The sequence below is a fragment of the Macrosteles quadrilineatus genome, unplaced genomic scaffold, assembly GCF_028750875.1.
Source record: "Macrosteles quadrilineatus isolate MER2022 unplaced genomic scaffold, UCM_ALF_1.0 Scaffold_7__1_contigs__length_78375512, whole genome shotgun sequence".
Lineage (NCBI taxonomy): Eukaryota > Metazoa > Arthropoda > Insecta > Hemiptera > Cicadellidae > Macrosteles > Macrosteles quadrilineatus.
This window is the reverse complement of record NW_026542600.1, coordinates 43,848,991-44,084,863: the sequence shown is the minus strand read 5'-3', so window position 1 is coordinate 44,084,863 and position 235,873 is coordinate 43,848,991. Positions and strand designations below refer to the sequence as shown.

At 34.8% G+C, this 235,873-nt stretch overlaps 4 protein-coding genes across 7 annotated transcripts; 2 read left to right on the top strand and 2 right to left on the bottom strand.

The window, feature by feature from the left end:
• Positions 1–2,837: 2,837 nt before the first annotated feature.
• Positions 2,838–104,915, bottom strand: LOC128998666 (uncharacterized). Of its 3 annotated transcripts, none has more exons than XM_054424892.1 (17): positions 104,742–104,915; positions 99,583–99,802; positions 78,727–79,040; positions 68,443–68,592; positions 66,724–66,985; positions 66,050–66,143; positions 64,750–64,961; positions 57,140–63,068; positions 50,621–50,767; positions 40,096–40,309; positions 30,380–30,468; positions 26,766–26,840; positions 20,078–20,187; positions 12,266–12,428; positions 5,022–5,175; positions 3,927–4,065; positions 2,838–3,441 (listed from the first exon to the last, which is right to left on the bottom strand). In XM_054424892.1, exons 2-16 carry the CDS (start codon positions 99,795–99,797, stop codon positions 3,938–3,940), a joined length of 8,256 nt encoding a protein of 2,751 aa, XP_054280867.1. In that variant the 5' UTR covers positions 99,798–99,802; positions 104,742–104,915; the 3' UTR covers positions 2,838–3,441; positions 3,927–3,937. The 3 variants fall into 3 exon arrangements, with proteins under 3 accessions (XP_054280867.1, XP_054280868.1, XP_054280869.1); XM_054424893.1 differs by having other exon boundaries at positions 66,724–66,982; XM_054424894.1 differs by lacking the exon at positions 26,766–26,840.
• Positions 104,916–108,541: 3,626 nt separating this feature from the next.
• On the top strand, positions 108,542–124,936 carry LOC128998220 (transmembrane and ubiquitin-like domain-containing protein 1). Its single transcript, XM_054424252.1, has 4 exons — positions 108,542–108,639; positions 113,796–114,432; positions 114,682–114,925; positions 120,717–124,936. The coding sequence occupies exons 2-4, from the start codon at positions 113,813–113,815 to the stop codon at positions 120,861–120,863; spliced, it is 1,011 nt and encodes a 336-aa protein (XP_054280227.1). The 5' UTR covers positions 108,542–108,639; positions 113,796–113,812; the 3' UTR covers positions 120,864–124,936.
• A 5,780-nt stretch (positions 124,937–130,716) lies between these two features.
• Positions 130,717–196,730, bottom strand: LOC128997935 (eukaryotic translation initiation factor 4B). Of its 2 annotated transcripts, none has more exons than XM_054423781.1 (12): positions 196,672–196,730; positions 180,221–180,337; positions 176,484–176,665; positions 176,128–176,244; positions 171,545–171,710; positions 167,125–167,532; positions 164,675–164,936; positions 163,264–163,417; positions 155,431–155,566; positions 154,132–154,243; positions 135,776–135,839; positions 130,717–132,617 (listed from the first exon to the last, which is right to left on the bottom strand). In XM_054423781.1, exons 1-12 carry the CDS (start codon positions 196,682–196,684, stop codon positions 132,558–132,560), a joined length of 1,791 nt encoding a protein of 596 aa, XP_054279756.1. In that variant the 5' UTR covers positions 196,685–196,730; the 3' UTR covers positions 130,717–132,557. The 2 variants fall into 2 exon arrangements, with proteins under 2 accessions (XP_054279756.1, XP_054279757.1); XM_054423782.1 differs by having other exon boundaries at positions 155,440–155,566.
• Positions 196,731–219,825: 23,095 nt separating this feature from the next.
• Positions 219,826–229,836, top strand: LOC128998766 (uncharacterized). Its single transcript, XM_054425111.1, has 3 exons — positions 219,826–220,664; positions 221,554–221,693; positions 229,448–229,836. The coding sequence occupies exons 1-3, from the start codon at positions 219,883–219,885 to the stop codon at positions 229,600–229,602; spliced, it is 1,077 nt and encodes a 358-aa protein (XP_054281086.1). The 5' UTR covers positions 219,826–219,882; the 3' UTR covers positions 229,603–229,836.
• The last annotated feature ends 6,037 nt before the right edge of the window (positions 229,837–235,873 follow it).

Genomic DNA, 235,873 nt, shown 5'->3' with positions numbered 1-235,873 from the left:
ATATTGAAGCATTGTTGTATGCCTAACGGTTACGGAAAAAATCCCAAAATAGTGTTAATTTAAAATTGCCATGTTATTCTTATGGAAAATACATACACTGTTGTAGCTTGCCCGTCTATAGACATATTTTAATTAAATTTTGTTTACGTTATACTAAGCTATCAATATTTCAATAAAAACCCCCTATTTTCTTCCCTGTGGCAGCAAACCTAAGTACTCAATTAAAATTAATGATATTTAAATAGGAAATAAATCTGCCAATATTAAAGAAATAATTCAGTGGAATTCCAGCCAGGTAGATGGAAATTCGCTTAGTCTGCAGGTTTGCTGCGGTGGGGGTATTCCCATTTTTGACCCTATAAACACAAAATTCCACAATTTCTTTTTAAACCATTTTGTAGAGCTTAAAAAACAAATAATTTAGTATATTGAAGCGTTATTATGCGCCTAATTGTTATGGAGAAAATTCAAAAAAATTGTAATTTTAAAATTCCCATGTTATTCTTATGGAGAATAAGTCAACTGTTGTAGTTAGCTTGTTTATGAACATATTTTAATCATATTTGGAAAATACATTAATTTCTTACTAAACCACAGTACCTTTTAACATTTTACATTAAAAAAACTTGTTTACCCTCCCTGATGCAGCAAACCTAAGTACTCATTAAAATAATTCTGTTTGAATAGGGAATAAATGTGATATTTTTAAGGGGACATTTTAGTTTAAATCCAATTAGGCAAATGGAAATTCGCTAAGTCTGCAGGTTTGCTGCGGCGGGGGTATTTTTAATTGAGAATACGTAAACTGATCTAATTTGTTTGTGGATACATTTTTATAAAATTTGGTTAATTTATTTATTTTATACCAAGCTTTCATCATTCCACTAAAACACACTCTTTATAATTAATGTTATTTAAAGAGGTATGTTTAAGTGACATGATTAACACGTTCAGTGCAGCAGGCATTCCAACAGGCGCTTGCCAATGGCGACGAGGCCCGGGCGCGGCACCGTAACAGCAAACGCAATTGGCATTCAAATATTTCAATCTGACGAATAACAAAAGAGCAGCGGTGATTGTACTACGTTACCCCGAGATTGGACGTTGTTCCCTAAAACACCCAAAGGTAGCAGCACTGACTTGAAGAGAGAAAATCCCCGAAACCGGGACAAAAGCAATGTCAGACGGGATTTTACGGGAAATTTTAGTACCAACCTATACCAAAATAAAGCTCACATTCTAAGCTACAGGCTAGCAAAGATTTTAACGTTCCCCGGCAATGGCTGAGCTCATACTGAACTAATGTATTGGGGGTTGCGCAACTACATTAATTGATGTAGGCCGATAGGAGCGCTCGTGGCGCGACGCTGATTGATGTAGTCAGCACTCAACGTGTTAAGGAAATATTTTAGTGAAACAAGGTTAATGGTAAGTTGCTTAATCTGCAGGTTTGCTGTGACGGGGGTATTTATGAATTGTTGTAATGCTGATCTCAGGAATTAAACCAGGAAGAGGAAACCCAAGTAAACTTTAAAACAGAGCATTCAGCTATGTTGAGAGAGCTGAGACAAGATTACAACAAAAGCCTACTTCAGAGGCATTTTAAGCCTTCACAATCCACGCCAAGATAATCTTTTTAACGACTGGATATTTTTGATTGGTTTGCATTTGGGGTTGGATATTATTGATTGTGTGGTAAATTGGTGTTACACCAACATTTATGTTAATGGAGTCCCACAGGAAAAGCCAGCTGTTATGTTGGCGACACAAAAAACTAGATCTTCTGGGAACAACCGATTTACAGACAAAACATAGTAACATGGTCATATCCAGTAGACCCAGTTTGCAATGGAAACCATGGAGTTACCATGGAAGCCTTACTTCCTATGATAATAAATGTACTTTGATACGAGTGACCAAACCTCACCTGGAATTTACATAGAAATTAGAAACCCAAATCACAGAAAACATACTACTATAACCCAGAATGCCAACCGCATGGTAAAAAGAGTTAAGCACTTTGAGAGAGCATTGCCTGTCAATTCGTAGGCAGCGCCACCAGCGTTGCCATGCACTCAGCATAAGCCTCGTTCACACAATGGGAGTTTACAAGCTACTTGCCAGCGTGTAAGAAGCCGGCGAGTTGGCGAGTGTGCTAGTATTCGTTCACACGGAGCTTGTCCATTCGCCAACTCGCAAACGTGTAGAAAGACGCCGACGAGTTGGCGAGTGTGCTAGTATTCGTTCACACGATGCTTTTTCCACTCGCTCAGTAGCTAGCTTGAACCAAATCCTCCAATATCTTTGAATAACAAGCGCACAAGCACAAGAAACTGTGTTCACACTGGTCTACTTTACACCTACTCGCTCGAAAGCTGGCGAGTTGGCATGTAAAGTAGCGGCAGCATCAACTTTTCCAAAGCTTTTTTACGAGCAGCTTTTGAGCGAGTACGTCGTTCACACTGAGCTATTTTATTAGCTGCGTGTAAAAAAGCCAGCGTGTAGCTTGTAAACTCGCCCCGTGTGAACGGGGCTATAGCAACGCTGGTGGCGCTGCCTATCAACAGGCAAAGCTCTCTCAAAGTACTTAACGCTTTTTACCATGCGGTTGGCATTCTGGGTTATAGTAGTATGTTTTCTGTGCCCAAATGGACTAACAATGACTTGATGTTTTAATAAAATAATCACATTTTTTGTGTTATTTTATTTCTTTTTGAAAACATAGTTAACATGTGGTTTAGAGCCTATATACAATGTTATTACAGGTTGATGAATCAAAGAGACCATCGTATAAAAAATCAAAAGTTACAGTACCATTCAATAACGACAAAATAAAATGAAAATACTAATTAATTTATTTAATCTCATAACACATTGCATGCTTATATACATTAATCCACAGTGATTGCAATGACCAGCGTACAAAACTTATAACTTACAAAACTAAGCACAATGAAGATACAATTTATGAATTTAATCTCATGTAGATGATATTACAGTTCCACTGTAAAAAACAAATAGGAAACTTGTTGGCTAAATATAATTGTTCATAAAAGAAATATGATTAGTTAATCACAGATTATTTCATTAATAAGTTCAAAACAGTCCTCAAGAACCTACATTCATGTGATCATAACATTAATAACAATAAGCAATAATGATTATACAAATTTAAAGCTTGAATGAAATCTAAACAGTGATAAGAACAGTTTTATCATAACATGTACATTTCGAGTGCAAATTGAAAGTTGACACAATTTTTGTTATGGTATACAATGTTATTTTATAAAACTTGATACTTTTAACTTTAAAAAAAAATTCTTAATGATGAAAAATTGTTCTTCATAACAATAAGTATATACTACAAAGTCTTCAATATGACATTTGCTAAATCTTAGTTAGGTAAATATCCAAGATGACAGTCAAGCACCCCACACAAATCTGAAACATTTATTAAACCATCATAAGAGCAGTAATATTAAAACTAAACAAAATAATAATTATATTACCAAAAATATTATAAAATCTCTGTCTTATTCAGGGTTTGAACTTAAACATGAAAATAAAATTCACCTTTGTTTTTACGTTCATATTTGGATGGATATTTGTCATGTTGATAAGCGTCAACATTCTGAGACGGAATGCAAGCATAGTCACGATCATCACGAGATCCCATAACGGAAATGAGGCAGTTAGGGGGTGCCACAGCGATTTTCCTGATGCTGCCACATGCAGTAGACAGACACCAGCCAGAGCAGATGTGATTTAGATTCCTGACTAAGTTAAAATACTATAGAGGTGTAAGCGTCTCAATGTTCAAGCCGAGCCGAACCAAAAAGCTTGAGTGATACAAAATATTTTTTAACAAGTGAGAAAATCTAGCTTTTGTCGGTAAGCATGACAAAGAACATTATTCATCGACCCACCTGGATTTCCTTTACTTAGTTTTGTGCAGAGGAGCTGAAGGTGGTGGAGGGTGGTGAGGAGCAAACTGCACAGTAGTTGTGTGGGTGGTTGTGGTGGTACTATGGTGTTGCTGATACAACGGTGTACTGCCTGGGAGGACTGAAATGAAATGAGTGTTTAGAATACTCACTATTTAACCAATGTACCAGTACTGCAGACAATTGCATGGCTACTCTTGAAAGAAACATTTTTACACAATTTTATTTTTATCTTTATCAAAGTTATAAAACATACCAAGTTAAACAGTCCTTGACATTTAGGCTTGTAGTAAACTTGGTAAAAATGTGTACAAAAAGTTATTTAAAATTCTGCAATTGTCGTGTTACAAAAATACTCCACCATGGTGATGATAATGCGTTTTTTAACATGTTTACTGCACATGACGAGTGATCTCGTCACCGATAGGGCTTTCCAGTGGCCAAGACAAGTATACTCGGCAAAGCGCCGTTTACAAACTATTGTTCCAGTGTGAGGTTAGCCACTGCCGTGAGACGTTGTTTCGCTTCCCGCTTATTGTGCCAGTGTTATACTTCATTCTGGTATAATTCGTTTTCAGATCCGACTATGTTATAGGTGGTAGGGATTGTTGCAAATTTATTGTGGTGTGGGGTTTAGGCTTGGATCTAATGACATGCAATAGAATAATGATAATGAATGTACCGTAGCATTGTGGAAGGAACCTAACCTCAAAATTGTGCTTGACCACTTTCTAGCGGTATTTTTCTATGGTGTATCCGGGTACCCCTGGTTTTTTTCATCCATTTGGCAATACTAAGGGCCGGCTAGCAGTATTGTTTAGTGCTACTATCAGCTTATTTCTTGTAAAACTACGCCCACAACGACTGGGACACAGTATATACCTCTCATTTGGAAGAAACTAAATTGAAACGTTTTCACGCACTCATCTACATTAGGTGTGTTAATAACTTTAGAAAAATATTTATAATAAGTTTACTGAAAGCTTACAAGTCAAGGATTTTTTGACAAGGAATATTTTGGCCATTGTTGTATCGCAACCCTGGGACTGTAAAAATAAATTATAATAAATATTTTACCTGTAAAAGATTGTGGAGGAACATACATAAACCCTGGAGGTGGCGGGGGGTAGTGGAACATTGGCGGGGGAGAGCCTGGAGGTGGTGGGGGAGGTGTACTGTCATCCTCCTCATCATCGTCTCCATCTTCAACCCTGATGATTCTCACCTTCACCTGAAAATCGTTATCGAATCAATCACAATAAAAAAATAATGACTGAATCGTCTTAAAAGCGTACATAATAATAATTATACTAGATAACTCACATTAAAATCATGATAACTTAAAGAAATATGACGACTAGTAACTCAAAACTACCAAGAAACAAAATTTCTAACCCCAGGGATATTTCTAGTAACAAGCAACGTAATGTTATAAATTTTGATGGTGAGGAGAGCCTGTTATGATTCAGTTCTAATACATATATTTGTAGAGATCAGGAACTACACAAAGAACCACTATTAGGCTTATCAGTGTTGAGTTCCTCATATTAATAGATGAGAAGTAAACTCAAATAACAAGTTTAACATAAAGTAATATTGAAGTTTAACTCTTTTTTGAAGAGAAACTAGTTCCAATTTTATGTTTTAGTGTTTGTCGTAGGATAAATATTGCTAGTAAGGTCAATGTAGGAGACTATTTCTTACACTTCAATAGAAACTTTTATGGTAAACCTAATAACAATGACATCATCATTTTGTAGTTTCATACAACTATTCATGCAAAAGAAAGCAAAGATTTAAAAAATATCTCTCAAATATGGAAGATCGACTTTTTCCCTAGACCTTAAAACATTGGTAAAATCGATAAGTACTTTACAGAATGGCATCAGGTAAAGTGCCATAGCTCGAAGAGGGTTAAAATAGATACTATTAAATAATTAACATCGTTCTAAGGTTTAAAACTGAGTTGATCAGATTCATGTTCTGTACCATCTCTTAACAGACCCTCACAGGAATGGGCCTAGGTTGGATAATATAACGTTTTTGTCAAATGGAACTATGCAAACGTATGTAAAAACTGTTGATATAAATATTTTATTGATATGATCAATGTGCCTAGTTGCATTGGAATTTTTTTTATAAATTATATTGTAACCAAGCAACAATAAAAGTATGGAAATTTATCAGGTACCAATTAAATATACTGTTGAAAGACAATCGGTCTCTTCTATACTAGACTAGGCCTACTGCTAATTTTACTCTTTAAAATAGTGTTTTGTTGGATAAAATACAAAGTTCAACTGCAAGCATTGAAAATATTGTATTGTGTATAAATAACACATACAGTGTTTTTTTCACGCAACCCAAATTAAAGTTCATAGGGGTCGAACACATTTTAATGACAAAACAAGCTGATATGCTGGTATCCCTGTTTTCTTGACTTCATTGCCGATCGACTCATATGCGTTATTACATAATATCTATGAGGTTTAGTGTAATTGAGAATTTATTGTAAATAAGACACAACATGGTGTTTCCCCAAGCTTGAAGAGATAAAAGAATACGCTAAAAAGTAAATTATAGGTTTTATGCCAAGAAAGGTTTGAAATAAAGTTTCCAGATGTGATTCCAGGTAATAAATTGACATGTACAAATTTAAGGATTTCTAGTAAACAAAAAATTCATACCTACATACAGTAGACTCCTTATCCGGACATCTCTTTAAAAGGACAATTTTTATCTGAACATCGGTTTAACCAGACTAGATCGGCAGGAAGTGAGCGGTATTGAAACGACTATTCTCGTGGCAAAGATTTGAGACCAGTGATCATGTGTCTAAATACAATGCTCTCCTAAATTTAAGTCAAATACTGTGTATTTGTATGCATTCATAGGGGTCGAACACATTTTAATGACAAAACAAGCTGATATGCTGGTATCCCTGTTTTCTTGACTTCATTGCCGATCGACTCATATGCGTTATTACATAATATCTATGAGGTTTAGTGTAGTTGGGAATTTATTGTAAATAAGACACAACATGGTGTTTCCCCATGCAGTATGCATTCAAACGGTCCGTTTTAACGACTTTTTGGGAGACGTCAGTTTAACCGGAAAAACCCCGAAGAGTCCAGATAAGAGAGAGTCTACCTACTGTACATACTTTATTTGAGCGTGTGAAAACACCCCGCTGAGTCTTATTTACAATAAATTCCTAATTACACTAAAAATCATAGATAACTACGCAGCAATGCATTTCAGCTGATCGGCAATGAGGTGAAGAAAAAAAATGATACCAACATATAAGTTTGTTTTGTCATTAAAATGTGTCTCACAATAATTTTAGTTTAGGTTGTGCTAAAAAAAAAACAGCTTGTACTGTAGGTTTAAGTTTTTTTGTTTTCTAGGAATACGGTTTCTTTAAATGTATACATGATAACAGGCTTACCTGAATGGGAAAGAGTCCAAACTGGCACACGAGAAACAAAACTTACACTATATACACAAAACATTAAAATCAAGGAAGAGAGAGTTTTCTTCAGGTCCAATATCAAACCATTTAAATGTACCATAATGTCATACCACATGGTATATTGGTATATACCTATACTAGGGATGGACGGGATTGAATTTTTAGTTCGGGACGGGACGGGACGGGATTTTTATTTCCTTCCCAATTTTCGGGACGGGACGGGACGGGATTTTTTTCTGTGCATAAAAAGAAAGTACTGTATTGCAGTTACCAAAAAAGACATACGAAATCAATTTTTACAATTTGTGGCACTGATCTATAAATACCCCCGCCGCAGCAATCCTGCCGACTAAGCGAATTTCGATTTGTCTGAATTGATTTTCAGTTAAATATATTTTAATAACATTATGTTTAACGAGTACCTAGGTTTGCTGCTACAAGGAAACTAATAAAGTGTGTTTTTGAGTAAAATATTGATAGCTTAGTACAAAAAAAAATTTGCCAAGTTTGATCAAAATATATCCATAAACAAGCAAACTACAACATTTGACAATATAGTGGAAGAATATTAGGAAAATCGACCTAACAAATTCGGACTAAGTGGAAACTTTGCACAGTTGTTTAATAAGCTTAAATAAATAAAATATCAAAAGTCCCCATAAATCCCAGCTGTGCTTCAGCCGCCATCTTGGAAAATGGCGGCCTTTTTTAACTTTTTTGACAATATTTCACAAACTATTGGTATTAGAGAATTTTTGTAAATACAAAAAGTTAAAGAACGTCTAAAAATACATATTTTTAATACTACAAGGTTTGCTCTATCTCTAACTGTTATTGAGATAAATAATAAAAATAGTATTAAATTTGAAATTCCCATGTTATTCTTATGGAGGAAAATAAAATTGTTGCAGTTTGCTTATTTATGGATATATTTGGATCAAACTTGGCAAATTTATTTGTTTTATACTAAGCTATTATATATTTAACATAAATACACACTTTAGTACCCTCCCTATAGCAGTAAACCTTAGTACTCGTTTAATTTAAAGTTATTTATATAGGGAACATATATTACATTTTTAGGATAAATTTTTTGTATAAATCCAGTCAGGTAAATGGATATTCATTTGTAAATCGTATTAACAATAATTTTTTCTTATTAGTATTATGATTTAAAGCTCACCAACTATCTTGTCACTACTATGTAACTACTCAAAACTTGCATGGTACGTTATTACTCCTGGTATAATTATTTTGTCGGTAAATATTAGTAAATGCAACCTTAAAATCCGGACTAAATTGAAATTTTGCACAGTTAAGCACAGTAAGCCTAGTTGATGAAAATGGCAAAAGTCCCCACAAATTCCGGCTGTGCTCATCCGCATTTAGTCCGGATTTTAAGGTTGAATTTCCTAATATTCACCGACAAAATAATTATACTGGGATTAATAAGTAGGCTTACCATGTAAGCAGTTACATAGTAGTGAAAAGATAGTAAGTGGACTTAAACTTTAATATTAAAAAGGGAAAACTATTGTTAATCTGTCAAAAAATAAATTTCCATTTGCCTGACTGGATCATTTCTAAAATACTTCCTAAAAATGTAAGAATATTCCCTATTTAAATACGATAACTTTAAATTTAACGAGTACTAGGTTTACTGCTATGGGGAGAGTAATAAAGTGTGTATTTATGTTAAATATTAATAGCTTAGTATAAAATAAATATATTTGCCAAGTTTGATCCAAATATATCCATAAATAAGCAAACTGCAACAATTTTATTTTCCTCCATAAGAATAACATGGGAATTTTAAATTTAATACTATTAGCGAATTTCCCTATAGGGAAGTAGCTATTACCGTAGGTCTCATGGTAAGACTTAGGCCCGGGACCGATTTACTTTTTCATTTTAATGTCCCCAGAGGCCAAAAACACCATTCGTTCAAATTTTTATATATGTATATATATATATAGATTTATATATATATATATATATGTGTCCGTGAACACGATAACTTGAGTAGTTTTTATCCGATTTTGATGAAATTTGGTTTGAAGGTGTAAGGCGGGATAAACTTGAATGAGTTCGCGATCCAGCATGATCGGACCATGGGAACAGGGTTTTATGGGGGGTTTTATGGGGTAAAAATTGTTTTTTCTCACTTCTTACCCTCAAAACACAAAATTTACCAATTTTTCTCTAAACCTTCTTAAAGAGCTTAAAAAAACAAACAATTCAGTATATCAAAGTGTTTTTGTACGGTTATTGGTTACGGAGAAAACTAAAAAAATGGTAAATTTAAAATTCCCATGTTATTCTTTCTTATGGAGAATATTGTAAAATGTTGTAGTTTGCTTGTTTATGGATATATTTTGATCAAACTTGGCAAATTGATTTATTTTATAGTAAGCTATCAATATTTTACTAAAAACACACTACTTTATTAGTTTCCTTGTGCCAGCAAACCTAGGTACTCGTTAAACCTAATGTTATTTAAATAGATCAATTGAAAATCAATTCGTCCAAATGGAAATTCGCTTAGACGGCAGGTTTGCTGCGGCAGGGGTATTTTTATTATTTATCCCAGTAACCGTTAGAGATAGAGCAAACCTTGTAGTATAAAAAATATGTATTTTTAGACGTTCTTTAACTTTTGTATTTACAAATATTCTCTAATACCAATAGTTTGTGAAATATTGTCAAAAAAGTTAAAATTGGCCGCCATTTTCCAAGATGGCGGCTGAAGCAAAGCCGGGATTTATGGGGACTTTTGATATTTTATTTATTTAGGCTTACTAAGGAACTCTGCAAAGTTTCCACTTAGTCCGAATTTGTTAGGTCGAATGGCAGTTGTATCCCTAAAATTCCTGGCCTAATATTCTCCATAAGAATAACATGGGAATTTTAAATTTACAATTTTTTTAATTTTCTCCGTTACTAACAATTGAATAAAAATACTTTTATATACTAAATTATTTGTTTTTTTAAGCTCTTTAAAAAGGTCTAAAGAGAAATTGGGAAATTTTGTGTTTTGAGGGTCAAAAGTGAGAAAAACCAATTTTTACCCCATAAAACCCCCCGTAAAGCCCCGTTCCCATGGTCCGATCGTGCTGGTTCGCGAACTCATTCAAGTTTATCCCGCTTTACACCTTTAAACCAAATTTCATCAAAATCAGACAAAAATTACTCAAGTTATCGCGTTCACGGACGTATATATATATAAGTCTATATATATATATATATATATATATATATTTACATATATAAAAATTTGAACGAATGGTGTTTTTGGCCTCTGGGGACATCAAAATGAAAAAGTAAATCGGTCCCGGGTCTAGGTCTTACTGTGCCACCTACGGTAATAGCTACTTCCCTATAGGAAAATTCGCTAAAACCAAAAAATGGGTAACAATTTACAGGTACCTATAGAAACTTGTGACTCGCGGTCACGGCGCGATCGTCGGTATGACTCCCCGGTCACGGGGTTATTGTCGGTATGACTCAACGGTCACGGCGCGATCGTCGTCATGACTCGCGGTCACGGCGCGATCGTCAGCATGACTCGCGGTCACGGCGCGATCGTCGTCATGACTCGCGGTCACGGGGTTATCGTCGTCATGACTCGCGGTCACGGCGCAATCGTCGGTATGACTCGCGGTCACGGCGCGATCGTCGGTATGACTCCGCGGTCACGGGGTTATCGTCGGTATGACTCGCGGTCACGGCATGATCGTCGGTATGACTCGTTCACGGCTCGATCGTCAGCATGACTCCACCATCACGGCATGATAGTCAGTATGACTCCGCGGTCACGGCGCGATCGTCGGTAGGACTCCGTGGTCATGGTGCGATCGTCGGTAGGACTCCGCGGTCACAGCGCGATCGTCGGTATGACTCGCGGTCACGGCGCGGTCGTCGGTAGGACTCCGCGGTCACGGCGTAATCGTCGAAATGACTTTCGTCTCCTGCGTTCGCGGACCTATCGCTCGCAATAACGGCGTTATCGGCACTCGCAAAGCGGAAAAATTGCCGACGATCGGACGAAATCCCGTCCCAAAAAATTCCCGAGTCAAATGTAATCCCGTCCCGATAATCGGGAATATTTTTTTCCCGAAAAATTCCCGAAATTTCGGGACCCGTCCATCCCTAACCTATACCAATTATCATACCTTTTATTGAAATTGCACCTGAAGAAAACTCTCTCTATCTTAGTTGAAGGTAAAATGTTCAGATTTTTTATGCATATAGTGTAAAGTGTTGTGTCTCTGGTGCCAGTTTGGACTTCTTCCCATTAAGGTAAGCCTGCCATCCTCACATAAATACTAAAAACCTATGTCATTGTGCTCTATGTTAAACCCTCAACAAGTTTAATAGTTTAAGGTGGATAAACTAAGGGTTATTTTTGCTTTAGCAGGACAATCCAAGCAATGGTTTATTCTTAAGCGTCGGTTAAGAGAGGGTGCGTCCCATCTTCACATCCTAGTAAGCTAGGTTCAAGCCTGGAACTGTTTTACACAGCACTTCAGGCTAGTCCTAGAGGGTCGTGGCATTATCACAAGGATAAAATTGAATGGCGATAAGCAGGATTTGAACCCAGAACTCTGGGTTCCGTAGCCCCGCGCTCTACCACAAGACCAGCTCGCTCCCCAAAGATATAGTCTACTGTATTACACCACTCAAATTTCAAGCCAAAGTAATCTACCACTTGAAATTTTAACTTTCTGACATTAATGCTGTCGTTTTACTTACTACAAGTTACTTGCATACAAACATTTTTGGACCAAGTGGTACAACAAATAGCTCATTTCTTACAGGAACAATAGTTAAAAAAAAAATGATTACTTACCTTGCGCTTCTTTTTACTTTTTTTGAAGCGTTTCTCCTTAGCCATTGGAGGTGGTGAGTGGGGGTGTTCCTCGGTCAATGGCGGGTCTTCTCCCTCTCCTGGCTGAACTCCATCGGCAAACGACACATTCTTCTTAATCTTCTCTTCTTTTAGGGGTCGTTCTCTGTAAATGAATTCTTAGTAATTAAAAGACAAGATGTAAACGTTATTTCAATAATTTAAACTCTTTGAAACGTATACTAATACTTTGGGCAACAATTTTGTTTATTGAGTTAAGTTTGTATCAACTTGCATTAAATATCTCTGTAAAATTCAGAAGAATTCAAACCTATACTTAAAATTAAAATAATATTGATTCTTAGTGTAGTGATAAGAATTAAATAGAAAACATACAAGAAACAATAAAAAAATAAGGTAGCGAAGTCCCCGATTAAAAATGTTTGAGAAAAAGCCAAAATGTATAGGATCTAAATTTTTGAACAAAATTTCTCCTATAATAGACACAAATCAAGTGTTTTCAAAATTTAAAAGAAAATTCAAAGAACACCTAGTTCAGTTGAGAGAGAATTTTACTCACTAGATGAGTTTTAAAATAACTAATGGTCTTAAATTGAACATTTGCCAACAGAAATGATGGGTTTTTTTAATTATTGTACTACTATTAACAGAAATTGTATTAGGTAGTTATAAGGATTAGTTTTAAGAAATGACGCATTTAATGAACTAACGCTATGTACAAACAATGAATAAAGAATGTTTTGACTTGGACTGTGGTCAGAGGGGTAAATAATGTGATGAATATAATATTAAAATGACTTCTTGGACCGAGTATACAATAAAATGCTTATTTCCTACAAAAGACGCTGTAAAATTACTAAAAGTAAAATGTCAAATTGAATACAGTAGACTCCCACTAGTTCGGCTTCAGTTGGATCGGCCGCCGGATGGTCCGGCCCAGTCTCAGGGGGGACAAGTAATATTGTCACGGGCGAATGACCTTCGACAGGATTTAACTTGAATGTTTAGTTTCCAGCCATAGAAGTAAACAATTCATGTCAGTTTAGTTGACGGGCGCTTCTATGGGTGAATTGTTGCATATTACCATTCCTATGTAAAACTATGTTACATAACCTCAAAAATACCAAGAAAATTTTATAAATAGTTTTTTTTCATTCTAATACGTTAAAATGCAGTGTATAATTAAATATTTTAGACTTTTTTTATGTGGTAGGTTCCCCCTTTATTGTTTTTGAAACACCACGGTTAATTTGACAAAAATAAATTGAACTAATAATGGTTAAAAACGTACCTTGTCAGACAATCCTTGACATGTTTTAAAGTGTCGAAAATAAACTTGCTACATGTTTCGGTGGTTATTAAATTCCACCATCGTCAGGCACACAAAAGGATCCACTTCTTGAGGTGTCGTCAGAGTTGTTACATACATTTAACACGAACACAAAACACGAAACGATTAAATAAACGGTATCAGATAGGCCTATCAACTTACGCACGTACATTGCCGCGGGCAGGACTGGAAGTAGACTGAACCAGGTTATGAAGGACTGACGTGGACTCTGAATTGTCGTCTGCATTATCAACAGCTGATATAGGACTATTGTAGTGACGGAGTAGAGTGTTGAAAATATAATGGGATTCATAATTGAGCTTTTCATTCAAAATTTGTGTGCTGTCCCTGGTTTTTAGGTCCTTATATATTTCAAACTCCTCCAAGGTATTTAATAAGTTTCCTTTCCCACAATAATGTAGAATGTCGAGACCGTCATATATATCCAGCATATCATGGTTATTGTCAATAATGTGCTGAGCGAATTTGGATTTCTGCAATTTAAGTGTAGGGGCTGGTCGATGCTCTTTGTATCTTATTTTGAAAGCTCTCTCACTTTGTCCTACATAAGTGCTCGGGCAATCAGCACATTTTATGCGGTATACACCTGTCTTTTCATATTTATCAACATGTGGGCGCTTGCCTTTAGATATGTTCTGCAGCCGATTTGTAGTTTTAAACGCTAGTTTAACACCATGTTTATTGAGATCTTTCTTCAAATAGTTGTTTATTTGGTGGTTGTATTCAACGCAGCAATACACTACTTTGTTATTATCATTATTTGCTGGCATGCGGCATGTATTTTCCTTATAAAAATGAATTATAATAAATTGAAGCAAAACAAAGAAATAGCCATCGTTAGCTTCAAGGTTAAGCTATCCGCTTGCACTGAAAATCATCTGCTCTTTACACAACTGTCTGCTGTCCGCTTGCAGTTTGTACGCGTCGGACATCATGTCGTCAGTTAAGCGTAAGTGCAAAACGTTGACACACGATGAAAAAAGAAGATCAAACTAGTATTTTCCCTTTAAATATTACTCACTACATACTTTTTGTATGTACAGTATTGTACCTCCCCCCCTACCTAGCCTATTCAGTATTTTTGTTGCTACAGTAGCTTGTTTTTACAGTACATATAAAGAGTTTGACTAACATTTGCTTTAAACAGACATTACACAGTAAATGTAGTTCCGTGTATGGATGATATATACTGTATTATTGTTTTCTATTTTGTACAGTATTTAAAACTAAATTTTTTTGTTATTTAACATGTTTTTTATGTACTTTATCAAACTTATTGCCAAATAATAAATACAGTGCTTTATGTGCATTAAAATTGTTTTATTTTGCTTCCAAAGTTACTCTTCAGTACTTATAAATACAGTTTGAGTTCGATTTATAAAGGTTTAACACGTAAAAGACGAGGTATAAAGGCCGTGACGTAACATCACTGTCAGACCCCAACACCTCGGTATCTCGATCTTTTTCATATAGAACCTTCATAACTCGAACCTCACTAACTTGAAAAACTTGATAACTCAAATTTGTATCATAACCCTTCCAGATTCGAGATATTGAGGTCCTACTGTAGTAGCCTATGCTGACTACGGTAGCAGTAGCTTGCAGTACTAGACTTTCTATTGTTCTGTTCTTTACGTGATTAATTGCTATACATACATTGTTGTGTAATCTTTGTTTTGCTGGAGTAAGATTTTAAACGTTACAGTTTTTTAGGGGTGGGCGAGTACTCGACCTTCGAGTAATTACTCGAGTTTTTTCAAATACTCGACCTCGAGTCGAGTAGTAATTACTACTCGAAAATTCGAGTCGAGTAGTGCCAATTCACGATTTTCTACACCCATATTTAATAAATTATATTTTGTTTTGTGTTGATGCCTTATTTAATCCCCATTCCTACAAAAAAACAACTATCTAACCTCATATAGGTTAGACCAGCGTAAACCAAATGTTCAACATACAACCATCGTCATTCGGCAGAGCTAGCAAGAGGACTACTAACAACAGATTTCACTTTCCTACAACAGTCAACCATACATCTCGATAACGAAACAGTAAGTTGAAATAAAGCATTGAATGAATCTATCGAATTGCAATAGTCGATAGTCAACAAGGGAGTCTCGTGACTAGTATAACAATGGCAGACGATTCTTGAAGATGTTATAAAGTACAGTATCATATTTAGTTTGAACTGCCATAAAAATATTTTATACCAAAATATAGAAATAACAAAATATTTTATACCAAAATATAGAAATAACAAAATATTTTATACCAAAATATAGAAATGCAACAAATAAAAATAAGCTATTGTAGCATAATATTTTTTCACATTAATCGGTATTGGTGTTTAGTTTTACAAACCGATAAGTTACTGCAAGGAACATCGATGCATCTGAATGACGCAATCTCATTGGGTCTTGGCAGAAAGAAAAGATCAGTTCCACTTTTAACTCAGTGTTGCCAGATGGACGATAATTTTTGTACTTTTACAACTGTGGTATTGGCGTAAACAAACTATAAGTATAATTTATTTTCTAATCAGTTTACATAAACATGATTAAAATTAGTCAAACTATTAATTTTTTTTTTAGAAATAAAAGCTATAGCAATTTTATGATAATATTACCGACATTCACCATAATGGTGTAATGATAAATATGGCAACGTCAGCCCTGCAAAACAGCTGTTTGATGGGAAAACAAAGCATAAGCAGAATGAGCAGACCAGCAGAATGCCAGCATACTGACTAGAGAGAGAGAGAGAGAGAGAGAGAGAGAGAGCAGATAGATATGGTGACAGCTGGTGTAACAACAAAACAATGGATTGGAGTGGTTGAAGTTTATGTCAATGTCAGTTTTGAATGTTTTTACTTTGAAGTGAATTTGTAACTTAAAATAAAATTGATTTTGTTAGTGGAAGTTTAATAGAAAGTAAAATAAACATTATTCTGTTTGTGATTTTGATTGTGCAATTTTCAATCTGGTGGCAGAAACATGACAACTACAGTTTTAATTAATTGTAACTTAACCTAGAATTTAGAAAATGTGAGTTTATAAAGAAAGGCCAAATAGGCTATACCGGGCTACAGTGAAATGTGTTTTAATTTTAAATTAAGTGTTTAATGTGAGATTTTATTTCGAGATAATAGGCCTACTATGTTTTTGTTTGATATTTTCAGTCTGTCAGAGACGAGTGACTTGTTCATTTTTATAAATGTACTGAGTGAAGAGGATAGCCCTAGTACCCATAACCTTCAAACTTCAGACAGATGAAGTGCTTATCCAAGTGATTACCTAATTGCATATTGATGTTTTTAACTTGTGATACAATAATGTAGTTTGATATAAGTTTTCTGTTGAATAAATAAACTTAATTTTTATAAATTCTGTTTCTTATTTGAATTGAAATTATTCTTAACCTTATTAAGTTAGTTAGTTAGGTTGATTATCATGTTAGTGAGGAGGAATTAAAGGCAAGAAAAAAATCAAACACACAATAACAAGTGATGTGTAGGCCTAAATAATTTAATGCTGCAGCCAACAAGTAGTCTAGGCCAAATTAATAATTTGGCAGGAGGTAGGCCTATTAATAATTAGTAACCATATAACTTAGAAAATTTGGTATAAGTACTTAAACTACCTATTTAGGCCCCGGCAGGGTTTATGCTAGGATGAAATTTGTTTCAGCAAAATGCTGCAAACTCTCTGAAAAGACAAAAACTGAGTTAGGCCTAACTGTAGAAAAAATATTATTCAATAACTTGTAAGCATTTAAAACAAAAAATTCCAGTAGGCTAATATTACATTTGTTTGAACATTACATCTTACAATTTTATTTGTAGAAAATTTGCCATAGGCCTAGCTTGCAAAACAATGTAAACTTAGCATTTTTAAGTTGTGAATAGCAAGATGCTAAAAATACCGCAGCATAAACCCTGGGCCTAGGCCTACTTAACGCGCAACTACTCGACTCGACTCGATACTCGAGTTTTTACTCAAATACTCGACTCGAATTGAAAAAACACTACTCGCCCACCCCTACAGTTTTTATTACTGAACCTAGGTTAATGACTTCACATATCATGATTGCGCAATACTATTATTTGTATTTTGATTATGTAAAATGCAAATGAATTATCAGTCGTTATCTAGCAGTCGATGAGGAAGGACCTTGTTATCAGATAACCCACTCGCTCGCCCGGTCCTGCGTGCCTAGCTACTAACCATTAGACATTTAGAACATTTGCAATTTATTTAACAAAACTTTATTTCGGACATGGCGGAAAAGTGTTATAAGTGCAACGTGGAGTGCGACAAGACTTCGTCCGACGTAATATCGTGCGTGGAGTGCAGTGACGTGTTGCACGTGCAGTGTGCGGGACTTGACCTGAAGAGGAAGACCCGTAATCGTCCGTTCAAGTGTGGCAAGTGTAATAAGGAGACAGCATCAATGTCAAGTGTAAGTGATACCGAAGAATCTACTGTTATTAAAGCAATTAACAGCCTACACACCAAATTTAGTGACACGCTTGATCAGAAACTTTTTGGTTTGGAAGGAAAAATTAATGACTCAATTAGTGGGAAACTTGACAAAATTAATGAACGTATAAATTCGTGGCAAGAAACAATTGCAGCATCGTTAGACGGCCTAAAATCAGAAAACGTCGTTCTGAAACAAGATTGTGATGTACTCAAAACACATTGCGACGACCTGTCTAAACAAGTAGACTCATTGACGGAGCAGCTACAAGACCTACAACAGTACAGCCGGATAGACAACCTGGAGATCGTCGGAGTGCCCTTGACCAAGAATGAAGATGTGTATTCCGTCCTAAAGGCAGTGGCTAACACCATTGGTACGCCCTGGAAGTATGAGGACATTTCAATAGCGCATCGGGTGCCTTCAAGTCGCCAGAGGCATCCTAACATTATTGTCAAATTTACCCGAAGAGTTTCCAAGACGACGTGGCTTCTTGCGGCTAAGGAAATTGACCTAACCGCCAAAATGTTGCATCAGAGCTTCCCCGACACACCAATATTTATCAACGAACATCTCACAGATGCCAAAGAAACTCTAAACTGCGCCAAAAAGCTTGTTAAGGAGAAGAAGCTAGCTTATGCATGGGTCAAAGAAGGCAAGATCTTGGTGAGGAAGACAGCGGATGGGAAACCAGCGCGTGCGAGGAGTCCGGAGGACGTCAAGGCGATAGCGGCTCAACCCACGGCTCAACCACAGCTCAGTCAACGGCTCAGCGAAGGTGGCAATCAGCGCGGCAACAACGGCTCCAACACCGACAAAGTTTCACCGTAAACACTACACAGTTATGTGTTAATTGTGCCCTCAACTAATAAGGTACACAGCTCAGTATTTTTATTTGTTTTTTACCATTTTATAATTTTGTTGTTTCACTGGTAGGTAAATTCTTTCAAATTAATTATATTCATTACTTCATGAGTTCATAAGTCACTTGAATGTAATTTATTTAATCAAGCTATAGATGCAAAACAATTTTTTGTCTGTAAATCGAATATTACGTTTTAAATTTCTAAATAAAAAAAAAAATTAGACCATAAACACTCTTTTTGATTAATGTTGTGCTTAATAACGTCCATTGAAAGAAAATGTTGATTTAGGTAACACAATTCAAGTGAAGATAAAATTACAAAACATTATACACAGTAAATTTGATATTAATGAACTCATATTTTTTCATAAAGTAAAACTCAATTTTTATCACCATAAACAAAATGTAATAATGACCACGACATTAATTATTATTATCATTATTATTTTTTTATTTTCTTTATTATCAGAATGTTGTAAGATTATAAGTTATTTTAATGTAGTAAAAGTATATAGGTCAAATGTCAACATCTCATTTTATATTATTAAAAAACCAAACAATATTGTTAACATTTTGTATGGAACTAACATGATGTAATTTGTAAATATTCTGGCGGAATAAATGCTATTTTGATTTTGATTATCACATCAACAACCATTTTATACAGTATTAGCATTAGGTGTTTTATGGGTATGTAATATGTTTATGCCATGTTGTATTAACCCTGGTTTTCATTTATCCCTGGTCTCCCCCTCCCCCATTACACTGGATAGTTGAGGTTCTACTACATCCGGTTAGTCCGGCCAGTGGTCCGGTCCCAAAGTGGCCGAATTAGAGGGAGTATACTGTAACTATAATGTGATGAAATTGCAAGTCATTTATGGTACATTCTAATACTTATAAATAATTCTCCTGCCGTTAAAACTACAACATTCCTGCAGTACTCAAAAATTTAACATAGCTACAATACATGTTCTGGGTGATGTACCCTGCATTGTTTCATGACTCCGTTAGCAATATTAAATCTGACAAGTGCCTAAGCAGTGGACAAGCTAAGAATTGCAAAAACCGTGATATTACAAAACAAGAATATATTTACCTGAACCCAGGAGATATCAGAATTCCTTTTTCTGGAGGTGGAGGTAGAGGATTTCTGGCTTTTGGAGTAACTACCACATGAGGTATTGAAGCCACTTCTTCGGCTGTATCCTTAAAAATAATTTATAGATGTTAACACATTAACCCCAGATACATGGAAAAAACTGAATAACCATATCATTATTTGTATCTTTGGAGTGATACCAATGCTAAAGTATTTCACAGGTAAGTCTCAATATAACAGACCTAAGGGAACAAGAATCAAAACAAACATTCATCCTATTAATATATGACGATAGCGGCCTATCCACAGCATTTGAGGACTACTAGCTTGGCTTGAATAACATAATCTTAATCTATTAAAAGTATTGAGAAAAACAAGGCAGCTGTATCCTGAATCAAGATGAAAGAATACAAAACATCTAGGAAGAACAGCCCAAATAAAGAAATATTAACACCCATACATAAATATTGGTTAGAAGGGTCAACTTAAATTGACTAGTAAGAATTTTTCATTGGGCTGCATCAATTTTTTATTTACTTGAATAACACTCCGTTACCTCAAAAATACTTTATGGAAGGACATAAAGACAGGGGTGTGTTTTATAACCAATCCATTCAGGAAATTTGGTAAAACTATAAAAATATGGTATCGGTATCGAGAATAATATTGTGTAGGTATCAGCATCGGAAATCGATAAATTCTAGTATCGGCACATCACTAATCAAAAGTATTACGTTCAAGGAACGTAATTTTAATTGTGTTGTGTTTTTTGACATGCTATTAAATAACTATTTAACACTAGATCTTTTGTTGTAAACTCTAGTAACACAGTTCTAATGAGTCTTGTAAATATGACAAATTTTAAATATATACAATTTCTATAAAGCAAAACTATCCATTGGCCTAAAGAATATTTGTTTAATGTTTAAACATCCACTATAGTCCTGGCCACCCTAACTTGAGGCAGCTCAAGGCTGCACGCCGTATATCTAGTGGGGCCTCGAGCTGTCTCAAGTTAGGCTGGCGAGGACTATAACCAAAAATACTAAACATGAATTACTTCAATACATCTGTCTTAAACTATCCCTTGTTAAGGTCGATTCACACATATTAGTCCAGTCACAGTTCCGTTACAGTCCAGTTACAGTTCAGTCTCAGTTGCATCAGCAATTTCTCAGTCGACTGTCCGTCATTTGGTTTCAGTCAGTCTTCCGTCTCTAATATTTACAGTAATTTACAGTCAAAAATTTTAAATTACAAACCTATATTCTATCAAATTATCATTGTCCATCTTGTTGATTGTTACAAACAGTACTCAAAATATAAACACAACCATTTAAATAACAATATCACTATTTTCTAACCTCAAACAGTTCCGTCAGTCGTCCGAACAATCCAAAAATATCGGTGAAAAGAAATCTGAAATTGACTGACGGACGCCTGCAGAGCTACTGACGGAACTGCATCGGGTGAGTGTAGATAGCGCTATATAAAATCCATTAAAGAATATTTTTGTTAACTGTGACGTGTCTGAAGTGACTGGACTGCAACGTGCCGTGACTGATGTGTGTGAATCGACCTTTAATCGGAAGAGGTTGGTTTATGACAGCAATACTTTCTATAGTAATTTACACATACAATTCAAGCCAATAAATTGCTGACGGAAATTTGGAGTTTATTTTGTAAGTTATTACCGGTACTCTGATTGATACCAATAAAAATTGTTAACATTATGTTTACATATTTTAAACATTCAATCAAAGGAATGTTAACACCATGACTACATAATTTTTTAAATCATTATATCATTTTAATAGGTTGCTAAACAAATACATATTCATTAATTTGTCATCCATACACAGAAACTAGTCCAAAAAATACTTTAAATGATATTGAAAAAATTCTTAATTCTAACAACTGTTTGCATATAGAATTTTATAGAAATTAAGAAACATTGCATGAAATTTCATTGCATCATGTGGACCATTAAGGCATTAAGTTACCCCCTTGGGCTAGCTATTTTCCCCCTTTACAAATATATCTGTGTACTAATTCTCTAAACCAAAACTTTGAACAATAATTTACAAAATATCACGAGTTTCATCTTAACAAAACACAAATTATTTTTGGTCTATAGCACAGCCACCTCTAATACAAGGCCGCGGCGAGTGAGAAGCGGCAACGTCGCATCGGTGTCTTGGCGTTCGGTCGTTTTACCATTATAGTGAATGGAGGAGTCGCGTACTCTACGTACATAATCGCGTTTCTACTACCTTTAATCATTAGTAATGACATTGAACTTCTTACTACTGCATGCCAGATAGATGTGATGTGCCTGGATGCAAGAATAATTACGATAGCTCAATTAAAAATGAATAATACATACAGTGTTCTAAGATTCTACTTGATCCGCCGCGTAAGCAACGATTGCTTTCTGCTATTCTTCGATCAAATTATACATTTTAAAAATATTCTCGTTTTTTTGTGAAACATTTTTCACGAATATGAGCTTAGATTAAATTTGTAAAAAAATTTAAGAATAAGACAATGATTCGTGTAAATATAGACGCGAGAAGCAAGTTTTAGGTAGTAATACCGTACTATTTCATTATTTATTTGTCTATCTTATTGATAAATGCTGTTGTTAAGTGATTAAAATAACTTAAATAAATACCACTTCAAAGAAATAAGCCGGTGTTTCTGTTAAGTAGGCCTAGTAAAAAAATATGCACTACACCATCTAACAATAAAAGCATCATAGTCTCCGAAACCAGTCTGAATGTTGATGTGAAAAAAAATTCTATTAATATTGTGGAAAGCCATATGGAGGCATAGCTTCTGAAATCGTTTACAAAATGGCAAACGTTTTTCTTAGTAATTATTCAAAGAAAATTATTTAGTCATTATGCCTTCAAAATGAAAACTTCAAATTTTGTTATCGCTAACTTATGATTTCCTCAGGTAGACTAAAACATAATATTCCTATTAAAAATTAATTTTATTTGAACAAATTGTTAGATGTTAGTCTCTACAAATCTCAAAGTCTCTACAAATATTGAAGTGGCAATAAGTTAGTCCGACTGTATAACCATTCTTGGTATAGCAGCTTTATTTTGTAAAATTTTAGCACAGTCTGTCTAGTAGTTTTTACTATGTTGAATAACACACATATATACAGACACCATGAGATTGTTATATAATAGTGTAGATTATCAAATTAACAAAGGAAATGTTTAAAGTCCATCTATTTCCATATTCATCGAACTTACAATACGATAAATGCAACCAAAAAAATTATTTTTTTTTATTTTTAGGTTTAGACATATTGTGGTATGTTGCAATTGTTCACTAAATAAACAACCTAGATTACAATTTTGTCTATTTTACCATACCTTAAAATCTACTAAAATATGTTATTACGTATTTAAATACTTTCATTCATTGATACAGAGCAGCAATACTCTCATTGATGTTCATAGCCTAGCGCGTGTGAAGACGGACGCAGAGGGGGTGTGATTGCGGCGTTGCCAGTTCGAACGTCGCGGCCTTGTATTAGAGGTGGCTGTGTCTATAGACATTTTGTCCCAAAACAACTGTTTATAAATAATATTCAATACAACTATCATGAACTAAATACGTTGTGTATACACAACTGAAAGAATGTTGATTATTATTGAAGTATACTACATTAAACAATGTTGTACAGGGTGTCTACCAGATATCTCAAATGGAATTCCCGACTTTTTCCCGACTTTTCATTACCATTTTTATATAAATCCCGACCAAACACTCGGTCCATTCTCCATGTTACTACACCTTTTTCCGTCTCGCGGTCACGGTACCTTCGTCAACATATGTTGTCACTTACGACCCAGCGAAATCACTGAAGATCGAAACGTATCACATGCCAAGAAAATCCCGTATTAAATGTAGGGGTGTGTGAAGCAGCAAAACATTTCAACTCAAAGCAACGATTCGATTTAAAAAAATGTTGATGTAACTCGGTTCGAAGCAACATGGATTTTTCTATTCATACTTCTCAGTGGAGTGAAATATCTGTTTTCAATCATACATTAGAAGAACCAGTATTTCTAGAAATATCAGTGAGCTTCTTGCCTATTTCATAATTTTTACTTGCAGCATCATGTTGTTAAGTATGTTACCTATTTTATTTTATTCATTTTATAAATAAAGATATGTTTGGGTGTAAACAAATAAAAACCTTTGTAAGATTTAAATACTGAATCTTTCAATTGGTTTACATTGATAAAATAAGAGGATAGAATCAGAACTACAAGGTATACATAACTTCTTGTATGGCGAAGCAATGTCTCAGTGTATGCCATGTACTTGGATGGCAATAACCTGTATGGCTAAGCAATGTCTCATTGTATGCCATGTACTTGGATGGCAATAACCTGTATGGTCAAGCAATGTCTCAGTGTATGCCATGTACTTGGATGGCAATAACCTGTATGGTCAAGCAATGTCTCAGTGTATGCCATGTACTTGGATGGCAATAACCTGTATGGCTAAGCAATGTCTCAGTGTATGCCATGTACTTGGATGGCAATAACCTGTATGGCTAAGCAATGTCTAAGTGTATATCATGTACTTGGATGGCAATAACCTGTATGGCTAAGCAATGTCTCAGTGTATGCCATGTACTTGGATGGCAATAACCTGTATGGCTAAGCAATGTCTCAGTACTCAGTGTATGCCATGTACTTGGATGGCAATAACCTGTATGGCTAAGCAATGTCTCAGTACTCAGTGTATGCCATGTACTTGGATGGCAATAACCTGTATGGCTAAGCAATGTATCAGTGTGTGCCATGTACTTGGATGGTAATAACTTGTATGGCTAAGCAATGTCTCATCTCAATGAATAGCTTATATAATTAATGTCAATCATTTGAATAATGTCAATAAGTTATATGGATACTGATAGTCAAAGTAACAGTATCAATGTAACAGTCAACTACGTATATGGATACTGATTCAATGACGTATAGACACTGATTCAAAAAGTTATTTGGATAATGATTCAATACCATATATAGATACTGATTCCATAACGTATGGATGCTGATTCAAAAACGTATATTATGGACCCTGAATGCCCATGATTCAAATCGTTATTTTGATCATCACTGAATCGAATTGGAATTCCGATGCATTTTCGTTTCATCCCCCACCCCTCAAATGTAATCCCGTCCCAATGATCAGAAATATAAGATCCAGAACATTTTTTTAAAGTTTTGGGACCCGTTCATCCCTAATTTTGAAAGGTTAGATTATTCCCGACTTTCGGCCGAAATTCATGACTTTTTCACGACTTTTCCCGACCTTTCAAAATCCCCGACTTTTTCCCGAATTTCCCGGAATTCCCGACTGGTAGACACCCTGTTGTAACAGCCAAATATCTAAAACGTAAGAAAGCTTAGAAAGCTGACTAGAGGAAAAGCTATAAAAAAGGTAAAGCTAGCTTACATTAAGAAATACAAAACTACAAAGAATCAAACTAGTCGAAGGTGAAAATTGGAAAAAGGAAAAGAATACTTTGGAAGGGACATTGGTTATTGATATTATTAAAGAACTGATTAAGTACAAAAATTAACTAAACAGGTCTTCCCCAGGAGTGTATCAGACAGTCAAGGTAGTATTAGTATTAAAACATAGTGATGTTACTTTTTAAAACAGGTATTGAGTAACATGGAAAATGAGAATTATTTTTGGCAGAAAATCGAGACAGTAACATAAAAACATTAAAAACAATAGTTGGGATAGACAAGACGGGATATTAAGTTTGTAATGGACTTTCATTTTCTCTCAAAATTTAGCAATGTTTTGACACATTTGGTTTTTATTTTTAATCTTGTGCAACATGATTCTAAAACGTTGTTAGTAAAGGAACTAAAATAAAAAAAATTATTTATAAAAAGACGATGGTTAAAAATACTAGAAAAATTACAAGAAAATCTAAATAAATTAGTTATATAACCATTTGATAGTAAGAAACAAAATAAGGATAAGCGATGGGTATATTTTAATTTAGAGAAAAGACAAAACTTGTATATCCTAACAGCTAACATATCTAACTGTAATCTGAGATGGCATCAATTTAGTGATGTACTGAGATCTTGAAATTGAGGCAATATCATAGTTTGGTTACTTAAGACAATCTTGGCAACACAACAATACACCCCGCGATCATGTTGATATAGCGGTTTAAATAGTTTTCCATGGCTGATGTAATATTCAGCCTATTTCCACAAGTTTGACAGTACTACTACCAAATCCTTCGCACATATAATTACTTGTCTGACTCTCCAGCACCTGACTCGATTATTTAGCAATCGTAAAAACAATTTCAGTCCCGATAATCCAGATATTGATGACATTTAATCCTGCAAGTACGTCAGGAATAAAGGTTTCCCGACAAATGACCCATATTGGTCTTGATAATACCAAAACGTAACCATTAACCCCTTCTGTTTTGGACTATGGCAAAAAAGAGCAAAACTTTCTCAATGCCACTAACGTCATAAAACCAAAGTGAAAACCTTTTAGTGCCACGAGAAAAACCCACAACGGCCAAATCAGTTCTTGATGAAACAAAAAATAAAGGACCTTGAGATGAAAAGGACATTAAAGGATTTGGATGTTAAAAGTCTACACATACCTCTGCTTCCAATTTGGCCTGTTGTGTCTCCAATTCAGATACTGTAGGATACGTATCCTTAAGCAAGAGAGCTTTCTAAAACCAAAATCATAGTTTACTTCACAGCCATTTTCTTGGGCTTTAGGATTAGAGGCTTCACTCTAAATCTTCACCTTTCACAATAAGTTTAGTTGGATTTAATTTACAAGGATATTAGTCAAGTATACAGTTTAAGGTGCCCTGCAGTGCAGGGTTTACCTCAAGGATCTATTTAAACTTACCATCAAACTAACAGATGAAATGAGATTATAGTATTAGTATCATAAATAAATAGGGGTCTGCGGTGCACCGAAAAAGTCGGTACGGTACGGTACAAGCTTAATTACCATCATCGGTTCGGTACAGCATTTTACACGGTACAAATTCGGTTCGGTACAGCCTATTATAATAATAAATTAAATTACTTTCAGTTACTATCGTAGTCAACGACAGCTGGTTCCGAGCACATAAAAGTCTTATCAGATGTATGTTTACGATCTTCATAATTTATTACTAGGGTGATGATGCAATAAAACCCCATTAGCAGTCCCAAGTCCATTAACATTTTATCACGACAATAATTGTTGTATTCAAGTACTTCCAAGAACTGTTGAGTTTTATCACTTTTATTTCTTTACGACTTCCCCCAATTCTATTTTATCATAAAAATAATAGTTTTATGATGACTGTTAAATGTTATCTCGAACTCAGTCAGTATTTTCGTGAATATTAAATTTGCCGCTGGCCATTGCCTACTGCCATAAAACTGTTTATGGCTACATATTAAACTTCTAATCTACAATCTTATTTTATAAGTTAAAATATTTGTTATAGATATTTTATCTTTCTATTGACGAAACCACAAGCATAGTTGTTGTTGTTGTTTGCATAATTTTTTTTCGTTATTCAAGCCTACGCCTACTGTCAGCCCAATGTCAAGTCACGCTTGTCAATGAATACACAAACTATATAGTTTGTGTATTCATTGCGCTTGTGCAATAGTTTGTTTACAAGCTTTCTCCAGACCACGGGGGAGGGGAGGCTCTGATAAGCCGTCTATTGTTCACCCCCAAGAAGGTCCGACCCTCATTAGTGCCGCTCGGCTGCACTCAGTGGGGAACCCAATACCACAAATCAATCTTTTAAATGAATACAAATATTTGGTAATAATTGTTTTATTAATATTCACCTTGAAATTTCAATAAATTTGGTGTAAAATTTGACAAAAATCGGCCATTTTGACCGATTATTAATACAGTACCAAATACCAATAAAGTAGTACATTCATTGTTAATTAAATAATAGGTAAAAATTAACCAATTTTCGTCAAGTTTTACCCCCCTGCTGTGCGCTATGTCACAAAAGCTGATAACGACATGGGTGATTAGTAACCATGGCAACTTGTTGAATGCGTATGAAGGGAAACCCAAGAAATAGAAGAACAAAGAGAAAGAATGACGTTGTTATCTTTATACCCTTTTTACAATTTCCGTTATTGTTATCTTTGTGTAAGATTTTATGATTTTGTTTTATAGGTTTATAAAATAATTCTTTTTAACCACGGGAATATCAATTTATAATTTATCAACGTGCTTCTCTTCTGAAACAGAAATACCGGATGCATAATAAAGGTCAATGACCTAAAATATCACGATTGTGCAATATTGTATTTTGATGTTGACAAAAGTTTGTATATATCCATGGTCCCTATAGTTTAAAGGCCTTTTCACACCGGCATACTGGACGTACTGTACGTTTGGTACGTTTTTTATTCAACAAATCGCTGCCCATGTTATCATATGAGCTCGTTCACACCGCACGTACAGAACGTACAGTACGTCCAGTACGTACGCGATGGTTTTGTGTGAATCGCTCAGAGAGCGATTTTTCTAAAACGTACGTGGCGTACATGGGCTCGCGCATGCGCAGTGAACACTTCAAAACCACGTGCTCAGCCAGTGTTACTTGTCTGACTGCAAACGAACAAGTGTACGTCTTGGAAGTTTCTGTGCGGTGTGAAAGGACCGCGTACAGTACGTCCAGTACGCCGGTGTGAAAAGGCCTTAATCATTTAATATGTACACAATCAATGCTAAATAATCGTGGTTAGTTCTAACTTTATCTTTCATTATTCAAAGTTTCTACACAGTAAGACAATCCAAAGTCAAACCGGGCAATGAATACCCAAAAAACAACTATCTTGTCCTGTGATTGCTGATTGGAATACCACTCGCCGGCCAGTCCTTTAGGTTTAGGGAAGTGGTGCAAGTCTATATATAGCTTCAAGGTCTTACCCACCCCTTCCCCCTCCGGTCCTACTTAACTCACTACCCGCGCTCCTTTCGAGGTCATTGCCCAACCCCTCCCACCCTTCTATTGTGTTGCCTCAGCTCCAAAACTAGTTATAAGCTTATAACTAGTTTTGGAGCTGATAAAAAAAAGATGCTCTTTGCCATTACTTCATCATATCCTCCAGTTGTTCATTGTTCTCTGCTGTGAACAGCTGGCAACTACACTGTCTTTGTACTGAATGCTTTTATATGTTTTAAAAATCTAAAAAACAGCTAGACATTGTGTTGGTTGGAAATAATTTACCAGTTGTGTGAAATTATCTTGCCAATAAATTTTCAAACATGTTTATTCCTAAAATCTATTACCCTATTTTTAAAACCACTTTTATCATGGCTATTCAAAGTATCTCAGAGTAAAATAGGTAAAGCCTTTATCTTAACTGTGATTTTTCTTGACACAATCCTCGTAGTAGTAAAAGGTTTTGTTTTAATAATGTGTGGTACAGTAATTGTTGTTAGAATACCAGGAAAGTAGGATACTATCAATTTTCATAGTAATGTCAATGTATTAAAGTTAAAAATAATGGTTTAAATACACTTCTGAGCAGAAAACCGCAAAAATACGGGTAGCCGCGTACCGTACCGATTTTGTACCGAGAACTGAGGTACAAAATATTGTACCGTACCGAACCGTACCGACCTTAAATTTTCTGTACCGCAGACCCCTATATTATAAATAAATACTAATCTAATATATAATATTCTGGTTCAATTTGGTTTGATTCACTGTCTATATCCAGCCTGTTTACTCATATTTTCAATTTGGTGGACAATTAAATATTTTTTGAGACTGCATATTCTGAGACTAGGACCTACAATCCATTTATATGTCTACATTAAACATCTCCAAGACAAATCGCTATCTTTTTCACCTAAGAGGTTAAAACTGTGAGGTAAAAATAGCAGTGATAGCAAAATAATGTTTAAGGAGATTGTTAGACGGTACTAGGATATTGTTAGTTGACACAGCATTGGATACGCTCACAACAAAAATTAAAAACTGACCACAAGTAAAGATTGAAGCACAGTTAAAACATTTGAATATAATGAAAGATCATATCATATAAAGCAACATTCAGTATTAGTCACAATCACATAGTTAGTTCTCAATATACATTTTGTATTTTGCACTTCACAATTCACATTCATTCAGATTCTATGACTAGCCAGACATTACCAATGTTTCTCAAGCTTAATTCTAATTGAATGTTGTTTACTGGCTATTCCACTGGTATAAGAACTTACCCTTAACATCTGTTTCTGTATTTTTTGTTGTCGCTTTAATTCCTTCTCCTTCTTTCTCTTTTCCTTTTCCATCCTCCTCAGTGCTGAATCTACAAAAAGCAAGTCTTATGAACAATATTCTAATAAAAGTACATTTTTTAAACATACTACAATGTCTGAGAACTGCTGCTGTGTAGTACAACATTTCAATGGCAATATAGTATACCAATATCTAATAGTCTTACAGAACAAAAACAAAAAAACAAAAAATTAAACAATTAAAGAAACGTGTCAATTTGTTATGCTCGTCACCTTTTGTTTCCCATTTCCCAAGATTTCATAAGCTTTAAGTGCATTTGCAGGATATCAATACTATGGACCTGGAAAAAAATTGAAAGAAACTGCTATATGCAGTACTGTATTTGTCACGGTTAACCTGGCGGTTCGGATAATCGGATTTTGGATAATCACATTTAGCGTCTTCAGGCGTTCTTTGCAAAATCTGTAGCAATAATCATACAGTACAGTAGCCGACTGTATTACGATGAGTTTTAACTTTTTTTAGACGCTCCCGTTGGTATTAGCATTGACTATTAGATAGGGGTGTGCGATGCAGCATATTTTTTTTCGATTTGATGCATCGATGCGATTCAAAGAGTTTCGATTCGAATCAATGCGATTTGATTCGATGCAGCACGGCATGATTTTCTTTATGACCTGTATTAAATAAAATAGAGTTTATTTTATGATGTAGTATTGTTACTTAATTTTCACATTTATATTTGTTGGCTTTCAATACTTCTGGTTCATTCTTAAATCAGCACGAACCAAAAAAGTTGATAATCAGTGTTTACTGTCTATTTGATACATTATTGCATGCTCAGGGTGTCTACCAGATTTCTCAAATGGAATTCCCGACTTTTTCCCGACTTTTCATTACCATTTTTATATAAATCCCGACCAAAAACTCGGTCCATTCTCCATGTTACTACACCTTTTTCCGTCTCGCGGTCACGGTACCTTCGTCAACATATGTTGTCACTTATGATCCAGCGAAATCACTAACGATCGAAACGTATCACATGCCAAGAAAATCCCGTATTAAATGTAGGGGTGTGTGAAGCAGCAAAACATTTCAACTCAAAGCAACGATTCGATTTAAAAAAATGTTGATGTAACTCGATTCGAAGCAACATGGAATTTTTCTATTCATACTTCTCAGTGGAGTGAAATATCTGTTTTCCATCATACATTGGAAGAACCAGTATTTCTGGAAATATCAGTGAGCTTCTTGCCTATTTCATAATTTTTACTTGCAGCATCATGTTGTTAAGTATGTTACCTATTTTATTTTATTCATTTTATAAATAAAGATATGTTTGGGTGTAAACAAATAAAAACCTTTGTAAGATTTAAATACTGAATCTTTCAATTGGTTTACATTGATAAAATAAGAGGATAGAATCAGAACTACAAGGTATACATAACTTCTTGTATGGCGAAGCAATGTCTCAGTGTATGCCATGTACTTGGATGGCAATAACCTGTATGGTCAAGCAATGTCTCAGTGTATGCCATGTACTTGGATGGCAATAACCTGTATGGTAAAGCAATGTCTCAGTGTATGCCATGTACTTGGATGGTAATAACTTGTATGGCTAAGCAATGTCTCAGTGTATGCCATGTACTTGGATGGTAATAACTTGTATGGCTAAGCAATGTCTCAGTGTATGCCATGTACTTGGATGGCAATAACCTGTATGGCTAAGCAATGTCTCAGTGTATTCCATGTACTTGGATGGTAATAACCTGTATGGCTAAGCAATGTCTCAGTGTATGCCATGTACTTGGATGGCAATAACCTGTATGGTCAAGCAATGTGTCAGTGTATGCCATGTACTTGGATGGCAATAACCTGTATGGTGAAGCAATGTCTCAGTGTATGCCATGTACTTGGATGGCAATAACCTGTATGGCTAAGCAATGTCTCGGTTTATGCCATGTACTTGGATGGCAATAACCTGTATGGCTAAGCAATGTCTCAGTGTATGCCATGTACTTGGATGGCAATAACCTGTATGGCTAAGCAATGTCTCAGTGTATGCCATGTACTTGGATGGCAATAACCTGTATGGTCAAGCAATGTCTCAGTGTATGCCATGTACTTGGATGGCAATAACCTGTATGGTGAAGCAATGTCTCAGTGTATGCCATGTACTTGGATGGCAATAACCTGTATGGCTAAGCAATGTCTCAGTGTATGCCATGTACTTGGATGGCAATAACCTGTATGGCTAAGCAATGTCTCAGTGTATGCCATGTACTTGGATGGCAATAACCTGTATGGCTAAGCAATGTCTCAGTGTATGCCATGTACTTGGATGGCAATAACCTGTATGGCTAAGCAATGTCTCAGTGTATGCCATGTACTTGGATGGCAATAACCTGTATGGCTAAGCAATGTCTCATCTCAATGAATAGCTTATATAATTAATGTCAATCATTTGAATAATGTCAATAAGTTATATGGATACTGATAGTCAAAGTAACAGTATCAATGTAACAGTCAACTACGTATATGGATACTGATTCAATGACATATAGACACTGATTCAAAAAGTTATTTGGATAATGATTCAATAACGTATATGGATACTGATTCAATACCGTATATAGATACTGATTCCATAAGGTATGGATGCTGATTCAAAAACGTAAATTATGGACACTGAATGCCCATGATTCAAATCGTTATTTTGATCATCACTGAATCGAATTGGAAATTCCATGCATTTTCGTTTCATCCCCCACCCCTCAAATGTAATCCCGTCCCAATGATCAGGAATATAAGATCCAGAACATTTTTTTAAAGTTTTGGGACCCGTTCATCCCTAATTTTGAAAGGTTAGATTATTCCCGACTTTCGGCCAAAATTCATGACTTTTTCACGACTTTTCCCGACCTTTCAAAATCCCCGACTTTTTCCCGAATTTCCCGGAATTCCCGACTGGTAGACACCCTGATGCTATGAATAAATAGATCTGAAATTAAAAATAAAGATTGAGATTAATAAAAGTGCGTGTAAACTAAAAAGTTCAAAGAGATCAGTGAGGCCTACCAAAAAGATAATAGTTATTAATTAGAACTTAAATAATATATAATGTCATTTTCTCACTATTTATATCTTCAACATTTGTTAAACTATGAAAATAAGTCACTAAGTCTAGCTGAAAACACATTAATAAATTACAATATCTTTTCAATACAGAATAATAAAACAAACCACATTTTACAAACATTTTATTTCTTAACTTTTTCCCTTGTACAGGGTGAGGAGGCCAACACTTTTTTAATGACTATCAACAAAAATGAGGTATCAATTATAATTTCACGTAAGCCGCTGATGAGTGAGCTGTGAAGAGCAGACGACAGAATTACGTCACTACAGCAACTCAACTCTACTGCGATTGCGAACTGCGGGTGTTTAGTGTGAAGTGAAGCACCCCCTCCCCTGTCTAACGGGACAAGGGGTATGAAAAGAGAAAGTTTGTCAGAATGGCAGACTTGCCCTTTGTAAAGTCTGGTTCACATGCCCTCCCTCACCCTCAGTCGCTTGCATAATTCTGCAGTGTTAATTTTCAAATGTTTGAATTCAATGACTAAAGCATAGATCTGATAAACTTTACTCTAATTTATAAATCGGCTTATCAGTATTTTATCAGCCATTTGTCAGTTTTTTTTTTCTTTACTTTTATATGTAAAGATATCTTTTAATTTAGCCTTCAAGAAAAGAAAGATTATGTTTTGTTTGGGACTTAAATCTCCTTGATAAAAGAGAAAAGACTGCACGTTTGATACAATTAATTTCAATAAGTTAATGTGCAACTATGCGACAATGTTTTCTAAAAAAAATAACAGCCTACAGTGTAAAAGAATCGTCTGCACTGTGCAGCAAAATATGTTTCTTCGGGTGCTTTTAACAAACATTCCATTGTTTTAATTAGTAACAAATGTGTTTATGTTTCTGATGATACCAAGAACAAGGCTGGGCAGAGTGGATTCACTGTGAACCAGCCGGGTACGACACGTAACTACAACCATAGATAAAACATAGCCTACTCCCTTGTGTTGGTTAGTCTATGCTACAACGATCGATTGGAACAATTGATGTTTTGAGCCAAAATATTCATATTGATATATAACCGGAAAAATTGATGTTTTATTAAAATATTATATAAAGCCATGTGTCAAGATTTAGTTAACTGACATGATTGAACGTCAAATCTAGGTCTTTGTAAGACAAGAGAAAATCACACCGTTTTAAACTTTAACCTAATTTTATACTCTTTGTCTTTATAAACAAACGCGCCCTACATAACGGTTCTTGATATTTATCAATGTATCTTACCTAAACCCTTCCCACAATAATAGACTCACACCCAAATAACGACATCAAAGCAATCGTCACTTGCTCCATTGAAACACGAACGTCAATTGGCTGACATGACAGTGCAGCGTGGCCTCTCGACCAATGAGAACTCTTGTTACACACTTTGATTTATCTTAGATAGTCAACATTTACCATTCATTATAATATTACAAAATCGACATGGACTATGCGTATGGTGTTTTTCAATCAATACTTATGTTATAGTAGCACTTAAAACTTCACTTAAACTTTTAAACTAGGTAGATAGTACAGATATAATATGGATCTACTTTTTGGTGCCATAGGCAAGTGCAAGCCTAACCCTCTGACTTTGAGGATGTTGTAATTGAATCGAATTTTTCTAATGATTCGTAATGCAGGGATGAAACTGAACATTTAGACAAGTTTAGGTTATTTATTTTGTTCTAAAAATAAAAATAATACATTTAAAGGTCTGACTTATTGATACAGACATTTTTACTATAATTTCGTGTTGGCAGGACACACACGCGCCGGTTGTCTGAGACTGAATTCTGACTGTCTGACATCTTGAAATGTAAATTGTATTTATTGTGTTGTGCAATATCATCTGCCTGAAGAGAGAACAGCTGAAGCTAAACTTTAGCTGTTTTGGTGTTTAGTGTTCTAAGTTGGTTACTAAAGTTGTTAGTGTGATTACAAAACTAATAGATATCAAATAAATAAATGTTAAAATAAAATATCTATCCATCCCTGTCGGGTGTCGGTATCGGCGGAATCGGGTGAAATCGACGTTTGGCAATCGATTCATGATACCGATATTCCTAGTATCGGCAATGTCCGAGTATCGGTGGTAGCGATAATTGACACTTCCCTATCTAAAACTCATTTTGGAGTCCTAAATTGGTTTTTAATATGCATCGGGACGTAATCGTTGCATCGGGACTTAATCGTTGCATCGGGACTTAACCGATGCATCGGTCTTTTTCGATGCATCAAGGCCAAATCGATGCATCGTGATTTCGATGCATGCTGAATCGAATCTCAATTCGATGCATGCTGAATCGAATCTCAATTCGATGCATCAAATCGAATTGAAATTTTGATGCATCGCACACACCTACTACTAGATACTGAAGTAGACATCCCATTTATATGAACCAGCTGTAGCCAATTAAAAAAAAGAACGTAGTTGTGTGAGCCAGTCACAGAATGCGCTAGTGATTAAAACTCTATTTTTGACCTTATTTTTTTATTGCTGGCCAAGTTGATGGGTCCTAATAGTTGCTATAGCTCAATAAGTCATTCCATTAGTTTGAATTGTTAAAAAATATTGTGTATTCGACAGAAATCAGTAATTTAGATCAGCACAATCTGTCGGTGGCTTACATCAACTACGATGATTTTGGTTTAAAAACTGGCTACACAAATTTAACCCATTCCCGCCTAAAGACGGGCGGCGCCCGTCCTAGCGCGCCAGGTTACGAAAGACTAAAGACGGGCAGCGCCCGTCCTCACGCATAATGCATTATTATATTTTGTTCTCATGATTAAAAACGATCAATAACCATCCACTATGTTTTATTCACTACTATACTTTGTTTTTATACTCTATGCGTTGTCTGCTGGTAGCCTGTAATGTTTTTTTTGTTGTATTATTGATTTGTTGTCATGACGTTGTATTCTAACCTTAGTTGTGCAACAGCGGTTCGTTTTGTTGTTGCTATGGCGTTTCGTCGCGATGATTTATTCTTACAAAGTGATCGTTTTGCTCAGTTTGTTGATGATATTTTAGCGGAAAGTGGTTGTGAAGTGAGTGGTGATGAAGAGGACGAACGAATTATCAGTGATGAAGACGTAAGTGTTCCAAGTGTGTCTAGTCTACCAAGTTGTAGTTCGGCTAACCTAGCAACCTTGAATCCTACTCTTGATGAATATGACGTTGATTTACCGAATGTTGAAGAAAGTGACAATGTAAATATTGAAAATAATGTAAATATTCCAAATAATGTAAATATTGAAAATCGAGCTCTGAATCCTGGTCGTAATAGGCGTAGACCTAGGCGTGAACCTATTCGCAGACGTAACCGTGTGAACCGTAATGAACCCGTTCGTAGGCCTAGGCCTCGAAAACGCATAACAAAACCAAAGCCCTGGGACTGGTTTGAGGGTGAAAATGAGGTAGAAAATATTCCTTTTACCGGGAAACACGGGATAAATCCTGTTATATCTAGACAACTGACAGACAAGAGCAATGAACTGGATGTGCTAGATCAGTTTTTGGGAAATAATTTTTGGGAACAGGTATGTGACGAAACAAACAGGAATGCTCACAAATACCTAGATGAGGGCATGCCTAATGTGAAATGGGTAGATTTGACCATTGATGAACTAAAAGCCTATTTTGCTTTAGTGGTACTCATGGCACAAAATGTGAAAGCTAATATCCATGACAACTGGTCGACGAGAAGGGTTTTGCATCAACCTATTTTTGGCGAAACGATGTCACGAGACCGATTCAAAACTATCTCTCGTTTTTTGCATTTCTCATCTTCTGTGGACCCTAATGACAAACTAAGAAAAATTAGGCCTATTATTGAGAAGTTGATTGCATCCTATAAGAAAGTATTTACTCCTCAGAAAGAAATTTGTGTTGATGAAAGCCTAATAAAATTTCGAGGCAGACTGAGCTATATACAGTTCAACCCATCAAAACGAGCCAGGTTTGGTATAAAGATATACAAGTTGAATGACTCTAAAACTGGCTATTGTTACGACTTCAAAATTTATACTGGCAAAGAGACAGATATACAGCCCCAAGAAGAAAATGAGGAGAATGTAGATGATCCTGAAAATGGAGAAAATCTTGAGGTTGGCGAAAATCTGACAGAAAATGCTGCAACCCCGGAGAAATCTTTTTTACTTAGTGAAAAAATTGTATTAGAAATTTGTACAGATCTGTTGGATGAAGGCCGGGTTTTATACTTAGACAACTGGTATAGTTCACCTAAACTCTTTTTAGAGCTTTTGAACAGGCATACGTACGCTGTAGGAGTTGTGAGGTCTGATAGAACAAACTTTCCAAAAGAAATAAAAAACAGACAGCTCCAATTAGGTGAACTTACCTTTTTGCACACTAAGAAAATCTTAGCCCTAAAGTGGAAGGACAGAAAGGATGTAGCCATGCTATCAACCATCCATACCCGACCGGAATATGAGGAAGTCATTCCACAACGAGAGAGAAGACGTCCAAATCCTCAACCACAACTCAAACCAAATGTTGTGATAAACTACAATAACAATATGAACGGTGTGGACAAACAAGACCAACGACTCTCATGCTTCCCGGTGATGCGCAAGTGCATGAAAGGGTACAAGAAATTGTTTTTTTATCTTTTCGATGTTACATTGAACAATGCCCGAGTGATTCATGAGATTGTAACAAAGAAAAAGTCTATGTCAAAATTTAGGATAAATTTGGCTGAACAGATTTTGGAAAGTGTCAATCTAACTAACAGACCAGTAGGAGGAAGGCCATTGGTTGCAGCTGAATCACCACTGCGGTTACAGGCCAGGCATTGGGGTCATTTTATAAGGAAGATTTTGCCCACTTCTAAGCAAAGGCCTTCAAGGAAGTGTAGAGTGTGTAGTGCTCAAGGCAGGAGAAGGGAAACCGTTTACGAGTGCAGGAAGTGCCTTGTGCCTCTGCACTTAGAAACATGTTTCGAGGTGTTTCACACCCAAACAAACTTTTGAAACCCAGAAAAAAGTTGTAAATAGAGTGTAAATAGTGTGTAAATAGTGTAAAACTGTATATAATATTGTGGCAGAGAGGTCTGGAGCTCACAAATAAGCAAAAAAAGTAAGTGATCAATCTTATATTTATTATATTAGGCTATAAGGTTTTCTTGAGTATTCGAGTATGAAATAAGACGAATCACGTTTTTGGTTATAATATGCTTGGTAATTGTCCGGTGGTAAGAATAATTATAATATAATCATATTGAGAATGAAAACCCCAACACTTTGAGTACCCACAAAGATATTTGGAACGAAACTTGTTTTCCTTGAAATTTCCTAAAATTTCCCTGAAATTCCGGGGAATTTCCCTAAAATTCCGGGAAATTTCCCTGAAATTCCCTAAAATTTCCCTGACAACTAATTTTACCCATTTTATAGTTAAAAATTAATATAATCATGCTAAGAATATAATTTACCATTTATTTCAATACTCACAACACCATAACTTAGTACACATGCAATTTTTGTGAAAAGCTTCTATTAGGCCTATTCAGGCCTATTTTGTTGTTTGCAGAGTTTTACAAAAATAGCTATAAAATGAAGGATTTTATATATAAACAAACCAAATAAAGTTTTTTATGTAAGGAATTGAATACTATTTATGAATTTGGCCAAGAAATTGATTGAAAAAAAAATTAAAAATACTTTTTTTAGGTATGCTTTCATAAAATATATTTTTTTATAAATATATATAAAATCCATATATATTTTTAAAATTGCGATAAAATTTTTTTGATTGGAAATTAGTGTCACATAAAAGGAAATTTTATGGAGATCAATTTAAACACAAGTGTTAGCCATTTATTTCATAAATTACAATTTTTATGGATTTTTTACTAAAACACTGCCCATTGGCCCATTTTAACTCAGTTCTAACTGCATGCTACTAGACAAATAACTCAGTCAGGAATGGGTTAACATGGGGGTGGAATGTCTAGTTGTATTAATAGTCAAAGGTATTAGCTAACGTGTGTTTTGACGAAACCGCTCGCAATAATGGCAAAATTTACGAATATTTGCTCGACTCTCGATAGTCCAGATTTTTCGTAATCCGGACATCCGCCACATTAGTCTGGATGAGCGAGAGTCTACTGTGTAAGTAAAAATGAAAAATACAAATAAGCTGATTAATGAACAAGTAAATTTCTACTCCAGTTTTACTTATAGAAATGTATTGGCCGGTAGCCAATAGGATATAAGTAGGGACACAATTCAAGATTCTTTTCATTTTGTTGCCTATTTGAAATTGATCACCGCTTACCATTTTTTATGTATATTTACCTTCCTGTGGGTAACAGTAAAAGCGTAAATTTAAGTTCTAAGTATTATTAGATGTATTTTACATTTACTTAAAATAAACAATAAACAAAATTTTAATAACTGATTGTTTAAATTTGTGAAATGATATTTTAAATTTCTGGGGTCTTAACACAAAAAGTACAGTGGTCCAGGACCCTAGGTTTTACCATGGATAATTGCTACTTCAACCACCAAGAAATTTGCTAAAGTGAATATTCTGTAAACTTACCATCCACTTTAATGTTCTTCTTCGCCACAGGAAGTGGTAGCAGAAGTGGGCTGGTTACTGGAGCTACAGCAGGGGCTGGTGGTGGTGGCGGAGAGGGGGATACAGGAGGAAGGGGCAGTGATAGGGGACCAACTGGTGTACTTGGGGTATTGGGAACCACCTGTAACACGTTGCCAACTTGTAGTACTGTAGGTTTGCTTGGACTTTGAGCAACCTAAAACAAAAGACACGTTTAGTACCGGCATTTATACTATTTAGAATTTAATCTAGTTCAAACTGAAAATAAAGGTTCAATGGTAAAATCTTAAGTTAGTGATGAAAGTTGTAGACGGCTCTTTTCAAGCATTGTAAAATACGCAAGCAAATACAGTACGTTGCTGGGTGTTATACCCTTCTAAATATGTCTTAAATCTATATTGAAACAAAATGGCACTTAAAATCAGGTTGTCTTAAAATCACACTTAATTTCCAGTTTTCCCAAAATTTCCTGTCTGTAAACCTTGCTTTATATTTTATAAAATGCTATATAACTAGTATTACATTTATTATGACAGTTTAAAATTATTTTACTTAATCTTCTCCACCCAACAACCTACATTGGGTGTACTTGTGTTAATGATAAAGATGTTCTGTTCAATCAAAATTGTGGCTTTTCCATTTTGAAGTGCTACATTTTTATATGATTCAAATTATTTGACAGTGTAAATTGTAAGCCTATTACATTATTGTTCACAGATAAAGGAACAATATTCAAATTTCTGCCACCTTTTACATTTTGAAATATCAACATTTATTAGCAATACTGAAATAATCTAAATGGAATAAAGAAGACAAAATACTACGATACCTTAGACTGTAGGACAGTTGGAAAGCCAGGAGGAGGATGGTGCAGAAGTAAAGATAGGAGTGGTGGTAGTGGAGAAGGAGGTGATAGGTTGCAATAGGGGCGAGAGACTTGGCTTTTGGACTTACGTTGAACCCCACTTTGAGGGGTTTTAAACTGAAACTTGTAAAGATAAATGTATTGTAATGAAATATGTAAAGATTCCCCATGTACATAGAATACAGAAGACCTTGCTTAAAGTATGAAGATTAGCAGCCAAAAATTTAACACCTATTATAAAAATAATAATTGTATATAACACGTTATGTAACTTTATTCGTCTTCAGTCATATAAACACTGTAGTAGGCTAGAGATTACTAGTTTCAAGTTATAAGACCCATCTTATTTCCAACATCAAATTAGTCCATGAAACTCGACAGTTGTCTTCATCAATAAATAAACGCAAGTCCACAAATAAAGTTTACCAAAAACGTTTTAATAAACAGTAGGCTGGCCACATTAAGTTACAAGATGTTGCAGGCTGCACGGCAGAACGCAGCCTGCGTCGGATTATCCCACGTGTGTTTACTTATTGATGAAGACTTAGGATTTAATGGACTAATTTGATGTTGAATTTGAGAATGGGTCTCATGACCTGAAAACTAGTGATCCCCAAACTACTACAGTATTTATAAGATTGAAGACGGACAAAGGTATGTAACCTAGTATAGGTATATTCTTACAATGAGACTTGGTGGCAAGAATGTTTAAACAATAATTAAACATGATAAACGGGATATGGAAGATAAAGGTGATACCTCAGAGTGTAGAAAAGCCAGAGGGCCAGGAGGAGGTTTAGAAACAAACTGGTTGCGATCGGAGCAGAGGACATGGCTTCTGGACTTGCGCAGTGTTAGTGGAGACAAAGGAGGAGGTGGAGGTAAAGGTGGTGGTATTGTTGGTGGAGGTAAAGGTGGTGGTATTGTTGGTGGAGGTAAAGGTGGTGGTGTTGTTGGTGGAGGTAAAGGTGGTGGTGTTGTTAGTGGAGAGAAAGGAGGAAGTGGTGGTGTTGTTAGTGGAGAGGATGGAGGAGGTAAAGGTGGTGGTGTTGTTAGTGGAGAGTAAGGAGGAGGAGGTGGTGGTGTTGTTAGTGGAAAGTAATGAGGAGGTAAAGGTGGTGGTGTTGTTAGTGGAGAGTAAGGAGGAGGAGGAGGGGAAGGTGGTGGTGTTGTTAGTTGAAAGTAAGGAGGAGGTGGTGGTGTTGTTAGTGGAGAGTAAGGAAGAGGTAAATGTGGTGGTTTTGTTAGTGGAGAGGAAGGAGGAGGTAATGGTAGGGTTGTTTGTGGAGAGAAAGGAGGTGGTGGTGGTGGTGTTGTTAGTAGAGAGTAAGGAGGAGGTAAAGGAGGTGGTGTTGATGGTGAGGAGGAAGAAGCTGGTAGATTGCAATTGGAGCGGGAAGAACAGCTTCTGGACGTAGGTCGAACAGGACAGTGAGGAATTTTAAACTAAAAATTGTAAAAAAACAAAATTACAAAAAAAAAACACATACCATATACAATGTTAAAAATATAGAAGTTTAAGCAGCAACAATCGCGTAAAGATAGTGTTAACGAGACGAGTAGAAAAGCTGAGTGCCTTAAAAACTTCTACGAGTGTCGTTAAGACTATTTAAACACGAATTGTGTCTCATTCAATTAGGACCAATAAGGACACTACTTTACCAACGACAGTTGTTTTATTACTAACAATCAATATTCATAACTAAGAGAGGTAATGTTTTAGTTTATAACCTCTCATGCATCTGACAGTGATGCAATGAATCATTGTACCAAACACTGATTGCACATATCATTAACAATTAAATTGTTCTCAACAGCTGATTAGTTGAAGTCCAAAGAATTACAATTTTACTTCTTTTCCCTAAATCCTAGAACCTCATTGGTCTGTTAACTCAAGTTGTTAAGTACTAACAATCCTGTTAAGTGAATATTTTCAATTCTAAGAACTGAACTGAAACGGCTAGTTAAAAAACGGACGTAGGTTAAAAATATAAAGATACATGTTTTAATCTTGCATTTTTATTGGCAGCATAATCTGGTTTTCCTGGTCATGGCTCTGGTCGCCAAGTTCACCTTTTTACCAGGGTTCTGCAGGATGGATCGTTACAACAGTTGGCCTGGGGGATCGATTGGTTCTGTCCAAAAAGATTATCAGGAAAAGCTCGGATGTAGTGGAGCCCAGCTGAGCGTATATTTCTGCGATTGCAGAAAATATTTGCAAAGATGTGTAATAGAAAATTAGCTATTTCATTGCGGCCACATTTGGTGTTCACTTTTTTCCCACAATCATGCAGTGGTGTAGCGACCGTGGAGCTCTGGGGGCGGCACTTATTGGAAAAATAAAACTTTTGTTGCTTATATATAATTACAGGTATATATAATTTAAAACTAATATTATAAATTATAATAAACTATACATTTCTGTCTTCAGTTGTAATTTGTATATTGTTTGTAATTCGTCAGCATCGCCCAGTCCACAGACATGGGCTGCATGTGCGTCAACTATAAATGTGGTGTATCGTCTGCTGGGGTTTCACTCGTCCTATGAGTCAGGCCCATTTTTGACCCGGTCAGCACCCTAGGCACAACTAATTAAATAGTAGCGCCCATTTGAAATAAATATAACAGGGTGTCCACCGACCGGGAAATCCGGAAATTATGTGCGAGTTTTTTTAAACCAGGAATTATGAGTGAATTTTGTGTTTCTACCTGGAATTTTCAATTTACCACGATCGCGCATGACAACAGTGATGTTTCTGTGACGGCGTGAGATGATAATATGTATACACATCAGAATTTTGACCCGATCATAGAAGACAATGATAATGTCCACACAACCATGGGAAACAGTCAGAATTTTGCCGCGATTGAGGACGACAATGATGATCTACACACGACTGAGAGATACGGTTAACATTTTTCCACAATCGCGGGAGAAGATTACTGTCTACAGGACCTTAGGAGACGATATAAAGATGTATTCACGGCCGAGAGGGATTATCAGAATTTTACAGCGATTGTGCAAGACAATGATAATTTCCACTTAAGGCTGCTGGAACGTCTGACATGCCGTGTGAAAAGATCAGAATTTTGCCTCACTCGCAGTAGAAGACGAAAATCTTCTCACAGCGTGGATTTTGTTCATATATTGCCGCGATCATGGAAGACGATGATTATGTCTACACAAGCGCAGGAAATAGTCAGAATTTTGCCACGATCATGGGAGATGATTACGATGTCTATACAGACACGGGAGATGATAATAATGTCTACATGGCCACCAGGGATTAACTAAAAACTGAAAGAGTGATGACTATAGGGATCATTGCAAAAATAATAATAGTACATAAATATTGCATGCATTAACAAAGCAAACAAAGATCAATAATGTAGCCTATATTGTGTTTTTAGTGCTTATCAACAAAATATCTGCTAAGACCATTAAGAGGGAGATAATTTACTATATTATGTGCATAGGGATATTTGATGTTTGGGACAGGGGGCGGTTTAGCAATTTCTGCTCCTAACCTGGCTACACCACTGGGATCGTGGGAGACCAAGATGTCGAAGAGAATACATATGAATTAATACATATAAAATTTCTTTCTTTCAGAATCAGAATACAGTCCAACCTCAGTATAACGAATCTGAAGGGACCGAACTGAATATTCGTTATATCAAGGATTTTGTTAAAACGAGGTTCTTTATATAGAGGTTAGGTTTGCAGGAATTTCGCTAAGTCGAGGTTCAGAACCAGCGTCGGTCAATATAGGTAGGGATTTGACCTCATTAAAATACAATTAAAGTAGCATAGGCTACGCTACAATACTTTACAGTACAGTGTTTACATTGTACAGTAGAACCTAAATTATCCGGAATAATAAAGGGGAGGGATCTTGAATATTGCGCAATCATGACAATGGCATTGACCTTGGTATAGGTTAAAAACTTGTAAGTTTAAAATCACAGCTTGTTCTAACCCTCCTAAAACCTAGCCAAACACTGTATTGCGTAGTCATAAACCATGTAACGAACAAAACAAAACAGTAGAAAGTTTTTTAAGCTACTCTTCGCGATAGGCCGGTAGGCTACTTACAGCACAGAACTGATTTATCACAACAGAGGAATGTCAATAATAATCATTAACTATAGCATTGGTGTTGCTAGTTGAAACAAATCGTATTGAAAACATTAAATTATTAGATAAGTCATTATAAAAGTGTATAATCATAGCCAACTTAAGGATAATAAAAACACTCGTAAAAGGAATGTTAAGATAACGATGTTGCCATTCTTTCTCTTTGGTTTTGTTTTTATATTCTTTCTTAGTTTTCTCTTTATCCAAAAATTGTAAAATTCACCATAGTTATCCCATATCGCCCAATCACAGCCTACTAAACATTACGTCGTCATCAGTCCTCAGTGAATGAAATCAGTTCTCGTTCTCAGTTGCAAAATAGCGCGCGCAGCGACAGCAGACAAAGATGTAAAACGGAGCAGACGAATGTTAGCGCAAGCGATGACGTGACCTTTCCATTTCATTTGATAAAGAAACAGATTTTCCCAAAACAATAATTGGGTGGGGGATTTGTTATATCGAGGGAAAGACGTAGACAATTCGTTATGCAGAGGTTAAATTCGCAATGTAGAGGTTCTGACAATGATAAATTCGTTATATTGAGGTGTCTTATTTTAGCCGAAATCACGAAAAATTCGTTAAATCAAGGTCGTTGTTATGGTTTGTTCGTTATGTAGAGGTAAAATATACATTGTGTCTTATGGAGAGTTGTAGGGGATTTAAAAAAATTCGTTATATCAAGGAATTCGTTATATCGAGGTTCGTTATATCAAGGTTAGACTGTACTTTATTCTTGAACATTAGAGCATTACAGAGATTTAAATATAAAACAGCATAAAGTTGTTGGACTTTGTTGCGCTGTCGGTAGTGATGGTTATTACTATGAGGGTTGTTTGGTCCTCACTGGAAAATCGGTGATGTTCTCCAGTTCATGAACTCCTCAACTATATAGAGAATGGTCTCTCCATAAGCCAACCTGATTAGCGTTGTCTGGTGCTGCTTATGCTGGGGCCTTTTATTGTCTCTGGTACCAGGTTCAGGAACTTCACTCCCATGTAGGAAGGCTTTTCTTCAAAAAGAGTTAGATGATGGACTGGAAGTGTGTAATTCATAGCCTGTCGGGTGTTATTGCTGTGTCTATGCATACCTTGTTGGAGCTGTAGCCTGCTTGCATAAGTAGCCATAGCTAGGACGTACAGGCTTGTAATCGTTAGGATTTTAGTTCACGGAATTTCGGTCTGTGACTTTCTCTCTTGTCAATGTCTGCTAATATTCTTAGTGCTTTTTTCTGGTGGATAAGCACACGTTGGAGGTTGGTTGCCGATGAGTTTCCCCATACTTCAAGGCCATATCAAAGATGTGATTCAAGCAGTGAGTGGTAGGCAATCTTGGCTATGTTGGTGTCACTTATGGTTTTTATCCTTCTTATTATGTAGACACTGCTACTCAGCTTACTACACAGGCTGTCAATATGGGGGTTCATGTCAGTTTCTGATCTATTATTAAACCTAAATACTTTGCTTCTTCTGGGCCTTCGATGTCTGGGATCCTGCCTACCCCACCATTTCTCACTTCTTTGCCTCACAAAGATCAGGACGCAGTTCTTTGACTAAAAACATCAATTACAGTAGCTTGCAACTGCATCCTCAAAAATTGGTTCTACGGACTGAGCGTTTTGATCCTTTATAAAAACTAAAGGACAGAGAACAGTCCATTGTTGGAGCAAACATAATTAGTGGCAGTACAGAGAATTGTGTCTTGATTTTGAATTACACAAGAAGGTCTATTATGAGAACATAATTGGTAGAGGTGTGCGGATAGTGAAATTTCATTTCGGATCGGATAGTTGAGGCTCGGTTCGGATCGGATCGGATATTGGGAGGTTCGGATTCGGATGTTTTCGGATTCGGATAGTTCGGCGCGGTTAATAATAAGCTGCATATATATTTTTAACCTATAAAACACTGTAAAGCTGTGTAAATAAACTTAGATGACGATTTTGAATTATAGAATTTTAAATTAGCCACGTCCACAGTTTTTTCTCTCTTGAAAATCACAATTCACAACATCTATTTTCAAAAGTTAGTGGCTTGAATTAAGTACACTAGCAGCCGAAATCTTCACACAACACCTTAGCTCAGCAGGACTGATGTCAAACGTTTCGGCTTGTTTACTGGAGGTTATGTTTTATGTTGTTTCCTGGTTCTCACAAGACAAGGAGTTCTATCTCAAGTTTATTTTCACATTGTATTTCCTTACGTTTTTGGAACGGGTTATTGGCCTTAAGTGGCATTCTGCGGGTTTGCCTAGTTTAGAAAACATCACTAATGCACTAAGCTGGGCTTTAGCTCACGATTTGATGTTGCAGCAAGTTAATTAGGGCAATTAGGCTTTATAACTCTGTAAAAGGTGTGTATCCCTGAATTTATAAATTTCATTCTACACTTATTCACTGCCAAACATAATTCAGTAGAACCTTGATGAACCGAGAATTACACTAGCCTACATAACTTTATTACCCCAAGTAAAATACCAAGATAATTTTTAAAATTGTATTTGAATAGTATAATCATAATCTTAGTTTGTTAAAAATGGATTGTATGTTCAACAATTGCAGTCCATTATTGTTATGCAGTATGGTCCCAAGTTATTGTTTTTGATTTTGATACATCACAGTTCATTTGACAAAATTAAAGTTGAAGCAGCCCAAGGTCAAGACACGCTTGTGCAATACAATAGTTTTTTACAAGCTTTCTCCAGACCACTGGGGAGGGTCGGGTCTGATAAGCCGTCTATTGTCCACCCCCAAGGCCGTTCAACCCTCATTAGTGCCGCTCGGCTGCACTCAGTGGGGAACCCAACACAACAAATCAATCTTTTAAATGAATAAAAATATTTGGTAATAATTGTTTTATTGATATTCACCTTGAAATTTCAATAAATTTGGTGTAAAATTTGACAAAAATTGGCCAATTTGACCGATTATTAATACAGTACCAATAAAGTACTTTGGTAATTAAATATTAGGTAAAAATTAACCGATTTTCGTCAAGTTTTACCCCCTGCTGTGCGCTATGTCACAAAAGCTGATTTAACGACATGGGTGATTAGTAACCATGGCAAATTGTTGAATGCGTGATGAAGGAAAACCCAAGAAATAGAAGAACAAAGAGAAAGAATAATGACGTTGTTATCTTTATACCCTTTTTACAATTGCTGTTATTGTTATTATGTTTATGTAAGATTTTATGATTTTGTTTTATAGGTTTATAAAATAATTCTTTTTAACTACGGAAATATCAATTTATCAACGTGCTTCTCATCTGAAACAGCAATACAGGATGCAAAATAAAGGTCAATGGCCTTAAATATGAATGTGCAATATTGTATTTTGATGTTGAAATTCAAATCATGACAAAAGTTTGTATATTTCTCCTGGTCCCTATCATTATTTAATAATTTAATATACACAATTAATGCTAAATAATCGTGGTTAGTTCTAAATTGATTTTTGATTATTAAAAGTTTCTACACAATAAGACAATCCAAAGTCAAACCGGGCAATGAATACCCGAAAAACAATTAACGTATCTTGTCATGTGATTGGAATACCACTCGCCAGTCCTTTAGGTTTAGGGAAGTAGTGTTAGTCTATATAGCTTCAAGGTCGTACCCACCCCTTCCCCTCTCCCGTCCTACTCAACTCACAGTTGCTACCCGAGCTCCTTTCGAGGTCATTGCCCAACCCCTCCCCCCTTCTATTGTGTTGCCTTTCTATTGTTTCTATTCAGACTTTTTTCGGGAAACATTAAATCTTTTGTTTACGTAACAGCTCAGAAGTAGGCTAGATGTTTCTACTTTAAAACAGTACTGTAAAAAAAACTATTACGCAGCACCCCTAGTATCAGGAGACAAGCACGAGTCGACTTTCATTTGACCATGGTAGTTTTTTTCTGCTTTATGTCTGTTCGTTCCAGATGAATCTAATCGTAAAGCAAAAGAGCCGATAACGACTAAACTAGATATCGGTATTGCATCATATGGCTTCTTTGTCGTTTGCTGTTACGTAGTTGGAAACGTATTGCTGTAATTTTTTTCCTGGGAAACTAATGATGGTTATGAAGATTTAGTTTTCTGTCTAAAACGTCAAAATATGTTGTCTATCCGAAAAAGTCGGATATATAATGGATAGTGTCGGATATCAAATTTGGGCTCGGTTCGGATCCGACCCTATTTTTCGGATATCCGCACACCTCTTAATAATTGGTTCACTACCTGTTGTTACAGATAGTTGGTGGAAATAAATAATGAAGAATTTAATTTGAGTATAATACAGATATGTCTAATAACTGATATTTGAATGTTTTTTTTCTAAATTTTGAATATGTTATTCTCTACATTTAAAATGGGAGACTTTAGTGGGAGTTTAATCGTATGCAACTTTTCCGGACTAACCTATGATTAAACAATTTGGTCTGTTGATCATAACAATGACTCCTCAAACCTTATGAAGAAACCGTGAATGAATTTGACAATTATGTGGTCACACAAGTCCTTTTTAACATTGTAAATCTAGTTTGTTATGTCAAAATATAAAAATGAAGGGTATCCATTTAGTTCAGTTCACTCCAAAGCATCAAAAAAGGCACAAGCGACTATTATAGTTAAACCTTTTGGGTGCCGTGGCATCTCGATCCAAGACGAGCGTCTCGTAACGAGACGTCTGTGGTTGCGCGAGAAATGCCAGCATCTCGGACAGAGACGATCAGAATATCATATTTTGACTGGTTATATTTTGTAGCCTACATGTTTGATTTTTAAAATAATTTTTTAAATTAATAAAATGGTAAGCTATAATTTTTCACTGTTAGTTGGTCAATAAAATTTATTAGTCATGAACGACAATGCCATTTGAAACTTGTTAGAGGACGAGACTCATTTGATGTGTCAGCTTAGTTTAGTCCGATATCCGGATCCGACCATCACTAGTTTAGACAGATTGGTTTGTAGCACAATACCTCTTTAAGGTTTAAAGTAGGCCTTGGAATTTCTCCTAATGCTAGCACTTCTTGAACTAACAAGGTCTACAAATGAAATTAGGCCTATTACAAAACAAATTACACATAGCACCAACCCAAGATGAGGAAATTTGTGCCTTACTATAAGATAGCCTTAGTGTTTAATGAACAAATATATATATATATATATATATATTTAATTTACCTTTTAACATATTGAAATTCACATTTTACTGTATTCACAAAAGATAATTATATAAAAAACAACAAATATTGGATAAAAACACTTAATTCATGTGGAGAAATGGCTGGCATTCCTAGCAGGTATACCACATGTACTGATGAAACCATTATTATGTGCGCGGCTCAGACACCCCTCCCCCCCTATTGGATATAACCAATAATATCCAGCCTCCCCTCTCCACCCGCGCATAGAGATTAATGGTTCCTACAGTATGTCTGGCACACCTCAAATAAAATTACCTTACCCTTCCACGGCACATAAAGGGATATATTACCAAAATAAGTAAAACTAAAAAATATTACCTGTGCAGTAACAGGAGTAACAGGAGGTTGGATGGGGGGTATCGGCACTGGAGCTGGGGGAGGTACAGGAGTAGACGCAACTGCAACTGGCACAGGCACTGGCACGGACAATGCTTCACTTGGCACAACCTGCAGTATGTTGCCAACCTGCAAACACACATCAATGATAATGTAACTACTATTGTATGTTACTGTAACTAGACATTGATATTTCAATCACCCATACTGATTAAAATTGAAAGTCTTACCTTTGTTAATAGCTAATGATGGTTTAAAAGAAGATATGAGCAGGGACACAATATGTTACCAAGTCGATAACAAGTTTTCTAGAATTGATTTAAGTAGAAGTACTTTTTTTCTGACAAGAGTTACTTCAACATTTTGTTCTGCTTTCGAAATATTGTGATGAATAACTTTAAAAATTTAGATGTTACACACAGCTGTTTAATACCTTCAACATTTGATTAAAGTTTGATTTGTATTATAGCTTATTGTATTGCTTTGCCAATTTTTGTTTTCGGTACTGCCTCAGTACGGTATGACAATAATTGTCAAGATGATTTGACACTGCTTTATTCCAATCTCTGAATATCCAGTGAATTGACAGCTACTCAAATTGTTTGGTGACTGCATTAGAGACAACCCAACCCGTACATTTTAATACTTTTAGGAAAAGTTAAAAATAGTATTCAAAAGGGAAATTACTCCATCTAAAGCTCCCGACTTGGATTTATACGAGTAATTAGGCATAAAATAGAACTGTTTAGGAACAGAAAAGTAATTTCTTTCAGTTGTTAAATGCAAATGAGTCATTTTAACCATCCAAAAATTGAGTTAATATCTAGTAGAAGCCCTCATATCCGACCTCAGCATAACCGACTCCTCGGGATATCCAAAACTAGTTAGTGACTGTATAATTGTTACCTGATAGGGGAGATATGCAATAGCACCTAGCGTGTTTGATTAAACGAAAGGATGATCACTGGTACTTCCGTTATCGTGGTAAACGAATACCGGTTTTACCGAGACTGGAAGACATCCATCACAGTTTTTGCTGTGATGTCAGGACACAATTACCGGTGTCGTCGATACCGCAAAATATGCTCACAGGTGTTGCCGTAATCACGGTAGACAAATACCGGTGTCACTGAGACTGGAAGACGATCTCACAGTTTTTGCCGTAATCGCAGGAGACGATCACTGGTGTCGCTGATACCTCAAGATATGCTGCTCCCGATATCTGACCTTTTGACCACGACCATGCCCCAGCCCCATTATGGTCGGATATGAGGAATTCTACTGTAATAATTTCACACCATTCAAAATTTACCGTGCTAAATATAACATCATTACATATTTTCAAGCCCATCGTCAGAAAAATTTATTTTTAAACATTCATATGACAAACAACTAATAAAGTATCTATTTTTAGGTGTACTGAACACAATAACATAAAACATTGACTTGTAAAACCAAAATATAGAAAATAAATCATTGAAGTTAAAAGTTACTGGAAACACATAAAATCCTGAATGCAATCAAAAGATAAGTTTCAAATGGATAAGCAGTAAAACAATAACTTTTCCCCTGGTAAGTAAGAAGACCATTTGAATATCTTTAAGATTGGGAACTTACAACAAATATTGCACAATCAATGGTTTGTATCTTAAACAATTATGTGCATTACCAGCAGAAGGAGTGTCTGCATTAGTAACAGCTACCACAGCCAGATTGGAACGAAGCAAGAATCTACCATCTTTATCATTTTTCCGTGATCGTTGACCATATCCTGTCATAAATCTGTCAAAACTCGCCAGTCATACAGCCATGTTCGCTCGATCATCGCATGGACTTACAACACAAGAACAAGTAAAACTAGTTGATTAATCTACAACAGTAGAAAACATGCAAAATGTGTAACGGACATTACATTTCTTATAATCTTTTCAAGTTCTTATTGTTTATTACAGATGAAAGTAAGTTTAGTTATCAACCCAAAAGAGTAACAACAAAAAAAGAAGGAATGTAATGTAAATGTTAGAGCAAATACAAAATGTGCTCCGAGATTAATTTGTACTTAACAGTCCACACGTGGAAGATGTCGTCAACCTGTCAAAAATTATTTTTTCAAGTAAAATGCAATTAAACCCATGCTGTTTTGATTTATGTCTGGTGGTATGGTTTATTAGGTTTAATTCATACAAAAAATAAAGATTTGGTTAGATGTTTCAAAGTGTCAACAGCAATTGTCAGAAAAGATTTGTATTCCCCAGACAAAAGACAGATTTTTTTACCACAATTCACCTGCTCACAAAGCCAGTTTTGGGCAAGTGTGTTGATTGTAATAGATGTAAAGGAGATGGTATATTTTTATAGTAATAAGTTATTTTATATATTTTTGAAACAACAGTTTTAAACCATAATTTCAATTTGATTGGGTACATAATGTCGTCGTAAAAAATACAAATATAACATTTTTACACGCACAAATACATTAAGTAACAGAAAGACGCCATAACACGCACAACAAACACGACTCAACTACCGACTGCCACTGGTCTGGCATACTTTGGCATTTCTTGGATATTGTAAACTTATATACACATGTTCCAATACATGAAACGTTAGAAATAACCAAAGAAAACCTGTTAGCAAACTCCCAACTTAGCACTAACACCATTAAGGAACTAATAAATCTACTCAAAACAACATTAGAACGAAATTACCTCAGTTTTAATGGAAAATATTATCTTCAAGAAGAGGGACTAGCTAAGGGGTCGCCTTTGTCCAGTGTGCTCTCCGAAATATACCTAAATCGTTTAGAAAATGAAAATATTCTCTCTGCCAACAACAAATTTTCCAAGAAAATCATATTTTACAAATGATATGTTGATGACACCCTTTTGCTTTTTAATGGAAACTCTAGACAGCTGCAACTTCTCAATAATCATTTGAACAGCATTTCACATAAAATAAAATTCACACTCGAAATCAAAAATATTAAATTTGATTAACTTTCTGGATCTAACTTTGACCAAAAATAACAATAGTATTGACTACAAAATCTATAGAAAGCCTACAACCACAGACCATACAATCCATGCAACCTTCACTCATCCACAATCACACAAGAAGGCCGCCTACAACAGCTTCGTTAATCGACTCCTAACAATACCCATGTCTCAAAGTAACTACAACAATGAATATGAAATATTAAAAATGTATAGCCGTCAATAATGAATACAATAGCAGTATTATCGACAATATTATATACAAACAAAAGAACAGAAAACCACTACAGAAAACTGATCAAAACTTTATTTCTATAGAATATGGCAACTGCTTACATTATACCTTAAAAAACGAACTTAAGAATCATAACATTACATTGGCCTACAAAACTTCAAATAAACTAGAAAGCTACCTAAATCCACATACAGTAGAACCTCTTTAATCCGAACTAATTGGGACCGGGGGTAGTTCGGACTATTGAATAGTTCGGATTACAGAACATATTGTTGTTTTTACATAACAATAGCTTGGGAAAAGTGAAAAATGCCTTATAAAGTCAAATACAGTGTTTATTAAATATAGTAGTGAACATAGGGAATAAACAGTACTGTACATTACAATTGAAATAATTATGGTGTGTATATCAATAAATACAGTATACAATAAAGAACTACTGTACTGTGTATAGAAGCAATGAGGCGTTCGGATTAGTGGACGTTTGGATTAGTGGACGTTCGGATTAAAGAGGTTCTACTGTACTTCAAAATCTACAGTTTCCAATAACCTAGAGAACACAGGAGTGTACAAATTACCCTACAGTGACTGTCCAATAACTTATATTGGACAAACAGGTTGTTCATTCAAGAAAAGGTTAATGAACATCTACTCAAGCCTAAACTGCGAACACAACATTCTAAGTTCGCTAAACACCTGATGAATGAAAACCACAACGCAAGCAGTTGTAGTGATAGCCTGGATATTTTACATAAATGCACCAAAGGCTCCTTAATGAATGTCCTTGAAAGCTATGAAATCTATAAAGCAACAAAAAGGTTACCCCACGACATCTTGAATGAAAAGCTAAATTTTGGTCGCAACATAATATTTGACAGGATCGAGGACATTGATAACAAAGGCGCTCTCAGCTGTCTTACCCCCTCCAAGGTCAACCATAATTTAATGTGCAATTTAGTCTGCAGTTTGGTTGGACTGTCACCAGACCAGTGGCAGTCGGTAATTGAGTCGTGTTCGTCATGCGTGTTATGGCCGGCCGCGCGTCTTTCTGTTACTTAATGTATTTGTGCGTGTTAAATGTTATATTTGTATTTTTTGACGACAACATTATGTTCAAATAATTTTATTTTAGACGACAAGGCTTGAAAATGAAACGTCAGTTTCAAAACCAGTCGCTTGAAAGACTATCCTAGGATTGAAGACATAAGGTACGTAAACCTATTTTATATTGAAATTAAAATCGTTTTGCTGAATTTTATATTGTCTTAAATCTATCCTGGCGGCAATGCTGAATAGATTTTTATTTATTGGGCAGTTGTTCATGTTGAGTTTTCTGTTCAACTTGCATTTTCTTTCTTTTGTTAAGCGTTGTGGTTGTATTTTGAGTTTATATGTTAAATAAAATGTTTTAAAAAGTTCTTTCTGGACAATTCTTTTCTAGTAAAATATTATTTAAAAAGAGTTTATTATACCTATTACAGTACACTACTACATTCAGTTTCAATTATGAGTATATTTTAGGGCTAAAATGAAATCTAAATCGCTGATGCCTTAAATAAATTAGTCCAGATAATCGACACTCTACTTCTGCTCAACATATTCACTTAGTCCTTAGGTAGTTTAAAATATAAACAAATGATTTAACTTCTAATGTATACTAATGTGAACCAGCGGACAAAATCAACACTTGAAAACTTGTTTTACTAATTGTGATGGGAAATTTCTGAAATATTCTCTTAAATAACAAAACCTTATGAATCCAAAATGTTTCAATAATGTCCCCTAGCTCACATTCAAATAACGTATCATTCCTTGGTACTTGAAATAGATCTCTAAAAGAATAACTGTGTGGATGTGTTAAACATGTTTATTAGTTAGTTTATAAAACTAATTAATTTTATTTATAAATGTGAATTCTGATTGTATTTAGTTTGCTGATGATACACTTTTAGTAAAGCCAAGGATAGGAATAATTTAATATAAAATTTTTCCTCCATCATAGAACATCTTTGTTTTATTCAGTACCATGTTTAAAATACAGGAACTTTTGCAATATCCAACCAGTCTAAAAACTTTAATTTTACTATTACCAGCACCAAAATGTAGGGTTCCTCTAGTGAATAAGTAAATTTTCTAGACCACACACTCTAAAAATAGAATATCTTAAATAGATTGTTTAAAATATAAGAACTAAACTAATCAGTTATTTAAAAACTAAATAAAGCTGCATCTTTATCTTTACAAAAAAAAAAAAAAAAAAAAACTGTACATATGACCACAACATATTCTCAGAGTAGGCCTATACCAATTCCTAGAAAATGCAATCTGTTAAACTTTTATGCAATATAGATTTAATAAAACTTGCTTATTTTTATCAAGAATTTATGTTACCTTCTTTTAAAAATTGTTTAAAATATTAATGAAGTTGAACCTTCTGTTTTCAATACATGCATTTACTGGGCTTAGATGGTTCTATTAATTCCCATATTAAAAAACAGTGTTCAGCTGGAATCGAAGACATCAACTGGACATTTTTCTAACTTGTGAATTTTAATTATAGGCCTAAATAGTTTAAACTCCACATGATCCACATGTTTTTATTTTAACAGTTTAATAGTTACAGTTAGTCTATTGGTCCCTAAGCCCTTCATAGACTAAGTTGAACACAAACCCAATAACTGTCCGTTCAAAATAAATAACCTCTTGATAAGCATCATACTATTGTTGGGTATACCTTGATTATGAAATATAAAACTTTATGAAACCAGACAGAAAGTCGAAAATCTAAGGCACCGCTTTTTTTACAGACAAAGCTTATTATTTGCTTTGTATCGTAAATGAGTACCAATATATACAAATCTATGACCAAAAACGTAAAATTTGACTATAAATATACTTAAGGGTAAGGTACTACAAACATGTTTCAGCTAATAATTTGGAAATCATTTATGTAACTTCTTGGTTTTTAAATAGACCGATCACATATGAATTGCTGTATCAAACCATAACACACATTTTTCCTTAATATTTCAAAAGGGAAGTACCGTACTCAACTTGAAATGGCACTTAAATCTTTTTAACTACAGAGGAAAACATGTTGAATTTTTTTAGGATGACTAAGCTTAAGAGCAAAAAATAAATTATTTGATCAGATCGTTCAGTTCAGGCTTAAAGCAATAACTTCCAATTTTAATGTTGAGTTTTGCTTGTTTTTAATGGCAGAAAAAATGAACTTTGTCACTAAACTAAGGCAAAAAATCAATGTGGTATTACCTGTAGAACTTTGCTAGATTTCCCCTGCTTCATGAGCTGTTGACTGGCATCCCAATCTAGTCTCGGTGGCTGGACTAAGTTGGGATTCCTATGCTGCTGAGAGGAAGGTTGTAGGTTTATGGAGCTTCCATCATGCACAGGAATCTGGTAGAAAGATTGGTACCCTGGATAATTCATGACTGTGGGTGGGGGTGGAGGAGGACTCTTTTTTACTCCCAACTCCAGTTCTATACGATCATCCAAAGGCAACCTCTTTGGTGATAGAACAGCATTTCTAGTGATTTTTTTGATTGGCGGTAGATCAGAATCACTAATTGTAGAATCTGCTAAACTACGTTTGAATCCGAGGGGTGACGGGTTTCTTCCAGAATACTCAACATTTTGTGCTCTTGCCTTCTTTTGATCTTGGTCATTAGAAGGAGGACTCGGAGGTCTCCAGGGACTAAGAGACTTTTTGGAAGAACTAGGTAGATTTTTCAGAGATAAGGGTGTTCGCTTCCCTGGACTAGGTGGGCGTAGATTTGGACTTGAGGGCCTTTTGGGAGGGCTTGGAGGGCGCCATGAACTTTGAGATCTTCTAGTTGGACTCAAATACCTTCTGGTTGGACTTGAAAGTTTCACAGGGCTATGTCCACCTTGGAGACTTGGAGATCTATAGGGACTATTGTAAGGGCTTTGTGGGCTTGGTGGTTTTCTCTGAAGATTATAAGCACTTTTCTGAGGACTGTCACTTTCTTTTATAGAGCTTGGGGGTTTATTTTGAGGGCTTATAGATCTCCTAGGGCTTGTAAATTTTCTTGGGCTTGGAGATCTGTTTCTCATTGAAGGGCTTGATCGATGTTGACTTGGTGAGTAGCGTGCCTGTGAGGAAGTTATCCGTTTTTGGTACAAAGGAGATTTTAAAAGAGGACTAGAAGAGTATTTGTGAGGACTAGGAGATCTTAGTGGGCTTGGTTTTCTTTTATGTGGGCTTGATGATTTTCTCATAGGGCTCTGCTTAGACATTTTTTCTTGCATATGAGTTTGGCTGGAATCTCGTTTTTCTGAAGAACGAACATCTATTGAACTATCTCTTCTCCTAGGACTTTGATCTCTAGATTGATCTTTTCTTCCCCGGGGGCTCCTTTCTCTACGTCTGTCCTTAGGTGAACTTCTACGGGTTCTTTCTCTAGATCTATCTCGCCTCCTACTTCTCTTATCTGGTGAATCACGACGATATCGATCCCTTCTCCTATCTCTTGATCTTGAACGAGATCTAACTTTTTTCCGGTCTCTTTCTCTAGACAAATCTCTTCTTGCTCTGTCACGTCTCTCCCGAGAAGATTCTCTTCGCCTTGATCCTCTATTATCTTCACGCTCCTTACGCCTCCTGTCCTCTTCTAATAACTGTATCTTATCTGCTTCATCAGTATCTTGACTTTCCTCTGGAATTTTATCTGATTGTACACCTTGAGATACATCACTCTCAGGTTCTTGCTTGATCAGAATATCAGGAACAAAATTAGAACTATCAATATTTTCATTATTAGCTTGGTCATCAGACACTATTTCTTCTTTAATAGGGATTTCTTTGGTTTGGTTTTCTGATTCTTGGTTTTCACTGCCACCACTTTCATCATTTACTACTTGAGTAGAACCAACCGAGCTTCTCTTTACGCCTTTAACACTGAAGGTCTCCTGATCTGTATTCAACACATTTGTAGCAGTTACCTCTAAATCTTTTTGTAAATTTTCTGTGTTATTGTTTTTTAAAGGGTTAATTGAAATGATGTTTTCCTTCTGTATTGTGCCTTTCATAACTTGTGCATCAATAAGTGTGGTGGGTATAATTTCATCTTTTCCTAATGAAGTTACAATGTTGCCTTTTGTTATGTCACAAACTTTATCCAAAGAGTCTTTTGAAACCTTCTCTGAAATGACAGAAGTTGTTTTGATCTTATCATCAACGTCAGAGTCATAAGGAAATTTTGGACGGCTATTATTTTGTTGACTACTTTCCCCCTCCTCATCATCATCATCATCATTCTCAAATATGTTTACTTGTTTCAACTGTGGTACAGGTTTCCCATAGTATAACTTTTTTGTAATAGGTATTTTCAAAGGATCAGTCAAAAATGTTTTGACTCCTGTGTTTTCAGATAATGCTGAAACAGTAGTTTTAAACTCAGTATTCTTAGAAATATTGCTGATAGAAGAACATGTGTTTGAGAACTGAGGCCTATCATTTAATATATTCTTAAATGAGGGCAGGGGTACTGGCATTACTGGTGGAGGTACTGGAGCTGGAACAGGTGATATTTGGGATTGCTGCAAGTCAAGTCCACTAGGAGGTAACGGAATGTCTAACATGCTGATACCAGAAATATTTTTGTTGGAATTTGAGTCTTCTGGTGCATTACTTTCCAATGACATGTCACTATTGACTTTTTCATTACTATTGGGAGATAAGGGATCCAAGTCCAATGTGGGGCTATATCTTTCTGAATCTATATTTTTTTCAGATGCATGTACCATTGATGGTATCATATTACTAGGTTCTTCAGTCAATTTATCAGATTTTAAACATTCTGGATACCTTTTTCCCTTGTTATCAATAAGTTCTTTTTGTAAAACACAAACATCTGAGAGTGGATTCAAATCACATTTAGTAACTGGGGTGGATGCCAAACTTTCCTTTACTTCAATTTTTTTTCCTGGACTTTTAATTTTTTCTTGAGAGGACGGTAAGCTTGTATCGAAAAGAGGAACTATTGGTGACATTAGTAATTCGGAATCATCACTTTTTTTTAACAAGTTTTCAAAAAAAGAATCCCTTTCTCTTTTTTCTTTAGAAATTCTGAAGTCTTCATCTAGTTGTTGCATTTTTGTTTCAAAATCACCCAGAGTATTGAATGTAATCTCTCTATACTCATCACCACTTTGAGAATCGAACCTAATTATAGGTATTTTATCAGGAATTTCAATTTTACGAATTTTCTCTTCTTCAATATCAGGCATTTCTTCACGTATTTTTATCTCATCGTTAAAATGTTTTAAAAAACAACCTCGTGTTTCACTATCATCACTCCAATTAGTCGCTTTTCTGGCCCTAGTAGGAGATATATTTATAGAATCGTTAACATTTGATTCTTGGCTACTTTCTCTAAAACATCTTTGTTCAGATACAGTGGGTTTTATTTCTAACAGACCTTTATTCAGAGTGGTTAAATATGTTTCAGTTCTTTGTAAATCAAATATATTTGCTTTTTCTGAGGCCTTAAACTTCTTATCTTTTTTCTTTTTCTTCTTTTTCTTGTCACTTTCACCTTCAATATCAACACTGTTTCTTAACTTTTCTCTTTGTTTCTTTTTTTTCTTGTCTTTTTTTTCTTTTTTAGACCTTTTCTTAGATTTACCATCAAGATCCTCAGCCGTACCCGATAATTTGACTTTATCATTAATTCTTATGACAGAAGTTTCTTCACAAATGCTACTGCCATGAATATTATTTCTATCCAATGCTTTTTCTTCAACGTCCTTTTCAAAATCCTCTTCAGTCAATCTTTTATTTCCTAAAAAAGGAACCTTGCTTTCAATGGACATTTTAGGCTGAAACAAATCATCTGTTTCAAGATAAAATTGCCTCTTATTTTCGACTTTGGGAATAGGAATATCAAAATCTTCCTCAGACATCTTAATTCCTGTTTTCGTGATACTTTGACGTTCATTTATTGTTTCCTCATCTTCAATTTGTTTAGAGGGTTTTGAGCTCTCTACAAAGTCTAAAAAAAGATCCTTTTCTTTCTTTTCCCCCTTCTTCAGCTTAGTTTTGCTTGACGATGTCTTTCTTTCAATGTGATCAACACCGGACTTAGGCTTTTCTTTTAAACTCTTCTTTTTCAATTTTTCCTTCTTTTTGGACGAGACATCTTTCTTTTTCTTCACTTTATTATTTTTTAATGTTTTTTTGGATTTATTTTTTTCTTTTTTCGGCAATTTTACAGCTTTTACCAACAAATCAACATCGATTTTGCTTTGCTTTTTTTTCGGGACTCCTTCAATCTCCTCCTCCTCATCAATAGGGAGTTTCCTTTTCTTTTTAACCTGTTTTTTCAACAATACCTGGCCTTCAGGTTCTCCCATTTTCTTTTTCCTTGCAACTTTATCTTTATTTTTCTTTTTCTTTTTTTTACTTTCTTTCACTTTTTTCTTGTTCTTCTTTTTCAAGCCTTCTTTTTCATCCTCACTAGATTCGGAAGACTCTGAACTAGAGTTGTATTTTGTTTTCTTTTTGCGCCTTAATTTAGCTTTCAACTTTTTAAGTTTGCGTTTTTTCAATTTTTTTAGGTCAATTGAACTATCTGAACTGGAACTGCTATAAGAACTAGAACTTGATGAGTCACTTGAAGAGTCATCGCTTGAACTAGAAGAGGACGACGAGGATGACGAGTCAGAGCTCGAACTTGAAGATGACGTTGATGAATCGCTACTGGTATGTTTCTTCTTCTTTTTCTTAGATTTTTTATGTTTGTCTTTAGATTTCTTTTTTATTTTGGATCCTAGGACTTTAGATTTCCTTTTCTTACCCAAAAGACTTTCATTGAAGAGCTTATGTTTTAAGATTACTTCCTTAATACTTTCCATTTCTACAGAGTGGGTTGGACTTGGAGACCTTGATCGATTTAAAAATATTTTCTTTTCTTCCCACTCTGGTTTAGGAACATTATCAGATGGCTCTTCGGACTGTTTATCATATACATTTATCTCACTTTGTACATGAGAACTATCATTTATTGATAATGAATCATTTTCAACATAGTTTTCTTTATCACTGATTTCATCTTCCCAGGTGTTATTTAAGTCTGTACTTTTATCAGGTTTTATTGAATTACTAGAAATTTCATCTCGTTCGTTTTCTGAACCTAACATTTTCATAAATTCTTCATATTCATAGGCTAATTTTTCTACTTTATCAGGAGGTTCTGAGTTATTTTTTTCATGTGAATCTAATTTTGCATTATTGATCAAGTCCTCACCTGCAGCACTTTTGAGACTTTCGTCTTCAACCCTGTCATCCTCCTCCACTTCCATTGGTACAACTCCCAAGTTGTCCTTATTAATATCTTGCACTTCTAAATCTAATTTTACATTTTCATCAGTTTTGTCTTTGGGTACATCTTTAGGTTTTTCATTTACTGATTCATTTTGAGCTTCATCAGATTTCTTATCCTCATCTGATTCTTCATAGTCACTATCCCATTTTGAACGGATGGCTGACTTGATAATAGGCTCTAGTTCTTCTGTTATAACATTTGAACTACTTTGACTGATATTTCGTGACCGAGGTTTGAAATTATCTTTTTTGCTGGATTTGGCTTCTGATGTAGGTTCTTCATTAACATCATCAAAATGTTCTGAATTGATGACAACATTAGGCACAACATCTAGTTCTTCCACTTCCACATCTTCTTCCTCGTTCAGTGGAACGTTAACCACCATCCATTCCTTATCAGTTTGATACCAAGATCGATGATTAAGATTACAACTCTCTTCATCTTTAATTTTAAGTTCTTCAGAGTCCTTTTGATTATTATCTTCATTTTTATTCTCGTCGTTGGGTGTTCTATCACAGCTATTATAAGTTTCAGGGTTAGTCTCGTCACTTTCTTTCTGCTTTTCTTCATTGAAGGCATTCAAACCATCATCATTTGTACTGATGGTAGCTCTTTCAACCTCTTGGGTTGTGTTCTTGACATCCTCTAAATCACTAGGGTCTTCATTACTTTCTATTCTAGTATCTCTTTGTATTTCACCTTCTAGACAACTTTTTACTCCTGTCTCTTGGTTATTGTCAACACAGATTTCACTCTCATTGTCTAGTTGATTGAAGGATTCCATTACATTTTTAACTCCTTCGCTTACCTCTGTGATGCTAGGTTTGGTTCGTAACCTGCAACATTTAAAGAAGTGGTAAACAACTTTTTTACTACTCAAATAACACTTTTAAAATACAGATATAAAAGTTTGTAGGTGGTATCAAAAATAACTTAAGCCATTTGAGAAAATAGTTTTTTTGATAATTTAATTTACTTTAAAATGTAAAAATCAAAACTACAGTCTAGCAAACTGGTCACCCAATAACCTGGCAGTCTGGGTTTTTCTGTGATAAAATTGTTAGCCCTTTCTTATAATAACCCGGCATTTTTCAAACTTCAATCCAGTCCACGTTTTGACAAATTTGTGTGGCCTGGACTGTTATGTTTTCTCTGTTGTATTTACAATCTAAGTAATAGGAATATTAATGACAATCTTTAATGAAAACTGCGATAAACAGCCATTTTTAATTAAATGGACAAGATGCTAGTAAAGTACACCGTCTCACGGTTCCTCACGGGGCCGGTAGAATAACATAAAATGGAGGTTAAAACGCGCAACTAGGTAAACATGTAAAATACTGTAGAAATAAATATTTGTATAGATTATATTAATGAAAAACTCAGTTTAATACCTATATAAATGCTTAGTTTTACAAAGTTTCCTTATAAAATACCTTATAGTAAGGTAAAAATGAAAGTACAGTAAAACTCTGATTAACCGAGGTTGTTGGGACGGAGACTACTTCGGTTATTGAGAGTCTAGGATAACACAGAGGTCGCATCGATTTTAAGGTTAGGAGTTACGGTACCACATTATGAAGTCATATACTTGTAAAATATATGTTTTAACAGTACATAGCAATTCAAATTAGCCTATAGAACAACATTTTCATGCCAGCTTTTTTTAACCCTTTCCACTCCAATTATGAGAGGCCTATTTTCTCACCAGCTCCATTTCATTTAAGCCAAATTTTCATATTTCATTTGTTTGCAAAAAAATAAATATCATCTTGATTTATAGAAGGCTGGTATTCTTTTTCTAAATACTTACACAAAATAAAAAAAATAAAAATAAAAAATCAAAATATAAGCATAATAGGCCATGACGAACGGCGGGGCTTCCCCGCCATTTGAGCGGAAAGGGTTAAATAAGATGGTGTTATTGAAAAAAAAATAACACAAACATGCTCAAACACTTCTTCAATCTTCTTGAAAACTTAAAAAAGGTATTATTAGAATTATGTTAAACCAATACACAGTATTTGAAACAACATAATTAGGTGGATCTTTATCTTTCTAGTTTAAAAAGCATAATTCTACATTTTGTTTGAGTTTGGCCTGAGCTACATTTGACACAATTATGTCTACATCAAAACATCATAAACAGTTTTTGTTTAATGACATTAAAACATACATGAGGCTGTTGTGTAATTTTGAAAATTATCGGTTAAGTCATATGAGTACATAGGTAAACTGAAAATTGAAATTTAAACTGTTTCCAAAAATTATACTCCAGTATGAAATGTTTCCTAATTGTTTTAAAAAAGTCTGCAAAAGATATCTAAAAAATGAGAAACATTTGAGAAACAGTCTGCAAACAATGTTTCTGGAAACAAATCTGCCGGCGAGGGCCAATGCTACACATACTCAACAACAGCAAACTGTATCACCTTACTACAGTAAAATGGTAAAACAAATGCAATATGAATAATTGTAAGTCAACTGCCATAAAGAGAGTGACAATTTAAAAAATACCTCTTTGATCTAATGCTGTTGAGGAAGTTTACTACAATTTCTTCAATATCTCGAGGAAGAGAAGACATCATAGTCTTACGATCACATAGATGGTAGGTTGCATGAGCTTGATTTTCACAGTAACTGATGGGTGGCCGAGTCTTGGTGTAGCGAACTAAGTATTCAGGAAAGTCAATATCCCCAGTTCCTCTTACATCTAATGCGACCAAGACCTAAAAAATCACATAAATTTGTGTCTTCAGCAGAATTTAATGCTTATGCTTAAGACATAATTGATACTACCTCAAGGTCCAACAACTTGCTAATATATGATAAGAAGAAAACTTGCCAACATGGATTTTAATCATCAGTACTTTTGGCCAAGTGAATTGTAGTTTTCACGTAAATGGTTACACGTTACTTTAGTGCTTTTCAAAATAAATGATGAAAAAACTCAGATAATGGCATACTTTGCATACGTGCACCTTAACATTGGCTATGATATTGAGTTCTGGGGAAATGTCACAGATAGTAAAATAATATTTAAAATACAAAAGAGAATTATAAGAGTTATCTCACAAGTTAGTCCAAGAACATTTTGTAGAAATTTGTTTAAAAGAATGGAGATTTTACCTTTGCCCTATTTGTATACATTCAACACTTTAATCTTTGTCAAAAAAACATTTTGCTATTATTGGAGAAAAAGGAACCAACTCCCAAATACAGCTTTAGGCCCATGAGCTTTGTGTTGCAATACCCCATACATAAATCTACTGCTTATGAAAATAGTACTTTTGATATGGGTCTCAAACTATATAATAAGCTTCCTTTATCACTGAAATCCTGACAATCATATCAGCAATCCCTTTCCAAAGCCAACAGGTGGTGGTTAGGCCCGAGATATTCAGTTTGTGGATTGTACAACTGTTGTTATTTTTTAAATGTCATACCAAAACTAAGGTACATAGTTTAAAATAAGTTTTTTTTTTACTTATGGAGTATATCCACTTGTCACTTATCTGTTGTGTTAAGTACACAGATTTACTTAGCTAACACTAATCATATGAGATAGTCTGCTAGCTTTATTATTATGACATTATTTACTGTTAATTAATTAGGGGTTTCTATACTCTAGACTTGCCTTTGCATTTGAATACATGCAACAGTTACACATTTTAGCATGGGTTATTTCATTAACAATTTCATTCACTGTTTTTTTCATCACTGAACAATTTCATTAAATTTCATTCACTGTTATTTCATTATTAATAGGGATGATTTATTTGAGTGAATAGACTTATTTTCAGCTAAATATACTTACTTTCTTGATAACCATTGGAGTCTCTAAAAGGTTTACACGACTTCCAGTTTTACTAGGGCTTTTCTCTCTCTTAGATTTTTCCTTTGACCTTGATCTGAAAAATGTAGTCACTATAATTCTATATATTAACTTTCTGGATTATTAACTCACATGGCTGATTTTAGAACAAGAATGGGTCAGGAATGGTATTGGAATAGTGGTAATTTTCCGATCGGTAAATGACCGAATCAGTGCCGGAATTGCCATGATTTTGAATTTGAAAGTCAAATCTCCAGTTCAAATATTTTTCAAAAATTCAGAGGATTCGAGATTTTACTTCAACCCTATCGACGTCAATAACGTATATTAGTCACTTAACGTATATGAATACAGACTCTTTTGTTTGTTGAAACCAAATCGGATCCATCAAAACAGAATCCAGCCCAAGATCCGAATTTTTGTGGATCCGATCTAGCGTCGGTTCTAGCTCAGATCCGATGGATCCGGTAGTACGTATCCGGATCCAACCATCACTAGTGAAATATATAGATATATAATTCATTCTATATAAAAAAAAGAATTTGAACTCAAATGTAGGTGTTGTGCATATATACTAATAAAATTGTTCATGTTTTCTATGAATTTTTTCTCTAAAGCTAATACAAATTGACAAAATTCTATACATCAATATTCACCTGCTATTTCTTCTGTGCCTTTTCTTATCTCTTAACTTCTCTTTTTCCACTTCATATTTAAACCTGCGGAAATGCCTAAGTTTATGGCCTTCTTTTTTGAATTCAATCCAACTGGATGGCAATATCTTTCTATTCTTGGATCGCTCTCTGTCTTTATCAGACTTTTTAGATTTACTTCTATGCCTCTCTTCACTCTGACTCCTACTTCTTCCTTTTCTTCTTTCTGCTTCCCTCTTGGATTTCTTTGCCAAAACTTCTCCTACTAAATAAGAAATATTAGTACTAGATAATTACACAACTTAACATACATTAGACTCCCTCTTATGCGGACACCTTTTAACCTGACATCGGTTTAACCGGACTACACTCGGCGGCAATGACATCTCTTTAATCGGATAATTTTTATCAGCGCATCGGTTTAACCGGACTATATCGGCAGGAAGTGGGCAGTACTGAAACGACTGTTCGCGTGGGAAAGTTTTGAGACCAGTGATCACGTGTCTAAATACAATGCTCTCCTAAATTTAAGTCAAATATGTATATAGTGTGCATTTAAACGGTCCGTTTTAACGAGTTTTTGGGGACGTTGGTTTAACGGGAAAACTGTTATCCGGACTGGACTCGGTCCCGAGGAGTCTACTATACTACCCGAGGAGTCCCGATTAGTATACATATTAGATTTATTTTTGATATAGAATCTTGGACTTATTATAAAATGGCAATCAAAACGTTGATTCCAATTTGTTGTTAACATCGTTTATCAATATGGGTTTTTTTCTGTAATCTTTGACTAAATAGAATGCTTCAAATGTCAAGAAATAACAATGCATACAACAATAATTACAATAATCCAGTGGCTCATAGAATAACATACTTAATAATTAATATAATAATAGCAATGGATCTTTTATGTGTCGTATGAATATACAGACATAGGCCTATCATTGATAATGTCCTAGGATGCAGGACAACTATCTGTAATACATGTCATTTATAAAATCTAGATTATAATAACATTTTAAAAATATATAGATGACAGGTTGGAAAATAATATAATCACAAAAATAAACTACAACTGCTAAAAATCAATATGTATGAGGCCTAAATCTGGATACTTTCACAATTGAAAAGCTGTTCAGTGTAAAAAAGGGTTGTCCTAATAACCAAGTAAAGATTGTTTTTGAAATCTTGTAATAGCCTGTTTGCAATAAGCTTTATAAAACATTGTTCACTTTTATGAGCAAGATGACTTTTATGAGTAAAATTCACAATTACAAATACAATACAAGATGTGAGCAAAATTTTGTGACTAATAGGCATAACAACGAAAAGCCTTCAATTTATCCATCAGAGTATAGATAATAAAAAAAAACCAAACATATTTATATTTTTAATTGCCTATATTTTTTATAGTCTTGGATGAATTGTTTTTTCTTTTAGTGTGGCGTATTTATTTTATCTACTAACTTCTTGTATGTATATTGAGATATAATGACACATTCATGTACAATTTTATGTACGTTTTGAATAAAGAATTAATTGTTATTAATGTGGGAGTTCCAGGATAGCAGATAAATAAATAAATGTCTATACCATACCAGAACATTTTGGTGAGTGAACATAGATTGTGTGTTAGTTTAAGTTATGTTTTTGTTTTGAGTCTCTCTTCATTTAGTAATAATCCATATGAATAGAGCTACCTTAATACAAATTACTGACCGACTAACTGTAGAGGTAATGCTGCTGCAAGAGCAAGGTTGTCTTTTACTCCATAATGTGGATGTTTCTGCATGTTTTCCAGCAACTGCATTTCTTTTCTTTTTAATTCTTCTATTTCACTGATAGTATCTCTAGCTTTATCTACTGATCCTACAAATAAAATATTAGAACATTAGAAACATCACATCGTACATTGTACGTTTCACTCCAAACTATGGATGCAAAGCTGCTCCTTCGACCATTGCGGAACAACCAAAATCCAAATATTGTTGCTCAGTTCAATAAACAAATATATAAGGAAGAAAATATAACATGGGATGAATCAGCTGCACATAGCAGCTGAATTTGTTAAAAGGAAAGCTCAGTGCTCTAAGGCTACGGCCACACGGGCGTTTTTTCACGCAAGAACGCAGTGTGAAAAAACGCGAGAAATATGGGCAGCATTAAATGTAACAGTGTGTTTTCACGCAGATTCGGTGCGTCTTCAAAATCGACCGCCGCGGGCCAGCAGAAGATAAACTGGGGTGCATTTTTGAAGCTTGTTTTCATACTCTGTCCCTGGCCACACGGGCGGGAGCAACACTCAGCTTTGATCAAATCGTCCTAGCAAGTTAAATTAAATATAAATGTATATAATTTTGTCCAGGATAGCATAAAATATTTTTGGGTCTAGCCAATTACACAGTAGACCTACACGTTTTATCTTAAACATAGGTCGACCTTACTGGACCACTTAATAATTTGTTACTAAAAGGAAAGGCATTTAGTTGGACTAAAAAATGTAAAGAGGCATTTATGTAGTAGAATATTCAAAGATCTGATGAGAATCTTGTCATAAAAATATTTATATTATATTTATTTTTTCATACTAAATGTTAAAATAAAATAATTTTAGTGTTGTTTTCAAATCGAAATTAATATATTATATTAATTTTTTTATACTAAATGTAAATAATTAAATGAAAGGTTAACAAAATAAAATAATTTTAGTATTGTTTTCGTATGGAAATCAAAATCCCATTCATATTTCTTGTTCACTAGTCAGAAACAAGGTTACTATTCCGGCCATGAGGAATATATATAACATAATTACGTGAATTTGTCAATCAACTGCGGGTTCCCACTGCATTTTGCCGCTCCTGGACTTCAACCGGCGTGAGAATAAGCTACATTTTACTGCGGAAAAAAACGCACGTGTGGCATACAACAGCGGGAAATCAAGCAGCGTGAAAATAAGCTACATTTTACCGCGTAAAAAAACGCCCGTGTGGCCGTAGCCTAAGACTCACACTTCATCCACAATTCAACAGCTGTAATCGGCAGTTATTATAGGCAGCTAGGAAAACCCACCTTAGGATACAAATTACAAAAAACATATGTCAGGTAGCAGCGTGTGAACGAAGCAGGCAGTTTGGGGCTATTGCGCAATAGTCTAGAATGAATTCCAGAAGTAGAATTATAAATAAAAACACCTTCGCTATGCAATTGATGCATTTAAAAACTGTTGTTATTAATAGCAAATTTCATTAAGGCTTACGGTATTATCAAGAAAATAATACTGATTGTCATGATATTTGCCATATTAAATGCCTTCTTCACGTTTCATGTAAAGTAAAACCCCTCAAGTTAACAAAAAATGTATACAAACAAAAGTTTTGTAATTTTGTAAATCCCAGAATTCAAAGCCGCCAATCCTGATAATACTAAGATAACAATTACTAGATGACAAGTATAATGTCTGGAGGAGTAGGCCTACACAGTACCGAGGATGTGAAAGTGCTGTGTTACTACTCTAACTTGCCATGATCCATACTGTTGTACAGTTACCAGTAGGCACTGCCAGATGTACCTGGTACAACAACTTTTGCAAGGCCTTCCTTTCTGTTAGGGATTTGTTAACTTATAAAACAACTTTGGGCAAATGGCCGGATGAAGAAGTTAAGATACAGAAATAATTTAAGTTCAGTACCTGAGTATTTTACTACCACAACAGATAAACATGTACGTCAAATCCCTTGCTACTTTGAATAGGCTCAGGCTATAATAACTGACACTCAAACAATATTAATTAATTATCTCTGAGTACAATTTAAGTCTGCTTAAGTTTTACTACAAAGTAGAAGTTGGCGTTAAAGAGACAGGTGATCGAACAACTATCAACGGAGAAGGTAGCGTCCGGGAAATAGGAGCTAGAAAGGCAAAGATGCTGATCTACTAACCCAAGAAGGTGTTGATGTCAGTGTTAAGAACCTTACAGGGTGTCCACAGAAATTTTGTCATTAATTTCCCTGACTTTACATGACCATTAACTATTGATTCCCATTACTCACGAACTTAACTCAAAAATTATAATATACCGTACACACACGGATAATACTGCCTAGACAAGTTATTTAACAGAAAATATTGAAATATGTATTAACGGATAACATTGGTGTACAATAGGTACAACAATGAACTAATACAAACTCAAAACCCATAAACTAAGGCAACTATAAATTGAAATTGTCATACATTTGTGAAAAATTCGGAAAAATGCTACAATAGTAGGGGTTACAGCCGACTTGAGCATTGAAAGGTCCCCTAATATCCATCCATCATTGGGGATTTCCATGGCTTTCCATGACTTTTTCCCAATTTCCATGACTTTCAATGACTAGAATTTTTTTCCATGACTTTCCATGACTATCCCTGACTTTCCAGAATGTGGACACCCTGGAGGTGGAAAATAGCAAAGTAGGCAAATATTAACCTAGAGCATAGGATAACTTGAAATAAAATATTTATCTCAGTACAAATTTGCTATCTACTTATTATTATTATTAGAGAGAGAAGAAATAATCTAGAGTTCACAGTCTAAGATTATTATATATTCTAAATAAGGATAATCTAAACTAATTAGTTTAAGATTGTTTATGGGTGTGCTCAAGTATAGATAATATGTTAGACAATAATACTCATGTCACAAGGCTGATCTTGCTAGTTAAAATATTTAAACTTTGAGTAGATTATAATTTAAGGCTTGTTGAATATCCAGTATAAAATATCAGTAAAAAAGAAGATAAATTTTCTTAATATTGATCTATTCAACTCAGAATCCAAATTTAACTACAGAGAATAATTAAGTCATATATTAGCCTTATCTTGCACTAGAGAAATAAAGTTGGATATTTAGTAGAGAACTGAGTTTGAGTTTAGATGATACCGTAGTTTCCTACCTCAGAGATGCACAATCGAAGCCACAAGATACTCCTGATTTTCACTATTAAGTCCGAATTGCCCTGTAGTAAGCCCAAGGTATGATTGCTAAAGAGTTTGAAACTCACACGTAGTTGTTGGGTCAGCAATAGGCTTCTGTGCATGACCGGTGGCGTACAGGATTTGACATGCCGGAGCGGCCAAATGGGGCTAAAGGTGCATGACAGCTGGCGGGCTTTGCAAATATGCTTACAACTGGCCGCTTGATTTAACGATAGGGTTTCAATTGATTTCAATTTTAAGAATCATAACTTGTAGTATGTTTAAAAACAATTATCCGTTTTAATATTAAGGTGGAATTAGTTAATTGTTTTGCTTGCAAATAAAAATACCCCCGTCGCAGCAAACCTGCATACTAAGCGAATTTCCATTTACCCGGCTTGATTTCTACTAAAATATTCCCTATAAATTTTCAGATTTATTTCCTATAACATTAATTTTAGTGAGTAGTTAGGTTTGCTGCTACGGGGAAGATGTTGAGGTGTGTTTTTTCAATTGAAATATTGATAGCTTAGTATGAAATAAACCAAATTGCCAAATTTGATTAAAATATATCCATAAACAAGCAAACTAGAACAGTTTATTTATTCTCCATAAGAATAACATGGGAATTTTAAATTTACAATTTTTTAATTTTCTCCGTAGTCAATGAACATTCAAAAACACTTCAATATACTAAATTATTTGTTTTTTTAAGCTCTTCAAAATGGTCTAGAGAGAAATTTAGAAATTTAAAGTTTTTAGGGTCAAAAATGAGAAAAATCCATTTTTACCCCATAAAACCCCCCATAAACCCCTGATCCCATGGTCCGATTATGCTGGTTCGCGAACTCGTTCGAATAAATGTAGGTTTACGTGTTTGTACCAAATTTTATCAAAATCGGATCAATTTTGCTCGAGTTATCGCGCTAACGGACACATATATAAATATATATATATGAATTTGAACGGATGGTGTTTTTGGCCTCTGGGGACCTCAAAACGAAAAAGTAAATCGGTCCCGGGTCTAGGTCTTACCATGAGACCTACGGTAATAGCTTATTCCCTATATAGGAAAATTCGCTAAAAATAGATTTTTTTTTAATCACTTTTGTAACATGTAAAAAAATTATGCCACAAAAGGCACTGTTATTAAGTTAATTAAAGTATCTTTTGTAACATGATTTTTTTTCAAAGTTCTATATAAGCTGTCAACGTCTGTTGGCTAAGTTTAGGTACCTAACTTAACCTGAAAATTGGGTAGTTTTTCATACCCAAATGGTAGAACTGGTAATAAAAAGCAGTAGGCCTATATTCGTACAATTTAACTATCATTAACATGATTTTCAGCTTATACTATACTAGGAATGACTAGAACCTGAATTATTTAGACATTTATTTCCGGTTTTTCAGCTGAGACTCAAAAGATTTAAAGATTTTTTTACAAATGGGAAATCTTGAGCTAACATCACAATCACATAGGAAATACTCTGTAAAGTTAAAGCTAACTAAAGTTAAAGCTAACTAAGTGTTGAGTTCACAACGAAACCAGGAACCGAGTTATCTCTCTTGTAATTTTAATGTCTTTTAGTCTGGCATTATTTAAGCAGAATTCATCAAAGGTAAAGAAAATATTTACATCAATAAACCTGGAAATAGGGTGGGATTGCAGAACTCACTTGTCTCTGAAAGGGATCTAGAAGGTTCATTAAAAGGAGAGCTGGACCTTAACACATCTAAGGTGGAAGGCAAATAAATTGGCTCGCTCACACAAGACCTTGCACTAGATTGGCAACTTTCATAACTTGAGCTGGTGATATCAGGAATGGAGAGGTATTCAGGAAGGATAAACTCAGGAGATTCTGGAACAAATTCTAAACACTTTAGTTTTATAGTACAATGTAAACCTTAATTTAATTGAGAGGTCTGTTGGAGTTCTGTTAACCGGAACAGTTATAGTCCAGGCAAAGAAGACAACGTAGCAGAAAAAATTCATGTATAACCCGAATTTGATACAGTTGTAGGGGAAGGGCTCTAAAACAACATACTAAAATTCCTGGCCAGTGGGGGTGGAGCTAAGGGGGGTAGAGGGACAACTAACTTTGGGGGGGGGGGGGAAATAACTCAAAAACTATGACCTCCAGCAAAAAGTTTGTCATATGTTTAAAAAATCTATGTAAAATTCCTAAAATTATGTACAAGAAAGGTCCTATGCACTTTTTTGCTAGGATTATCACTTTTAGAAATATAGAGGGGAGAAAATGGAAATAAGTATTTTAAATATATTTTTGTTACTAATAATGTAATGTAATCAAATGATTAAAAAACCATGATCGGTCCAAATATTATTTACAACAGCATGTCATTACTGTGCTGTGACAACAGGCGAGTGTGGAAAGTTTCTCGAGTGCAGCAAAGGCAATTTGCGATCGTGTTACATAAATTATAATTTTCCTACAGTTACTATAAAGCATAGAAACCTGGAAATAGGGTGGGATTGCAGAACTCACTTGTCTCTGAAAGTGATCTTGAAGGTTCATTAAAAAGAGTGCTGGACCTTAACACATCTAAGGTGGAAGGCAAATAAATTGGCTCGCTCACACAAGACCTTGCACTAGATTGGCAACTTTCATAACTTGAGCTGGTGATATCAGGAATGGAGAGGTATTCAGGAATGTCTTCAGGAAGGATAAACTCAGGAGATTCTGGAACAAATTCTAAACACTTTAGTTTTATAGTACAATGTTTAAACCTTAATTCAATTGAGAGGTCTGTTGGAGTTCTGTTAACCGGAACAGTTATAGTCCAGGCAAAGAAGACAATGTAGCGGAAAAAATTCATGTATAAGCCGAATTTGATACAGTTGTAGGGGAAGGGCTCTAAAACAACATACTAAAATTCCTGGCCAGTGGGGGTGGAGCTAAGGGGGGTAGAGGGACAACTAACTTTGGGGGGGGGGGAAATAACTCAAAAACTATGACCTCCAGCAAAAAGTTTGTCATATGTTTAAAAAATCTATGTAAAATTCCTAAAATTATGTACAAGAAAGGTCCTATGCACCTTTTTGCTAGGATTATCACTTTTAGAAATATAGAGGGGAGAAAATGGAAATCAGTATTTTAAATATATTTTTGTTACTAATAATGTGTTGTAATGAAATGGTTAAAAAACCATGATCGGTCCAAATATTAATGACAACAGCATGTCATTACTGTGCTGTGACAACAGGCGAGTGTGGAAAGCTTCTCGAGTGCAGCAAAGGCAATTTGCGATCGTGTTACATATATTATATTTTTCCTACAGTTACTATAAAACATAGATATCATACTTTTTTTAAGCATAGATAGTGGTCATACTTTGTCTTTCAAACACTATATAACACATTTTTAAGTTAGTTAAATCCAAGAGTTGAACGAAATGAGAAACACTCCACAGCTGATGGTGTAGTCGTAGTATTTTTAAGTGCTGCCAACTTATTTTCAAGAGTACACGTATTATGTGTCTAGTAAAAGTAGGGATGGTCAAGTCTCGAAATTTCGGGAAATTTTCGGGAAATTTTAAATCTCGTTACACGAGACGAGATTTCTTTTTGGCCGAGATTTTTATCGAGACGAGAATAAAAAAAAAAAAAAAAAAAAAAAATTAAAAACGCCTGCAGAAAGTCAATGCAATACCCGCAATACAGGCGCGTGTTGTAGTTGCGTTTCCTTTGCGAAGGCGTTCTTAATTAATTAATTCTTCAAATGTAAATATTACTTAAATTATTTTAATAACATTTGAGAAGTTTTGTTTGTTTAGTTTTGAAGTGTTAGCAGTGTGAGGAATGTTTTATTACTACAAAAAAAGTCAAAACAAGTAACTATTTTATACAAATTAATATTTTATTTTATGATTTATTTTATTTTAGGATAAGTTGAACTCTATCCTAACTGATATCACTATGTTTCCTAATCGTAGGCATTTTTAATAATTTAGGCGTGATTAATAAAAAAAATGTTATGCTGATGTTTTTTAATAAAAGATTGTAAATATTCTTGCCTATTATCATTATTTTTGTATTTAAACAGTCATCTAACAATGTTACAAAATCAGGTAAAAATTCCGAACGTGCATTTCCCGTTGTGTATGAGAAGGGAAATCCCGTCTCGATCTCGTCTCGAAATTTTATGAGAAATAAAAAATCTCGTCTCGTCTCGTCTCGAACTAAAAATCCAATCTCGTCCATCCCTAAGTAAAAGTAAACTGTTTTGTGTTGTTTTGTTGGAATACTGGATTGCGGTAAAAAAAGAGTGTGGCAAAAGTAAGTAAATGCAGCAATTAACAACTTTCTGTGCTATAATCAGTGCTAGGAAGCCCACACTGTCAGGTAACTGTCGGAAAAATATATTTAAAATACAGATTTCCATGTTCTTCCCTCCATATCTCTAAAAGTAATAATTCTACTTAATAGGACCTTCCTTGTATATAATTACACGTAGATTATTTAAACATATAACACGCTTTTTGCTTGAGGCCATAGTTTTTTAGTTATTTACAAAAAACCTAAAAAAGGGACCTTTAGAGCCCCCTTAGCTCCACCCCCGCCGACCAGGACTTTTAGTATGTTTTTTAAGGACCCTTCCTCTACAACCGTACCAAATTTGGCTATACATGAAATTTTTTCCTCTATTTGTTTTTTTTTTCTTTGTTGCCTGGAGATTTGTTGGTTTGGTATTTTAGGTTGGATTCCTAATAGTCAATGCATAGATGCCCACTTAATGCTTACGAATACATATTCTTCATATCCTTTAAGTTTCTGTATTTAATTGTAGGCTTTACATTTTAGCTAAAAAATTATTCAGTAAAACCTATGGTATTCATTGAGAGAATACCTGCTTAAAAATCTGCTATGAATGAAAGTATACAATTCCTTTCCATACCCGACTATGAACCTGTTTGAATAAAAGCCTAACAAAAAAGCTATTCTTTAGCTAGCTAGTTTTATCTCAGTCTGCAGGTTTGCTACAAGGGTACTTTTCTAATAAAAATGCAAACCAATGTTAGCCCAGAATACCTATTGCATTGTTTTTTTTTTTCAGTTTTTATCAGACTGTATATTGTAACTAAAAACATAGACTGAATCTTAACTAAAAATAGATAAACCTTGTTAAACATTCAGAAACATGGTTGTGATTAGTTACTTGCAGATTATTAACTGAAAATAAACAAATCTAAAAACAGTATTCTCAGTTGACTTTTTATAAACAAAAATTAAGAACGTAGATTTACCTAATTTACTTTTTTTTATAACTATGAAAACTGTTTGGTAATATTTACATAAACAAAAATTAAGAACGTAGATTTACCTAATTTACTTTTTTTTATAATTATGAAAACTGTTTGGTAATATTTACTTAAAGATTTTGTTTTGATTTAAAAAATTTGGACGAAAATATAAAAATGTAAAACTAAAATATCTTGGGATCTGGAGTAGTCTCTGGTACTAGGAGGTTGGGGATTGGTAGAAGAAGAACTGGAAGTGATGACATCTAAAATTGAAAGTAAACACCTGGCTTGAGTTCAAATTTTCATTTGAATGGCAAATGTTACTTCAGTGGGTGATATCAGGAGATGTAAAGATTCTGCTTTTATTGTTAAGAATTAACAATGACAATGCACAAAATGTGTTTCAACGAATGTCCCATATGAATAAGGCTATTAGAGTATGTCTCATGGTAGGACGTAGACTGAGATCCGATTTACTTTTTTGTTTTGATGTCCCCAGAATCCGTTCAAATTCATAAAATTATGGGTTAGTCCGTTACCACGATAACTCAAATAAAAATCATCCGATTTTGATGAAATTTGGTACAAACATGTAAACCTACATTTATTTGAACAAGTTTGCGAACCAGCATGCATGACCAGACAGTGAGCACAGGGTTTTATGGGGTAAAAACTGGTTTATATGTAAATAAAGATAAATTTGAATACATGTATATTGGAATAAAGTCCCTACTGAATATTTTGAAGCGAAGGGAAGGTTGAACTTCCAAACCTCTATCCCCCTGGGTACACCAATAATGGTATGTGCATGAGTAGTATTATATTGTTGTCCTTTTCCAGATCATCCGCACCCAAACACAGAAAATGTGTGATTTGTTCCTTTCTTTGTAGCTTGACAAAAGTGACGTTGATTTGAGGTGGTAGCTATGAACAAGCGTCTCTTTTGGACCAGCTGCACTCTGGTCAGGTCGGTTAGCATCAGATTTGATTGGCATCTGCCTTAGAATACAACAGATTTAATATGACAATGTCAAATGCATAATTGTATATGCATAACGACAAATCTTGCAATGGGAATTTCACAACCAAAATCCCCCTGAGTTTTAATTTTCACTTCCCAACCGTTTTATATTACAATGGAACCTTGATAACAAGACCCTCGGTAAAAAGTCACCCCTTCTTAACAAGTGTCATTTTCTAATCCCCTTGAATTTTATTTTAGCCCTTATCAAATGTTGTTGCAAACCTCGATAAGAAGTCAACCTTGATAACAAGTCTTATTCAATATTCCCATTGAGAGTCTTGTTACCGGTATCGAGGTTCTACTGTATAACAAATTGTATTTAACCACAAATGTTATCACTCACACTCGCATTAATAGATATTTTGAAAGTTCATAATTGAATGACTAATGCATAATCCAAGTATTTTTCAAAGGTCACACAAATTGGCATAGAATACCTGTATATGCTGTTCAAGTCTTCATAATAGGTGGCAACCCTTATACAGCTTCAATCTAATACGCAATTCTTATATTTTATCCACAATTGATTAGCAACAATAATATTAGGTATTTTAAACTAGTTATGTAAAATGCCTGGGTAATATCAAGTCGGGGCCAATATCAGGTTAAATGCCCTGAGGTAATTTCACTTGTTAAAACGCCCTACCTTACAAATCAATATAAATCTTTATCTCCTGAAGAGAATAACACAGTACAACTAAGAAACAACGGCTATGTAATTCAGCTTATGCTTAAATATTTGAATAAAGTATAATAACCTTTCTTTGGTGGTTTCTTCTTGTTCTCATCCTTTTCATCACTAAACCCCTTGGCCGTTTCTTTGTTAATGGCGGTTTTCTTGGTCAAATTGAATGAAACACCAGCTCCTCCGCCTTGCTTGGTCATGGAGAAGGCTAGGAGTCGTTTTTTGGCCTGAGTTTTACCTAACACAGGAGCCTGAGAGGTTGATGACCTAACAGCTTGCGGGAGGAAGTTCACTGGGGAAGGTAAAGAAAGTGGATGTGATCCAGATTCGGCAGCAACCTCAGAGACTGGGAGATCATCTTCTTCCATCGGTAGACTTGGAGAATACCTGAAAAAATCAGATTTGTTGTATTCAACAGGATGGAATGCCTACAGTTATTTTCTTCAGAAAGGATTGAAGGGGTTTGACAGAAACTCTAGATTGATGAATTGTCTGATAAAACTACTTCTGCTAAACGTTATTTTTTATTAAAAAGTAGATTAGAAATAAGCTTAGGCACCAACAAAGCCTAGCAAAGCTATAAAATCTAACCCTAAGGAATAGTACATTAGCCTTGTATTTTGTCCAGAAATGATTCAACTGTATTCTGGATGCAAAACAATTCTCCGTTATTCATTTTGAACCTAGATAATTCAAATATATACCGGGGAGCAAGCTGGTCTAGTGGTGGTAGATCGTGGGACTTTGGTCTCTGAGATCCTGGGTTAAAATCTCGCCAGATAACCAATGGATTTCATCCAAATGATAATACCGCAAGGCCTGGGTCCATCCTGAAGTAATAACTAACTTTTCAATTCAATATACAACTTAATCACTTTAAAGCCCTATCTACCTTCTTAAAAAAATTAACTAATTGAGTTTAACTTTATAACGATTACCCCCTGGCGTTATTGGTTATCGTTTAATGTATCATCACTAGTCGGTACATTGATATTTACTTGTGGTATGGTGTGTCTAAGGATGACAAGAAAGAAGTGGAGGTGGAGGACCCTTAGAGAATTTGAAGATAGGGCTGGAGTACCGGTTTTTTATTTATTAATTAAAATAGCAAATGTTTATTATTTGTCCTATTAAATGGAGTATTATCTTATCTAGGCTATTATGTTCGTGTACCTTTTAAATGGTATAGCTGTAGCCTATCCATTGATGTGAATAACTAAAAATAAAAAAATCTAAGATAGCCTACATCAATGTGTCTTTTTATTTAACAAATATTAATCGCCACACTCAATTTTCAAGCTGTTGCGTGCTTTTATTTAGGACTTGGGCCTATTTATTTTATAACATTCCAACATACTTCTCTGCGAGTTGCTGAACAAGAAAATGGAGAGAACTAATCGAAGAAATTTGCAAACTTAAGAAGAAAAATGAAAACTTAAAGAATGAAATAGAAACGCTCGAGATAAACTGATTAGGGAGCTGAAGACTAAATTAGAGGATAATAAAGAATATTTATGTTATCTGACCCCCAAAACACTTATCAATACAGGAACTCAAACAAAAAATTAAAAAGATGCAAGCTCTTTCTCCAACCTGTTGAAAGAAGAATGCTTTGTAAAAATACAAAAGCTTGAAGACCAACTAAGCGAAAAAGAAATTTCGATTACAGTATACAGCTTAACGAAGTCATTCAAGAATAAAATCGACAATCTCAGCCAAAGAAGGTTATTTGACCCCCAGAAACAAGACAAAGTATTCACCCAACAAATTCAACTCAGCTTTTTCTTTGCCCACTAAAAATAGATTTGATTTGATATCTGATAGCTCTGATGATGAAATCGAAATACTGAACCAGAAACCTGTTTCTCCTGCTGCTAATTTAAACTCCAAGACAAAGACAAAAACATTTAAAAAAAGCCAAAAAAAGTCAATATTGAATGTTGTGACAACTCAAAATGAATCAGCGAAAAACAAACCTCAGTTACTTGTGGTATCTAATAGCCATGGGAGAAATATTTCCCACATGATGGAAAATAAACTTGGGAAAGAATGAAAGAATACAATGTATCTGTTGTGGCTGCTTCAGGAGGCAACTTCAGTTATGTAGCTAAGAATTTGAGTCAACTTACAAGAAACCTTTCAAAGAAGGGCCATGCTGTATTTATAGCAGGCTGTAATGATTCTGAACAGCAAGCTCATCCAGTGAACATAGTAAACAGTTTTAGTCTCAAAAATCTTATCAATGTTTCCTCAAGGACAAACCTGTATGTTGTCAGTATCCCACATAGGTTTGATTGCAACAGATTGAATACAAAAATTGACATCATGAACAAAAACATAAAAAAATTGCTTGGAAATACAGATCTCTCCTACATTGACATAACTCAATTGCATAGAAGTTGCTTCACAAGTCATGGACTTCATCTCAACTATGGAGGTAAAAAAACACTTGTTGAATCAATTGTAAACAGTGTTCAGGCTAACATCAAAATGCAAAGTACAGTTGTTGGTGTTGAGGAGAGTGCGTCAGCGAGACCTGCGAGGTCAACACCTGCTGCAATGTCGCTGAAGGAATTCCCACCACTTCCCTCACAATCCAGTAACGGACTCGAGCCAACCTCTCTGGCTGAAGAGCTAGAGCATGCTAAAAACATTGCTCTGGTTGAGGCAGATATGAGGGAGTACCTTGAGAAATTTAAAAATGACCCAGAAACTGCGTTCGCTCACACAATATCAAGAGATCTACATCATGACAGGAATATGACAGCGGGTGTGGCTGTTGCTATTCGTAAGGAGCCCTCCAGCTGCCTTAGTGACTTTTTGGCTTGCCAGGTAAATAAGAATGAGGCAACAGTTTTTAGTCTCATGACCAAGCCAACCTATGATAGCAAGCCCTCTGTGACTGATTATGACCAAGCTTTTGAAGAACTTGAAACAGCTTTCAAAGAGAGAAAACTTCACAGACTTATTTGCTCCCCAATGGGCTGCGTGCGAGATCTCATTGATCCCCTACATTTTGCGACTAAAATAGCTGGTTATCAAAAGAACACAAATGCAAAAATAGTAATTGTAACAAATGATCAAAGGACAAGCAGAAGACCTCTATGGAAAGGACTGACTCATACAGAGTTTGTTGATAAATTACAACTAGCAATCAACAGATGTCGATCTTCAGAGAATAGACAGCAGATCTCTGGAGGGGGTATCAGGATGGGTTCTCCTTGGGGCGCGCCACATTCACCTCCAGTAATCCCTGTCTGCAGTTCACCTGTTGAGCAGAACCATCAGCAATCTGGTGGATACACAGCCCGTGTTGGTCTCCCTACAGTGGATCTGCAGTCTTCAACAAGCCTGTTTTCTAATGACAAATCACATCACCAAAAAAACTCCCCTGTGAAGCCACAGGTACCAATTACATAAATTTTAAAAACTTTTGCGTAATGTGTAATTCAAATCATGGTTCTTTTTTAAATAATAATAGCAGAAAACCCAAAAAGAAATCTTTTGTATGGCCTATCTGTGAGGAAGCTAGGTTAAGTAAAAAATATGCATGGTTAATGCACTTGAATATATACAAGGAGGAATTACAGAAAAAAAATGAATTGGATCTACTTTTACTTGAGTCTAATATATCTGTGCTTAGCTTAAATGAACATTGGCTTTTTTTTATTTTTTTTTAATAAATTAGAAAATGTGTTTATTTTACTGCAGAAAGAGCTAGGTTCTAATGTTGTTTATATTGTAGGTGACTTTAATGTTGACATTTTGGATACATGTACTTTTCCACAACAGAGATTGGATTTTTTGAATTTGTTAGATATTTTTGTCTTGGTATAAATATAGAATCACCAACAAGAATTACGCCGAACAAAATTTCATGCATAGATAATATCATAACACTTAAAACTAAGCCAATTGATACAAAAATCTGTATGAATATTGAAACTGGTCTTTCTGACCACAGGTCTCTTTTTATTTCTTCACAGGGAAATGATGAGGATAGACAAAAATTACACACTTCTTTTACGCAAAGAATTTTTTCTGAAAGAAATATTAATAAATTTATAAACTCTATCAGTAAAATGAAGTGGAATACTACAAAAAAATGAAGACCTTTTTACAAACAGCAATAATTTTTTTGGTTCTTTTCAAAGAATTTTTGAGGAATCTTTCCCTTTCAAACCTGTTAAAATTAAAAAGAAAATAGTAAATAAAAAATGGATAACACAAGGTATTCAAATTTCAAGTCAAAAGAAAATAATGTTAAGCAACTTAGCAAAGAGTTCTACTGATGTTAACTTTATTGGCTATGTAAAAATGAACAAAAAAGTTTTGAAATCTGTTTGTAACCTAGCAAAGAAAATGTATAATTGTAGTTATATAAATAAGGCTAGTAATAAAAAGCAGCATGGGTTGTGGTTAAAGCCGAACTTGGTTACAAGCCAATCAATAATTCTTTTCCTGATTTAGTTATTGATAGGCTAGCAAGTTAGTCTCAGATGGCACAGTTATTGCAAGTCACATTAATTCTAAATTTATTGAGGTAGGGAAGGATTTAGGGGTAAATTTTTCCAAGAGTAAGGCAATGGAACTAGTAAAAAAATCAATCACACATAGGCCTGATATTCCAATTTTTAACTTTAGTTTAGTTACACCTCAGCAAGTTATCAAAATAGTCAAGTCACTAAGCGATAAAAAAACGGCTGGTTGGGATGGGATTTCAACTACTATGATAAAAAAAATAATTAAGTTTGTTGCTGAGCCATTGTCCATAATCATCAATCAGACTTTCCAATACCACTCTACCTAATCATTTGAAGTATGCAGAGGTGAAGCCATTATTTAAAAAAGGTTCTAAGAGTAATTCAGATAACTACCGACCTGTTTCTGTCCTGCCTTCTTTTTCAAAGAGATTTGAAAAAATTGCATTCAATCAAATGTCCTATTTTCTGGAATCCAATAACTTATTAGCTGATGAACAGTTTGGTTTTAGGAAAAATCGAAGTACCATTTCCACTGTGGCTCATTTTGTAAATTCAATAACACAGAGCTTGGATGGGTCACAGAGCACTATTGGCGTGTTCTGTGATCTATCCAAAGCCTTTGATAGTGTACACCATCAAATTCTTCTTGATAAATTATCCTCCTATAGATTCTCAGAATCAGTTATTTTGTGGTTGAAATCATATTTAAGCGATCGCTTTCAAAGAACAGTTATTATTAAAGAAAACATTAAGTATGCTTCTGAATGGGAAAAGATTGTTATGGGGTGCCTCAGGGCTCTATATTAGGACCGTTACTGTTTTTGATGTACATAAATGATCTACCTAAGAATGTTAAACCTAGTTTGTTGTTATATGCTGACAATACGACAGCCATCATTAAATCAAAAAACAGTCATGAACTAAGTTTAGCCTTGAATCAAGCTCTTCAAGATCTGTCAAAATGGTTTAAAGTTAACGGTTTGAAAATGAACCACATTAAAACACAAATAATAAAATTTCAAACTGCTCAGTGTAGGGACGATCTTGAAGGCTTTGTTTATTTTGATGATGAAAAAATAAATCTTAGCAACACAGCTAAATTTTTAGGAATTGACGTAGATAGTTTATTGAATTGGAAGAATCACATTCATAACACCTCTAAAAAGTTAAATTCAGTATGTTTTCAAATGATGGTCCTAAGAAATGTTGTTGATTTAAACACTAGACTAATGATTTATCACGCTTTATTTTCGTCAATTTTACAGTATGGAATATAGCTTTGGGGCGTCACCTCTGATTCGTATAAACTTTTTAAACTTCAAAAAAGAAAACTTAGAATTATGATTTTTAAACCCGTAAAACATTCTTGCAAACAACTTTTTAAAGAACTAAAGATTCTAACCGTCCCTAATTTGTATATTCTTAAATGTTTATTGTATGTGAAATCAAATTTTGAAAAACTCCACAGTGAAAATAATCGGCAATATTATAACACTAGATTTCATATGGATTTTCAATATCCTATACACAGATTAAATCTTGTGGAAAGGACACCTTCTTATATGGGTAAAAGATTTTTTAACAATTTGCCTGGGTACTACAAATCTATAATAGGATTAGTATCTTTTAAAGAAAAAAAATTTTGAATTTTTGTTGGAAAAGAATTATTATAGTATAGATCAGTTTCTCGAAGACAAATCAATGTGAATTGTTTGTTTTGTTACTATGTATTTATTTTTACCAAAAAGCTAGTTTATTTTAGTATAGTTTGACAATGTCACCTGTTTTGTCTGGATGTGCCAGAGCATTTAAAAAAACGTTTTGTGACAATAAAGATGACTTTGACTTAGGCTTTACTTCCTGACTTAGTACTTCCATCCGATAACTTGTGTCATTTTGACTCTTTCGTCTGACCCTCATAATTTAAAGGGGAGAGCATTAAAAATGTGAAATCATGTCTAAAACTCATAAAATCAATTTAAATTCAGACAGGATATTAAACTAGTGTTAAATCGAATTAAAGAAAAACATACTGTAACGGCAATAATCAATACAAAAACATAAACATAGGACTTATTCAAAATATATTTGAAATAAAGAAAGTAAATCGTTTTGTAAAGACCAAGTTGGTAAGGCCTAGCTTAAATTAATTAATTTATATATTTATTTTTATGGGCAAAATAAATAATCATTCAGTATGTAGTATTCTTTATACTGTATATTATCAGCTGTTGTCATTAATTACAAAACAATGTTTACCTTTTCAATTTGCAGTTGTAAATATTACCTTTCAATAAAAGAGTTTATTCAAATGCGTGCTTATTATGAACTCTAATTCAAAGTCACAACAATTGGCGACGAGAAAAAGTTTTTCAAAATTTCTACTCATTATTTGGATTTAAAACCTTTTCTAAATTTCGATTTTGTACATTATGGATGCAGAACAATTTACAGCACTACTGAAAGCATTCAATGAGAGCCAAGTCACACTTGCAGCTACACTTGCAACGAAGATTACCGAAAAACTTCAACTTCAACCTCCAGTACAGCAGAGTAATACGTTAGTAAGTATTCAACCATTTGAAAATTTCGATCAGAAAAAGGAAAAATATAAAAACTATTTGGAACGCTTTGAAAATTATCTTGCTGTCAAAAACATCTCAGATGAAAGGAAAAAAGCACAACTTCTTAGCGCTTCAATTGGCTCTGTTCACTACAATAATCTTTCATCATTAATTGGACCTGAAAAACCTATCAAAGACCTAGATTTTGCTACTTTGGTCAAATCACTACGTGACATGCTTTCACCACACAGAAACATAGTAGTTTCACAACATTACTTTTTAAACACTTATCAAAAAGCAAATCAATCAATTCCTGAATACATAGCTTCACTACAAAAAGACCTGTCTGAATGTGAATTTACAGTCCAGTGTGAATGTTCAAAACAAGTTTCAGTCTCAGATACATTTTTAAGAGCTCAATTCATAAGAGGCTTAAAAGATGACTGGATTCGAGAACAGTTATTACAATCAGACACTACTTCATTCAAAGACATTGTAACCAAAGCTACTGCTTTGGAAGCTTCCCGATTAGAGACCCAGGCTTTGAACAAACATCAGCATTCAATTCCAACTGATGTAGATATCAATAAACTTTCAAATGTAGGTACAAAACATCAGAGAAGTCGTTCAAACTACCGTAAGAATCCAAATTCTGGTCATACTTATCGTTCTCAATCAAAAGTAGATTTCAATCGCCTAGGTTTTGGAGATCTTTGCTTTCGATGCGGTAGAAATAATCACCGCGCAACTGAGTGTCGCACTAGCAAGTCATCACTTCATTGCACTTCCTGTTCGAAACAAGGCCATGTAGCCAAAGTTTGCATTTCAACCCAAATGAAAAATAAGTCTTCTACCAATCAATCTAAGTTCAATTCAACAAAGTACATTTCTTCAACCTCTGATGACATTCCGCTAGGCTTAAATCAAATCACTGAAGTTCATCCAGTTACCAAACCTAATATCATAGACATATTTGACCAGAACGAACGATCAAATTTACCCGATTCACAAAAGTATTTTGCTACAGTTTCAATTGATAACAAGCCAATGCGTTTTGAGATAGATTCCGGAGCAGGATTTACATTAATACCAGAAAAGGCTTTCAATGAGTTAAATCTCAACGTCAAACTTGACCCAACTAATGTGTATTTCCGTGCTTATACAAATAATGTATTTAAACCATTGGGCAAAGTTACAGTTGAGGTTACTTACAAAAACCATAAATCAATTGAAGATATGTATATAGTTCCTGATAATTGTCCAGCAGTCCTAGGAAGAGTGTGGATTCGACACTTACATATAAGTCTACAAGAAATAGATGATGGTTCAAATCAACCTAACTTTTTCAATGTCTCCGAAACCTTCCATTCAATTGATGACATATTTTCTGAATTTTCCACAGTTTTTGACCAAAGAATTGGATGCTTGCCCAACCACAAAGTTACACTTCAATTACGTGAAAACGCTAAACCTGTGTATACCAAAGAACGTAACGTTCCGTTTGCCCTTAGATCTCAGGTTGAGGAAGAACTCAACAGTCTTGAATCATCCGGCATAATATCTAAAGTCGATGCTAGCGATTGGGGTTCGCCTTTGGTAGTTATTCCTAAAGAAAATGGCACAGTGAGGTTATGCGTCGATTACAAAACAGGCGTAAATGATCGTCTTGTTTCATCTAATTTCCCGATCAAACACATTCCAGATGTTTTACACTGTTTGCGAGACTCTAAATATTTTTGCAAGCTTGATATTTACAAGGCTTATTTGCACATTCCAGTTGATGCCCCAAGCAGCAAAATTCAAACTATTACTACACACCGCGGTACATACTTGATGCACAGACTTAGTTTCGGAATCAAGACCGCGCCTGCCGAATTCAATCGCATTCTAAGCCAAATTCTAAACGGGTTACCAAAGACTGAAGTTTATTTTGACGACATAATCGTGCACGGTACAACAAAAGATGAATGCTACAATAATTTACGGTTGTGTCTATTCCGTCTACATGCGAACGACTTGCATCTAAACAAAGACAAATGCAAATTCTTTTGCGAACAGATTGACTATCTTGGTCATGTGATTAAGTACAATCAAATTTCAAAAAGTCCAGAAAAGATTAGAGCTGTTTGTAATATGCCTCAACCAAGGAATATTGATGAGGTCCGGAAATTTCTTGGAATGGTTACCTACTACGCTCGGTTCATCCCAGACCTATCTACAAAAACAACACCTCTTCGACAGCTTCTACAGAAAAATAGAAGATTTCATTGGTCAATAGATTGTCAAACTGCATTTGATTGTCTCAAGGAGGAAATAACTTCTAAAAGAGTTCTCGTACCATATGACCCCCATCGTCCAATCGTTCTAACATGTGATGCCAGTCCTACCGGAATTGCAGCTGTAATGAGTCACATAATTGACGATGAAGAGAAACCGATCGCTTACGCATCCAGATCCTTAACTCCATCAGAGCGAAATTACAGTCAGCTCGATCGAGAAGCTCTTGCGATCGTGTTTGGAGTCAGTCATTTTTACAATTATCTGTATGGACTTCACTTCACCTTAATTACAGATAATGCCCCTCTTTCAAGAATTTTCCATGAAAGCAAATCCTTACCACCCATGACTTCCAGCCGTCTACTCCGTTATGCATCTTTTCTATCAGGGTTTAACTATTCAATACGTTTCAAGAAAGGGGAAGCAAATGCTAATGTTGATTGTTTATCCAGAGCTCCAGTGACTCAACAGTCTGAAACCTTAGACATTTTCCTAAACAATGAAGTTACCTTGCTACATTCAGAAACAATTTTTGAAATATCTTCTGAACATTTAAATGCAACTATTCTAGCCCGGGAAACTGAAGCTGACCAAAATCTTAGAGAAATTAAAAGGAAACTTTTGTCTTCTTCTGCTGACCTACCATACACATTGGACAACGGAGTACTTTTCAAGGAAACTCGTGCTGTCATCCCTAACAGCCTTCAACCTCAAGTCTTACAACAACTACATGCTACTCACATTGGTATTACAAAGATGAAGCAATTAGCCCGAAGATACGTTTATTGGCAAGGGATTGACAAGGACATAGAGAAATTAGTCCAATCGTGTGAAATTTGCGCCCACATAAAATTCAATCCTCCCAAAGCACCCCTTCATCCATGGGTAGAGCCAGAAGAAAACTGGGAGCGTATTCATATAGATTACGCGGGGCCTTTTCAAAACCACTACTTTCTTGTTTGTGTGTGTGCCAAGTCAAAGTGGGTAGAAGTTAAAGTATTGAGAAATGCTCCTACAACTTCTAATACTATTATTCTTCTCGACAACATTTTCTCATCTAATGGCTATCCTCAAGTGATGGTATCAGACAATGCCACAATTTTCACCAGCGCAGAATTCAAGAAATACTGTTCATCCAATGGAATTTTCCAGAAACTGATTGCACCTGGACATGCAGCTACAAATGGTCTTGCTGAAAGAACTATCCAGACTTTGAAGCAAAGATTAAAAGCATTGGAAGATGACCATCGTCAAATACATACAAAGGTTCAAGAGATTCTTCAACAATATCGTGCCACTCCTCTCTCAAATGGACAATCACCTGCAGAACGATATCTTCATCGTAGGATTCGCATCAAGCTGGATGCTCTTCAACCTTACCATCCGGCAAAGAATCCTCCTTCAATAATAAGAGTTCGAACATTCAATGTGGGGGAGAGAGTTCTCATTAGGGAGTATTCACAAAATAATAAATATATATGGACATTTGGTGAGATTATACAGAAACTAGGGACTCTTCACTATATTGTAAGGTTAGATTCTGGAAGAACACTGAAACGTCATCTAGACCAACTCCGGAAAACTCAAGTAGGCCTAAAGAAGGTTCGTTTCAACGAATGTGAAGAAGTACCTAATCAAATTCCACAAGTTCCAATGCAAGTACCCATACTTCCGCAACAGCAAGTTCCTATGCAAGTACCAGAATTAGTCAGATTACCAGGTGAAGAGAACTTGCAACCAACATCACCACGACCACGAATACGATGTTCAACCCGCACTCATAAAGCTCCAGATTACCTTAAAGACTATGTTACAAAATGAGTTCAAAATAAGTGGGGGAGATTGTAGTATTCTTTATACTGTATATTATCAGCTGTTGTCATTAATTACAAAACAATGTTTACCTTTTCAATTTGCAGTTGTAAATATTACCTTTCAATAAAAGAGTTTATTCAAATGCGTGCTTATTATGAACTCTAATTCAAAGTCACAACACAGTATAACTATTAATAGGCCTAGTTTTAGCTCTAATAGCGAACATGTTTTCAATTTCATAGCTTAGTAATACAATTTGGGAATAATCGAGTAACTAAGTATTGCTACACACATAGCCTAACATAACCTCAATTTCTACGGTTGCCGGTTGCGTTTGTCGTCTACCAATGACGTCATAGCCGTATAGCCCACCAGGGTAATACGGTAGCCGTATTCGTAGCCACAGCGTAATAATAAAGATAGACCTAAAAAACTTGGTACAAAGTTACTGAGCATTAAATTCAGTGACACGCTAACCCCCTCAGGGGAACGGCTAGGAGTAAAAAACAATCTTAAATGTAAGCATAGGTCAACGTACATCAAATTAAAGATCTATTTAGTCAAATACGATGCCGCAGGTTTAAACTCAAACGGACAACCAAATAAAAAATTTCAGCCATTCCAAAGGGCCAAATGGCCGCCATATTGTTAATTTAAAGAAAATTACATTTTTTTTCTAATTGCTTCTTGGCACAATAATGTAGGCTATGTGCAAAATTTGGTTTCCATAGCTTGAATAATTTTTGAGATATAAACTGTCTTGTAAAAAATACAAAATGGGGGATAGCGACTAAACATAAATTGTTTCGACCTATATGTTTATAATTATATGAACTTTTTTGTTAAGATTGATGAGTACCATCAGCCCCTGAAATTTGTGACACCCCTTAATGAACACCCCTGTATATACGTCAACGAAACTATTCCGTTGCACGCGTTGGCCGTATATAAACGCAGCAACTCAATCTAAAGGTACAAGCGTACGACTCATATATACGAAAAACATGTATCGTCATTTAGGTATTTTAATATTGTTTCTTGGCCGTCACCTTAGGCCATTAATTAATATTATTGTTGGGTTATCTTTTTTTTTTTGTAAATTTCTAATTGGTGGGTTGGCATCACTAATCTCGTAATATCTGTTGTTTACAAATCGGCTGAGTTATCCACATGTTATTGTTTGGCCCAGACAGTCTGTTTGTGTGTTCTTCAGTGAAGTAAATATACTAAGGATAAGATTAGTGGAATATATTCATTCAGTGCATTAGAATGTGCTTTGTTGTTTATGGAAAATTACGTTTAGATTGAATGATCAGAATCAATCTTTTTTTAATGTATTATGATTAGATAAGTCTGTTTTGTGTTTTGGTAAAAATAAAGAATTCATAATATTGTTCTTATCATTTTGTTTCCTAACCATTTAAACAGTTTGGTAAAAATAAAGGTTTTTTCTAAACATAATTTTCAAGCGTTGAACGTAAAGATACGCCGCAACAATTATGGTAATAAAACTTGTAAAAAAATTATTTTGATAAAAATGTGTCAATTAACTTCAACCATCCTGAGGTTGAAAACATCAAAATTTAAAAATCAATTTTTTAACCCTTGCCAAATTATTGGTCGCGTACTGAGTAGGGCTCCCCTGCAGCCGCCGCTCGGGAATGGTTAAGAGGTTATCAACAACTGTAATTTTAGGTCCATAATCAAAACTGAATTGTTCTCTAAAGGGTTCATAACCATCCGCAGTAACAGCCTTTCATAGTTTTCATGTCCAAATAAAAAACCTTTATCTTGTCTCTGTCACAATCAGGAACTCGGCCCTATTTTTAAAATGGTTGAGAGTTGAGTCAATCGTCAACACTCAACTCAACCAACAACAGGGTTTGGTATTTTTTTTTTTTTTTGAATTCCAACAGTTGAGAAGTGAGAAGTAGATCGGGTGCTGGGTCCGAGCCCGCCAGGGGTATCTGGGGATCTATCGCTCTGGCTATCTCTGGTTTCCCAGCAACTGGGTAAGGCCTCGATCGGGTAGTGGTGTAAATGGGAGGTTGGGGTCCCCCCCGTCAGCGTGCTGACGGTCCCCTTCCTTCTGGCTATTGATGGCGGGTTCGCCTGTCAGGGATTAGATAGGTCCCGAGTGTTACTTGCACTAAATGCGTCGGGGCGCTCTACCATGGACCTCTAGGTCCCGACCTAGTGGAACCCAGGTGGAGTGACGCTTAAACAAGTAGCCGGAAACCCTGGTTAGGATTGAGGGGCAACCCTCTTTCCGAAGGGTCTGCTTCGGCAGCCGGTGAGCCTGATGACCTTAAGTCATCTGCCCATGATGTGCAAAAGGTTGATGCGTAAGCTTCGGCCTACATCATGGGGCCTGGGTAAGTCTCACGACAGGTACCGGGTATGTAGTCAGGGGGCTTCGGCTCTCATGACAAATAATGTAATGTAATGTAAATGTAATGTAATGTAGTTGAGAAGTGAGTTGGCAATCTTAGATCTTAATCTTAGTGAGTTGAGCGACTCGTTTAACACCGCACGATATCACAGAAAACGTACTACTATACCCAGAATGCCAACCGCATGGTAAAAAGCATTAAGCGGTTTGAGAGAGCTTTGCCTGTCAATCCGTAGGCAGCGCCACCAGCGTTGCTATAAATGCTGACAGGCAAAGCTCTCTCAAACCGCTTAATGCTTTTTACCATGCGGTTGGCATTCTGGGTTATAGTAGTACGTTTTCTGTGACGATATACAGATAACATCATTTTAAACAATCACAGTGCAGCTAGCTAACCTCTCGATCTACATTTCTGATCCTTTTCTCTCAATCGCTCAATCTCAATTTGTCATATTTGGAGAAACTGAGGTAAACTGCAGCCTCCTCCGTGGATATTGAGGTTATGCCTGGTTATGGTTATATCTTAGTGATTGCCTAAGTGCCTTGTTTAAGTAGCCTATTAAAAATAAATTTAACTATGGAGGTTTGTTTTAGGCTAAACCTCATTACATACAGGTAATACACGTATAAAAAAATATTAACTTTCTTCATCTCTATTTAAGGACAAATAACTTTTAGTTCCCTTCATCGGTTTGTTTCATGTTATTTTGAATTGTGTTAAAGCTTAGTTATTGCAACTGTCAATAGTTAACTGTCAATAGACAAAACGATTGGAAAGTGATTGACTCAACACTCAACTCAACAGTCAACCATTTAAAAAATGAATAAATTAATTTATTTCCATTGAGAACAAACTTATTACATGCATTTACAATATTTGGAAATTGACTGGCCGCTTTTCAAGTAGTGCGGTCAGTAAATAGGGCCCCAGGTGTGAAATATAAAGCAACTAATTGACAATGTTCTGTACACAGTCATGGTACAAAAAATTCACTGATTCATTGTCAGGCGCCACCACCAACCCGTCATGACGAGAAAATCTCGTAAAACCGTAGCAGTGTCTTTTTACGTGTGACGAGGTAGACTCATTCTATCACCTTGAGGATGAGTAAACTATCCAAACCACTATCGGAAAAACTCCCATGTGCATGGAATCGTAAACTTTTATTTTAGTTAAGGCTAAAGACCCTTAGGGCTACATAAAAAAATGAGGATTTCATTTTATTTTTGGACTCAGTAGAAAATACAGTGGGCCTATACAGTGTGATTGAAAAGTCCCGGAACAGTGTATTATATTCTTTACAATTATAGATAAAGTAATAAAACTATGTACTGGTATATGAATAATAACCATAAAAATATCTACTCTTTCAAGCTATTACAGTAGGCCTATTACTTTTTTACCTCTTACACATTTTGTTGTGTTTACCCCGGCTGCCCAAGAGTATTACGACAACATTCTCAAATAGCAACATAGGTCGAGTTTGGTATCAAATTAAAGGTCTTATTTAGTAAAACACATTGCCGCAAACCCAAACTTAAACGATTCAAAAATGGCTGCCATTTAAATATTTCTTAAATCTGCCATTTTGAATCTTTGGACGGCTGCCATTTGTTACCCAGCTGTTATTTTTTAGCTCAAATTTGTGGCATTGTATTCTACTAATAAAGACCTTAAATGTGATGTGCATATCGACCTATGCTTACGTTTATGATTTTCTTTCGACTTCTAGCTGGCGACAGTATTGCCAATTCAAGGAATCTTTGAACATTGACAATGCAAATGGAAATGACACAATTTTTGAATGCATTGTCCGTTTGAGTTTGGGTTTATGGTGTTGTGTTAAACTAACAAAGACCTTTAATTTGGTACCAAACTCGACCTATGCCGCTATTTGAGAATTTTGTCTTACTCCTCATGGGCATAACTCCCTTAAGGGATAAAAAAGTAATAATAGCTTGAAAGAGTAGACATTTGTGGTTATTATTTACATACCAATTCTTATTACTTTCTATGATGGTAAAAATTATATTATACTGTTCCGGAACTTTTCAATCACATACCAACTTCTAACAATACATTTTGAGGTGGACCCTTTGTAAACCACAGTGTAATGTAAATTCCGATTAGTAGGCCTATGTCAGAAACAAAGAATTTTCTGTTGTATAATTAAAATTAATTTTGGTTACTTTTCTTGGCAATTGTTCAATTCAGAATACTCCCAAAACTTAATTCTATTGCCCGCAACAATTAGTAGAATTCTCCCTACAAGTCCATGGGTATTAAAACAATGAATTAGGGAGAATAACTTAATAAAAAGGTTTATTGGGCAAACCCCAAATGGTAACAATTTCCATTGAGTTGACTAAAACAAATTAAACTAAAGCCACCGCCAGTCACTATCAAGCAGGAACTGCCGTGACAAAATTTACGTTATAAAATTTAGATACTTCAAATCCGAATTTAATCCTTTCTGGACTATAGGCGGATATATCAGATAGCATTTTGTGTATAGAGGACAGTAGGCGGATATATCTGCCGATTATTACGACAGTTATTGTTAAGTTATAGTAGTTGTCTATAACATCATCAATCTTACTGAAAACGTCAGGAAGTGACGTAGGAAGACGTAGGAAGTGATGAATGAAGTAGTCAAGGCGAGCTGTCCGGAGTGTGGAAACTGTTTATGACGATTAGATTAAGGTATCTACAAACTTAAAATGCTATGAGAAGGGAGAAAACAGGTCCGTGACGCAGGAAGTGGTGAAGGAAGTAGTAAAGGCGAGTTGTCTGGAGTGTTGGATCTGTTTATGACCAATAGCTTAAGGTATCTACAAACCTAAAACGCTATGGGAAGGGAGGAAAACAGGTCCGCGACGTATGAAGTGGTGAAGGAAGTAGTCAAGGCGAGCTGTCTGGAGTGTGAAAACTGTTTATGACGATTAGATAAAGGTAATATTAAAGGCATTCATAAAATTCTATGGAAATGGAGGAAAAGGGGTCCGAGACGTAGGAACTGGTGAAGGAAGTAGTAAAGGCGAGCTGTTCGGGGTATGGAATCTGTTTATGACCATTAGATTAAGGTATTTGCAATCCTAAAATGCTATGGGAAGGGAGGAAAAGGGGTCCGCGACGTAGGAAGTGGTGAAGGAAGTAGTCAAGGCAAGCTGTCCGGAGTGTGGAAACTGTTTATGACGATTAGATTAAGGTATCTACACAAACCTAAAATGCTATGGGAAGGGAGGAAAACAGGTCCGTGACGAAGGAAGTGGTGAAGGAAGTAGTAAAGGCGAGTTGTCTGGAGTGTTGGATCTGTTTATGACCAATAGATTAAGGTATCTACAAACCTAAAATGCTATGGGAAGGGAGGAAAACAGGTCCGCGACGTATGAAGTGGTGAAGGAAGTAGTCAAGGCGAGCTGTCCGGAGTGTGGAAACTGTTTTTGACGATTAGATAAAGGTAATATTAAAGGCATTCCTAACATTCTATGGGAATGGAGGAAAAGGGGTCCGCGACGTAGGAATTGGTGAAGGAAGTAGTAAAGGCGAGTTGTCCGGAGTGATGGATCTGTTTATGACCAATAGATTAAGGTATCTAAAAACCTAAAATGCTATGGGAAGGGAGGAAAACAGGTCCACGACGTATGAAGTGGCGAAGGAAGTAGTCAAGGCGAGCTGTCCGGAGTGTGGAAACAGTTTATGACAATTAGATTAAGGTATCTACAAACCTAAAATGCTATGGGAAGGGAGGTAAACAGGTCTGTGACGTAGGAAGTGACGAAGGAAGTAGTAAAGGCGAGTTTTTCGGAGTGTGGCAACTGTTTATAACGATTAGTTTAAGGTATCTGTAATCCTAAAATGTTATGGAAAGGGAGGGAAACGGGTCCGTGACGTAGGAAGTGGTGAAGGAAGTAGTGAAGGCGAGTTGTCCGGAGTTTGGGAACTGTTTATGACGATTAGATTAAGGTATCTGCAATCCTAAAATGCTATGGAAAGGGAGGGAATCAGGTCCGTGACGTAGGAGGTGGTGAAGGAAGCAGTAAATGCGAGCTGTCCGGAGTGAGGGAACTGTTTATGACGATTAGATTAAGGTATATGCAATCCTAAAATGCTATGGAAAGGGAGGGAATCAGGTCGGTGACGTAGGAAGTTGCGAAGGAAGTAGTAAAGGAAATGTTGTTTAGAGTGTGGGATATGTTTATAACCAATAGATTAAGGTATTTGCAATCCAATAATGCTAAGGGTAGGGAGCGAAACAGGTCCGAGACGTAGGAAGTGGTGAAGGAAGTAGTCAAGGCGAGCTTTTTGGAGTGTGGGAACTGTTTATGACGATTAGATTAAGGTATCTACAATCTTAAAATTCTGTGGGAATAGAGAGAAACAGGCCCGCGACATAAGAAGAGGTGAAGGAAGTAGTAAGGTGAGCAGTGTGGAGTGTGGGAACTGGGAACCCCTTGTAGCAGTTAGATTAATGTATCTGCAATGCTGAAATGCTATGAGAAGGGATGGAAGCATGCCCGCGACATAGAAAATGGTGAAAGAAGTAGTAAAGGCTAGCGGTGTGAAGTGTGGGCAATGTTTGTGGCAATTATATTAACGTATCTAAAATACTAAAATGCTATGGAAAGTGATGAAAACAGGTCCACGATGTAGGAAGTAGCTTAGGAAGTAGTAAAGTATGAGCATAATGTGAGAACCGTCTGTGGCAGTTAGATTAATGTATCTTCAATCCTAAAATGCTAAGAGAAGAGAAGGAAACAGGCCCCACGACGTAGGAAGTGGTGAAGGAAATTTTAAAGGCTGGCAGTGGAGAGTGGGGGAACCGTTTGGGCAGTTAGATAAATGTATCTAATACCATTATAAAGTCAATATACCAATATATAGTCAATTATAATACTTAAATGCTACGAGAAGGGAACGAAACAGGTCTATGGCGTAGGAAATGGTGAAGGAAGTAGTAAGGCTTGCAGTGCAGAGTGTGGGAACTGCCTTTGGCAATTACATAAATGTATCTGCAATCCTAAAATGCTATGGGAAGAGAGGGAAAAAGGTCCACGACGTAGGGGGTGTTGAAGGAAGTAGTAAAGGTGAGCAGTGTTGAGTGTGGGAATGGATTAATGTATCTGCAATGCTAAAATGCTATGGGAAGAGACTGTAGACTGTAGGTTAAAATTATTACAAAGCACAAATCGATACATATTTCGATACATGCAATCGTTTACAATAGAAATTTACAACTAACCTAAAAAACGATCTTTACTCCCTAAAGAGTAAAAATGCTACTTTAGACCCGCAACGCATGCATTAAAAACGACTGTTTTGACTGCAGCATGACAAAAACAATATAGTATGAACCCCTGATGACTCCGCTCAATTTTGTGGATGCCTCTGCAAACGCCACCTAGTACAGTAATTAACTGTAAACCGGTAAAAAAATCAATAATTAAAACTTATTTACTATCCAAAATTAACATAAATGTAGTACTTTGAAACAAAATTTGTGGTAGAAAATGGTTTTCTTAGGCCTACTGAAGCAGTTTTTAACATTACGTATTTCGCCTTTAAAGTTGCCGTTAGTTAGGCCTACTTAGGATTAACTGTAAAACGTTAAAAAACTAATTACAATTACAATTATGTATTTTCAAAAGTTAACTAAACTAAAAGTCAAAGCTAAAACATCAATTCAATCCACAGTTGAGCGTCGATTCGGAATCGTATTTTCATCACGTAAATTGTCGTGTCGTCTGTCTAGTGTCTACACTCTACAGTACAGTTCCACCATTGCTTACTACAAGAACACGAACGCACAACGCGAACGCCTAGACAAATACTTATTGAGGTCAAGGTTATGTCGATACCGGCAATGGCGTCAATAGTTGCGCATTGAACTACAGCTACAGCTACAAGGCAACTGAAGGTATCACCTCAAACAATAGAAATCTCTGTGGTATCACTGAATGTGAGAATTGAGATACGTTGGGCGCCATATGCACTAAGGGAATAGTACAAGTACTTTGGATTTCATAACCAGGGGATTGAGGGATTGCCAATAGTCAATGAGCTGGTTGATTCTTCTAGTGGTACCAACATACATCATTTTACAGCGTCTCGATTTCTAGCAGAGTTGCTGTACCAGTGCTACCTCCATTTGGGTGTTTTCCGTCTACGATTATTTCGTTTCGTAAAAGCAGGAGCGGTTCCCTGATTCCATTTACTTATAGGACTTGGATACGATAAATTTTAACTGAGATTGCATGATAATTTTGAGCTGACATGAACTACGTCGGTTGTTTGATTCAGAATGCAAACATGGATGATACGAAAAAAAAACATTGACCATGGCAACTTCCATAAAAAAAATATAAGTTTTTACATGGAATCGGTATCAAGAATCGTGAGCAACATTTTAGAACTGGTATAGAATTTACAAATTATGTTATTGGCCTATCCCTATTCAAAATATAAATAGTATTCCACTAGGACGTAATTTAAGCCATGACCTTGAGATGAGTTTGGCTTTGTTCCAGCAATGCGTAGCGACACTGCTGCTACCCTGCTACACGCTTGTTATTATAGAGCTGGCGGCGAGTCGGCGTATTCTGTTGGCGGACCCGAGATTCGATTCTCGAATCTGGTTAATTTCTAATTTGAATCTTTCGTAAATAAAATTTGTTGGATAAATTGGCTCAAAATTGTTAGAACTATAAAATTCCTCGTAAATAAACTAACATAATGATAATAGTTGAAATACACGTAAAACCCCCGAATAATACCATTTTCACGCATATTTCCCGGTATTTTCACAGCGGTTAACTTAAAATTCACGCATAAATACTGCTTTACAATGAATTCCCGGTCGCTGAAAACCGTGTATAAGTTTATTCGCGCGGTATTAAATTCCAAATTCGATCTCAAAGCATATTTCGAGTCGCTGTGATGATCACTTGTTGAAAATAAGCAAATGTAGTTGTTAACATTGTTGTAATTAGCCTATTATTCTTAGCCAATAAACTGGAAACGACAATTAATTAACGAACACGTTAGAATCCTGAACGATCTCATTGTAGGCTTTAGCCTATCTGGAAAAATTTTTAGGTGTGACTAATTTCAGGTGAAGGGACTACTACGCATTATTTCACGAAATCCTGATATTAAAATTTGATTTTGTCTCCCGAACCTAAATTTCGTCACAACACATAGACCCAGGTGTAGGCTATTACGGATACGGGTAAGTCCTGGAATTTGTTTATTCATGGTACATTTTACCCCCATTTAAATTTAGTAAGTCAAGCCAGTCATACTCTATAAATTTTATAATGTTCGTTTCATTCTGCAAACCAAAAACGAACGAATAGTGTATTTATTTCAATAAGGTTTGAAAGTACCATAGGCCTACCTGTTAGAATCGTCAGCCATATCTTCATTCCCAGGTGCACCATCGGGGGGGAGGGGAGGTTCATTGTCCTGTGAAGGTTCAGAAGCCATCGAGTCAGTCGAAGCTTCTACAACTCTTCTTGGTGAATCCGGGGGGTCGTCTGGCATTGGAATGTCGGGAGGTTCTATCCCTGTTGGAGGAGGTTCCTCACCAGGAAGAGGAATATCCATGTCCATTGCTCCTGTAAACCAAACCAAATTGAAGAATACAAAGATTACAAAATTGATTCCATGCCTTTTAAAAATAAATTTTAAAGCACATTTTCATGTTTTACTGTTTCATGTTTTTCATGTCAACTGATCCGTACTATCTGTGTGGAGTCTATCAGTTTGGTCCGCAGCCTATTAAGTCTCAAGCTCGTGAATTTTTTAAGCCGCTGCGTAAATACCCGTCATTTCCTGATCCTGGGCTCGGACTACAATAAACCCGAGCTTGTGAACTGCCTCCAAATGCCTTTATACTGTCTCTTTGCTTTAACTTTCTTAGATTTCTTCTTCTTTTCTAGACAATCCTTTCAATCCTTAGTGTATACTTTGTTTACACTATAACGGCATAGGGGAGAGTGGGGCACATTTGAACGGTTTAAATTTGCCGTCATTTTTATACTCGCAGGCAATTAGACCAGCTGTAAAATGTAGCCCTCAAGTAGCACAACAGGTTGCATTCATCTCCCTCCATTTCTGATCAGTTCTTAGTTTGTTGTTGGGAAAAGAAGTTTCAGAGCGCCACAAGAAAACTTTTTTAGCAGTAGGGATTTGTACATTTTCCACAGAAAAACTACATCACAGATAAATTTGATCCATTTACTTTATGGCTTATACATATTTAGATACAATTATGCATTTCACATTGATAAATTACAATTCAAGAAAACATAATTTAACTTTTTGTAAGATGGTGCCTAGTGGGGTAGATTTGAACAGGAGTCTGAGGGGTACATTTGAACACCATGTTTTCCTCTGGTAAGCATGTTGTTCAAATGTACCCCCAACTGATTATATTTATTTCCTATACAAGACAGTAATGAATAATAATAATTTAAGACTATAAGCTTCCTCAACCAACAATGAGTGTGAGAACTGCACTTGCAGCGAACGAATATAATTTTGCTATTAACTTTGCAACATTTAGCTACAAATAATGTGAATCTAAAACATTAAATGAAGAATTAGTTCCAATAGAAATAAGAACTGCTTTTATCAACTCACATGCATAAAAATTTCTGTAAAATAAGAATTTTAATTTTACTTAATTAGTGTGTTCAATTGTACCCCACTTCTTGTTTTTGAACGATTTGCATACCTTTGTAAAAACAGATATTGCACACTAACATGTTAACTTGGAGGGTTTAAAAAATAACTAAATTAAAGCTAACATTATGTTACAACTAAATATAATAGGCCTAATAATTTTATTAAAAACACATAAATTCACATATTAAAAAATTAAAGTTTAAAAAGTGTTAAAATGTACCCCACTCTCCCCTACAACAGTAATGGCAACATAGACATTCAGACAAGAATTACACAAAAAATAATAAAATTCAGACAATCGTAGGCCTAGCCTAGTTTATTTAGTTTTGGTTTCCGCAGAGACATTTTTTCACCATTGTTTTCACATAGGCCTACCGGTAGGCCTAAAAATCTAGTTTCTGGTAATAAATAAAATACACATTTGAAAAGCGTGCTGAAACAAGTGAATCTATGAGCTAATGGCATGACGTGCCATCTTCCTTCCCCCACTACCTTTCCAAGAACAATGGCGGTGTTTTGGCCGTCTTAGCGTCAGTTGGCCCTGAGCTACGAAGGTGTAAATGGAACGAGGGTGGATTAATTGAGATTTTGATACTAGGCTATATGATTTTTATTACTAGGTATGAAAGAGTGTTTCCAGTAAAAAGTAAGACGCGGAATGCCAGTCCACGCGCGTGTACTGGAGGGGTCAAGGTGAAAAGAAATCCCTAGGTCTAAGGTAAGGTTCTAAAACCAAAATTTAACCCTCTTAGTGTCAAACATCGATGCATCGATGGTAATGACACGCTCTGGGGAGTCAAGCGTCGATGCATTGATGGTAGTGCAGACGGTTACATATGTCTTTTAACTCAGTCAATTTCAGTCTGATTTGGACTGGATTGATATCACTGTAAACAGCAGAAAACTGGCTTTCTTCTGGTGTCTGTTTCACAACCTTACTATTGTTTGTCTGTCTCCAGATGTTTTGAGACAAAGACAATGTTTTGGTTGCCCTGTTGCGTGTTGTTTTTGTTTACAAGTTGTTTGTTACTATATTTTCTTTATTGCAAACTGTTTTTTATCTGTTTAGACTACATATTTAGATGTACAAAATAATCAGTGATGACTAACTTGTTGGTTTGATGTGTTAGCAGTAATATATTCGAAGGTTATATGTGTAATGGCAGTAAAGTCATTGTAACAGGCCTAGTGAGTGATTTTGCAACTATTCCTAGACCATATTTATGACTCTTGGCTGTCCTAAAAATTAAGTTAACCCTTTAAGTGTCTCTAGTTTTGGTCTTAACCCTCCGAGTGTCACGTGTTTTGGCCTTAATGTCAGCCTATTTTTTGCTCATTTGCAAGGTTTTATTAAGACTGATCTGAGAAGCTTAAAAACAATGTTAATTATACTGTTCTATATACCATTTTGTTTGGAAAATCTTGGGCTTCAATATTATATATAAAACATAAGGAAGATTTAAAAAAAAAAAATTTTTTAGGTAAAAAAATGTATAATTTCGAAAATTTTCAAAAAAAAATGTTTGCGCTCAATGAAATTGTATAAATTATAGGCCTATAAATATTTGAAAATAGCCACTTTGTTCTAAATTTTATGAGGATTACAAATCTATAATAATATAAGGAAGTAGATTTGCAAATAAAAAAGTTATGGGCAAAAAACAGATTTCAGTACATAGCGTTTAGCTAAGAATGCATAGCCCAACCATAGCTAGGAATCTGGCTGATAATTTACATCAATATTACTACCTACTTCTTCAGGATCATCAACCAGCACTTCAAAACCACTTAAATCTTCTTATAATGCACCACGTATATCACTACTTTTGATTTTTAACACTAAAACAATGATAAACGTAATAAAACACATCAGTCATCGGTCCGAGGGTAACCTAGCTGTTTACAAATACACGCACGTCAGCTCAGTCAGCTGTCTGCTACAATATTTTCGGAACTAAAATGAATAGTGCTTAGAGACAGACCTCTGCAGAAAGCTTAGAATATTACGGACAGAACGATACCTAACTCAATCCAGTACAGTCCGATTCAGTTAGTCATAGAGCCTTCGCCGTAAACAGTGTTCGCGAGTCGCTGCAGCGACGCACGACACTATACAAAGTGCGTTACGCGTCGCTGCAGCGACGCATGACACTCGGAGGGCTAATGTTCGCCCATTTATTGCGCAATCGCAGGGTTTTATTAAAATGTATCTTAGAAACTTAAAAACAATGTAAAGTATACTGTTTTATATATCATATTGTTTGGAAAATTATGGGCTTCGATGTAACATATAAAACATTACAAAAAAATGTTCAACAATTTTTGTGGGGTTAACATTTCTCGAAAATTATAAAATAAATGAAAAAAATTTATGTTTGCGCTCAACAAATTGTTATAATTTATTGGTCTACAAATATTTTAAAATAGGTAGCCACTTTGTTCAGAATGTTATGAGGATTCCAAAAATATAATAATATAAGGAAGTAGGTTTGCAAATAAATAAGTTATGGGCAAAAAACAGATTTTGGTACATAGGCCTAATAGCGTTTAGCTAAGAATGCATAGCCTAACCATAGCTAGGAATCTCGCTGATAATTTACATCAATATCACTAGGCCCACCTATTTCTTCAGGATCATCAACCAGCCCTTCAAAATCACTTAAATCTTCTTATAATGCACCACGTATATCACTAGGCCTACTTTTGATTTTTAACACTAAAACAATGATAAACGTAATAAAAAAAATCAGTCATCGGTGCGAGGTTAACCAAGCTATTTACGAATACGCACGTCAGCTGTCTGCTAAAATATTTTCGGAACTAAAATGAAAAGCGTATAGAAACAGACATCAGGAGAAAGCTCTGAATCTGCTGAAAAAAACGATACCTATCTAACTCGATCCAGTTCAATCCGATTCATGCAGTCCTAGAGCCGTCGCCGTAAACAGTGTTTTTGAGTCGCAAAAGCGACACATAACACTACAGCGGATGTGTTATGAGTCGCTTTTACGACACATAACACTCGGAGGGTTAACCATACTAAGGTTCATATTTTCTTTTTCGCTATAATAATTAGAAATAAATGGCTCAGATTTTTCATTTAGTTACAACTAGCCTACTCATAAAAATAGGGGCACGAACATTTTTTTCATATTTTTATTTTGTTTTTTTTTATCCTTCTAAGTCCTTTCTTATGATAAAATAGTTATAAAAACCTAATTATTTGTGCTGAATCATAATGTGCATATATTTAGCTGCACAAAAATATATGACAAGGTATAAGTTAGGCTAACTTATTTTACAAAGTAGATTTGTTACAGTAGGTTAATAACCTACATTTTTTAATAAATATTACTGCAAAATGCCCAAAAATCGTCTGACACCACACAAAAAATGACTGACACCAGGAGGGTTAAGGAACCACTAAGCCAGCTTTTAGGCTATAGGCTAGGCCTAGCCTTCATCATGCGAGGGAAGGGCAGTTGGCATAGACCTAACCAATTCGAAATGACGACAGTTAACAAGTAAGTTACCATAACTTATATGTCTTTCCAAGAAAAAATTACATCTCATCTGCAATTTATGCAACTCAATATACTTAAGTCTACAATGTAGCCTAGGCTAAGAAAATCTTAAAAGCCTGATCCTGAAGTACCTAGATCTAAATTTCAATAGGCTAATGAAAAAAGTTTTAATTTTAATAGCCTGACATTATTGACAAATTTCCTATGATTCAATGAGTCTGTATATGATGTTTTCCTTTAATTTACAAGCAACAATACATCTTGATCAGTGGTAAATTTCATTATCGGTCTAAAGCCTACATTTAAATATCTGGATAGCTATCTGGATAATACTGAGACTTACTTGAACCGGTATACAATACACCTTAAACAATACACTTATATAGATAATTTAGGTCATGCCCTCAGATCTACGATATACTTGGTTTTTGATGTAACGAACTAAGCACAATCACTAAAATATTAACATTATTAATAATCAATTATAGGAACCCGTGTTCTTTACATGACTTCCATTTTCTCCATTATTGCACCAGTGATGCCAATTGCCAAAACAGCAAATCGGAAACATATCAATTGAAAATTTAACACATATGTTTGCCAACAAATCGAAGTAAATTGTTCTATGTTGTCTTTCTGTAATATATACAAATATGTATAATGTAAAAGATAATCTACTTGTGATGTGGAAAGCGAAAGGGGACCTCTTGGTGGCGATACAAAATTTTTAGTACGGCCGATAATGCCGATATTAGTAAGTAAGTTCGAAAATATCGAAATTCGGGGTTTTATCGATTGATAAACCTCATTGAACATAGGTCAGTATCGGTTAAAATATCGAATTAAGGGGGCCGTGCCTCTGCACGTCCTGAGAAAAGGGACTTATTGTCGCTCAATATTATTTTGCCATAACGACAAGAGGACCCATTTCTAATATTCACTTTATAAACAGACTTTAGTCCAAAAAATGAATTGTCCTGCATTCCCAGACAGCACAAGGATACTTTATAAATATTTTTAAAATACAGGGCGTTTATAAAAGAATCATCAGGTTTTAAAAAGTTTTATTGACGTTAATGTTAAACAAATACGGATATAAAATATATCGACAGAAAGAAGAACTCTTAAATTTTTCATAAATACCCCTACATAGGGGTTATTTAAGTAACTTAAGAACCACACTTTTTTTTATGTGGTTCAATGTGCCGTCCATTGCCGTATGCCGTGGAGCAAGTTTCCAATCTATGCTGTAAATTGTCCCATACACCGGCTAGCACCGCAAGGTTGGTTGTTTCTACGGCATTGCGAATTCGTCCACGGAGCCCATGAAGCGTTTGAGGCATTGGCGGTTCATGAACTTTGTCTTTTACATAGCTCCATAGAAAAAACCACACACCGTAAGATCAGGAGATCTAGGGGGCCATTTGAGAAGGGTCAAGTCATTATTGTCGAAATGTTTTTCTTGAATCGTAATAATTTTGAAAATGATGCACACACGTCCAAGAAAAAACCAAGACTGATTATTGAATAGCTTATTATAAAAAATATTAATGTGGGACAAGAATTGAGTGAGGTACTTGCCATCAAAATCTGATTATTCTTTTATAACCGCCCTGTATATCCATCTAAAAAATATTTTATTATTATTTTTAAAATATATTTTTTGGTAATTTTTGAATAATATGTTAACATTATAGTTTAAAAAATTTAAAATAAGTTTTTAATGGTCTTAAAAATATATTAAGTCATACTTTTTATTTTTCGGTTGAATGTATTTACACAATATTTTTAACATAGGTATTAAGACAAAATAATTTAGTTTTTTATGTATAAGATATTTTTTTAATATTTTATTTACTAAAATAGCTTTAAAGAATATTATTTATAGAATTCTAATTGTTAAAATATTTTTAAACATTTTTTAACGCCTTTAGGATAAATGTTCAAAAATGGTTATTCCTAAATATTTAGATGTGTTTTTCTTTTATTAGATGCGTATCCCCCATTTTTTTAAGTGGCGAATAGTCCGGTTCTTTCCTATTGTAAAACTGAATTAGACTGGTTTTTGAACTGTTTAGTGCCATTTTGTTATTTGTGCTCCAGTTTACCATCTTTATTAATTCCTTCCTGAGTTTTCTTAACTGTCCTACGATCTTTTCCATATATGTAAGGTATAGGTGTCCCACATCATCTGCAAACATCAATAGCTCATCACCATCTTGGACCTGGCAAATCATTAATGGAAAGAAGAAACAACGCTGGATCGAGGTTTGACTCTTGCGGGACTCATGTGTTGATACAGTCCAAGACATTTGATATAAACGTCTTTATAACATTCGTCTCACCAGTATTTCTAAAATTCACAATTTGGTATTTGTTTTTAAAGAAAATTTAAGGGATTTTCCTAATCCCCTAATTTTCCTAATATTGATGAGCTTAGTTAGCTATAAGTTTATATTAGGTGAGTAAACCAGCATTTAAGTGAACAAACATATATATCCTTTTTAGTCTACATACAACATAGTATACAGGGTTAGGCAAAAGTCTGGAACCCTCCAGTTAACTTTTTAAAGCGTTGCAGTAGGAAAACTAAACTCGGCACATATTTACAACATAAGAAATTGCACTTTTTCATCAAAGTTCCAATTTTTCCCAGCCCCCAAAATGGGATATTTTTGGGACAGCCCCAAATTTTCAAATGTAAACACCTATCATGTGACCCCTCATTTTAAAGGGTTTATCAAATGAAAATGAATGACGCAAACCAGAGGTCAATATCGCAAGCCTAATCAAAATTACAGCCATTTTAATTATTTAAGATGAGCAGGCAAGATAAAGTCTGGATACCCCCAGTTAACTTTAAAAATTTAATATTTTAATACTGACCAAAAGGTGAATTCTCTTTTTTCATAAAGGTATGCTGAGTTTAATTTTCCTGCTGTAACCTGTTAAAAAGTTAATAGGGGATATTTCAAAATGACTGCCATTTTGATTAGGGGTGCGATATTGACCTCTAGTTTGCGCCATTTAATTTGTCTTGAGAAACCCTTTAAAATGAGGGGTCACATGATAGGTGTTTACATTTGAAAATTTGGGACTGCCCCCAAAATACCCCATTTTGGGGGCTGGGGCAAAGCTGTAACTTTGATAGAAAAAAGTGCAAATTCTTATGTTGTAAATAAGTGCTGAGTTTGGTTTTCCTACTACAACGCGTTAAAAAGTTAACTGGGGGGTTCCAGACTCTTGCCGAACCCTGTATAAGAATTTGGACGAATTGTGTTTTTGGTCTCTTCGGACATCAAAATAAAAAATAAACTTATTGGTCCCGGGCCTAGGTTTTACCTGCCACCTACGATTATACCATACGTAAATTATAATGTCTCAATACTACTAACCACTTTACCGTGTAAATTTATTATTTATAATTGTTAAATTATTAGCTGTCACTTGTGTGTTCTGGCGTTTGGCCGTTGGAAGAATAAATAAATAAACCATAATAGTTCTCGGCTACTTTTAAAGGCGGCCGTGGTTAGTTCCTGAAAAGCAATAGAATGCAACATTGTCACGATTTTTAAGACTTGTACACTATGAGCTAATGTTTTACAGTAATATTATAAGCTGTGACACTCTCATTACGATTAAGGTGCAGTTGGTGTCACTGATCAAACTTCTGCTCTGCATTAAAACATATGGTAAATGTGCTCTGTTTGTATCCAATCGAATTCATCCTTTACAGTACTACCGTTACGGACAGTAGTGTTTCCATTCTCTGGATTATTATCCCGAAAACGGGAGTTTTAGACCTCGAGCGGGATTAAAACGGGATGCGGGATAGAACGGGATTTTCAGCTATGACGTATATTTTAATTTTTTTCTATTTAATTTGAAGGAAAAACGAACTCTAATTGATTAAACTACCGTAGCAAGAGATAATAGCAATGTTTAAACAACTATTTAAACACGGTACCCTACGTCAAATATAACTCTCGGGATTGAACAAACAAAAACATGCGGGATAAAACGGGATTTTCCATCATTCAAAAGCGGGATTAAACGGGATCTCTCGACCCTGCAAGCGGGATAATTTTTTGCACACGTCAAGTATTCTACAAAAAGAAAGACGACAGAGAACAGACTACAGACAGACGTCAGACGTCAGACGTGTTTTTTTTTCATTACAAATTGTAATGGTTGTCGAGGAACGACTGCGACCTTCTTGACGTTTTTATTTCAGAATCCAGGTAAACATGCTTACATTTTCAATTTTATTAGTTTAGATTGCAGTTCCTGATATCCTTTATTTTAATCAACATCGGTGTCCTGAGCATAATTGAGTATGTAGGCTAGCTCAAACTTATTTCTATTAAATATTTTGGAATAAAAAAAAACCTTTGTAATAGTGCAAACAGTGACTGATTTATGGTAACCTTGATTTTATTTGATTTTAATATGCTGGGACGACCTTTACTTGATATATTCGAAATGTCTAAACATCTTACCCAATAGAATAAAATAACCTAGCCCAGGCGTATGTACATACGATCTCCCACATTTTATTGACTAGACCTACTAAAAACTTGTTTTTAATCACAGGACACAGAAACCTACTCTTTGGGTTCCAAGGCCTACCTTACTCAGTCACTAGGCTATGTTACAATAAGTTCTGCCTATGTTATTAAGCTATTGTCATTCTCCTAGTTTAAATAATCAAGGTTACATAGCCTACCTTCAGTCCAAGCGATTCCTGTTTCACTACAATGACTAGCCTAACTTATGTAGGCTATGCCTAAGTTAAGTTATATATTTTGCATTGCAATTCCATCATCAGATGGGTTACAACTATCAACTATGCAGCAATTCCAACTGCTACAGGTATCTTTAGAGAGTGTTCATCGATGGTGCTCAACGAATGGGATGTACATAAATCAAGCTAAAACCAAAGTGATAACTTATAGCCGGATCAGCAACGTCATTGAATACGACTATGTCTTGGTTGGGAACCGGCTGGAGAGATGCAGTCGCATGAAGGATCTTGGGGTCACGATTGATTCCTCCTTTGAGTTTGGACAGTACATTGGTGACATATGTGCCAGGGCCTACCTTACCCTTGACCTGGTTATTCGGACAGTAAATCACGGGCTGGATTCCGTAGCAGCTACCATCTTATACAAGTCCCTTGTCCGTCAGCATACTTGAGTATGCTTTGGGTGTATGGTCTCCATACCAACTCGGCCTTACAGACCAGCTAGAGTCAGTCCAAAGACGATTCATCAGGTTCCTGGGACGCTGAGATGCGTTCAACTACTTAGAAGTCCCCATTGATGTCATCTCAGAATCCTACGGGCTGCAGCCATTATCATGTAGAAGACGCGTAGCAGATGTGTCCTTCCTCTACAAGCTCCTCAACAGCAAGGTAGGTTCCCTTACCTTCTGGAGAAGATGAATTTCAGAGTGCCCACCATCAGGACTAGGGAGCAGCGTTTATTTGAGCTGGAGCATGCAGGAAGAAGTTACCTCCAGAACAGCCCTATTCCAAGGCTCATGCGTTCCGGCAACTACGTCTCGGCTTCAGTGGACCTCATTCATGACAGCCTAGCAGCCATCAGGCATTCTGCGGCCGCATCTTTTTGGGAGGCTTCACTTTCCAAGGGTCACCTTGGAATTGGGAAAGAAAAGTTTCTCATATTTCGGACCCACATAGTACAACAGACTGCCCGAGAGCCTAAAAACCGTTGCATCCAACAATACCTTTGAGATTAAGTTTAAAAAGTTTTTAAAAGATATAAATGTTTAGTTGTAAGTGCAGTAGGTTAATGACAAAAGTTGTTCTGAAAAACAACTGATATGTATCAGAGAAACGCTGGCTAATAAAGACGTTTTTATTTATTTATTTATTTATTTATCCTGGTCCCCTGTCAGTGAAACCTAGTGTGCCCCATTGTTAATCGTCATTTGCTATCTTTCTCGTTTTCTGTTAATTTCATTATGTTTCAGTTATGTTGATCGTTTGTTTAATACTGTTTTGTTGGGTCAAATATTTACTGTTGTTATTGCTTTTCCATATTCTATTTCGACTTCATTGTTATATTAGGGCTTTCCTAGTCAAGATTTACCTTGCGTTTGCTAATCGATTGTTAATAACTGTATTGCCGGACCAAATTCTTACGTTTGTTATTGCTTTTTCATAATTTATCTTGTATGTCATTGTTAAATTGTTGCTAGATTTTGTATTGTGAGAAGATTTTATGTTTTCATAGTATGTTTTATTGATGTTTTAGGGAATTCAAGTAAAATATTGTAATGTTATTTGTGTAAAATATAAAAAAGAAAATGACTTGCGTTATGATTTTATGGTTTTTATTATGTCTCATCAGTATTTATTTTTCTAAGATGCCTCGAAGAGATCAGGCACGCAATGAAAGTAATAGGGCTCGCAATGTAAATAATAGGGATATGATGAGACATAATCGTTTTCACCTTATCAACTATAGATCAAATATATAACGGATCTTGAAGTCACGAAGTGACGCAAGTTGCTAGTAAATAAATAAATAAATCGAGTAGGTACTCAAAAGAGTCCAGTTCCACAGAGATCCTGCGATATATTATTGGATCAAATATTGATATTATAGATTTTAATTCGGTTTGATGTATAAACTATTAGGCTATTGAACTTCTAAACTATTAAGCCTGACTTAAGTTATTTTTTTCCCCTATGTAAACATTGAATTAAGTTAGGCCTACATTTTTATTGATGATTAATAAATGTACCTAAACACTGAATTGAGTACGGTAGGCCTATTAGTAGGCCTAGTTGATCTATTTACATTTCATCTTATATTTATTAAATGAAACTATCAAAATTCAACCAACACAAAATATATTTTACCAAAGTTAACAAAATAAACAATAAATTAATAAGTTATTACTTATTAGCCTATAGTTAATTTAATAATAAATAGGGGTATTAACATATTGGCCTAAGTTAGTTTCTTCAACTTGTAGTCGTTTACAAATTTGGGATAAAACTAAAATAAGGATGAAATAAAAAAAATAACTAATCATTTTTATTTATATGGTAAAGTTAAATTTGATGCGATACTTCGATAATAACAGGATTTAATCCGATAACATATCGGAGGTTCTCTGCGAAACTGTAGCCCTTCATAAACACATAACATTGTCTTTGCAGACTCGTCACTTGGGTGTAGCCTACCCAACATATACATAAATAACAGCTCCATTATCGTGAATAGGCAGTTTTCGTGAACCTTTTTATCAACTTTAGGGATCCATTCAGTCACAAGGCTCGGGTGTCTGCTCTTCGCTTCGTCATGACTTATGAATGTCAGTTCGGCAATTTTTTAACTGAATGTACCATTTTCGCACAGAACTTCCATTCATTACATAGTTTCCGTAAACTTCAAACAGTTGGCAATAAATGTCTATCGGTTTTAAGTATTTTGTCAACAAAATACTCCCTGAAACTGTACGCAGCTTGCCTATTAAGTCACTGAAAAATGTATTGACCGATTTTTTGAACAGAAAAGTTATCTACCCTATCGAAGAATTTTTATCTTTCAAACATGATGATTTTCTGTAAAATTCTAATTGTTAAGTAGGATATTGTTTCTAAAGTATGTAACAAAGGTTTCATGAACTGTGATATACAGTAATAGTCTTTCAGAATAATGTTATTACTGTTAACTTTATTTAAAAATGTATTGTCATTTAGTTTTAAGCTGTATCTCACTGCCAATTTTAGCTAATTATTTTAATATAGGCACTTACCCGACTTGTTTACTTGACTATAAACAGTATTATTGCCATCATTATCAATACATCTCAAAAACTTTTGTATAAAATCAGTATTATTAGTTTATTAGTACCTATAGCATGTTCATCTATTTACACCTGACTCTGTACATTGTACTTTGAATTGTATATTATCTCCATTGACCTGGCCTATTGTATGAAATGTATACTTAATAGCAAAAAACTATTTGAATTTGAAAAACCGTATAATTGACCGCACCTCACAACTAGCAGGATTTTCAATCTCAGCGCACATCTTAAGTTGAAATTATGAAAAAAACAGGCAGCACGAGGATTTTTCTGTTGTCACAGCTATCATCTGGGTTGTGAATAATTGATAATTATTGATTGTTGTTGCCCTAAGTACTTTAATAACTTGGTTAGGTACCTATACATTTAGGCTCGTTTCAAACCTGCAGGTACTAAGAATAGATTTACTGTCGCTTAGCACTGTTAGAATGTAACGGGAACAACAATATATTGCTACATAGCACTCTTCGGGAAAAAGACGCTCAACGATATATCTTCGCATCGTACTGAAAGGGTTAAGGAAGTGAGATGATCAACAAAGGTTTTAAGTACTGGAGGACTAACTTATTGCTCACACGCAGCCATCTTCTGGATTAGCATTGTAAAAACAAGTAAATTTGTATTCTATCGGAAATAAAAATTGTGTAGCCTATCCATTTATTAATAAGTGAAGGAATTTATGTGTGGATCCACAGAGATGTAAAATACAGAGGATACAAGCTTATGGGACAACCGTTCCTTTTTAGCTCTGTTATGTTGGGGCGGAAATGTACTTGTACTGAGTAAGGAAGAGCCTGAACAATGATGGCCACCTAGTATTTTTATACAGCAGTTGTAGTGCACAGGGTCTTCCCTACAGCATAAGCGCTGTAGTACGTGATGGCGAGGGGGGAAAAGAGAATGGAAGAGGACGACGAATAGAATTTGCTTTAGACACCAGTTATAGACACCACTAAGTGTACCAGTGAGTTTATCCTCTGTGTCTTACTTCTCTGTGGTGGTTCAGATGATTGTACTGGCATACTTACCCTTCATATGTGGTAATGACATTTCAGTGTTATCTAATGCTTCTTACTTAAAAGATTGGTGGAAAAGCTGCAGTGCAATGGAAACTCGTAGTTTCATCACTCCTGGATCAGAATCAGAATCAGAATACTTTATTCTTGAACATAGAGTACAGAATAGGCGTCAAACATTACAGAGATTTAATTATTTAAAATAGCATAAAGTTGTTGGGCTTTGAGGCGCTGTCGGTAGTGATGGTTATTACCATGAGTGTTGTTTAATCCTCACTGGAACATCGGTGAAGTTCTCCAGTTCATGAACTCCAAACATATCATGGATTCCAAACATATCTTTTTAAAGTTTTCCCCTAATTTAAAATACAATAGCTGGAAGTAATTTAGGTCTGGATTCATAATTTCAGTTTAGTTTTAATCCTTATTGATAAACAATGTTCATATACATCATTCTGTTGAAATATGTAAGTAATAGGCCTAGTAAAGAGAATTCCAATTTCTTTGCTATGTTAAACAGTGCTATTTTGTTTCAGAAAATTCAACAACAAAAATGCCGGTCATTGAAGGAATTGGAGATGAGGTGGTGCAGTTTTTCTCAGTTGTATTAGTCGTTGTGGTAGCAGTCGCAGCATGGTGGTCTACAAGCATCAGGGAGAGCCATCATAACATAAGAACAGTTCTAATATTGGAACGTAGGTCTAGAAACAGAACTGGAGGAGAGACAACTCAACCACCAGCCGTTGTAACGGATACAGATAACGCCATAGATACCGGCCAACCAGACAGTTCTAATGGTGGAGAAACTGAGCTTCTAACTGATGACTCACAGGAGAAAGATGACAATGAAGCTTCTAACACATCATTAGTTGAAGAGGAGGCTGCTGGTGAATGTGCCACTAATGAAGCCACACCAGAGGTAGAAGGGGCTGCAGCTCAAAACCAAGTGACCCAGGAAAGTGGCACTGGGCAGAATATTATTGTAAGGAAACGTCTGGTCCCCCTTCTTAAAACAAAATCAGCAACAATCCTGAGGGAACCACAAGAAAGAGTGGCGGATGAGAATCATCAAACAAGGGAAGGAGATCAGATTAGAATCAGGCTAAAATACTTGAATGATGATCAAAAGCTGGTCGAAGGCAGGTTGCAGGAACAGCTTGGAGAGTTCAAAAGGTAAGCTTAACTGGCAGGATCTAAACTTGTCTGTTTCATATTCATATTGTATCTATTTTGAGTGTAAGTTGACAGGAGCAACCGTCATGAAGTTTGTATTAGCTACTATGTAGAAGGCTGGCCTGAACTATGCACTTCCAACCTGAGACTACCCAAAAATTCTGTTTCAAATGACACAGGGTTAAAGACATTTAATTGAATTTTCAATTGCCAGTAAATACTGTTTATGAGATATTTCTGATTTTATAGACGGCATTTCAACATCGAGCTGTCAACTGATAAACTTGTACGGTTGATATTCAATGGCCAAGTGCTAGGAAGCGATCAGCAGACTCTCCAGGCGTGTGGACTCTATGACAACTGTGTCGTACACTGCTTGGTTCACAACCAAAGGACACCCCCGCGCACATCAGCTGCGCACCACTCTACCCCTGCCACTCCTAATCCTCCTGACTGGAACCTCACAACCCTTCTCTACACATGTGTTAGTGTGGTAAGTTAACATCTACTCCTGTTAGAGTCATTTTCAAAACGCTATAGTAACCAATAATTACTTCTTGCCAGGATAGCGGGCTAACCTGAAGTTACCTGGTGTATGAAACATAAAACCTTATGTTATAGTTTCGTGAAAACTAAAATGTTTCACTCTGACTGCATTTTCAACCAATGATGCGTTGAATTGGGATGAAAGAAAAATAATTAATATCCTTCAAAAACTAGGACATTCCGACCCTTGTGTCCTATGTTAGATCCTTAACCTCAAATGTATAAATGTCAAAAATAATAAAATCTGACAAAGAAACATATGAATTTTAATTTAATGCACTGTATGGAAACAATTTTGCACATCAGTTTTACATTGAATATAGTGATTTTAGGATCTTGCATCATTATAGTATTGAAAATTAGAGATGTGTCGATACCAAAATTGATCAATTCTGTAAAGAAAAAAAAGAGAGATTCCTTGACTTATATATTTAAATATATACTACTCTCCTTGCAATACTCTCAAATGATTTTCAAATGATTGATTCTTTACAAATCTTGGTTGCCCCTGGGTTGGAAGAACAAAGTGAATAAAAATAAACAACATAGCGTTGGCAGTGGAAGCTTGATGTTAAATAAAAATTGAGTGGGCCCTGTAGAATAAAATTATTAAGTCCTTATGGGACGTCCCTGGTAATGTTTATAGTTCTTCCAGTGCTGAAAACAATCTTAAATCTACACTGACTCTACTTTGCACACTACCACACTAATTTTAGTGTTGCACTTCAAAGGTGTATCTTTTGTAGCGGCTTCTTACTTGCTATAATTACCTAAACTCTATTGAATGAATTTGTATTGTACCAGAAATGAAATACCAAGGTTATTAAGAATTTGATAAATATATAACAATTTGATTTATTAAACAATAACTATCTAAAGATCAACATAGCAACAATTTGATTATAATTTAATCCCTATGCTGAATATGACTCGAACAGTACATTTACTCAATGCTTGAGTACAATTGCCATTGATACTTTTGTGAAAAAATATGAATCCCTTCAGGATCTCCCTTGGTAGGAGAAGTGATTGACGCAGTAACAATTCAGTCGTGACAATGACGGTGAGGTGTGAAATTAATTTATTGAGACGACCCAACACTCAATAATCCTTCTCGTTGGCCAACGAAGGAATTGAAGATGGTGTCTCGTAGTCCAACTTGTTAGTGTAGAAACATACAGACAGCGTAGCGTAGCGCAACGTAGCGCAGCGCAGCGTAGCGTATAGGAGCGCAGCGTAGTCCAATACACACAGAGAGCGCAGCGTAGCGTAGCGCAACATAGGTTGTAGACGGTCTTAATAGTGTACCCGGTACATCAGTATAGAAGATGGCTCTGTCGAAGACGGCTCGTATCAGTTTTGTCGAAAATACCTTAAGGTGGCAGTTTTTGATCAGTAGGAGAAGTGTCGGGGTGCATGAAGTGGGGTAGCGGATTTTTATCCCCCTGGAATTTTAGCCCCTGGGCAAACGTGACGTCACAAACCAGGGGGTAAAATTCCGGCCGCGAACATTTTGAGTTTCGCGACATCAGCTCGATGGATTAAACGCGGAATTAAACATATATTTTCACGGTTGTGAATTTAATCAGAACACATCAAATTATAAAAAACTAGAGTGTACGGCCCTTTTTACCCCCCGGAATTTTACCCCCGGAATTTTACCCCCCGGAATTTTACCCCCTGGCTAGATATAAAAATTAGTGAGAATGATTAATTATCTTCATTCTGTTTTAATTTAATAGTAAACATTTTATTATTAAGTAGCCTATCTTAATTTATTTGTGACATTAACTAATCGAACATGTTTTTAATTTTAATTTTGAGATTCAAGTATTAGGATTCGATCTTTGAAGCCTAATTTTGGTTAATATGACGTATATACAATCAACTGAATGAGATTACAAAATAAATAAATAAAGACAGGGCACTAAATAATGAAATGTTTACAATTAATTAAAAACAGAAATAATAAAACCAATCATTCAATTTATAAAATCGGCCAGGGGGTAAAATTCCGGGGGGTAAAAATCCGGGGGTAAAATTCCGGGGGGTAAAATTCCGGAGGGTAAAAATCCGGCCCGTACATTTCAGTTGTCTAAACACTAGTTATATGGACAGGGGGTAAAATTCCGGTTTTTATGGCTAATTGAATTAATCACGCTCTGACTATTTTCATTAGACTTCGAAATCCGCGGGGGTAAAATTCCGGCCGCGAACAAACTTTTGGCCCCTCAGGTTACTACGTCATAGTGACGTCAGCTTTGCCCAGGGGGTAAAATTCCAGGGGGATAAAATTCCGGCGACCCCATGAAGTGTGTAAAGGCAGGAACAGGCATGGTGAATACATCTTATTTCCAATCCTTAAAAAACACGAGTCTCGGTTTAAGAATTATGCAAGAATGTCGACTACAACGTTCGATCACATATTTAGTTTGGTGATTGAGAGACGCTTACAACTAATTGAAGGGGACCAATTGGTGCAGAAAAGAGACTAGAATTGACTCTTAAGCGTGTCTGCAGTCGAATGCGCTCCAATACGCTCTGAGAAAAACAAAATAGTTTGTTCCTCGGTCGTACGCTGCGCTGCGCTGCGCTATGCTACGCCGAAATACGCTACTAGTATGTCATACCTCATTTCAATGCACGGTTTTGATTTAAAACATGCGCTGCGCTGCGCTACGCTACGCTGTCTGTATGTTTTTACACTTACACAGTATCACTGTTTCTAACTCAGTAAAATGTATGAAAGATTGTTTATTATTTATTGCTACAGAGTGTTATGGCGGGTTCGTCTTTTATGCAACACACACGCCTTCACCATCCATGGTCGCAACTATCTTCGAACCTGCAGTCCACCTCAACTTCCAATTACTTTATTTCCCAATTTAATCACCAATGGCTATTACACTCTCATTAACTATTGAAGTGAATGGCGCAAGATTATGAAAACAATGAGTCTACGAATGATAATATAACAACAAAATTCTTTGCAAGTTACGTTATTTTTTCTACAAAAACCTGTTAATTTATTTAAACCTAAAAGAATAATAGTATCACAGTCTACAATTTAATACTGATTGAATGGATAAAAATGGATACAAAACACACTTACAAAAGATTTAAACCTGGAGACATGTGCTTATGAAACAGGAAATGACAAAGTATACCATTGAAAAATTATGGCATGTACGACCCACTGGAATGATATAACTATAACCATAAATGACATATATTACTTACAGTTTGGACGTCCAACACAGAACACACAGGGGAGGGAAGAAATACGGAATTAGGTGAGCTTTATACAAAAAAAAAAAAAAAAAAAAAAAATGCGAATGAATTGATTTGATCGACGAAGACGTGAAATTTTCAAAGGCGGTTTGTGTTAGTTGGTAAACAAGTTTTGCGACTTTTTTCCTTTTCAAACTGAATTTACTTTCACTCGTGCGGCAATTATATCCCTGCGGGATATAGGCTTTACGATTTGATGAAAATAGAATTTATCCAACTAACACCGCGAACTGAATTGATTTGCACAACTCGATTTAAAAGCTCACCTATTGGTCTGGAAGGTAAGGAGAAACACACTGAGACAGAGACAGCTCTGGCTGGAGGCTTATTCCCACCACTTGTAGGGCATAGTAGATTGTGGGTACGTCGTCTATTGTCTAAATCAGCTGAATAGATCGTGTTCATATTTGGTGTTTATTACATCAAATTCAGTACAATTCTCAATACCGATAACCTGAAAAATTGATTTTCAATTCTTGATACAGATACCATTAATGGCATGATAACCTGACTTGCAAGTAGATGATTCATTTTTTCTCACTAGTTATCTCCTCAACACTTGTTAGACTACAAAAAAAGTTATAAAATTCAGCTGATAATGCATATACAGGGTGTCCCGGAACTCTCTACCAATATTCTAGGGCATTGCTCCTGGGTAAGAAACATACCTAAATATCATATTTAAATTGTCTGGAAGTCCTTAGTAACTCACACAGCCGCCATTTTGTTTTTTTCAGTTATTAATTTTTTCTAAAGAATGGTTAAACATACGAAAAGGAAACTTTGCACAACCATTTATGACAACTAGACAAAGCTACAAAAAAATTATGACAATTTTTCAAATTCACAAAACAAAATGGCAGTGATTTAAAATGTTTATAAAATAAACTAGTTAATTAAGAAACAAAATTTTAAATGGCCGCCATTTTGTTATATGAATTTGAAAAATCGTCATATTTTTTTTGTAGCTTTGTCTTGTTGTCATAAATGTTTGTGCAAAGTTTCTATTTCGTATATTAAACCAGTCTTTAGAAAAAAATTAATAACTGAAAAAAACAAAATGGCGGCTGTGTGAGTAACTAAGGACTTCCGGACAATTTAAATATGATATTTAGGTATGTTTCTTACACAGGAGCAATGCCCTAAAATATTGGTAGAGAGTTCCGGGACACCCTGTATAAGTAAGGAACTCTGAAACCAATATCCTAAAATACTTTTATTCTATAACTCTTTCATTAAAAACTATTCATGGGAGAAGGCCTTTTCCAACTCATAGAGTTTGCCTCCCGTAAAAAATTATCTGCAGTCGCTCATAGGCTGCTATAGATTATGGCTGTAGGTTATGCCTCGTATGTCCACAACAAAATTAAGCTGTTTATGCTTACTGATTTTATTCTCATAAAAACATGTCCAAGGTATCGGATCTCAATTTTTGCTTGATTTTACAGATACCTTTCCCACAATGTATAGAAAATTTGTTCACTTAAGAACATGGTATCCTCCAAAACTGACTAATAAAATTCCTACATTTTCCTGCTGATTTCAAAAATTCCCTCTGGGTATTTCCCACCGCTTAAATTATTAAAGCTGTAGGCTATTAACTTTGTAAAACACAAATACAGCTACCAGTACTGTATTGAAAATACCTTGAGACTAGCAACAAATCTATAATGGATTTGCTGAAAAAAAAACCGGGAAAATGTGTGAATTTTTTCAAGAGTTGTGTGGTAACCTGTATACCTGTTGCTATGTAATGATACAGAGTTTTAATCTACACTGTTATTGAATGGGGATTTTTATTAGTGTCTAAACTAGTTAGCATTATGTTTGTGAAACACCTAATGTTTTTAGGAGTAAAGGGAACGAAAATCCAAAATTTTTTATATCCCAATAATTAATTAACACACCCTAGCAGTGCAAGTATCATTAATTATGGCTGTCAAAGTACAAAACTAAAAGAGTCAAAGCCTCTTATGGATTGACTTGAGGAATTTAATGAAATATTAGATTCACAAAGCTTAAAGATTAAATAAATTCAAGATATCACGACGTAAAAATGACAGGGTTTTAGCTCCTACAAAAGAGCTGTACAACTAATTTTTGCTAATAGGCAATGAATAACTCAATAAGTTACAATAACTTATCAACAACTAATCTCCAACATCACAAGAATTACTCTCCCTGTTTTCCTATTGTAATAATAAATATTTACAAGTTATCTTTTCAAAGTTCTCCTACTACCATTCCTCTCCTATTGTCTGTTATCTGTAGCTTACTTTGTAATCTCACCCAATACCTGCTATTTGCACAAATTTTACTAACTATTGCTATTGCTATTTAGAATAAATGGAATCCAAAACATCTGTTGCATTGTATGCTTTTTGAAATACCAATAGGCCTATGCTCAGCTCTACTCATTTGACGGTTACTGAACCTATCTGTTACAGGTGCTATGCATTGTGTGGTATTGTAGATACCAATATGCTCAGCTCTTCACTCTCACTACCACAGCCGCCCTCATTGGCCTCACTGGGATCTTTACTGTATCAGTCTTTAGTCTTTACCTCCCTGATCAAGATGGGATACCACACTAATTTTGCCAAATCAATAATTAGATGCTAAGTTGCTAAATCTCAGCCCTCTGAAGGACTTAATTTAACTTAAAAAACTTTTGCTATCTTGCTTGTTGTCATTTTTTGTGATAAGGGTCAGCCCCAGTACCAATTTTTAAGTGTAATTTAGCAGTTTCTACAATTAATACAAAAATGTCTTCTACAAAATGTTGTTGTTGATCACATGGGATAATTCATTGGGAAGTTTGTTGTAAGCAACAACTCACAAATCAATAATATGACTTTAGGACTCTAGAACATATGTAAAATATTTATGTCACAATATATTTAAATACATTTGAACTATATTATTTTAAAACAATCATTGTTCTAAACATAAACCTTATACATGTAAATGAATTATGACACTTTTTGATCATGGAAGATTATTAAATAATATTTTAGCATATAATTTTGTAAAGTAAACTAACATCAATAAATTATTGATGCCTTTCGCTATACTGCAAGTACAGGTATATAAGAGACGTAGGAATTGGCTAACTCAGGAACTCGCTAACTCGGTCGTGTGTCGGAACTGGCTAACTCTGGAACTGGCTAACCGTCTCAGTCAGGAATTGGCTAACTCCGGAACCCGCTAACTCGATTTTGTCTCGCGGCGGAATTCGCTAACTCTGGAAGTCGCTAACCTGGCCGCGCCCACTGCACAGAGCGTTGCCAACCTTGTACGACAAAATAATCGTACACTGCCGTATTTCAAAATGTCAGTGTCAATGAAGATACAGTAAATGTTATTGCTTTTTGTTATCAATTCCACTTTTAACAGATAACTAGCCCAAAGTAATTCAAAGACAATTAAAAAATAATGAAAAAGTGTTTTTTAACTGTACAATTGCCAGTTTGATGTTTATGATTTAGATCTTAAATATAAATGCCATCAGTATAAAAGAAAATTATAGAATATGAAAAATATTTAAAATTCATTTTAATTTTTACAAAATAATTTAACCTCTACGAAATTAAGCTAAAATACACGCAAAATCTCAAACACGGAAACAAATTTAATCGTAATGTCGTAATAAACCAAAACCATTAATTAATACAGTCATCAACCATCGTAACTTTCATAACTAATTCATAGATTTAAAATTAAATGTTCGTCGTTGAACCGTCCAGCTTACGTGTACAAATATCTTAGAGACTAATTTTTTATCTAGGCCTAATAGTTTAAACCAAAGCATTCTAGGCCTACTAGTAAATAGTTGCCTAATTCTAAAATGTGTTGATTTTTTTAGCAATAATGTTACATGTTTTGAAACAGTTTTTAGATTGTAACACACCACTGGTAGCACCACTACTAGCACCACTAGTAAATAATAGGAGAAGATATAATATTCCTATAATAAAACGAGGCAGGGATATTTTAATTCACGATTCTTAATAAACGGATTGACGGATTTTCCTGATTTGAGTGTTGGGTTTCCTTTATATTGCTTTCACTATCGATATAAACTATACCAAGCCATTTCTCGGTTCACCGTTCCCCGGTACTGAGCTACACAATAGACAATAGCTTTGTTTTTTGATAAGATCAAGTAATTTTAGCTATGGCCACCATTCATAAGAATTGTAACAAACAAGAACGCCTGGGTCCATTTATAACCAGCCTGGAGAAAAAGTCCAGACTTTTAAAAAGTAGGCCTACTGAAAGACGTAAAATTAATATTAATTCAACAAAATTAAGAGGATGACCCGGGTTCTACACTAATAGCCTACGATAAAAGAAATTTACAAGTTGTATTTATGCATGGACTAATTTTTTATGCAATCCATTAATACTTTAGGCCTACCACTTTATAATGTATTGATAAATATTTATTTAAATTCAATAGCTCTATTTTAAAATACATTACCACTACAATGTAACTTAATTCTGTAATTACGTTTAACGTGTAAATTTTATTATGATTTATGATTCAAGGTTACAAGCCCAGTATATAAAATACGAACTTAATAATTTAATTTGCAGAAGTTCACAAAATGGTTTTTATTCGAATAAAAGAAACAAATAGTAGACTACGAAAATAGATATTTCATAACATGCAATGGATCCATATTAAATTGGATTTTTATCTTTTTGCATACCAATAAGCTACTATTTAAGTAAGAAACCCACGTCATATAAAACACACTCCCTTATATTATTAGTACATTTCTTATCCTTATGGATCAGCTGAAGACAGTTTTATTGTTAGTTCTGTCCGGTGAACTGTCTTTAGAGGTCGTTTTTGTTCACAAATTGTTTCTTGTTTTCAGTCATTTAAAACCTTGTTTAACCAGATAAAACGTTCTAATCACAACTAATAACACGTCCCCTAGTTATATAACCAAACAGAAAAGAACAAATCATGAAGTTAACTATAAAATAATAGAAACACAATTTTGTCGACACTAGCGATCAGTGTCACCGGACATGAACTAGACACGAAAAACGAGCTTCAAAGCTTACAATGGGATGTAAAGTTTACTTGTGTTGGTTAGTCTATGGTAAGACTATAATGCATTTTCCACCCTAATAATCATAAGAATAATGTTAAACATACTTATAAATATATTTATTTTATCGACTACGTTGCTCTTACTCCTAATTAATCGCAGGATACGACATTATGGTATCGATACGATATAGGTACTACACTTTCGGCAACACTGGCCAAAAATATTCGTGCTTGGCTCCCATTGGACGGCCCGCGAGGCTTCTGATTGGGAGTTAGCGAGTTCCGCCGAGGGACCGAGTTAGCGACTTCCGTACGAGGACGGAATTCGCTAACCCGGCTCTAGAGCGGGTTAGCGGGTTCCGGAGTTAGCCAATTCCGAAACCGAACAAGTTAGCGAGTTCCTCTCATCGACCAAATTTGAAGATAGGGCGTTTAACATGGGGTTAGCGAGTTCCAGAGTTAGCCAATTCCGCGGACCCGTATATAACATATTTTCTCTGTATTTTTGTTCTTTTATGCTCACTCTAAATCTCTAGTGTCCTTTTCTTGGCTGTATAAATTGTTTTAAGGATTTCACTTGAAAATATTTAAAAATATTATCTAAAACAATGTAAAATATAGGCCTATAGTAAAACCCCTCATATCCAACAATGACACCATGGGCCATGGTCCAGCCAAAAGGTCAGATATCGGGAGGAGCAAAAAACTTGTTTTTTTCTAGTAAGAAAGTCGAGCCCAGCAGAACACATATTTCCATGACCGCGAAAAGACAATTTTACTGATTTTGTAGGAGCAATGATGTTGCCGTGACCATGGAAGATGTTCACAATTTTGCCGTGACTGTTCTCCATTTTACGGTGACCGCATTAGATGTTCTAGATTTTAACGCTAACGTTCACAAACTGTGACGCCTGGCCAATTCAGGGTTTCCCGGTGAAATTGATAATTTCCTCATGATTCCTGTTTCATCCCGATACAACAAATTAAAAAATAACTCCTGGTGTTTCCGGAATTTCTGGTCTGTGGCTACCTTGTTGGTCGGATATCCCGAAGAAACGGTTATGAGGGGTTCTATTGTAGATCGAGGTATTAGTTAAACCTGTTTTTTTTTTTTTAGAAACTGTAATAATAAAATAAGTTACTGTCTAAATTAATCACCCATTTACAGTCCAATCAAACAGGTTCCAATATCTAAATGTCCAACAATAGGGAGTGCACTGTTAAATAAATGATAAATTGTAAATACATTATCTAATTAATTATAATGGAAGAGCTCTAATGTCATTGAACATTTTGCTAGGTCAGTTTATTTTGATGCAGAGGTTTCTTGTTTTGTTGTGAACTTTAGTTAGTGTGTACACATTCACATGAAAACCTTAAAACAACCAAATGTAATGTTTGTTCTTAAAAATGTTTTGGCCTAATATAGATCGTGACTTCAGTCTTATATGGCTTTTTTACATTCCTGTAAGTAACAAGTTTTTGTGTTGATAGCGAAAATACCATTATCATAGAGTTAGAAAATTATTTATTTCTTATACTAAGAGTCTATTCTGTTTACACCAATAATTTATGTTTATTAAATATTAATTTTAGTTATTCTGGTGTTATATGATTGTCATAATCCCATCTGAACTCAACCAACTTATTTAATTTAAGTTCCTACAAACGCTTAGTCTGGATTATAACATGTACAAATCAGTGGCTTTGTTGCTAAAATATAGATCACTAAGGGGGTTCACGAGCTGGGGACTTCATAGTCCGCGACCAGACGTTGGTCCCAGACTATATAAGCGCCGACCAAAAAACGGGTTCACGAGTCAGAGCCTAATGATGTGAAAGCCGGGCCCAGTGTAGGTCAAGACCAAATCCGTAGCAGAGCCTAATGACAGAGATTCGCAGGGAATTTCTGTTGAGACGTTGGTAACAACCAGTAACAACAGTCTGGAAACACATGTGAAGCCACTGCTGCTGGCATACGCACTTCCATACAATAGGATGATCGTGTGAAAAAAGGCTGAACCAAAACGTCCAAAACGATTATTTATCTTGTATTTCATTGTCCCAATGCTCGCCTATGATAATCTATCTAAGTTTATTGATTTATAAATACAACACTCCACGTTTGTATGGAATCAGATAATGGAAGTCTTTAGTTAAATATATTTTTCTGTGTGCATTATTATAATTCAATTAAGATGCATGACATAAAAAATCGGGTATTTATAACCGAATGGATGCCTATTTTGCATAAATGCCCGATAATTTAAGGTGGTGATTTTTGCATCGGATAATTTTAACTAAACTTATTTAAATGGTACAATTATTGAAACTAAAATGTATTTAGAGGTACTGATTATTAAATATAAAAATCGTATGTGTGTGCTGGTTTTAATCGTGGCTGTGACCTAAGAATATTCTTTCCGTTATTCTTACACTCTTTAATAATCTAACTGTAAAATGTTTCAAATAATATTCTGTAGTTAGCTCGTAATATTATTTATGTTGACAGCTATGGTTTTTAATTTACAATTTGTGTTGTTGCGATTTTTAAAATCAGTTTCATTACAATGCGTTTATATTTAGGAAAACATTGTTTTTTTTTCTTTGGGCATAGTTTCGAACTGAAAATTTGATTTATTCTGCTTTCATTACCAAACAAATAGCTACCATCCAAGCTTTACTAACATCCAATAAATCACCAGTTTCTCGATGAAAAGTGTCATCAAATGACTCATTGACGGCATCTTTGGAACATTTAAATCTATCTTTAAATTCATCAAGTCATAAAGGGTTTTAGTCATGATAACGAGCTGGTCCTATGCGAGGTAGTGGAGTGATGGTACATAATTGTTAACATAATACAGTATAGATATTTCATAGTCATATTCAATACAAACGGCGACCAGTGAGTACAACCATTGACTATATAACCACGGGTTATATAGTCAATGGTACAACACAAGACGGTGATATCACCGCGTACCGTACTCAACGACTGACGGTTTGCTTGATGTTTCCCACGGCAAAAAACTATTTTTGATAATTATGTTAGATAACAATGGTTTAACTGTTGTTGATTAGTTATATTTATATTCTACGCATAATTTTGTCGTTAAAATTGTAATAACAGGGGGTTTATCAGTAAAAAAAATCTTTGTTATGATACTACTTTATTACGTGCATAATTTATCTGTCGTTTTAAGTTGTTTGATGATTTTTTTTCATGTTTTATGAGCCTTTTTACCATTTTTACATATTTATTTAATATGGTGTTGTGGGTAATGAAATTGTTCGGAATTTAATGAGGAACCATATTTAAACATTAGTTTTTAACAAATAATAAAAATAAAGGAGCTAATTAGATAAAACTCGCATCATGTCACGTTAAACCTGCCTCCTACCAGGTCTGAGTTGGAGACCAAACACCATTGTTCTTTTGGGCCCGAACCATCTCATTTGGGCTCGGACTAGACTCGTGAACCCACCGAGACTAATGATAAGAAGCCGGGACTATCTGTAATTGGACTCGTGAACCCAACTTTTAAAACCGGGTTTTATCCCTGCACTAATTGTGTGCCACCTATCAGTTTGGTCCGCGGCTTATATAGTCTCGAGCTCGTGAACCCGATTTTTTAAGTCGCGGCTCAAATACCGCTTATTTCCGGATTCTGGGCTCGGACTACGATAGTCCCGAACTCGTGAACCGCCCCTATATAACACAAATTTAAAGTGTCAGTAAAACCAGGTTACTTAAAGCGCCCAAAACATTGTTATTATAGGTAGATCAAAACTAAATTAATGTAATAAATAATAATACAAAAAAATTTGGGGAATAATGAGTTGTGAGGTAGAACTGATAAAAAGGGATTCCTTCCCAATCGAAAAAGTTAAATTTCAATTCAGGACATTTGACATTTGGTCAGGTCCTGGTGGTTCTGACAATTTGCAACTTTATGTGAAGGAGATTTGAATAGCTTTTTTGCAAGCGTTGGAATAGAGCTGGCTGATTCAATCGACCCTGCTGATGACCCAGTTGAACTGCAATGACTTTGGCTTTGCACTAAACTGCACTTTTGACTTGCAACCGATCAATGGACTTTACTTACAACGTAATGTTTACGGTTAACGGGGAGGGTCAGCGCCGGGGCTGTGATGATGTCTCGAAAAGCAATTTCAATGTTCTATGTGACCCCTTACTTCATATTATCAACCATAGCATCACTTCTGGAGTATTCCCTGATTGCTACTAAAGTATTTCCATTGCACAAATCTTAACTATTTCATCAGTAAACAGTTTTCACCCTTTATCGCTGCGAAAAATTCACAAAAATGGCTGCCATTTCGAGACAAATTGAGATTGAGAAGTTGTTTCCACCAAAATGTTGCTCTAAGCATGACTTTTCTAAAAATGTACAATGTGATATAGGTTAACATAAGGAAATTTCTAGATTCAAACCCGTGACCTTCATTTCAGGAACACCCTACTTGGATCATGTTCTAAGTATTTTCTTCAATGGATTTATCTTATGTGATTTATGGGGAATAACTTTATTTGGCGTTTATAGTTGACAACATACTCCCGCAAAAGTATGTCAGGGTTGGTACTAAATTGGAAAATAAAATTCCCTGACTTTTCCAGACTGATATTATACTTTTTCCAGGCATACCGTAAGTCAATATCGACTAATCAAAATCAATAAATATTAGAAAAAATTTAAATATTTCTCTTATTTTTAATCACTCCCAAACAAAACTTGTTGCAAACTATATACATTTTGATTCCTCTTCCGTACCGATAACTATCTATATAAAAATGCACATCAGTGCTTATGTCGTTCTTTTTGCCATTAGTCATCACCCTGACAAAAATATGTAGAGCAAAATTTAGCATATCTGTAAAAAGGTAGTCGTCTTTCAGGGGAAATTCCAGAACTTTTTCAAAATTCCCTGACTTTTTCAGATTTTCCCAGACCGTACCAACCCTGTATGTGCACGGGTGGTCTGATTCACACTCATTTGCCTGCAAGATTTTATCCCAGGCATCACACACTAAATATTTTAGTTATCGCTGTATAACGTACATAACCCTTTACGTAGCTTGCCCAGTGGCCAGTAGGGGTGTGTGATGCATTGAAATTCCGATTCGATTCAGTGGTGGTCAATAAACGATTCGATTCATGAGGGAGTCAGTACAGTAGACCCTCTCTTAACCGACCCTAATGGGACCGGACCTAGGTCGGATAACTCAAAAGGTCGGTTAAAACGGGCAATCCCAAAATCATAACATAATTAAGTGTTATTCATTTGGAATTATATATTCATTATTTTGAAGTCATACTTGCATTATTTATAAAATAAACTACTCTTATCTCATTTTTTCCTATTGATAGAAAAGTCATAAATAAACACAAAACACCGTTAAGTTAAATAGGCCTACTTTCAGTGGAATCCTACACTCATCTCCATTCATACTTGGCTTTAAATACCTACTTTGTATGGTCACCATTTAATAAGAAACGTAAACGTAATAGATTATAGTACTAGGCAAGAGTCAATAAAAACTCCTATTTTAATAACTTTAGTACTGTAATGTATTAATTAATTGATACTTTCCAAATCTACCGTAATACAGTACAGAACCTTTTGTCGAAATTAAAGATACAAGCAACCATTTTGTTACAAGACAGGATAGGATGTTTATTTATAGCCTCTCACTGGATGCTCGAGGAACAAAAACTATCTTGACCTTGGAGTTGTTAACCCCCCTTCCCTGCCCTCCCTACAAGTTGCGTTGTTTGTTTATTCTAGCGATAAGATAATCAGTTCTCAAAATCGTAACACACTTTACGATTTTATAAATTTGCCACACAGATAACAAATCAGATCAGGATGTGATCGCGCTACGAACGATGATGAAAAACTGACAATACGGTATGCTACATTTTTTGTGATCAATACAAAATAATTTATTCTTAGTCACATCCTGAGGAGATAAGCGTATGGTTCAGTTCTCATCGCCCAGCGTGGGAGCGGAAATGCCGAGATTCCTAGAAAGTGGCGGTTAAGCCGAACTGCTCTCAAAGCAAGGTCGGTTAAAACAAACAGTAATATTTTACAATGGAAGGCGGATAATCCGATTATCGGTTAAGAGGGGGTCTACTGTATCCATATACGAAAAATGCCTGCAGAAAGTCAATGCAACAGTACAGAAGCACGTTGGTGTTGCGTTTCCTTTACGAAGGCGTTGTTATTTAATTAATTCTTTGCATGTAAATATTGCTTTGTTTTACAATTTTTTGTTTTGACATTGCAAATGATGAGAGGGTTTGTTTTTTTGTCTTGATGTAAGCAGTGTAAGACATGCTTTACTAATGTAAACATAGCCAAAACTAGATAGGCTACTCCAAAATCATTCTAAAAATAACACAAGTCTGAAAAATTGTTACTTGATACTACTAGCATACATAAAGGTGGCCGTGCTGCTAGTAAGATTGATGTTTTAGGCTGATGAATTTGGTATTTTTGTAGATTTATCCTCTGATTTTATCAATGCAAACCAATTGAAAGTTTCAGTATAAATCTAACAAATGTTTTTATTTGTTTTCACCCAAACATATCTTAATTTGTGAAATCAATATGACAAAATAGGTAACATGCTTTAACAATATGATTCTGCAAACTAAAAATTATGAAATAGGCAAGTAATGCAGCTCACTGACATTTCCAACAATACAGGTTCTCCTAATATACGATTGAAAATAAATATTTCTTCATCTAAAATTCATATGTTATGTATGAATAGGCCTGATACTTCGTCAAAAAAAATTTGCATTACATAAATGTGGTAAATTTTAATTATTGCTAATCCACTCTATTGACAGGTATGAATAGAAAAATGCTGTATTGCTTTGAATCGAATTGCTGCGTCGAATCGAAAATTGTTTGCTGCTTCGCACACTCCTATTGCCCAGTATGATTTTTGCAATCCAGGAATCAGGAGTCCATAGTTACATGCAAACATATCTTCCCAGAATTTTGATTTACTTGACTCACTGTGTTTAAATTTCAAACAAATAAAACTGTGATCAATCACACTGCAAGCGAATTGCAGAATATTTTTTCAGAGGATAGCAGGCTTACCTGAATGGGAAAGAGTCCAAACTGGCACAGGAAACACAAAACTTTACACTATATACACAAATATATAATGTTTTGTGAATATATATATAGTGTTAAGTTTTGTTTCTTGTTTCGAGTTTGACTGCCTATTTTGTTTCAGAACTAATAGGGGAATTGACAGATACATTTTATTTTAAAACACCTGGACTATTTGTGCAAATCAAATAAGGTGCCATTGGTAAATGAAATAAACCATAAAAGATAGCATAGTTTATTTATAACAAACTGTTCCATTCTCACAGAAAACAATACTAATATAAAACTAGTACTGGGGCACTACAAACAAACATACAGTCTAACAGTTGCCAAAAAGAACCAGGTTTGCAATGTATGACTAGTTTAAGCAACATAATACAGAGCGACCTAGCCCGGTTTGGCTCTCTGTGGCCACATTATTAGTTATTGCGATGAATTTACATTTACATACAGCAGTCTTTTATTAAAAACCTTCAAGCAAATAGAGAAAAAATTATAGTTTCGGTAGGTACTTGTCTTTGATATTATATATCCCATCTAAATATATTAAATCACATGGAATGTTAAAATCATTAGAATTTACTGAAGTAAGTTTTAAGTTAAAAATCAATTCGTAGATAAACATAAATCTGTCCACAGAGATATGGGTTAAGATATTTATTTCTATGTTCACGATAAAGTAGGTACAATAGGTAGTTGAAAATCAGCAAGACCTAACAAAGGTATCATAGCATGTTTTACACGGTTCAACTAAATCTCACTGTACATTAATTTCCTTATAAAAATTCTAGACAAAAGATGTAATACTACGATAAGATATAATACAAACAGATATTTTATAAATACACCACAACATTTTCTTGTATTAGACGTTATAATGAAAATAACCACCCGAAAAAAAACTTAAAGAAATAATGAATGAGTCCGACAACATAAGTGTTTACAACCCCAGAGTTGAATTTACAAAAACACTGCAAGTAAATGCTACACCCGCTGTCACTCTATATTTTGAGACAAACCAAAATTAACAGTATCCACAACTATGTTGTTTTTTTAAAAAAAATAGTGCTACCTGAGCAATTGACAACAAATCAAACTACACATTTAAAATTGATATTTTCACCATTCAAATACACAAACTAATCTTTGATTAGAAGCCATTGTTTAAAATGATTTAAGATGTACATTTTATTGTTCTTAGAACAAATTAAATAAGCTAAAGGGAAGAAAATTCACTAAATATATTAAGTAATAGAATAGGAAAAGATCATGGACTGACTAAATGGTTATTTAGACTCCCCACCAATGTATAAAACACTGTCGTGTCACTTTACCTGTGGCCACATAAATAAAAGCCTTCCATCTAATACATCACTCCGCACATAATGTGTGTTTCTAGAATGTATCCATTCATTTTGATGGTTTTAAACTGTTTTTAGTTAATACAAGGATCCAGTCCTGATTTGTTTGAACAAAAGGGAGTTTATGGACCTTTGAGAAGCATGAAAGAGCAAATGGCACACAGTTTTACAAATTAATCGATCATTAGTCGACAATACAGTTCGCAAAACAAACATTTGTTAATTTATATAGCGTTCTTTAAAAAATACCCTTAAAATATTTTTGGTCTATTCCCAATAACCTACTTAGTAGTTGTTTTTAGTCATTAACCAATAAGCTACTATAATATTTTGTTGTAGTTTCCATATTTTACAAGTTAAGACATATACAGTATTTACAAGAAGAATAGGATAGCAACTAACAGTTCAGTTATACAAAAGGTCTACACTCTAAATATAAGCTTAAATTTGTAACAAGTTCTATCAAAATTGCGCCAGATTGGTAACCAAATTGAATTCATTAGATTCTGCAAATGACCTGAACCTTAAGTTGAATTATTCTGATTACTTGAACTTAAGTTACAATAACAACAGGTAACAAATCGTAACTTACTAACAATAGACTAATTAACACAAAACAAAAGAGGTATAAATCTGAAGAGGTCTACTTGAATTAAAATACAAAGTGGCAGCAGGAGTGATGGGAAAAAAGTGACGGATACTTAATCTGCTGCACTCTCGGACTCTTCCAAAAAAGCAAATTTGTTTGAACCCACAAAATTCTGAAACAAAAAGATGTTATTAAAACAATGTAAATTTAACAAAATCATTATTTAACTACTGTAATCAATGCAAACTTGTTATTATAATAACTTCTATACAGTTCTACAATATTGAATATTTGAATAATGTAGTACAGTAATCTCTCAGTAATACTAAGCACACAGGTCCAATTCCATTTTTTTCTAGATAATCCCTTTAAACAAAAAAAAAAAAAAAAAAAAAAATTACCAATAAACAAACATGCATGTATCATTCAATAATGTTGTAATATTGTATTTTAAATAACTTCTTGATCAGCATTGTAGGTGTTATTAAATTTACGGAAAGTAAATAAAAGAAACGTCTTATAACACTTGAAACATATATTTACGCTTATACTGTTACTCACAAGACGGTAAATATACAAAAAAGGTGGTAAGTGGTACCACTTAGAGGTGGTAAGTGGTATAGGTACCACTTACCACCTTTTTTGTATATTTACCGTCTTGTGAGTAACAGTATAAGCGTAAATATATGTTTTAAGTGTTATAAGACGTTTCTTTTATTTACTTTCCGTATTGTATTTTCTCAGTCATCCAACCCGTGTGGGCCCAAAACACAGTAAACTTAGATTATTTTTTTTTTACCTAATTCATGTGTGAGCATTAGAATGGACAACGACGGAATCGGTCGGTTCGGGTCAGAACAATTGTATAACACAGATAAAACAATTATAATGAGCCTAAACGTAACGCAAACCCATATCAATAATATAAGAATGCTAAATATAAGATTCTAATCTAAAGTTTTATTTCATAACCTAAAAACCCCAGTACGATCAGTACAAAAATATCATGACACTCCGACAGATTTGGTGGGATGTAATTTTAAATAGCAGAAAATGTTGATGATTTTAGGTTTGCGGTTAGTAAAAGTAGTCACAGTTTACATTTGGTAGTGACATGGAATTTTGACGAGAAGATGATGGTAATGTCCACTGGCCATTGGTCTGCGTCAATGTATTTTTAACATAATAGCAACTTTGCCGAGGGGTGAGTGTAACTTTGGCGTTTATAATCGGTGTATTATTATTGAATTTGAATTATTTATATTTACCTTGTGAAGTGTTTGTGTACATGTATAGCAATGATATTCATGCATAGATCATGAATAATACTTAAGTATGAATAGTGGAATGTAGTATTTACATGGACTTCTTCGGGTTACTTAATCTATACAGGATGATTGGTAGTCAGTGTGAAAATTTGTAAGCTATTTTTATGAACACAAATTGCGATAAAAATACACAATTTGGATAGTTATATCTCACTCCTACTTCCGGCAACAACCATTTTTAGATTTTTCTAAATTTCTTGACCTTGTCTAATATAATATTGTTTGTCTCAACTAGTAACCATCATAATGATATTTTCAATGGCATTTTTAGAATCCGCATTGAATGTTCTATCTGAAAACGTATAGTTTGTTACAGCAAAATCTATGTAACACCTTCTAAGTTCAACTTGAATAACAAATTTGGAAAAACAATGAAAAGGGTGCAACAACTTGCTTAAGAAAAATTTTGTTAAAAACTGTCAAATAGTATATATGTGGTTAAAAATACCTGCCTAATGTCTTATGCATGTTCTTGGTGCACATATTTACTGTACATGTAAATTATTGTATTAATAATATATTCAATAGGACACATTTTTTAAGCATGCTCAGCCAGATGTCCTGATCTTATGCCTGTGGAATTCTGCTTTTCTATGATTTTTGTCTGTTTTTTCCAAATTTCTTATTTAAGTCGAACTTAGAAGGTGTGTTACATAGATTTGGCTGTAACAAACTATACGTTTCCCGATAGAACATTCAATCCAGATTCTAAAAATGCCATTGAAAATATCATTATGTTGGTTACTAGTTGAGAAAATAGTTATTTGTGCAACTAGTGAGCAAAGTGAGCAATTGACTCACTCGAGAGAAATCCTTACTCACGAGCCATAGGCGAGTGAGGAATGGTTTCGCGAGTGAGGCAATTGCACTTTGCACTCGAGTTGCACATTATATTTTTCCTACAGTTACAATAAAACAATAGTTATTTGTGCAACTAGTGAGAAAAGTGAGCAATTGACTCACTCGAGAGAAATCCTTACTCACGAGCCGTAGGCGAGTGAGGAATGGTTTCTCGAGTGAGGCAATTGTACTTTGAACTCGAGTTGCACATTATACTTTTCCTACAGTTACCATGAAACAAATAAATTGGTGAAGAAACATAACCTATTTTTACACAGAAGTGAACTTTTAATATAACATTTAACGTGAAGTGACAAATACAACAGTACATTTATTTACTATTTGAGTTTGTGTAAACATAACCCCCAAGACGGATCGTGTTAGTATGGTTGTATCTTAAATTTGTGTATCTATCGCTGTTTTGTGTCGCTATGACAGATCGTGTTAGTATGATTGTAACTTAAATTTGTGAATTAAACGTTGTTTTGTGTAGCTATATTTTGTTTGTTTGTTGTTTTTTCTTTCAAATGCCTCCGACAATACGACAACGAAACATAGACAGGAGGCGTAATCGTGATAACGACCGCAGCTACAGAACAGTGACACATAATAGGCTCAACTATTAGGTTAAAAATGCGCCCTAACACTACCCCAAAACAACTTTTCGTTCTCAATTGGCCCTCTATCAATGACCTGTGTTGCCTGTACAGCGAGGCATTTTGAGAAGGAGAAAACCGGCCGGAATGCTTTAGGTTTATCAATAACGAAGATTAACATGGTCTGAGTTACAAACCGGTAATCTTTGAATTGACTCTTTTAAATTCATTGTGAATATGACTGTTATTTGTTTTGAAACTCCTGTAATACTTTGTAATTGCTCGAATTCGAGCAACATGTACACTAGTATGTGTTATTAAATGAATTTATAACAGGTATCGGTATGGAGAATCAAAACCAAAGTTCTGGAATCAAAATCAGTATCGGAATCGACCAATTCTGAAATCGGCCCATCACTTATTATAAGTCATAATATCATATTTTGAGTGCATACAAACAATTAGCGGTTAATGGACTTCAGTAAAGTATGTGTTAGTAAAATGTTTGAGTGATAAACCTAAAAACAGACAATCTATTATACAGTCCAACAAGTAGGCCTACTCACAGGGGTTTGATGTTCTTGAAGCTTAGGCATTCTTATTGAATCGTCAATCTCTCGTTTTGGCTCTCTGTAACCAAGTTATAAAATTATAAATTTATTTTGAATTAAAAGAATGGACTTCAAATTGAACAGCAATATATGAACAAATTAGTATGAATGTTTCAAATTCGATTCTATTTTCTTAAAACACAAAATAGGCCCCTATTTTGAGGATTGCTGTAAAGCAAGGCAATTTGAATAGCATCAGTAAGCGATGCTAATTCTTTAAATAACTGTCCATTTGAACACTTATTATTCCTTGTTTTACAACACATTTAGAGTGAATGGCAAATACTATACATAAGTTCAAGGTGTTGGTGTCAATGGTAAAGTGTGTTAGGGATGATAGCCTGTGACTTAGTGAGTGAGCTGGGATACCAGTTCTGCACTTAGACCTGTGGTTTTGGTGGACCTGGAGTAAAATTAGATAATTAAAATGTGCTAATGTCCATATTAAAATGTTCTACTTTAAGTTGCGAGCGTGGTACCAAAACTGCTATCCTAAAACTGAAAAATATCAACAAAAGTTAGTGTTGAAAAAACAGGAAAACCTTGCAGAAAAGCCCACACAATAACTTGCAGAAAAGCCCACACAAAAACTCTCAAAAATTATTTTATTACCATTTGATCCTTTAATAAAAAAACTAGTAGTGAGGTGTATGTTGAAAAGCTGTTTTATCCTTGGATTCCGCTCCTCGAGGCAATACAAGGTAACAAGACGACGGTGCGTTGAATGAACAGGCTGAGCAGGCGCCAGATGGCATACATGCATTTCAAATACACTGTGTGTAAGTAGGAAGTAATTAAAGGGAAATGTTAGTTATACAAAAATAGCAATGACGACAAGGAAGAGAAAAGCACAACTGCTCTTACAAACATTAGTTATCATTATTCTATTTTACTATTAATTAATTCCGTTTCATTCTGTTACATTGAGATTTTTCAAGACTATGTCATATTGTTGACTTATGGTTACGAAACTTAAGTTTTACTTCAATTACCTCTTATATTTGGACTTAATTTAACACTGGTATTATGATTTCCTCAACACTTTTGACATATTATTTATAAATAGTTTTTACAGAAAATTTTTAAAAATTCAAACCTCAAATATTTTTGTAGGCACTTTGAATAGTTAAATATAATTTAAATAAGTAGGACTTTTTTTTAAGATAAATAGGCCATTTAAAAAATATTTATGTAGATATATATATATATATATATATATATCATAAATCAGTTTTCTATCTAGTCATTAGGCTATACAGGGTGTCCCGTAAGTAAACAGCCAAACTCCGGGAAATGGTTGTATGGGTAAAAATAAAGAGAAAATCAAGAAAAACATTTTTTCCAAAATCGCCTTGTTAACCAGATATCCGCCATTTTGTATTTTTTACATAAACATTTTTATTTTAGGATTTTTTCAACTGATCTTTATAAAACTTGGTATGTAGGTTAAGGTAAAAGAGCCCCATGTTAGAAAAAAAAATCATCTTGATTCAACTTAAAATTTCAAAATGGTGGCCATTTTAATTTTTTTTAACTTAATCACTCAACAACGGATAGTTTTATGAAAAATGCTAAGGATACTTTTATTTACAATTTTTAATTCCCTATCAAACGATACCAAGTTAATAGATCGAATATGAAATAGCTGAAATATTACGATTTTTAGTTGTAAAATGGGGTAGAATAAGGCAGAAACTATTCAGGTTTGTCCCATTTATTTTACAACTAAAAATCGTAAGCTATTGCTTATTCGATATTTTTGAACTTGGTATCATTTGATAGGGAATTAAAAATGCTAAATAAAAGTGTTCTTGCCATTTTTTTTATAAAATTGGCCATTTTTGAGTAATTTAATTTTAAAAAATAAAATGGCCGCCACTTTGTAATTTTAAGTTGAATCAAGATGATTTCTTTCTAACATGGGGCTCTTCTACCTTAACCTACATACCAAGTTTTATAAAGATCGGTTGAAAAAATTGTAAAATAAAAATGTTTATGTAAAAAATACAAAATGGCAGATATCTGGTTAACGAAGCGATTTTGGAAAAATTGTTACTCTTGATTTTTTTTCTTTATTTTGACCCATAGAACCATTTCTTGGAGTATGGCTGTTTACTTACGGGACACCCTGTATAATGTATTATGTATTGTTCTGAATGTCATTCATGTATTCTTTTGTATATCTGTGAATAAAGTATCTTTGATTTGAATTGAATTGACAATTTGGTCACCACTAGGCAGTGACAGTTGATTATGGTAATTTATTTCATATTTGACCGGTTTCATTGGAAATGGTTTGTTTGAATAATTATGCTTCATGCAAAATGTCCTGAAAGTTTTAGTAGCTAATCAATAAGACTACGTTTAATAGTATATTATGTTACTAGTCCTGAAAATAGGTGTTTACCGGACGAGTGTGGTCATTCCCGTGCGAGACAAAGTCGAGTGCGGGATTACCATACGAGTCTGTTAAACACATTTTGGACAAGTGACGTACGATATTTTACGCCATACTACTCTAAGCTAACTTAACAATAAAAAATCTGTACAATCCTTATATATTCCCACCGACTAATGGACTAACAATCACTACTAATATCCTCTAAGAGGTTATGTTTTTGTTTATAACCACTCATTGCTAAATATAATCAGCCGTTTGATGTCCGGTAAAAACTCATTACAGTACAGTAGTACGTAATGAAACCTTATTTGATCAAGCTGGCGGCAAACAGCTGTTTTCTGGACCTAATCCTTGCTTGGAAAGTTCGTTAAAATAGTGTAGTGTGGCGTAAAGATATGAAACAATATAAATGTACTTATTTCTACAAAAAAAAAAAAAAAATCATACTTAGACCAGTTTCTAAAATGAAGGAAAGTTGAAGTTACACACTTCACATGTGTTAACATCCTCAGGTACCAAGGGAGGAGAAAGGTTAGGATTGGATGTATGACTGGGTTCAACTGTCATTAAAAGTCCCTGTTCTTGAGTAGCTGTCCTACAAAGAGAACCACAATATGTGAACATTAGAGGTAGAGCAATAGAAATACAAATACATGTACAGTCCAACCTCAGTATAACGAATCTGAAGGGACCGAACTGAATATTCGTTATATCAAGGATTTCGTAAAAACGAGGTTCGTTATATAGAGGTTAGGTTTGCAGGAATTTCGCTAAGTCGAGGTTCAGAACCAGCGTCGGTCAATATAGGTCGGGATTTGACCTCATAAAAATACAGTACAATTAAAGTAGCATAGGCTACAAAACTTTACAGTACAGTGTTTACATTGTACAGTAGAACCTAAATTATCCGGAATAATAAAGGGGAGGGATCTTGAATATTGCGCAATCATGACAATGGCATTGACCTTGGTACAGGTTAAAAACTGTAAGTTTAAAATCACAGCTTGTTCTAACCCTCCTAAAACCTAGCCAAACACTGTATTGCGTTTGCGTAGTCATAAACCATGTAAAGAACAAAACAAAACAGTGTAGTAGAAAGTTTTGTAAGCTACTGACTACTGCGTGATAGGCCGGTAGGCTAGTACAGTACTGATTTATCACAACAGAGAAATGTCAATAATAATCATTAACATATAGCATTGGTGTTGCTTGTTGAAACAAATCGTATTGAAAACAATAAATTATTAGATAAGTCATTATAAAAGTGTATAATCATAGCCAACTTAAGGATAATAAAAACACTCGTAAAAGGAATGTTAAAATAACGATGTTGCTATTCTTTCTCTTTGGTTTTGTTTTTATATTCTTTCTTAGGTTTCTCTTTATCCAAAAATTGTACAATTCACCATAGTTATCCCATATCGCCCAATCACAGCTTACTAAACATTACGTCGTCATCAGTCCTCAGTGAATGAAATCAGTTCTCAGTTGCAAGTTGCAACATAGCGCGCGCGCGCAGCGACAGCAGACAAAGATGTAAAACGGAGCAGACGAATGTTAGCGTCACCTTTCCATTTAATTTGATAAAGAAACAGATTTTCCCAAAACAATAATTGGGTGGGGGATTTGTTATATCGAGGGAAAGACGTAGACAATTCGTTATGCAGAGGTTAAATTCACAATTTAGAGGTTCTGACAATGATAAATTCGTTACATTGAGGTGTCTTATTTTAGCCAAAATCACAAAAAATTTGTTAAATCAAGGTCGTTACTATGGTTTGTTCGTTATGTAGAGGTAAAATATACATTGTGTCTTATGGAGAGTTCTAGGGGATTAAAAAACATTCGTTATATCAAGGAATTCCTTATATCAAGGTTCGACTGTATTGACAAGTGAATAGGAAAGCATTGGTTATCACTAACATCAGTTCTTTTAGGTCAATACTGCTAATGTACAAACTGTTTTCCCCAGAGGGGGTTTTCCCAGCATAAAAGGTTAACAAAAATATTACAATACAGTATCAGCCAATAAAATTACTTAAAACTAAATAACAGAGCACATTTGAAGCTTACTGGTGTGCTGTAAAATTGCACTTGGCTATTAATTTAAAACCTAACAACTTTTTAGTCAAAATATCTACACTGAGATAAATTATGTTTTAAAATAGCTTAATAGTGATCGTAATTGATAAATTTGAGTGTCAACCCTAACCCATCCCTAATAGTAAATGATTAGATTAAATAAATAGGTCTTATTCACAAACAATTTTATGTACACAGACTTAATGAATACTGTCATTGAGACAACCACTCACTTTTCATTTACATTGTCGCTCTTATTCAATAGACAAAAAATTGTATTTACATTTACCTAACCTTATCCGTTACTCTAGGTGAAAATTACAGCTAATTAAATCAATATACTAGAATAGAATCTAGACCAAAAACAATTATAATTAAGTGTGAAACATTTAATGTTGAAAAGCCCCTAAGTGCAAGCTTTGTCCATGAACATTTCCAGCTTAACACTAAAAAGACACATCTTAAGACTAAAAAGCTTAAACATCAAAACTGATAAAAAAAAGCAGGGCTTGATTTGAGACTGATCACACAGTGAATAGGAAAAGGGAGTTTATTTTTATTTTTAAATGAATTTTAAGAATTTTGTTTAGCCCAATATTTTACTACTTATTGCTGTCATTAGTTCAATAAAATTATCCTAAGTTGTTTCATAGTTCTGGTACTTTGATAAAAAAAAAAGAAAAAGAAAATAGTGGAAATAAAACGTCATACTAATTCTACCTTTCCTCCATATCTCTCTGCAGCTTGAACATATATTCAGGAACATAAGTAGGAGGACTTCTAGGTGGGATCACAATTGATAAAGGTTCAAAATAATTCTTCTTGTACGTTAGTCGAAGAACCTTCGGCCTACAGAAAAAAAACATAAAAAAAAAACTAAAATGGAATAGTAGAGAACAAAAATAAGCCAGATCAGATATGGAATAAGATAAATACCGGTACCTTAATTTTCCACTATATGAGATTGCACAAAATAATGAAATTAGTGTTTACACTTTTGTCTTTTAAAGTCTCAGTTTCCAGAACCACACCGACAAGATCTTGGGGTAATTTTTGAGTCAGACAAGCTCCAAGATAACTTCATTAAGAAAACAAATGAAAGGTCCTTACTGTTGTTTGACAACCAGCAAAACATAAAAAAACCTTATGTTAGTGAGAAAGTAAAACAATTAACCAAATTTTAGATACTAAGTTTTGTATTAAGGTTAATCTTTATATACTGAAATTTAATTAGGTTAAAATATGTATATAGTTTTACAGATGACTCACAAAAAAATCGTCTTTCAACGGAACCTTTTGGACAAGGATCTTCTTCCACAGATTAAAAGCTATAGGTGGAAATTGACTAATTGTAAATTATGACATTTTTTGGTGAAGATGTAGTAAAGGTAGACCAAGTTAAGTAGGACATTAACGAAGAAGGAGGTAGTAGCTTTTAAAATTCTATGTTTATATTTGTGTGTTTCCATCTACAGTTGAGTCCCGTTAGTCCGAAATGGTTGGGACCGGGCCCATTTCGGATTACCAAATATTTTGGATTAAACATTTTTTCATTTTTTTTATTTTGTGAAAAAATAAATTTAATTTTTTAAATTTTTTTTTGTCTCAGGACGCAGACACACGCCCGGGATTGTTTTTATATTACTTAAGGCTAGACCTAGTGTCTGCAGCATTATCATTTAATAATATCCATTTGTGATTTGGCGGACAAAAATGAAAAATGTTAATAACAAAAATGGTGAAATATTTACAAAAAAAAGTATATCTCGCCCGGCCGCTACAGAATACTTTGTTGAGGTACAGCTAACTGTGTTAAAGTTTAATAAAAAAAAAAATCAAAAGATTTTCTAAAAAATTTCAAAATTTTCAAAATTTTAATTTTTTTTTATAAAAAAAATATATTTTTTTGGTATTCGATTAAGCGGACTTTCGGATTATCGAGACTCCACTGTAGCCTATTATATTTCTTTGTCAACAAGTTAAATCTGCTGTTAGTTCCATCTATTTCTAATTCCTGTAAGTGTTTTTTATTATTATTATTTATATCACATCTTTACATCCTGACCTAGTACACTAGGTTCTAGCTCGGAACTGTTTTACACATTACTAGTGATGGTCAAAACCAGAAATTTTGAATCTCAAAACCTAAACGCGAAACTTTTTTTTTAGCTGGTTACAAAGGTAAAGGTTACAAAAAATACACATAATCATAAAATGTTAAGTATGCAATCAAAACTGAAAGAGATCGTCTTCTCCTGACCGGGACATAACATAAATACAATATGTGAATGTGACTGATAATCTTAAAACCCATTACTGTAAAACAATTTTTTATAAACAACCAACAAGAAAAAAATTTATTAAACTTCTAACACCAACATAAACATGAATATTAGATTAATTAGAACATTTAGTGGTCAATATTTCTTTGTCTTTAGTAAATATTGATGTGAAACTGAATTGTACCAGTTATAGTATTTAAGATACCTTTTGAAGTTCAGAATAAAATTTACTTGTTTCATTACTGTTAATGGTGATGTTTGCTATGTTGCTACCAGCTTGTTTGGAAACAGTGTTAAAAACAATAACAATGGCACAAAAACATGTCAGCAGTTTCAAAAATAACTTTTGAATCTCAAAACTTGGTGATCGAATCTCGAAACCGAAACTTTTCCTAGGTTTTGATGGTTTTGAGATTCGGTTTTGACACATCACTACACATTACTTCAGGCTAGTCCTAGAGCGTCACGACATTATCACATTGATAAAATCCATTGGTGTTTAGCAGGATTTGGACCCGGGACCTCAAGCTCCGAAGCCCCAAGCTCTATCACTAAACCAGCTCGCTCCTCAAAAATGGTAGGCAATTAGTATAAATAGGATTAGTGTAAATGGTATCAGTATACAGTAGACCCCCTCTTAACCGACCTCGCATTAACCGATAATCGGATTATCCGCCTTTGATCGTAAAATAATACAGTTTGTTTTAACCGACCTTGCTTTGAGAGCAGTTCGGTTTAACCGCCGCTTTCTAGGAATCTCGGCATTTCCGCTCCCACGCTGGGCGATGAGAACTGAACCATACGCTTATCTCCACAGGATATGACTAACAATAAGTCATTTTGTGATGATCACAAAAAATATAGCATAGCCTATTGTCAGTTTGTCATCATCGTTCGTAGCTCGAGCACATCTGATCTGATTTGTTATCTGTGCGGCAAATTTATAACATCATAAAGTGCGTTACGATTTTGAGAACAGATTATCTTATTGCTGGAGTAAACAAACAACGCAACTTGTAGGGAGGGCAGGGAAGGGGTGTTAACAACTCCTAGGTCAAGATAGTTTTGGTGCCTCGAGCCTCCAGTGAGAGGCTATAAATAAACGTCCTGTCTTGTAACAAAATGGTCGCTTGTATCTTTAATGACGACAAAAGGTTCTTTACTGTATTACGATGTATTTGGAAAGCATTAATTAATACATTACAGTAGTAAAGTTATTAAAATAGGAATTTTATTGACTCTTGCCTAGTATTATAATATATTCACTGAAAGTAGGCCTATTTGACTTAACCGTGTTTTGTGTTTATTTGTGACATTTCTATCAATATGAAAAAGGAGATAAGAGTAGTTTATTTTATAAATAATGCAAGTATGACTTCAAAATAATGATTATATAATTCCAAATGAATAGCACTTTATTATGTTATGATTTTAGGGATTGCCCGTTTTATCCGACCTTTTGAATCATCTGACCTAGGTCCGGTCCCATTAGGGTCGGTTAAGAGGGGGTCTACTGTAAATGGGATTAGTGTAAATGGTATTAGTTATCAACAAGATCCAGTTTGTTGATGTTGATTTACTTCTTACAATTATCTTCATAGCTTAGTGTAATATAAAAATGTTTTGTCATACTGTATTCAAAAGTATACAAGACCTTAAGTTCATAAGGACGCAAACGACAGACAAATGAGATGTATTGTGGGAGCGCTTAACATTGGCGGGTGAAAAAGGGAGGATGTTGTTAATTGTTAGGACAAAGATAAAATCAGTAATTCATGCTACAGAATTTTACCCAATACTGTGCAACTGCGGTTTATTGAGGTTCTACAGTATTACTAAAAGTTTTCATTTATAAAGGTCCCAATGTTTTGTCATACTGTATTCAAAAGTATACAAGACCTTAAGTTCATAAGGACGCAAACGACAGACAAATGAGATGTATTGTGGGAGCGCTTAACATTGGCGGGTGAAAAAGGGAGGATGTTGTTAATTGTTAGGACAAAGATAAAATCAGTAATTCATGCTACAGAATTTTACCCAATACTGTGCAACTGCGGTTTATTGAGGTTCTACAGTATTACTAAAAGTTTTCATTTATAAAGGTCCCAAAGTTGCAAAACCTTGAATAATAAAGTGTTTTCTACTGAAGCTTCGATTTATAAGGGTAAAACGACATTTGTTAGAATAGTAGTGGTAGAGCAAGTTGAATAAAACACAGTATCTAAGTGAATAGAAGAATATCAAGTAGGGGAATTAGAAAGTGATTTATCAAGTCTACTGTAGAAGAAATTAAATTGAATTTGCTAAAGAATCCACTCAAAATAAATTACATTGAAAGGTAAGCGGAATGTACGATATTTATTATTTAAGGATCTTTAAAGCAGGATGTATTCGTACAGCAAGCTGAAAATATCAAATTCAAGGGCAGAAATAACATTTTTTACTGGACATTCGGCAATTGACAATCACCCCAAAAAATATAGTTGACATATTAAATTCACAAACTATTCAAGCAATTCTTCCCAGTTTTGGGTTGATTAGACCATCCCCTGGTATTTGTAACAATAAAAAGTTTACTCTAAGCTTCATTTGTGAAATGTTTTTCATGTTAGGTCAGATTGTGGATTTGATCTTTTGTCTACACTGTTATACTTAAAATTAGTAGCTAAGATATAAGAAAACCACATATATAAAACATAAATTCAATGGTATAGCATTTTATAAACAATAACATTACTTTCACCCCCTCTGATTCCCATTAAGTGACTTGTATTTAGGGTACAATTTGCTGAACTGTCTGGATACGAAGCGCCGGCAGTTGTTTTACCTTCAAGACTAACCAACTTGTTCACTCACAGGGTGATTTTGGAAACTGAAACTTGCAGATGTGTCCTTTGCATTTGGACACTTTTAAGTTAAAAGATTCTCATTAAATATAGGTTTTCAACAAAGTACAGAAATATTGAGGATTTGTAACCAAGCTGGCTATTTTAACACATTTAGTAGGTCTACATCTAATTAATAACGGTTTTGTTTTAATCATATCCAAAACATGGGGTTTTAAATACAGTAGAACCTTGATAAAAAGACTCTCATAAGGATTATAAAATAAGACTTGTTATCAAGGTTGACTTCTTATCGAGGTTTGCAATAACATGTGATTAGTGGTAAAATAATTTCAAGGGGATTTGAAAATGACCAATTGTTATCAAGGGTGACTTGTTATCGAGGTTCTACTGTATTCTCTTAAACATATTTTTTTATCTAAAAAAATTTAAAAAAAGCTTCATCATTTCTCAACTACAAAAATTGATTGAAAAGGCAAAGTCATGTTAATCACAAGGAAGGTAGAATTTAGATAGCCAGTTTAAAAATTAAGTAAATAATGATATAAAAGTAAAAAAAAAAACTTCATACTTGTAGGGAACCTTTTTTTTCCCGATTGTCCTGAGATCCCTATGGTAGGGACTAGGGACAGGGGCAGGAACAGGAACAGGGAGAGACGCGTTGTAGTTAAATTCATTCCTATACAAGAATAAAACATGTTGTAAAGTAACAATATAATTCTATTAATATAAATCAATCCAGAAATTCAGCAGTAGGATATAGGAATTTAGAATAAAACTGTTTAAAAGAGCTAAGTAGTAGAGTTGTGCGAGCAGTGTAATTTTTGAGCCAAGCAGAGCCCAGCCTTTAAGCTTGGGCAGTTGAGCATAAATTCAGAAAATAAAGCTGAACCTAGCTATTCATCTTTTAAGATATTATTTCGATAGATAGTCTCAGAAGATTTTGTGATACGTCGTCACAACATAGATAGATTGGGCTTTTCCAATAGGTTTTTATGGTCAAATATTTATATTTCTTTTTAATAACAAGCCCAATTCTTTATCATAACGTAATTGTATTGTTCTAAGATTCAACTCTTCATTTTAACACACTAAGATACATTATTTTTCAATTGTGACAAGTTTACTCATTATATGGCATTAGAAAACATTCATTTTGAAAAAAATGTAAAGCTGGACTCGATCAAAAATCTCAGACTCGCACACCTCAGATCTGCAACTGACAGTTCAGCGATGGTAGGAATTTAAAGGCTATGTCTGTTTAAAGAGATCTATAACAAAAACAATACTTTACAGTTTATTTTAGCGACTGTCATCTTAAAATCTACAACTGTGTCTAAATCTATTTCTCAAAACAAACTGACATTGGTTTTCTGAACTCTATCTCTATCACGGTATGAGATGCGTATTGTCATCTGCTCACTTACGTTCTGTTAGCTGAGCCGGGCCAACTGTACACTAGGTAATTACGATTGCCCATAGGGATTGATGAGTCCTGAAATTTCAGGAAATTTCGCGAGAAAAAAATATTCCCGATTATCGGGACAGGATTTGATCTGATCGTCTGCGATTTTGCCGCTTCGCGAGTGACGATGACGCCGCTATCACGAGAGATGTTCACGATAGTTCCGCGAACGCAGGTGGCGAAGTCATTTCGACGATCCCGTTATTGCGAGTTATACAGACAATCACGCCATGACTGTGGAGTCATACCGACGATCACGCCGTGACTGAGTCATTTCGACCGTGAGTCACATGTTATACCTGTAAATTTTTACCTATTTTTTGTTTTTAGATCAGTGCCACAAATGGTAAAAATTGATTTTGTTTGTCTTGTTTGGTAACTGCAATAATCAAGACTTTCTTTTTATGAAAAGGGGAAACAAATCAAAAAAAACCAAAAATCAGGCCCTGTCCTGAACTAAAAATTCAATCCCGTCCATCCCTAATTGCCTATCTAATTTTCTACTTGATTTGAACTATTTATTACTAGTTCCACTTTGCCATTTTCTAAAATAATATATTAACACATTCGCTGCTGAAACCTTTAAACAGGCGCTCGCCAATGGCGGCGAGGCCCGGGCAGAGCCCCGACGCGCTAACTGAATCAGCGATCGCTATTGGTATTGAAATATCTCAATAAGACGAATCACAAAAGAGCAGTGGTGATTGTTCTGCGTTACTCCGAAAGTGGACGTAGTTCACTGAAACACCCAAAGGTAGCAGCACTGCCTGGATCAATAACCAGAGTCTTTGTAATACGGCTCGAACTGAGAAAATCCCCGAAAACGGGACAAAAGCATTGCCAGACGGGATTTTACGGGCAATTTTTGTACCAACCTACACCAGAATAAAGCTCGCATTATAAGCTACAGGCTGGTAAAGATTACAACGTTCCCCGACAATGGCTGAGCTCACATTGAAACAATAACCATGACATGGCGCGCTCCCCCACCCGTGGACCCCCCGCTCCTCAGCTGAGACGCGCGGGGTCCACCGGTGGACCCGCCGCATCGAATGTGTTAAAAGAAGATTCAAACATCAAACTTGAATTCTACATTCAAACTAAAGCATTCCTGTCTTTGAACCACAGAAATAGATTTCAAAAGCAAAGTTATGTTTATAACTTGGAAAGTTGAATTGATATTGTGTTATACTTGGAAAGTTGAATTGATATTGTGTTATATATTAAGTTGAATTATATTATTATAAAAGATTAATTATAATAAAAAAAATTGAAATATTTTGTAAAATGAGTACTTAATTTTTAAGTGTCTTATTGCCTACTTGTAATATGTAATAATAACAAAAAATAAACCTAAAAATAGGACTTGCTCTGCTTTTGGTCCCAACAGTATGGAAAAGGACGACAAGCAGGTGAGGATAAGGTACAGGCAGGTGGAGGTACTCTGTCGTCAAGTCAGTTACATTGCAAATTCCTATACAAGAATAAAACAATTAAACTACCTAACTAATAAATGAGAGGCACCATTGCACAAAACAATTTGCAAGTGACTTGTTGTAAGGGTTGTATGCAAACACTAGGGATGGTCAAGTCTCGAAATTTCGGGAAATTTTCGGGAAAATTTAAATCTCGTTACACGAGACGAGATTTCTTTTTGGCCGAGATTTTTATCGAGACGAGAATAAAGAAAAAAAAAAAAATTAAAAACGCCTGCAGAAAGTCAATGCAATACCCGCAATACAGGAGCGTGTTGTAGTTGCGTTTCCTTTGCGAAGGCGTTCTTATTTAATTAATTCTTTAAATGTAAATATTACTTTAATTATTTTAATAATATTACTTTAATAACATTTGAGAAGTTTTGTTAAGTGTAAGCAGTGTGAGGAATGTTTTATTACTATAAAAAGTCAAAACAAGTAACTATTTTATAAAAATTAATATTGCTTTTATTTTATGATTTATTTTATTTTAGGATAAGTTGAACTCTATCCTAACTGATATCACTATGTTTCCTAATCGTAGGCATTTTTAATAAGTTAGGCGTGATTAATAAAAAAATGTTATGCTGATGTTTTTTAATAAAAGAATGTAAATATTCTTGCCTATTATCATTATTTTTGTATTTAAACAGTCATCTAACAATGTTACAAAATCAGGTAAAAATTTTGAACGTGCATTTCCCGTTGTGTATGAGAAGGGAAATCCCGTCTCGAAATTTTATGAGAAATAAAAAATCTCGTCTCGTCTCGAACTAAAAATCCAATCTTGTCCATCCCTAGCAAACACTATCTCTGTGAGAACCGAGTGATGTTAAAAAGCACAAACTTTGATAGAATCGATTAGACATTACTTTTCAGTGACTTGAAAATGGATTGTCAGTCATACAATATTTTGTGCCATAACAATTAAAGCTGGTTGCCTGCTCCCAAATTATGTTTGTTCTCACTGATTCTGAACTATTAATTTATTCAGAAACAGGTCTGATGTTTTCTGTGACTTTTGGGACTTATTTTGTTTAATTAGATTTCAATTAAGGTTATCTGTTGCTATGATTACTTAGTGAGAATATAAATAAATTGTTGTGAGCATATAATTTAACTTGTGTATTTTTAAATGATCCGTGAACTGAGCAATGTTTTATGCAACTAATACTCGAGCCTTTCATTACGTTTTATCCCTATGATTGTAACTAGGTAGTTATGTGGCCATACCAAAATTTATCGATTCTCGATACCTATACCTGAAAAATCGATTCTTTATACCAAAACCAATTTTTAAATAGTTTTACAAAAGTTTTTGAGTCGACTGGTTATACTACACCAACCCTTGTCTTTAAGCACTGTACTTCCATAAGGTATTTTTGAGGTGGAGTGTTTTAAAAATAAAGAAAAATTAATGCAGCAATGAAAAATCATTATTAGCCTATTTAAGTTTAAACCCTTATAAACGCATTAAATGATCATATCTCTCCTGCGGCCGTTTAAATATCACCATCATCTTACGCAACCACGGAAAACTCATGAACATCTCCCGCTGCCGTGTAGACGATTATCATCAACTCCAATGGTCAAAGACATCGTCGTTGTCTTAGAGTGATTGCAGCAAAATATTTAAGCTGACGTCAACGGCGCTACACCGAGTTGTTCAACGCGTTACTAGGTAGCAGCACTAGTTACTCTTTTGATGATATTTTTCAGTTGAACCACAACAGTGATCATTAATGGTGTTATTGGGGTTTAGCTAACACACGAGTTTTTTTTCCTAAAAAGGCTATATTTATATTATAATAATCTTATATAACTACATCAAGGTTTATTCAATATTACATTGTTAACAAAATGTATTTCAATTTTATGAGAGTTTGGTTTCAAATAATGCTATGAGAAGACAGAACATGGCAATTTCTAACAAAACTTAACAAAAACAGTTTTATTTAACTTTTGATGCAAATCAAATACCAAAACTTTTCTTTGATTTGTATTTTTTATTGAAGTTTTTTATTCTAAATTAGCCTGATTAGTAAAATAGTGAGAACAAAACAGTTACAATTCAACAACAGGTAATAGAATTAAAAAAGAAAAAAAGTCTTAAAAATATGAATTATTGCCCTAGCACTCAAACAGGGTTACCACAGAATCTTTGAGGCTAATTTCCTGACTTATTGGAACTGCAGAGTTTTACAGATAAAGACAAATTTTATATACTTTTTTATGCAACCACCTCTATCCCCATAGTTGCCTATCGCTCACCTTTATGTATAAAAAATAAACAAAGTACTAAAACTTTTTCCTATATTTTCCTGAGTTTTGGCACTTCATTTTCCTAACGTCTGTGGCAACCCTGTCAAAGGGGTAGTGTGGCGATTCTATTGGCACAGTACTACCTGGCCTTACAAAGTGTGAGGGTAAAGAGACTACTGTACTAAATGTCTAACCAACATGCTGATAATATGATATGAACCAAGTAAATGCTAAAACAGATAGCTTAAATTAAACTAAAATATTGTTGTAACGTAATATTAAATTTGAAAGTTAAAATAAGCCAATATACAGGGTGTCCATAAAAAATGTTTCAGGACATTGGGAAATGAATCCCCATACTAAAACGAAGAAAAAAGTTTATGGGAAGGACAAAGGATAATTGAAATATAACGGTTTTTGTGTAAAAATTAGGCAAAAATTAAGGGTTCCCCGGCTAACTTTGCCTTATTTTTACAGAAAAACGTTATATTTCAGTTATCCTTTGTCCGATCTTTTTGATCTTGGTATTGTTTGATAGGAAATTAAAAATGCTAAATAAAAGTATTCTTGACATTTTTCATAGAATTAGCCGTTTTTGAGTTATTTAAGTTAGAAAAATTCGAATGTCCGCCATTTTAAAATTTAGAATCGGAACAACTTTATTATTTTTTCTATTATAGGTCTTGTGTATGTTAACATGTTTACCAAATTTCATAATCATCGAATACAAAACTTCACAGATAAAATATTTTTGTATAAAAAACAAAATGGCGGATATCTGGGTAAATATGCATTTTCGGACATACCTTCCCATAAACTTTTTTCTTCCTTTTAGTATGGGGATTCATTTCCTAAAGTCCTGAAACGTTTTTTATGCTGTATAATAATTTGTTTAATTCCACAAGCGCTTTTGAAAACTCTGTTTCAATATTCAGGCTGTGTTTAAAACTTATACAAAAAGTAAATATTTACTACATAATAAATTGTAAATAAAGTTAAAACAGATGATATACTAAAGGGTATTGGAAAATATATGAAAAGATAATCTTAGGAAAAATAATCTTCTGTATTATACATTGTCCTTTTTGCACTTTTAAATTTAGTACCTATTACATTAATGAATGAATAAATGATTTTATTTCCATCAAAAATTAACAATGTATGAACATTTATACTATTGGAAATATAACTGACCACTTTAACAAGTTGTGTGGTCAGTAGAATAAATTATAATAATCTAAAAATAAGAATTAAATCAGCCTAGCTCAACATAAAAAAGACACCTGCTCTCTGTGATGTTTGACAATCCTTTTCTTAATAAAGCTAAATACTTAAACTAAAAAATCAAAGAAAACAATACTTAATTAAAATTAAAATTAAAATTACATTTAGATGAGGTATTTTCATGGACAACATCATGCATCATGCTATTTCCAAAATTGTGTTTTTATTCCTACCCTCGCATTCCCAATCTAAATAATGAAGTGTACAACAAGGATGAGGCCAACTGATAACACTATCTACTACATTTGTAGGCGCACACACACATTCGTTCATTCACTCACTCACTCACTCTTTATTACCATTACCTGTCTTACTGCTATCTAACCAAGGGTCATGTTATAATCGGCTATGCTACAAACCCTCTCCGTGACCAACGGGCGGCTGGTAGCCCCGGGGTATCCCAGGGCCGTCACTGCACTGTCCCCGTGGTACATCTGGATTCGGATGCATAGCTAATTCACTCACACTACTCATTTATTTCACAGTCATACTTCTCATTCACACTTACACCTAAATGAGTACAGAGCTCATCTGACTAACATCGTCTTTCTCTAATAACCATTTAAAAGCCTGTTGAAAAAAGGTTTTTTTGAATTTAACTGCTTTATGTCTGTAGGTAATTGGTTGAAAAGTTTCGGACCTAGATACAACAATGACCTTCTAAATAATATTTTATTTACTTTTGGCAATTTAAAAATCCCTTGTGTAGTACTTCTCGTTCCATAATGTCTGTATTCAATGTTTTTATTACCACTTCTTACGTAAAAAACCCGTAAGTTGGAGATAATTTGCCAATATCTCCAATATCTTATGACATATGTTTCTGAACCACTCATAATAAAGTAGGGTGGATTAGATAGGACTAAAACTAAGAATTTCATATTTAATAACTAAAATAGATGAATAATTAGGGGTGTGCGAAACTTTGATTCGATTTGAATTAGTGGTGGTCAAAAAATGATTCGATTCATGAGGGAGTCAGTATCCATATACGAAAAACGCCTGCAGAAAGTCAATGCAATACCCGCAATACAGGAGCGTGTTGTTGTTGTGTATCCTTGTGAAGGCGTTCTTATTTAATTAATTCTTTGCATGTAAATATTACTTTGTTTTATAGTTTTGACATTGCAAGAGAAGTTTTGTTAAGTGTATGCAGTGTGAGACATATTTTACTACGGTACTGTAAACACAGCCAAAACAAGTCACTCCAAAATCATTCTAAAAATAACACAAGTCTTAAAAATGGTTACTTGATACTTAACTAGTTTAAAGTTTCAGTATAAATCTACAAATTAATGTTTTTATTTGTTTTCACCAAAACATATCTTTATTTGTAAAATCAATATTATAAAATAGGTAACATGCTTAACTATATGATTCTGCAAGGAAAAATTAATAAATAGGCAAATAAAGCAGGTCACTGACATTTCCAGCAATACAGGATCTTCTAATACATGATTGAAATGAAAATCAGTATTTATTCACCAAAAATCCATAAGTCATATGTATGAATGGCCTATTCATTGAATGAGCTATTCAAAATTATTTTGATGTGGTAGTAGGCCTTACTACCACATCAAAATAAATTTGCATTACACAAAATGTGTTAAATTTTAATTATTGTTATTTCACTCCATTGACAAGTATGAATAGAATAATGCCGTATTGCTTCAAATTGAGTTGCATCGATTCGAATCGAAAATATTTTGAATCAAATCGAAAAATGTTTGCTGCTTCGCACACCCCTATAAATAATAAAATATATTCTGGTTGTGTTTACCTTGGTACAGGCAGGACTGGAGCGGGAGGAAAAGCAAAATCCATAGGATGAGTGACAAATGGATTGGGATAGGCAAACTGCATAAGATGGAATTGCCTATACAGGAATATACAAGTGTTACAAGTTTAAAAAATACAACACATTACTAGTCCCAAATTTAGGTGTTACCAGATAACTCGAGTAATGATCTCAACTTACAAGAGGAAATCCCTGAAAACATTTCGAACAATGCTATTTCACACGTACATTTCAACAACCACATTTCTGGAAAAAATAACCAAGAAAATATAAAAGAAAAGATTAGTCATTACTCATTACATCCATATAATTATTCAAGGATAAAAAGAGCCTAAGTGAAAAATATATTAATGAGGTAATTTGATGGTAATTAGGAATGACAGTGACTTGCCAGCTATAAAGGAGCAAGATTTTACCTTGGCTTAGCCGGAGGAGCCTGTTGGCGGGTGTCAGGATTCCGCAGGCCACCACCTCCCCTTGGTGCACCTCCTTGACCTCTTCCCTCCCCTCTGGGTGGACCTCGTTCGTCTGGAAAATATAATTAAATTACAACTGAAAACTTTGTTTACTAAGATTGTTCAATGTGTAAAAAAGTCTCCGCCACTTTCTGGAGTATGTGCTTATAACCAAAAGAGAAAAGGAGGAAGTGTCAGAGTGATATTATGTTTCTCAATTTTACAAATGAGAAACATAATATGTACAAATGATGATGATGGTTTTGCTATTACATATAAGTCTTTCTTTCTTTTAAGGGAAATGAAATGTTTATTCGTGACACAGAATTTACACAACTGTAATACATCACCAGTAAACAACGCATGTCAGTTTTTTCATCTTACAACTAAATACATAATGCTATACACTTGAGTTTATTGTATTTAGTAAATCATTAATAATAAAGAGTGAAACTGTTGGTTACCGGTACAGAAAAACTTCAATAAAAACAAAGCTGTTCTAATTAATTGTTGTCCAAGTTTTTTTTTTAATATGTATCTTTTCTGTTGATTTGATTTGCGTAGGGAGGTGGTTGTATTGTTATCTACCCATAAAAACAAAGGAGCTTTCTAAAAAATAACAATTCTATGGATAGGGAACTGAAGAGTCTCTCTATGTCTATCGTCTATGTGTACATGGATGTTCATGATTTTAACAAATATAATCGATGTGTATACACACAGCAAGAATTGGTATTAGTTTCAACTGTCTAAAAAGAGGAAGGAAGACAAGAAATATGAAAACTATTAAGGTTTTTTTTAAACAAAAACTATCTCAGATTGGGGAGCTGCCCCAAGAAATGATGCCATAGCAAACCTGAACATAAAACAGGAATGGTGATAATAAAAAAAAAATGGAATAATCTCGGATCGGAATTGTCTCACAATTGCTTGTCAGATAAATACCATCTTACTGGGCTGAATCTATATTTTACGATACCGGTACTTTAGTCAATGATAATGAGAATTTATTTGCTAGTCAATATTTCATACAAATACATTGGCACATCAAATTATTCATATGAATTAATAACCCACCCAAAAGTATGACCCACGCCCTGTGATTCAGCTTAGAGAACAAAAACTGCTTATAGCCACAATAAAACAAAAAAAGTTTGTGGCTTGAAAAAAATGACTTAAACATACCATAGTAAAATGGCAGCAAGTATTAATAAACAATCATTTGAAGAGTGCAGGAAACATAGTAAATAATTACAATACCTGACTCACCTCTCTTCTTCTCATCATGTGCGTTCTTTCTAGGTGGTTGATATTTCCGGGGTTCATTGTTAGGAGACGAATCTCTTTGTTTATTTACCTCACCATCATCGTGAGGGCTTATTCTTCCATTGTTAACCTAAAAGAAACTGAACTGTATTTTGTGTTCCATAATATGATTCTTATTTAGTTATTTTACTGATCTTAAAGTTGAGTTTGTGTCTAGTTTGAAATGCCGAATAACTAACTTCCCTTTAAGGTCCAATTCCTACCCTGCGACTCTTACGACTCTAGTCACGCGGCTGAAATAAATGACTGCTTTAATGCAAATCAAATGTACCTGATTCCTATCGAGCGTCTACAGCCGCGCGGCTAGTGCCGTCGCGACTAGACTGCTCCGTGAGCATTCAGTCGCTTCAGTCGCGCAGCTGTAACAAATTCAGGGTGTCTACCAGATTTCTCAAATGGAATTCCCGACTTTTCATTACCATTTTTATATAAATCCCGACCAAAAACTCGGTCCATTCTCCATGTTACTACACCTTTTTCCGTCTCGCGGTCACGGTACCTTCGTCAACATATGTTGTCACTTATGATCCAGCGAAATCACTAACGATCGAAACGTATCACATGCCAAGAAAATCCCGTATTAAATGTAGGGGTGTGTGAAGCAGCAAAACATTTCAACTCAAAGCAACGATTCGATTTAAAAAAATGTTGATGTAACTCGATTCGAAGCAACATGGAATTTTTCTATTCATACTTCTCAGTGGAGTGAAATATCTGTTTTCCATCATACATTGGAAGAACCAGTATTTCTGGAAATATCAGTGAGCTTCTTGCCTATTTCATAATTTTTACTTGCAGCATCATGTTGTTAAGTATGTTACCTATTTTATTTTATTCATTTTATAAATAAAGATATGTTTGGGTGTAAACAAATAAAAACCTTTGTAAGATTTAAATACTGAATCTTTCAATTGGTTTACATTGATAAAATAAGAGGATAGAATCAGAACTACAAGGTATACATAACTTCTTGTATGGCGAAGCAATGTCTCAGTGTATGCCATGTACTTGGATGGCAATAACCTGTATGGTCAAGCAATGTCTCAGTGTATGCCATGTACTTGGATGGCAATAACCTGTATGGTAAAGCAATGTCTCAGTGTATGCCATGTACTTGGATGGTAATAACTTGTATGGCTAAGCAATGTCTCAGTGTATGCCATGTACTTGGATGGTAATAACTTGTATGGCTAAGCAATGTCTCAGTGTATGCCATGTACTTGGATGGCAATAACCTGTATGGCTAAGCAATGTCTCAGTGTATTCCATGTACTTGGATGGTAATAACCTGTATGGCTAAGCAATGTCTCAGTGTATGCCATGTACTTGGATGGCAATAACCTGTATGGTCAAGCAATGTGTCAGTGTATGCCATGTACTTGGATGGCAATAACCTGTATGGTGAAGCAATGTCTCAGTGTATGCCATGTACTTGGATGGCAATAACCTGTATGGCTAAGCAATGTCTCGGTTTATGCCATGTACTTGGATGGCAATAACCTGTATGGCTAAGCAATGTCTCAGTGTATGCCATGTACTTGGATGGCAATAACCTGTATGGCTAAGCAATGTCTCAGTGTATGCCATGTACTTGGATGGCAATAACCTGTATGGTCAAGCAATGTCTCAGTGTATGCCATGTACTTGGATGGCAATAACCTGTATGGTGAAGCAATGTCTCAGTGTATGCCATGTACTTGGATGGCAATAACCTGTATGGCTAAGCAATGTCTCAGTGTATGCCATGTACTTGGATGGCAATAACCTGTATGGCTAAGCAATGTCTCAGTGTATGCCATGTACTTGGATGGCAATAACCTGTATGGCTAAGCAATGTCTCAGTGTATGCCATGTACTTGGATGGCAATAACCTGTATGGCTAAGCAATGTCTCATCTCAATGAATAGCTTATATAATTAATGTCAATCATTTGAATAATGTCAATAAGTTATATGGATACTGATAGTCAAAGTAACAGTATCAATGTAACAGTCAACTACGTACATGGATACTGATTCAATGACATATAGACACTGATTCAAAAAGTTATTTGGATAATGATTCAATAACGTATATGGATACTGATTCAATACCGTATATAGATACTGATTCCATAAGGTATGGATGCTGATTCAAAAACGTAAATTATGGACACTGAATGCCCATGATTCAAATCGTTATTTTGATCATCACTGAATCGAATTGGAAATTCCATGCATTTTCGTTTCATCCCCCACCCCTCAAATGTAATCCCGTCCCAATGATCAGGAATATAAGATCCAGAACATTTTTTTAAAGTTTTGGGACCCGTTCATCCCTAATTTTGAAAGGTTAGATTATTCCCGACTTTCGGCCAAAATTCATGACTTTTTCACGACTTTTCCCGACCTTTCAAAATCCCCGACTTTTTCCCGAATTTCCCGGAATTCCCGACTGGTAGACACCCTGAAATTTATAGTTTAACATACGGAGTTTGAGGTGTGCACCTTCATAGTTGATGGAACTGGTTCGTCACCACCCATACGTTTTCAACCCGAAGAATCCAATACTTTAAGAAGATGTCTCTGACTGAGAAAATACTCTTAAATCCCTTTTTCGCCGCATCATGAACAATGGATTGACAGTTCTTATCGTGCAGTCGATGCGAACGGATCGGTTTATCGGAGCTCCTGCCGATAGCGCTCTAACCTAGAAATCGCCTGTCGGCCAGTGCGTGGTTGCTGTCTCTAACTAAGTGATTTATACCAATTCGCTTGTAATCTGTTTTCAGTGTTTCCAGTAGTGATGTGTCAAATCCGAATCTCGAATCCATCGAATCTTTAGGAAATATTCGGATTCGAGATTCGGTCAATGAGATTCGACTTTCGAATCCTTCGAACTTCGACCCAAATAAGAATCGGCGTTAGTCAAAACACCCGCCGATGCGACGGGACGACTGTTCAAGGTCAGTTCGAGACACAGTCGTCTGCCCGTGCAATTGCGTAATATTTTGAAACAGCCAACTATTTGTGGTGAACGTAAACATAAGATTTTATATGTCCTTTCAATGTTAAAACTCAAGATAAGATCTAATAATTAAATTTAAGTCCCAGATTTTGTCTTGTAATATATAATAATAAAAACACAATTGAATATATTACACCTGTTATAGACATTACAATTTACTAAATAAAAACAATCATAATAAAAAATCATACAAAAGAATTTAATTGGCTTTGATATAAATTGGAATTAATATAATTCCAATTTAAATTTAGGCCATTGACCTAAATATCATGATTGTGCAATGTTGTATTTTGATGTTATAAATGCAAATCATGGCATTAATTTGAATATATTTGTAGTTAATTCAAATTATATGTTTGATGATTCAAAGTTTCTACATGATAAAAGAGAATCTAAAGTCAAACCGGGCAAAGGATTCCCGAAGATACAACTGTTATCATATCATTGTCCTGCTAATAAGAATCCCCCCAAGCCCCCTCTAGTCTAAATATAGCTTCAAGGTTGCACCCTCCCCTCCCCCCGCGCCATCACAATTCACTGTGGCCCGCTCGTTTCGAGGTCATTGTCCAACTCCTCCCACCCTTCTATTGTTTTGCTTTTCCAGTATTATTATTCTGACCTTTTCTTTAAACATTAAATTAAATAAATCATGGAAGTCGTAAAGGAATAAAAGTGATAAAACTTTACTGAACTAAACTACTGACTCAACGACTTTGGTTTTGGGACTGCTGATGGGTTTTTATTGCCCCATTACCCTAGTAATAAATTATGAAAATCCTAAACAAACATCTGATAAACCTTTTTATGTGCTCCTAACCAACACAGAGAATTGAAAGTAACTAATTGTTATAGTCTGTACCGAACCGAAAATGTACTGAGGAAAATACTGTACCGTACCCGACTTTAACGGTGCAACGCAGACCCCTAATTTTTGACTCTTCTTTCTTGTCTCTTTATCATACAGAGTGTATGCAATTTAAAGCATCGTATAGAAAACGGGTGGTGAGTCGAGGGTCTTTTACCTTGAGAATGCCTGAGCCTTGCTGGAGTGGAAACAATGGTTTATGGTTTGTTTACATCCTACTACCCTCTTTTATTTACTTCGATGACTTAAACGCGATTCATTCATGTGGTGATCTGTGGTCTAATACCTGCGGATGTGACACAGTCGATCGTGTGGACCAATACAAGTACCTTGGGGTGATCATTGATCAAAGGATGACATGGTCTCCTCATATTATCTATGTAAAGCAAAGACTGAGGAAACTGGTCTACGCCTTTTATTAACTAAGCCGTGTGTTAACGGTTGATCACTGCAGATACGTTTACTATGCATACGTGCAGTCTGTGCTGCAGTATGGCATACTGGCTTGGGGCGGTGTTTCTGCTGCCACATTGGCTCCTCTTCACGTAACCCAGAAAACCTTAATCAAAATTATTCTTAAAAGGCCGAAACATTATTCAACGAATTTACTTTTTTCTGAATTCCCAGTTTTTAATATTAGACAATTGTTTATCAAAACACCATTACTTTTCATTAAGAACAACAAGGAAATTATTTTTTCTAACTTACAACACAGTTATTACACTAGACACAGGCATAACTTTGGATACCGCACTCCACAACTAGCATATAGTTCGTTGAAAAATAAAGTGTTTTACATAGCTCACATCCTTTATCGCAACTTGCCACCCAACATAACTGATGCTGAATCAGGCAGTGTCGCTGTGTATAAAAGCAAGGTCTGTGAGTGGCTGATGACTGTGGGACGAGAGGCTGCAGAGGCTTTAATTTGCTCGCCTTACATTTAAATTAATCTCTGACATCAACCGCCGCCATAATAGCTATCAAAATACATTTTTCTTCATAGATTAATATTTTTATTGTTGCTTAAGGCTGTTTATTGTTAACTAATTCTAGTATACAATATATTTATATAGCATATATATATATATATATATATATATATTTATTAAGAGCTCCTGATACGTATTTAAGTATAGATGTACACATTATTTATAAACAGTGTGCACATGTTTTTAACCTATGGTGAATAACCAAAACATATTTCCAGCTGGTAAGAGCTCTTCCCTCGAGCACGAACTTGCAGTCTATTCGGGGGGATACTATTCTTACCCTAATAATGTATTCCTGTATTTATAAAGCTGAATAGTGATTTTTGATTTGATTTATTTGATTTTATTTGGATTAGGTTGTTCATTGTTTTTAACCATTCACCTTAATACTTTCTTTTCCTCCACTTCTCCAAGTAATATATTCGCTGCCAACTGTGCTTATTCCATGACGGTCAAGAGTGCATTTGCCCTAGTCACTAGTCGTTGGAGTCGTGGCATAGGAATTAAGACAAGCGTCTCGAGCCGTACGGCTCTAAACACGCGGCTAGAGTCGTAACAGTCGCAGGATAGGAATTGGACCATTACACCATAACTAAATCAAAGAGTCAAAATAACATCTAAACAAATAGCTAGAACCAATTTAATGGCATCTTTTCTATTTAAGAGATTGGTTAACTAAGGTGGGAGTACAAAATATCTCAATCAATATATTTATATATATATACCGAGTGACTGGGGAATCACAATATTCAAAGTATTACCTACTATAAGCTTGATCATGTTAATGTGTGACAGAAGGTTTAGAAATTATTTAATGATACAGTATAGTGTTGTAACTTAAATTGACTCAGTTTACAACCCAAACAGCAAAATAAGCAGGTCATTCAACGTAGTTGAAATATAATAAAAATAAATGGTTTTAGATATATGATAATATTTAAAATAATAATATATAGGTAATAAAGTATCTAGATAATATTATATGGATATTTTCCAAACTTTGGTGTTTATAAAATGAAGCCTAAATTTTTTCATTAATGAAAAAATGTTAACCGTAGTTACCTAACCAGAAACAGCAATTACTGTCAACTGCACATCCGCAGATTGACACTTTTGTAACCTTACCCCATGGGTAAAACATTTTATAATAAATTGCCAGTGCATATTAAATGTATTAATTCAACAGTCATTTGAAAAGAGGTGTCAAAATTGATAATAGATAATGCTTATTATAGTGTAAAATATTTCCTGAATGATCACTTTAGACCTATTTGGAATTTTTTTGTTAATCTTGTTTTATATTGTTAGAAAATAAATAATTTAATCGACTAGACTTGACTAAATGAAGTGGTTCTATGTGATTTTACAGTGGAGTCCCGATAATCCGAAACAAAAAATAATGGTTTAAACATTTTTTTTTCACCTAGTACCTGCCGTGCCGTCACTTATTGGGGAAAGTGGAAACTATTAGCACCGTCGCGTAACGACATTAATGCAGTTTGTAAGTGTTGTCACCCACAGGGTGGAAAAAATTCATGAGTAATGCATGAATAAAAAAAATCCAGGTAGTTCAGTTCGTACCTTTTATACTAAAATTTCCGACGTGTTTTGCGCCAACTCTCGCAGTGCCGTTCTAGCGCTTACACAGCTCACTATTTTAGTTATCGGAAAGAGCATTCTCAGTTAAAGAAACAAAATTTATGATTACTGTAATATTGCCTGACACAAGTATTCAATTTTTTCTATATTACTTTAATATAATCCGAAAATTAAAAAAAAAAAACTAACCCTCAAACCTGCAATTAATTTATCAATAACTTCTTCAAAAATAGTGATATTTTGATACCAAAATTCTTTGAATCTCTATACAGACACCTGAAAAATAGATTCTTAATACTGATAATTTAAAATTTACCAAATTTTCTCTAATGATTACAACACCAACCCCTGTCTTTATGTACATTCATATAGTATGTTATTTTGGAGTTATAGGTTGTTTCTCAAGTGACCTACAGAAATAATTAATGCAGAAATTAACATCGTTATCTGCGATAACTAAAAAATCCTGAATATCTCACTCAGTAACAGAAACATCACCACTGTCTTTTGTGGTCAAGAGAAAATTCGGATATTTTTCAGCGGTAACAGAAACATTATAATCCTCTTCCGCGTTCACGGAAACGTCATCGTCGTCCCGCGGCCATGGAGGAAATGTCATCATCTGCTCCCGCGGTCACGGAAACGTCATCGTTATCTCCTGCGGTAATGGAAATGTCATCGTCGTCTCCCGCGGTCACGGAAACGTTATCTTCATGCGCAATCGTGGCAAATTGAAAATTCCTGGTAAAATACGAAATTCACGCATAATTCCTGGTCGGTGGACACCCTGCACCCACCCATTGGGAAAAGCCAAAACTACTAGCATTGTTGTGTAATGACAGTTAGTTGTACCTCGTCGAAGTATTCTGTAGCGGCCGGGCGAGATAAGACTTGTGTATAGAGTATTATAGTAAACATTTCACCATTTTTTAGTAAACATTTTTAATTTTGTCCCGGGTTCCAATTCCGCCAAATCACCAATGGACTTTATCCAAGTACAGTAATAATGCCGCAACCCCTAGGTCTAGCCTAAAGTAATGTGAAAACAATCCCAGGCTCGTGCCTAGCGTCCTAGGAAAAAAAAGTTACGTAAACCAACGTTTTGAAAAATTATTGTTTGTATAGGCCTATTGTGGAAATAAATCTTATTTGATTTGATTTGTCTATTCTGGTGTATTGGCTCAATCATCCTTGGTTCCACACATGCTTTTGAACCCCATGAGGACTGGCAAGTGCAAGGTTAAAAGAGGATACCAACCTCTTCAAATCATTCAGTATATTTTATTGCAACAGTTTTATATTTACCTGAGACGATGGCGGATGCTGTGATCTACGAGCCCAAGCATTTTCCTTGGGAGGGGGAGCCGGTTCCAAAGGGGATGGCTGTGGTGGAGAGGGTGCATCACTTGTAGTGTCACGTGTCGCTGGCCCTGCTGTGTGATTGGTTGGTAGCCTGCTTCTGCAACGTCAACACATCATGGTGGATTATTTGTGGGGTAAAAAACATTAAAGGCCCTACAGGCAAAAAAAAATCTTAAGCAGACTACATGTTTCCTACCAACAAATAAAAACTTAATTTACATGTACAAGCCATCGAGGATGGTATTCACAACGCTGTGAGCACCGAAGGCATAAGCTTGAGTCAGTTTACCACCTGTGCATTCACTACAGATACAATATGTAAAAGAGTGCCAAATAGGTGGAGAAACAACCAAAGAAAGGTACAGAAGTTGTGGAATGAATAACCATAACAAGATTATACGGTAGCTAATTTATAAGAATGATGAATTGTTTATTAAAACCAGGGAAAATTTTAATAGTTGATTTTTATCGTCTAAGTAAACTGTTAATAATATATTTACCAACGACCGTTTATTAAAGTAGCCGTTTCAGTACAGTTATTAGAATTGAAAAGTATCTCATAACAGCATTGTTTACTTTCATAACAGCATAGTTTTACTCATAACAACTTGGGTAACAGACCAATGAGGTTCAAGGATTGAGAGAGAAGTAAAATTGTAATGATTTGAAAATCAACAAATCAGCTGTTCAGGCCAATTTAATTGTTGATTGGTGCAGTTAGTGTTTGATACAATGTTTCGTTGCATCACTGTCACTGGCAATGAGAGGTTATAAACAAAAACATAACCTCTTTTAGAAGTTATGAGTAGTGATTTTTAGTAATTAAAACAATGTCGTAGGTAAAGTAGTGTACGCAACTCGCGTAAATAATGTTAACGACACTGTTAACAAAGTTTTTAAGGCACTCGCCAAGGCTCGTACCTTAAATTTTCTACTCGTGTCGTTAACAGTTAACACTATCTTCACGCAATCGTTGGCTTAACTACTATAGTGTTGTCATAATAGTTGGACCACAACTGGTACTAACTTTGACAGCATCATGAAGTTACTGTGTCTGTTTTAGAACTGTGTCCTCTAGACTGGGATGGGATCGGATAGGTGGTGCCAATATGTACACATTAGATAGTTTTATTGATGGACTACAATGTTTTTTTTATAAACCTAAAATAAAAATAAATAAATATACGGTGTAGGAGGGTGGAAGGCGGATTTGTGTACAGCAAAAGTGGAAACCCACTGATTGGTGTTCCATAAAACGTAACTATACTAACAGCACTAATTGCTTGGTCTATTACACCCACTACAGTGTTAATTTACAGAGTGTCAGCCCGCCTACCATACAAGTTCTACTTACTCTTCACGAGAAGTGGTGCTGGGGGTAGCAGGAGTGGTCTCACGCTGTTTAGCCAAACGTTCCTCAATCTCACGTTCCCGTGCAGCTGTGTCTACAGGACGTGCGCCACCAAAGATAGATGTTGCGGTTGATGACGAGGAAGTACTCTGGCCTCCTACACTAGTCACAGATGCAGTGTCTGAAGACCCGTCGTTACTCATGGTCTCCTCCAAAGGCCGAGATCTAGGTTGGAGGTTCAGCCTTGTCCTTGTTTTAGGCTCATCTGGATAAACAATTTGAACTTTAAAATTATCAAAATCTATTTGAAGTATATAGGATAACTTTAATAGAAAACAGACAGAAAATTAAATAAGCCGATGCATGTTATTAAACAAAGGAAGAATTACACAAAAATTATGGTAAAATGTGATTAGAAATCCTAATCCACAAATGCAAATACACAGATGCATGCATAGATCCAGAGAAACTATAAGAGTTGTCAGTATTTTTTTTCTAAATCGTTACCAATTTCTGGCTAGCATAAGTTGTCAATATACAAATTTTTCACATGCCAACTGATAGTTAGGCCTATGACAAATTATTGAAAAGATATAGTTGGTTATACACATATATCTTGCTATTTTTGTGATTTGTATATTTGTGATTAAAAACATGCCTTAAGGAAAAAAAGATTTCAATGTTTTAATAGGCATATCGTTCCAAAATATTACAAGTGAAAGTAGATAAACAATAAAAGTATATTGCAGCGATGGTCCGGATATCAGACTACCAGATCCGAGCTAGAACCCGGATCCACAAAAATTCAGATCTTGGGCTGGATCGGTTTTGATTGATCCGATAAAAAAAAAAAAATTATTAACACAAAATGTTCTTTATAATGTACAATTCATAATAAGAACCAGTGTTTTGTCATAGTGATGCATTTTAAAATAAAATTAATAGTTAAAAGAAACAGATAGTGTTGGATAACAAATTTGGGCAAACCGAATTTGACCCAAATTTTTGGAAATCCGCATACCTCTAACGAGTGCCCTAGAGCTAGTTGCACATACCAATTCTGGTCGATCAGGAAAATAACAGAGGATCTTTTACTACAATCGATGTGTGCAAGCATGTATTTATTTACTTATGCCACAGCATTTTACCAACCTAATTCAGAGGTCAGCATGTGTTCCAAGCTCTTTTCACTCATGTGGTTCACTATTGGAATTTGGATGATCGGTAAAAAATCAACCGTCAAAACAACTATTCCATATTAGTATACGAGTCTGGCGCCAACAAAACGCGAGTATTGTTTGATCTAAACAATATCAAATCAATTTGTTTTTTGAGCACCTGTCAGTAACACAATACAGACTAATGAATATTGGGTATGTTACCCATACCAAATAAAGGATGTGCCTTTAGCAATCTAATTATCTATTAAGAAATCAAATAAGTTATACTTCTATGGGATGGTGAAATATGTATGTGTGTACAAGCCATTGAGGATGGAATTCACAACGCTGTGAGCACCGAAGGCATTAGCTTGAGTCAATGTCCCACCTTTGCATTCACTACAGATACAAAATGTAAAAGAGTGCCAAATAGGTGAGGGGACTAAAATAAAATAAGGAAAATGCTCAGTCCCTTTTTAAAAACTTAAGTAGGCCTATTGAATTGAAATTAATTATACTATAAAATACGGAGTTACACAAATGCAACTTTTATTACTGGACTGTATAGTTTAAAATGCCGAGGAAACGAATTCTGCTGACTTTTCATGGGGAAAGAATTAGCAACATGCAATTTTTTTCACGCATCTTAGTTAAACGATTAATACTAGAAATAGTTGGACCTAGGCCTATTGTCAAAGTAGAGATGAATAAATAATCCATGAGAAGTATCTGAATGATTTGAACCTTTGTAAATTTCTTCAAAACAGGCACACATCTCAACTGACCCAAGATTAGATCTAAATGGTGACAAGTAGTGTTTAAAGCAGTGGTATGTGCTATTTAACCTTTGACATACCCAGCAATAACCTGATCAAACTGCACAGTGCAGTTTAAACTAACTACCAAAACACCACTTCCAATCTAACATCTGACGAAGCCTCTATCAGGACGAAATATCAGTGATATATTTTGTAAAACTTTATCGTGATCCTAGGTTCTTTTATTTTTAAGAAGTTTTGAGATATATGATGAAGACAAACAAGGTAATATTTACAAAATAAAAAGTTGTGAGTTAAACTTGTGATTAAACTGTGAGGTTAACTAAACTAACCTAACTGCTGGATTAAACTGAGTGGTAGACTTATTCTTGAAAACACCCCAAATCTATCAGCCATCTGACTCTTAATTTTCTCAAGTAAAATTTCTTTCCAAAAAATTTGCAATCACCTGACTGACTTTAACAACCTAATAACTAACAAGATTAAGACCTTTCCTAAAAACGGAAAAACTCACTTCTGTCAGATGGTGGTGGTGGTGGTTCTACACCACGATCTCTCTCAGGCTCTCTTCTCCAGGTACTACCGGTACTACCTCTGTCTCTATCGTAGTCACCACCTCCCCTACGATCATATCCTCCACGCTCCCTGTCCTCCCGAAAACCACCACTTGAAGGACGGTCATCCCGAAAACCACCTGAGCGGAAATCACCACCAGTCCCACGATCATCACGGAACCCGCCTCCTCGGTCGTCCCTAAATCCACCCCTGTCACCAAACCCACGGTTTTCCCTGAAGCCCCCGTCTCGGCTGCGGAAGCCATCGTCTCTGTCCCTGAATCCTCCTCCAGGCCTCCTGTCTCGGTCGTACATTCCACTTCCACCTCGGTCTCCTCCGTAATCCCTACGAGGGCCGGATCTATACCCTGAAAATTGGAAAGCTTGGATAAAACCATGCACCTTACATCAAGAAATTCTGCCAAAACCTAAAAAATGCAATAAGAATAATTCGGCTAAAATTTAATGATACATTACTGTAGCTTACTCAAATGTTTAGGTTCACTCAAACTCAAATTCTTAAGATTCTTATTGTATAGGCATATTAATAGTAACAGCCGAATGTACATAAGAATCTTTTCATGCTTATGCTCAACTAGCCTACTTTTGATAAACAAAATTGTAATTCTACCAGCCATCACATATTATACAGAGTGAACAACTGAACTGTGCCACCATTGGTATCTCAGAAACTATTTGATTTAGAGAGAACATTGAATGGAGAACTTCAACTAGTTTTTAACGACATAAAAAAAAATATTAATTCCAATGTTTTTAAAATGGCCACTATTTTCCAATATGGCGGCTAATTTAAAAATTTTTTTATGGAACACCCTGTATTTTATGAATATTTTCAGGGCTGTGCGAATAGTTCGAAAAACGAATCGAATCCGAATCTTTTTAGAGATTCGATTCGGATTCGAGAACGAATCTACTGTTTCTAACTGGATTCGGAATCGATATTCGAATTTACTGGTAAGAGATCCGGGTTCGGATTCGATATTCGAATTTCTTGGAAATAGATCCAAGTTGGGATTCGATATTCAAATTTACTAGATTCTGATTGAATATAATTTTCAATATAATTTTTTAGACACTAAAAAACTACTTGTGCACTCCGATTTGCTGTTGACTGGTTCATGTTAGGAACCTGACCAACTTGGTGTTAGGTTTTAGGCACATTAATGTAGGTCGCATTTGAACCCTATCTTGGCTATCAGTAAACTTAACCTCACAGTGTTAGTTGTTACTTGTAATAGTAATGCAGACATAGGCTTGTGTGGAGGATTAATTACCGAGGTGTATAATAGGCTGGGCCTATGTTTTAGACTACACAAATTGGTAGTCCATCACTTTTAGCGAGTAACTTAGGCCTAGGTGGTATGCCTAACTTATGCCCAATTTTTTAGTTTCAAAACTTCAAATAGGTAGGCCTAAATTTTATAACTTTTTTATTTGGCCCATTTCAAGAATTTTTTTAAGCAATTCCCTAAATTATTTCAGTCCCAGAAAATGTGGTCTAAAAATGTGAAAATTGGTACTGCTGACTTTCCTCGGATTTGGATTCGACTCTGAACAGGTTTAAATATTCGGATTCGATAACAGCTTTAAATTTCAGATTCGGATTCGATCCAGGTTCGATAATGGCTGTACAGCTATGATTCGGATTCGAACCAAAATTTCTGGATTCGCACAGCCCTGTTTAGATTCTAAAAGCAATTTTAAGATTTTTACTCTTGGCATTTTCTCTCTAAACCTACCTACTCGTTTAAAACTCTAAACTTTACTTTTTTAGGCTACAAGAATAACTTTTTTAAGACAATTCCATTACAAATGGCCGCCCTTTTTGTTTTATGAATTTACTAGCTGTTGTACCCGTGCTTTGCAACGGGAAGAGGAAACAAAATAGAAACATTTTAATCTTTATCCCTTGCATATCCGCCAACGCTTTTAGAAACAAAATTCAACTTTTATGGCCTTAATAGAAACGTTTAAGTTATTACTTTTAAATCTGGTAAGTAGTGGATACCACCATTTTGGTTTTGATTAATCTTGTGTAGTCTGATATGAGAAAAACTGACTAAACCTTCGAGTAAAACTTTGACATACATGATTTACCAGATTTACCTTCGTCTCCCTTAGTTACACATCTTTTAATTTATTATTGACATTTTAAATTTCAATTTGAAGTTGCAAAAATACTAATTATTAAATTTAAATATCTTTATATTAAACTCTTCCTTATATTAAATCACAAATCCTTTCATCTTCAGTTATTTCACTCCCAATAAATCATTAGCAAAACTAAGTCAGCTGTTATAAACTTTAGAAATATTGCTGTGCCTTATCAATACAGTCTTTTGCAATATTAAAGAAACTATATCTATAGGTACTATAAAAAATTTCAAACAAATAATTTAGCATTAAAGACAGCAGACAAAACTACATAATATGATTATCAAAGCATCAAGGACTAAAAAATGTAATAGCAAATACAGTATATGTTTCATTGCATCTCTGATCCTACTATACAAAAATATCAACAAACAACTTAATATACAAACCAGTTCTTTTAATCAGTTCCATCATCCATTGCCTTTATATTTTCACACTTACTATTAAGAAAGCATAGTAACAGATATTTCATTGATTTTAGAAACAAAAGAACACTGTGTGCTGCTTAGTTTTATGATATTTTCCTTGGTTTAATTTAATCAGTGGTGTGGCAAAACACAAATAATAAATGTATCAAATAAAGTAAATGTGAACTGAAACCTATGTTAAGATAAAATAAGAGTATTTTGTATTACTGCTACCATTTGATAATTAAATATAGTTACACATACAACAGATTTTAGAAAACAAAAATCAACGAAAATTTAGTTATTGATGATATTCTTTAGTTTAATTTAAGCATAGGTTTAGCAAAACACAATAACTTAATTTACCTAAATATACATAAAAAAATAATGTGATGTGCAAGTTATGTTAAGTTAATCTAACACATGTAAAGCAGTTAGAATTTATTTAAAGTAGCCTCCAAATTCATGACAACACATATACATTGTAATTTTCATACTGTTTCCATGAAAACATATCAATAACATTATTTTCACTTAAGATTATTAACTTAAGACGCTTTAAAAAATCCAAAGCAGAGCCGGAGTTGATACAGCAACGGTTATAGAATCTTTTTTTTCTATGATCATTGTCATAGTTTTAGAATAAATAATCCATGATAAAAGGTTAGATTAAAATAAACCTACCTCATATTTATGGAAAATATTCTATTTAATTTCTTTGTATCACCTGTCAGCAGTTTATTAGTTCTTCTTGTTTAGCCTACATTTAAATGTCAAAGCAAATGTAAACAAACATTATTAGTGTTCTCATCACAGCCATGGAGACCAATCAATATTTACTTTTAAAATGTTCACTTTAGAACTTTTAAAGCCAAAGGGGCAAAGCCTATGGTCAGTATCGAAATGTGAATAGTCCTATAATGGTCCTTGGTATGGTAGCTATATTTTTGTAAAATTTAAGCCCAGTTGGTTCAGTAGTTTTTGCACCTATTAGTAATACACATACAGACAGACACCATTAGATTTTTATATAATAGTATAGATATATATTATTATTATTATTAGATTTATTAAGTTGCAATTCCTTCAGCTTGTATCACAAACTAATTATTAATATTTTAGTACAGATGCTTTTAGTGTTATTACTCTAAGAAAGATAATTTAGACAAACTATAAACTTAAAATACACAAAAGAATAAAATAACTTTTTAAGGAGAACACAAATTGCATACCAGAAGCTACAATCAGTGGGCTGAAGTGAACAAACATGCCATGTTGTGTATATGTTACAGGCAAAGTATACTGTATAATGCAGGTTATACTTTTCATGACACCAATGGGCATTCTATAGAATGCCTGATTGTATACTTTGCAGTAACATATGCATGCCATTTGTAAACTATTCAAATTTACCATTACGTAACCTAACCAATATGTCTGCCATAAGGATAGGTGCAAACATTGCACAAAGCATGTGTTTACACCATTAAACCCTTTTTGGCATTTTGTTTTTTGTCACCAGCTACACAATGTCCATTAGTATCACCGACGGTGAATACTTACGTGGGCATTGGTAAGGTCTACGACACAAAATACATCTATCAACTTAGAATTAGATTTATCATAAACAAATAAAGCTTGATAAAATTGTTGAGTGAATTTTTTTACTCATGTCAAGTTTGATAAACGCTAAGAAAACCAGCTATATAGAGATTAGCTGTTATGCATGATAGTAAATAATTGATTGTTTGAATAATTCTCTGTAAACAATGCAGGCTATCTGACACTTTAGGCTTACCATCTCTATCTGATGAATCGTTTTCAGCCATGCGAGGGCCGGATCGCCAGTCTCCCATTGTACGATCAGGTTCGTTAGGACCACGGTCTCTGGGACCACCGCGCCCCCCACGTCCCTGGTCTCCATTTTCTGCTACTTCAATCCGCATACGGCGATTCTTACATGTCTGTAGTGCAAAAAAACAACAATAAATTAGTCAAGTAATTCACTATCATATTGGATAAGCCTAACGAAGACCCATTTTTAAGAACAAAATAAATTTGTTGTCATAGGTTCTGTGAAAACAGCATTTGCTTTAGACTCAATCAGTTTTAAGTGGTCCACAGCCTTTCAGGGTGATTTTACGAGCCTTTCTCATGGCACGTAAAAATACACGGCTACAGTTTAACGATCATGACGCAACCTGGTGGGTGGTGGCATGTGACACGAGTCATTAAACTATTTCAAAATAGGACTTTATTACAGCTAAGGATAAAAATACTCATAACTATGGGTATTGGGTATTCATAGCTACGGGTAAATACCTATTTTACACAAGTACCTAGGTGTTTATGATTATTTAGCTCTACACGCTACGCTACACACAAGTTTTAATTTGTTATCTTTCTTTGTGTAACATAGGAAACCATGTATGGAGTATATTTTATGCAATCAAATTATTAGCAAATTAACATTAAGTAATGCAAGTTAAACGTAGATTTGTTATTAATTTTTGGTATTTTATCCAACCAAATTCTTTTAAGTCATAGATTAAAACTATTCGCATATGGGTTGGCATACAGGGTGTATATAAAGTCCCGCACGGGCTTAATATTTTCTAAACGACAACAGATACATCAATAAGACTTGGTACATCAACACCACACCTAAAAATCTACTTTTTTAAGGAGCTATGAATTTTCTGTCATATCTTAGGGACGTCCCCGCAAGTAGTCAGAAGGAAATCTTAAATAGGAACATAGGTCAATATGCACATCAGTTTAAAGGGCTTAGCTAGCAGAGTTCAAATGTGGTAAATTTTAATTATTGTTAATCCACTCAATTGACAATTATGAAAAGAAAAATACCGTATTGCTTCGAATCGAAAATTTTTTGCTGCTTCGCACACCCCTATTAATTAGAACTTAAATCATATATAATTTCATTTCAACAACTAATAACATAATGACAACATGGCGGCAACTAGAGTTCTGTTGTCCATTCTATTCTAGTTGTCACTGTTGTCAACTGAACGAACACACAACTTGTCTTTGTCATTGTCATTCTGTCATTGCTACTCGTTGTGAAATGCAAAGACAAGCTATTTTGGATTATAAAACTATTACGAATGTGAGGTTTTGAACTTGGAATTATTTATTCAGCTGAGTATTCCAAATAAACTATGATGTGCCACTCTTTACAACTTTCAATGTCAGTTGAGTTTAGCATCAGAATTAACCTCACTTTTCAGAATCGGTATCGAGTACAGTGAAGCGAAGTATGGAGTATCGGTGATTCTTCGATACCACTGGTATCAAAGGTATCAAGGTATCGAGAATCGGAATCGGCCCATCCCTAATATTGTCATATTTTAAACATTTTTTTTTGTTCTCTGCAGTATAATATAATTTGAAGTCATGTAAAATTTGAACTTTAAATATAAGAATTGGATATTTTCTCCTTCTAAGGTTTGAATTTATCATCCCAAGCAAATTTGCAGATTTGTTTTATGAATAGAGCCAATATAACCACAGGCTTAGTGGAGATAGTCATTTTTAATTTATTATTAATACTTATGAAGTTAAACGGGGCAAAGCCCGCGGGTACAGCTAGTTACAATATAAAGTAGGTATAGAGATTTATTCTACAACTTTAAATTTTATTTTCTACCTTTTTAGTTTTTTAAGTTTATTACCATTTTTCTTAGTAGGTATGGTTTTTGTAACAGTGGGCATACACAATTTCCAATGGTTTGACAGTGGGTAAAGGAAAAATAAATTTTTAAAATGAAAGAAAATTAAATTTTCTAATCTTGTCTGTTAATTGTAAACAAATATTCTGTCAAAATACCGGTACTCAAAATGTACAGGGAGCGGCAGAAATATCTGACGGTTTTCAAGCGAGTACAGTCCGGCAGCCGAGTGGAGGGGGGTGATGGGGAGCGGCTCATTCTCAAGGCCAAGTGTGACAATTTTAGTCGCCATGGAGCAGTGGACCAGTATACATCGCGCGTTTGCCGTTGAGGCGTTTTTAAAAAATGGCGATTCTGTTGTTAGTACGCAACGTAAGTTTCGGAGGCATTTTAAAGTGGCTCGTGGGGAACCTATCCCATCCCGAAACACCATCAAATTGTGGATGGATACCTTTAGATCACAGGATCAACTGCAAAACGTAGGCCTACAGGCCGTCCAAGGCCAGTGAGGACGCCTGAGAACGTGGAGCGAGTGCGACAAGCTGTGCTAACGACCCCGCATCGCCCGGAGCGTAGACAAGCTGCTGCTCTTGGTATGTCTGATGCTGCTTTTGGCATGTCTGATCGCTGTCGGGTGAAAGTGAAGGCCTGAGTGCAATATTCGTCGAATGTAGCGATCAGACATGCCAAAAGCAGCAGCTTGTCTACGCTCCGGGCGATGCGGGGTCGTTAGCACAGCTTGTCGCACTCGCTCCACGTTCTCAGGCGTCCTCACTGGCCTTGGACGGCCTGTAGGCCTACGTTTTGCAGTTGATCCTGTGATCTAAAGGTATCCATCCACAATTTGATGGTGTTTCGGGATGGGATAGGTTCCCCACGAGCCACTTTAAAATGCCTCCGAAACTTACGTTGCGTACGAACAACAGAATTGCCATTTTTAAAAAACGCCTCAACGGCAAACGTGCGATGTATACTGGTCCACTGCTCCATGGCGACTAAAATTGTCACACTTGGCCTTGAGAATGAGCCGCTCCCCACCACCCCCCTCCACTCGGCTGCCGGACTGTACTCGCTTGAAAACCGTCAGATATTTCTGCCGCTCCCTGTATGTTCAAAATAATGTAGGTACTTAAATAGGCATACAAGTAGCCTACCTTACTGTAAAACAAAACAATTGTAGATTGAACATTGTACTGAATGTAATAGACCCATACAATAGTAGTTATAGAAATCAAATGAACCCTAGACTTAGGCCTAATTCACTATAATCCAGATATTTTTAAGATTTAGTAACAGAAAGCATTTGTTGTTTATTACCATTGATAAAAAATACTTTGCTTAGTCTATGTTATTACTCTCTATTAGCTACAATAAGAAAAAAAATCTGTTGTCATCAATAACTGATGATAACAGCTCAGCTGATTATGAAAGAATGGAAGAACGAAAAGAAAGTATAATGATGTTTTTATGTTGTCATCTTTATATCCTTTTTAGGAGTGCAATTATTATCTTTATGTATGATTTTATACTTATTTATGAGTTATCTAACATTTTACAAGTTTACAGAATAATTATTTTCAACACGGGAACATCAATTTATAATTATTGACTTGTAACAGATGCGTTATATTAAAAAGGTCAATGACCCCAAACATCATGATTGCGCAATGTTGTATTTTGACATAAAAATGCAAATCATGGCATTAACTCTAATTCGGATAATATTTCTCCTGGTCTCTTGCAAATTGTATAATCAATGCTAAATAATTGTGGTCAATTCAAATTATATTTTTGATTATTCAAATCTCCTACACAAAAAGACAAAAGTCAAACCCGGAAAGGAAAAAAATCCTGCTATTGTAATCCCCCTACCCAGCCATTTGGGAAGTGGTGAAAGTCTAGTCTAAATATAGCTCAAAGGTCTCACCCTTCCCCCCCAATCCCCTACTCCACTCACTGATGCTGTTGCCATGCAGGCTCATTTCGAGTTCATTGCACAACCCCTCCCTTCTATTGTTTTGCCTTACTAGTGTTTCTATTCTGATTTTTTAAACATAAATTTATTGCTTACGTAACAGTATTGGAATTTTCTATTGTGAAACAGTACTTTAAAACAAAATCGCTACCGATCATGTCATTCCATTCTGTGTCAAGTCAGTATATCATTGCCAGTCAGTCGCCGGCGACTGCTTTGAGTTGACCTATTCTGTTGTGACAGCTATAAAAATGGATTAGGACAACTACATCTTGCTTAGTTCTACACTGTAGAAATAGAAATATTTACTAATATTTCTACAGTAATAGAATGTACAGTAATACAAATTATCCATCATTTTATTTTTATGTAAACACAAGTTACATTTTAACAAATATTGATTTTCTACAATTTTAAACCAAACTGGCGAGTTCTAAGATAAGCTCGAGTTTCAAGGTCGTACTCTACTCTAACTCGAAATCTTGAGAGACGTTTATGTTAATGGTATTAAAAAAAAATTGGATCCATTAAAACCGGATCCAGCCCAAGATCCAATTTTTTGTGGATCCGATTGGGCGTCGGTTCTAGCTCAGATCCGGTAGTCTGATATCCGGATCCGACCATCACTAATAATGATGCAACATATGTCAATGTATGATAGCAATTAATTGAACTTGACAAAATATTTGAATTTTTTAGTGTAAAATGTTCACTCACAGTGTCTGGCATGCTCAGTGCTTCAATTAAGCTGTTCCGGTCCTCAAATTCAACATAACCAAATCCTTTAGCTTTGTTGTTGCCTCTATCATCCCGAGGAAGTCTCACACTCTTCACCTGTAACAATAATGTTTGACCATGAGATTGTCCCTTTATAAAGTCATGCTCAAATAAGCATTTTGACATATTTTGAGCATGTTGACCTGATTTTCAATTTCCCACAAGTTCTGTGCAGTTTTCCTACTTATCTCCCCCCAAACAGGCAAAAGTTTGTAAATTTGATGAAAAATCAGTTTTAGAAATTGGAATAAAAATTCACACTGAATGTTAAGACAAGCGATAAATTTGCAACATACCCTTAATTCAGCAAAGAAGTTATGTAGGTCATCCTCAGTAACCTCGTAGGAGAGGTTAGACAGATATGCTTGGAAAGGTGGTTCCTTGGGTATGTTTGCATCATTCTCAGGGCCTCGTGCAGCTCTAGGAGCAGTAGGCAGGGCGACATTCAGAGTAGCCTTGCGACCAAAGTCGTACGTATCTTGAAACAAAATCAACATTGTATAAGCTTGATGTTCAAATTAAAAATATTTCTCATTCATTCAATAAATTATGAATTTCAACTAGTCACAGTTTTAGCTTTTTCTCCATAATAATAATATGAGAATTTTACATATACATTGAATTTTGAATGGTAACCTTTGTACAACAATGTAAAATTATAAAATATACATTTACAAAATTGTTTATTTTTTTTTTATTTTAAAGCTGTAATGAAATTTGGGCACTTCAATGTTTTAGGGTAAAATTTGAAAAACTTAATCACGTTTCCATGACCAATCTTAAGGTTAGGGATTTCATTTAAGTTTATCCAGCTCTAAAACACATTCATACCAAATTTCAAAGGTGCCAAAATTACCATAGTTATCGTGATCACGGACACACATACACATATATGTATTGATATATTCGTATATACATAACCTACATACAAATTTGAAAAAAAGTGTTGGTCTCTCAAGACATCAAAATGAAAAATTAAAACGGTCACAGGTCTAGGTCTTTCGATGCAGCCTACAGTTATAGCTTTTACCCTATAGGGAATGGTGATGAAAAATTTACATGTCAAGTCTAAGTTAAAGTTTATCTTTACAGTTGAAGAGTGTTGGGATTGACCTCATAAAAAATCGCTTCAGCAGATAAGTAAGGCCAGCAAGAGATTAGTCTGAATTGAGTAATGGACGGATCCATCCTGCACATTACACTAAAACAGCTGGTGACAGGGACTTTCCACTGGATGAGGCTCGGCGCTCAGCTTTACAGCGTCCCAGCACCCGACCTCCCCACTGTTTCTGGTACCCTGCAACCCCCCATGGGTCCCCCCTGCTAGAGGGTTTATCACCCTGTCTCAGACCTTCCCGGGGCCAAGTAGCAAGAACTGCTCTGTCTGTAGGCCCCTGATGCAGGCTTCTTGCTGGCCCTTCCTAATCATTCATCATCAGCAGATAGTTCAACCTGTGTATCTAGAATACAAGACTAGAGGTCAAAACACTGTTTAGAACAGTTAATAGAATAAATCCCGGTGTTTTCTCCAAGAATTCCAACACAGTGTCATTAGCTACAGTTTATATGATTCAAAATCATATGGCAAAAAATCTAAATAAGAACACCTTCATAAATATATTAAAACCTTCCATAATCCAAAATATGTATTTTAAATGGTTTGGCCTTCAAATCACATGTGTAGTCCAGTTAAAAGATTTACGTATAAATTAGACTCAATTTGTTTACTTTTATAGTGGTTTACTTGTTATTGACTCGTAAAGCTGTACCTACTGTTGCCAACTATGACTCCTCAGTTCTCTTCACTTGGCAACATGGCGAGCATCAGTAAAGACATTCGACATATAAAATCTGGCATTAATAATGTTTCAAATAATTTTCTCCTAATATTTTCTCCCTATCAGGCCTATAGACTTTACTCAAAAATATTCAAACTGCACTACTGCACACAATTTTCAAAAATGAATAGCATACATACCTGATTGTGACACAAGAAAATTTCTATTTAAAATGCTTAAAAAAATAATAAGAATAATAATATTTTTTAGCGATATTTAATAAAAAAACATAAGCTACTTTATTTCAAGGATATGTAAAAAAAGTTATAAGTTTATCATAGATTTGATGTTTTAAGAGTCTTCATCACCCCCATTGTAGTTGCGTTTTGGGGGTATGGTCTTGGGGGGAAGGTGTTGAGGATGGGCGGGTAGCGCGGGGTCATTATGCGTACCATTCTGAAAACATCGTAAACACACAACTACTAAATCGACACGTCGGCGATTCATATGCCACCTGAGCCAAGTTTTGTAAAAGGCTAGTAGCGTAGTAGCCTCCAACAAATCATGTTAATTTCGTCCCCCGCTTCGGAAGCCGTTTTTCTTTAAATTTGGTATCAATGCAGTTGAATAGTTATATTAGAGCTCTTATACCGTACACCTAAAAAATAGAAAATGAAAAAAATAATTACTTTTATCAATGTTTAAAAGTGACTCGAATTACGTTACTTAACACTAATACCGAAACCCCACCTAGGCTGACGTTAACCGAAACCCCCGGTCTGTGAGACCCCATTTGAAAAATAATGGACCCTGTTTAGAAACACACAAACCGAAACCCTCGGTCTGTGAGACCCCGCTTTAAAATACACTAACGCTTGGCTTCTGAGACGGACATGTTATGAACAGACGACCTGTCAAGGTCACGGCACCCATGCAAAATGAACAAACGATATATGAATAGGTAGGGAAGGAAAAGGGGGGAAGGTATTGGGGGAATGGAATCTACCAAGTAAACAGTGTTGCCAACATGCGTTTTTGAAAATTCCCGTGGGCCTGTCAGACCGGGGTTTTGGTATTAGTGTTAAAGAGTTTTTTTCTACTTATACTATTGATTTACTTGGATATATCATGTATGAGGGCCCTAGAACCAACATAAATCTGTAAGAGAAAAAAAGTTTTAACATTATATCTACACATTCCATCCGGAGCGAGATATGTCCGAGGCATGTTTTTATGGTTTTCGCAGGGGTGAAGAAGACTCTTAAAACCATTATTCCAAAACACATGTTTCAAAATATAACTCGTTTGATAAAAGTTCCTGGTGATCAAATAAATTGATAATGTCATGTTACGGTAAACTGAGGGGTCCAAAAGTAGATTTACAGTAATAAAATTGTTATATTGAATGTATAATTTAGCCTAGAGTGTCCTGGGAAATTATAAGTTGGTTACAAATGTACTGACATGTATTAGCATTATTTCTAAAAAAATACCAATACAACTGGGAGTTATTAAGCCTAAAATGGGATTCTTGCCGGTCAAGCTATTTTTGAAAGAAAAAAAAACTAGGTACTTATATTATTACTAATAATAATATGAGTAACTAACTTATATTATTAGGCTAAAATATAAGTTAACATTATCATCCCTTGCCAATTAAGAACTAAAACGATCGTATTACTGAATTCAGCTTTCTTTCTTGGTAGTCTTAAGGGAAATAAATTACTGCAGACTGCTTAGTCATAGTATAGGCCTGCATTAACTGCCAAATATCTGTGTTTAATATAATTTTTTATTTTTAGCCCAAATAGCAATTATTTCAATATAGGCCTACGGTATTGCTGATTTTTCCCGATCAATAACCTAGAAAAGATTAGCTTATAAAATAATACTAGCTAGGCCTATTAGAAATGTTGTCAGTCACTGTGGCTTGGTACGAAGGAGGTATTTATCTTTTGGATTTTGAAATAAGATGTTTTAGAGAGGAACAAAACACAGTCTTCATGATTTCAACATAACCAAGTATAAAACAAATCAATGCTATTCTAAGTTAAAAGTACACACTCTTATCAGTTAAATGGCTCAATTTACTGATGTTACACCAGATATGTATCATTGGAGTGTTGTGATACCATAATATTTTCCAGGAAGTTGTGTACAGTTTTGAAAACAAAACATCTTAGGCACTAAAACCATGTACTTCTATTAGACAGTCAAGATTAACATAACTAATGGTAATTGATTGGAGAGCTTACCATCAAGATCGTTGACGCTTTCATCAGCCCAGCTGCTGGTAGTCAGTTTGCGAGTTACACTTGGATTGATGATTTGAGAAGTTTCTACGGGCTTCCATTTCGTCTTACCCTTCTTTCCTACAAGCATAAAACAATTTTAATAAACTGGAAAAACATGTTAGGAACATAAATATTGTACACATGGTAAGGTGAAACCACTACCCTTAGTCTAAAAGATTAATGGATATCAAGGTTAGGATGGTGGATAAGGTTAATGATGATTTTAAGGAAAACATACATCATGGAAAACAACGTGTCCACAAACTTTCATCCAACCTTTTAAGGTATCACTCCTCGACCAAAGACAAACTAAAAATATCCCTTTAGAAATTTCCAAAGCTAAATATTTACCTGTACAGCCACATTTTTTTTTAGAAAACTTTTTCATTTGATGATACCTTTGACTATTAATAAAACAACTAGACATTCCAACCCCATGTTTAAGTTGTAGCCAGGTTTTTAATAAAATTTGTCTTAGTTGGTGTGAGCCACCTACAGATTGCGCTGATCTAAATGACTGATTTCTGCCGATTACACGATGGTTTTAACCAAGTCAAACTGATGGAATGACTTATTATGAGCTATAGCAACTGTTGTGACCCAGCAACTATGTCAGTACCGTAACGAAAAATAAGGTACAAAATAGAGTTTTAGACACTAGCGCAATCTGTGACTGGCTCACACAACTACATTCTTTTTTAGTAAAAAATTGGCAACAGCTGATCCATATAGATGGGATGTCTTCTTCTGTATTCAATGGTCAATGATAATACTCTAGCTATTTGTAGGTCATGTTAAATCCAGTTGGATTCTGAATGAGATTTTTTGTTTATAATATATGACTTCAACATGCTGAACTAAAGTAAACCATGTTGACAAGATAACAATAATTTCAACTAAAGAACAAGGCAGCACTGTTAGTCCACCCCAGGTTCAGACATAGCTTAATCCGAATTAGAATCTTTACCCTCGTAAACATTTTCTCAAATGCAATAGAGTAAATGGTAATTGCAAACCAATTGTGACGCATAGTGGCACACAATATTTTTTTATGGTGTGAGCATTCGCCAAGCCGGGCTACATGTCATGCTCGTAACCTGCCGCGACTGCAAGAACACCCCCCCCCCCCCTTCCTTTCCGACTCTCGCTCTCTAACAACTCTCTGACAACATTACATCAATGGTGCACAAGTCATGGACTGCAACTTAATATATCTAAGTGTAACTTAAGCCTATATTGTTTGGGTCATCAAGTATGTTACCTCTAGTACAAGCAAATAACTTGACGCCTTTGCTAATAAATAATGTTCAATTAAATTTAGAAACAAACATTGTTAATCTAGGTTTAAGAATGTGTAATGATTTATCGGGGCGTATGCAAGTTGATTCTGTTTATAGAAAGGTATTTCAATGTTTATATAAGTTTAAAAGATTGTGTTTTAATCCACCTACACATATAAAGATACTGATGGTGACATCTTTAATTTTACCAATATTTGATTATGCAAATGTAGCCTATTGCGACCTGAATAATGAATTAACAAATAAGTTACAAAAGGCACAAAATGTGTGCATTCGTTACATTTATAGTTTAGCTTGGGATCAACATGTAACACCTTACTATAAAGATCTTGGACTTTTAAAAATAAAGGAGAAAATTGAATTAAATGTTTTAAAGCTATCTGTAAAAGTTCATAAACATAAAAAAACCAGAATATTTATGACAGTTATTGTAAAATGAGTAATGTACATATGAAAAATACTCGCTATGCTGGTATAACATTACAATTGCCAATTCATAGAACAGTTATGTACAATTGATCTTTTCACGTCACTTCAATTAGATTAATAAACTTTATGGAAAAAGAAGTACGCCAGAATAAAGATGAAAGTGATGCGGTATTATTAAGAAAATATAAAATGAAACTTTAAGATATATATTGATGTTGTATTATTTTGGTAGTTTTGAGACTATAATTGCATTTGTAATAATAATGTTTATTAATTATGTTTAGTTTATTTTTGAACTTATATTTACCGAATTGTAAGTATTATGTTAACTTGTAAAAATTATGTTTATTCCATAAGAACAATTTTGTTTGTATAGAAGTTGAAAATGATGTTTAGTTTTTAGGGACAAGTTTTGTTAAATTGTATCTTTAGATGAAAATTATTTTAGTTTATAAGTAGAAGTTTTTGTTATATTCGATCTACTCACATAATATATTAGGCTATTATTCACAAAATGTAAATTTGTATGTGTTTTTGTAGCCTGTGATGGTGGTGGAGTGGACCTTTGGTCCAAACCTTCACAGGTAAAATAAACAAGTTATCAAGTTATCTCTTCCAAAAGGTCCCTCGTCTCACAGCAACATCAACGACCCAGCAACTCCATTACTAAACCGGCTAAGTTTTAGATTATAATGTTAATTTAGGAATAGATAGATAAATTAAAATGTCCGGTTAAATTAGGAAGCAAAAAAAAAAAAATAGCTAAATTAGGATGTGTCTCACATCGGACCATTTCAAACATGAAATTTAATCACATGTCCACAGATTGTTCTCCACCTTTTCTCAGTTAAATTCATAGATATTTCCTTTTTAGTAATTAAGTCTCCTACCAAATTAATTCACTCAGCAGTATTAGCAACCAATTCACTATTTTCAGTACTTAGTGTTTGGAAGGATATATTTAGGTAGTTAATTCAATTAGCATAAATCATAGCTGGCTGCTGAAGTGTTCTGATCTGGGTAAAAGATCTCAGTCCCTCTGCCCCAGCAGTCTTCCATTTTAACTTAATTATTGGTAGCAGATTCATAACGCTTAAATTTGGTCCAGATGCAGCAATTCTCTACCCATAAGCATTACCCAATTATTCCCTCCATAATTCCCATTTCCCCGCAATTACCCATCGATTCCCACAATGACCCCCGCTACACAATACAATAAGAATCTTTAAGTAATTAAAAAAAATGTAAACCTAGTTAGAAATGAGTTACATGACACAAAATAGTATTACAGACATTAAAAAAGTGATATATAAAGGGTGATTTTTTAAGTGGTACAATTTTTTAAACAAAATAAAACAAAGAAAAATATATTGTATTGACGTAAAAATGCATTTATTTTAACCAGAGTGTTAAGACCCAATTTTCAAACCCCATTTCCAGCATCTGGGGGAGCTGGGGGTGTATTACGTCAATAACTCGATGATCGTTGATTTCCCAAGTCATTTAGACTCTGTGGTCTGTTGTCTGTGGCGTAGACTTGAGACTTGACGTATGGTATCCCCACAGAAAATAGTCTGTCAGCGTGATATCACACAACCGTGGAGGCCAGTTAACATTACCTCAATACGAGATGATGTGTTCACCAAACGGTTCTCTCAAGAGACCAATGTGTCGTATGCTGTGGGGCAAGTCTTGTTGGAATCATATATCACTCCAAAAAAGGCAATTCTGTTTGTTGACATACCCACATACCCAGAAATGAGCCTTATCACTGCAAAAAATCTTGCTTGTGAAAGCTGTGTCTCGAGAGTACCATCTTATTTTGAGCCCATTCAACAAAATTAAGACTCTTGCGATAGTCAAATCGTTTAAATTCAGCTGAACCTTGTAAGGTTATAGGCCTAGATCCTTTCGTAAAATCTTCCGTAGAGTTGATGGACAGATCACTAATTAATGTGCACGGTGATGAACAGGTACACATTTGGATTCTCTTCAACACTACACACAACAGCACCAAAAGCACCTTCGGTCCTTACTGAGCGGCGTCTCTGTGGGTGCTTATTGTCAACTAGTGTCTCTAGTGCGGAACCGATTCACCAAAGTATGAATACCTGACTGATGGACGATTATGTGGTCCGTAGATAGGACCAAGTGCACGATACGTTGCCCGAACTGAACTACTGTTTTCAAAATAAATCTGCACAGTTCGCAAACATTCCTTTTTTGTAAGTCTATTCATTTATTGTAAGCCTACTATGGACACAGATTAAGTACTAGACAATACAAATATTGAAATGACATAAGATAACAAGCAAAAATCAGCTGTTTGATTTCATTTGATTGTTTAGCAATGCTACCAACGTTAAAACCACACAACTATAATAATCACCCTGAAGGTACAAGTTTAAAAAGTTGAAGTAATGACAAAAAAAATTGGGAACTCAAAGGGAATTTTGGGACAAAAAGTGGTCTATTGAAAATGTACACACACATATTAAAGACAGAGACTCAAATAAGTTACCTACATACCTAAGGGGAAACTACAAAGGCCTAACCGAACAATTTTTACCATAATGCCCCGTGTTTTTGAAGTCAATACTCAATATATGTGTTAATGTAAGTACTGGTGTTGTTTGACAATATCACCGCAAGTGTTGTAAAACGAAAAAAGAAAACAAAACACCATTCAGACAACTGACAAACATATTATTGTCAAAAGTTCAAGGCACTATTTAAGCTAGTGGATACTGATGAACTTAAAAAAGATAAACAAAAAAACTGTAGCAGATTCCAAGCACTCATCCCGGAATAGACTGAGTCATGAAGTGGATTCTGTGTTTTCTATAGCACAGCGTCTAGCCAAACATTCCAGTAAAAATGTTTGGAATTCCGTACTGTGCTTAAAATAAAGTGATTTGCCCTCACAGGGTTAATTGCATTGGGGAATATGTTTAATTTATATTGTAGTAGTAGTGTGATAAAAATCTAAATATTATAATAATATAGATGTATAATAATAAGTTTGAAACACAATTGTGTATGGCTACAATCTAGGTCTACCAGCGAGAGCAGTGTCAAATGCCAATTCTAATATTTGGCAACTAAGTTGAGATTAGGGGTCTCAATCCCGGGCTTCAATCCAATCCCGAGATTTTGGGATTCGTCTCAGCCGATCCCGGGATCCCGGGATTGTATAATATTATGATTTAGCCATTTTAAATAAGCGAGTGGTCCCCTCGTTGAGTACTTTAATGTTTTAAACTGGCCTTACCAGTGTTACACTGCGTAATGTTTCCTTTTTCTAAGTAAATAAATATTACCACGCGGAACTTTCATCGCCCGTATTTCTCATTTACAGTGTATAAATGTCAATATGTCATTCTAGAATATAATAAATACATTTAAAAAATCGTGAGCAACCGCACTCGCACGTAGCCTATACACCACGCTAGCTAAAATAAAAAGATAAAATGGGAAAAATCACGAGTATCATTAAAATGTTATTTTGACTGACAGCAATAAAACAAGATAAGATACTGTAAAACAATAAACCATCTGCTTGTAGTAGCGTGTGTATGAAAAATGTAATTTTAGATTGTAAGAAATTTAATCACCACACTTATAACCAAATTGTACGAAGATAAAGTTATAGACCCTAAATATAAGCAATCTTAATAATGAGATTATAATCGTTTATAGTTGTATTTTATGGCTTAAATGATGATAATACTTAAATTTCCGATTGCAATGTTATTTTTGCTACAAGAATTGCGTTGTTTACGTTTAATGTCAAAAGTAAAACTCAAAATACTTTTAGGCCTACTGTAATTAAGTTCTAACTAATGAAATAGCATTTACAGAAAGTAAATCCACATCGTCTAAAAACTGAAACATATATTTAGGCCTACATTCGTTCACCTATTGAGTTTAATGATAATTAAATTTTCCAATAAAAAAAGGTCATTTATAGGCTATACCATTTCATGTAATCAGCCTAAAAATAAAGAGTATATGTGTTTCAAGTGTTATTGGACTATTTTTATTAATTTTCCGTAAATAAAAGTCCTCAAATTCACAAAAAAATCAATATAAACATAGGTTTTGCAATCCCGTTAATCCCGGGATTAAAAGTCACCAATCCCAGGATTTCCAGGTATCAAAAATCGACCGGGATCCCGGGATTGAGACCCCTAGTTGAGATGCTTTACCAGTCAGTCTCGGCTTCCCCACTGAGGATAAAACATTGTAGCATGGGCATAATATATGTCTGGTATTTTAAATACGGTACCTAGCTATAATCTTTACATTGGTTATAATACCCAATGGATTACGAGCCTTCTCGGAACTCAACTCACCCTCCCGCCCCACTCGCCGGTGACAAACAGTGACTCTTCCTACTATCACAGTCCCACGCCTTTTTTAAATTTTAAGTTAAAATAAATTGTGTTTTACACTGTACGTTTGGGTTCTACTTGAAAAACAGAAAACAGTAAGTCCAAACACAATGTGAATACTTTAAATTAAGTGGAATTTTTTGCCCCTCATTGTTTTCTACAGAAAAAAAAAAAACGCTTAATTTAAACACAAAAGTTGTCCACAAGGTTGGATGTAACCTCCATGGACCATAAAAGTTCTAATAATGCTCACTGGAGAGCAGCACTGTCCATTAGTGGAGTTTTGGAGAAGGTGTCAGCCATATTTAGTTTTCTGTTGATTTTTTCTTCTCATGTGTACTACGTGCTGTTAATAAACAGAACATCGTTTTGCGCAAAGTGTATATTTTTTTCTGTAACCTCCATGTGTACAACAAATAATGCATGTAATATGCTAAAATTTTTACTTTCGACTTTTAATTTGGGAGAAACCTGTTTTCTAAAAGAAAACATAAACTCTGGATATATGAGTCTATAGGTTAGGATTTTTACAAGTGACTGAACTGAAAAATGTAACCTCCATGAAGGTAACTCCCATGGATATAATACTGTATGTACTGTAGGTTACTGTATATAATATAGTGGGCTATATTATATTAATTCTTGACTTCTACAACGGGTGTATATGTATTTATTTTGTTTTAGATCTGTGGGACTGTGATGGTAGGTGAGTCACTGTTTATCACCGGCCGGCTTGGTGAGTTGAGTTCCAAGAAGGCTCCTAATCCGCTGGATATCATATCCAAACAGAAAGACTATAATGTAAATAGTGTGAATACCAATTTGACGCCGCTCTCATTGGAAGACCTAGAATGTAGTGATGACACTGGCTGAAGCCTTCAAATGTAAACGATAGTGTATAGCCAATTTTTATGTTTGCCAAACGCAACACGGGTTAAACAGTCTCTCCATCTGTTTTATTTACAGCTCTGACGAAAATCTTAAAATTTACCTGCCATTAAAACCCAAAGGCTTACTTCAGTCTAGTCAACTTCGACAATAGCCTACACATATAAAAGGGGTCATGATAAGTATTCATGGCAATAACCCCGAAACTGCAATATTGACTATTTGGGTATTTTACAATATTTGTCATGCAGTTTAAAAAAAAAACTCTTGACGGAATTTATGTAGCCTATTCCTTAACTGATATGTTTGAATATGGTATTCCAACAAAACATGTAACACAATAGTTACTTTTGGAACTGCATTTAGGTAGGAATTGTGAAAAACCTGTTTGGTTAAAAGATATCGCAGTTTCTGCTTACATCTTGGATTTGAATAAAATAGACACACTCGCCAAAATTACAAAGGAAAATAAAAAATTATCACAGTGATTACATTATAAGTGTCAATCTTGTAATACTTTTTACAGTAATTAAATAAAAAAAAACGTGGTCTCTATTTAGACTTTAATCCGACAGCTTATGTAATTAAACTATCACGCCATACAGCTGATAAAATAATCACAAGTGAAAGTTGAAACTGTTTACAAATAGATATAGGCTATATGTATGAAAAACATATATAAATAACAAGAGACAATATACTGGTATACAAATAGATATGTTTAAAAAATCTAGAATTTTTGTGGAATTACATTATGTAATACTAAAAAACTAATGCCTGACAAATCCAAACTTAAAAATAGGATTGTAAATGTAATTGTGTTCCTTAGTAAAGCTAACCATAATACAGTCCTATTCTTCACTTACACTCTTCATTAAATAATGTTAAGTTTTCCTGCAATTTATGCCAATGAGTCAGTCCAATGCCATTGACATTTGTGCATTGTGGAAAAAGCATATTGATATTGACCTGAAATTGTACTAACCACTTAAATTATGTTTTTTCGATAATAATGTTGATATCAAATTTTAATACTGTGTTTAAGAGTAGGCACGCATATATTCTGAAAAACAGATCTAATAAAATGTAATTGGCCTAGGATATAGCCTATATGGAAAATAGGAAATGTATAATAACAGATAGGTATGCATTAATTTATATTAAACAATGATTGTAGGCCCCATATTAAATTACTTTGTTTTTGCTTTCAATGTAACGTTTTTAATTATTTTGCAAGCCCACTATATGACATGTTCCAGGCATAATAATAGGTACACATCAATGGGTTTAAAGTTTAGTAGTTTAGAGCACGTAAAAACTTTATTTTTCCAGCCTTATATCGGTAGATTATGTTCTACAGCATGATCTACTTCTTTATTTATTTTATTTGTTTTAACATCAAACAAATGATAGCTTTGACTTTAATAACAAGTTACCAGCCAAGTGAAACAGATGTGCCCACAGAAATGTAAAGCATTTTAATAGACTATGATATTTATAATATTGCTCAAAAACCTGATTGGCATAATCCAACTTCCAATCTCCTTTAGGAATGTAATAGGCATCAGTGTAAAATAGTGTGAAGCTAAAAAGTAAATAAGAAACTATTATTCAAGAATTATGTAACTATATCAGCTAACCCAGCTCATGATTGATATAAATGGAATGATAGAAGGTAGTAAGTAACTAAGGAGTAGGTACAAAGTCTGTTAAAAAGTCCCACATTTCTAAAAAAAAATTTAAAAAACTTGAGTTTTGGACCGGTTTTTGACTAAATTTTTTGGAACCAAATTATCAAATTTTTAATTATATCGTGGAATTATTATGTTACTCTTATTCTCTAAAAAGAATTGAAGGTGCTTTATTGTTATGGAAAATTAATAAAAATAATTAAAGATATAGCTTGATTGTATTATAAATACAGTACAGTATGTACAGTACTGTATACTGTATTACTACTACACACAGTAGTACAGTAGTACTACAGTAGTATGAACTGAAACTAATTTTACAAGCAAAAAAATGTGTTGTTTAAATTATAAATTACTTAAGCTGTTCAAGAGACCCAGACTAATCTAATTTCCGGGTTCTCTACACCAGACTTAACAAATATTAAATCAGACAACAGTAGAAAAAGAAATTGATTAATTAAGTAGGCCTACCAATTATTCCAATTTAGCAAAGCAATTTAATAGCTCAAAAAACAAAGAGAAATAAAAATACTGTAGCACAATTCTTATAACGTAAATTTATATCTTTTAAGGTACCGGTACACAGGTTAAAAATATGTGGATACAGATAGATTTCAATGATGCTTCCTGCCCATTCCTTTTAGGCAAGTTTAATACTCTATTTTGCATTATCATAACCTTTCGACCATTCTTGGTTTTCTCCAATTAGAGCCACATGAAATTGTTATTGTTGTAAATAAATTAATATATCTGATCGTTTAAAATATTGGATTTTAATTGGTTTATGCCAATCAGTAGGCTACTTAAGTTAATAGTTAAATGCTTAGGAAATTAAACTAAATACCAGCATTATCTGAACTTGAAAAGCGATTTGAGTATTATTTTATACTGTACATTTATATGTGTGCCTTACAAATAAAGAGTATTATTTGACTTGGACTTCTAGGTTACTTAAGAAATCCAAAGAACAACCCAATTAATTTATAGGCTAGAGAACCTCATTATATATATACCATACAATACACCACTCGAGAAAATTGCAGCCTAATTTTGTTTTGTTCTTAGTCTCCAAGAACGGGAAAAACCAGTTCCATTAACATTTTTTATTGAATTTCATACATATATTGCCTGGGTCTGGAGGTATGATAGGCTTAGGCTATTGTACTAATGTGAAAACTATTAAATACTGAAAAAAATATTGTAAAAACTATTTAGATTTTAATCAACTTTGGGACAACATGTGACCCAATGAATTTTTGAATGAGTTTGCTAAGTAACTACTCTGTTCCGATCATGAGTCACAAAGGGCAGTTTGGCGTCACAAAGTACTTTCGCTGACCAAGTTAACAGTGATAGATTGACTTGAAAGGAGATTTGAGTTATGTTTTATATACTGTAGGTACTTTAAACTGACCTTGTGTGTAGCAGTTAGGTTAACTGTTGCAAACAGCTAAAAAGGTTCCTAAAAGCAACCTATAGAATAAAAGTAGATCAACGTGAAAAAAATTGGCGATAAATAAGTTACTGTGGTAAGAATATATCCCCCTACTAAGGTTGTGATATTGCTCATCCGACAAGTTCTTAGGCCAGGCGCACACAAGCGACTTTTGAGTCTAGCAACAGTTGCCGGACCCAAATGTTCACCATTGTTTTAAATTGGAGTGCGCTTACAAAGGAAACAGTCGAGGGACAGTCACGCAACTGTTGCAACCGTTGTTCCCGGACCCAATTTGCCAGAGACAGCTCTGCTACTCAATTGGCCCGGGACTGTCGCTCCAGGCTTGGTATCCATTGAACAAGTCTACATGTGCACGCATACAACTATAGTGTCGCTGTGTCGCACAGTATCAGTCGGCTACTCATGGGAAATAGCACTTGTGTTTGCTGTCCAAACTTTTAACTGTAGTGCAAACTTCTTTTGGAAAAAGTGAATTTATAAGTATGAGTTTGTGTGCTGAGGAAGTTAACAATTAATTTATCAAGCTGAAAAGAAGCCGCCTTTATATTTAAAGCCATTGAAAGACTATTCTGATATAAATTTGAAGAAGACGTTGTGGGAGGAGGTATTTACAAAAGATCGGCAGTTAAGAAAGATTTGAACCCTCTAATCCTATTCTTCTTTCACGCGTGAAACTTCAATAACATAGTACATACTATTGTTGTATCATTTAAATCCATACTGCAATGTCAAATTTGCGTCTTGAGCAGTCGCCTGTGTGCACACTCCTGCGCGACTGTCGCTAGACTTCAGAGTCTCCTAGTGAGTTGCGCAACAGTCCGCCTATCAATTGGGCAACTTTTACTAGACTCAAAATTGCCTGTGTGAGACTGGCCTTAGAGAACCTTGTTTGACTAAATTATTTAACGTAAAGTTGTTCTTGATTTTGGCTGACATTATTTGGTTATACAAACTACTAACTCATATAGAGCTGCCTAAAAAGGGGGAATTTTATTTTGAAGGGAGTAGGAGCTTAGTCTAGTTGCATTTAAGCAGATTTTCACCCTTAAAAAAATAATACCCAATTTAAATTACAATCATTATTTGGGGCTTGGAGAACAAATTATTTATAGCACCGGTGGGTCTATATTGAAGCGTTAAGTTATTGTACAGTTAATGGTTACTCACGATAAAAAAAAAAACTGTCTATTTAATATTTTTATGTTATTTAATGGAGAATAAGTACACTGTTCAAGTTTAGCCTACTGGTTAATGGCTAGGCCTATATTTTGGTTGAATTTGACGGATTGGTTCATCCCATACCATGCTTTAATAATACACTAAAATTTTTTTTAAACATTTTAGGCCACAGAGAAGTAACAGATTATAGGCTACAGTTCATTCAAAGGTACACTTAACTTAAAAGTGGTGCCTAGCACAAGTCGCTGATGACTAGAGCAAATTCTATTTGTCGTTCCCTTCCGCTCATTTTCCCCCCTCGCCATCACATACAGTTCAGCCAAAGTTTCTGTGCACGCGCCAGAGCAGGTCGGGTCTAAGTGAGGGGGTTGGCAGGGATACTTTTGTGAAAACATTTATGTCTTGCTACTCAGTGTGACTCACTCACCACTAACCCAAACTCTGCTATATAACTGCTGGCATCTGAATGTTTAAATTCGGTTAGTAGCGACCCATCCGCACGCACAGAAGTTATGGCAGGACTGTACTACAGTGCTCACGCTGTAGGAAGACCCTGTGCGCTACAACTGATAAACACTATGTAGTCATCGCCGTTCAAGCTCTTCCTGGATCGTTACAAGTACATTCCCGCCCCAACATACTAGAGCTAAAAGCACACAGTTGTCCCATAAGCGTGTATATTCTCTGTACCGTATATTACTTCTCTGTGTTTAGGCCTAATATCTTCCACATAGCCTACAAACTAAGTACTCATTCTAAGGCCTAAAAATAATGTTGTAAGGATTAAATCATACAAGCTTTAAGGACATTTATAGCAAAAATCCAATAGGTCTCTAAGTTTGCTGTGACGGAAATGTTTCTTTTGGTTATTTCGAGAAATAATCAAATTCGGTTAGCTGAGACGTTACCCATACAGTATGGCTGTCAGCTGGGACTAGGCCTAAACTTAAGTTACATTTCTTGTGACTATGAAAGAGTGATAAGTTAACACTAATACCAAAACCCTACCCAGGCTGACGCTAACCGAAACCCCCGGTCTGTGAGACCCCATTTGAAAATCATGGACCCCGCTTAGAAACACACAAACCGAAACCCTGGGCCTGTGAGACCCCGCTTTAAAATACACTAACGCTGTGCTTCTGAGACGGGCATGTTATGAACAGATAGCCTAACCTGTCAAGGTCACCGCACCCACGCAAAATGAACAAACAATAGGCCTATATCAAAAGGTAGGGGAAGAAAAGGGGGAAAGGTATTGAGGGAATGGAATCCCCCAAGTGAACAATGTTGCCAACATGCATTTGTGAAAATTCCCGTGTGCCTGTCAGACAGGGATTTCGGTTATAGTGTTAACCAATGATAGAAAATAGGCTATGATAATTTTAGCCTAGTTCTAATATCTACAAGAGTCGCCACTAAAGTGGGTAACAATTTGCATCACCACCACTTCAGGTGTGGCTGATGCCACCATCTTAGCATTCAAGAGTCCTTGGACCATAGACGTTTAATTTCGTAAAACAATTAAAGAACTATAAAGAATTTTTTTTAGATATAGCCTCTGGATCGTTATTCAACATACGATCCAATTCATTTGATAGCGGAGACCTAGGTCAGTCCATTGTCTCATAGGCTACCTAAAACTTTAGTTTGCCATCTCTTACTTGAGATATTGTCGATTTGGTATAATTTGTAACATTGAACAGATATAAATATTTAGTTGTTTTAATTTATGTCTTTGTAAATATTTATATGTGTTCAATGTTACAAATTAGCCTTTACCAAATTGACAATATCTCAAGTAAGAGATGGCAAACTATAAAGGTTTAACTAGCCTATGAGACAAAGGACTGACGATAACGTTTCGACGTAGTTATAAGTCCAAGTCATGTTTTGGTTGCTGTGTTGCGTATTGTTCTTGTTGTTGTTGTTTACAAGTTCTGTAAGTTATATGCTTTATTGAAAATATATTTTATTTGGCATCTGTTTAGGCCTAGACTATGTATTTAGATGTACAAAATAATCACTAATTTAAATGACGAAGTAAGTAGAAGTGATGAGTAAGGAGTAAGTGATTTTCATTATTAGTATTTAAGTGATTAGGCCTAACTTGTTGGTTTTAAGTGTTTGTGTCAACGTTTTTAAGGTTTTCTGTAAAGGCAGTAGCTAGTCATTGTAATAGGCCTTAGTGAGTTATTATGCGACTATTCCTCTATCATATCTAACCCTTTGGGTGCCAGAAATTTATTTTGGCACCGGTACTTTCCGAAAAGTGCCAGTTTTTTTTAACTAGGCCTATGTCTGAAAAGTGCCAGGCTTTCCGTGGGAGCAAAGCGTACTTAGTGCGCAAGAATAAAAATCGTTGAAAGTATAAATTTTCATCCCAAAAGTGCTATGTACCGGTAACGATATATGTTGTCCCAATCGTATGAGAAATCGATTGAAATCATGGTTGTTTTATAGGCCTCTTAACAACCGAGTCAACCGATATGCCCATTAAAACTCACATGATCGAAAGTCGCGCCGGCCCGATATATCGTTGCAATGTATTTTTTGTTAAGACTACCGACTACGATATGATTGTGAAGTATTTTTCAGGTGTGTTATGCAAAACGATACCGGTATATCGTTGCGTAGCACTCAAAGGCTTAAATGATTTGTGGCTATACCTACTAAAAATTAAGTAGGCTATAACCCTCCGAGTGTCCATAGTTTAGGCCTTAATGTCCGCCTATTTTTGGCGCATTTGCAAGGTTTTATTAAAACGGATCTGAGAAGCTTAAAACAATGTTAATTCTACTGTTCTATATACCATTTTGTTTGGAAAATCATGGGCTTCAATATTATACATAAAACATAAGGAACATTTGTTTCAACAAATTTTTTTAGGCAAAAAAAAAATATTTTGGAAAATTAAAAAAAAAATAAGTTCGCGCGCAATGAAATTGTATAAATTATAGGCCTATAAATGTTTTAAAATAGCCACTTTGTTCTAAATTTTATGAGGATTACAGATATATAATAATATAAGGAAGTAGATTTGCAAATAAATAAGTTATGGGCAAAAAACAGATTTCAGTACATAGCGTTTAGCTAAGAATGCATAGCCTAACCATAGCTAGGAATCTGGCTGATAATTTACATCAATATCACTACCTACTTCTTCAGGATCATCAACCAGCACTTCAAAACCACTTAAATCTTCTTATAATGCACCACGTATATCACTACTTTTGATTTTTAACACTAAAACAATGATAAACGTAATAAAACACATCAGTCATCGGTCCGAGGGTAACCTACCTGTTTACAAATACGCACGTCAGCTGTCTGCTACAATTACGATCGGCTTGGAGAACATAAAGCGCTTAGAGACAGACCTCTGGAGAAAGCTTAGAATATAACGAAAAGAACGATACCAAACTCGATCCAGTTCAATCCAATTCAGTCAGTCATAGAGCCTTCGCCGTAAACGATGTTCGTGCGTCGAAAAATCGACGCGTGACACTACACAAAGTGTGTGGTGCGTCGATTTTTCGACGAGTGACGCTCGGAGGGATAAACCACTTTACCAAAGTTCATATTTTCTTTTTTGCTATAGGCTAATATTTCGAAATAGCTCATTCAGATGCTTCATTTAGTTACATATATTCATAAAAATATGGGCAGGTACATTTTTGAGGCCTATTTTTATTTTCTAATTTAGGCCTTTCCAAGCACTTTTAAGTTTAGCCCTAAGGTATCATAAAATGGCTAAGTTTTATAAGAACTGAAATTTATGCTGAATTATTATTATTATTATTTTTTTCTTATTATGATGTGCATGTAAGTTATTTAGTTCTACAAATATGTATCAAGATATAAGCCTACCTATTTTGCAAAGTAGATTTGTTATAGACCTAAAGTTCAATAAACATTGCTGCAAAATCTGCCTAAAATCGACGGACACCACAGAAAAAAAATTAGTGACACCAGGAGAGTTAAAAACGGATTTACTTTATACGATAACCTTGGCCGAGGCACAGTGAAGTGTGTGGCCATAAATGGAAATTTAAGTAGGTAGTAAGTTATAGGCCTATAAATTACCTATTCTAAGTTAGCCTAACAAACTTTGAAAGAATAGAATAACTCCAATACAGTTTCTTAACTGGGCTACGCTAAAATATTGATTGAAACTATCAATCCGATTAGGAGTAAACCTTCATGCGATTTTTTCACCATCAGCAAGTTTGGTTGGTTAGGTTAGGTTATGATAGTTCAATTTTATAATAGACATATTTTAAAATACTTATCGGTTATTAATCAATATTTTCAATTCAACAGTTTCAATCAATATTAGCGTAGCCCAGTTAAGAAACTGTACCCATCCGAAGACCTAATGGGCTTAATTCTGAAAAAAAAATTACCAAAGGCAAATAAGCATTCAGAATAGGCTTAGAAACACATGGGTTCATGTCCTAGCAAACCCATTTTAGGGACACATATGGTTGTGTTAGTGGGGGTAGGCCTACATAAGATAAGCCTAGGCTAGGCCTATGACTTAACATACATTTTACAGGCTAATTTAGGTATTGTGTTCGAATCTTCTAGCGAAAGTTAAAAAACCAAAAATAGGCCGGACTATAGTTTGAAGGTCACAACAAGTATTTTCATTCACCCATACTGCCAAGAGTTAGCACAAGAGCATCGCCTCATTTCTCTAAACCTAGCCCTAGATGACTACCCTAATGGGTTGCTAACAATCAGGCGATTTGAATAGACACTCGAGCCCAATAAATAGTGGGTATGATAATTAAACGAAATATAAGGATTCGAATAGTTATACTTGTACAAATACGTTTAAATAAAATGTGATGTAAAGTTATAATTTATTTCATCGCCACGAGGTCTACCAGCCTTCAGCCATGGTCTACGTTCGATGATGTTCGCACAATCTAAGAGAATAAAGCAAAGTAAGCTTATACAATTAATGCTTTTTAGATGTTAAACCTATAAAATTAGATCATAAATTATTCTAAAAACATGCTTAAATATTTGAAATACATATAAAATATAATAAAAGTTGTAAACGAACCTGAGGAAGCCATCTTGAAATGCAGCGCACGAGAGAGACAGAGACTGGGACTTGATGAATAAGAAGATTATTGGTTCTTCTTAAAACGATTTTTTTGTTCTATTAGTTTGTACAGTACTAGATAAAACTTTATATTATACTATATGGAAATAGTTACACTAACCAGTTTAAAATCTTAATAATTGAATTTAGCTGATTTTGTAGGTTTGCTGAATAAATTGAGACTTTTCAAAAATATGTTTACCAAATTTATAATATTGTTTTGATTTGGATATTGCAAGGTGCAAATTTTAAAGCTAAATAAAGGTGTAACTGTGTCCGAGTTATTTAATTTAAGGACGAAGGGTACCTAATGCATGTTAAGGTACCCAGAAATTTTAAATCCATCATATCAACCTCAAAACACTTGAATAAACCTCGTGATTTTGTTCTTAACCAATCAGAAAGATAAGCTTGGTTAAATTATAAACTACACTAACTCTCAAGCAAACACTTGGAGTTGAAGAAAATCGTATGTCAATGTCATAACATTTTTGAAGTCCCCTTTGTTAGTAAAGTTGTGAAATTTGTTATGACAACTACCTCAAGCAAATACTAATAAATCACATAAAATATGTTAAACTGCCCATCAGACAGATATTTTCAAAAATATGTTTAAATAGCACGCTTTAGTAAATAGTTTCTTTTATTGAAAGTGTAAATGTATAAAAATCAATGTTTCCTCATTGCGACTGGCGCAACCCCACGCACATCTTAAACTATAATAGCTAAAGACTACGATAAGAGCTAATTTTTTCAATAATATTTTTCCTACTTCAGTCACCCTACAAAGTGGGCTCCCTTGCACAGATTATAGTACAGAAAGTCTTACTTTGGCGCACAGTTTTTACTTTTGTGCACACCAGTATTCCAACAAAAAAAACAACGCAAAACAGCGTGCTTTTATCATATATGCACGTAATCCGTGTACGCTTGAAAATAATTTGGCAGCTCAGATATAACGACCCTAACAGCACCAGATTTCCATTGAATATTCAAAGTGGTTGAAATATGTCTACAGATATCCACATGTAAAATATATTTTTAAAACATCTTATCTAAGAAATCTGTAAAATATCTGTTTAGATACTCATTAGATATTTAATAGATATTAAAAGTTTCACAGTATATAATGTTTAGATGCAATGTTAAAAAAATATTGTACATATATTCAGTACTAGATATCTACGAACACATATCCTGTAAATATCAATCCTACATTGACGATTGGAGATTGATTATAACGACGATAAATGCTGATAAGTGTATTTGTTTCATCAAGAATATTGAATGTTACAGTTAGCCTAATTAAAACACAGGATCTAAAGTCATCCAACAAATCAACAAACACTAATCAAACTAAAACTAATTGTAGTTTTTATGTGGTTATTTTGGTAGGGTGAATTATAGTATGTTGTCTCCGTTACCCTAATCCGTGCTACGCGTTAAAAAAATCAAATAATTTTAATCAGCCCAAAGTGGACAGTAAATTGCATTAGCGATGTTTACGAGAATGACTACACTTTTCCAAAGGGAGTGTTTCATTAAAGTCAAACTATTTCAGTCAGAAGGGAAGAAATGTGCATTACACCAGGTAACACGTAAAAAACAATACACAACGTTTCGGGATCTGTAATCTGATCCCGTCCTCAGGTGAAAAAACTTAACTAACACATTACAACTAACAATACACAAACGCCCAACCTAAGTTGGGATACACCACAGGAGGTAGCAGTCAAAAATATGCACTGTATAGCAGTCCCAAGTCATGATACAACATACAAATAATGACCAATCACAAAACACTATAATCTATAATACCCCCGCCGCGGCAAACCTGCAGACTAAGCGAATTTCAACTTATATGATTACATTTTTACTAAAACATTTCCATAAATAAGACATATTTATTCCCAATTTAAATAACATTAGATTTAACAAGTGCTTAGGTTTGCTGCTACGGGGAAGGTAAAAAGTGTTTTTTACCATATGTCAATAGTATAGGATGAAATAAATAAATTTGCAAAATTTTATCAATATATATCCATGAACAAGTAAACTACAACAGTTTTCATTTTCTCCATAAGATTAACATGGGAATTTTAAATTACACTTTTTCTAATTTTCTCCGTGACTGTTAGGCATACAACAGCGCTTTAATATACTAAATTATTTTTTTTAAGCTCTACAAAATGGTTGAGAGATAAATTGCAATTTTTTTTGTTTTTAGGGTAAAAAATGGGAAAACCCTTGTTCCCATGGTCCGATTATGCCGGTTCGCGAACTCGTTCGAATAAACGTAAATTTACACGTTTGTACCAAATTTCATTAAAATCAGATCATTTTTGCTCGAGTTATCGCGTTAACGGACACATATATAAATAAATAAATAAATATATATATATATGAATTTACGGATGGTGTTTTTGGTCTCTGGGGACCTCAAAACAAAAAAGTAAATCGGTCCCGGGTCTAGGTGTTACCATGAGACCTACGGTAATAGCTCATTCCCTATATGGAAATTCGCTAAAAGGTGTAACGTAAAAAGCTCACACAATGGAACACTAATAGCACCGTTCGCAATGACTCCACCTAATTCCTTAATTACTCGGCTATATATTAACTAGATGCATTTTCTTATAAGAAAAAAATATATTATTACGAATACATTTGGTTTAAAATGTAAAACACGGCCTCCAAACGCTTTGGGGTTCGTCCGATAGGTTGCGTCATAATTGCTGCGCAGTGCTGCTGATATCGGCACAACTGTTAATAAGAACTGAATAACTGGCATAACTGAATAAGAATCTGTTACATAATCATATTATAATGACCTACAACTTTATAATAATTAAAATTGGATTTTTAGTGGTAGTCTGTATTATGCATTTGATTGCGGCGAAACCCCAAGTATTATATGTATTTTGGAGGCCGTGTTTTACATTTTAAACCAAATGTATTCGTAATAATATATTTTTTTCTTATAAGAAAATGCATCTAGTTAATATATAGCCGAGTAATTAAGGAATTACACTATTATTTATCAACAATCCATACGATTTTCGAAAAAAATAGCTGTGCGATGTAGATTTTAGCGAATTTCACTATAGGGAAGTAGCTATTACCGTAGGTGGCACGGTAAGACCTAGACCCGGGACCGATTTACTTTTTCATTTTGATGTCCCCAGAGGCCAAAAACACCATTCGTTCAAATTTTTATACATGTATATATATATATATATATATATACGTCCGTGAACGCGATAACTTGAGTAATTTTTGTCCGATTTTGATGAAATTTGGTTTAAAGGTGTAAAGCGGGATAAACTTGAATGAGTTCGCGAACCAGCACGATCGGACCATGGGAACAGGGCTTTACGGGGGGTTTTATGGGGTAAAAATTGGTTTTTCTCACTTTTGACCCTCAAAACACAAAATTTCCCGATTTCTCTTTAGACCTTTTTAAAGAGCTTAAAAAAACAAATAATTTAGTATATAAAAGTATTTTTGTTCGATTATTAGTAACGGAGAAAATAAAAAAAATTGTAAATTTAAAATTCCCATGTTATTCTTATGGAGACTATTGTCAAATGTTGTAGTTTGCTTGTTTATGGATATATTTTGATCAAACTTGGCAAATTTATTTATTTTGTACTAAGCTATCAATATTTTTCTCAAAAACACACTTTATTACTTTCCTTGTAGCAGCAAACCTAGGTACTCGTTAAACCTTATGTTATTAAAATATATTTAACTGAAAATCAATTCAGACAAATGGAAATTCGCTTAGTCGGCAGGTTTGCTGCGGCGGGGTATTGTTAAACTTATTATTGTTATAACTTTTTTATTAGTTAAGATACAACTTTTTACCCAATGACCTTTTATATTGGTAATATTTTTTGAATTAAAACTACGTTTTAACCGATGTCCTATCTCGTACCGTTCTCGAGCTACAGTCGTCTCGATGCATAGCGCGTTCCGCCATCTTTGCCCCCCTCCCCCAAGTTCTCGACCACCTGAAAAGTAGGCGACATGCGTATTTTTTATCACCACAGTCCATATTACAACTATCAGCAAAGATATTTGATATTACTTCTTTGCGACACTCACAAATTAATTCTACTTTCGGTTAAAAAACTACACGAAAAGTCCATTTTTACATATTTTATACAATAACTTGTTTATTTATAGAGATACGACCCCGGGCCCAATAACTATTATTTTTGTCCACATTTTTAGAATTCCAACGACGTTTTAACCGATGTTCTATCTTTTACCGTTTTCGAACTATCAGCGTTTTAACGCATAGCGCAAACCGCCATGTTTGCCCCCTCCCACCCCACCTTATCGACCACTTTTGAAATAGGCGACATACGTAATTTTGATCACCACAGTCCATATTACAATAATCAGCAATAACATTGCGTACTACTTTCATGCATGCTCAAACCCCCTCAGCTCCTGGACTAACCAATGAGACTGATGACATCGGGATCAGATTCCAGATCCCGAAACGTTGTGTATTGTTTTTTACAACCGTGATGGAAAATGTCCGCAATAAACCTTTGAACAACATAAACTCACCATCCCCAACAATGAACTTCAAACAAAGAACACAAGTAAGAGCCTCGCACAATCCAAAGAAACCTAAAAAAAAAACTGTTAAGCCGTTCCGTAAAAACATCATACCATTATTGACTTTGAATGCATGATTAAACACCTTTTTATAATAATAATAATGCAAATATTTTCTTTTTAATAAAAATCCTTTAACTTATTTGAGGAAATTGTATTGGTTGGACAATTTAAGGGGAAATTTTAACTAATCATATAACAATTATAATAACATTACTAATGGTAATTAATTAATTTATAATAACATGAATAAAAAATGTCTAAGCTTCAGGCGCTTACAGTTAATTTTATTTTAACCACCTATATTATTGTAAGGGAACACAATTTTTATCCCAGGTTAATAAAAATGCGGCCTTTCCAAAAATACCCTAAAATAATTACTACTGCACCAAAGTTTTATTCATTTATTAATTTTAACGGATATCTCCATTTTACAAAATATATACAAACAAATAGTACAAAACACAGGATGGCTTATAATGTAACATCCCAGACAGCACAGAGGTATCTATAGAATATATTATAAACATTTCACTCGGATATTTAAGATATCTATAGATGATCAATATCCAGATATTTATATTTGTTAGATATTGTGAAGAAGATTAAATGTCACTAATTTCAACTTTCAACAGATAATAGATTTACAATATCTTAAGAACTTCTAAAACTGAATATTATCATTGACTTTATATCTACACTTTATAATGTAGATAGATATAAAGTCAATGATATTATACAGATGGGGGGCCACCAGTTGACCGACAAGATACTTGGTCGTCTTGCCACTAGACCGTCTTTTTTAATTAAATAGATAAATACTGAGAACCAGTACGTCGACAAGTTATTTCATCGTCAGTCCAGTTGACCGGCCTGTAAATCTAAATTATTATACACGAGAAACCAACTTGTCGTCAATCCTCCCGACCGACTTACCACTTGCTCGTCTTTTAGGTGGGGATGTGTTGAGCGGCAGTGCCAGCGGCGCGGGCAGCTGTGGAGGGCACTGCAGGCGTACCAACTTCTGTATCTTGTAGCGGCGGTTTTCATTCCGACGATTTTCAGCTATCACAATGCAGCGGACTAGCGAGGTCCGCAGCATAAAAATGCAGCTATTTTTATTACGTGTAATTGTTTGTTTCTCAATCGATATTTTGTTATACACAGTACAGTGAATATAAATAGGCCTATATTAGTTTACTTCAATGAAATAAATGTTTTATTTAGCTAAATAAATAAAAATACGCCGATTGAACAAATAAAATTGTTACAGACAACAGGAAGTCCTTAATATGATCAAAAAAGTGTTTATCTTTATTAAAAAATTACTGAAATTTGTAAACTTACTGCTGGCGACAAGGGTGGTGCCATGCATAGGTTTATCAATAAATAAGATAAACATGGACAACCTTATGCAGCTATAAGTCAGGACACATTTGTAGAAACATTAAAATGCATAACCAATTTATGAAATATGATAAAATATTTACAGGAAATGTTGATTACTGTATATACATCGTGAGTATCTCCAGCAGTTACACACTGGTGATCTTTGAGTTGACTCTTTTAAACTCATTGAATATTACTTTTTTCGTTTTGAAATAAATTCTGTAATACTTTGAAATTGCTCGAATTCGAGCAACATGTACACGAGTTTGAATATTAAATTAACTAACATATTTATGTAATAGGAGGGTCAAATATTGTGAACAGTGGTGAGGTAACTACCGTTACATTTATTCAATTGAGAGATAAATACAAATTGATAATACCGGTTATTTAAAGCTTTGTTGTCTATTTTTCCCTCTCTTAAAAAAATAAAATAAAAAATGAATTTAGACTTTTGGTGACATTAGTTTGTACTATTTCTCCTTCAATGACACTGCTGTCTTGGTAAGCAATACTTATCTCGGTAAACTATTTATTTGCTGAAGTGCACAGTGTGCTACTTAGCCTGAGAAACATCTTTTGTTTTATGATTTTGTTGTAGGCCTATTGAAAACCTTGTCTAGAAGGAATTCCCATTGCCTGTGTTACCGGGGAGAAGTTTTTCTTAGTAAAGTCTGTAGACGTCTTCGGTTTTACCATAGGTTTTACACAGAAACATGTAATTATAATTGAAGAAGTACATGTTTTATCCTCTCACGTTGTTGCATGGAAAATACTATGGTGATTCAATTCTGTGTACTTCAATTGTCTAACTGGCCCTAACTGACGCATCCTTGTTCTTTTTTTTACTAAATAATGTAGTCTTTACTTCCGTGGATCTTTGCGTTTTATTGTGTAACTGTCCTCAAGTAAGTCTGTGTTCTGAGTAAGTACTTCAAATGCACGGCACTACTGTATATTCAGATTTTCTAATGAACTAATATAAGGATAAAAGGAGTATAGACATGTATGTATGACAGAGTATGTCTACTCCTTTTATCTATGGTACTATTTCCAAGTTCATCTGGACGACCCTGCAAATCGTTTCTAGTAAAAAAAAATTATTTGGTTTATGTTTATGAACTTGTATGAGTGTTGTTAACTAAAGCTAAATTCACATCAAATTAATTAATTTAATTTATTTTAATAGTATTTCTAATTAATTTCAGTTTTAAGAACATATAGTAAATAAATCCTTGTTGAAACGGCTGTACTATCCATGCAATTATTGTCAAACTATATGTTCAAAGATTCCTGGACGGCAATGTTATAATACTAGTTGGAGCAGAGGTACTGGATCTAGGGTTAATACAGTTTTGTGACGTAAGGTATATCACTGCAGAAGTAGTTAGCTCAAGAATTATGACGCGGATGACAAAGATTGGTAGTTTTTGCTATAATAATCAAAAAAATTATCAAACCCCAAGTACATAAAATCATTCACAGTTTTTTTTTTCACAGTATATTGAATAGCCTGCAGTTAAGTTCACTCTAATGAAGAATATAGACGTGGCCAGAGTTCCAAACTATTTAAGTAACAACTGTTTACATGAACTGTCCTAGTGTGCAATGTACTTATTGAATTTTCATTAGTAATATATCATGGCTATATCGTTTATGTAAAAGTATCAAAAGATAGTAAAACGAAAACGAAACAATCAACCAAGACCAGTGACCGAAACAAGTGTCGAGCTGGTGGCGCCGCGCCTACCTCGGGATTCCCCGAGGGCATTAATTCATCTTTGAAGTAACACCGGTAACACTGACTCACTGGCCGACACGGATACCCGCCTACCACCCCCTTTGTGTCGTCACCCTATGACCACCGGTCGGTCGGCCACCCATCCAAGGAAACTCTAGACATCGGCGGCTCTTTGTCGTTCGTTGACCAGCGTATTTTCTAGAGTTGAATGTATACCCTCACTCACACCAGGGAATAAGTAAACTGTAGTAGTTTTCTTGTTTATGAAAATATTTGCATCAAATTAGAAAAAAATCATTTATTTATTTATAAAATGTTATTATTTTACACAAAAAAACACACTTTTACCCTCCCTGTTGCAGCAAACCTAAGTACTTGTTAAATTTATTCTATTTCAATATGGAATAACTGTGATATTTTCAAGAAGTCATTTTAGTGTAAATCCAATCAGGCAAATAGAAATTTGCTTAGTCTGCAGGTTTGTTGCGGTGGGGGTATATTTCGTCATAAACCCTTTTTTTCCACTTAAGAGTCTTCAATAGTAAAGTGGCAACTAAAACGCGACTCCAGCGACCCAATTCTGGCGGCGCTCTAGAACTACCCGAAGGCCTTTTCCGGTATTACGCGTGCCGCATCACACAAGTAGTTTTCCCGCGCCCCTATTCAAACGCTTGTAGGCGAAGAAAAAGAAAGCGAGTTGAAGACCGAGGCTAGGTCGACCCGATCGACTTCGACAGCTGTTTTACTCTCTCTCTCCCTCTCTCTCTCTGTCTTTGGATGTGTAGGGTTGGCGAGGGTTGTAAAATTGCTGAAAGTGAAAGGGACGTGGCTGGCGCTACGTTCCTAGTTTTTGGCCTCTTGATGCTAACACTGGGTCGGCTATACTCGAGATCAAACAACAGCGTGTGTTTAGTACAAAATTGGGTCCACAGTCACATCTATCTATATCTATCTATCTATATATTAATAGGCAAGCATGTTTCTTTAAAACCTTTTTACTCAGCTCGTGTGCATCGCAGAGAAAATCTACGCATACCGTTGGAAAGATATTTTCCTGTAGAAGTGCAGAATCCCTTTAAAAATTAAAATAGGCTCAAATATAAGCTCAAAAAATTAATTTGAAATTTTAATAAATTTAACATGGGCTTTATGGGTTGTCATGCTGGTTACGAAATAACAACGAAATATAAACAGACAATCAAAACAAATGGAAGAAATTCCAATCACATGTTTTATTTACAGCGTGGGGTGAAAATAGAGAAGCCTGAACCTTTTTAATCCCCATGTTAAAGTTGTCAACAGATTTTAATTAAATTCGTTGTAGTTGGTGTGAGCCACCAGCAGACTGCGCTGATCTAAATGACTAAATTTATGTCTAATACACGATGTTTTTACCAAGTCAAACTTTTTGAATGAGTTATAGCAACTGTTATGACCTATCAACTTTGTCAGTAACAAAAAATAAGGTATGTAATAGAATTTAAGACACACTTTAGGTGTCTTAAAAACACAACTAGGCCCCTACATGTTTTTAATTTAAAAAATTGTGATAGCTGGTCCATATAAATGGGATGTATACTTCAGTATCCAATAGTCAATACGTATACATTACATGTTTTTGGTCGAATTTTCGACCACTGGACGACCACTAGTACTTATTTAATACGCAAGCAGGATTTTTGTGACAATTACTCATCCGAAACTACTGAACCGATTGACATGTTTTTGGTGTCATTGGAAAGAGCGTAACGTGAAGTTGTGCAGGAAACTTTCTTTTTAGGTAAATAATTAGAGAGTGAGGCCCTGGGACCCTTTAAAGTTTCGTATTTCTCCATAAGATTAACATGGGAAACAAACATTGTTTTGAAACTCCAGCTGTTGTCAGGAATTAAATATTAATAATTAATTGCTCCCCATGGAAGCATGAGAGTTCTGTAGAGTTTAAAGTAGCCTACACCTTATTGTCTACAAATTGGCTAAATAACTTAGGTACAGTACATTATAAAAGCTGACAGACTTTTTATGTTGACTTAAATTGTAAGCTTACCATTTCCCGTCCATGGGCAGTTTGATAGTTAAAAAATAACCCTTTAAACTGGAATAGGACTGTTATGTAAATTGTGAGTATTTCCATTAGTTAATAATCTTTTAGTTGACTCTTTTAAAATCATCGGAAATTATGACTGTTATTAGTTTTTTAACAAGTCATTTGTTTATATGTAACTCCTGTACTTCTTTGCAATTGCTCGATTTCGAGCAACATGTACACTAGTTAACCTATAATTTTATACAATAGCTAAAATATTCCACATTCCAACCAAATTTCTGGCCGAAAGTAGTTTTTAATTGCATTTTAATTGAATGATTTGTAACGAATCTAATTAAACCATAACTGTGGTTAATACTTGGGACTAACAATTAAGGGACACTAGGTTTTAAATACTACAAGTGCAGAAGGGCACGGTACCCATTCGAGCCGTGTCCATATTTTGTTAAATTAATAGTAGTTTACAGCAACTGGATAAAAATTTTACAATATTTATGTAGAAATATGTGCATGATTTAGAAAGTCATTAAGCTGGAAAACTGCAATATACTACAGACTTTTCAGAGAGGTTACGTATTCATTCAGCTTAGTGAAAACATAATATAGATACGTATACAAATAAGAACTTGAACTCTTTGAGAGCCATTGAATGTTATTAGACGAAAAGGGTTGTGCATGTTTACTAGCGCTACTCAGCAACAAAAACCATTTAATTTATCTCTAAAATGTATATTCTTAAAGTGCACTGAGCAGCAGCCTAAAAAATCTATGTAACTTACCTATATAGTTACAAAATACTCAAACTCGCATTGTGACATTATAATTCGGCTAATATTTCTCCAACAGATAATTCATCTACAGAGAAGAATTTTATTGTACTCTTACCGTGTCTAATAACATCCAAAGACAAAAACCTTGCCTAAAAATGGTACCTGTCTTAACAAATTATTTGCAGTGGCCTATATTACGGACCGTGGCTCACTGGTTGGTAACATTATTGAAAATAACACGACATTTTGGCTGCAAAAATGGCCCAATTAGTAAATACTATTTAAGCAGCTACTGTCATAACAGAATGGTCATATTCCTTTTAAACTAGATCACATCATCCTTTATAAGATACGTTGATTAACAATGCATGTAAACGTCAATAAATTACGTAACAGCCAATTAATATTTTTGCTTTTTGGAAATGCCAAATTTCTATGTAATTTCCATTATTTGTTGCCAATGAAGCCACACACCCATATAAATGAGAAGACCCCTAACAGTTCAAGAATAAAAGCTAACTTCACTTCAAGTATATTCCACTACACCTAACATTCCGTAGAGAGATTATATTGACATCTTTATGAAATTGATAAGGCTGAGACAATTAACTGACATCCCCCATGTCAAGGAACTCCAGTTTTAACAGTAACCCCACAACCAATTAATTTCTCAAAACTGTGCTAGAGGGTTATTCATTGGCATAGAAGTACGATATGAACTGACGCGACGTGACGAAGGAAAAATCAAACTTACGCTGTAACTGATATACCTTCCTTTAAAGTTAAAACATGTCTTCCCAACAAACAGATATATATTTCAAATAAAATCATAGATTAATATGCATTAGGCTACACTGATGAAATCACGGAAGTGTTTAGCTACAAAAGATCCACCAATACTATTTTAATACTATTTAAAGGTTCTTTCAAAGGAAGAGATACCAGATTAACATATTAATAAAAATTCCGATTACGTACAGTATGGGAAATATTTTATTCATTGAATGATCAACTATATTTGGCAACTAACGCAATTAATATCATTTTAGCGAATTTCCCATATAGGGAATAAACTATTAACGTAGTACTCATGGTAAGACCTGGACCCAGGACCGATTTACTTTTTCGTTTTGAGGTCCCTAGAGACCAAAAACACCATCCGTTCAAATGTATATATATATTTAAACATAAATATACAGGTACATATTTATATATATATTTTTGGATTGGTTTTTCTATGATTATTCTAAAAAACTCCCTCCAAAAAGTTAACATAAAACAATATAACGAATAGAGACTAATCACACTATAACAATGGAACAGTTCCAGAATTTGTGTAAAACTGGTTTACAAATTTTTATACTGTACTGTATATACAACTTTATTTTACTTGGGGTTTTCTACGAAATAAACTAAAACAAAACTATAATGCGACAAGATGGTAAGGTCATAAGAATACTAGAATGATAAAATCGTCCATAAAACAACTACAAAAAAAAAAAAAAAAAAAAACTAAAAACCCCGCCTATGCCGTTTGAGTTCCAGTAGGGGATGGGACTGGTTCTGAAGACTCGGAGTTTCCTTGTTTGTTAGGCATTTCTAGGAAGAGGCACTTTCTAGTTTACAGCCCCAATGTGCGGCTGTTTAGTTTGATCACATTGTTGCCGCCCTTTTCGGGACACTAAATCATAATCTCTACAAAGGCAACACACAACACTACTAAACTTACCCATATTCGAAACAGATGGCTTTTAAAAACATTGGGCCCAATCAATAGATTTTAAAGTACAGAATTTAATTATGACATTTAATATGATTAAAATCTAATCTCTAATTAAATTTTAATTAGAGTACAGGTAAAATAAGCATCGCAACGTAAACAATGTCAAGTGTAAGTATTTTATGACGGTTTGCTAAAAAAATGTTAATTTAAATGTGTTAAAATTTTGGTAGCATGAACTAACGTTTCGGAATCCAGACAGATAACGCAAAACTTATACAGTACGGTATGACATCAATTCTAAATTAAATGTAACATGACTGTAAAAAATAAGATGGGACAACAACGATAATTAAGTTGTAAATAGTGATTTTGTGTTGTCTTCACTTGATGTTGATGTTCATTATCTGACAAGGTTTAAGTAATTTGTTTCTGTTTAGTAATGTAAAATGTGACAATGTTTGATTAAAACACAAGTATCAGGAGACCAAGCTTGCTCGAGGTGTCAGGTTATTTCATAAGTAGCGATGCATATTTGGCTAAATACACTCTCGCCAATTCAGTCAATACAAAAAGACTATTTTAATGCCTATCGTATTTCGTATTCGTATTTCAGGAGAAGACCTCTCGTTCATCTTGACATGCAAACACTACGTAAAATACCTTCTGGGCCGTGACAGACAGACAGACAGAAATTGAGAAAAAACACTAAAAGCTTTTTAAAGTATAAACGCAAAAATAACCGAAAATAAATAATTCTGAACAGTGTACAGACAAAACTCTAATTTTATTTGTGATCAACTACCGTACATTAAAGTAAACAAAAATCAGCTGTGTGTGGTTTCTAATGCTATTCTTATGGAGACAATGTTACGTTATATATAATTTTGTGTTGAAATTTGGGGAAATTAACTATTTTTCCCGCCGTCACGGGATCGAGTCCTTTAATTTGAGCCCTCTCCCGTCCTTCTACGACTTCCCAGTCACCCACAATTTTGAGGTAAAGACCCGCGGCTTACGTAATAACGTAATTAATATATAGATATGAGGAGTCTACTTGCATGGTATAATGTACCAATCGTAATAGATGAAATGATTGAATCCATTGCTAAACAGCTGCTTATTTGCTATAGCAGAATTGAAAACAAGCTCATTTTGATAGGTTATCTATACACAAAACCTTATTCGTTTTCTAGTTTAGTTTGTTAATTAATGATGCATATGACGAAAAATATAGTTCACCACACGGGCAATTTTCAACTCTCGCTCATTTACCGACCTCGGCTTTGCCTAGGTCGTAAAACTTGACCTCGGGTCAAAAAGAGTCACTTGAGGTCCTAGTGATTAAATATTCTAATAAGATAATTGTTTTGACGCTAATATGCAGTTTGTAACAACTGTAAAAAATAAAGATGTTTGAGTAGCCGACCCTGTAAGTCAACATAAAGTTTAAATGAGTGTTTTAAAGTTTGTTTGATATTTATGCCAATGTTAGTAATTAACAATGTTTAATATTTAGAAAATCATAAAAAATCTTACTTTAATAAAAACTATTGTTATTGTAGGCGTACCACTATCACACACTGTACACTACTGCAATGTCTTGTTTGTGTTTTTATGCCATATATTAGGGTCTTTTGTCTTATGTATCCTTTTGTGTTCCTTGTTCACTTATAATAAATCAACATTAATAATTCATTATAATTAACAAGGGAAATCTAATTTTTTAACACCTTTTACAACTAAAATTAAGTCTATTTGAATTATTAGCCAGCTGTACACTTTAATAACCACAGTATTATGTATTCGATATTGTTACTTATGCATTGTAATTACATTTTAACGTTGGTCAATTTTAGGAAAGGGTTTGTCAATCATTAAATTTTAAGTTGTTATTTCATGACAACGTAATACGAAGTTGACGTACCACTTTAGCATTGCTCTGCATTTTACCCAGAACTGAAAGAGTAATATTTTTTTTTATTACAATTAAATAATATCTTATGAACTGCCATGCTGTAATAGCTAGTTTCTGGCGTAGGGCTATGGGAGTAATAACACCCTGGATGCCCCAAACTCGTGCCGATTATTAAGTATTGTGTGAACCCAAATCAGCTATTATTATTTCTTTTTCTTCGCCTCCATACTAGGTACATGGCTAAAACCTTCTTTTGCCGTGGTGTTAGCATCGCAACTACTGAGCCACAACTGAACAGAAAATAATAAATATTCAGGCGTGAATAATATTCTAATTAATAACTATAAACTTTTTAAAACCTCATACCATCAAAAGAGTACTAGTTCCATGTGTATAGTACTAGGAGCAAGGTAATAAGAAAAAAAACCTATAGTTTACCCAAGAATTGAGAGTTTTAAAGCAGGAAAGAGCTAAAGACCACCTACAGTGACAGTTCCATGTGACGTCAGGCCTCTGCCAGACCATAGGACACTACAACATACAACCATGATATGAGTCATGATGACATACTGTTTTTTTGGTCAGATATTGTAGAGATTTAAATCATATACATTGTATACTTATTCCCATACTGATGGGTTGAGGCGTTCGAAAGTTATGGGACTTTGAAATCTCAAATTTAGACAACTTTCTTCACCCAGAAAATCATATTTTCAGTCTTACAGTATTTTCAATTAAATTCTCAACAGTTGTTACAATTTGTCCTCTTGATTTAATGTTTAAAGGTATTTCAAACCTACATCCTTATTCCTTATTAAGTAAAATTCAGAGACATGCCGGGAGACAGCTACAGTATAGTGTAAGAGTTCCTTATCTATTATCAGGCTCATGTAACCTATATCCTTGTCCTTCTACTGTCTGTGCTGTAGTTTGGCCAAGTTCATACAGCACAGGTCAGTTTCATACAGCACGGACAGGATATAGGAATATTCTCAAGTCATTAATTAAACAAGCCAAGTACAGTTTTTTCAAAAATAAAATCGAAGATGCAGACGGAGACTCCAGAAAATTGCGGCACATCGTAAATAAGGTTGCAGGACGTCCAAGTAGGAAGAAAAAATTCCCAATAGAAGCATTCTGCGCGCACGATGGCACTGTCACCTCTGACCAGATAATAATTGTATGCAATAATTTAGATTCAATTTAATTATTAATTAAATTAATTTAATTATTAATCATTCCCTAAGACTTTTGAAGCATGGCTTTGCATGATTCCATATTCACTTGACATTTCGCACCCTCCAACTTGCCTCCACTTCCTCTACGTCGTGGACCTGTTTCCATCATTCCCTAAGACTTTTTAAGCATGGCTTTGTATTATTCTATAGTTACTTGACATTTCCCACACTGCAGACCTTTTGCCCTTGCAACTTGCCTCCATTTCCTCTACGTCGCGGACCTGTTTCTATCATTCCCTAAGCCTTTTTAAGCATGGCGTTGTATAATTAATTACACAGTCACTTGACATTTCCCACACTGCACACCTTTTGCCCTTGCAACTTGCCTCCATTTCCTCTACGTCGTGGACCTGTTTCCATTGTTGTATATTTCCATAGTCACTTGATATTTCCCACACTCCAGACCTTTTGCCTTTGCAACTTCCCCTTCACTTCCTCTACGTCGCGGACCTGTTTCCACCATTCCTCAAGCCTTTTTAAGCATGGTGTTGTATATTTCCATAGTCACTTGATATTTCCCACACTCGAGACATTTTGCCTTTGCAACTTGCCTCCACTTCCTCTACGTCGTGGACCTGTTTCCATCATTCCTCAAGCCTTTTTAAGCATGGTGTTGTATATTTCCATAGTCACTTTATATTCCCCACACTCCCAGACCTTTTGCCCTTGCAACTTCCCTCCACTTCCTCTACGTCGTGGGCCTGTTTCCATCACTCCCTAAGCCTTTTTAAGCATGGTTTTGTATTATTCCATTGTCACTTGATATTTCCCACACTCCAGACCTTTTGCCCTTGCAACTTGCCTCCATTTCCTCTACGTCGCGGACCTGTTTCCATCATTCCCTAAGCCTTTTTAAGCATGGCGTTGTATAATTCCATCGTCACTTGACATGTCCCACACTCCAGACCTTTTGTCCTTGCAACTTCCCTCCACTTCCTCTACGTCGTGAACCTGTTTCCATCATTCCTCAAGCCTTTTTCAGCATGGTGTTGTATATTTCCATAGTCACTTTATATTTCCCACACTCCAGACCTTTTGTCCTTGCAACTTCCCTCCACTTCCTCTACGTCGTGGGCCTGTTTCCATCACTCCCTAAGCATTTTTAAGCATGGTTTTGTATTATTCTATAGTCGCTTGGCATTTCCCACACTCCAGACCTTTTGCCTTTGCAACTTCCCTCCACTTCCTCTACGTCGTGGACCAGTTTCCACCACTCTGATACGTCTCAGGAAGCAAGTGATACAAAATATGCCACAGAACATGAACAAGACGCAAGTGATACAACTTACTACAAGAGAGCTCAATGACGAAACTGACGAAAAATCCAACGCAAAACCTGGTACATATATATATATATATATATGTATATATATGTATATACTAGCTGTTGTACCCGTGCTTTGCAACGGGAAGAGGACACAAAATACAAACATTTTGATCTTTACATTTGTTGTATAAAAAAGTTACACATATAGGCTACCACTTTTAGAAACAAAATTTGGCTGCACTTTTAGTATCTGTCCTACACTCATAACAATGAAAAATATCGATATAGGCTATGGATTATTCTATATATTCATTGAAATTAATAGTACTGTACCCTGTCAGTAAACTTTATAACTTGTTAATGCGAATTTAATATCACAGAACCAACTTGTGTATTTGAAACAGCTGACGAAATTCTTTTATTCGTTTTAAATATTACTCATAAGGTTAACATGGGAAATTCCAGAGCCACTGGGGCGGAGCCCGAACGGACTTTTGAGATAAGAATGCGTCTATATGTTAATCGGGAATGTGAGCTATCATCACACCAAATGTCAGCCCAATCCGGCCAGTATTTTCTGCGTTTACTTGTCACAAACATACATCCATACATCCAAACTTTCTCATTTATAATATTAGTAGGATTAGTAGGATATATATATATATACCATAATACTATATAACCACACTACAAATTTAATTCTACAATATACGGTACGTAGTTTTATCCAAACAAACGATCAAAAACCCCGAATGAAATTTTTAATTGACTCAATAGTCAATGCATATAAGCGAGTCTTATCTTTCGATGCAGATTAAATAATACAAAGGCAGAGGAATGCGCGAGACCAAGGACAATGTCACGGCACGGTTGCTATAGAAACGACGCAACGAGAATTGCGCGCCAACGTCAACTTAACGCCAGACTGTGTAAACACGCCGCGTGTGTAGTGTTCGACGGAGCTATAGTACTTTCAGTTGGCAATACTGGCTTCTAGCCTCGAGTGAGGTGGTTCAACCATGAGAAGCGCCTCAAACTCCTGGGTAATCCCCGGTTAGCTCCTCCCACTCTGCCCCCTATCCCCACCTAAAAGACGAGCAAGTGGTAAGTCGGTGTGGAGGATTGACGACAAGTTGGTTTCTCGAATATAATAATTTAGTTTTACAGGCCGGTCAACTGGCCTGACGATGAAATAACTTGTCGACGTACTGGTTTTCAGCATTTATCTATTTAATTAAAAAAGACGGTCTAGTGGCCAGACGACAAAGTATCTTGTCGGTCTACTGGTAGGCTCCCTATACAGATATCTGCTGACAGATCACAAAAAAATATAATAAATACATAAAACACAAAATAATGAAGATTTAGTCTGAAAAGCACATTTATCAGTTGAGTATTTTAATTAAATAGTTTAAAAAAAAATTAAAAACAACTAGAAAAATTTGTTTATACCCGGATAGGTCTCGAACCGGCTTCAACTTATGAACCTCTTACCTTACCTCTGAGCTATCTGTGATTGTTGATATTACTAGTTTTCAAGCGGTTAAAGAGGAGCCAACAGCTGCAATGGTCGCAATACTTAAATATTTTTTATACTATGATTCTTTTTAGGCATCAAGCTGTTAAATTAATGGGTTTTCTGGGAGTTGGAGAGACTACTGATATCTGAATATAGATTAATTAATTACAATTAGCAATGTTATTATAATTGTTATATGATTAGTTAAAATGTCTCCTTAAATTGTTCAACCAATAAAATTTCCTCAAATAAGTTAAAGAATTTTAATTAAAAAGAAAATATTTTCATTATTATTATAAGCAGGTGTGTTACTATAAAAAGGTGTTTAATAATACATTCAAAGTCAATGGTATAATGTTTTTACGGAACGTCTTAACATATTTTTTGGGGTTTCTTACAACTTTTGGATCGTGCGAGTCTTGTCTAATTATATATTACCTGGTCTAATGCACATTTCTTCCTTTCTGACTGAAATAGTTTGACTTTAATGAAACACTCCCTTTGGAAAAGTGTAGTCATCATCGTAAACATCGTTAATGCAATTTATGGTCCACTTTGGGCTGATTAAAATTATTTGATTTTTTAACGCGTAGCACGGATTAGGGTAACGGAGACAACATACTATAATTCATCCTACCAAAATAACCACATAAAAACTACAATTAGTTTTAGTTTGATTCAGAGGTGCCCATCCCCCCTAAACCCAGAGGCGCAGTCCCCCCCCCCCCAAGCCAAAGGAGTAGTCCCCCCAATTTATGTTGTCGTCTATTTAAAACTACCCTCCCCCCACCAATTTATCTGACAATTTCCCTTTACCTCATAAAACGAGTATTTAAAGTATTTAGTAAACTTGAGGTACAAAAAACAAACTTGCTGATTGAGAATCAAAATTAAATGTTTAATAGGAAACGTCATTTAACAATACATATCTAAGTAATGGTTGAATTAGAAGTTTTTCAATTTACAAAATTCCGAATTTGTATTGTCAGCCAACATGTGCTCAGTATTGCTATAGACAACGTCTTCAACACGTTCAACAATAGGCCTATACTCGGTGAATTACTCTACTCCAACACAGTACTGTAACTGTACAATATGTTAGGTGGATTTAATGTTTAGAGGGTATTAAGAATTCAAACAGCTTTAAGTGTATTAATAATACTTTGGCAAAAGTATCTTAATTGTTTCAAAATTATAGGCAGAGTCACGAAATAAGTCAGACTTGTTGCTCGCCACTTCCAGGCTGCCTTCTACAAAAATCGCCGGGCAAAATACCATGCCACCAGAACAAAAGGTTTTTGTGACGAAGTAATCTTATAATTCATTTTGATAGCCCCAGGATTGCCTTTTATGACTAAAATGGTAGGAACGTATTTTGTCAGACAATCCGTTTGTACACAAAACACGAAACGATAACAGATAGGCCTATCAATCCACGCGTGTATATTGCCGCGGGAAGGACTGGAAGTAAACTGAATCAGGTTATGACGGAAAGACGTGGTCTCTGGATTGTCATCTGCGTTATCAAAAGCTGATATTGGACTAGTTGTAGTGACGGAGTATGTTGAAAATATAACGGGATTCATAATTGAGTTTTCCATTCAAAACTATTGACAATAATAACCAATTTATATGCTGGATATAAATGATGGTCTCGAAATTCTACAGTACTGCACGAAAGGAAATTTTTAAATACTTTGAGGAGTTTGAAATATATGAATACATAAAATTGGGGACAGCACAACATTTTTGAGTGAAAACACTCAATTAATTATGAAAGCCATTATATTTTCAATACTCTTCTCAGTCACTATAACAATAGTCCAATATCAGCTGTTGAAAAAGCAGACGACAATTCAGAGACCACGTCGGTCCGTCATAACCTGAACCCGATTCAGTTTACTTCCAGTGTTCCAGTTCCAGTCTTGCCGACGGCAATGTACGCGCGTGAATTGATAAGCCTATCTGTAATCGTTTCGTGTTTTGTGTTAAATGTTTGTAACGTATACTGACGACACCTCCAGAAGGGGATCTTTCGTAAATCCTGACTATGGTGGAGTTAAAGAACCAACAAAACATATGTAGCATGTAAAATTCTACACTGGTATGTTAAGGGTTGTCTGACAAGGTGCTTTACCATTCTTAGAAGCAATCTTAATTACGAACGGCAAAATGTTGGTGTTGATAGTGAGCTACTTTTAGTGAGAAACACTTTTTCGGACTGCTTGTACAAAATTATACAGCCATTATGACAGCTAGCAAAAATTAAATATCCCCCCCCAAAATCCCTTAAAAATAGTCCCCCCCAAAAAGTTCCCCCCTCTGGGCACCCCTGGTTTGATTAGTCTTTGTTGATTTGTTGGATGACTTTAGATCCTGTGTTTTAATTAGGCTAACTTTAACATTCAATATTATTAATGAAACAATAATGCACTTATCAGTATAATTTATGTACAATATTTTTAGGATATTGCATCTAAACATTATATAAATATCTACTGTGAAACTTTTAATAAAGTATATATTAAATATCTAAAGAATATCTTGACAGATAATTTTAGATATTTAATTACATGTAGATATCTTTAGACATAAATTTCAACCACTTAGAATATTCAATGGATATCTGGTGCTGTTAGGGATTAACAAGAGCACACAAAAAACACAGTTTTGGATTAATCAGTTAGTTATAAATTAAATATTTATAACCCATTTTATTAATTTATAAAATCTGTATCAATTGTTGTTACTGTTTGCCGTTGATTATTTTATTGCTTTTTAATGTATATCTTTCTATTGTCATCTTTGTAATCCCCTGTAATCTTTCTATTGTATATCTTTCTAGCTTTACGTAATATTATTTTTAGTCAAATCAATTAATTAATCAATGCGAAATGAGTCATGTGTAAATGGGGTTAAACTACTTAGCATATTACAGTTACCAAAGCAATGCAGTAACAAACTAAATCAGTGTGAAGTCAATGTCTTACAAAGTGAAAGACTAGAACCACCCCGTACACTCTAGATTTATTATTTGATTTGTTCTGATTAAATCGACAACCATGAAAATATACGTTTGATTCCACCTTTAATCTATTCACCTCATGTTGTGCAACTCAAAAGTTCGCGGCCGGAATTTTACCACTAAGGCCTGTCAGTTTTGCTCAGGGGGTAAAATTCCGCTACCCCCTACTTACTGTAATTAATACCTCAGAATAGATTTTCCTCCTGAAGGACCCAACGCGGATATAGTTTAAGAATAATGCCGATCCCTTGGAAAGTATTCATTGTTGATTAAGACAGATATCTCATTGTACACGAATCTTAAAAATTGTTATGTGATGTCATGATTGTACTCGGAACCGCATAAACGCAATCTGTCGAAGCATGACGTCCTCAATAGTTCCGGAAATGGCTTGAGAGGTTCACATTCAGCGAGAAGGGGAATTATTATAATTTACCAAAAGAATATTTGACGATCTGATAATATTATTGCTTTTCCTAGCCACTCGCGGACATATGCTTAGCATTATGCTGTTGCCTATATGCTAATACAATGCATGCTTTGTGGAGCTAAGTAGTTCCATAGGGCAAATAAGATAAGAATCAGCAGGTATCTATGACAAACTATTTACATTTTTCCTTTGTGAACTGACTTACAAAGAAAATTGATCCGATTTATATACGCTATTAATCAATACATCCGTTTTTAATCTATTTCTATTTGTGTTTATAATCGGGTAAATTGCGTATTTTAATCCAGTAAATGAGCCTTTGTTGATTTTTAGACCTATTGAAATTAACAAGTTCAGTGATTTCAATTGATTATTGAGTTGGCGGAGCAAACCTATAGATTTAAACATCTTCGTAGTTGATGTTTAAATCTAGATGAAAACATGATGTAAGCTTATCACACACGTGTCCAAATGTTGTTTCAACTCTCGATCGTTAAACTAACGTTAGTGTAGGAAAGGCTCACTTTATGTCATTGGGATGAAATTTAATATTGTAAATTAAGTATAGGTTTCCTCGCTTGTCTAAACAACCAAGGTTAAAATTTGTTGGCTCAAAAACAATTTTGGCATCTTGGTGCAAACACACATTCATTTATGATTGTCTGGGAACGTCACAGATACATCTAATCTTCTAACTGACTGCCTCTGTGACAAAAACCATAACATAAAGGATTTCCTCACTTCTTTGACCACTGATCACTACACGATGTACCCATATCGAACATTAATCGAAATAGGTCCGCAATTTCTAATGTGAAGGAAGGAAAATGCTATACTTTCACATCGGACTTGACTGCCAGTAAGGTAACGACAGGAAATGCATCTTGGACAATGGTGAGCGTACAGCCGTCAAGTGAAGTGCACAAGCGAAGTGATGGGTTTTTTGTAGATTATTGGAGAAATAACCACCGCGCCCGGTAAGAAGCGTGAACGACGGTTACACAAGCTAGCGACCGCTGCGCCGCCGCCGGAGAAAGCAATCGTTCCGTATCCCGGGGGACGGAAGAGGTGGTGCGTTATGTATTAGCGGAGTGCAGTACTGCCGCAGTGTTTGAGAACACGATGCTGAGGCGAGTTGTGTGTTCCGTGGTTCTGGGGTTGTGTCTCGGTAGCGTGACAGGGACTGACGATGGAGCGGCTGTTAAACAAGAGGTCGAGGACATATTTCGGACTGTAGAGCGACACATGACACAGGGAGTCGAGCCTGCAAATCCCGATTCAAAAACTGTGGAGGCTACAATGAAGGAGAAGATCTTTGTCGACCATTCTGGTGAGCGCGACAATGTAGATGAACTTCCGGTCTCTCCTAAAACGCTTCTGTCTCCTGCGGCCTTCCCGGTCGGGATCATCATGGCTGACAACTTGTACCCTCTGGTCGTCGGAAAAAACGTGGATTCTGGGAAACCATTCGTAATGAATCTAAACAAACAACAAGCTCTGGTGGTCGCGAGAGCGTCGGCTGGTGCTGGTGGAGACTACAAACTGCTGATCCCGTTTCCTGTCATGGTAGGAAATCTCCCGGGACTTGTGGGTGGAAAAGTCCATGATGAGCCGACGCCGCTACTTCGTCCCTTCGCCGCCCGTGGGCCTTATCTCTCCAACAGCGGCCCTACTAAACTTCGTTCTTATGACGACAGCGAAGATGTTCTTCGTCCGCGGGATCGACCACTACATTACCAGTCCTACAGACAGTTGAGTGCGGAAGATACAGGATCGGGAGAGTATCGCCCAGCACTAACCGGTAAAAAATATTTATCTCGACCTTACAACGTTAAGCGAGTACCACAGAAAGTTTTCTATCCTCCCATCGAAAAGCCCGGTGGTAATCGTGGATACGACGGGGTTTACTCAAAACAAGGTGTGTCCCACGCCATTTCTGGTCCTAAGCCGAATGGTCCTCTGAAAAGCGTTCCCCTGGCCTATAGACAACCACCCCCGGGACTTTATCAGTACGCTAATCCTACACCGAGGTATCCTTACCCCACACGGCCCTCGGCATACCCCCCCGTCAACTACGCAGGAGCCTACGCAAGTGTACCCAAAGACTTCAGACCAAGCCCTTACCTAGGCAACATCACTGAGGACCCCGAGCCTCCTGTACGACAATACGCCCAACCACAGTCCGATCACTACGAGAACTACGACGACCGTCCTTACGACTTTACCGAGAAAGACTATATGGACTCCATAAACAGGTAATCGTCCTTTCCTGGTATCCTGTCCCTGTATGTTTGATAAGGTTAGCATTGAAATTTTAAAAACAGAGTTTAATAATTGTAGACGGATTTAAGTGTTAGAGTGCAAATATAACTATGTTTTGAAGTTTGGTTGGGTTTGGAAAGAATACATTTTTGATTGCTAATGACTAACAAAATAATGTTTATCACCCTATAGGTACGCCTAGTTTTACGGTCAAAGTTTTGTCTTGTATAATTGAGTTGTATAAGTATTCTAAATATTACTATTTATATTATATATTTACGAAACAACAGTAATTGACCGTATTTCTATAGTAGGTACAGTGCCGGTAGTACAAAGAATCGAAGTATCATCGCTGTTGCGATGTGTGTTAAAACTAGACAACAATACCAATATCAGTTTCCTAGTCTAATGTTACATTGTTTATGAAACCATTCCAACGATTTACACCATTTTCTCTACTCATTACTGTATAAAAAAAGAAAGATCACATGATATTTATAATGCTAAATCCCGGCGTCTATCCTCACTTTGTATCAGCCCTATATTGATCTCTGACGCGTCCGGGGTTATCAAGGTTAAATCCGCCATCACCAGTGGCTTTAGCTTTTTGATTATGCCGCCCTCTCTACTGTTCCAGACTAGAGTCCTCTGGGATGTGAAGGTAGGACATAAGAACACTTACATTGTATCAGTAAAATATGTGTTTTATGACTCAGTCATGGTTCACATCCCAGCATAGTTTAACTGTGTAAGGCGTATTTTAATGTTGCAGTTCCTGTTTATACTCTACCACTGTGAATTTGTAGGTTAATGTGTGTTTTTATGTTACAGTCTCTCTGCACACTCCAGCATTGTAACTCTGTAATGTGTGTTTTGTTACAGCCCCGGTGCACACTCCAGCATTGGAGGAGTCCATCATGTAACTCACCATGTGGACGATTACCTAGGCAAGATATATGAGGATATGTATTACAAAATGCCTCCTCCGCCTCACACTAGTGATCCAAACATTGATAGACAAGGTGGGTTTTATATGTTTTGAAAAACATATGGCACTTAAACTTTTATTGCCTATCTTTTTATTTGCAAAATTTCCAAGGTCGTCTGTAAATTAAGATACCCCTCGAGCTCCTGTCGCAGCTACTTCAAATCTGAGACCAACGTCGTGTTTGTTAACCAACCCCTGTTTAAATCTGTTGCCAGTAGATATGAGGATTCAACCGTGTACGTATGAAATGTGCATATGCAGTTTAGAGAATTCACAGAAATTAAATTTAAAAGTGCTTTATTGAACAATAGGTAAATATGTACATCCAAAAAGCATAACATTTTAAAACAATGGTTGATGTCTGTTTGGTTGAAATAATGTTTGCCTTCTAAAATAAAATATGTATCTTTAAAAACATTTAGCACAAAAAGAAATGAAAATTGTCCTATACAGGGTGAGTTTTAAATGAGTTCCCCCCTACTTTTTTTCATTTTTCAAGATATCATCTCCGGACCAAGTCAGATCATTGTAGAGTAGTAAATACTTCATTTTGACTGGGTATACATTTTGGCTGCCATCTTGGATCCGCCATATTGGATACAAAGTTTTTTTTCAAATGTAAAGGTAGGGTTGTGACCCATTATTTCAAACTAGAATTTTACGCTGATTACAATGTCTCAATTAGTTTTTAAATATCTTGATCCGTTCTAAAGTTATGAGGACTCTTTATACCTTTATTTTTAGCCCATTTTAACATTGTGCATTTACAAACTAAGGCCATAATCTCATAGTGGAAGAATATTAGGCAAATCGACCTAACAAATTCGGACTTAGTGGAAAATTTGCACAGTTGTTTAGTAAGCCTTAATAAAGAAAATTACAAAAGTCCCCATAAATCCCGGCTGTGATCCAGCTTTCAATTTTAATTTTTTTGACAATATTTCGCAAACTATTGGTATTAGAGAATTTTTGTAAGTACAAAAATTAAAGAACGTCTAAAAATACAACTTTTTTATATTACAAGGTTTGCTCTATCTCTATCGGTTATTGAAGTTATAGGTAAATAAATTTGCCAAGTTTGATCAAAATATATCCATAAATAAGCAAACTGCAACCATTTTATTTTCCTCCATAAGACTAACATGGAAATTTTAAATTTAGTACTAACTTTTATAATTTATCTCAATAACCGTTAGAGATAGAGCAACCATTGTAATATAAAGATGTATTTTTAGACGTTCTTTAACTTTTGAATTTACAAAAACTCTCTAATACCAATAGTTTGTGAAATATTGTCAAAAAAGTTAAAATTGGCCGCCATTTTCCAAGATAGCGGCTGAAGCACAGCCGGGATTAAAGGGGACTTTTGAAATTTTCTTTATTTAGGCTTACTAAACAACTGTGCAAAGTTTTCACTTTGTCCGAATTTGTTAGGTCGAATGGCACTTATTTTATCCCTAAAATTCTTGGACTATCAAAATAGTATTAGATAAAGATAGATAAGTACACACCACCATTCATTGTCGACCTATTTTCACTTGGTTATGACGGATGTAATTTTTTCGGCCGCCATCTTGGATCCGCCATTTTGAAATGTGACAAATTAATTTAAATATGAAGGTGGTGTTGTGACCCATCATTTTGAGCTACTTTTTTTATGTTGAACTCAATGCCGCAATCCGTTTTTCATTTGCATCTTTGGTTTTTGAAATATTGAAATTTTAAATAAGAGAATTTTAATATTTCATCGAGAAAGTTTGATAACCAAAAACGGATTGTGGCATTGAGTTCAGTATAAAAAAGTAGTTAAAAATGATAGGTCACAACACCACCTTCATATTTAAATTAATTGATAACGTTTCAAAATGGCGGATCCAAGATGGCGGTTAAAAAATTACATCCGTCATAACCAATTGAAAATAGGTTGACAATGAATGGTGGTGTATACTTATCTTTATCTAGCACTATTTTGAGATTATGGTCTTAGTTTGTAAATGCACAATGTCAAAATGGGCTAAAAATAAAGTTATAAAAAGTCCTCATAGCTTTAGAACAGATCAAGATTTTTCAAAACTAATTGCGGCATTGTAATAAGCGTAATATTCTAGTTTGAAACAAGGGGTTACAACCCTACCTTTACATTTGAAAAAAAAAACTTTGTATCCCATAGGGCGGATCCAAGATGGCGGCCAAAAATGTATACCCAGTCAAAATGAAGTACTTACTACTCTACAATGATCTGATGTGGTCCGGAGTTGATATCTTAAGAAATGTAGAAAAAAGTAGGAGTCGAACTCATTTAAAACTCACCCTGTGTCCCTGTATAATAAATAGAAGAATAATAAAACACAATTTGAGTACTTTTAACATACAACAAACCATTATACAGAATTAAGGATATCAGATAAAAAGTGAACGAGTTCCAATGTTTTATTTTAGTTTTATCTACCTCAAATTTAGAAGTGAAACTCACTTATAAGTTCCAATCTAAACTTCCAAGCTTCCCTAAGTAGTTTGTAAAGACACGCCAATCTTTCCCGTTTAGATATTGATAATATTCTACTTCACTCAAAATGTTGCTTCCTAACCAATATCTTCTAATATTACCCAACATTGGACAGACAGCAACGAAGTGAAAGGTAGTGTCGTACTCTCTAAGATTGCATAATAAGTAAATACTATTTTGTTCGGTCCAAGGTTTATAATTTAAATTTACCAGCTATGCCTTATAAATTTCTGTTCTAAAGCTATGAGGACTTTTTATAACTTTATTTTTAGCCCATTTTGACATTGTGCATTTACAAACTAAGACCATAATCTCAAAATAGTGCTAGATAAAGATAAGTATACACCACCATTCATTGTCAACCTATTTTCACTTGGTTATGACGGATGTAATTTTTTAACCGCCATCTTGGATCCGCCATTTTGAAACGTTATCAATTAATTTAAATATGAAGGTGGTGTTGTGACCTATCATTTTGAACTACTTTTTTATACTGAACTCATTGCCACAATCCGTTTTTGGTTATCAAACTTTCTTGATGATTACCTGGCTGTATTTCTACTGAAATATTCCCTTAAAATTATCAGATTTTTTTCCTACTTAAATAACATTACCTAATTTTAGTGAGTAGCTGATACATGGTTACTATTTAAATGAGCTTTGGTTTGCTGCTACAGGGAAGGTATTGTGGGGTGTTTTTTTTATTATTTTTTATTGAAATGTTGATAGCATAGTATAAAAACAAAATTGCCAAATTTGATTAAAATATATCCATAAACAAGCAAACTGGAATAGTTTATTTATTATCCCTATAAGAATAACACAGGAATTTTAATTTTTTTAGTTATCTTGCTTCGTAACTGTTGGGCATACAACAACTCTACAATATACAAAATTATTAATTTTTTTAAGTTCTACAAAATGGTTTGGAAAGAAATTATGAAATGTTGTGTTTTTAGGGTCAAAAAAGGGAGAAATAAATTTTTACCCCATAAACCCCACCATAAACCCCCATTTCCATAGTCCGATTATACTGGTCCGTGAGCTCGTTTGAATAAACGTAAGTTTACAAGTTTGTACCAAATTTAATCAAACCCGTTATTGCGCTAACAGACACACACCCACACATATATCATATGAATTTGAACGGAGGGTGTTTTTGGGCTCGGTGGTTCTCAAAACGAAAAAGTAAATCGGTCCCGGTTCTAGGTCTAACCATGAGATCTACGGTTCCCTATATGAGAAATTAGCTAAAATGTGCCAATATCTTCCAAAAACGATTTGCTTTGAGTCGATAGTTGAGGCTATATAATAATCTGTCTATAATTTGTTACGGGGCGCAAGTGTGGGATTTTATAGATATAGTCGATTCCATCCAAAAATTGATTATTAAAAGATTGTCCAGATTGCCTTCTAATACTCCTAACTAGTGTCCCTGTTGCTCGAATTCGAGCAATTGCTAAGTATAACAGGCGTTATTTTAAAACGAATAACAGTCATAATTTCTGACGACTTTAAAAGATTCGACTCGAAGATTATGAAAATTCTCAAGATGTACATAACATATCGATATAATCAACATTTCTTGTAAATATCTTATCATTGTTCAAAAGCTGATCTTGTTTTTTAGTGTTTTCTACAAATAGCCTTACTCATTTTCCATAATAACGATTATAAACTCTAAAATAATATTATTTATATTTCTTCTACTTGGTGGTGTTCTATGACTAACCTATGTTTCCATAGTTTGAAAATCGGCTCTTTTAATGATTACTAAGAAATGCAGCACAGTGTTAATTCGGTTTTCTTTATAGTAGGCTATATCAATTTATCCAGGCTCTCTCGCTTTTTTCCATTGTAGTATTTACGCCTACCCAGTACCCAAATTCAAATAGTAAATATTTCATTTCAGCCAAGTAAGTAAATGTTTGTAGCAAACTGTTAAATTGGCAAACTTATTGACTGTATACAATTAACATACGTTCTTCTTCTCACTTTAAATTTCTGACAACAGCTGGAGTTTCATAACATTGTTTGTTTCCTATGTTAATCTTATGGAGAAATACAAAACTTTAAAGGGCCCCAGGGCCTCGCTCTTTAATTATTTCTCTAAATAGAATGTTTCCTGCACAACTTCACGTTACGCTCTTTCCAATGACACCAAAAACATGCCAATCGGTTAAGTAGTTTCGGAGGAGTAATTGTCACAAAAACATGCTTGCGTATTAAATAAGTATAATAGATTAAATACTATGTATGGAAACAGGTGCTAATACTGTAAATTGTTTTCCATACAGTACTTTAAGAACACATATTAATTACATAGAGTGTTATCTTTGCCTAATAATAGATTACCTAGAGTATTAGCAAAACAGATTAGGCCTATTAAAAAAATAATATTTTGGTGCAAACACCGAGAAATTATTAGGGAACCCCATCATGGTTTAGCAATAAATTAATAAACTTTGAAACTCTTGGATGTCAGCGCATTGGCGACACAGCTGGGATCGCTGGCAGAAACAATTAAAATCAAATGGAAGGATGAAAGTGTAGGCCGAGCTAGGACATCTGTTTACAAACAGCTATTGCGAGTCGACCTTGAACTAGGAGATAAGAGCCCCCTTGCCTTCAGCGTGGTTGAACTAATTTCTTGGGCGATTAAAGCTATATCTATTAGAACTACAAAAAATTAAAATTCCTGTGTTATTCTTATAGGGATAGTAAATAAACTATTCTAGTTTGCTTGTTTATGGATATATTTTAATCAAATTTGGCAATTTTGTTTTTATACTATGCTATCAACATTTCAATAAAAAATAATAAAAAAACACCCCACAATACCTTTCCTGTAGCAGCAAACCAAAGCTCATTTAAATAGTAACCATGTATCAGCTACTCACTAAAATTAGGTAATGTTATTTAAGTAGGAAAAAATCTGATAATTTTAATGGAATATTTCAGTAGAAATACAGCCAGGTAAATGGAAATTCGTTTAGTTTGCAGGTTTGCTGGGGTGAGGGTATTTATTAGTTATCAGCCTGTCCACAATTAAATTTAGAGGATATTTACCCATTTAAAATTTTTCTTTTGAAGATCGAGGTCCATGATAGCGAGCTTGTCAAATTGATTTCTAAATATTTGTACTTTACTATTTAATGTTTTCCCCTTTACAACAACTTCTACTTTTTTAAATCTTTCCACCATTCCTAAATATCATAATTTTAGATTTCTGTAAATTAACGTTAAAGGTTTAATGTATTACAATTACAATAAGCCTCTAATTTGTTTATCATGTGTTGAAGGACAGTTCCCGTCGGGAAGAGGAGTATAGGCCTAATGTCGTCGGTGTACATTAATAAATTTACTTATCTCCACTAAAGCTACACCCTCCTCCTAAAAAAGCTTATGGCAAATCATTTAAAAATAGGCAAAAAAGGGTAGGTGAGAGATTACATCCTTGCCTCAGACCTGTCCTTGTAACAAAACTGTTTGTAACTCCTTGCATACACACACCAGCAAAGTATCTTCATCAACTTCTAATACATTAATCACGCTCGTAGACAATCCCAGTGTTGACAGTTTCAGTTTGTAACAGAGACTTGCAGCCAATCGTATCAAATGCAGAGCTAAAATCAACAAAAAACAGTTAAGAACCTTCTGGTAAATATTTTAGCTACAAAATTATGAAAAATAACCTCTGTAATTCTCCACTACAGTGTGTATACACCTGCATATAGCTGGCGCACGGGCCTATCAGCTATCCGGGTCGGTCCTTATCTCCCCTTGGCGCTCGCAGCTGTTACCTTGACGAATCACCAACTAGCACCTCCAATACAATTGCAATTTTTTTATATTCCTTATAATACCTTCATAATATTTGTAAAATACAAAAAATATAAGAAGATTGTTAATAAATATTTATTTTTGATATTAAATAAAAATTTAAAAAGTGGTCGAAAGTTATCTTTTTAGCCATATTGTATTATGATTATGCTTTGATACTATTGTACTCGTATACTTTGTATAACATCCTAATCTAGAGACGGTATTTAATTTTTTGATTACTTAGAAAAAGCTTATCACAAGCTGACCTTCCAATTAGAATCCTCCATTGTCAAACAATTCTAATAGCTTATTCCCCTTGCTGTTTAACGTTTTGTCCTTTGAATGTCTACCCCTAACTAAATAAATATATACACTTTTACCATTTACAAAACCCTGTTCTTCACCTATTTGTCCATTCAGACCTTCAAAAAATATTAGATTCCTTATTTCACTACTATTTAAATATTCAACTATTTTGCTAAAACTCTGTTCCCACTTATTGTACTTTAAATATAAAGGTAAGGTTCCTGTTCATCAACAAAAGACAACTTTTTCTGAAAAGATGAATTCAAATTTAACCCAATAATATCACCTCCGTTTTATCTGCCAACATTACCTATCCTTTCAGCAAATTTAATAAACAGCTTCAGACCTAACCGCTTAATTTATCCCTAATAAAAGATTTGTCTGGTTTAACTAAAGATGTTTCAGCTAGGAAAATCATTTCGTATTTACATTAAAAATCAACTAAACTGCCATCAATAATTTTATTTTTCAGTCCTCAAATATTATATGAAATTACCTTAAGGCCTCTTTTATGCACGAAGTTTTCCGTCAGACGGAATCCATTGGGCGTTCCGTCGGGGAGTGTATTAACATGGGATCAAATGGGACCCTTTTATGCCACGGGATTTTTTTACTACACACAACCTTTTTTTTACTTTTGCCATTGCCCCAAACGAGACTGGTAAGTCCACAACCAGCACCATACAAAACTTTGTGCGATGGTTTGAGAACCACAGAAATCTTATCACAGAATCTTATACTTGGCGGGAATAAGGTAAATTTTCATCACAAGGTAGTGTAAGATATGACAAAACTAATTGTCCTGAATACACATTTCTTATTACAAACCAATTATTAATATTTAAAAATATTAAAACATAGTTTTAACATTATTTTAAAAGTTTGGATAAAACAAATAGGAGAAGAAACAAACTGAATGGTTTAGCTCCTGGTGGGTAATATGTTTATAGTGCCAATGGTATTAATTGTTTACCATCCGTCAATCAACAGGCAAAAATGTCAAGCAGGTTGATAGTTTGAGAGTTCTACTTCTTCTGGAAATAATTAATAAATGCTTAAATATATGTAGTATCACAGAGAGACACCTTACATTTATAATAAACCATCTTTTGTGCAATTTTTTAATGATGAGTTTTCAACCTGATGTGCAGGAAAATATGAAATCCCTTCAGCAAGCAACTATGTCAAAGTCTCAGCAGTTCATAGCCAAAATAAGACTGAAGCTTCAAGCCCAAAGACTGAAGCTGTGCAAGTGAGGCTTGGCAGTAGACCCGTTGCAGCCAAGAAGCATACCAAAATCAGATAGTCTACAGGGACTATTTATATATACTGTAGATTATTACAAATGTGGTTAATCATTGTTGTTGATTGTTTTGTTATTTAGTTTTATGCCAATTTTATAAAATGTGTTTAATTCAATAAACAGATCAGTTTACTTGTGTATTACCTGTGATGTATCGGATTAGGAATAAAAAATTGTTAAGTTTCAGATAGTCTTGGTAAATTCAAAAGGTTGCTATGTAATTTTGTATTACTTTCTCTTATCAATCCCTTTTTAATATTTCATTTTTGAAAGGATTGAGAATTTTGGTTTTATAAGTTTCTGTATACAAGGCCTATTAAGAAGGTCTATTGAGAAAAAAGAACGTTTTCGAATAAAATAATAAAAATTGTACGACAAAAATTATATACATTTAAAAGAACCACTATAATACTACTTTCCTACATAGCCCAAACAAATTGAGGCACCTCTATAGACTGTAGTAATTTAGTCTCACAGTTGACACATTTCACTTAAATGTCAACAGTTAAAATCCGATCCAATATGAATCACCATCAAGGAGGTGACCAAAAATGTCAAAACTGTCCCCTTTTGCTGATCCTTATAGGGGTTGGGGTAGGTCACATCTTACAAATGTTGTGGTAGCCTTGCTATTTAGTGAGAATAAAAAAATAACAAATAAGTCTGTGAAACCTATTGGAAACAAAACAAAAGCTTCGTTGTTGAGAAATAGCGATTTTTGACAAATATTCTCATCTTTAGCAACCAGTTCAACTGTTCAACTGTCATATGCTCTGGTGTCCACTGTCCACTCTACTCTTTGTCAGAACACTAGTTCAGGCATTTTTAAACTGAAATAATACACCATTACTGTATTTGAGAAATGTTCCATGCAGAACGTTCTCGAGGTGCTTGCATTTGGTGATGTGGTCCACTATTGTAATCTGGTTGTGGGCATTCTCCAAACTTTCTTGAATGGGAATTTATATGCCCCCAAAGCATGGTACAACTTTTCTCTTCATGTTGTATTTATTTCAAATTAAATACTAGAAGAAAATTATGACAGAATATTTGAGATGCAAGTAAATGTTTACTTTTCTAATCAATGTACTTACATGAAAATGAGGATTTTTATTCCTTTCTCTTTTTATGGTGTTTCCATTCTGTTATAAATATATACCTAGAATACATTTATAAGAGTTATTGTTAGCACAGAAAACAAGACCTTTAGTGTTTTAAAAACATTCTAAAGCAGCCCAAATGAACATAAATATGAGTAATCAATTGTTTTTAAGACACATTTTCAACTGTTAATTAATATGACAAAACTTGGCAACAGTTTCGTATCTGTTTAATAGTTGAAACTTGTACTAAAACAACTTCTACATCAGGGTAGGCTACAATGTTGTTACCCTAGTAGCACAAATATGTATTTTTTAATATTTTATATATTCAAAGTTGTATTTGGTAGAACCTCGAATAAAATATATAAATAATATATCTTTAATAATAGTTTGATATATTCAAATATATATTTAAAATATTACCAAAAAACAATGCAAAATATCAATTAAATATAAGTTTTGAATATATAAAATAGATTCATAATATATATTGATGAAATAAGTATAGAATCTATAATATACATATTTAATATGTTAAAGTTGAGAATATTTTAAATATATATATAACATATTTTTGAATCTACGGTATATTATATATTTAAAGTATTTATAAATATATTTTTAAACACGTCAGATATGTTTATTAATAAAATTATAATATATTTGTAGAAAATATATAATTCATTATGATTAGCAAATAAATAATTTGCATCTTTTTTATAGCGTCTATCAATTTATGCATGAATTTTTTGTATGATAATTGCTATTGTGAAAGCGTTAATGTTAAGTAAATAATAATACATACTCTGAATGGTGTCACTCTATCATGCACGTAAAGAAAAAATTACGCATATAGTTAAGAGGCAGTATACATGTTCGACAGCTACATGTGGGTTAAACAAAAAAAGTGTTGATGGGTTTTATTTTTTAATTGCAATATGTGAAAATGAATGTGATCATAGAAATCTCGAATGAAAAGGGTGCTAGTGACTATCGACCTTTTAAGAAACTAATTACGGTTGTATATGACGTTCTAAAAATAATTATTTTATTTACTTATGTCATAAATTACATAATATTTGTCATAGTATTTAAATTAATTTTTGTAGTTTACTGTATTTGTATTCGTGGGGACTACTCACTATTCACTACAGCACTATTCAACTCAACTACTTTTTACATCTACATATAAGTATGGGTCTAAAATGCCTAGATTTTCTGTTTTTTGGTCTTTTTCCGATTTTAAAGAATTATTTTCTATCTTGGGAATTTTTTGAGATAGAAACTTCAAAATTAGTATAGAAGTGCATTTTAGTAGTTAAAAAGAGGCTTACGAAGTTTTGTTCCAATATCTCAAGCTGTTTCAATATGGCGGTCATTTAAAATCTTAAATGCCAAATTTCATGAAAACCGTAAATATTAAGGTAATAATTGTTCTAAATTTAAAAAAAAGATATAAAATTTAAATCCAAATCAAATGAGACCTTGTTTGTTAAAATCGGATGACAAACAACCGAGTTATCAGTTTTTTTCTACATTCGGTTTTGCAATTAATTTAATAGGACTTCCATATTGTTTATTGTTATTTTACAGAGCAGTATGATAGTCCTATTAAATTAATTGCGTAACTGAATGAAAAAAAAACAAAAAAAACGGATAACTCGTTTGTTATCCGATTCTATCAAACATGGTCTCATTTGTTGTGGATTTAAATTCTCTGTCTTTTTGATATGTAGAACAATTTCCTTAATATTTACGGTTTTCACGAAATTTCGCATTTAAGATTTAAATGACTGTCATATTGAAACGGCTTGAGATATTGGAACGAAACTGTGTAAGCTCTTTTTACCTACTAAAATACACATTTACACCAATTTTTAAATTTCTATCCAAAAAAATGCCCAAGATATAAAATAATTCTTAAAAATAACAAACAGAACGACGAACAGAAATCTTGGCATTTTATGTTTGTCTTAGCCCAAGGAACAAGTCCACAAAATATGTCCAGACAATTTGGAAACACCCTGTATATACTGCACTGTGTATACCTATTGGTTACTGGGATATTAAAAGTGCTGAACACATAGTGATAAACTATGTTGTCCAGTACGTACAGTTTCAGAATTATTTAATAAGCTTAGTACTACCATTGACTTTATATCTATAAAGTCAATGGTACTACGTCACACTTTTTATCGTCTTATATAGGTACTGTGCTGGCTGTAGGATCAATGAATGAACATTTTGATTTGTAATCATAATGCAGTAAAACCATAATAATTAGTGTGAAATTGTTTCATTATTCAATTTTATACCGTTTTATAAATATAAAACTTTATTCTTCTAAACTGAATAGCACACAATTTCTTGAGTGGCAAAATCAGTAAACCTTTCATCAATGATCTCAGAACTCAAAATACGGGACTGAAAAATCGAAACTAATAATGGAAACACATCAAACGGTGTAGTAACACTTCGGCCAAACTAAAATTTCTTAGAAAAACAGTAACACTTTGTCCCACTCGCTTTTACAGTTGATTAAATAGGCCAATGGAGTAACATTTCGGCCCAACGAAAAGTTGACAAGGGTTGAGGAATGCATTTCAGAAGAGACTCATGACCTGTATACTTTGCAACCACCCTGTGAGTCGGTCCAACCGTTACCCTTTTGGAATCGGTGGAATCTCACCCCCACCAACTCCTTTGTTTACGAGGGAAGACCTAACCTAATGCCTTTTGTTAGTTTTTAAGTGTTGTTAGCTTTTTACTATCCTCCCAAATAGTTAGTGAAGACCTGTAAAATATTTTTTGGGACCAAGTGTAATTAGTGTGCAGGTAGAGAGTTGGATCGCAGGCAACATCCGAAGATTTCAGGCCAAAGTGTTACGACTCGCATCAAACTAAGGTGGAGGTAATAGAGAGATATCCAAAGCAAACTAAAAGCGGCAAACCTTATGTGCAGTAGGGGGGGGGGGGAGTGAGGGTAATATGTTTTTGACTGGGGTGAATCAAACAATCACTATGAAAAATAGCTATAATTGTGAAGGCAGTACATAGTAGACACATCTCTTTACAAAATTATGAAGAACGAAAAATATAAAATAACTGTACAGTCTGAGTGTATTAATCCTATAAGAGAAACTTAAAATCTAAGTTTAACTACAAACATTATAAATAATATTACAGATGCACTCTCAACAGCCTTAAGTACCTTACTATAGTGTGAATTAATGTCCATATAATATATACAGGGAAAATGAATGTAAGTGTAAATGGGTTGTAGAAGTCAAAAGATTACTTCCAAACCTATGAGGACTGATTGGAAAGTGACATCTACAAACTAATACAGTACGACATAAAATAGGTCTTTTCCCTTCTTAAAACACCTCCCTTTTTGTCAGTTTAATAGCATGGACTACAAAACGGGACATGTTTACTAAGTAAGTGTTGTCACTCATAGACATTTTTTTTTTAGGTCTCACACAACTTTTTGTCTGATACATCTTATCCCAGACACAAATTACTGACATTGTTTCCAAATTTTATCTAACCATTCTGCTTTGTCTTTGTCTCCTTTTTTTTGGGGGGGGGAGGAGATTATTTATTATCGTCACAAGTAGGTAATGTTATTGATCTTTAAAAAATGTTATGAATAAGTCCTATATTTAATAGCAAGTTTGACATATTATTTATTATCATGCAAACAATTACAGTTTTAATTTAGAGGCAATTGATTTTGATCAATTGTAAAAGTAAATATTTTTAAGGATACTAAACTTATGTATAGAATAAAAATAACAATTATGTTGAAAGAGCTTCCACTTTAAATATCTATAGTTTCAAAATTAGAACTCTAAACCTAGGTAAGTTACATTAAATAGGTTATTTTCTTTAGGTTACACTATATAATTTGGCAGTCAGACAAAAGGTTAGCCTGGAGAGAAAACATGACTCTTTTCAAGACTAACTTCAAATGACCATTCAAATATACTTTAATATCGATCAACAATTTGCTTTAAGGTCAATCAATTTAATATAGTCACTGTAGCGGGAGAGTAGCGGTGGAGAACATCTAGACTTACGTTCTCTATGTGTATAAGTTGTATAAGTCAATTAAAGAAGAAATTTGATTCTATAAAGCATCGCTCTATGGTTGTGTGCGTAGTTTGCTAAAGTTTTGAAGGTGCAAATAGTCAAATGGAAGGTAGCAAGATCCCTTTTCTCCCAATTTTTTCTCTGCGTTTGTTGAATGTAGGACAGCAAACTAAGCTCATTTAAGATTACGTCTACAAACATGTTCACACACGTATTGCCATACTGTAGCTCTTCTTTGGGAATTTATATGATGTCCCATCTCATAAGGTTGGTTTGTGCTACTCACCTGCACATCGTGCAACAACAGCAAATGTGTTAAACCATTAAAAAAGAGATGTTCTAAGAAATGTTATCTATTGGGTTTAGTTTTTAACTTAAATCCTTAGGACAGAATGATTAAAAGAAAAGAAATCGAGTTTAACTAATTAACTTTCTGCATATGTACTACTTGATACAATGTTGTAACTTGTGTTTTGTTAAAATTTACATGAATAAATTCTGTTGCACTATTAGTGTTTTTGCTTAGGTTACAAAAGTGTAAGAAACAAATCTTTAATGACTAAACTAAATAGATAAACACATCTAATAATTCTTTTGTCAGTTGTCATTGCTGTATTATATACTACAAACAATATATGTCAAGTTGTTTTTTTTTAGCAACATTTGTCAGGTCCGTGAAGTTGGCGTACCCATATTAGCGTATCCACTTTTGATCATTCCAATCGTTAGTTCATCGTTAGTTCTCGATAGTTCCCAAATTTTGTCGTTAGTTCTCAAAAAATAAAAAGGTTATAGCCCATAATAAGTGGGTACGCTAACTTCACACTTCCGGGTTCTAGCGCACGCCGTTTCCTGATGAGAAATGTTTACATCTATATATCAATCGTTAGTTCTTCGTTAGTTCTCGATAGTTCTCCAATATTAACGTTAGTTCTCAAAAAATAAAAAAGTTACGAGGCATACAAAGTGGGTACGCCAACTTCACAATTATAGAATTTCCAGCGGGCACACTTTTTTGAATAAAAATGCTTACATCTATATACCAATCGTTAGTTCTTCGTTAGTTCTCGATAGTT

What these genes read in the sequence shown, in the direction of transcription:
- LOC128998220 (XM_054424252.1), top strand. Translation starts at nt 113,813, where the DNA reads ATGCCGGTCATTGAAGGAATTGGAGATGAGGTGGTGCAGTTTTTCTCA. An exon ending in CAGCTTGGAGAGTTCAAAAG is followed by an intron (nt 114,433 to 114,681) that starts GTAAGCTTAACT and finishes CTGATTTTATAG; the next exon opens with ACGGCATTTCAACATCGAGC. An exon ending in TCTACACATGTGTTAGTGTG is followed by an intron (nt 114,926 to 120,716) that starts GTAAGTTAACAT and finishes TATCTGTTACAG; the next exon opens with GTGCTATGCATTGTGTGGTA.
- LOC128998766 (XM_054425111.1), top strand. Translation starts at nt 219,883, where the DNA reads ATGAATCTAAACAAACAACAAGCTCTGGTGGTCGCGAGAGCGTCGGCT. An exon ending in TATATGGACTCCATAAACAG is followed by an intron (nt 220,665 to 221,553) that starts GTAATCGTCCTT and finishes GTTTTGTTACAG; the next exon opens with CCCCGGTGCACACTCCAGCA. An exon ending in TCCAAACATTGATAGACAAG is followed by an intron (nt 221,694 to 229,447) that starts GTGGGTTTTATA and finishes CCTGATGTGCAG; the next exon opens with GAAAATATGAAATCCCTTCA.
- LOC128997935 (XM_054423781.1), bottom strand. An exon ending in GAAGAAGAGAGGTGAGTCAG is followed by an intron (nt 154,244 to 155,430) that starts GTATTGTAATTA and finishes TATATTTTCCAG; the next exon opens with ACGAACGAGGTCCACCCAGA. An exon ending in GCTCCTCCGGCTAAGCCAAG is followed by an intron (nt 135,840 to 154,131) that starts GTAAAATCTTGC and finishes ACTTGGTTACAG; the next exon opens with AGAGCCAAAACGAGAGATTG.
- LOC128998666 (XM_054424892.1), bottom strand. Translation starts at nt 99,797, where the DNA reads ATGGACATGGATATTCCTCTTCCTGGTGAGGAACCTCCTCCAACAGGG. An exon ending in ATGGCTGACGATTCTAACAG is followed by an intron (nt 79,041 to 99,582) that starts GTAGGCCTATGG and finishes TGATTTTTTCAG; the next exon opens with GTATTCTCCAAGTCTACCGA. An exon ending in GAAGAACATTAAAGTGGATG is followed by an intron (nt 30,469 to 40,095) that starts GTAAGTTTACAG and finishes TGCTTTTTGTAG; the next exon opens with ATTCAGCACTGAGGAGGATG.